General features: G+C 42.6%; 10 protein-coding genes across 23 annotated transcripts; 1 reads left to right on the top strand and 9 right to left on the bottom strand.

Moving 5' to 3' along the window:
- Positions 1–10,104: 10,104 nt before the first annotated feature.
- Positions 10,105–12,343, bottom strand: LOC124415939 (basic helix-loop-helix neural transcription factor TAP). Its single transcript, XM_046896694.1, has 3 exons — positions 12,065–12,343; positions 11,514–11,715; positions 10,105–11,400 (listed from the first exon to the last, which is right to left on the bottom strand). The coding sequence occupies exons 2-3, from the start codon at positions 11,697–11,699 to the stop codon at positions 10,876–10,878; spliced, it is 711 nt and encodes a 236-aa protein (XP_046752650.1). The 5' UTR covers positions 11,700–11,715; positions 12,065–12,343; the 3' UTR covers positions 10,105–10,875.
- A 7,247-nt stretch (positions 12,344–19,590) lies between these two features.
- On the top strand, positions 19,591–50,877 carry LOC124415915 (cadherin-23). 2 transcript variants are annotated; one of them, XM_046896641.1, is made up of 14 exons: positions 19,591–19,922; positions 22,685–22,988; positions 23,298–23,569; positions 23,658–23,822; positions 23,947–24,385; positions 24,507–24,748; positions 24,866–25,390; positions 25,463–25,815; positions 25,923–26,137; positions 26,215–26,774; positions 26,855–27,163; positions 27,252–27,546; positions 27,639–29,283; positions 50,557–50,877. In XM_046896641.1, exons 2-14 carry the CDS (start codon positions 22,691–22,693, stop codon positions 50,765–50,767), a joined length of 5,529 nt encoding a protein of 1,842 aa, XP_046752597.1. In that variant the 5' UTR covers positions 19,591–19,922; positions 22,685–22,690; the 3' UTR covers positions 50,768–50,877. The 2 variants fall into 2 exon arrangements, with proteins under 2 accessions (XP_046752597.1, XP_046752598.1); XM_046896642.1 differs by lacking the exon at positions 50,557–50,877 and adding an exon at positions 29,802–29,918.
- A 775-nt stretch (positions 50,878–51,652) lies between these two features.
- LOC124415925 lies at positions 51,653–56,370 on the bottom strand. The gene is made up of 5 exons (XM_046896668.1): positions 56,107–56,370; positions 54,038–54,473; positions 53,519–53,921; positions 52,992–53,459; positions 51,653–52,382 (listed from the first exon to the last, which is right to left on the bottom strand). The coding sequence occupies exons 1-5, from the start codon at positions 56,251–56,253 to the stop codon at positions 51,869–51,871; spliced, it is 1,968 nt and encodes a 655-aa protein (XP_046752624.1). The 5' UTR covers positions 56,254–56,370; the 3' UTR covers positions 51,653–51,868.
- A 752-nt stretch (positions 56,371–57,122) lies between these two features.
- LOC124415921 (extensin-2) lies at positions 57,123–66,232 on the bottom strand. 11 transcript variants are annotated; one of them, XM_046896658.1, is made up of 10 exons: positions 66,148–66,232; positions 60,447–60,604; positions 60,202–60,337; positions 60,037–60,132; positions 59,800–59,880; positions 59,334–59,664; positions 58,188–59,228; positions 57,985–58,115; positions 57,757–57,936; positions 57,123–57,696 (listed from the first exon to the last, which is right to left on the bottom strand). In XM_046896658.1, exons 1-10 carry the CDS (start codon positions 66,148–66,150, stop codon positions 57,343–57,345), a joined length of 2,511 nt encoding a protein of 836 aa, XP_046752614.1. In that variant the 5' UTR covers positions 66,151–66,232; the 3' UTR covers positions 57,123–57,342. The 11 variants fall into 11 exon arrangements, with proteins under 11 accessions (XP_046752614.1, XP_046752610.1, XP_046752607.1 ...); XM_046896654.1 differs by having other exon boundaries at positions 57,757–57,889; positions 57,974–59,228; XM_046896651.1 differs by having other exon boundaries at positions 57,985–59,228.
- A 5,820-nt stretch (positions 66,233–72,052) lies between these two features.
- On the bottom strand, positions 72,053–72,955 carry LOC124415941. Its single transcript, XM_046896696.1, has 3 exons — positions 72,711–72,955; positions 72,472–72,619; positions 72,053–72,317 (listed from the first exon to the last, which is right to left on the bottom strand). The coding sequence occupies exons 1-3, from the start codon at positions 72,936–72,938 to the stop codon at positions 72,217–72,219; spliced, it is 477 nt and encodes a 158-aa protein (XP_046752652.1). The 5' UTR covers positions 72,939–72,955; the 3' UTR covers positions 72,053–72,216.
- Positions 72,956–73,566: 611 nt separating this feature from the next.
- Positions 73,567–76,204, bottom strand: LOC124415933 (proline-rich protein 2-like). Its single transcript, XM_046896686.1, has 4 exons — positions 76,191–76,204; positions 75,378–75,754; positions 74,957–75,023; positions 73,567–74,864 (listed from the first exon to the last, which is right to left on the bottom strand). The coding sequence occupies exons 2-4, from the start codon at positions 75,393–75,395 to the stop codon at positions 73,633–73,635; spliced, it is 1,317 nt and encodes a 438-aa protein (XP_046752642.1). The 5' UTR covers positions 75,396–75,754; positions 76,191–76,204; the 3' UTR covers positions 73,567–73,632.
- Positions 76,205–76,645: 441 nt separating this feature from the next.
- LOC124415944 lies at positions 76,646–78,228 on the bottom strand. Its single transcript, XM_046896699.1, has 3 exons — positions 78,089–78,228; positions 77,783–77,879; positions 76,646–76,941 (listed from the first exon to the last, which is right to left on the bottom strand). The coding sequence occupies exons 1-3, from the start codon at positions 78,101–78,103 to the stop codon at positions 76,697–76,699; spliced, it is 357 nt and encodes a 118-aa protein (XP_046752655.1). The 5' UTR covers positions 78,104–78,228; the 3' UTR covers positions 76,646–76,696.
- Positions 78,229–79,837: 1,609 nt separating this feature from the next.
- On the bottom strand, positions 79,838–86,129 carry LOC124415916. 2 transcript variants are annotated; one of them, XM_046896643.1, is made up of 2 exons: positions 80,986–86,129; positions 79,838–80,720 (listed from the first exon to the last, which is right to left on the bottom strand). In XM_046896643.1, the coding sequence occupies exons 1-2, from the start codon at positions 86,113–86,115 to the stop codon at positions 80,457–80,459; spliced, it is 5,394 nt and encodes a 1,797-aa protein (XP_046752599.1). In that variant the 5' UTR covers positions 86,116–86,129; the 3' UTR covers positions 79,838–80,456. The 2 variants fall into 2 exon arrangements, with proteins under 2 accessions (XP_046752599.1, XP_046752600.1); XM_046896644.1 differs by having other exon boundaries at positions 80,580–80,720; positions 80,880–86,129.
- Positions 86,130–89,829: 3,700 nt separating this feature from the next.
- On the bottom strand, positions 89,830–96,186 carry LOC124415926 (neurotrophin 1). 2 transcript variants are annotated; one of them, XM_046896669.1, is made up of 9 exons: positions 95,814–96,186; positions 94,841–95,014; positions 94,468–94,728; positions 93,814–93,919; positions 93,612–93,735; positions 93,366–93,530; positions 92,349–92,513; positions 90,777–91,433; positions 89,830–90,189 (listed from the first exon to the last, which is right to left on the bottom strand). In XM_046896669.1, the coding sequence occupies exons 1-9, from the start codon at positions 95,847–95,849 to the stop codon at positions 89,961–89,963; spliced, it is 1,917 nt and encodes a 638-aa protein (XP_046752625.1). In that variant the 5' UTR covers positions 95,850–96,186; the 3' UTR covers positions 89,830–89,960. The 2 variants fall into 2 exon arrangements, with proteins under 2 accessions (XP_046752625.1, XP_046752626.1); XM_046896670.1 differs by having other exon boundaries at positions 94,841–95,010.
- Positions 96,187–104,055: 7,869 nt separating this feature from the next.
- Positions 104,056–210,985, bottom strand: LOC124415917. The gene is made up of 8 exons (XM_046896645.1): positions 210,730–210,985; positions 114,758–118,569; positions 113,206–113,331; positions 112,977–113,087; positions 112,275–112,461; positions 107,545–107,726; positions 104,790–105,030; positions 104,056–104,375 (listed from the first exon to the last, which is right to left on the bottom strand). The coding sequence occupies exons 1-8, from the start codon at positions 210,854–210,856 to the stop codon at positions 104,128–104,130; spliced, it is 5,034 nt and encodes a 1,677-aa protein (XP_046752601.1). The 5' UTR covers positions 210,857–210,985; the 3' UTR covers positions 104,056–104,127.
- Positions 210,986–223,442: the final 12,457 nt, after the last annotated feature.

The raw sequence follows: 223,442 nt of genomic DNA, 5'->3' as shown, positions 1-223,442 counted from the left end.
CGACAAAGATATCATTTTCTCATCAAACTATCTATAACTATAAGAATTTTATCTTGTGTACGGTTCTTAATTTCTATGTAACTTGCCACTTACTGTAAATATCTTTTTTTTTTTAACGTCGCATATAGAAGATTCTGTTGAAATTTCTTTTTTTCCTGATACAAGAGGTTTGAAGGAAAGTTTCTTTGAAGTGTTTGACCACTGAATTGCATTTACTTGTGGTAAAATTGTCCACGATTTGTGCTGAAATTTCGATTTAGTAAACGATGCTAACATCACAACTCAGACATTTTTATATCGCAAACAGAGCAACACTTGAGAGAACGCGTGTCGTTCGAAAGTATGGTGAAATGGATCTGCGACATACGAGAGGAGTGTTCGGTGCCTAAAAAACTTTCTTATTAAAAGAGTAGTTAGCTATTTTAGCTATCCATCTCCTCGAGCCGGCACGTGACTCCGGTGGTTTAGTCACCCAGATGATAGGATCATTAATATTATCATTGGAACACCTCAATCGTCGCGTTATTATGCTTTGTCCCGATTCCCAGAGGGAGGTGCCAACGCGTGATACGATATCTGCTCAAAACCAACTCACACTTTACGAGGGAGGCGCGTGGCTATGCGGTTAAAAAATTAGGAGTGACGCGGTTATAAAGATGCGCAAAAGTAAGACCCGCCCGTCGCTGCCGCGTGTTGCAGTCACGTGCCGGCGAGGGCGTTTTGCGAATCTGACAGGAACTAGCCTCCTGTACTTAATGCGATCATATCCCGGGGATTCGTACAGAGATACTATTAAACCGATGGTCACGAAACGAGCAAGACACTTGGTGACGTGTAATCGGATTCTTGAACCACGGCAGTGCCCATCTGGTTCATCATCTGCGTATTAACCCTTCCAGCATTAGGCGTTGAGGGTCAGCTTACGACACGATTTAATTACATCAGATATTTTTAGAGCTGGGTTGAAAGCGATGAAATTTACCCTGACATCTCAAACCACATCCCCAAAGCGATAGTCAAGCATTAGGAAATTAATGCCTTGGATATTTGGATTAGTCAAGGTTTAATATTAGTTTTTGGGAATTAGCTGGATGGCAGTCCTGGATAATATTTGCACTGGCGATTTTGGAATATTCAAAATATATAGTGGAGGGTGGGGTAAAGTAGTCCCCTTAAGAAAATAATGCTAAAATCAGAATAAAATGTTTCGAGTAATTATGATTTCCGAATAATTCATATTCAATAATGAGTTCAGGTCGTTAATTTTATCCCGTGATATTTAAAAAATTTCAAGAGGCCCGCTTTTCCCCACAAATTTTTTTGAGATATAAAAAATTTTAAGGTGCCCACTTTGCCCCACCCTCACCTACTCGTATACAATTATCCGGTTCTCTGAAATTCCTTATTTATACATTCCGTTCGATATCCAGACTTTGTTATTACTGTCAGTAATCACGTGAAAACACTCGTTGTCTAGCTATAATATCGAAATTTTTTTCCTTGGCACTGAACTGAATTCGCCGAGCTTCCGGATCCGGCCGACCAATATCTACACTGAAGCAAATTCATTCTCAATTTCCCGTAACTGAGGCAAACGGTTCCCGCTAAATACCTTAAATAGCTTGAAATTGTCTGGCCGGTGGTGGCTCAGCCGAAGGCGGCGGACCCTCCGCGTGCAGGAATCAATTCGCTACGGCCCTTAAGCCGCAGCCGTGCTGCAGGCCGTCTGCGGTTTGGGAAATGTTCGCAGGCATATAATATCCAACCGCGGGAGCTTTCGAATTAGTGAGGGTATTACCGGTTAGTAAATTGTCAAATTAATACACGTATGATTTTTTTCGCGGAAGTGGTTTCGGCCCTTTCTTCTTTGCTTCCGGTTCATGGGCGCGGTATACAAGAAGTATGAAAAGTTTTAGGAGTAAATCGTGCGAACGATTGAGCTCATGCCGCGTCTATTCGTCTATTCAAGTTCTATCATTGTATCGAAAATTTAATAATTCGACACAGGAGTAAGCATATTGCTAACTATCGTTTGAGCATGGGAAGCAAGTACTTGAATCCGCGGATTTCCTCAGTCGGTAGACTTTGAACTGAGTTTCAAAACCGCAAATAATTTGCGGAGAAAAGGAGCCGAGGATTACAGGTACGGTATAGTTGCGGGAAACATTGATTGTGCAAGTTGGGAAAGGAGGAAGAAAAAAAAAATTATACACACACAATTTAAGGATTTCATGCGGAGGAAACACTCGAGGGGTTTACCCTAAAGTCGGAGAAAAGCCGAGAACGAAACGGAGCCAAAGAAGTTCAAAAGTGCGAAAATCCCATCGAGATATTTCGTCAGATCTCTCCGAAAGTGGCTTATTTCAAAAGGGCCGCGCCCCAGAAAGTAAGGGCTCTGAATGCCTCGTGAAGTGATGCCGTCCACGCTTCGCTAGGGTTTCGGTGTGGCCCTTCGCCTCCAAGGAGGTCCGACGCCCAGCGACGCCCAATAACGCCCACCTGTCAAAATCCGATATTACCAACATCAAAGCGTCGGCAATCCGTAAACATTTTCCAGAGTCGTGTGAAAATTCTCGATCACTCAGCTGCGACGAGTTCAGCGTTTGTCCAGAGATATTTCACTCACCGATTATCACATCTCTAAATTATCCTCCAAGGTTTCGAGAATAGTTTCGGGTTGCAGCCGCACGGATAATTGAAAACGAAAAATAAGGTGTGACTTGTCGGTTGCAATGCAAGTAACGAATTTGCTGTATAGTTACATGACTAACGGAGAATCGATTGGCTTCTGGTAAAAACTGTTCCAATTAAAAGTATATGAAAGTCAGTTTATGGGCATCTTGTTACTGTAAATTTAAAAATCAGAAAGTCTTTGCAGTGGTAAAAATGTAGTTTGCGAGTGATCTATACATTGTCCTGAAAAACTGTTTTTTCCTTTTATGTTTAAAGCAGTTCGACGTGGACTTTTGGATACCCTGAATCACTGTGAGATTCTTGCCGCAACGAAAGCAACATACTGCACGTGTAATTGAATACAGGCTACACTCGCGTACTTCGATGTATAAAATAAAGAAGGCGCGAGAGGGATTTAATTAACTTTTTACCGCGGTGTTGATAGTACAAACGAAACGTAAGCCCATGAGCAGATGATCCAACAAACGGACAACTCGCCAGACCATCGTCCACCTTCTCGTGTTACCATCCTGAAGAGAAAAACTCAATTAAAACTCATCGCGCAAACACTACTGGACTTTAGTGGCGTGTTGCGATGGACTCGTATCGCAGGGTAATTCATCCTCGAAAAGTTCCCTGTTGCGATTGTATGCCTTGGAATCTTTTTTTCATACAGTGAAAGATAAACCGTTGAACAGATGCCAATGAAGTGGCTCATAGCCACGAAAAAAATGTCAGGATATCATTACAGTTTGACCGTTGATTAGTCATTCTGAGTCGACGAATGATTGTGAAAGACTGTAAGGATTATCTTTCCAGACGTGAAAGCGACGACGAATATACGGCTTTGTAACTGATTTCATGCTAGTTGGTTTACCTACGCATTCGACGCGTATACGCATCCCTTAATCGACGTTATTTCGGTAAATTTTTAATCCACCTTTTAATTCGTGCCTTGTTCGTCGGACCGTGTCGCCGGCACACATAACAGTTATCACCCCGCGCTAGTGTCATTGTTATGAAATAATAATGTAGTGCAGTTCGAGGAGGGGGGCCAATGAGGGGGTGAATGGACGGGGGCTGCTTCGATCACAATCAAAGCCAAAGCCAAAGCTGGTGTACGACCGAACCAACGCACGAACACGTCACTACTATATCTTCAGTGGCTCTCAACCGCTGCACAGCAATAATACTCCAGCTGTCAATCATTCTATAAAAAATTTACCCTCGTTTTATGTACCTCGTTCAACCAATGCATAATTCGCCGATGGCGACTAGCTGGCAAAAATATTAAAAAAAAAACAAAATCGAGAAGAACAATTTCAAAATTTCTGCATTGTATTTAATCCACATTTCATCCACAGTGTTGGGGGGGTGCAATGACAAGAGATATTACGTTCCCGACAAATATCTTCGCCAAAGAAAGGTTTCACCTTGTCGCCAAAAATCGTGCAGGCAACCTGTTTGTGGAACCGAATTTCCGCGTGTGCGTAGATCGAGCGTACGAACCCCTGGCATTCGTACTTGCAGTTTGAAAATGCGGACAGATGGCTTGTCGTGGCGCGAGCCGGCCCCTTTCCTCGTGGAGAGGCCAGTGTAGGCGCTGACTAGGTTTTGCCACGGGCCAGCCAGGCTCACCCACACGCTTTCGAGGCAGGCACACGCACACTAAACAATAGTTAAATCAGGGTGCGGGACGCAGGGTGCTGTGGGTGTTTAATGAGCTGCCAGTACAGTGACTGACTACTGCCTACTAGCAGCTTCATACCCGCCACGCCGTTGCCGAGTTGGCAGGGGGTTCCCCGTTTTGCTCGGGGCCTCAAGTACGTATAACGCCGAGGGAACACGGGGGCGAGGAGGAAGCCGGGAGACACCACTTGACTGCTCCATGGACACACCGCCTGGTGCAAAGTGTAGGAATAACATTGAATATTTAAACGTTCTACGTGGGTCGAGGCTGACTAACATTTTTCCCTATTTAAACGCGTTACATCGTCCTTCCGCCAGCTGATCTCCTTATGATAATCGCCACGTAGGAGTATGCAAATCTACCATCAACCGGAAACTATGCGGATTATCGGTACACCGATGAGTAGATTTTCTTGGAGGATATTCACATTTGCTGTTAAAAGTTCTCCGATGTCCTCAAGTCTATGTAAGTTTCAAATCTGAACGACTTTGTGCGTACAGTTTCCCGGCGACGAAACTGACACAACACAAAAATAAAACAAACGTTCATTTTCTGTACGAATGAAAAGTACTAATGGAAATAATCGGAATTACCCTCTCAGTACTTGAGCATTCAAAAAAACTTAGGAGACACTGAACTTCAGTCCGATAACTCAAAATCGATAATTTTTCAATCGTGTCCTTTTCGTCACTATATAGGGAGCGATGTGTTACTAAAAATAAACCGAATTCTGTATAATTCCTTCGGACTAGATTTTGTTTTAAATCGAATGAGATTTCACGCAGAAATTTTAACAGTGACGTGTTGTTTTTTGCACGAGATTTGGAAATATGAGAATCGCATTTATCTTTGCGGATAACGGCAGAGGCAGTTTTATTGGCTACAAAAGAATCCTCTCTATGTATATTTCACGGCTAGTTGACCCCTCAAACTGCGGTCATCCCAGGGCCTTTCTCCCTTTCAATAATCGGCGTTTTCTCAATTGTGCATACCTACGTATTCACTGCCGCATTCACCGAAGCAACGCGCCCGTAAAACCAACCAACTTCTTTTCATTCCAGGAGACGTCCGAAGAGCCAATTGCAATACCCTGAGGAGCTAATAAGAGATAGGTATTGAGTTTCCGAATGGAACGCTGCCGAGAACTGTATCAACAGGGGAGGCCATCGGTAGCGGTCAGGAAATTGGACGAACCATTTTTTTCTCTCACAGTTTCATCCGTCTCACTCAAGCAACGTCCGCGTTTACGCAGGTGCGCCAACCGCGGTTTCGTAACTTCAATCTGTTCCTGTACTTGCCACATTTCTGCAGTACTCTAACGTTCAGCGTCTGAAAATTTGATTTTCCTTCCACGCCATGCGCCGATTTTGCCAAATATTGCAAAAGTTTGCAGATTTCCGTATTCGGAAGTGCGTAGCTGAAAGGAATTGAGAGGTGTTACGTTTCGGTACGAATTCGGCTGTAAGCAGGTTGCGGATTATCCTAAGCATTCATCGAACAGGGGCCGACGCTTCAGACTTGGCGCAATAAAACAGGCGTTTGGATTTATAAAAAAAAAAAAAAATCCTCGCCATAACGCGGTTTTTCATTTGCAACGACACAAGCCATAGCAATTCGACAAAGAGCGTTGAGTCCCCTAATTTAAACTTACATACGAACTGAGCCTTGGTTCAAAGGTAAATACTCCTAGCGCGCTTGTAATCCTGCCTAAGCCTCCCTTTCCTCCGGGTTTTCTGCCCCCTTCCTGCCCCCGTAAATAAAATATACATACATTCGGTGCACCGTGATTGCAACTTGACGTTTTTCATTGCTAAAAAAATATCTTTCAAACGGAGAAATTAGCACTTTTTTTGGAAAAGTCAAGAGAGCGTGCAGTTATAGTTGTGAATAAGAATTCAGCTTACGATTAGTCCGTTACAATCGTCGATTAAAACTGTAGAATATGGACCTGAAAAAAGGACGTTACATCCCTCAAGCAATTAGGTATTTGGATGAAAAAATTCATCAAGTTCGCTAGTTCGTCAGCACATATAATGTTGAAAAATAATTGACACGTATTTTTTCTCCTTTTTTCAATTCAATGATCATTAACAAAGATATCGCATAAATATAGATATACTGAACGTGAACATTATCACGCGGAATTCAACTTGCTATATCTTTGTTAATAAACATTGAATTGAAAAACGTTAAAATACGTGTCAATTATTTTCGACATTCCATCTGACGGATCTAATGGAATACTTGAAAATTTTCCATTCAAACCCGTAATTCTCCCGCTATCAATAATTCGCGGGGTCAGATATCGCCCGGCAATTCTTGGAGTAAATTATAGTCTCGAATGGAATCGCAGCGGGGGGTTGGGTGGCCGGCACGCGTCGGGGGTCCACCTGCCCCCGGTCCTGGTCCCCCCGACGGGGTGCAACACGGCCTCTCGATCGGCGTCACCCGAGCGCGACCGGGGCCCGTCGTACCTACCCTGCATCAGACATCTGTCCCCTCGCGAGTCAAAGGTTCAGACCGAGGTATCGCGTCGCGGGGACTCATTGTCGAGTTCCTGCCTACCGTGCGATGTCAATTCGTGTATACAGACACGCACATGCAGACGTAAAAACGAAGACTTGTGCCCTGTTGTTAGCCAGTCGACGGTGCGGATCGTTTTTGTGGAAGGAAAGGAGCGACGAGACTGGCTGGGCCTTCCGATGACTCGGAAACCATGGAAACCATGGCCCAAAAGTCGTTCAAGGCTTTCGATACGAGAGTTCTTTATGCCGCGATAAAACGGCGCTACATCGACCGTCCAGGAAAAAAACGACTTCACGCGGTGTCTTTCAACGATTTTCATTTATACACCCCTTCAGCACGCCGTGTACTCGAATTGGGTTCCTGGGTTTTTTCACGGGGTTCGCTGCTGCGATTCGGATAGTTGAACTCGGGTGTAATGACTGATGCCTGGATCATTGGAAAGCATCGCGTTGATCCGGCCCAGGCTTCCCACAGAGAATTTCCTTGGGATCGATGAAGGGTTTTCCGATTTTGTGGAAACGTCGCTCGATCATTCACGGTCAGACCCTCTTGAGCTTATGGCGACCTTTGACGAGATCCGGTACAGTGTGCAGCATCCGTGTCCCCGTGATGAATAATGCAGCTACCTTCAGAATTAATCGACAAACCAAATACGGTTTTCCATATTTTAGTGGACCTATCGGCCACGAATCGGGACCTGTGTACACGGGATGAGACTACGTGCACACAACCGAAGTATGTCCACCGAAAATAGGAATATACCGCAGGATTTTGAGCGTGGTGATCACGGTGGATATAGACCCCGGTGCCGTTTTCTGTATTGTTCGTGGTTTACCACAATGGCCTGCAAATGCCGGCTCACAATGAAAAGCCGTTCTCTCTATGCCCGTATATATACGAAAGCTTGGGTCTTAACAGATGCTGAAACACGATGCCGCAGGAGATGTTTGGCAATTTTTTTCCTTTTCTCTATGTTTCTCCACTTTTTGCCACATCACGTTGGCCTTTTCGTTATACAGGGAGACGACCGTCGACGCCACGTACCATAATCGAATTATCGTCTTCTCATCTCAGAGAATTACCTACATCGCTTGCGAATCTCGATGCAGCAGAGAGGATTTCCGTCTTGGAAATCGTTACCCATCCGGCAGGTGAACGTTTCCGTTATTTTACCCGTAATTTTACGCGTTCCGGGTGCCGAGGATGCAGTCGATTGAAGCGTCTACGTCGTTATTGAGGAATATTAGACTGATGCACGGTCATCAATCTCGCCGAGAGGTCGGGTCATTAATCATTGATTATCCGCTCATCGATCGGTCCGGATAATTTCACGAATTTCCCTGAATTAGGAAAATTCCCCTCGACGACATTCCGCGTCCCTCGGATTTCTAACGGGAGGAAATACTACTGGATTTGTGGAGGGGTGCAGACTCTGCATCAGAAGCGTACCTAACCTGCACCCACCAGTATGTCACCATACGCACCAGCACCCCCGTACAATGCACGCGACACACACGCTTGTATTCGTGCTTCGTCGGATCGATATGTTCACTCGACGATGACGGCTTAGTCGAAGGCGATCTAAACTAAATCATGACCTCGGCGATTCGCACTGATAGATAAAAAGGCGAAAGAGCCTGAAAAGGAAATTCAAGAATTTCGCCCTCCAAGGATCTAAACGTTCCGACATCGGATTTACCCAAGATTCTCGAGTCGCAAAGAAAGTCAAACTCTATGTGATGCGTGCAGTGAAAAAAATGGATGCCTCCCCCCCCCCCCCCCCCCCCCTGGAATTGACAAACTAAGGGCGGACACCTTTATGGCACTTTATATGGCCGGCTGTCGAACCGTTTCGACCCCGCGTGCTTTTCGCGCGCTTATAATATATATCGAGGACATAATAGTTCTATTGAACCATTACCATTATTGGTGAGATTTGGGGAAACGGCGAGCGTGTGCTAACGGATTCGTCGCAGCTTGCGCCTTGTTTGCAAATAGCCCCGCGTTCTAAGCTACTGATCAAATTCTAAACGCCGTGACCGATGCTACGTGATACAAGTAATAGATTTGTTCGAGCCTGCAGGTCTCGCGCTGTTGATTTAGCTGCTTTGAGGGGGTGGAATTACGCGTTTCGTGTGAAAACTGACTCACTCCGATTAATCGGGGTCCTTGAACAATTTCACATTCTTGTTTTCAAAGTCCGGTAAAAATAAGCGCGAATGAAAATAAGATGAAGCATGAGCTGCACGGAGATAAACAGAACTCTTGAAACGAGTGGCATAGAATTTGCGCAACTATATATAAGAGGGGGAAAATATTATCCTTTCATTTGCACCGACTCGCTCCAGTGCTGTTTTGATAGATCTTTCCAGCCTCCCCTTCGGTTATTGATCGAGTAGCTGACGTCTTCTGTACCATATTTATTTCCCTAACACCTATAAACCTTCTGTGTGAAAAGTGAACGCGCGCGATTCCGTTGTTATGTTAATATTGTTCCTATTTTCCGAAATTCATGTTCGTTTGCCGCAGAATCGATCGTGCTTCGTCATTTCATTCAAACCATTGGATTCCAGAATCGTACTTTGGCACGAAAACTTTCTAGCCCGTGAGACTTAAAAATCGGTTAACAATGCTCTCGCCAAGCCCTGATTTGGCAGCGTTAACATACCGAAGAATTGTAATCCTCCTCAGCGTTTAAAGAGCAACGGGAATCCATTTCAGAGTGGAAACGTAATCTCTCGGATTAACAGTGTAGATGGAATCTCGGGGAAAAATTTGTGATACATCTGCCTTATATAAGGCCGGTAATTCCCGGATAAAGGACACGTGGCTCGGCACGTGTCGGGTAATTCTAGAGTGCGAATTCATTCCTGCAAAGTGTAAACGTGGCGCTTAGTGTTCCTCGAGCAGTGCTTTCCAGCCACTAACAAACGGCTGTCGATATTGATACCTTTGTTTTCCATTGTGAACAGATCAAGCTTTGTGACGACTCGGTCGTGGCGTGATTTAAAAATTGTTCAACGCTCAACAGGCTTTGCAAGAAGTGCATTGTGAGGATGTGGTCATTGATACGGGATCGAATTAGGACATTTAAGGGTGTTGGAACGCCGTATGTTTATAGATAAAATATGATTTATTGGTAAAGTATAAATTCTGTACAATATATATTCCCTGAATTACACAAATTGACAATTCTATCGGGATAAGAGCACTAGTTGAGGCATATTATTTATCATAACTATGATTACTATTATTATTGTTATCATAAAATTCCTTGAAGTGTAAAACAAAAATGAGATCGAGCGTAAATCCGCGTTACGTGAGATCAACTAAAAATATAATGACTAGATCCGAGAGGAACTTAATTAGTACGTAGTAACAGCTAAAAAACATTGTGTGCTTGTCGTTTGGTGATATTTTCAAATTACGAATACAATTCGTTGGATGAATTCTACAGAAATACGAGGTGGAGAAATTTTCGGCTTCTCTTACAGACTGGAAATAGAACGGTAACTCAAAATAGATCTAGACACACATTGCATTCGCACTAATTAGGTTATTAAAATATAACATTCTCTTATAAAATAGATAACGATAATCTTTAGCAATATTACTTTCTTTCGTTTCGTTTCGTTTTTTTTTTTTTGTTTTTTTTTACAATCGTATTAGCCCAATAAAGGCGACAACCGCATATATTGTTCCCGGTTCCAAATGATATTGTATTGAAAATTGCGGAAAGCTCCGAACCCATAACTTACTCAAGATATCACGTTATTTTCTCTCTTTACACATAATTATATAATATTCTCTTTCCCGCAAGCTCGAGAATCTCACAAAAAAAGCTTAACTCAAATTTACTGCTCGCGAACTTTTAGCCACAAAATGGCGGACATCAACGCTCTTCTTAACGGTTCTCGGTTTCATGGACCGCCAACGAGATTCTGATCAACACATCACAAATCGCGCTACCGCATCTTGCAATCGTTTTACAAACACTGATACATGTTGGTATGGTGTCCCATGGCGTGGTGATGGGTCGCTGGCAAAACGTGGGGCGAATGATGTCCGTAGACCCGCTGTTCGTAGCAGGGCTGATACTGGACCGGTGGACTGATGCTTTGGTCGCTGTAGCAATCGTACTCCTGCCATTCGGGCATGAATCTCTCCTGCGGATATGGGAACGCCGAATGAGCGGGGCCCAGACGTTTTTGAGCCGCGACGGCGCAGCTTCCGGTTGAAGATGTGATCATGTTTCCGTTCTCGCCGATGCTAACTGTCACGTTTCCCACGTTCAGGGTTATCTCACCAGCCTCAGAGTTTCCCAGGGTCTGCGACAAGGCCCATATGTAGTTGTGGGCGAAACGGAGCGTCTCGATTTTCGTCAGCTTGGTATCCTCGGGGAAAGTGGGGAGCGCCAGACGAAGACGTTCCAGAGCGTCGTTCAGGGTGTGCATTCGGTGTCGTTCTCGATCGTTCGCTTTTATGCGACGGTTACGTTTCAGCCGAAGGACCTGCGGATTTTTTAAACGTTATGAGTGGTCCTTGAGTATTTTGGTCTTGTTCCAAGTTTTATGGTTCGACTTCTTAATTGAACGATACTAAGTACAAGTGAAAGATAACTCACCTGAGTCGGACTCTTGCATCGCGTGCCACGCGATTTTTTCCGTTTCTCTTCCTTGACGGTGGGGAAAAGAGCGTCGGTGGGTGACTCGTGTTTCGGGGATTCGAAGCTCACGTCAAAGCCGGAGTCAGATGAGCTTGAAAGCTCGTCAAAGCCTCCCTCGCTGCAGAATGAATATTCCGATGACATTGTAGTGGGGCTTATTCTGAAACAAAAGGGTGAGGAAATACTTGAATGAAGGAAGATGTCAGACGTCAAGCCTTGAGTTTCGAGTATCTCAAGGAGTGAATTTTGGCCGAGAAAATTTTTGTCGGTATGTCACAATATAACTGTGATCACTTTTTATTAACGAATAAATTCAATATGATTACCGCAAGCAAAAATATATTTCTATTTTCAGTGTCAGCATTTTATTTCTACATTTATCCTGAATATCGAAAACAGTTGTTTCGATTTTCAATTTTCCCAACCATTATTACTGCCGAAGATTGCTTTACCAGATCGGAAAATTCTAAACAAAAAACAAAACTATAATATCCTCTCCTCATGCTCACCTGGATCGAAAAATCGTGTAAAGTAAATATCCGACAGAGAGATATATCCCTTCGTTATAAATATTTCACCACACACCGTAAAACGATTCAAAAATTATCAGCCAAGTTTGAGAAAACAAATGGCGCACTGTCAGCAGAATGGCGAAATTTCGTTCAGACACATGGCGCTTGTATGCGAGCTGATGAAGGAATAGGCGAAGCTACACGATGATCTTCTCTCACTTGGTTCGCGTGCGCATCGATTAAGGTCCGAAAGAACGAACGAACGAACGAGAAAAGGACCACCGATCTATACGGGGTACGGCCTAGCACTGTGCATGTGCTTAAGGGCTGTAAGGGCATATATACACCCCCCGAGCCCTTTGCCCCCTCCACGCCGCACGACCACCATACACCACGGGGCACCACCATGCCGGCTCCGGCTCACCCCATAATCAGTGGTGGAGGGGTACCCGCTACCCGCTGCCCCCCCTCTTTCGTTCTTCGTTCCGTAGACGCGTGCCGTTTGGGGCGCGTGGATGCAGAGAAATAGCTTGTTAGCGGATTAGAGGTTTTGAGGTCGGTCTTTCGGACTTCGTGTTATTACTGGCGGATGCAATAGCCTCTTTAAATACGCGACTTTTGTCTAATGCGCGGTTTTTTGGATGGATTTAAAGCCGGATCACGTGACCGGAAGTCGAGACAATTGCACCGGCTATATACTCGTGAGTTTGGGGATTTTGTTATTACACTGTTCAAATGTTCTGAAAAAGCCACCTTATATTTTAGAGTTGATTTAATCACGGTTGTTCAACAGCTGCTCGATGGAACGAGTCTCTCTATACGGTTACATCCGGAAGTTCCAAATGAACTGGGAACTCCAATTAAGCGAGAAAGTTATAGTCACTCACCGGTCATAGACTATCGACGGATCTGCAAAAATTATTCTGATACAGTTGTCAGTGTTCGTTATGGATAAGCAATGAAAACGGTGAAAGCTAAGGAAGTGAGCACACCTACCTGGGTATAAGGTACATTTAATGTGCGTAGGTACCTAAGAGATTTTATCTTGCGATCTGACACGTGACCGCTCTATAATCCGAGTTTGTGGTCAGCTTTCGGAATGACACCAAGATCCGGGAAATCCAGATCTCCAGGATATCGAAATTTAACGTTCTTCTAAATACTGCGGGTAACATTATAGATTATATGATTTTATATCTATAAATACACCTTTTCTATCGAGGACGGAAAATCCCTCGAGGCTTCCTCTTATCCTGTAAATCCTTAAGTCCTCCGCTATCGAGATCCGGACTCGACCTTTTTTCCTGGGCTTCGAGGGGCTGGCAGGATATCAGGAAGTTGGAGGTATAATTAGTGCCTCGGCAATCCACCCCTGCAGAACTAATTCCCTGTTATTAGAACCAGGCGTTAGGGAAACGCCGTGCGGTAAACTTGGACAATTAATATTTTCTTATTGTTAGGCATGCTCTGGTGCTGGCCGAACTTGGGACAGTTTTTTTCAGGACTCATTCATTCCATCCTATGAATTCTCCGAAGGATTGATAAGCCCTTTTTTCGGGGATACATCCGCGCAACGCAAAGCTTCGAGGTAGAATACTTATTTGTGATATCGGATCTGGATCATTTTCAGGACCCGCAAGTAGGTACGAGCGGAGAAATTAATAAGGACTTATCGGGTGCGTGTAGGTACTCTGTGTGCTCATGGTGAATGTTCGAGATACGGTTCTGCGCCATATGTCAGTGTTTGGGGCCTCTACAAATATGTGTGTACAGTGTTCGAAATTTTAATGATGATATACCCAGACTTTACGATTCTCTGTTTTTGTCCCGGAAGTCGTTGTGCAGTGATAATCTCCTCACTGTACTGGCAGGACAGACAGATCGGCACAATACAGGTTTCTGATAAGTTAGTGGAAATAAATGTCCAACTTTTAAAAATAGAGATTCTGTGATTGCGCAGCAGTACTTGATGAGACAATGGGGAATAGTGATCAAATCTGATTCTGGAATCTCGGTCAACGCTGTGTTTGTTTTTTTAAATTAATTCTATGGCGATACAAGAAAGTTTCAATGGACGTTTCACTTCTTCCAGACACGAGGGCACTGATTAAATTTTTCATTCTTTATTAATTGAACAGTTCTTACCTTGAAAAAGGAGCTTACGGCAACGCGTAATAATCTCTTCGAATAATGGCACAGTTTTACTCCTCGGCGAACGATCCCGGCTGATATCAGAACGAAAATAAGTAAAAGTGGACGATAATCTAATAAAGCTAACGGGGGCCATATGTCGCATCCACTAATCAGCTGATAATGTCGGTGGATTGCTATAGAAACGTGCAGGTAGAGTTACTGGAAAATTTTCGTACGTCAAGATAAAACGCTTGCTTCAATAGTCGGACGGGAAAATTTTGCAAATATTTTATTCAACGCTTGATTGGAAGATTTAATCTCAACGTCATCTATCGCGTCGAAAACCCAATGAATATAACACTGAATCCTCCAATCAATGTTTTCGCGTAGCTCGTTATCGTTTCTTGGAAAATTTGGAGCCCCAAACTCGTTTGTGGCAGTTTGTCAATAACCCATGATGGGTTTCGATGTTCGTAATCAAATAAGTGAATGATGATCGCGACGACTTCACGTTTTGAAGGATAGACCCTCTTTTTTTGAGAAACGAGCTTTTGTAAAGTTCCAGTAGACTAAAGGAACTCTCGTTATTCCTGCATCAGTATTGCGAGCCATTTTCCTCGGCGCCACCTGTTCCTTGCCCTAGAACTGGAACATTTCGACTCCGGTCGAGGAGAAACAATGAGGGAGTGTATCGAAACCGATCGATCACAATATTCCCGGTTATATGACACCGATGGAACGGCATGGTCTGCAGTTTAAACAAATAACTTCAATCTACGAAGTTTAATAACAGACAGAGAGGCGTAGCTGCCAATGGGGAATGGGACCTGTTCCTCGTGTCCACAGATCTGTGGCAAATAAGACTCATTCGAACGGTGAATACACGGGAACAAAAAATGCTGGGACCACGTGTGGCATGTTTGCTCAACGATTCGTTATCAAGATATATTCATGCATTCTGAGTGTACTGTCAATAATTTGTTCAATGAGAACAAATATACGTCTCGGTAACACTGCACCACCTCCAATACTCTGGATGAATAACGAGTCACGTGCCTGGAGCCTCGCGATTCGTTCCTTCTCTTCCACAACAAACTCATTATTACCTACAATTCTTTACTATTTTCTCCAATGCTGAAGCCCATTGCATTTATAGTGACGAGTCAGCCGCAGCAATTTAAACCGCGTCATTACGTCACTGAAAAATTTGACATCCTTGAATCCTTCTATGATGTACAAGATTAGAAAACCTTGACCAGATTTATGACATTAAACTCCATTACTTGTTACTAAATTTCGATCCCTTGACTCCCTTCGAAGCTATAAGTATATAAGTTCAAAGAAGTTAAATTCCGTGGTTGAAAATGGGAACTCATTTTACCCATAATAAGCAGTATCAAGAAGCACGTAACCATTCAATCTGCTGATGGTAATGGTGAGGAATTGAGGTAAAATATTTCTGTTCACACCTGACGTGGACAGGTTCTGTTATCACACAATCTGTAAGTTCGGCAGAATTACTAGCGACTTATCTTGTCGGATCTTTTCCGTTATTCCAACCAACGCCACATATCTAGACGTCAACTACATCGAATCATAATTTCTTCTTTCTCTGACAGGATGACTAGACCCCTTTGGGTTCGGTGGATTGTCAAGAGGAAGCAGAAGACCGAGAGTCTTCAGGCAAAGCTGAGCTAAAGAAGGATGCGCCGTGAGTATCTTCATTTCCATAACAACGCGGCCAACGTTCAAACTGATCATGTTCGATCGAGTGTCCCATTGACACGTGTATCGCAAATGTATGTATAACCTTCACGCCTCCTAAAGCGGCGACATACTGTGTCTAATTGAGGGTGACATATCTCCCGTGCGAGAATGCCCTGTTTGAAAAAGGGTTGGGCGACATGTCACGCTCGATTTACACGCGATTTTTGAAAATTGGAACGCGTTTCGCTAGTTTGCGGTTCGGTTTTCGTTACTGCTAACTGCAAACGGTGGAAGGGCTGCGTTCTCATTGCGAAAAGAATTTTTTTCATTTAAAAATTCTTATTTTGCACCGTTTTTTACAGTCAACAATTTTGGCAAGTGATAAAACAGTGATTATATTGAGAAAAAAGTTCCCGACAACGATGGTAATTGACTGTATATGACGTTGCTTTTTTAATCGTGATTTTAACGCATGAGAAGCTTCTCATAACGCAACGTTCTCGTAACTGCAGCCAACGCAGATTTTCTGTTGTTATATTACAGCCGTGGTATTTACAATTAGTTGCTACTACACTTAACTATTTAGGCGAAACGACTTTCTCTCCTGTAGTCAGGAAGTAATTATTTCTTTACTGTCGCTTCGCTGGTGCGAATGTAAGAAAAATGTCTGATTCTTTATTTTATTCTTTGTTGGAATTCGTGCCTCTAATCGCAACATAAAACCTTGGAGCAATCAGATGCGGTTTTTCATACTGTTCTGTTGTAAAATTTCCCATCGACGCTTCAAGCGATTCATTTATTTACTTTTTCAAATATCTCTATGGACATTGAAAATGCAATTGCTGTGACTCTAATTGCCGAGAAGAAACAGACGGAGACGTCAAATAAATCAACCAATAATAATTTTAGTACAAATTTTGCAAATAAAAGAATTTTCGGGGCTCACCACCGACCCAATTTCACACTTTCAATCCTCTCTGGACGAATTGCAAATAAAACTTTCACACCGTGAAATCGTAACCGTTCACATACGTGTAAAAGCAGACGGTATAGAAGATCGTCAAAAATTACACGAAAGATTTGGTTTTTGAGCGTGAAAAATTGAAAATCAAATAAAAAAGGGGCGTGTGCGTATATCGGCTCTGGGTATTGGAAAGGTTGAGTTATTGAGCCCAAAAGGGTTTCCCTTTTTCCCGTCTGCTCCGTAACCCGAACGATTCGGTCTAATTGGATAATTTATCGGCCATTCGCCCGGCCCAGGCATCCGTGTCTATTGCAAAACTACGTCGCACGCATTACGCAATAGTTCACAAACATTTGCGCAATATCTCGCACTCCCGTATCGGGAGTACCTTTTGCACCTGAGCGAGAAATTGTATTGCGGCATTGTGCAGCTTGGCTCTATAGACATAGCGAAGGTTAACTCTGATCCCTTGCTTATGCAGTTGTGAGAAGGATGCAGTGCGATAAGTATAATAATAAAGTGATCTTTCACATTTTCCTCAGCCCAAGCATAGAGACGCGCTATAATTATAACTATTTGCGAAATTCTCCCGGTGAACTTCGATCTTTGGGAAATACATTCACTTTCGAGATTAAATAAATTGCATTCGAAATCGCGGATGTTTTCGCGTGGGAAGTTTGTCGCTCCTCAGTAAATGTCTCGGAGCATTTTTACTTCAGCATGAGCGTAACCATTTCCCTGCGAATATTACGGAGAAGAATTATGGAATTTTGCAAGAATCTTTTGCCTGGGAAGCGGGCTAATTAGTCTTCGCAATGAGAAGACAACCGGCGTGACCGAGCACTCGGCACTCTGGCGGTGCTCGTAGGTACAGACAATTGCTCGGCTTCAAGTGAGACCAGGGAATTTTAGCGAAAGGCGAACCTGGCCTAACCGGTCCCACGGTTTGCTGAACTCAGGGCGTACCTGCGTGCTCCTCGAATCTGATCAATGCCAGGCCTCAACAAATTCGATTGTTTCAAATGCCCACCACGAAAGGGTCCACATTGGTCTGGATATCGGGTCATTGAATAGCGTCGGTGAAGTACGTTCAGGTATGCCTACTACTCGAGTGGACCTTTATATCGACACCAATGTTCGTTAACTCTTGGTTAACAATATTTCGTGGCTAACCGAAAGCGCGAAATCGGCCAGCTCTGCTGTATGGGTGTTGGCAGATCATAATTCCGTTACTGCTGCATCCTTCAATGTATAAAATAATGTTTTGTAGTTGGGTTTGATTGTAGATTGATAAATAGGACTTGGAATATGGAATGGGCGTGATTACATTTGGTTAGATTAATGGAAGTAGGTATAATATATCGACACTTAATGAGCACGAGTTAATCGTTATCTGCAGCATATTTACTTGGAACTCTTTATTCTTTAGTATAATTTTAAGAAACATTATGATTACGAAAGATGTCTGATCAATTGACTTCAGCCCTATAAAAATATTCGATGACTTCAAGTTTTTCACTTTTAAAGTTTTTCAAAGTGTACGTCAACCACAGAGACAACCGTTGCTGTACAAAGTGTTAAACTTACACCTTCGGCACGTGAATGCACATTAGTTTGTACCTCTGCGGCATATTTTCCATTTAAACCATCCTAGAAATATGAAGATGCGATTTGAACCTGCGTTTCCCAGATTAATGCGATCAAGTACGTCACGTGACCGATTGACACAAATCGGTTACGCTGAGGTAGGTCAGCGATAATCCGTGCAATGTCTTCTTTGGGTCGACAAACCGTTGATGTCGGCACTCGTCGAGTGGCGTGAACGTCTCTGTACCCTGATTACACTATCATTCAATCTCGAGGATCAACAGTGGAAATTCTGCAAAAATTTGCAGAACAAATTCTTATCCCATTCTTTTGCAGAACCAAAAAAAAATTCCCAATTTCGCTGCCGAGGGTCGATAATTTATCGCTTTAGTTGATGCAGGTATGTTCTGTGAGCCTTGCAGCTATTTACAGCGACGGCTATGGGCTTCAGTAACTGTACCTATCCCCTTCCTCGCTTTCATTCAGTCGCCATCTTTCTCTCTGGGTCCTGGGGTGAGTATCTCTCGTCTTCGTTGCTCCCCAGGGATCCGAATCAGCGTTTCATCTTCGTCGGCTACTCCTGTATTATAAGCCGCTGCATACACGCGCAGTTTCGCCTCACGAAATTTCAGGCAGGCCAAAGAGGCGGGCCGGTCTATTCCTCTTTGAAAATCCCCACGTCTTTTTATCGTTCGATGTTGGCCTTTCAGCCTTTTTGCGTAGCCGCTCTTTAAGCCCGTCGGTACTCTATAAATAATTACCAAATGTACGCAAAGAGCAGGGACTGGAGTTCGCGCACTTTTTACTGACACAAGCGTTTCGCTACCCCTGTGCGAATTCAAACGACTCGAATCACCTCTTCACTGTATGAAAATCAGCGCTTGTTATTAGGATTGGAAAAAATGGCGTGCCCTTTATTCTGCACAACATACAAATTGATCTCGGATCATGTTACACCTCAACAGCGGTACACACGATCTGAGCAATATGAGACTTCGCGAACTGACGAAAACAGCAGGTGAAATAAAGAAAGGATACTTTTTTGCGGCAGGTAAGAAGTGAGAATTAACTCGAAGAGAGTATAGAATGAGGCAGCTAACCGGCAGGCACAACCATTCCTTCGACTCGTGGCGGTCGTGCCAGTCGCATACCTTTCGTCTTACGATGCGGTGTCTCTCCGCTAGCCGCCTTGCAGATAGTACGGATAAATTTTAACCCAGTATTGATACAGGCTCTGGTTAAATATCGACAAGGGATTGCTATATGATACAATGAGTTAGCAGTATATTTCAAGTGAAAAATGTCATCGACGTCGAACGATGCGCCGTTTCGATGAAGAACGGACGTTTTATTGAGTGTGCTGCATGTGTCGTGAAGGTGTCGTGCATGTGGTGACGTATCTGTTATTCCTGCGGATAGCCAGAAAATTTTAGTCATCGGGAAAGTTGGATTATAGCCTATGAGGTAAGCCGCAGGTATAGCCAATATTGGCAGTTCGCTTTGCAGCCGCTTCTCCTTCTCTTATACCTTCAGCGCAAAGTTTACGCAATTAACGATTCGCAAAAATTAGTCCAATTTTTAAAACCAAATGGGTGTAACATCATCTCATGAAAATGGAAATTCCAGTTTACTTACGGTGTTACGGTGATTAGTGGATCAAGAGGTAGGGCCGAGTTGTGTATAACCACACGCGCAAAGTAGGTAGGTAACCGGGTGATAACGGTGTTTTTTCCTATACGGTCGAGTAGCTTACTGCCGTTAAACTATAGCTGTATAAAATTAACGCCGTTTTTACGCACGGATATTTCATTCTTGGGATAATATCTTACACCAAAATTTCGTCAGATAAGTACAGTTACTGATTAGTAAACAAAATCTATGTCGTTTGACTTTAGCTGGTGAACGGCGATTTATTTTTCCTTTTATCAACGACGTTTGATCATCTTGGCTTAGATTACCCGGCAGTAGTTGAAGGAGTTGTTCAGTCGAGTCGAGAGATACATACTATGTAAAAAAAAAAATAATTTGGAAAACACAGGAACAAAGAATATCGACTATCAGACGGAAGACGAAAATGCAGGGTCATTTTTTAGCCGTAGGGGATTCAGGGATTTAGACGATTGTTTTTTAGAGGTCAGTAAACTGATACGTGCTTTTTTTACTCCAGTCCTGACTGGACTAAAATCGCGCGCGGAAACAAGTTTCAGACTCGGAGATTTTAACGCTGGAATACGAAATGCCTCGCAGTCCGCAACGGATCCGGTGTTGAACCGATTTGCTAAATTCTTCTAATTCGCGATGCTGAATATATTATCTAGCGTTAAGAATAGTGGATGCATTGCAGATTGTCGTGGCCTAAAATCGTGACCTTTGTTTCCCAACCTCAAGATCTCGTGTAACGGCATGAGAAGGAGTGACACTGAATCACCGGGATTGAATTTGAAAGGTAGCCACAAGAGTTCGTGAATAATACTGCCGAACGACGTCGACATTCAGAGTTTATCTGGAGAGAATATCACGCTGTATATATATACCTACTCGAACGTCGAGTTATATAAATTTTATAGTGTATACTCATAGACAAATCCAGAGGCTGATTGCGATGTAAAATTGGTTTTACGCAACTCTGCGATGGCGGGGATTTAAGGGACTTTTTAACTCTCATATTTTCAGTACGGCACGCACTTATACCAGAAGAATTTCCCCATGTTTTGAAGTTGTTAAAGGAGACATAACATGATTTATATTCACACGTACAACGGTCTTCGTCACGGTCTTTGCCTCAAACTTTCCGCGTTTCAGTGTTACATTACATAGATATATAAATATAGAGAAACTGCTCAATGTGCGATAACAATAAGCGACTAGTGTTATCTCACTTGTGGGATAAAACTTTCAGCGTTTCTTGCAGTATCTATAGAACGATTTTAAATCGAAATGCAACCGGCGACAAGGTGTCGAACAAGTTTTTACTTAGCAGCGACTATAGCCGCGTACAAGGTCCTTTGTTAATATGCTCGGAACAGGATATAGACGTCCTTCGGTGCAATCCGACTACTGTACCCAATACACACCTGACCAACTCGATGATTCTTTCATCGGTTATAAGATTTCTTGGGTATTCCGAGCAGCCAATAATTGTGCGAGGAGGTACTGATATAAGCGGAAATATATACGTAGTAGCTACATTATAAGCCATAGTTATATTAATCGTAAGCTTCCAGAGTCCCGCTACTTGTAAAAACAGTCTTTAAATTCCTTCTTACCGCAAAACAGAAAATCTCGGCGATTGTCAGTAGCAGCAAGCGTTTGGTGGTTGATCTCACTGCGGTCGAATCATGGAATGTTTAAATTATTCGAAGATTTTGAATTCAACGAATTTCTACTGATCTTACTACCGAAACTTACAAGCTGTCAACTTTTGAAATCAATCTAAGGATCGTGAACGTCTGAGAATCGCTGTTACTGATCTCAAACATCGGCTGGTAAACGAAAAGTGAGAGTTGCTCCAGCAGTGGCGTGTAGCGCAGTTCGATTTAAGAAGCATTAAATAGAAGAGCGAAAACTGCCGGACATTATCTCGCGCACAATGATTACGTTGCGAAAGATTTTCGTGGTGTCGTATAACCATATTGCGCACTACACCACGGTATGAATATCTCGCAACGACCATGCAACTCCCCCGATCCGTATTTCAGTTTCTCGTTTTCTTAGCAGATATACTCCTAAGACCCACCCGGTAGAAAGCTGCGGACAGAAAGTGCGTCGCAATAGCACCTAATGAGTTATACACACGTATTTTTCTTCTCGTTTACCGAGCGACATCCCAGCCTTACGGTACGACCAGTTAGAGCAAAACGTTTCAGACCTGAAACGGAAAACGATTTCTAACGGCTTCGCGATGCCTGCACGTAACGTATGAGGGTGCTCCTCACCACACTGTTCGATTCCTTATACAGGCGCTCTAGAACCAGCGAATAGTTGGACGCCAGGTATATGTTCCAGTTGCACCGCGAACGCGAAACGTGGGACGAAGCAGGCTGGGAATCACGTTTTGCCAGTTGCCACCCACGCTCGGGCATTGCCACGGTCGTGTTGGCGATGGCTTCGACGGAAAGACTCTCAGACGCACGTACTGATCGTGCTCTCAGTAGCAAACATCGCTATCCAATTTCCTACCAATGCGCAATGGGCCGCAAATTTAACGCTTAATTGTTGTCGACCAGGTCAGGATGCTGACAATTCTGCTCGTGCTCGTCGCCACGAGTTCCTCAATTCGAGGACAAGTGGTGAACAGAGCACCGCACTTCATACCTGGTGGAGACATGGCTCGTCTGGCCGTCTCCGAGAGTACTCCACCTGGAGCGCCGGTCTACACTCTCCAGGGTGAGGACCCCGAGGATTCCCGAGTGCACTATTCCATCAGTGGGGAGTACTTCACGGTGGATAGAGAAACTGGCGTCGTAATCCTCAGGAAAGCGTTGGACAGAGAGACCCAGGATTTGATAGAAGTCATCATTAGCATAACTGGTACCAAATTGAACCGTTATCGACTATGTCACAAATGCATTTTATCTGTGTAACTCACGAGCAGTGGCGTATAGTTTAACAGGCCACAGCTAAGCGATTCTGCAGGTGAATGTCAGGTGGCATGTGCTGAGTCTGGTTCTGCAGAGTATTTTTATTGGTCAATTCACGCGGTATACGGTATTGAATGGCAAAGGTGTTTCGACACTTGTTTGAACAACGTGCGAGCTACTTTGCACTCAATTCCAGAAACAAACACTCACTCAGTCACACTTATTTATTCTAAGGTCATAAACGTTTAATTTCTTTTAGATGAAGGTATTGCGGGTTCTGAACCTAACACAGTATCGCTTCGTCGAGAGATAGCCGTTCTTGACGAAAACGATAACCCACCGGTTTACCATGGCCGTCCGTATGCTGCCAGGGTTCCTGAGAGTGCAAAAGTAGGTAGTGTCCTGCTTCCTCCGGGCACCATAACTGTCACTGACGAAGACGGAGGTGTCAATGCTGACGTTGTTGTACGGTGTGCAGCATCGTCCCGAGATGACGACGTTTGCGAAGTCTTCCATGTGACTACGGATAAGGTTTGACGCATGAAAAAAAAATTCCTTTTAGTTAATTCTAGTAGGCTGCTGGAATCGTAGATTCAAATGAATTGTGTTTTACTTCCAGTTAGCGGAAGGTCGCTATGAAGTTCGCATAACGTTGGCGAGTCCATTGGATTACGAAAGAAGAAATTCTTATCTCATCAATCTTGTCGCCGTTGATGGAACCAGTGATCCAGCGAAAAGACTACATGCCAGAGCTACTGTTGCTGTTGATGTTCTAGACGTTCAGGTATGATTTATGACGCAATCATACTACCGATCGTCTTTGTCAGAGCAGTATCTACAAACTGCCACAGACTCAGAGCGACTATATTCCACAAATTTGAGACTTATCCTTTACTGTCGTCGTTCAGGATCAGCCACCAACATTCTTGAACGCTCCATACAGTGCAGCTCTTCCTGAAAATACCCCAGCAGGACACACTGTCCTGACAGTTAGAGCGCGGGATGGCGACACCGGAGAACCGAGGCCTCTGCTGCTTAGCCTCGAGGACGACGATGCAGGGCATTTCGAACTCGTGGTTACGCGAGAGGGAAACATCAGTGTCGGAAAGTTAATCACCACCAGTGTCTTTCTAGATCGTGAAGATCCGAACATTTTGCAAAATGGAGGAATTTATACGTTCACAGTGAAAGCTACTGAACTGATAAATAACGAGATTCCAGCCGATACAGCTACCTCAGTTATTACCATCGTTGTCACAGATGTCGACGATCTTGTGCCAGTCTTTAACAGGGATTCATTTTCGATAAAAATTTCAGAGGATATCGGAATGGATACACCGTTACCAGGTAATGCTTTGTCAGAGAATGCATTGTGTTAAATGGTCCGTTCTTTTGTTCATTTGAATGGACTTAGTTTAGTTCTGATATAAGTGCGTGAGAATCAGGATTGTTATTAATTATTTTACAGGTTTAAATATGGTAGTCAGCGATGGGGACGTTGGAGACAATGCAAAGTTTTCCTTGGCTTTGAGGGACGCACCTGGATATCCAAATATCAGTCAGGCGTTTTCAGTCAATCCTCAACAGGCTCAGGGAAGAGTACCTGTCGTCGTAAGAGCGAATAATAAATCGGTGTTAGACTACGATGTTGAGGATGAAACAAAAAGAACATTAGAGTTTGACGTCACGGCTTCCGTAGCTGGTAAAGTGGTGAGTTGTTTGAATTTGCCATGTGTCATGTTCGATTACGAAGAAAAATTTATCACTTATTGGCCACTATTGTCTGTGGGATCAACGTTGTTGAACTTTCCTTAAATGTTTTCAAAGGTTGCATCGTCTAGAGTACACATTGAGCTTGTAGATGCGAATGACCACAGTCCGGAGTTTTCGCAATCAGTCTACAATCTGGCAGTACCTGAGGATGCAGTCCCAGGTACTCATTTCGGTGAAGTATTTGCAGTAGACAAAGATAGTGGAGAGTTCGGAGAACTAACTTACAATCTTCGTGGTTTTGGTACTGACAAATTCAAAACCGACCCAAAGAGAGGTGGGCTTTCTGTTGCGAAGGCGCTCGACTACGAGGTTCAAAAGTCTTACTCGTTAACAATGGAGGCTAGGGATGGCGGAGGCAAAGTTTCAACCGTCAACATTCTAATCGAGGTCCAAGATGTCAACGACAACGAGCCCATCTTTGAACAAAAAGAATACTCGAGAACTGTCCGTGAAGAAGCAATGAGTTTTGAACCGCAGCTATTCGTCAGAGCTACGGATGTTGATGGTCCAACTCAGGGGGATGGAAAAGTGACGTACTCGATCGGTCATCATAACAGTATGACGGAAAATGTCTTTAAGGTATCAAAGATTCCTGACTGAAATTTTTTCCCACCAAAAGCAATATAATGATTATTAATCTTACATCGACAGGTTGATCCAGAAACAGGTGAAGTTGGAATGCAAAAGCCAGCGCGATCTGGCGATACAGAACGCGGTCTCTACGAGCTCAGCATCAGAGCAACTGACAAAGGAAAGCCACCTCTGTACTCTGAAACCAAGCTCTTTGTCCGCGTTGGTGTTCCTGGTAATCAGAAGCCCATATTTCGGGGTAACTATAAAGCCGGAGCACCAGGACCCAACACTTACCGGGCACGTCTACTGGAAAACGCTACACCTGGGACAGAAGTTGTCAAAGTGACAGCGAACGATCCTGATGGAAGAGACAGCTTATTGCAGTATTACATTGCTAGTGGAGCGAAGGATAACTTCGTAATCAACCAGAAGTATAAGAGCCCTAAAAACATTCTGAATTTTAAACTTCTGAAATAAAATCTGAAGGGCTGAATCTGGTGTTTCAAACTTGATGGGAAATTTTTAATACTTTTCACAGCTCCGGCATTATAACGGTTTCACCGGACGCTAGACTGGATATGGAATTTGGTGGAGACAAGTACAATGTGATCGTGTATGCAGTTGATTCCGGAACACCGGTTAGAGAGACGGCTACTACAACGGTAGCTGTGAACATTATCGATGTTAATAACAAGCCACCTGTTTTCAACAACTCGACGTATTTAATGTACGTATCGGAGAGAGCCGCTATTGGTGAGTACGAGTTTCAGTGATCAGACATCTGCGATTATCGGATCACTGTTACGTTCAATGCGCATTTTCCATCACAGGTGATTCCGTTCTGAGGGTAACCGCAACTGATCCAGATTCTGATGCGAACATTGAGTATGCCTTGATCGAGCCGATAAGAGCCGTTGACAAGACTGGAGTTGCTCTGAAAAGTACAACACCGTACGATTACAAAACAGCGTTTAAAATAAATTCTACTACCGGTTTAATAACAGTTAATCAGGTTCTGGATTACCAAGTTGCGGCGGTAATTATTCTCACGGTTCAGGCCAGAGACCTTAACGCTGTTGTCGACAAGGAGAAACAGGTCACTGAAGTTGAAGTCACGATTTACGTTCAAGCCTACAGTGACGATAATCCGATTTTCACGAATCCTGGATGGTCGCCGAATAATCCGGTCATTCGCGTGTCAGTTCCTGAAGAGCAACCGGTTGGAACGACTCTGCTGATGCTGTCTGCCAGGGAACCAGCGACTGGTCGACCAGTTGAAACGTTCGAATTGATTCGCGATGACGATGATGAAGGTTACGTTAACGTTGGGGTTCAAAGCGGGAACGTAGTTTTGAGCAAGAGACTGGATTATGAAAATCTAGGCGACAAGGTACAACCCAAAAATGGTTTTCGATGTGTTCGTCATTATTTGGATGAAAGAAGTGATCAATTTGTCATTTTTTTTATCAGATTCTTCGCTTCAAAGTTCGAGCCTTGGCCAGAGATTACGAAATAAGTCGAAGCATGTCGGAAGCTAAGGTGATAGTGTCAGTGCTCGACATAAATGACAACAGCCCGATTTTCAATCAAAAAGATTATAAAATTTCCGTACTCGAATCGTCCGCGGCATCTAAAATTATCCTAAATGTCAAGGCTACGGATATGGACAGCTCGAATACGGATCAGGAAGTGAAGAGAGGATTCGGTGAAGTCAGATACGCTTTGACCGGTGAAAATGCAAATTTGTTTGAAATCGATCCAATCAGTGGAAACATTCTCGTAAGTATAGTTTAGATTTCAATTTTCTTTACCGCAGTAGTCAAAATATCGGCTGTTTTCTTGTTGTGATAATCAATTCTTGTCATAGATCGCAGCAAATACAACACTTGACCGAGAAAGACAATCCGTTCTGCGATTCTACGTTATCGCTACAGATATGCCTCAGGGTGGTGCGGAGCAGAAAATGAGTCGAGCATTAGTTACCGTCGATATTCTAGATGTGAACGACAACGCCCCCGCCTTCCCTCAGGAGTCTTACACTGCTGTGGTTCCTGAAAATGCACCGGCAGGCATCAGTGTTGTAAACATTACTGCAATTGATCCCGACGAGGGCAAAGGAGGAACGATTCACTTTGAAATTATTGACGAGGGAGAAGCTAATGGTAGATATTATTTTATTCGAGGTGTTTATTGGAGCACTGATTAGTTGGATTTGCTACTAGTACTGTTAACGTCTTGTGATCATGCGGCACAGGTCTCTTCAAAATAAATCACTCTACTGGCGAAGTCTCTTCTGCTGGGCAACTGACTGGCAAAGGAAGGACGGAACCTTACAACATGCGTGTCAGGGCTCAGGATGGAGGAGATCCTGTCCTTTTTACGGACGTTGCATTGGTTCTTTACATTGGTGACGTTGTCAGCAATGACGGTGTTCCCCTTATCATCAGGCCAACTCTGGACGAGGTAGCTCACATCGCGGAGAACTCGACAACCGGAAGCCCGGTCTTTCAAGTCGTTGCTTCCGATCCAGATGATCCAAATTTACCGAACGGGAAGATAACCTTCAAGTTTCTTGAGGAGGGAAATTTCGGAAACGACGCAAGTTCGTTCAGCATTAACAGTGAGACTGGGTTAATAACGACGAAAAAACTGTTAGACCGTGAAACCAAAGACAGCTACACGCTGATCCTCGTAGCTCAGGATCTTGGAGATCCCCCCCAGCAAGCGACTCGTATTCTTCAAGTGATCGTAGACGATATTGATGACCATAAGCCACACTTCAAGCGAAGCCTAGACAGTCCGCCCGTGGAACTAAGCACTTATGAGGAACTTCCAATCGGAACAAATATCGGAGTCGTCGAAGCGATTGACGAAGACATCGAGGAGAACGGGATGATCGATTACGTAATTATATACGGAAACGAAGCGGGCCTGTTTTCTATAGAAAGATCCGAAAATAATTCTGGTATAATAAAATCGACAGGGCGATTGGATCGTGAACAATTCGACCGTCATCTTATCACCGTGAAGTGCTTCAAGTTTCCAGTAAAAAAATCGGAGCTCACACCCAAGCCGTACAATCGGCAAGATCCTTCGGAGCGGCAAGTCTTGATAAGGATATTGGATATTGATGATAACAAACCTAAGTTTAAAAAGGGGAATTTCACGCTGGGAGTTCGACTGAATGTACCAATTGATACCAGCCTTTTGACGTTGGAAGCTAAGGACGCAGATTCGGACGCCTTGCCGATGAACTACAATATGGGTGACGTGTCTTTTACTTCGGTGGTTGATCCATCGATATCTCGGGAGAAAATGACCTCTGTTTTTTCGTTAAACCCGGAAACTGGAGAGCTAAGGACAACCAGTTCAATGACAGGATTCGCCGATGGTTTCATGGAGGTTCCAATATCGGCAAATAATTCTGCGACGCCAGGACGAGAGACGAACATCACAGTGAAGATTTTCCTAGTACGAGATCGAGACATGCTTAAGTTCGTCTTCTCCAAGCCTCCAGCCGAGGTGAGAAAATCGTTGGAGAATTTTGAGCAGGCCGTACAACAAGCCTTGTCGCTTCCCGTCGAGGTTAACGTCTACGACACACAGTTTTATTCGAAGGAAGACAATTCCTTGGACTTTTCGTCGACCAGTTCATGCTTCCAAATGGTTGGAAGGGAGTCCTATGATCTCAACGAAATGAAAGCCTTGTTAACAGACCCTAAAAACGAGGAATTAAAGCGGGTATATCAGCAGTATAACGTTGGCACGGTTCAGCACTGTGCTGCTCTCGTTGCAAGGGCCGATGCCTCTATGACACAGATGTGGGTACTTGCCATCGCTGCTCTGGTCGGGATCGCTGCGATTATTTCCAGCTGTACGCTCTGCTGCATGCACGCAAAGTGAGTAAAATTACTTTTGAATTAACATTTTACATCGCGTTAGTACAAAGTGGAAATAAGAAAACATGAGTCAAGAACTTTCGTTTGAGACTTACAATCTTAGATAGGTACCTCAAGCTTCGAAGTAACAATGCAATCTTCTGCAAATGCACGAAACTTATTATTCGAATGAATTCAACGTCATTTTTACTTTCCATTAGCTTTGGTGATATGAGAATAGCATTGGTATCGGCAGAAAATTAATTTTTATAATTTTAACGAATCATTTCGGTTTCGGGTCTATAGAATATGAAGAACAGCTTTCTAGAGGAATGAGGGTTTGGATATAGATTTTTCGGTCTGTACTATGAACTCCCGTAATGATCTTGAATACGGCTGGATGAGAGAATCTGAAACTCACAGGAACTTGCAACCAAATGACGGGCATGAAAAACGCGATTTCCAGCGTTCCCTCCAATGTTTCCTTTTTAGATACCCACTTGTAACTTTCTTCTTGAGAAAAAAATAACTTCCCTCAACCGTGTAATCTAGCAAGTAGACGAGCCAGCATAGAAAAAGAAAGGAGTATGTGATCTCTCTTTGTACTCTAAGCCCCATATAAAAAAGAGATACACGTTTGTCTATAACTCGTCACTCAATCTTTAAACCGGAAAAATTTATAGACAAACATTGTACAGAATACTTCCAAGACGAAGTACTCCTACCCATGTTGAGGAGCCGTGGTTACCCAATTTAGACACCCGAATATTACTGACACGGATGAGTAGTCAAATCCGATCGATGGGAAGTCGGAGATACTGCAGCGCTTTTGACCAGAAAAACGCAGCGTCGTTGAAAGCGCTGGAATTAGATTATGCCAACGATGTACCAAGAACCGCAAGTTCGTGAGGAAGTAAAATTGCACATTGCTCTGATTTAGTATGGGCAACGACTCAAAAGTAATAACACAAACCGAGAAAATTTGCCACTATGTTTCTCGATTTTCTCAGCTATTAGACCTACGGGGATCGTGAGGTCCCTTTCGAAATCCTGGGGGTCTAAGCAGTCTAGGAAGGGTGAAACAATTTGATTCTGAAACGGAAAAATGTTTCCAGATGAGGAGAAAGGCTTCAGATTTCTCTAAAAATTTCGACGATTTGGAATGAAAATAAAATCAATTTTTTCATGCACAATATTGACGTAATTTTGCAACGTGGATCAATTGTCCGTAGTCGAATACACTTCGAGTAAGGAATCAAGAATAAGTGACAGATGAACAAGAGATTTTCTTCATATTTTCTCTGCTGTTAGTCTGACATACTTTTTGGGGTGTTTTCTGCGTTCCTGAGAGTCTAATTAGTCTATAGAGAGACGTACAACTCGATTTCGGAAAAGAAGGTTTTTCCGCCCAAAAAAAACTTGAGCTAATCCCTTTAAATTTTTGGTGGAAATGCCGGCTAATTTGGAAAATGCTACGAACGATTATTTTCTGCACGACTCCGACGTAATTTTGCGGAAGTGATCAATTGCACGCAGTCAAAATACGCTGCGAGCAACGGATTGGAAGTTGGAGCAAGAATACATAAAACTTTCACGGGGTTTGGAAGAAGGTGGAAATTAAAAATCACAAATTGAAAAAAAACCTAGTTTCGTTTATTCAACATGTCTTAATTCTAGAACAAGTGCTTGGGTGTCAGTGTATTGTAATTTGACAAGTTCCAAATAGTATAAAATGAAAGACAGAATGAAAATGCAAGAGTATGCTTGAACAGTATGTGATCATACAGGTTATGAGAACACAAAAAAGTGCAATAAACATTATCACCAGCAGAATGTGACAGAATTGAAATCAGATCGTCATTGTTGTAGTTGGTGGATATGGTGTAAATTCCGGCTTGCATACAAGCACAAGGCACCGCCGCAGGACACGATGTATTCTGTATGATATTTCGGTGTTACAATTCTTTGTTACATGAATGACAAGGTATAAATAATAATATTAAATTCCATTTATTTTCTGTAACCTGGATGACGACAAATAAATGAATGAGTATGTGCTCGTATTTCTTTAGCCGTTTTCCCCGCTAAGTGTTGAGTGATATGAATTTTCGGCTCCAAAAATGACCCAAAATGTAAGGCTAACCCCTTTGTATTTTTGGCGAAAATTTCGACGATTTTGGAAAGCGCTGCAATCAATTCCATAAGGCACTATTCCGACGTAATTTTGCAAGAGGAATCGATTTAGCGCAGTCCCAAGAAGCTGCGAGCAACGCATCAAAAGTGACAGCCAGAAAAATAGAGATTTTCGTCGTCATTTCTCCACTGTTGGTCTGACGCTCTTTTTTACGTGCTTTCTGAGTTCCTTGGGGTCGAATTACTCTAGAAATGGTCATGCAAATCGATTCCAAGACAAAAGATTTTCGGCTTCAAAAATGTCCAAAAAAGTAAGGCTAGTCCCATTGGATTTTTGGCGAAAATTTCGACGATTTTGGAAAGCGCTGCAATCAATTTCGTAAGGCACTATTCCGACGTAATTTTGCAAGAGAAATCGATTGAGCGCAGTCCCAATAAGCTGCGAGCATCGCATCAAAAGTTACAGCCAAAAAACTAGAGATTTTCGTCGTCATCTATCCACTGTTGGTCTGACGCTCTTTTTTACGTGCTTTCTGAGTTCCTTGGGGTCGAATTACTCTAGAAATGGTCATGCAAATCGATTCCAAGACAAAAGATTTTCGGCTTCGAAAATGACCAAAAAAGTAAGGCTAACCCCTTTGGATTTTTGGCGAAAATTTCGACGATTTTGAAAAGCGCCGCAATCAATTCCGTGAAGCCCTTTTCCGACGTAATTTTGCAAGAGGAATCGATCAAGCGCAGTCCCAATAAGCTGCGAGCAACGCATCAAAAGTTACAGCCGAAAAACTAGGGATTTTCGTCGTCATTTCTCCACTGTTGGTCTGACGCTCTTTTTCACGTGCTTTCTGAGTTCCTTGGGGTCGAATTACTCTAGAAATGGTCATGCATTTCGATTCCAAGACAAAAGATTTTCGGCTTCGAAAATGACCAAAAAAGGAAGGCTAACCCCTTTGGATTTTTGGCGAAAATTTCGACGATTTTGGTAAGCGCTGCAATCAATTTCGTAAGGCACTATTCCGACGTAATTTTGCAAGAGGAATCGATTGAGCGCAGTCCCAATAAGCTGCGAGCAACGCATCAAAAGTTACAGCCAAAAAACTAGAGATTTTCGTCGTCATTCCTCCACTGTTGGTCTGACGGTCTTTTTGACGTGCTTTCTGAGTTCCTTGGGGTCGAATTACTCTAGGAATGGTCATGCAAATCGATTCCAAGACGAAAGATTTTCGGCTTCAAAAATGACCTAAAAAGTAAGGCTAACCCCTTTGGATTTTTGGCGAAAATATCGACGATTTTGAAAAGCGCTGCAATCAATTCCGTAAGGCACTATTCCGACGTAATTTTGCAAGAGGAATCGATTGGGCGCAGTCCCAATAAGCTGCGAGCAACGCATCAAAAGTTACGGCCAAAAAACTAGAGATTTTCGTCGTCATTTCTCCACTGTTGGTCTGACGCTCTTTTTCACGTGCGTTCTGAGTTCCTTGGGGTCGAATTACTCTAGAAATGGTCATGCAAATCGATTCCAAGACAAAAGATTTTCGGCTTCAAAAATGACCAAAAAAGCAAGGCTAACCCCTTTGGATTTTTGGCGAAAATTTCGAAGATTTTGAAAAGCGCTGCAATCGATTCCGTGAAGCCCTATTCCGACGTAATTTTGCAAGAGGAATCGATTAAGCGCAGTCCCAATAAGCTGCGAGCAACGCATCAAAAGTTACAGCCAAAAAACTAGAGATTTTCGTCGTCATTTCTCCACTGTTGGTCTGACGCTCTTTTTTACGTGCTTTCTGAGTTCCTTGGGGTCGAATTACTCTAGAAATGGTCATGCAAATCGATTCCAAGACAAAAGATTTTCGGCTTCAAAAATGACCAAAAAAGCAAGGCTAACCCCTTTGGATTTTTGGCGAAAATTTCGACGATTTTGAAAAGCGCTGCAATCAATTCCGTGAAGCCCTATTCCGACGTAATTTTGCAAGAGGAATCGATTAAGCGCAGTCCCAATAAGCTGCGAGCAACGCAAAAAAAGTTACAGCCAAAAAACTAGAGATTTTCGTCGTCATTTCTCCACTGTTGGTCTGACGCTCTTTTTCACGTGCTTTCTGAGTTCCTTGGGGTCGAATTACTCTAGAAATGGTCATGCAAATCGATTCCAAGACAAAAGATTTTCGGCTTCAAAAATGACCAAAAAAGTAAGGCTAACCCCTTTGGATTTTTGGCGAAAATTTCGACGATTTTGAAAAGCGCCGCAATCAATTCCGTGAAGCCCTATTCCGACGTAATTTTGCAAGAGGAATCGATCAAGCGCAGTCCCAATAAGCTGCGAGCAACGCATCAAAAGTTACAGCCGAAAAACTAGAGATTTTCGTCGTCATTTCTCCACTGTTGGTCTGACGCTCTTTTTCACGTGCTTTCTGAGTTCCTTGGGGTCGAATTACTCTAGAAATGGTCATGCAAATCGATTCCAAGACAAAAGATTTTCGGCTTCAAAAATGACCAAAAAAGCAAGGCTAACCCCTTTGGATTTTTGGCGAAAATTTCGCCGATTTTGAGAAGCGCTGCAATCAATTCCGTGAAGCCCTATTCCGACGTAATTTTGCAAGAGGAATCGATTAAGCGCAGTCCCAATAAGCTGCGAGCAACGCATCAAAAGTTACAGCCAAAAAACTAGAGATTTTCGTCGTCATTTCTCCACTGTTGGTCTGACGCTCTTTTTCACGTGCTTTCTGAGTTCCTTGGGGTCGAATTACTCTAGAAATGGTCATGCAAATCGATTCCAAGACAAAAGATTTTCGGCTTCAAAAATGACCAAAAAAGCAAGGCTAACCCCTTTGGATTTTTGGCGAAAATTTTGACGATTTTGAAAAGCGCTGCAATCAATTCCGTGAAGCCCTATTCCGACGTAATTTTGCAAGAGGAATCGATTGAGCGAAGTCCCAATAAGCTGCGAGCAACGCATCAAAAGTTACAGCCAAAAAACTAGAGATTTTCGTCGTCATTTCTCCACTGTTGGTCTGACGCTCTTTTTCACGTGCTTTCTGAGTTCCTTGGGGTCGAATTACTCTAGAAATGGTCATGCAAATCGATTCCAAGACAAAAGATTTTCGGCTTCAAAAATGACCAAAAAAGTAAGGCTAACCCCTTTGGATTTTTGGCGAAAATTTCGACGATTTTGGAAAGCGCTGCAATCAATTTCGTGAGGCACTATTCCGACGTAATTTTGCAAGAGGAATCGATCAAGCGCAGTCCCAATAAGCTGCGAGCAACGCATCAAAAGTTACAGCCGAAAAACTAGAGATTTTCGTCGTCATTTCTCCACTGTTGGTCTGACGCTCTTTTTCACGTGCTTTCTGAGTTCCTTGGGGTCGAATTACTCTAGAAATGGTCATGCAAATCGATTCCAAGACAAAAGATTTTCGGCTTCAAAAATGACCAAAAAAGCAAGGCTAACCCCTTTGGATTTTTGGCGAAAATTTCGCCGATTTTGAGAAGCGCTGCAATCAATTCCGTGAAGCCCTATTCCGACGTAATTTTGCAAGAGGAATCGATTAAGCGCAGTCCCAATAAGCTGCGAGCAACGCATCAAAAGTTACAGCCAAAAAACTAGAGATTTTCGTCGTCATTTCTCCACTGTTGGTCTGACGCTCTTTTTCACGTGCTTTCTGAGTTCCTTGGGGTCGAATTACTCTAGAAATGGTCATGCAAATCGATTCCAAGACAAAAGATTTTCGGCTTCAAAAATGACCAAAAAAGCAAGGCTAACCCCTTTGGATTTTTGGCGAAAATTTTGACGATTTTGAAAAGCGCTGCAATCAATTCCGTGAAGCCCTATTCCGACGTAATTTTGCAAGAGGAATCGATTGAGCGGAGTCCCAATAAGCTGCGAGCAACGCATCAAAAGTTACAGCCAAAAAACTAGAGATTTTCGTCGTCATTTCTCCACTGTTGGTCTGACGCTCTTTTTCACGTGCTTTCTGAGTTCCTTGGGGTCGAATTACTCTAGAAATGGTCATGCAAATCGATTCCAAGACAAAAGATTTTCGGCTTCAAAAATGACCAAAAAAGTAAGGCTAACCCCTTTGGATTTTTGGCGAAAATTTCGACGATTTTGGAAAGCGCTGCAATCAATTTCGTGAGGCACTATTCCGACGTAATTTTGCAAGAGGAATTGATTGAGCGCAGTCCCAAGAAGCTGCGAGCAACGCATCCAAAGTTACGGCCAAAAAACTAGAGATTTTCGTCGTCATTTCTCCACTGTTGGTCTGACGCTCTTTTTTACGTGCTTTCTGAGTTCCTTGGGGTCGAATTACTCTAGAAATGGTCATGCAAATCGATTCCAAGACAAAAGATTTTCGGCTTCAAAAATGACCAAAAAAGCAAGGCTAACCCCTTGGATTTTTGGCGAAAATTTCGACGATTTTGAAAAGCGCTGCAATCGATTCCGTGAAGCCCTATTCCGACGTAATTTTGCAAGAGGAATCGATTAAGCGCAGTCCCAATAAGCTGCGAGCAACGCATCAAAAGTTACAGCCAAAAAACTAGAGATTTTCGTCGTCATTTCTCCACTGTTGGTCTGACGCTCTTTTTTACGTGCTCTCTGAGTTCCTTGGGGTCGAATTACTCTAGAAATGGTCATGCAAATCGATTCCAAGACAAAAGATTTTCGGCTTCAAAAATGACCAAAAAAGCAAGGCTAACCCCTTTGGATTTTTGGCGAAAATTTTGACGATTTTGAAAAGCGCTGCAATCAATTCCGTGAAGCCCTATTCCGACGTAATTTTGCAAGAGGAATCGATTGAGCGCAGTCCCAATAAGCTGCGAGCAACGCATCAAAAGTTACAGCCAAAAAACTAGAGATTTTCGTCGTCATTTCTCCACTGTTGGTCTGACGCTCTTTTTTACGTGCTCTCTGAGTTCCTTGGGGTCGAATTACTCTAGGAATGGTCATGCAAATCGATTCCAAGACAAAAGATTTTCGGCTTCAAAAATGACCAAAAAAGTAAGGCTAACCCCTTTGGATTTTTGGCGAAAATTTCGACGATTTTGAAAAGCGCCGCAATCAATTCCGTGAAGCCCTATTCCGACGTAATTTTGCAAGAGGAATCGATCAAGCGCAGTCCCAATAAGCTGCGAGCAACGCATCAAAAGTTACAGCCGAAAAACTAGAGATTTTCGTCGTCATTTCTCCACTGTTGGTCTGACGCTCTTTTTCACGTGCTTTCTGAGTTCCTTGGGGTCGAATTACTCTAGAAATGGTCATGCATTTCGATTCCAAGACAAAAGATTTTCGGCTTCAAAAATGACCAAAAAAGTAAGGCTAACCCCTTTGGATTTTTGGCGAAAATTTCGACGATTTTGGAAAGCGCTGCAATCAATTTCGTGAGGCACTATTCCGACGTAATTTTGCAAGAGGAATTGATTGAGCGCAGTCCCAAGAAGCTGCGAGCAACGCATCCAAAGTTACGGCCAAAAAACTAGAGATTTTCGTCGTCATTTCTTCACTGTTGGTCTGACGCTCTTTTTTACGTGCTTTCTGAGTTTCTTGGGGTCGAATTACTCTAGAAATGGTCATGCAAATCGATTCCAAGACAAAAGATTTTCGGCTTCAAAAATGACCAAAAAAGTAAGGCTAACCCCTTTGGATTTTTGGCGAAAATTTCGACGATTTTGGAAAGCGCTGCAATCAATTTCGTCAGGCACTATTCCGACGTAATTTTGCAAGAGGAATTGATTGAGCGCAGTCCCAAGAAGCTGCGAGCAACGCATCCAAAGTTACGGCCAAAAAACTAGAGATTTTCGTCGTCATTTCTTCACTGTTGGTCTGACGCTCTTTTTTACGTGCTTTCTGAGTTCCTTGGGGTCGAATTACTCTAGAAATGGTCATGCAAATCGATTCCAAGACAAAAGATTTTCGGCTTCAAAAATGACCAAAAAAGCAAGGCTAACCCCTTTGGATTTTTGGCGAAAATTTCGACGATTTTGAAAAGCGCTGCAATCGATTCCGTGAAGCCCTATTCCGACGTAATTTTGCAAGAGGAATCGATTAAGCGCAGTCCCAATAAGCTGCGAGCAACGCATCAAAAGTTACAGCCAAAAAACTAGAGATTTTCGTCGTCATTTCTCCACTGTTGGTCTGACGCTCTTTTTTACGTGCTCTCTGAGTTCCTTGGGGTCGAATTACTCTAGAAATGGTCATGCAAATCGATTCCAAGACAAAAGATTTTCGGCTTCAAAAATGACCAAAAAAGCAAGGCTAACCCCTTTGGATTTTTGGCGAAAATTTCGACGATTTTGAAAAGCGCTGCAATCAATTCCGTGAAGCCCTATTCCGACGTAATTTTGCAAGAGGAATCGATTAAGCGCAGTCCCAATAAGCTGCGAGCAACGCAAAAAAAGTTACAGCCAAAAAACTAGAGATTTTCGTCGTCATTTCTCCACTGTTGGTCTGACGCTCTTTTTCACGTGCTTTCTGAGTTCCTTGGGGTCGAATTACTCTAGGAATGGTCATGCAAATCGATTCCAAGACAAAAGATTTTCGGCTTCAAAAATGACCAAAAAAGTAAGGCTAACCCCTTTGGATTTTTGGCGAAAATTTCGACGATTTTGAAAAGCGCCGCAATCAATTCCGTGAAGCCCTATTCCGACGTAATTTTGCAAGAGGAATCGATCAAGCGCAGTCCCAATAAGCTGCGAGCAACGCATCAAAAGTTACAGCCGAAAAACTAGAGATTTTCGTCGTCATTTCTCCACTGTTGGTCTGACGCTCTTTTTCACGTGCTTTCTGAGTTCCTTGGGGTCGAATTACTCTAGAAATGGTCATGCATTTCGATTCCAAGACAAAAGATTTTCGGCTTAAAAAATGACCAAAAAAGTAAGGCTAACCCCTTTGGATTTTTGGCGAAAATTTCGACGATTTTGGAAAGCGCTGCAATCAATTTCGTGAGGCACTATTCCGACGTAATTTTGCAAGAGGAATTGATTGAGCGCAGTCCCAAGAAGCTGCGAGCAACGCATCCAAAGTTACGGCCAAAAAACTAGAGATTTTCGTCGTCATTTCTTCACTGTTGGTCTGACGCTCTTTTTTACGTGCTTTCTGAGTTCCTTGGGGTCGAATTACTCTAGAAATGGTCATGCAAATCGATTCCAAGACAAAAGATTTTCGGCTTCAAAAATGACCAAAAAAGCAAGGCTAACCCCTTTGGATTTTTGGCGAAAATTTCGACGATTTTGAAAAGCGCTGCAATCGATTCCGTGAAGCCCTATTCCGACGTAATTTTGCAAGAGGAATCGATTAAGCGCAGTCCCAATAAGCTGCGAGCAACGCATCAAAAGTTACAGCCAAAAAACTAGAGATTTTCGTCGTCATTTCTCCACTGTTGGTCTGACGCTCTTTTTTACGTGCTTTCTGAGTTCCTTGGGGTCGAATTACTCTAGAAATGGTCATGCAAATCGATTCCAAGACAAAAGATTTTCGGCTTCAACAATGACCAAAAAAGCAAGGCTAACCCCTTTGGATTTTTGGCGAAAATTTCGACGATTTTGAAAAGCGCTGCAATCAATTCCGTGAAGCCCTATTCCGACGTAATTTTGCAAGAGGAATCGATTAAGCGCAGTCCCAATAAGCTGCGAGCAACGCAAAAAAAGTTACAGCCAAAAAACTAGAGATTTTCGTCGTCATTTCTCCACTGTTGGTCTGACGCTCTTTTTCACGTGCTTTCTGAGTTCCTTGGGGTCGAATTACTCTAGGAATGGTCATGCAAATCGATTCCAAGACAAAAGATTTTCGGCTTCAAAAATGACCAAAAAAGTAAGGCTAACCCCTTTGGATTTTTGGCGAAAATTTCGACGATTTTGAAAAGCGCCGCAATCAATTCCGTGAAGCCCTATTCCGACGTAATTTTGCAAGAGGAATCGATCAAGCGCAGTCCCAATAAGCTGCGAGCAACGCATCAAAAGTTACAGCCGAAAAACTAGAGATTTTCGTCGTCATTTCTCCACTGTTGGTCTGACGCTCTTTTTCACGTGCTTTCTGAGTTCCTTGGGGTCGAATTACTCTAGAAATGGTCATGCAAATCGATTCCAAGACAAAAGATTTTCGGCTTCAAAAATGACCAAAAAAGCAAGGCTAACCCCTTTGGATTTTTGGCGAAAATTTCGACGATTTTGAAAAGCGCTGCAATCAATTCCGTGAAGCCCTATTCCGACGTAATTTTGCAAGAGGAATCGATTAAGCGCAGTCCCAATAAGCTGCGAGCAACGCAAAAAAAGTTACAGCCAAAAAACTAGAGATTTTCGTCGTCATTTCTCCACTGTTGGTCTGACGCTCTTTTTCACGTGCTTTCTGAGTTCCTTGGGGTCGAATTACTCTAGAAATGGTCATGCAAATCGATTCCAAGACAAAAGATTTTCGGCTTCAAAAATGACCAAAAAAGTAAGGCTAACCCCTTTGGATTTTTGGCGAAAATTTCGACGATTTTGGAAAGCGCTGCAATCAATTTCGTGAGGCACTATTCCGACGTAATTTTGCAAGAGGAATTGATTGAGCGCAGTCCCAAGAAGCTGCGAGCAACGCATCCAAAGTTACGGCCAAAAAACTAGAGATTTTCGTCGTCATTTCTTCACTGTTGGTCTGACGCTCTTTTTTACGTGCTTTCTGAGTTCCTTGGGGTCGAATTACTCTAGAAATGGTCATGCAAATCGATTCCAAGACAAAAGATTTTCGGCTTCAAAAATGACCAAAAAAGCAAGGCTAACCCCTTTGGATTTTTGGCGAAAATTTCGACGATTTTGAAAAGCGCTGCAATCAATTCCGTGAAGCCCTATTTCGACGTAATTTTGCAAGAGGAATCGATTAAGCGCAGTCCCAATAAGCTGCGAGCAACGCAAAAAAAGTTACAGCCAAAAAACTAGAGATTTTCGTCGTCATTTCTCCACTGTTGGTCTGACGCTCTTTTTCACGTGCTTTCTGAGTTCCTTGGGGTCGAATTACTCTAGAAATGGTCATGCAAATCGATTCCAAGACAAAAGATTTTCGGCTTCAAAAATGACCAAAAAAGTAAGGCTAACCCCTTTGGATTTTTGGCGAAAATTTCGACGATTTTGAAAAGCGCCGCAATCAATTCCGTGAAGCCCTATTCCGACGTAATTTTGCAAGAGGAATCGATTAAGCGCAGTCCCAATAAGCTGCGAGCAACGCATCAAAAGTTACAGCCAAAAAACTAGAGATTTTCGTCGTCATTTCTCCACTGTTGGTCTGACGCTCTTTTTTACGTGCTCTCTGAGTTCCTTGGGGTCGAATTACTCTAGAAATGGTCATGCAAATCGATTCCAAGACAAAAGATTTTCGGCTTCAAAAATGACCAAAAAAGCAAGGCTAACCCCTTTGGATTTTTGGCGAAAATTTTGACGATTTTGAAAAGCGCTGCAATCAATTCCGTGAAGCCCTATTCCGACGTAATTTTGCAAGAGGAATCGATTGAGCGCAGTCCCAATAAGCTGCGAGCAACGCATCAAAAGTTACAGCCAAAAAACTAGAGATTTTCGTCGTCATTTCTCCACTGTTGGTCTGACGCTCTTTTTTACGTGCTCTCTGAGTTCCTTGGGGTCGAATTACTCTAGAAATGGTCATGCAAATCGATTCCAAGACAAAAGATTTTCGGCTTCAAAAATGACCAAAAAAGCAAGGCTAACCCCTTTGGATTTTTGGCGAAAATTTCGACGATTTTGAAAAGCGCTGCAATCAATTCCGTGAAGCCCTATTCCGACGTAATTTTGCAAGAGGAATCGATTAAGCGCAGTCCCAATAAGCTGCGAGCAACGCAAAAAAAGTTACAGCCAAAAAACTAGAGATTTTCGTCGTCATTTCTCCACTGTTGGTCTGACGCTCTTTTTCACGTGCTTTCTGAGTTCCTTGGGGTCGAATTACTCTAGGAATGGTCATGCAAATCGATTCCAAGACAAAAGATTTTCGGCTTCAAAAATGACCAAAAAAGTAAGGCTAACCCCTTTGGATTTTTGGCGAAAATTTCGACGATTTTGAAAAGCGCCGCAATCAATTCCGTGAAGCCCTATTCCGACGTAATTTTGCAAGAGGAATCGATCAAGCGCAGTCCCAATAAGCTGCGAGCAACGCATCAAAAGTTACAGCCGAAAAACTAGAGATTTTCGTCGTCATTTCTCCACTGTTGGTCTGACGCTCTTTTTCACGTGCTTTCTGAGTTCCTTGGGGTCGAATTACTCTAGAAATGGTCATGCATTTCGATTCCAAGACAAAAGATTTTCGGCTTCAAAAATGACCAAAAAAGTAAGGCTAACCCCTTTGGATTTTTGGCGAAAATTTCGACGATTTTGGAAAGCGCTGCAATCAATTTCGTGAGGCACTATTCCGACGTAATTTTGCAAGAGGAATTGATTGAGCGCAGTCCCAAGAAGCTGCGAGCAACGCATCCAAAGTTACGGCCAAAAAACTAGAGATTTTCGTCGTCATTTCTTCACTGTTGGTCTGACGCTCTTTTTTACGTGCTTTCTGAGTTCCTTGGGGTCGAATTACTCTAGAAATGGTCATGCAAATCGATTCCAAGACAAAAGATTTTCGGCTTCAAAAATGACCAAAAAAGTAAGGCTAACCCCTTTGGATTTTTGGCGAAAATTTCGACGATTTTGGAAAGCGCTGCAATCAATTTCGTGAGGCACTATTCCGACGTAATTTTGCAAGAGGAATGGATTGAGCGCAGTCCCAAGAAGCTGCGAGCAACGCATCCAAAGTTACGGCCAAAAAACTAGAGATTTTCGTCGTCATTTCTTCACTGTTGGTCTGACGCTCTTTTTTACGTGCTTTCTGAGTTCCTTGGGGTCGAATTACTCTAGAAATGGTCATGCAAATCGATTCCAAGACAAAAGATTTTCGGCTTCAAAAATGACCAAAAAAGCAAGGCTAACCCCTTTGGATTTTTGGCGAAAATTTCGACGATTTTGAAAAGCGCTGCAATCGATTCCGTGAAGCCCTATTCCGACGTAATTTTGCAAGAGGAATCGATTAAGCGCAGTCCCAATAAGCTGCGAGCAACGCATCAAAAGTTACAGCCAAAAAACTAGAGATTTTCGTCGTCATTTCTCCACTGTTGGTCTGACGCTCTTTTTTACGTGCTCTCTGAGTTCCTTGGGGTCGAATTACTCTAGAAATGGTCATGCAAATCGATTCCAAGACAAAAGATTTTCGGCTTCAAAAATGACCAAAAAAGCAAGGCTAACCCCTTTGGATTTTTGGCGAAAATTTCGACGATTTTGAAAAGCGCTGCAATCAATTCCGTGAAGCCCTATTCCGACGTAATTTTGCAAGAGGAATCGATTAAGCGCAGTCCCAATAAGCTGCGAGCAACGCAAAAAAAGTTACAGCCAAAAAACTAGAGATTTTCGTCGTCATTTCTCCACTGTTGGTCTGACGCTCTTTTTCACGTGCTTTCTGAGTTCCTTGGGGTCGAATTACTCTAGGAATGGTCATGCAAATCGATTCCAAGACAAAAGATTTTCGGCTTCAAAAATGACCAAAAAAGTAAGGCTAACCCCTTTGGATTTTTGGCGAAAATTTCGACGATTTTGAAAAGCGCCGCAATCAATTCCGTGAAGCCCTATTCCGACGTAATTTTGCAAGAGGAATCGATCAAGCGCAGTCCCAATAAGCTGCGAGCAACGCATCAAAAGTTACAGCCGAAAAACTAGAGATTTTCGTCGTCATTTCTCCACTGTTGGTCTGACGCTCTTTTTCACGTGCTTTCTGAGTTCCTTGGGGTCGAATTACTCTAGAAATGGTCATGCGTTTCGATTCCAAGACAAAAGATTTTCGGCTTCAAAAATGACCAAAAAAGTAAGGCTAACCCCTTTGGATTTTTGGCGAAAATTTCGACGATTTTGGAAAGCGCTGCAATCAATTTCGTGAGGCACTATTCCGACGTAATTTTGCAAGAGGAATTGATTGAGCGCAGTCCCAAGAAGCTGCGAGCAACGCATCCAAAGTTACGGCCAAAAAACTAGAGATTTTCGTCGTCATTTCTTCACTGTTGGTCTGACGCTCTTTTTTACGTGCTTTCTGAGTTCCTTGGGGTCGAATTACTCTAGAAATGGTCATGCAAATCGATTCCAAGACAAAAGATTTTCGGCTTCAAAAATGACCAAAAAAGTAAGGCTAACCCCTTTGGATTTTTGGCGAAAATTTCGACGATTTTGGAAAGCGCTGCAATCAATTTCGTGAGGCACTATTCCGACGTAATTTTGCAAGAGGAATTGATTGAGCGCAGTCCCAAGAAGCTGCGAGCAACGCATCCAAAGTTACGGCCAAAAAACTAGAGATTTTCGTCGTCATTTCTTCACTGTTGGTCTGACGCTCTTTTTTACGTGCTTTCTGAGTTCCTTTGGGTCGAATTACTCTAGAAATGGTCATGCAAATCGATTCCAAGACAAAAGATTTTCGGCTTCAAAAATGACCAAAAAAGCAAGGCTAACCCCTTTGGATTTTTGGCGAAAATTTCGACGATTTTGAAAAGCGCTGCAATCAATTCCGTGAAGCCCTATTTCGACGTAATTTTGCAAGAGGAATCGATTAAGCGCAGTCCCAATAAGCTGCGAGCAACGCAAAAAAAGTTACAGCCAAAAAACTAGAGATTTTCGTCGTCATTTCTCCACTGTTGGTCTGACGCTCTTTTTCACGTGCTTTCTGAGTTCCTTGGGGTCGAATTACTCTAGAAATGGTCATGCAAATCGATTCCAAGACAAAAGATTTTCGGCTTCAAAAATGACCAAAAAAGTAAGGCTAACCCCTTTGGATTTTTGGCGAAAATTTCGACGATTTTGAAAAGCGCCGCAATCAATTCCGTGAAGCCCTATTCCGACGTAATTTTGCAAGAGGAATCGATCAAGCGCAGTCCCAATAAGCTGCGAGCAACGCATCAAAAGTTACAGCCAAAAAACTAGGAATTTTCGTCGTCATTCCTCCACTGTTGGTCTGACGGTCTTTTTGACGTGCTTTCTGAGTTCCTTGGGGTCGAATTACTCTAGGAATGGTCATGCAAATCGATTCCAAGACAAAAGATTTTCGGCTTCAATAATGACCAAAAAAGTAAGGCTAACCCCTTTGGATTTTTGGCGAAAATTTCGACGATTTTGGAAAGCGCTGCAACCAATTTCGTGAGGCACTATTCCGACGTAATTTTGCAAGAGGAATTGATTGAGCGCAGTCCCAAGAAGCTGCGAGCAACGCATCAAAAGTTACAGCCGAAAAACTAGAGATTTTCGTCGTCATTTCTCCACTGTTGGTCTGACGCTCTTTTTCACGTGCTTTCTGAGTTCCTTGGGGTCGAATTACTCTAGAAATGGTCATGCATTTCGATTCCAAGACAAAAGATTTTCGGCTTCAAAAATGACCAAAAAAGTAAGGCTAACCCCTTTGGATTTTTGGCGAAAATTTCGACGATTTTGGAAAGCGCTGCAATCAATTTCGTGAGGCACTATTCCGACGTAATTTTGCAAGAGGAATTGATTGAGCGCAGTCCCAAGAAGCTGCGAGCAACGCATCCAAAGTTACGGCCAAAAAACTAGAGATTTTCGTCGTCATTTCTTCACTGTTGGTCTGACGCTCTTTTTTACGTGCTTTCTGAGTTCCTTGGGGTCGAATTACTCTAGAAATGGTCATGCAAATCGATTCCAAGACAAAAGATTTTCGGCTTCAAAAATGACCAAAAAAGTAAGGCTAACCCCTTTGGATTTTTGGCGAAAATTTCGACGATTTTGGAAAGCGCTGCAATCAATTTCGTGAGGCACTATTCCGACGTAATTTTGCAAGAGGAATGGATTGAGCGCAGTCCCAAGAAGCTGCGAGCAACGCATCCAAAGTTACGGCCAAAAAACTAGAGATTTTCGTCGTCATTTCTTCACTGTTGGTCTGACGCTCTTTTTTACGTGCTTTCTGAGTTCCTTGGGGTCGAATTACTCTAGAAATGGTCATGCAAATCGATTCCAAGACAAAAGATTTTCGGCTTCAAAAATGACCAAAAAAGCAAGGCTAACCCCTTTGGATTTTTGGCGAAAATTTCGACGATTTTGAAAAGCGCTGCAATCGATTCCGTGAAGCCCTATTCCGACGTAATTTTGCAAGAGGAATCGATTAAGCGCAGTCCCAATAAGCTGCGAGCAACGCATCAAAAGTTACAGCCAAAAAACTAGAGATTTTCGTCGTCATTTCTCCACTGTTGGTCTGACGCTCTTTTTTACGTGCTCTCTGAGTTCCTTGGGGTCGAATTACTCTAGAAATGGTCATGCAAATCGATTCCAAGACAAAAGATTTTCGGCTTCAAAAATGACCAAAAAAGCAAGGCTAACCCCTTTGGATTTTTGGCGAAAATTTCGACGATTTTGAAAAGCGCTGCAATCAATTCCGTGAAGCCCTATTCCGACGTAATTTTGCAAGAGGAATCGATTAAGCGCAGTCCCAATAAGCTGCGAGCAACGCAAAAAAAGTTACAGCCAAAAAACTAGAGATTTTCGTCGTCATTTCTCCACTGTTGGTCTGACGCTCTTTTTCACGTGCTTTCTGAGTTCCTTGGGGTCGAATTACTCTAGGAATGGTCATGCAAATCGATTCCAAGACAAAAGATTTTCGGCTTCAAAAATGACCAAAAAAGTAAGGCTAACCCCTTTGGATTTTTGGCGAAAATTTCGACGATTTTGAAAAGCGCCGCAATCAATTCCGTGAAGCCCTATTCCGACGTAATTTTGCAAGAGGAATCGATCAAGCGCAGTCCCAATAAGCTGCGAGCAACGCATCAAAAGTTACAGCCGAAAAACTAGAGATTTTCGTCGTCATTTCTCCACTGTTGGTCTGACGCTCTTTTTCACGTGCTTTCTGAGTTCCTTGGGGTCGAATTACTCTAGAAATGGTCATGCGTTTCGATTCCAAGACAAAAGATTTTCGGCTTCAAAAATGACCAAAAAAGTAAGGCTAACCCCTTTGGATTTTTGGCGAAAATTTCGACGATTTTGGAAAGCGCTGCAATCAATTTCGTGAGGCACTATTCCGACGTAATTTTGCAAGAGGAATTGATTGAGCGCAGTCCCAAGAAGCTGCGAGCAACGCATCCAAAGTTACGGCCAAAAAACTAGAGATTTTCGTCGTCATTTCTTCACTGTTGGTCTGACGCTCTTTTTTACGTGCTTTCTGAGTTCCTTGGGGTCGAATTACTCTAGAAATGGTCATGCAAATCGATTCCAAGACAAAAGATTTTCGGCTTCAAAAATGACCAAAAAAGTAAGGCTAACCCCTTTGGATTTTTGGCGAAAATTTCGACGATTTTGGAAAGCGCTGCAATCAATTTCGTGAGGCACTATTCCGACGTAATTTTGCAAGAGGAATTGATTGAGCGCAGTCCCAAGAAGCTGCGAGCAACGCATCCAAAGTTACGGCCAAAAAACTAGAGATTTTCGTCGTCATTTCTTCACTGTTGGTCTGACGCTCTTTTTTACGTGCTTTCTGAGTTCCTTTGGGTCGAATTACTCTAGAAATGGTCATGCAAATCGATTCCAAGACAAAAGATTTTCGGCTTCAAAAATGACCAAAAAAGCAAGGCTAACCCCTTTGGATTTTTGGCGAAAATTTCGACGATTTTGAAAAGCGCTGCAATCAATTCCGTGAAGCCCTATTTCGACGTAATTTTGCAAGAGGAATCGATTAAGCGCAGTCCCAATAAGCTGCGAGCAACGCAAAAAAAGTTACAGCCAAAAAACTAGAGATTTTCGTCGTCATTTCTCCACTGTTGGTCTGACGCTCTTTTTCACGTGCTTTCTGAGTTCCTTGGGGTCGAATTACTCTAGAAATGGTCATGCAAATCGATTCCAAGACAAAAGATTTTCGGCTTCAAAAATGACCAAAAAAGTAAGGCTAACCCCTTTGGATTTTTGGCGAAAATTTCGACGATTTTGAAAAGCGCCGCAATCAATTCCGTGAAGCCCTATTCCGACGTAATTTTGCAAGAGGAATCGATCAAGCGCAGTCCCAATAAGCTGCGAGCAACGCATCAAAAGTTACAGCCAAAAAACTAGGGATTTTCGTCGTCATTCCTCCACTGTTGGTCTGACGGTCTTTTTGACGTGCTTTCTGAGTTCCTTGGGGTCGAATTACTCTAGGAATGGTCATGCAAATCGATTCCAAGACAAAAGATTTTCGGCTTCAATAATGACCAAAAAAGTAAGGCTAACCCCTTTGGATTTTTGGCGAAAATTTCGACGATTTTGGAAAGCGCTGCAACCAATTTCGTGAGGCACTATTCCGACGTAATTTTGCAAGAGGAATTGATTGAGCGCAGTCCCAAGAAGCTGCGAGCAACGCATCCAAAGTTACGGCCAAAAAACTAGAGATTTTCGTCGTCATTTCTTCACTGTTGGTCTGACGCTCTTTTTTACGTGCTTTCTGAGTTCCTTGGGGTCGAATTACTCTAGAAATGGTCATGCAAATCGATTCCAAGACAAAAGATTTTCGGCTTCAAAAATGACCAAAAAAGCAAGGCTAACCCCTTTGGATTTTTGGCGAAAATTTCGACGATTTTGAAAAGCGCTGCAATCAATTCCGTGAAGCCCTATTCCGACGTAATTTTGCAAGAGGAATCGATTAAGCGCAGTCCCAATAAGCTGCGAGCAACGCATCAAAAGTTACAGCCAAAAAACTAGAGATTTTCGTCGTCATTTCTCCACTGTTGGTCTGACGCTCTTTTTTACGTGCTTTCTGAGTTCCTTGGGGTCGAATTACTCTAGAAATGGTCATGCAAATCGATTCCAAGACAAAAGATTTTCGGCTTCAAAAATGACCAAAAAAGCAAGGCTAACCCCTTTGGATTTTTGGCGAAAATTTCGACGATTTTGAAAAGCGCTGCAATCAATTCCGTGAAGCCCTATTCCGACGTAATTTTGCAAGAGGAATCGATTAAGCGCAGTCCCAATAAGCTGCGAGCAACGCAAAAAAAGTTACAGCCAAAAAACTAGAGATTTTCGTCGTCATTTCTCCACTGTTGGTCTGACGCTCTTTTTCACGTGCTTTCTGAGTTCCTTGGGGTCGAATTACTCTAGGAATGGTCATGCAAATCGATTCCAAGACAAAAGATTTTCGGCTTCAAAAATGACCAAAAAAGTAAGGCTAACCCCTTTGGATTTTTGGCGAAAATTTCGACGATTTTGAAAAGCGCCGCAATCAATTCCGTGAAGCCCTATTCCGACGTAATTTTGCAAGAGGAATCGATCAAGCGCAGTCCCAATAAGCTGCGAGCAACGCATCAAAAGTTAGAGCCGAAAAACTAGAGATTTTCGTCGTCATTTCTCCACTGTTGGTCTGACGCTCTTTTTCACGTGCTTTCTGAGTTCCTTGGGGTCGAATTACTCTAGAAATGGTCATGCATTTCGATTTCAAGACAAAAGATTTTCGGCTTCAAAAATGACCAAAAAAGTAAGGCTAACCCCTTTGGATTTTTGGCGAAAATTTCGACGATTTTGGAAAGCGCTGCAATCAATTTCGTGAGGCACTATTCCGACGTAATTTTGCAAGAGGAATTGATTGAGCGCAGTCCCAAGAAGCTGCGAGCAACGCATCCAAAGTTACGGCCAAAAAACTAGAGATTTTCGTCGTCATTTCTTCACTGTTGGTCTGACGCTCTTTTTTACGTGCTTTCTGAGTTCCTTGGGGTCGAATTACTCTAGAAATGGTCATGCAAATCGATTCCAAGACAAAAGATTTTCGGCTTCAAAAATGACCAAAAAAGCAAGGCTAACCCCTTTGGATTTTTGGCGAAAATTTCGCCGATTTTGAGAAGCGCTGCAATCAATTCCGTGAAGCCCTATTCCGACGTAATTTTGCAAGAGGAATCGATGAAGCGCAGTCCCAATAAGCTGCGAGCAACGCATCAAAAGTTACAGCCAAAAAACTAGAGATTTTTGTCGTCATTTCTCCACTGTTGGTCTGACCCTTTTTTTCACGTGCTTTCTGAGTTCCTTGGGGTTGAATTACTCTAGAAATGGTCATGCATTTCGATTCCAAGACAAAAGATTTTCGGCTTCAAAAATGACCAAAAAAGCAAGGCTAACCCCTTTGGATTTTTGGCGAAAATTTCGACGATTTTGAAAAGCGCTGCAATCAATTCCGTGAAGCCCTATTCCGACGTAATTTTGCAAGAGGAATCGATTAAGCGCAGTCCCAATAAGCTGCGAGCAACGCATCAAAAGTTACAGCCAAAAAACTAGAGATTTTCGTCGTCATTTCTCCACTGTTGGTCTGACGCTCTTTTTCACGTGCTTTCTGAGTTCCTTGGGGTCGAATTACTCTAGGAATGGTCATGCAAATCGAATCCAAGACAAAAGATTTTCGGCTTCAAAAATGACCAAAAAAGTAAGGCTAACCCCTTTGGATTATTGGCGAAAATTTCGACGATTTCGAAAAGCGCTGCAATCAATCCCGTAAGGCACTATCTCGACGTAATTTTGCGAGAGGAATCGATTGAGCGCAGTCCCAATAAGCTGCGAGCAACGCATCAAAAGTTACATCCGAAAAACGAAACACCTTGTTTTCTAATTTTTCCGCAGCTTGTTGCTCATCTGTAATTTTCTGCCGTGCGTCTCACCTTATCTGAAACGAGAACTTTTCCGACCCAAAAATCACTCAAAAATCAAGTTAACCATACTCATAAATAAACGATACCCTCCGCATTCTCTAAGCTGAAAATAAACGATACCGAAAGTTGCTACAAATGATCTATTTCATAGTTCGTTCCAGCGCGCCGGCGCGGGGGGGGGGGGGGGGGTTACACACAGGCGGTAATAATCCTATTCAAGTTTTATAACCATTGATGCTGACAATATATGACAGTCATTCAATTTATTCTTTCCCTCATGCATTCAGGTATTGATTTTCACGTCTATTTCAAAACTTCAGCTCCTACCTCATGATTCAAAATATTGTATACGACATACTTCGCAATATTCATACGGTTGTGAAATGTAGAGCAGATAAACCTTATGAATTGCACAATGAGTGTATATCCTCCGTACTATATATTTAATCATTCCAATACATCAGTTTTACTACCGTATATTCTAAATCAATTGCAAAACCGAACAACAATGCTCACAATTCGTTTGTTTTAGATATAAGAAGCATGTGAAACACGCTCGCCTCCGTGAACAGCCGCGACCAGCATTGAGCTACGTTTCGGCTGGTCCACGCATGACCAATGCTGGGTCCCACACAACTTTGGGCCCAGGAACCATGGTCACACTGGGTCCCCACGAGGGGCCTTACGAGTGGGGAGCAGATGCCGCTCTCTATCATCCGAATACACTTAACTCTAGAGCGTAGAATGACCTTCTGGTATCAAGAATTGATTGTCCAATCGCCAAAAGCATCAGCCGCGTTGTAGGATTTGATGGATATCGAGATTCTGATTGTAGGAGAGTTATGGTCAGCGAAAGACAGAAAAATGTTCAATAAACGGTGCTATATTGTAGTCTCAAATGTATTGTGAATACAACTTAAAGGGGAATTATGTTATTTATTTCAGATAAAAACAAAGGTGAAAACTAGTTACTTAAAACCTATATGTATATTGCGAGACGTTTGTATGAAAAGAATGATTCACATTTTGTAAAGTACCTCATAAGGAGCGCTTAATGCGATAGAATATAACAAAATCACGGGTTTTAAGCCATTCGATTATTTAATTACTCCAAACTGATATTAAGCATCTGTGGAGATTACATACTCAGACGATAATCATAATGATAGTTATATGACTTAAATTAAGCCCATTTGTAATATAAATTATTTTTAATGAATAAAAGTTTATATTTTACAATACTTTCACATCATATTGGTTTTACAATTAATGTTTTTTCCCTTAATTTCTTCATTTCTAACAAACTAAAAATATTTCCATACACTCTATTTCCCTAACCTGATATCAAATCAGGGCATTTAACAACTGAGGGTACACAGATTTCGCAAGATGAATCCGCTTCAGAAATATGCCAATAAACAGATTCCCCAATGTATTCTTCAGCGTCTCTCAACCAATGTAAGATTTTGCCAATTCAATATTATATGAAGTTTAAGAGTTGTGTAATCTTAGCTGTGTTCAACAAATCTTTGATTTATACGAAAAAATCTCTTGAAAAGTTTTTATGCGATACATGAAAATGTCAAGGTGAAATATAAAAATTCAAGTATGACTCAGGTAAGCAGCTTCATTTAATGTCTCAATTCTTCAATAAAAAATGCAGAGTAACTAAGTGCGAAGCAAAAAATATCTCCTCATAATTAAGTTTGCTAAACACGATAAATAAGGTTGGAATAGAATAATATTATAATAGGGAAATAAAATAATATTTATACAATCAAGTGAAGTAATTTGGTATAATAGATTTATCTAAACAGGTTTATTTATTTTTACGGTATTGAGAATCAATCCGTGGCTAAGAGGCCATCTGCAAAATTTTGAAATCCTTCCGCAGTATCAATGTCCTTGGATATTACAGTTTCTTCAGTTTCACCATCTTTTGACTCTTCGTTAGTGGGCTCTAAGTTCTTGAAAGTTTCACATGTTTCCGTCGATGTGTTCTCGACGTTTTCATTCGACGTGTTTAAGAATTTTTCAGCAATACTCTCAATCGTAAAGTCTGGTCTATGATTGGCAGGAATCGATCTCGTATTTCCAACTTTTTTCGCACCTCCTCCTCGGTGAGATGAACTTTCTTCTTCTTTTTTCCCTCTGTCTAAAACCCTTTCTTCGTATCGATTAACTATCGAAGAAGCATCAGCGTTGTCAGAAGGCTGAGTCTCCTCAAATTTAGATGCTTGAATTGCCGAGTGATCGGTCAAATGTTTCGCAATGATGTCAAACGGCGGGGGTACGCTTTCCTCGACGGAATCCTCGCTCCTTTGATCCGTACGTTGAGATCTTGGGATTATGTCATTCCTGCAATACACCAAGGACAGTATTAAGATGAATTGAATAATACATATAATGGTGTAAATTTAATTCTCAAAGGACACGGCTCTGCCTCGCGTTAATCGTGTACAATCATAATTTAAGAAGACACGGAATGATTAAAATAACAAGAGGCCCCGGAGGGAATATTTACGCATGCATTAATTGGCAGCTACGCATAAATTTAATAGGCTTCTTCTGAATACCATTTTAAGTTCAGTTTCATATGATCTCAAGACTACGGGCATTTATGAACTTGGTCACTACCATTCCAATCAATTACTTTGCGTAATCGAAGATACCGATTCACTAAGAAATGTGTGTAGAAAAAAAAAAAAAACTGTAGTGTCGACATAATTGAAAGGAAATTATTCACGTGGAATGTTTTATCTTGATGACCTCGCGCGTGAGTTTGTTCTCGTGTCAAACCTCAGGAACGTCCGTCTAACTCTAAATCTTAATATGTGTCTACAGCTGTCAATCAAAGTGTAAGATTGATTAAGCAATCCGTCAACTTATATTTGTCGTTGACCTTACCGAATGACAGAGACTCAACCCGGCTTGAAAAGAATATTATACGTTGTTTTTAATCAGTACCTGTTTATTTTATTACGTCGTTTGGGGTACAGATTCAAATGGAATATCATCTGCTGGCGCTCCTCGTCATCCTGAGGGCCTTGCGAACCAGGAACCGCGACCAAGGAAATTGGCTGCGGGGGTGGAACGAAGTGAGAATACGTCAATCCCTTGTTATGCGGAAGAGGTCGCCTGGTGTCGTACTCTTCATGTGAAGCCTGATTCTGATGGTTGTAATTTGGCCCAGACCTTGGCCTCGCCGATTTACGGCTAGGATCAGTAGAATCCGGGATAGGATAAATGTCGAGCATTACGCTGAATGGCTGTGGCTTTCGTTTTTTGCCAAAGGCCACCGTTGACCGCGAGCCGTAGTTATCGTACTGCGACTCGGAAGAAGAGGACGATTGGGCATTTATGTTTATCGGTGGTCTCTGGTAGTATTGGTCATAGTAGCTCAAGCCGTGTCTGTGAAAAGCCGATGGTGGAAATCTGCGAAATTGTACACACGCTTGAGCAAGGGAAATGAGCTTGTGGACAAATGTACATACCTGACATTGGACGTGGCCAACAGGTTCACGTCAGATGGATTTTTTGGTTTGTACTGATAGAACGGATCTGCACTAAAGCCGTGGGCGAACGGAGAGAGATTTTCTTCCTCAGATTTATCACTGTTTGCCATCATTTCGCCAACCTCAGGATAGAATTCCAATTTTTTCGGGTTGACGTAGACCCCTGAAAATTTGATTCCTCGACTCGGTTTCTCACTGTCTTTGGTCAGGTACTTTATGATGTCCTGGATGTTGTTCGAGTTGTGAGGATATCGATACTGCGAGAGCTGTGGGTATTTAGACCGTTTAAAAGAGGTTGGAACCGGAGTTTTGTACTCGAAGTGAAACGGCGCCGGTCGTGATTCTTCGAAGCTGACGTCTTCGTCAGAAGCCGGATGTTTGTGTCTGCAAAAACGAGATGCGAAGTGATACACTCTGCTTACAATTCGTTATTCAAGGAAGAAAGGACGGACATGATAAATTCCCTTTATTGTGTCTGATAATATAAACACACATATCACCTTCGTCTCAGTCGATAAAGCATCGCGTGATTGTCGAACAATTGTTTCCCTTGGACTTTCTCCACACTTTCATCTTGATCCATCGATAATAGCTTCTGCCTTAGATTAAAATTATCCAAGTTTTGACTTCGAAATTCTGTATCCGGTTTGGTGAATGCTATGGAACGCGTTTCAGAGGCAATCTGATCTTTTAGTTCTTCGGAATCACCCGTAACATCTTCGCGCTCGTAATTAAGATCTGACCGATCTTCCATCTTCAATAAATCCGTCTTGCTACTATCGTGAACAGGTGTACTAACGGTGGTAGTGGTTTTCCTGTATGGAGTTACAGGCCTTTTTAGAGCATTTTGCAGTATGTAAATATGTTTCGTCTCCTTAGCTTCCTGGTTGGGCATCGTTGCTCCCGATGTGAAGTCGTAAAAGAGGAATGAGACCTGAAAGATATTGCAAAAACGCAAGGCCGAAAGATTAAGGCGTTGTCCTCTTTTTGAGTTACCTTTGAAACACAATTGTAATTGATAGCCAAGAACATTGGTGTGAAGCATGCATAGAGAATAGAAATTCTAGTCGAGGACGATCATTATACTATTATTACAGTAGCAGAGTGATTGATTTATGGTAAGAAGAGAATCCAGTTGACGGCGAATGATGATCGGTGAGTGATTGTCTTACTGTTTTGAAATACGCTAAAAATCACTACACAGTTGAGGTGAAAAAGCAATTATCAGAGCGCTATGAGATACAACTTGTTATTAGAGTCTTGTTTGTTCATTAATTGCGTTGCTAATAGCTATGTTCTTTCACTCGCTAGGGACAATCCATGTCAAAAGGTTTGTAATGCTCCATATATGCGAAGTACGTAGAAATCTGCGGCCTGACTCGTAATGCTTGAGCTCTCATGCATGCCGTATGCATAGCGCAGCGTGATTGTTTACGTGTGTTTCAAGTACAAGGAGAAAATTTAATTTTAATTCACACATTCGTTCGTATACCCCATGCCACTGTTTCTTCTGCATTAAGCGGCAGAGAAAACGTTTAAAATTTATGGCAATTCCAACCATTTGTTATACTGATGCAATAAATATGATGAAAAGTGAAATGAATCTTTACGTTGGCACGTTCTAAATAACTATTCACATTTTTGTATTTAATTTTCGACTTTACATTTAGAGATATTTGACGAAAAATCCATAATGTAATAAGCACATAATGCCGTACGCATAAATCTTGCTAATGAGACAAGTCAGAAGTTACCAAATTACAGACGATTTGAAATTAATTTCATAATACTTATCCTGTACTTGAAAATGATTAAATTTTGTATGCAGCGTGAGTATTTATTATTAATATAATTCAAACACATTTGGTACATGAACACGTAATCTGACCATGTAAAAGTAAAATTCAACTGCTGAAGAAAGTCGAGTCAATTAGCAAATCTCAAATAAGTGAAACTTGACCAGACGAAAAAGTGAATTTGCCGTAATCAGTTTATTACCAGAACCAATTCTTTCATCGACAAATACTCTCAGAAGCTAAAGTAAATAATTAATTGTTATTTCTGTAGATTCCAATGATGCTCCAATTTTATGATTGTGTCTCACCAAAGACTGACGAACTTCACATAAGTTTCATTCATACGAAACTCACTCGACTCATATAATCTAAGCACCTAGCAGGATGAAGTCCAGCCACAAGGAAAAACTGTTTAATTTATGGTGCATCGTAGTCTGTGCAACCAATCATATTAGTTATCACGATAGTCAATTCAATTGCTGTATCTATCGTTTGTTAGCCATTACTCGTAAGATATGTGCTATTAATGTCTATCATTAATTTTATGGTACTTGTTTTCACTATTCTTCTACGATCCAAGAAAGCGCAGGTGTGCTTTAGCTCTTTACTGGTATTGACGATAGTAACCAATCATTATGTGTTTATTGCTCAATCGATTGGGCAACATCAATCAATCCTATCAATATCACTGTTTTTTTTATAATTGAGATTTGTACAGGGAGTTTTGGCTATTACTGTGAATATTAAGATATAGATTGAATGAATGCTTACCAGAATGATGGCTAGGACCACCATTATACCGATGACGTATTTTCGGACACCGATACCGTAGCGATTTCTATGATAATGATCACTCCGATCAGAATAGAGCCCTAGTTCAGACGTACTTGTTGCAGATCGTCGACCAGTTTCGAACATTATTTTATACGTGGAATTTAGACCAGCATTCAAGAATATCCCGTCACAACGTTGTAGATGATAAGATAATTCATTAGTACGTTATTAATTTTGGATAACTTTGGAAAAGATCCGCGTTTAGCACGCAACGAGAAATATTTGCACTGACATATATATATACAATGTATTTTTTTTTAACCACAAACTTCTGTTTCTTCAAACGTACTCGACATCAACTACAAATTCACTCTAGGTAGTCTTCTTTCATTGTCCCTAGAACGACTAAAAAGTGCTCTGTCTCACGCTGAATGTTTTCTCCAGCGATTGTATCTTGGGTGAAGGAATTTTCTTATTCGACGCACAGTGGGGCAGCTCCTGGTTGGCAGAATATAACGCAGACTATTGTTGTAGCTGCATGACTTTAATTGAAGAAGGGGAAATGCAAGCCTTTATGGACTACTTATTTCGAATGAGCAAAAGTTCTGCAACCGCCAATCGGATCGGATACAAAGTATGTTCACTTATTGGGGTGGTTGAAAAATTGGAGAGGGATCTAATGTATTCTAAATTTGAAAATTAACATCTCCTGAGAAATCTTTACTTATACCAAAACTTGATGAAATTTATAATTTGAAGAGTTACTATGTGATGTATTTGAAATATTAAGATCAAACTCTATCATTTTAAGGTAGCCAAAATTCCACATTCAGTTCTAAGCGCTAATATTTTCTTTTAAATCTGGAATACTAGTCATTTGTATTACCTCTCCAATCACTTCGTCGTACATCTTGTATACTGGAGTTTGGAGCTCTGTTAAGACTGTAGGAATTTTCAGGAGGAATACAAACTGAAATAAGATCATTTTCTTAATATATATCTGAATATAAAAGTTACTAACGATATGTGTTTTATTCATTTCGTAATAACATACATTGCACATAAAGGTATAAAAAGAGTTTGTCTTGTTAGAGAATACATTTGACGACAGCAATTACTTTCCTATAGTTTTCTTAAAAAACAAGTATCGTCCGTTTATATAAACGAATTTTTATTATGGTATCGAACTACTGCAATACGAACAATAGTACTAACTTACTTGAATTCCGAATTTTAGTAATCGAATGGTATGTCAGGAATCGCGTAGTGATATCCATCATTTTTCGGCGATGTGGGTGTAGGGATTGTCGGTGGTGAATATGGACTGCCTGTCACAGGTCGTGGGCTAGTAGTGCTAGGTGTAATGCTGTAAAGTACAGTAGGATTTGGCGGGACATCGATTCTTGTGTAAGCAGGTCTTTCAGAGGACGGAGGTAAATATGGTGGAGGTCTTGTAACAGGTTGTTGGGGAGTTGGTGGTTTGTTCGGGGTCGGTGGCTGATAAGGAGGCACATATGGAGGCCTGGTCGGAGTTGGGGGTTGGTAAGGTGGTCGTGTTGGCGTTGGAGGTTGATAGGGAGGTCGTGTGGGAGTTGGAGGTTTGTAAGGCGGTTGTGTTGGCGTTGGAGGCTGGTAGGGAGGTTGTGACGGCGTCGGAGGTGGATTCGGAGGTAGATAAGGAGATGGCCTTGAGGTTGACGGCTGATATGGGGGTCTTGTCGGGGTTGGTGGTTGGTAAGGTGGTGGTGTTGGTGGTTGATAGGGTGGTCGTGTTGGTGTTTGTGTCGGTGGTTGGTAAGGTGGTCGTGTTGGTGTTGGTGGTTGGTAAGGTGGTGGTGTTGGTGGTTGATAGGGTGGTCGTGTTGGCGGTTGGTACGAAGGCCGGAATGGTGGTAGAGATGGGGTCGGAGGCTGGTATGGCTTCGGTTGCGGCTTTGTTGTGTCCAGTGGAGGCAGATAAGTGGATCCTTGGAATGGTGCTGGTGTACTTGACGGCTGATATGTAAATGGCTTACTGGTTGTACTCGGAGTTTGATAAGTGTATGGTCTAATAGTTGTGCTCGGAGTTTGATAAGTATATGGCCTACTAGTTGTGCTTGGAGTTTGATAAGTGTATGGCCTACTGGTTGTGCTCGGAGTTTGATAAGTGTATGGCCTACTAGTTGTGCTTGGAGTTTGATAAGTGTATGGCCTACTGGTTGTGCTCGGAGTTTGATAAGTGTATGGCCTACTAGTTGTGCTTGGAGTTTGATAAGTATATGGCCTACTAGTTGTGCTTGGAGTTTGATAAGTGTATGGCCTACTAGTTGTGCTTGGAGTTTGATAAGTGTATGGCCTACTGGTTGTGCTCGGAGTTTGATAAGTGTATGGCCTACTAGTTGTGCTTGGAGTTTGATAAGTATATGGCCTACTAGTTGTGCTTGGAGTTTGATAAGTGTATGGCCTACTAGTTGTGCTTGGAGTTTGATAAGTGTATGGCCTACTAGTTGTGCTTGGAGTTTGATAAGTGTATGGCCTACTGGTTGTGCTCGGAGTTTGATAAGTGTATGGCCTACTAGTTGTGCTTGGAGTTTGATAAGTGTATGGCCTACTGGTTGTGCTCGGAGTTTGATAAGTGTATGGCCTACTAGTTGTGCTTGGAGTTTGATAAGTGTATGGCCTACTAGTTGTGCTTGGAGTTTGATAAGTATATGGCCTACTAGTTGTGCTTGGAGTTTGATAAGTGTATGGCCTACTGGTTGTGCTCGGAGTTTGATAAGTGTATGGCCTACTAGTTGTGCTTGGAGTTTGATAAGTGTATGGCCTACTAGTTGTGCTTGGAGTTTGATAAGTGTATGGCCTACTAGTTGTGCTTGGAGTTTGATAAGTGTATGGCCTACTAGTTGTGCTTGGAGTTTGATAAGTGTATGGCCTACTAGTTGTGCTTGGAGTTTGATAAGTGTATGGCCTACTAGTTGTGCTTGGAGTTTGATAAGTGTATGGCCTACTAGTTGTGCTTAGAGTTTGATAAGTGTATGGCCTACTGGTTGTGCTCGGAAAAGAGAATGGCTCCTGTGGAGTTGGATAGCTGTACCCAGGTTTTTCTGTTGATGGCCTTGGAGGAGGTCTTGTTTGGATTACCGGTACTGGCGTTGGCCTCTCTGGTAGCGGAAATGGTTGTTCCGGTTTTGGATAGTTGTATCCAGTTACTCCAGATGTCGGTGGTGAAGTTGATTGTATTTTTATTGGTGGTGGTCTGGTCTGTATCGGAGGTGGTGGTGGCCGTGTTTGAATTACAGGTGGTGATGTTGGTCTTGCTGGTAACGGGAGTGGGTTATTTGGTCGAGGGTATTCGTATTCTGGTCTCTGAGGTGGTGGAGGCCTCGTTTGAATCACAGGTGGAGGTGGTGGCCTCGTCTGGATCACCGGTGGTGGTCTGGTCTGTACTGGAGGCGGTGGTGGCCGTGTTTGAATTACAGGTGGTGATGTTGGTCTTACTGGCAACGGGAATGGGTTATTTGGTTGAGGGTAATTATATTCTGGTCTCTGTGGTGGCGGTGGAGGCCTCGTTTGAATCACAGGTGGAGGTGTTGGCCTCGTCTGGATCACCGGTGGTGGCGTTGGTCTTTGTGGTGGTGGAAATGGTATTTCCGGTTTTGGATAGCTGTATCCAGTTACTTCAGATATCGGTTGTGGGGTTGATTGTATTTTTATTGGTGGTGGTCTAGTCTGTACTCGAGGTGGTGGTGGCCGTGTTTGAATTACAGGCGGAGGCGTTGGCCTTGTCTGGATTACCGGTGGTGGTCGTGTTTGAATTACAGGTGGTGATGTTGGTCTTACTGGCAACGGGAATGGGTTATTTGGTTGAGGGTAATTATATTCTGGTCTCTGTGGTGGCGGTGGGGGCCTCGTTTGAATCACAGGTGGAGGCGTTGGCCTCGTCTGGATCACCGGTGGTGGCGTGGGTCTTTGTGGTGGTGGAAACGGTTTTTCTGGTTTTGGATAGTCGTATCCAGTCACTTGAGATGTTGGTGGTGGTCTCGTCTGAACCGGTGGTCGTGGTGGCCTTGGCGATGGTGTTGGTGGAGGTGGTGGCGGGGGTGGTGGTCTTGTTTGAACCGGAGGTTGCGGTGGCCTCGGTGACGGTGTTGGCGGTGGTGGGGGTGGCCTCGTTGGTAGCGTGATTTGATTTATCGGTGTTGGATAGTTGTATTCAGGTATTCCAGGTTTTTCAGTGACTTGCTCGTTACTGAAAATTTAATGACCACATATGAAGACGAGACAAAAAACAGCAGAGTGTATGTAAACCGGAAATAGACTTGGCTGAGGTTAATATTTCATGTATAATTGCAACTAACCTGGTTGGAAGAACGAGTGGGTTCTTCGGCGGGGAATAATCATAGCCTTCGAACGTTTCTTGAGGCTGTGCATAACCGTATATTGCCCTTTTGCTTCTCTCGTGCCCATGGCACGTTGAGAGGGCCGCCACAAGCGTGGCGGTCCACAGAAGCTTCCACTATAACAAGCAAAGAAATGACTCGGTATTGATCAACGCTAAATAATTCGTTTCTGAACTGAATATTATACAATGTACACTGCTATTCAGTAGCATGTGAAATACTTTAAAATAAAATTGTATTATTGTCTGAGTTAAGAAAGCAGGGCATTTGATCGCAGGAATTATTCTCGAGAAATTCAACGTGTGTAACCCCACGTAACTCTCATCGCTATCCCGTGGGATAATCTCACGCCTCACCCATAATCATACCAGCTTACGTCACGGTGGAATATCATTTACCATCACGGATCCGCTTCTGACTATAAAGTGTTCTTCACTGAAAATATTCACCCAGAATCAGGATAAACAATTTATGCCTGTGGTTAATTTTTTTTTTTTAGTGAGCCATCGAATTCTGGAGCTTCAGAGAATAAAGCGATGATTCGGTTATGTGAGGGATCGCACAGAGATGTTAGTTCTGACTCGGAATAACGTTCACTGACATTTAGATTTAATTCATATGAAAGATACTGGCAATAATAAGAAGGTAACCGATGGTCATGTGAAAGGTTAGGGCCTATGGTGGTACCGCTTGCGTTATTATCATTATGTCACGTTCAACTACGTGAAAGTGTATGATTCGTCAATGCTGTAAATTGCCCATGGCAGAACGAGACATCGTTATGCATATAACATTTATAGTTTCGGGACGACCTTGAATTTAACGATTAACATTATTCGCTGATCAGTATTGCGACTTGAATAACAGTTTAAATGCTTCTGATGTGATTGCACAACTTCAAGATTTAGTTAACAATGTGAGTAAATAAACACTATATTGTACATATATATTCGTTAGCAATAGCGAATTAAATCGGCCTGTGATTCATAACTCTTGCGATCTGGTGAAAAATTGTGAGTAATTCTACTGCTTATTACCAATTGCGTTATGCTTCATCGGTTACGATGAAATCGGATGCCTGATACGAGGTATACATGGTACATATTTCGGGATGTAATTAGTCACGTATCCAGAGGTATATTGAAATAGTTTCAATTCTTTTTGTTTTTTCACTACACAAAGTATGAAAAATGAACGACAGACTCGGCAATTCTGGCTCGAAGTATGGGATAAATGACTGAAATTATTATTTTGGAATTTCGATGGAATAAACTTGGCTATTGATAGGTCGAGTTCTTACACAAGACCTTTGGATGCCGGATAATAAAAATGTTATTTACTACATGAGGCAATAATTTTTGTGCGTTACTACGGCCACTCGGCTTGGCATATAGCATAACTTCCTACATCGAAATTAATGAACCTATTAATTTGGCTAATCTCACCTCTCAATGATCCAGGGAGTACTGCTGTCACAGCTGTGTCGGAGGATAAGTATTATTGACAAAATGAGAATGTGTCTGGATCAGGTGGTGTAGCCATGGAAGTCGCGATTACGAACAGTGAACGGGTGCGCATACCCATTACGTCAACGTAATTCCAGCACCACAATTAATACAGTCATAACATAAAATACCGCGGAGCATTGCAATAATTTTCACGTTACATCGCGCAAGAATACGAAGAACTATGCATATATTTTGCGATAATACACGTGCGATCATGCAACGTTGCCCAATTATTTTCCGACCGGCTCCCGCACATGATGTCGCATTTGCATCTGTGCGAGAGAAAGCGACGACGCTCGGCTGATAGTATGAAGTCAATATCACTGTGTGGTTGTTAACTTGGAGCCTGTCTCAACTAACGCTAAATGCGGTTGTAAACCAAGGTGTCAATTCTACTCTTGCACAATGCAACTCTCGAGATTTACCGCCGTCGTGAGAATCAGGACCGTTTTAGGACGAGAATACATGTGTAGTCTGATTTGTTTTCACTCTGTAGGACCGTTTAAGGACTAAGATGGTGGCCTTCGGATTCTAGATATATCGTAAAGCAATTCGTGATATGATAATAACGTAAATAGCACAATTACGTTATTATTTTATACTTTGTCTTTCGAGCTTTTCTTAACGACGACGGCGCGGCGCCGTGACGATACAACGGCTGGAAACGTGCAGACATTATATATATATATGAGATAGGGAGAAAGGTGTTGCAGCTCGAATTCTTATGCCAGGCTGTAATCATTCATTCGATTACGACGCTGAGGAGCCTGTTTGGCAATCGTTTTGGGGAAATTGTATTCTCCTGAACGAGACGAGTTGGCCAGGAAACTTTTGATGAGATCCTTGTAATTCGGGTAAACGGGTCGTGAATTTCTTTCATTAACAAGCGGATCGCGTTCTCGGGTAAGAGGTATTAAATGACGCGTCCGACGCCTTTTCAACCTTCGTTTTGTGCGAATCTGTGGATTTGTTTTTTTGCTCCTTCAGTGCTAGAGTGATTAAGAGAAAAAAAATTTTTTCACTATTTGCTAACTATTTGCTTGATTATCGAAACAGTGATGCAAAATTATTCCAAATGCAGTTGGAAAAACTGGTTAACAATTGCCTCCAAGCGGTACAAGAAAGTTCTCCATGATGAAACAGCGTTTCTTTCTTCCAACGAGTGTAACGTACAAGTTTCAAGCGGTTATTCATACATGCCTGCATCCTTCTCGCGCAACAAGTGAGCCGGCATATTATCTCGTGTTATCGAACAAACCAAACTACCGTGAGTACTTCGTTGTAGAACACAATTCGCACTTTTTCGCTTCATGTAACGCGACTCTTACGCAGCATTGGCCGCAGGCGGCAACAACAATGTAAAAATTATGGTGATTGCGATGTTCCTTGCATATAATAACTCCTTAAGCAGCCTGATATTGTATTCAATTAACACTTCCTTGGCAGAGAATTTCCGTATGTAAATAATCAGCTGTAGATTGCAGTTACAACAGTTTTGCTGAAGGTAAAAGTTTTCGAACCACAAACGGGAAACCTTACGTAAGACAAATTGCGGACACTGCGAGTTTTGGTCGGTTAATCGTCGAGCAAGAGGAACCGAGATGCTGCGGCAGTATTTATCACGATTTCGAAAGGACGTATATCGATTGAGGATTACTCGACCAATTTGAGCTTCAGCTTTGTGTGTAGTTTACGTGTCAGGTCGTTTATTATGGGTCGCACTGCGTATTGAAATTGATGGAGAAAAAAGCTAATTGGCGAAATTTGCCAACCGCTGATTCTTATCGGTTTTAAACTGAAACTGCGTTACCAAACGCGGTCGAGAACGGAAGAGATGAAGGATAAATTTTTCTCGTGCTTGGCTTCTTGTCATTTAAATTTTTTCAGAAATGCCAATATTTATTGTTCTCCTTAATTGCACCGAGTGAAAGCGCCCCAAGGACGTGGACTTGGAATCTGGCTCGTCGTATATTGCAGAAACGTGACATCATCCTTCGATTCAACGATGCTCAATTTTTCCGATGATGAAGTATCGCATGACTTTGGAATACATCGTTCATGTATTTAGCGATATTTGCACGAACCCGTCTAGGACCATTGGCAAGAGAATAATCGACGAAGAACCTTAACTCGAAACAGCTCTGAATAATTTAGAGGAGCCGAAACTTGCTTCCAAAGAAATCGAAAGCTGTTTAACTATAATCTTTAGGCTCACATTATCCTGTGGTTTTACGATTCTATCACGACCTTGTGTGTGAGCACACTTGATTTGGCACATGAGAAACCGCTCTTCGACGAGCTCGTCGCCTACCCGTCCCACCGGATAAAAAAAAGATGGAATTTTTTTTATCTTGGTTCCAGTTTCGGAATGCCAAGTTATAATAATAAGTAAAACATAATAATAAAGTGATGATAATTGTGAACACCGCAGTTACGTAGCTTTGAGATTTTTTCCGTTGCTGAATCCGTCTGTACGACAACGAGGGTGGATCTCATCAAAGGCAAATCAATGTAAATATTCCGTAAGTCTCTCCTATCAAGCAGTATCAAATTTGCAATGAGTTCTGTTGAACTGCGCTACTACCGCCTGAAGCGCAAATGTAAATTCGTGATTTCTAATTTATGTGTTTTGTACAACAAATTCAAACACTAAGTAAAATTTCCAAGAATTTACTTTTATATAGACAAGGAAAAAATTCACGTATGGAAGATTCCGTTATGGGCGTAAAACGTTGCTTAACTCGCAAAAATTTGGTATTACGGCACCGTTGAGCATGTTGCCAGATATGATCGAGAAATCCTGATGGTGGGTGTAATCTGGAGACTCTCTGTATCTTCTCGTCGACAAGACGTCTCAACTCTTAAACAGGTTTCTTCGCGGTGTTAGAGGTACGTGTAGAACGTGTAGAATGTTACGATTGCGCAAAGGTTCAGGTGACGTCGTGCCTAGGATAAGAAGCTTCGGCTTGGAGCAGCCGATGTGCCGCTTCTTCAAACATATTCAAGTACCGAGAGATTTGCTGACCCGTTGCAAAAGGTGCCGAGCGAGCATCCGCGTTTTATGATTAGAAAAGGGGCCGCACCTCGAGAAGACAGAGTGTGAAAGACCCCCGCTGAATATGAAGGAAAAACTCTGTAATGCATGATGTCATTTACGCCTATAGTACTCTTGCACGTTATTTACTGAGGTTCACGACCCGTCAATCACTTTGTAATAATCATTTTACATTGCAGTTTTCAGGTCACCAGGATGTACAGTTTCACTTTTCAACCAACGCTCAACCGCTGGAGAGTGATCGAATCACTCGGTTACATTTCTCAATAACATGCTATTCTAGGAAATGGAAATAACCAAATGTCCGTGACACAATATCTTCACGATTTGCACCGTGATATTGAATTTTGAAACGCGTATTTTTCAAGTGATTCTTCACTTGAGCACATTGAGTTCTGAATGGATTTCGACACTTGATAGTAATTCGCGAAATGAAGATGAGGGTGAAGTCCATATACGAGATCTACGTAGTGGCCTCGGAGTGTGCAAACTCCAATCTAACGTTCACTTGAATCATAAAATGAATCTCTAATTGTGAAATGACATTCGTGTAAAGAAATTTCGTATTAATTGGACCTTCACGAGAAAAGTTACGCGTGAATAATGAGATGCTTTTAGCGCCTTCGGAGTATCGTGATGAGCTAACGATGATACATACTGAACTTATAATTTTCCCACGACGGTAAGGTGTTGACGTATGTCGATAGTTCGGAAAGATTAGTGTTAAGTGAAAGTGTATTGTCAATTAGAAACGAATGAATGAACAGTACCTCGGAAGACATCTTATATATCAAAGAGATTGCTTCGAGCAATCCTTACCACTGAAACCGTTGATACGTATTTAAATGACAACATAACGTGACATAAATTTTTGCGATCAAAGATCATCGCAGAGAGATGTCCTCGCCATATAAACGAATGTGTTGGTGCAAAAACACGCACGAATGCATCACCGAAATGCCCGAATTATGAATGAAGGACGAATCCTGCTGCACCTGTCGTCGCATATTCGGCATCGCAAGAGAACAACACCTCCAGAATCGATCGACACGCACGCACACACGCAGTAAAATACGCACTTGTGCACTCAACTTACCATCGTTTTTCGCCGCACTATTAACGGAGATCGGTTTAAACACAAGACGTATCGCGGGACCAGTTGCCCCGCGCTAAAACTTCTTCTCATGCGACATCGTCAGGCATTTATAGGATTCACCCAATCGGCGAGTAAATGGAAGGGACGAATTAGACAGGGAGAAGGGGGTCAGAGTGTGAGATGGACATGGACCAACAGCAGATTCATCCTACGGTAGAGGAGGCCAGACTCCCCGGCGTTCGTGGATGCTGCAACAAGAAGGCCCCTCGATCCATGCACCGAGAGAGTTGCAGGCGAAGAAGTTAAAATGCTGATAGGACCATCGGCTGCGGCACAGCTCCATACGTTGAACGGATCCTTGCACCCACGATGATCTTCTTGGGCCCGATGATGGATTGTACATGGGAATTATTACAATGAACGAATGGAAGTCGCGTTGTATATTGGCCTGAGGGTCCCAATGGTTAATGGCAAAATTGACGAAGGATCATTGCTATTGGTGTCGAATATGTATAATTGCACGACGCGCACTTCAGAGGTGCAAATGTCAGGACTTCACTTTGTCGTTAACCCCCGTGTCGAAATTATCGCAGAGATCATTTCAGGCGTTTGACTTGCGTGCGCTTCGAGCGTGCCGGTAATCGCTTTATTAGCACGGTATTAATCAGCTGCTGTAATATTCATTCCAATCCTCATGTAATATTCGCGTGCTGTTAAATTTCTCACGGTGATGACCGTAGGAAGATAAATGCCGTCTCATAAGCTTATCGCAAATTTTGCGCTACGGGTTCAGACACTTGTTTGTCGGTATACGCACTTTGCGAGAATCGGTAGCGTTTATTTATCGATTCTACTGCGGGAATATTATTTTTAGACTTATGTGTTATGCAGTCTTCATTTACCGTTCACGTATTCTTGACATATCCAATGAAGAATACAGCAATTTCTGTGAGCCACCGTCCAAGTGCGATGACAAAAGCAAACGCACTTTTTTCTCTTGGCAGTGAGCCGATCAAAAAGAAAAAAATTCGTGCCAAATGCATTGAGCACTGCCCGATCATCTCGATTGTAGGTGTGAGTAAAATCGTTCTTGTATTCTCAAGGATAGACGATTAAGGTTTACAGTTGGCACGAAGGAATAGTGTGCATTCCTTTCTCTGTTGGCCGTGTGGATCCAATTACAGGATCGATAGTCCTTGAATTCGAACCGTGTTTGCTATTCCGTTTTGATAAATCAACAGACCGAGAGCCTGAAACATTTTTTGGCTGGCTTTGGCTCTAACTATAATATCATAAGATACCTACAATTATATACTCAATACATATCATCACTGTAAAGGACATTTCGCTATTTACTTTCAGTAGTTGTCAGGGTTTGAGAATTGCGCGTGGAAACCTTGAAAGAGCAATTGACATTGTTAACTTTACGAGATGTAATTCTGGCAGTCGGTTTATCGCAACCATTTCTCATACCTATGCAACGAGCAATGTGACATAGACCCGTAAAATGCAAAATATTGTGTAAAAAAACTGTTTTATCATATCTTTTAGCGTGCATTCCGATTCATGATCGATTATTTCATCCGCTGTATCACTGGGAAATTTTTTTTATTTATCTTATATCGTTTCGCGAAGGTCGCGGACTAGTCACAACCTGTGATAATTAGCTCATGACATTTCCATGCAAAACTACGGTTCTGCGATTAAACACGATGTTCTGGAGATGCATCCGATCATCGATGAATGCATGAATTTATAAATAGTCGGTGTCCTCCGGAAGCCGATTTCTTTCTTTTCATTTCAACTCAAAACAAAAATTATCTGGTGACCTATAAAATTTATTGAAATGGTTGCATAATAAATACAGAGATTTGTAATTCGAGTTATTTTATTGGCTATTTCTCTTGTTTTCCAACGAACAAACACGGTACCCCATTTTCTACATTGCAACATCAATGGCTTGGCATTTCATAGTCCTGGATTTAAATATAATATCTTAGTACTGGAACCGGCATTAAAGATCCATGTAATTAATCAATACTATATAGTTTCAACATGTCTAGCAGTTGACCAGATTTGTTCGTACTGGCCTTCTCCCAGATGACTTACATCGTCAAAACCTTTATTTTCTCTATATGTCTTCGGTAGAAGGTGCTTGTTCGTCAAATACTTTTGCCAAGGTGAGCTATGCGGCATGTGTACCTTTCTATACTTCCTAATAGTTTTTTTTTTTAAATTTTTTTTTGCGGCTTCTCAAGATATTCCCTAAGGTGCACCCATACGAACGTTTGATTACACAGATATCGTCGAGACGGCTGATGTTATTTTCATGACATTCCTACCGAACGATTACCCAATGCAACGGAATATAAATACGCCGTTTGTGAAATTCACTTCACCGGGCAGCAAAGTCACACCCACGTTTTTGTGGTAGGACTTGTGGTTTCGTTTGATCAGTCATCGAAATGCTCACAAAACATTGATTGTTCTTACCGTGCTTGTGAGAGCTAATTATTCCATCGTTTCAAATCACTTTGCAGACTGAGTACACGGCTTGTGGGAGCATCGTAGATTGCGGCTGCAACATACCGCTATGAAGACTTGACCTGAAAAGGTGAGCTCTGATCGTAGGTCGTGGTAGGTATACCGGACTGGAGCTGATCAACTGCGCACTTCACACGCGAAATACACATGGCTCTGAGTTGTTCAGAGATTTATCACTGCAAGATAAATAACGAATTTATTACTTTGCTTATTATACGTGTTACTTCGTTGTTGGGTAAGCGTAACTCTAAGGTGTGCTAATGGCCGAAGAATTACTCGCTGTTTGGATCCACTGTCGGATTTGACGAATGTATTTTTCACTTTTGTAGTACTTCTAATTACTGTACTCTTCGATATTGTGTTTATTAATTATCTCAAGGCAGAAGAAATTCATAAATTGATTATAGCTGACGCAATAATGTAATCATCTGTTTGCCAATTTTCGTTAGGATTCGTTAGGATCGAACAATCATCAATGTGGGTATGGTTAATGTTGTGAATTTACAATGCATGAACACTGGGCAATCAAAAGTTGAACTTTCGTTTCTCTTCATTTCGAAACTATAATTAAAAAATAATAGTTGTGACATTTAACTTTTAACTCTCAACTGTGCTATTTAGCTGGCTAACAACGTAAAATACGGTATCAGCGGAAAATTCAAAATCAAAATCCAGGTAGTCTATATTTTCTATAGTAAAACTCGCGAGTAAGTGAATTCAATTCTCTGTAACGTTTGTGTCGCTATATGTATAGTCATTACGACACAAACGTGTAAAGAGAATTGCAAATTAATAGGATATGAGCTCGAGAATTATTCTTCCATAATGATCGGCGTTAGAACGTTGTTTGATGTCCTTTCCCCTGTCAATGTTTCGTTTCATTGAACTCGATACTGCTATTATTACTGACAGGTAAATACATTTATTATAATTGTATTATTTAAATTTTTGTCTTTACCAGGCGTCGGAAACCAATTTATCCGAGTACCCTTTGGCACCGTTTGAACAGTCAGTAAACTCGACTTTTCGCATTTCGTTACGGCATGTATGTAAACATCTATAGGTAGATCATACATACGGTGAAAGTGACGTGCTAAACGAGTGTATTTGTTTGCTTACAAACTTGCATTATGCAATTGGCAACAAGCCTGAAAACCATCTAATGAATTCAAACGTTTCGACTCAGAACTATTTCACACAATTCACATACATCGTAATTATTACACGCGCTAATTCATTACGTCTGCGCCACCGTCGTGTTAAACACTTGCTTGACCCACTGGAATGATACCGCAACTGGGATTCGTTACCAGTTTCAGTTTTGAAATTGCGCGGTAAACACAATGCCGTCTTGTCGATCTTTTGACCATGATGTTTGGCTGTAACTCAGTTCGCGGTATGTTTAGAATCTTGACTCGATCCGGTGATTATCTGCCAAGGTATGAATAGAGCTCGTTGATGCAAAACCTTATACAGTTTTCGAAACACCTTATAGACGCATTAGTAATAGATTTTACATTTCGCACCTTTTACCCAATATTCAGGTCGCTAATCTGTTTGAACATGGTGCAAATGAATATTTAAATTGAAGAAATGAACTGGCTCTAAAAAATTGAACACCGTTTTTTTTACGCGTATTTAATGAGAGTTCAATGCTACCCTAGAAGATCATCTGCACGAGTATAGCTCAAGGCCACAAATGGAAGTTTGATAATTTAAAAAGTAGGTAAGAAATTTCTTGCTAATTATCTAAACTTATCATGTATACCTCATAGGACTAATTTATTATTCAAACGTCCACATCAATTTCACAGTAAATAAATTCTGCTCGCCTTGGTACCTTGCCGCAAAACATAAATATGATGAAAATATACATTTGATGTTTGTTAGCTGCGAGGGCGTTTTGAAATCGACTAATTTATTTTGTCCACTGATTGAGCAATGTTTTAGCCCAGGGATTTCACGTACGTACGTTCACCCATGCGGTATTCCTACTGCAGAATCGATTCATACACACTCTCGAATTATACCATCGTTATGGGTATGTCTCAGGCCCAAACTATACACGCGGTATTTAAATTGTGATATAATAATAATACTTAAGAACAAGACATTGCGCAGAAGAGCAATTAAATGATAACTAGGAGAATCCCGGTTGCGTGTCTAAACTATAATGTAGAGGCGAGGCGTTTCTTCCACATGTATCAGTACCAATTTTCGGACAGCAAGTTCAGACGTGGTAATAATTAATACCCTTCGCAACAAGACAACATGTTAAATTTATCCTCATTTTGCTAGTTTGGGTCAGATTTAATTCACCCATAGATTTTATGACGCAATACGCTTATTCTCTCGCACCTACTAGCTTTTATAAATAATATACACCATAAATATTTGAATGACCATGAACGGATGAGTTTCTAGAAACAAGGACAGACACCGTCTCACATATGATATACCGATTGAAAACAAATATAATTCATTTAATCATCGGATACGTAAAGCATGGATTGTTACTCAAATAATATGCCAATTAAACGTTGCAGCGATTTCATAATGTTAAAACTCTGCATGCTTGGATGCAGATGTGGACAGTTTTATGGGCGTTAAAGTTTGTGTAATTTAAACATCCTGTCTTTAATCACGATTTTAAGTCCATAACGCTGTTTCAATTCAATCGTTCTTCAGTAATTGGCACTTTCTTTCCTCCGTTGTTTATCCACCTGTAAAATATCCTCTGACGGACTGTCAAGTAATATCAGCATTTTTTTTAGTATTTCGAAAAAGTACGCACAATGGTTTTGATTTTTGCCGCCTTCACTGCTTAAAACCGCAGCACATTACACTGCACAGAAATCACTGGGGCATAATCGTGCACCCGAACTACCTTGTATTTCGCTTGTTGGCGCCTTGAACCTGTCGCTGATGGCCCCCAAACTTAACACACCAGTCTCGCATGTGTGCCAGTCAACTTGCCTACTGTCAGGCGTCAAGTCTTTCAGAATTGATGGAAATACATGAAAGAAATTCAACTTGAATTTGATTACCTGTATTTTTCAGAAATCAGGATCGGTGAATGCAAATTCAGTCCAGAATTTGTTTTAAATGCTTAAACTATAAGTTCTTCGTCATACTTGAATGTGCAATCACCATAAACTTACTTTGTATATCATCAAAACGGCAATAAAATAGTCTAACCTGTTTATCCTTACTTCAAGATTTTACAGGCATGTGAAGGACTTTGCGTACTCCATGACAGTTATTTTTTATACTTAAAAAGTGCAACGGTGATAGTTCGCAGTGCCAGTTGTAGATTCGGAATCGAATGAGATGAGATGTGCATGTTCAATCACAGTACATCTAAGAAAAAAAAGTATTTATTTAAGTATACATGGTGAAAGATATAATTAATAATACAAAAAGATCGTCCGTAGCTTCCGCAGTTTATATGTTATACATCCTTGGGCCTAGCAGGGTAGTCGATTATTAGAGAGTAATGAAACCAGTAGACATCAAATTTCATCTTTACCACCAGTAGTCTCCAAGCAAACTTCCATGGCCATAACCACCGTAGCCATACCCATGACCGTATCCATATCCGTGGCCATAGCCATAGTATGGATAGCCTGAAAAAAGTTATGAATGGGTATTTGTATGCAGTGCATTATGGGCTGATGAAATATTGGAAGACTTGTATATTGGAATATTGAAAAGAGGAAGAGGACATTCAATCGACAATCGAATTCTGATAATGCATGGATCAGACAAATGATGACTTACTGTAGGACGAGTATAAGCCATGTCCGTATCCATGGCTCGGGTAACTGTAACTGCTGTAGACTATAGGATGTGAATATCCGATGTAACCGCTGTGACCAGGGCGAGCTAATACCGTGCCGATGATGGTTGCCAGCAGAAGAAATGCGAACTGGTAAAGGAAAATCGTTCACATTGATATTGTTAGAATTTCATTCGCGCGAAATTTTACGAAGTAGTATTTCAATTGTCATTGTACTTACGATTTTACTTGAAGCCATGTTCAACCCGTGCGATTCACCACAATGCTTGATGAGATGACTCTTCTCGGAACCAACAGTCGTGGTTTGGGTGTCCAGTGATAGAGAAGAAAAATGTGAGGTTCTTTTATAGTATTCATGAAATCCTTCAAGCCCCTCTCCGTTCTCTGTGGAAAAAAAAATTTTCCTTCCTTTGTACTTGTGCATATCCGCGATAATAACAGCATGCATTGTTAGTGGTTGCAAAAGTTACGTGAATATGCGTGCATTATGAAAGAATACAAGAGTACCATGAGGAGTTGGTCGGGGTCGCTGATGCCTTGCCCCGCCCAATGCCTTGACATCCAAATATCTTCCCAGCACTCAATGAGGAATCGCTTGTTAACCGATGCCTGCTTACATGTCATTTCTCTTCACAATAGAAATCATATGTCAGCTCACGTAACTAGCTATTAATGGATTTAGGGGCATTTGAAAATTACCATCATCTGTCACCAATAACGTGCCACGCTAGTGGCTAGTTGCGCAATCAATGCACAAGCTAATTGCCAACGCTATGCGTTATTAGTTCTAGTCACAGAGTTTGTCGCCAAGCTATCAGGTCTTGCATGAATTTCAATCCATTTCCTGCATTGCGCATGGAGTTGCTGTGAGAGAATATTTTTCAATGTAATAGAGACGTCGAATGACAGTCTTGGTATTTAAGTATCTGTATTTAGGTATAACTCATTTCCGGCACTGCAGCAGCTATGAGTTAAATTTATTCTAGGTACACGAAAGGATAAGGTTGATTAAATTATGTATTATAAATGTATTTACATGAAATTGAGTAATATTAAATAATAAATTTATTGTCAAACTTTGTTTGTTCATCTTTTTATTATAAATTAAATTTATTGGATTAATGATAAATCAGAAATTTCATTTAAAACCTCAAACTCTTACTGGTGTATGTAAATTCTTCCGATGTGCTCGGCTGAAATTCATGATCTACGTTATCGATCGCCGGCAAGAAAAGCTTCACTTCATAGATTGAATTTGAAGCAGCAGGTAGAGGTGCTGCGGGATTTTCTGGACTGATAGCAGGTGTCGGTTGACTTAAAGAGGCCGCAGGAGAAGGCGATTCCTGCATGCTCTCTGTTGGCGCTGACGAAGGTGTAGGGGGCTGTGGAGGTGAAGGAGCCGGGGGAGCTGATGGGGGTGGTGGAGGGTTGTAATTACGGTTAGGATAGAATCCACCGAAAGGCTGTCTGTGCGAAAAGTTCCTCGTAAAGGTATCGTTGAAGAGATTATGGAAGTGTTCAGAGGGACGATAGCCGCTGTAAAAAGGTCGTTGATAACCCGCGGGGAAAAAGGGGTCGAGAAACGGTGGTGACAGATGATGCGGTCTCAGAGGGCGGTTATCTCCATACCCCTGATAATCCAAGGGTGGTAAATTCTGGTACGGATCCATGGGTCTATCTTGAAGTGGCTGCGAGATTTTTTCCTTGAAATCATGCGGATGTGGTCCGATATCTCCACCTGGTCTGAAGTAGTTACTGGGTCCTAACGGTCTGTCAAAAACGGCATGTCGGTATCTGTCAAAATCCATGCTAGGAAACGGGTTAGAGGGTGGTGACTGCGTCAAGATCTCAGGGTGTGCGAAGCCGTTTGGTGGCAGAGGATTTGGACCATGAAAGACCTCCGGAGGTCCTTGTGCTCCGGGTGTTTGTTTACCGTCCCCATTAACTTCAATATTTTCCTTCGCACTCGAAGTTGCTTGTACACCGGCGTTCTGTCTCGAGGGGGATCGGAACGGGTTGTAGAGCTCGGATCTGTAATAACCTGGATCCTGAATGTCGCTCACCCGGATCCTTGGCCTGAATGAAGGTCCGTAAAAAGTGTCAGAGTAACCGACTGGTCCTGAGACTGCATCCTGTGGGCTCGGAGGATAGTGGTAGTGGTAAGACCTTTCGTAGTGGTACGGATAAACTTGATTATCGAAATTTATCTCCGGACTTTTACCACTGACGCTCTGTGGTTGATTTGGAGTCCTCGGAACCGTTTGTTCCAAGTTGACCGCCGAACGGTTCGACTGTGCGCCTTGGAGTTCTTCAATGAGGGTAGGTGACAGAACCGTCTCAACGTCTTTAGCGTATTTTTTCAGCAGCTCAGAATCTGCAGATATAAAGATTAATGGGTCTCAATTATGTCATCGATCAATTTCACGTCATGGTATGCCAGTGGTAAAACTGGTTTTGATAACTTACCGGGAGGTTCCTTTGCTACTGAATGTCTCGAGAAGACACTCAGCCATAATGTTATGCATAACAGGATCTGAAGTAAGAGAAACAAATTCGATCTTAATTATCAACTAATTTTTATTCATATTCAGAAAACTCTAATCTTATTGTTAATTGCAGAAATGATACTATTTTCAGTGCACATCTTTCAGAAATTTCTACGATTAGTACCACTTTATACAACGGGTGTAAACTAAAATACATTTAATATTGGGAAAATCGTCAGTATAAGTTACACAACGCGCACGCATCTTTATCTCATCAAAACACTAACTACAAATCAATGTACTAAATAAAAATAGCCACTTTCTTCCTACGTGCAATGATGTCCCCGGTGATTTATTCAAATCGGATATTGAAATTGAGTAAATTGATCACTGCTACTCACCTGTGATGGGTATTGCATGGTGCTCTCTCCACGAAAGACTAAAGGGTTTACTCCTCGCTAGATGTCATTTATACTTTCTCCCCTGATTGTTACCGACTCCTTATGCGTCTATCTGGATTAAGGAACGGGGAGACATGGCATGTCGTTCGTCGTTAGTTCCCTGCTTCTCTACCTCCCATTGCACGCGTTCATGCAATATACACGCGGCATGGTATAGAGGAGATACGGGGTGTTAGCGGGCCACCAGGAATCACGGATTAAATGTAACACCAGATACTCATTGTGACTGAAAAGACGCATTGAACTCTTTGGTTCCCTGTCGATAATTCATCAGCGTACGTCCTTGTGATATTTGGTCAATCGACACTACTGCATAACTATCAGAAATCAACCAATTAACGGAAAGCGAGTTACTTGACTAAATCAGTTATCAAGTGTACGTTTCTTTGATCGTAAGCAAGAAAACGTTGCAGATCAGACCATCGTCTTGGTTTTTCCAATTTATACTTTGAATCTTTATCACAAAAGTTACAAAAAACATTTTTGATTCATTATTCTTGACTAGAGTAATTGCGAAAGTATCGCTTTTTTGGGTACTAAGAGACCAGTTTTTACAACGTGGAAGTGAACAAGGAACTCGATGGGTTAAATAATTCCTCATGATCGTTCACTCGGTCAGTTCAACAAACTGTCGGTTGCTACTGTAGGACTGTTGAAGCCCCTGATATGTTACGAAACAAACCTGTTTTACCCTAGTCACAATCTGTATAAGCTATCCGGTCTACAGTTTCAACCGAAAAGGTTGTCATTTACTTAATCTAATTGTTATATCTGCATTCAACACAAAAAAGAAAAACCTAAGTCGGTCCAAAATCCGAGAGGTTTTATTGGGGCGAACAGGTGGATCAAGTCAACCTTCACGGTTTCTCAGAACGGGAACTTTGGTTCGAATTGCGAAAATCTAAATTAGCTCTGGTATTACGAAACTAACTATTCAAGAACCCAGTAAATTGCAATATAGAAATAAAAGATCATAATTGGTAATAAAATTTGCTCATCGAAAAGCGTATAAATTGCACCTTATGTTTTTTGCTTTCGTGTACAAGAAACATTATAAGGTGACCAGCGTTGACTGAAAACTACGTAACTTTATAATACATAATAATTGCGACAGCAATTGAATCACTGGCGTGGCAAAATGTCTGCCAGTAAACACGGTGATATTTCAATTAAAAATTCGCCAAGTCAAAGAAAAAATAAATCGGAAGTGGTGTTCGCAAATAATAAATAAGGATTTATTTCATCACTTAAATTAAACACTACTGATAACCGACTGAATGGATCATGCCGACGACGCCTGGCGCCACGACGCCCGGATGACTGAAAATCTGCACAGGTGCTCCAGATCCCGGAGCCGGAACGATCGATGGTCTTCTCGAATTTTGACTCATGACCAGCGACGGTGCTGAGCGAGGATTGGCTGGTGCGTAGCTGGAGATTTGGCCGGCATTCGAGTTTCCGTATTTCGCCACCATTCCGCTGACGCTACCGTACGGTATTCCGCCTGTAGCATAAAAATGTATATAAGTAAGTATAACCGGTCATCCGGTGGTCTGTGATTATAATATGTATGCAACAACTTTCGATAATAATTGTCGTCACCGTCCTTCACGCAATCGGCACTCGACATGCCTAGTTTCCGTCTCTGCCCTACAATTCCGTTAGAATTTCCTGCTGTTTCGCAAATAATAGAGTAAAAAAGAAATGCAACTCTCACGTCATCTCACGTGATTCGTTAATTAGGAAAACGCGGGAAAAAACTTCACCAGTTTTACGGTCACAGTAACGCGGAGACCCACTAAGCCGGTTTATTTCTGGAATTTGAGTGCAATTTTTTATTGCACTCAATGACCGAACTATCTTCTATCACGCATCAATAATTGCGGGTAATAGAAGGATGAACTTTTTTTCAGATGTATTATTGCAATCCGATTGTCTTGCCTTAAAACATCTGTAATAATAACCTGATTACGATTCTTTTTCTAACTTCAAGACACAATAAAAAATATTTTAAGCACAATTATTTCCTTCCTGCGGGGGACTTGATCATGGCAATTGATGGACAAATTCCCTCCGCGAGTTTAAATACGTGGATTTACTTGTACTTGTATCCACATCCGAACGCCGATATGCGTAAGCAATATACTTGTTCGAGAGAAAGGATTAAAGGAACGCAGCGATCTCTGTTGAAGAAGTGGAGAAGGCGGCTACTAAACACCGGCTTAACCGAGTTGGCAGATTTCTCTTGGATTACAGCTGCTGCAGCAGCATTGCTAAGGCCCAAGGTAAACTGATTTCACGATATAGTTGCACGAGCTAACTAGCAGATGCTCTGTATACTTTACCATAGGCAAGTCCATTCGTCATTTCCACTATTCCAGCACTGTCTGGTCGAGCATTTACAAAGTTCAGGATGGCGGATGCCGTGACCAGGATAAGAATCTAAAACAATGGTTTATGTGTCAGTTTCGCAGAGTCCAGGCTGCAAACTTGGTCTGCGAAAGCCTACTATGGACATTTCCCAAATCTTGCTTCAAAAAACAGCAATTGTATTTGACAACACTGTAGCAAGGGTTTGCATGTTGAATTGAGAGACTTAGTACAAATATTTGATAAAGTGGTTGAATGATCGAAGAGCTGGCTGCACTTACCTTGTTGAGAGACATGCTTCACACCGAAGTTCAGAACGACTGAGCAAGAGTAAAACCCCGAGCTGGTAATATGAACCGAATTATATACTAGTTGAACGTATGACATCAGCCAATCAAAGTGAAGCAATTTTTTTCAAGATCAGGTGTTATTCATAGGTTTAGAATTTTATCGCAGCACAGTGTGCCGGCCTCCTTGACCTTGAGCCAGGCCCAGTTCCTCTCACAAGTCTAACACTCGGTTTCTGCTGCCAATATAGCCATCTGTGTGTATCAAGGACTCGTTGGATCGTGTATGCTGTACCTGAGTATACGCGTTGGCTTCTACGTTCGACACTCAATATGGCTGCGGTGATAATTAACTGACTTAAGAAATCCAAAGAGCCAATCAGGCAGGTTCATATTAATCCTGTCAGCTCGAACTCGTTGCACTCCATGTACGCAAATGAAGTGGAAGTTTCAGCCTCTTCACTGTTCGTTGGATTCTTCTAGAAACGAAATGCTCTTGGATTTACCTTTGGGCGTACCATCTGGTCGTACATGGTAGGAACGACATATTTTTATCTGATGGCTGAATGAGATAATGGCAATATCGATCCTTTTGTTCACCTGCGGTGAGAATGTGCTAATGAGAATTTATATGTAAGTGTTTGTGACCTTTGTTTTTACACGAAATTATTTGCATGTGGTTGTTCCAGATTATACTTGACCTTCGTTTTGGTAACCTGCATCTTCTGGACCAGGAACTTCTGTCTTACCAGGATATCCGACGAAAGTTTACTTCGACCTCGCATCATAAATATTGGCACTAGATTAATGATTTTCTCGAGTGTCAAAAACCAGGTCAGGGATTTCAAGCAAAATTGAGATCGACTGTTTGAATCGTAATTAGGTATATGCACGTAGACGTTGTCTCGCTTAGTACCAGTCGGGAATTTGCATGCAATTAAAATAATAAAGAAATTTAATAAAAACTTGGGTTTTATAATATGCGCAAAATTTCTCGCCAACAATGTGACCTCTGACAAAACCGGCAACCGCGGTCATTGCATGGGGATCAATTTTTGCAACATACAAAAGCCTTACCACGTCCAGTGATTCAAGTCCTTCTGCTGGTCACGACTGTCGCCTAATTGCATCATTGCTGCAAGAATTAATACCTTCTCTAACTACCTAATAATTACATCTCATTGCAGTAATCACGCGCTGTTGGCTCACCTATGACTATATTCTCAGGTTCGCAGGATCTTCGAAGATCGGTAGATATAGCTATATTTGATGCTGAATATATTTTTAAGGGTACCAGTGGCACAATGTTTTTTTTTTTTTTTTTTTTATGATTCGAATACCTGAATTTGCGGTATTAAACAGGGAAGCGTATGAAAAAAATTGTCAATGATCCGGATGTACCCTCGATCTTGACTGTGTAAGGGAGCCAAACTCAACGAGTGTCTTGCATCTGCAAGAATTTCGGAGATTTTTTTATGTTATTAGGCAAATAAGCGAAGTACCTAGTTGAACAAATATTCATGCTTCCTGGGAAACATGACTTTTAATTTTGTTCGATTCATCGAACGCTATACAGATTCGGGAAATTGATTGACAGTATTTTACACTACATGCAGTGGTAACCTAATCGGTTCAATGAAATCGTAAAACTATTTCCGGTTTGTGACTCTGTTGACAGAAGATTAACGAACCGACGATCTACGTAACAGTTATGTTGAATTCGAAAATGCATGACTATGAGAATGATGTTTATGTAACGTATTTTATTAATTATAACAAAACAGAATTCTCTATGTACAAGATTATAAATAAACGTGTAACGGTAACGAGTAGAATGGTGTACAAAACAGGTGAAACTCGAACTCAGTATATGTTGCATGACGATTAGATCAGCGGTAGTCAGCGGTGGATAAGAACTATTAACCCATACCTGCGTGTATATGATCATTATCGAACTTTTTACCGTATTTTTTTTCTCGTCAACAGCAGGATTTAGAACCATATTGTTTGACGGCGGAATATTTGAGAGATATTGAATAATTGTTAGGGTATATCAATTGCTTAACCGTGCAAAATGGGTATCACGAAATGCATAACGGAGTCGCAATAACAGCTGTATTATAATTTGATTAGCATAACGATTGACAAAGTCTGAAATGACTCGATTTTAAATTATTCAAGGTGCAACGACATCGATATAGTACCTTATACTTGCTACCGCTGCTGTAGTAATTAATTATGTCTTTTTCTTTACATCCACGAATGGCGAAATTTTACGGCCACGTCACGCTGTGAAAATTGTGTTAGGCACGGACTTTAAAGATTTGTTTAAAACAACACGGGCTCTGATATATAACTACAATCATTTTTTATCCTCGATGTAATAATAATTTCGCTGGCTTGGGTCCCTTATATAGTTCACCGTCAAAGGTTTCACCTCCTCTTCCTCCTCGGGTTCGTCATCTTCTTCATTCTGTTTGCTCCTTTCCTTTTCAGTGGAACTATTTTCGTACTCTGTACTCGGAGTTTCCTCAGTGATTGTATATTCTTTCCTTCTGTTGTCTATTTCCTTCATTTGACCCAACTGCGGAGGCATTTTTAGAAGCAAATGGCCCATGACGATGCTCTGAAAAATAAAGCAGATATTGTCTTGACAATATTTTCATATGGCAAATGGACTTGGTCATTTATCAAGGCATTCAGGGTGACAGCGATTGCAGAGTAACCAGGATAAATTTTAGGTGTTTCTCATTTCTATCTAGAAACTATCAAAAATGATAATTACACTTTCAGTGAATGTTGGTGTCTGCAATCCATGAGGTAGAGGTAAATATTTTTCGGTAGACATTCTCGGTCAATCGGGTGACCTCACGACTGCTAAGATAACTTACATCGTCCCTTGGTGAGCTATCGATATCGGCGTCCGACTCGGCATTTTGCGTTTTCACCTCATCAAATTTTTCGTATCCCTGATTCTTTTTTCTCTTCAGTTCTTCCATTTTGGCTCTCTTCAGGTGGAGCTCGTCCTCCAATGCCGATGGCCCGATGGTCGCATCCTTGGGAACGATTGAGATGGACGTCCGTTTCTTTCCATCCTTGTCGAGCGTTACTTTCATCCGGTAAACGTGTTCCGGAGTCTCTTCCATGGTCTCTGAAAACGTTTCGACGCTTTCATTCTTTCCCAGAGAATCATCTTCCGAGTTGGTTACTTCTGATGAGTTTTTTTTACGGTCTGGCGCACTCGTGTGAGGCTTCTTTAACTTGAGATTGTTACTGTCGAAGTTACTTGCTTTGGGCGTATTTTTATTCGAATGGGTTCCGTAGGCGGCATCCTGATTCGGGAAGGACGTCTTCGTGATGATCTCTTCCTTGGACACTCGTGAGCGATGCTCAAAGGTTCTACTTGTTGGTTTGGGATCTTCAATATCACGATCTTCGACAACAGTCGTTGAAGGCCTTTTGGTTATAGCCAAGATTTTTTCGACCATATTACTTCTGGTCGGTGTACGAGTACCAACAGTCGGTCGTTTTCTTCGGCGTGACAAGACAGTCGCTGATGCCGTTGACTTCTGTGCAGCTTTCTGAGTCTCAGACACGTTTGGAGCATCTTTGGAGTTACCGCGTTTCCGTATGACAAACCTACCCGATGTTTTGGGTAATAATATTCCAGGTTTTTCAGTTGTGGTCGTGGTCGTGGATGTCCATCGGACCCTCGGAAGAACCGTACTCGTGGTAATTTGGCGTTCTTGTGCCCTGTAGAGAGGTGTCCGCCTAGTGGTATTGGCTCTACCTTTCGGTTTCAATGGTCTTCGTGTCGTCGTCGTCGTCGAGGTTGATGTTGTTTGTGTTTTTGATATTGCAGGTGCTTCAGTGAAAGATTTTAAACTTGGTCTGAGGGTAGGCCGGTCCCTGACAGGTGTGGCTTTGTAACGAATAACTAATCTTGGCGCCGTTGTGATATTTTCAGGAATAATTTTCGGATTAGATAACCGTTTGGTGTTCTTCAAATCAGCGAGAAGCGGTTCACTCGATACCATCTTTTCGGTTGTCGGAATTGGAGTAATAATTGCAGGTGCAGGTTCACCGGTGGTCGGAATATCGGTTTCAAAAGCAACCGTGGGCTCAATTGAAGATGCTTCATCGGCTTCCTTCAAAAACTTCAACACCGATTCTCTTATTTCCTTAGGCTGGGCGGTGGTTATAGGCGCACTATTAGAAAATGGCAATTTGAATTGATTGGAACTGTATTTACTGCTGAATTTAGCAACTGGCCGATTTTCTGAGCTCACTTCCTCGTTGTCGTGTCCTTTATTCCTTCGCGAATTCTTCTTGTAGCTTATACTCGGTACTTTGTAGCGCTCCCATGGGTACGTGAATCTTGCATTATTTTTTGAAGACGAAGTTTTTCTTTCTTTCTCGTCGAATTCATCGTCGTCGTAGATCGGACTGTAGCCTATCATTTTCCTCAACATATCGCGTTCCTTTCGCCTCTCTTCGGCCAGTCTTTCCCGTTTCTCCCAAGGATATTCGTATCTTTCTGAACTATGGCCTGAGTGATCTTCCTCTGCTGCATCCTCTTCGTCGTCCTCTTCGTCGTGATACCTTCCGAACGTGAATTTTCCGTTCTCGGAACTCTTATCAGCTTGATCTTTCTCATCTTCGTCAAAATCATCGAAAAAATATCGTTCGTCTTTTATGGCCTGGAAAGGGGGATGATAAAATGCTGGCTTGTTAATGCGAGGTCCCAACTCGGAAAATTTATCATCCTCAAAACTCTCAAACGGCGAACTTGGGCGATTGTTGTATCTGAAAAAAGTCATTTCAGGATCCTTTTGCGGTGAACTTTTCTCCTCACTTTCAGAATCATCCTCACTTTCGTCCGAGGAGTCTGAATTCGGTTGCGTATCACTGGAATATTTAGGATTCTCTTCGTCGGATGATTCTTCTTCTTCTTCGTAGGAATCATTTTTCGGCTCTACATCGTGGTCCTCATCCTTATCCTCCTCCACAACTTGTTCCTCGTTAGATTCCTCATCTCGAATATTCTTCGCCTCGCTCTCTGATCGGCCCGATTTTGGCTTAACGGTAAAGCCATCGTCGAATCGAGGAACATCTGTTTTGAAAAAACTATCCAAATTCCCATGCCCGAAGGTCTTGGTTGGTGTTGCGAAGTCCATCACACTCGGCGTCGTTTCCTCCTGAACATCTTCGTGAACATCATATTTTCTAACCATTTTCTCCGGCTCAACAGTAGCGTTTTCTTCCTCATAATTCTCCGTACTCTCGTCATCTTCCTCTATTCGTTCCGGTTCAAGGTCTGTCGTACCAGCTTCGTAGATCTCGTCAGAAGATTCTGCACTTCCAACTCGTGTTTTCCTCTTTCGAGGCATTGTATGAACGCTCTCGTGAATCTCACCTGGCTTCGCCACTTGTTCCGAGAGAGTTCCGATCCTATCAGGATTTTTCAGCGCCTCGATCTTCTCAGATTCTGGCAATTGTTCCGAGCTTGGTGTGGACGTGGTAGAAGCCACTGCTTGAGTCCGTCTTCTGACGATTTCAGTGTACCTTGGCTCTTTTCTCCTACCGTCGATCACTGCTGAGTTTCGTTGAGCAGTGATAAACTCTCCGTGCCTTTCGGTGCTTGTTTCATCCTTTGAATTTCTCGATCTAGTCCTGACAACGTAGGCAGGTCTATTCTTACGAGTAACAGGCTCTTCTGTGGTTGTCGTCGTTGTAGCTGCACTGGCAGCAAGATTGGTCTTCCGCTTTCGTTTAAGCCTTGGACTCGCTGTTGTCGCGAGAACATCACCGGGATTTCCGTTTCGCTTGCCCCGTACTTTCACGTTATATTTGCTGGCATTCATCTCCGAGTCATCTGAACTGCCACGGCGATTATCCAGGCTCCGTTTATGGACCGTAACGGTTCTGAAATAGCCGATAATCTTCTGGTCGCCATCCCTCATCGGCCTCTCGGTTCTGACTCGAGTGTTGTACGAAACTTTCGTAGTTCTATATGGCCGAAGTTTGGGTTTATTGACGAGCTGAGGCGGCGGAAGTAGACCGACGATACTCTCGTCGGATGGGCTTGCCGTTACACCCATCGAGTAAAAACTCTGCTCTCTTTTTCCATTCGGCATCGGAACGCGATTCGATGTTTTCACGTTCCTCGGACTCGTTGCATCCGGATTGTGGCCTGCGTTTGGTGATGGAATCGTCACTTCCGTAAAGGGGGGCACCGTTGACGCTCCAAGGAATTCGTACAAGCTCGCCATATTTTTTATCGTCCCCATAACATCCTCATAAACTTCTTTTTCATACGGTGTTACGGACTTGGTTTCGGTCGTCTGCATTGTGGCCGGGTCAAGTATCTGATCCGGTTTACGTTTCCTATTTCTTCTCGGATCTCTCTGCGGTTTCTCATTCAATGATTCTATCAATTTAGCGTTATTAGCGTTGTTGCGTTTTCTGGTCCTCGGTTGAACGGAAGCTTTCACGCCTGTGGCTTTCGCTTGGTTTTGGCTCTTCACTCGCCTTCGGCCACTGTCCATTCTCTTAATCGTCGTCGTTTCCGGTCTTCTCGATTGAGCAGGATGCCTTTCGTCTAGTTCCGGTAATTCTGCGATCTGGGCGGCAAATTTTATGGGATCCAATTCGGTTGGTCGAGTCGGTTGAATGATCTGCTTCTCGAAAAATAAGGGATTGTCGAAAGGGTTCTCTCCGAAATATTTCGCTTTGTAGCAGTCCAATTTATCGCCCAGACCTCTCAGGCGGGGTAAATTTTCCTTTGGGCCCCTATTCGGTACGGGTTCCTCCTCTTCGGGAAGAACTTCGTCGAGACTCGGATCGACTTCCTCGCACTCTACGTACCTATCTCTGGAGTCATAAAATTCCATTCCTCCAAATGTTTTTTTCGGAACCTCTTTAGGGTTTATGATATACTGCAACGGAGACAAATTCGACACTTTGGAATTTTTATAGAAGGGATATTTCTCATGATCAATACTGGCAACAGTGGTTGTGGGATAATTCACGACCTCGTTAACGTCCTGAATTTCGTCCAGGTAGTCTAGATCCGGATCTTCGATTTCAACCAGCTCTTCACGTCTGGCTTGCTCATCCTCATTTTCGTCTTCATCTTCGTACTCTGGTTCTTCCTCCGTCTTTTCATCCTCTTTCACCGAATCGTGATCTCTGTCTTCGAATCTAGTTTCGATTTCTTCGTCGATAACATCGCTGGCTATTTTATGAGACGCGTTGAGCAAATCTTCATGATTCTTTCCATTTTCCGAGTTATCGTTCCTCGGGAATCCGTCGTGCTCTTTACTTTCGCTCAGAAAAAGTTCTTCTCCAAGTGCAAGAGAATCTTCCGTCATAGATTGGCTATTTTCACGAAGTACCAGATTTCTTTTCCGTCTCATTATCGCCCTCCGCGTACCTTCGACATCGCGGTGCTCCGTTGATCCTTGATCGTCCTCGATAGTGAAATTAAATCGATTCCTTATCTCGTGCGCAATAACAAAATCGGCGATCTTCTCCTCGCTCAATGCTGATTCGTCAACGCTTCGCTGGCGTCTCGAAGATCTGCGATTATGCGGCACGTAGAGAGGATCGGCATGATCGGCAGGCTTGTAATATCCAATTTGCTCGGCGTAATTATCTCTGCCATTTGGCGGAGGTGGCAGAAGCTTAGAGGCGGGAAATAATCTCTTTCTATCAACAGCATGTTGAGCACCACCACGAAATGCCGATGATTCTAAGCCTACAACCTGGACTAAGCCGTTGTGTTTTATATTGTTCTTGTTAGCGTTAAATTTTTTTCCATTGCCTTCTTTCGCCGCTTCGCTTTCCTGCGTTATGGTTGAATAGCCGGCGACATTGGGATATAAATTCAGTGTGAAATCGGAATATACGGACTTGCCCACAGTCGGCGGTTTCATGATAGTGAAATCCTCCACGTTGGCACTCTCACTTTTTTTCCCATTGTAATTCCTATTCTGTTGGTTCTTTAAAAAATTCAACATTTTTGTATATCTCGAGTCAGACGCTGACGTCAAAGGATTTTCCTGAGTCAAATCCGCCCTACCGATCGCCTGATTATGACGATTCGTTGTCGAACTACTCCGGGATGAAGTATAACTTGCAGGATCATAATTCTGGTGCCTAACAGCTGCTTTTTTCGCTGAATCAAGATACATTTTTTCCCAACGAGACGAATCCGTCGGCAGACTGTATTTCCCGTAATCATATTGATTCGGTGAGTTCGTAATCAACGAGTGAGTCGGTGTGCTAGAAAAGGAAATGTCTTCGTAGCGTGATGGTGTCGGTTGTACCGCGGACTTTACAGGAATATTCACAGCACTGTATCCCCAACTTGCAGGATCACCGAAATTGACGAAACTCAGATAATCTTCACCGTTTCGAGGGTTCGCGGCTTGACCGCGAGCGTTCATGAGACTGTATTCCTGGTTCGGAATCGCGTTTGGATTCACCGGCTGGTGGCCATTTTGGATTGGAACAGTACCCTGGATCGGCAGACTGACACCTTCGTTTTCAGTATACAGAAGATACGGGCCGTGGCTGTTAAAAGCCGTCAATGTCGTCGACGGATATTGTTCCCCTGCGATGTAGGGCGACGCTGACGTAGTGTAGTACTTCCAAATTACGTCACCGTAATTGGCCGTTGTCGGTGCTTCGGTGATAACTGGCTGCGGACTGTTGAGACTCTCGTAGGGAACCGTGGTGAAGTCTTCCTGCAGGTTGTTGTAAGTACTCTCCTGCACTCGCGAATTCGACGAATCGGTATTTTCACCAGCGCCGTATTCACTTTTTTCTGTGTCAGAATTCAGGTTCTGATCATTCTCGATCTCTCCTCGAAGCAGATCCTTCTCCGAGCCCTTTTCGGCCTCTTCGTTTTCCCTCCTGAGATCGTCTTCCAGTCTTTCGATCTCATTCTCCGCGACGATTTTCGGGTTGACATCAGGCCTGCTCAGCTCATCCGCATGGAACTTCTTCTTCTTCTTCTTCTTCTTCTTCTTAAATGATCTTTCAGCTTGCAGATTTTCCTTCGGCAAGGGCTCGTCGCTGTAGTCGTCGTTAAATTCCTCAAACTCCTGAACTCTCGGCTGGGAAGTATCGTCTCTCAGATTTTCCTTCTTCGGTTTGCGTTTGCCATCGGATCCGGATCTCGCTTTGCTGTGTCGCTGGTCATGGAGCTTTTTGGCGTACCCTTCGTGGAAGTCAGCGTCTCTGACATGCCCAGCATGGTCGTAGGCCGAGTCTTCGTAGCCTTCCTCGGTGTATATAGTGTTGGTCTTCTTATTGCTGACCACCTGTCGCAGTCTGGGAGCGTTCTGCATTTCCTCAGCAGTTTCGGCTTCCTCGATGGCTGCGCTTTGCGGCAAGACCTTCACCGTATGTGTACCTCGCACTTGGGCCAGTGATTTAGTCGGCACAAAATCCAGGGGGATATTCTTCTTCGGATCAGGCTTGGCCCAGGCACCTGGAGCGACGTATTTCGGTCGCGTTGGCACTTCCCCAGGATCCTCGTGCTCCGAGTAAGGGATCACGTGGTCCGGTGGGCCAGGAGGATCGTCCTGCGAATCCTCCAGAGCGACATCCTCGCTGATCGATTCGGACGCACTGGGTTCGAGGTCAGGATCGACACTCGTTTCGGCAGGCTCGGGTTTTCCCTCGATCGTAAAACTGCGGGCATTACTGCTACTTGGCGAGCAATGATTTACACTTAGAACCGAAAGAAAAAACAAGCACCAAACTACTTTTTTAATCATTTTTACAGATGCGTTTACCACCGCATTATTGCTGCCGAGCTCATGGATATGCAACCACTGGATTTAGTCAGGCTTCACTTGTTTAAGGGACACGATTTTGAGATTAGGTGTTCACATGCTACCACTAAGTTTGATCCTCTTTCGCTGCTGGCAGATTTGTAAATGTGCAGAAATCCGATTTAATGTACAGTCCTTAGACACTGATATTTAACGTACTTTCTTTCCCACGCTGGACAGTTTATTAGCATCGATTTTCAAGACGATTAATTCACACCGCACGATCAGGAAGAGAACAAAAGAAATAAATTGCAATTAAAACTCGTCGATGATCTTCTACTACACAGTGCTTATAATCCGAATTATTAATACACACATTTCACTGTCAAACGGTTTTAGACTTTCCACCTTTACAAATGAATCACCAGAATGTACTGCTCGCTGCGCGATCAATGCAGTCTAATTTATATTTTCCTAGGATTCGAAAGGGAGAAGCGAGACAAAAAACGCTAACGCTATCTCTACTTGCCGGAACGACATTGCGTTCCGCTAGTTCTGGATCAATCTGAACCTTCCGAAATTAATTTGCAGTTAATTCTGACTGTGTTTCTTCATAACAACGCGAAAGTTTCTTTCCTGCGAAATTTTTTTTTTTTTTTTTTTTTTTGCAGATACCGTTTATTCCAGCGTTAATCAATTCACGTTTTTCCTTCACCAGACGTATAATTATGAACGGAATCATCCATATTTTTGCTCTCTGAAAGACATAAAATGTTAAGCAAAATCGTGTTAAATGACTTACAGCGCAAAAAAGTGAGCAAGTTAAAACGCAAACAGTGTTGATGCTTATTAGCGGTAATGAGATCAGAAGGTGTGCGTGCGGTTTGGAGTGAAAATAACGGAACACAAGACCCGGTTCTTGAATCTTATACAGAAGTAAACTGCGCGGTAGACAGAAGAAAGTCCCTCCGTCTGCGACAAGCGATTGTGAGCACGGTTGCGAGCGATACGCTTGGCAAATCGAGGCGGAAAGTAAGAAAATCATAAAATATGAATCGGTTGAATAGAACCGATATATGCATGTAAAAACGTCACTAGATTATACATATATTGTTGAACGATGAATTCGTTATTTTCCAGCCGTACGAATTGCGAATCTCTGTACGTTACATTATTATTACGATTGCGGGGATCAATAATAGGTTGCAAAATTGGTAACCGATTTGCCACGATTGTTTGACAACTTTTTTCTACCTCCGAGTCCTTCGGAGTGTTGCAGAAATTTATTGACTCGACTTTGGATGAAATATTGCACTATATTGCAATTTTGCTTGCCATTCAATTCTCTAGAAGCATGATCGAAGTTTGATTTCATTTATTTATCAGTGATATTGCCTGCAGAGAAAGTTCTCGGGTAAACTTTCAGTATTAATTTTACACATTGTAACAGGGTAAACCTTACCAGTGAAAATAAGCATGGATAATCTGGTCTAAGTTTTATGTGGAGCCTGTCGACGGTAGTCCTCGAGAGTTTTTATCGGTCGAAATGAAACTATCATATTGTTCCTTGGTCCATTTCACATACAAGGTTTTTTTGCTACGAACACTTTCGCATTTCTACGTGTCTTCGAGTTTAAAGGATTAAAATTATTCTTTTCTAATCGTAAGGTTGATTTAAAACTACAGAACAATGTTTTTTTATTCGTGTATATATATATACGATATATATTATTATAAAGTACAAATTTGAGATAACTTAAAATTAAATCATAAATAACAAAAAAGGTAAAAATGAAAGTAAAAAATGAAGTGCATAGAGGTGGAAGGATATAAATATATCGAGGAAAACGACGTAAGGAATGAACACGTGCTGATGTTCAAAAGTAGGAAGAAACGAGGATAGATTTGCGATTATTAATTAATTCTCTTTCTCGTCATTTCGTTTGCCAACCGACAGAACAGAGTATAATCATAGCATGGGAGGACTTTGAATTCGTATGGAAACACGTGTATGATCTGGTCGCGAATAAATATATATCTTATAAAAAATTTCAGGTACGTTTGAAAACAGTATCGGTTTCCTAAGCCGAAATCATCGGCTTCCAAGCGTTGGAACTTTGCACTGGCGATGGCTGCGTAGCCATTTGCGGTTGAACAGACTGAAGCATCGAGGCTTCCGGCTTGAAGAAATCTATTATCGGATGATAGTTGTAATTTACTCTGCGCGGGGGGTCATCGTATTCCTCGTTGTAGGATCCGCCCTGAACCCGGGTAGTGGCGTCAACGGCTTGGTCAAATTGTTGACTATACCTAGAAAAATGGAGCGATTGTTGAAGGAACGTAAAAAAAAATTACGCCAATTTTTTTCTCTTTGCCTACTCCACTTCTTTCTTTTTATAATTATCACTGCGGTTTTCGAATAGACCAGAAGCTACTCGTTGCGTAAGATCTAAGAAAATATTTCAAAGCTTAGATGGCAGTTTTGTATTATATTAGAATTAAAATAGAGATCTCAAGTAATAGGAATATAATACTAACGACGTTGAAATATACAGCAGAGTTTCTAAATGCCAACAGCCCTCGGTTCGATTTCATCAGATACGAAATATTTTAAATGACCTGAACGATCAGTTTACGCTTCGCGTCAATTTCTTTCCGTGAATCGTTGATCGTACCAAGATGTAAATTTCCTAATCAATTATCACCAATAACGCGGAACTAATAACTGACTTAAATCTGTAAAGGCAACAGGCTCAACAAAGTCAAGCTATTTCACAATTAATTTTTAAAATAACCGTCTATCCGTAAATCGCACCAACAATCGTAAAATACCTCGCAACGTTACAATGAAACGAAACAAAGAACCAACTAATTGTCACGGGAAATAAAGCAATCACCGTTTGCTGGTTGCATCCACTTCCTGATTGCCTGGATAGTCGAGCTGGGTATTAGACTCCCTTCTGAAGGGTCTGTTGGGCCTCGGTCTGTGCTTCGTCGCGGGGCCCGTGTACCCAGGGGCTCTGGTATTGGGTGCATGCTGCTGTGGCAGATTGTCAAAAGGCCTTGAAGCCCCGGAGGGCTTCTTCGCCCTGGTCCTCAGGGTGGGAGTGAAGATGGGTCGAGTAGTCGGTGTGGTATTTGGGCTTGGCTTCTTCTCGAAGAAGTTGTAGTTGGAGCTGGAAGCCGCGTCGTCGACGTACGAAGGGCTCGAACCACCGCTGATAAAGCTGGACTCGAAATTGGCGCTGGGACTCTTCTTCGAGATGAAATTGTTCCCGGAGTTGCTAAAATCGCGATATTTGTCGGCTTGGTCTTCGGCCACGAACTCGACCCCGGGAAACTTTTCGTTCAGTTTTGAGGGAGGGTTTTTACGGTGAGGTGGATACAGGTCCGAGTAACCGAGAACATGGCAGCTGCAGCATGTCGGGATCTTGAAGATGTCCATGTGCAGACCGAGGTTCGTGTCCCAGGTGAGCAGACGGTGGTAGTTGAACACTTGCGTGCACGATGACTTGTAGTTCTCAGACACGAAGGAGCAGCTGCTCTGAGGTTTTCTGCGCAAAACAAGGGCGTAATTAAAGTATCAAGCGTGAACTTGGACTCGCTACGATGCGACAAGATCATACAAAATGGTTATTCGAAGTCGTTTAGCAAAGTGGAGAAACAATTAAGCGCTGATGATATTTATCGGTAATAAAATAGAACCGTGCTGGCTTTTCTGTCCATACTGAGAACAGAAACGAACGCGTATCAAATGCGTGCTGCAAAACCCGGAACACCCGTTAATTATAAACGTACGCTAGGCAATCTCATCGACTCGCGTAAGGCTGTTTAGAAAATGATTTATGAGTAACAAAACCCGTGAATGCGATCAGTCGCTTTTACTTTTGCAGACCGTTCTAGTAAATCATAGGTATATTATATATTTATCTGTACAAAGTACTCACGTACCAACGTTATAATAAATATACGTGAAACAATTATCCACGCTTTGGAACGCGTGTGCTGCGGCTGACGCAGGTAGTTTAACTTTTTGCACAGCTTGTCGGGTGATAAAAAGACCGAGCGATAGGAATAAAACGTATCCAATCAAGAATCGTATTTACTCTCAGACTTTATTCCAAGCCGTCATCCCCGTCGGAGGGCAGGCAATTCTGTTTCTTATTCCCATTCCTCATTGCTCATTTTCTTTCTTGTGTAAGCACATAATGGGTTTTCCTTCGTTCAACGATCGTGTTGGGTTTTTTATGTTATTACAATATCACCTCGGGACGTTGGTATGGAGAATTGAGTAACGATAACGTCGCAAAGAAATAATTTCCGTCAACTTTTTACCATCGAATTTATCTCGGAGTGCTAAACACGCCGATTAGTCAGCAACGAATCGATGATTAGAAGCCATAAGTCATCGAACCACAGCAGTTTGTACAATACAACCATCACACAAATGTGCGTGCAGTTCAACTCACGTGCATTTCTCCAGCCTCAGCGTCTGCGTGTGTTCACCGGTATTGATGATGTACTTCCAGTCACCGGATGCTGCTCTCGCGAGTTGCGGGCGTGCGTACCTGATCTGTGACGGACAGGTGAATCCCTCCTCGACGCTCTCTGCGTAGGGGGAATTATTGTCCGATCTATTGATACGGATCGAACAGAGTTAGTGAGCGAACGATTTTTTTGTACAATCAAGTTTCGCTATTAATTTCGAGGTTTCAAAAGCGCGCCTTAAAAATCGTTCATCTGCGTGCTACAGGCAATGAATCACGCCTGAAGTTAGATGATTTGAGTGTTCTTGGAAAAATAAAGATTTTAGAAACTCGATGAAAGTGGTCAAATTTTTGGTCTACGCGCCACGATGGGAAAATTTTTTAGAGATATCTGTAAATCGACTTGGCGCGAAAATCCTTGTCGCTAATAGAGTTTAATCTAAGTCGTGTTCCCAATCATATTTCAAGCTTTCACCTGCTAAAGTACCAATTTCCAATTACGTACGTTCGTCGTAATCTATGCCTGCTAAAATTTAGTGTACAACGCGTCGCTGCGGAGATTGATTGTGAATAATTTTCATCGAATCTTTCGCAAGGAGAATTTCTCCGTTCGTGACAGGGTGATACTGCTTTATATCTCGTTAACCTGAAGTTGCATTATCGATTACCTTTTACGGTCCTGCAGTACTGTTTAATACAGCAGAAGTTTTCATTTAAAATTACGTAATTTAGATCAAATTCAGAAATTCATTCTGTGATGTTAAATGATTCGCCCGTTTTGACAATTTATTCACAGCTGTTGGACTCGCGGTTGAGAGACGGTTACCCAAGAGAAATAATTACGCTAGTTGCAGTATTTAAAACAGCGCGGCATTTTATTTTTTTTTTGCCGAAAATTCATCTACTTGCATGTAATCGTTGATAACGAAACCGTTGTTACTTAATGAAGGATAGATAATTAATTAGCCAATTTTAGATCAGTTTACTCGATGAACGCACCTCTTGATCTCGTTGCTTTCGAATCTGTTTTCGAATTTATTCTCCAACGGTAGAGCAATCGGAAGTCTGTCATCGTAAGATTCCACGGTGCTCTGAGACTTGTAGTCAGCGAGTAGCGCAGATATCATTTCCCTGTTACTTCTGATGCTTCTCAATATCGCTTCGCTGAAATAGAGAATATTTCTTTACCTTCAAATCCGTGAAAATTTTCAATCGCTAGCAATAATTAACTAACAAATTACTAACTGAGGGTAGTCCGCAGCTTCAAGGCAAACAGTCGACGTGAAAAAAGTGCATTCTTGCTCGGTGGGACTTCTTTTTACTTCCGTTGGTCGTCTTCCTGGTCTCGGAAGAGTCGGTCGAGGTCCGTCTGAAAATCAAAAGTTATCTCATCATCGGTTCAAACAATTCAAAATGGTTGATGTGTTTAACAGTCAAGGATTTTTACCTGGATGCACATTTCGTCGGTTCATCGTCGACGGGCGTCGAGGCTTGGAATAATACTGAGGACGCCGTCTTTTTCCAACAGGTACGTAGTACCTTAGTTCCTGTGCCTTTAAGCAGAAAAAAAGAAAATGGCGTTTTTGTTTTTCTTTCTTTCAACTGAAATCGAAGTTTATCGACAGCCTTGAAGTGGCCGAAGTGTATCATTAGGGGAAAGCATGTTGAGGATTATTTTCAATTTGCATGGATTATAGCATGAGAGGAGTGAGAAGAGGAGTGTATAAAGGAAAATTAATCCAAGCGCGATAAACGATCGTGTCATTGTCTATCGCACTGCCCGATGGATGTACTGCAAAGGCTGGAAAGTGGCACGACGACGTTGTTCTCACGAAGGAATCTTCTTGCCGTTTGAGAAACGCGATGGATAACGGAATATCGTTTTGTACTTATGGTAAACGGCGTTAATAAACGGCCGATGTTTAGATGAAAAAAAAGAAAAGAAAAAAAAAAACGTTTCAGAGAAAACGACAGACCAAAATGACGAGGCTAAATACAACTGAGAAACTTTCTACTAGCGCGTAAAAATTCATGCGTATATGTATTGTTACAGTTGAAGAAGTTGTAGCGACTTATTATTACAGCTGAAAATGGTAATCACCTCTGGCAAATCCTCGGGGATATCGTCAGCGATGATTTTTGCGATATCCATGCTGATCGGCAGCATTAAATCCCTCGACACATTCTTCCTATCGTCACCGCCAAACAGCGATTCGACCTTATCGAATGGCAGCGTTGTGTCATTGTGAGACATTCTTGTTGTGACCAAAACGGCCATTGCTCGTTTTTGGGGCGGTGACATGCTCCGAATTATGGGCAACACTTGGCTCAGCTGAGCCTGTTTCTCCGGCACTTTGACAGCCTGTTAAGAATTGTTTTCCTGGTTTTGAGAAATATAGACGGACAGAGATACGTGATTTCGCTTAAGGATTCGTTAAACATGCTCGCATAATTAACCAGGAAAATTGACTTACGCTGAGAACCGCATTCCTGATCTCCAGTTCCTTTTTCTCAAAAAATCCACCTTCGACGTTCAACGACGTGGATATCTTATCGTCGGCCAAATCTTCTTCGTCTTCAAATCCGACGTCGTCCAGGTCATCCTCTTCGTCGGCTCTCGTCGTGGCGACCAGAGCCAGGAGAGCTAACTAGGCGTCAGGAAAAAAATTGACGAGTTCTATGATTCAAAGTAGTCCATCGCGTTAAAATCGTTATCCCGAATCTACTGATCCATGGCTTTTGGAGTATTATAACGTAGCTTGGTGAAAAAGCTTTATTCTCTTTATTCGTGTGTGTGTGTGTCTTTGTAGTATCGATGCTTAGTAACAGCGTGTATTTGAGGAAAGCGACGGTAAGGACGTGTGAAATAGTCGTAAAACGGAAGCGACGGTAATTCAAGTAGGTACACTCAGTTCATGTGACAGCGAGCATGTATTATTCGCGATGAGTATCTAGGATGTAGTCAACGGTGACCTACTAACCGCAGAAAAAGCAGAATCTGTGGCCCGTTTGATCGGCTGGTAGCATGTGTAAAAATGTTTTGATACTGCCTTCAGCGCGAGTATAATCCCGAAAGATGAGAATAAAAAATATACACATAATTAATAACTCGGCAGACGTTAGACTCGGTGAAGCCGATTCTCGCTATAAAAAATTAGCATATCACTACCGTAAAACTTATAACGTACACTTTAAAATCGAAAATCAGTTTAAAGTCGTACGAAACAACCCACAACCAGTCGTCCTTCAAATTTAAAGAATGAAAAAAGGCCGTCGAACGTTTCATTGAAGACGGACCACGTGGAGTGTCTGAAGAGTATTGCGCGTGATGTGTTCAAGCACTGGTTTGACGAGTTACATGATTTTGTGACAATGCGCTTGAAGGATAAGAGACTATTCATCTCATTCTAGGCGTGCATAGGTTTATGAATAACCGACGTGTCTTACCACCAGGAAACACATGCTTCTTCTAGGTATCCTCATTATCGCACACTGTTATCTCAATCCAGAAGTAAGAATAACGAGTGCTTCATGAATCACACGGTACACTTTTTACCACACCACGATCTAGTCAATCACAAAATTAACAATTTGGATTCACTGCACAGATCAGATCGTCAAGACGCGACGCTGGTCTGCATCTTCTGATCTTCCGTCCGTCCTTCCAGACTCTCGTGACCGTGAGGAATGGGTAAAACGCGCCAGCGACCGAGTCCTCAGCTTGTTTTTGTGGGTCAAAAGAGACTCGCGTTCACGTCGTGAGCTCGAGAGCCTTCTCCCGAGACATTGATGGCGCGCGCATCAAAAAACCACTTTACGTCCATCGTAGAAGACTCGAAAATCGGAGAACGAATCCTCGCTTGCTCTCCCATCGCCATTTGCAGCTTCGATCTTTCCGGTGAGACGATATCAGGCCTGCGGCATCGTTGCAATGGCTAATCACTGGCGAATCTGAAATTCTGCACATGGGTTACAGAGTCAGCAACCGTGACCGAGAAAACGCTCAGCGTTCGCCGCCCTACCGGGAAGTCGGCCACACGTTGCCAGTTACTCGTTTGTACCTGGGTACCGTTTTCCGTACAGCTCAGACGGTATATCTTCGATCGAGATCCTCTGGAACAGGTCTTGATTGCGAATTGCACTTCTGGTACAGTTTCGTCCTCGACCAGAAACTCGTCCCCGCAGGATGCTGTCTTCTCGACGACGGAATTACCCGCGCCTTTGACGATGACTCCAGCATTTTTTCGGGGATCCAATTTCGGGTGAAAGTCAAAACTCTTTTCCGAGTCATCAATCATAAGTAAGAAGACCGTGACACGGCAATTGATACGGTGTCAGTTGCACGTCGAAGTCGTTAGTAGGTTTCTTAGAGAGGCTTCAGTAGACCAATACCCAGTGGATTTGAGAACTTCTGATCGACTTCACTGCGTACCCGGTATCGCACACCTGGAATTTATCTTTATCATAGAGAGTGGCGATCAGTTCAAAAGCTTAACGACCAGACTGATCGGATCGACTGGAGAACGTTGTCCTCGTCGAATTACAAGCATGACTCACGTCGTCCTCTGATCGCCCCAAGCAGCTTCGAGGTTCAGGGTCAGAAAAGGGTGAAAGCAATCGCCTGCCCTTCGACAGATTTAACGTCGTATCATTGCCAACTATTACAGAAGGTCGAAGGAAAGTTGCAGTGGGTCAAGGCCAAGGTAACGATGCATTGCAGATTGAACATGAATAGTTGATTGTCTCTGACGTTGATGCTGCGTCTCGGTTAACTCATTTGCAATGCATCGTCGAGTATAATTCCTCAAAAACATAACGAGGATGCAAATTAATGGTGTTATTAATAATGTAACGGATAATCATCTTCACTTACAATTCATCGGTCAGAATCACTTGGAGTTTTCAATGTTCGGTACTCAAGACTTGCATTCGTCACAGTCTCTGCGTGAGTTTATGGTGCTCATCGATTTGCCTTGCGAGTTGCGGTCGTCGCGGTTCGGAGAGAGCAGTACAAGTTCGAAACGTGATAAACAACGATTATTTCTATCATCCCGGATATTCTGTTCCAGTCCTGATCGAGAAAGCGGAAAAGTGCCGATTATTTTTTGCTTGTGCGTCTGGTATTGAAGGTGGTTCTTGATACCTGGAACGATTTTATAGCCGATCGCGATGCGACATACCAGGTTACATCGGTTTAATGTACGCAAATAAGTTAAACTGCTCTTCGGAAAGTGGCACACTGCAATAGAAACTCCTGGTATTCACGAGGTTCTAATTTTACACAGCACATTGCTCGACCCGTCTAGTATCCGGTGTATTATTTACAAAATAAGATGAATTTTTCCGACTAAGTCGATTGTAAGACGATTTTCAGATTCATATATCTTCTTTCTTTGGTTAAAAACCATCGCGCCAAAATATTACCCTGTTCTTATGATCGAGAACGATTTATATTCAATAATTAAAAACGCACTGTAGACTCGTAAAAGTTGTTCAACAGCTTAAACTCGAATCGTCACAGGTGAAAAAGTTGCGTTACGAGAAGATTCCTCCGCAATGTCCCACTTGAGCCAAAATACTTTCATTCCAGATGTAAACACGAACCAAGGCGACTACGGTTACATCGAAAGATACAAGAAATGTACGAGTGTTTCGCGAGGAGTGTTTGTCATTTTTTTTACCAATATTTCCACCAGGTTTTCACTTCGTTGGTTGATTTACCAACTAAAGTAAAAATAAAACAACAAAAAAAAAAAAAAAGAAACGAGGAAAATCAATAAAAATTATTTTACCCCAAAGAATCGATCGCCGTATAAATACGTGCGAGATTTTCAGGCGTGTAATATTCCACCGTAATGGGCAGGTATTGTCGCATCGTCGACTGACCCAGTTCCAATCAGGGCCTCCCAGCATCCAGCTGGACCAGACCGGTACACACGCGACCGTGCAGACGAGGCCGGTGAGAACCGGTGAATGTGCTATTCGAATGACTCTAGGCGAGGTAAGTTAGCCACGCGCTAGTGTCAGAATAATCTCTGAGGGGAAAGTCTTTCACTCTGACCTAGTGCGTCGTAGTGAGAAAAAATATATTTTCTAGGGAAACCCAAGATCTCATAGTCGGTGGTTATCACCTCCGGAATTACGAAGGGGATCTATTCTTACACCTCGAGGTTTCACTCACTATCCCGACATTTCTCAACAAGAGACACAAGTTAATGACAGTAAATTCCTTGGCGGGCTCTTTCCGTATTCTTTGAATTAAGTGCATGCCGTGTGAATTGCTATCCGTAACAAGTTACGGCAACGAGAAATTTCACCTCTCTTTTCATATGTCAATTAACTACAACCTCGTCACTTGTTTTGCAAATTTTGTTTTGTTACCCTTTCCATTCTCGTTTGGCACTCTGAAAATTATAATCACAGGTTTCCAGTATTAGAAATGAGTTAGTACATGATACGTGGCATTCGCGAGGTATCGCTGTACCGTTATCACCGTCTATACAAATTTATTCTGCTAATATTTCGTACCGAATGTTTCTTAACGGAATCTTGTTTCTAATTAAAAACCGAGTAGCAGACTTGAATCGCGAATAAATTAACCGCCTTTGACAATTTCTATTACGAAATTATTCGTTAAAGGTAATTATCTATTATCACTGGAGCCAACCCTTACCCAAGAAAAGTTGAGGATTGTTTTCCGTGAGGGAAATCTTGATGTTGTTTAATTAAATCACCGTCAGTTTCTTCAGTTTCTTCTCTATTGCGATTTATCTTTAGATTATAGCGGAGGAAAAAAGCTAGAAATACTTGGCACGTCAATATTTATCTAAACTCTCGTAATTTTGTACCCATATGCATAGAACGGGTTATATCAATATCCATGAATATGTATGCATAAATTTTCGCTGATTCTCTCTTGTGACAAATTCCACATTACACGCTCGCCAAATAATGCTCTGCAACTTCCAATCCAAAATGATCAAAATGAACGAATAATTTAAGTCTAGTCGTGGTCCTTCTTTTTGCTAACTCTATTCTTTCATCTACCATTTTTTACACAAGACACAAAGTAATTTGCGATGCATCAAAACCACGCGAAGTGTATCTACTGTGGAAAATAGCACGAAATACGAAGTTACTAGAGTCCCGTGACCTCTTCCTTCTTCATTTTTCCTTTTCATCGCTGACGTAAATAATGTCATGTTGATAATATGAGGTCTATTGTAAATGGTGAAGACGTCCGATACTTTCGCATCAACTATATATCGAATTCCGCACGCGGAATATCGGGGTGTATAACACGCGTTTTGACGTAAAAATATGCAAAGCTCACAACCCCCCCCCCCCCCCCCCCCCCCCCCATTGGAGTAGGAACCGTTGATATACGGCCTCCTCGAGTCCTTCGGTTTCTCCAGCATTATCGCCATTACCGCGTCAACTGTAACTATGATGATATGCCTTAAGCCGCGGATAAATCACGGCGAATTACTTTCGACTAGAGTAATAAATTAGCATAAAACGACAATTTGGTAATGAAAAAATCTGGCTCGCGCGAATCTAATACATCGCCCCAAGGCGCCATGGACGGAAATGGATTGCACGCTCGTTACTTCGCGCAAAGTAAAGAATTCAACCTGTTGAATGGAATTGCTACTGGTATTATAAACTTGTCCTTACAGACATAATTCATACGCGATGCCTTACGATTATTTACAGATATGTGGATCATTTTACCTCGAGAATCACTTTTATGATCGATGGTATTTATTTATAAATTTTCACGGTGAAAATCAGCGGGTGAGAATTTCTCCTTACGTCAAACGAAAATGTCTTCCATCGATTTACGATGCTGTGCCGTTATTTGACTGTTCGTTGGTTCAATTTTCTCCAATTGTACCCATTATTTATTCATAAATATTGAACGGCAAACCTCGGAGCTGGTTTAGCGCTGTGCCTGCAAAGTGTGCGTATTTTTACACATGTGTGTTGTACATCCGGGAACCTGATTGCGCGTCTCATACGTTGCTATGTTTGGACAAACGTACGTATCTACCTCTGTCTTTCGAGAATTATTATACACGACTGTATCTAAATCGTATTCATCTTCGGGTAAGAGTCCGGCGACAGCAGCGCTTCTTATTTGAATTATAACGGGACCAGTTTTCAGTTGATTCTGACTAGCGGAGAAGAAATAATAAACTCGTGATCATGCTTTGTTATATTGTCATACGGTAATACTGTACAAATTTTTCGATTACCGAAGATATTTCAGGATTCCTAAGAATCGTTGAAATTTCTCTGTTGACTATAAATAATTAGCGATTGATACAAGGAAACGATTGAATTGAATTTTTTTTAAATAATTACTGGTTGTTTCAATTAGTCTAATTTTACTCTCAGGCTCGTAGATATTTTGAAAATAAAGCTGCTATTGTGTAAACCGGATATAATATTTTAACAAATAATTTTTCTCAAGAGTTTATTAATCGGAAGAAACGACATATGTCATGTTTTGACTGAAAGTCTGCGATAAAAAATATTGTATGCAAATTTCCTTTTATCGTGTACGATGTGTAGAAATTGTTTTCGCTATGATCAACAAATTTTATATAATAATAGAAATGAGATCATTTAGAATTTACGAAGCTTACGATAACAGAGTTATTTTTCTGCTGCATGATAATTGCTTAATTTCCATGTAAGTAGATAATCAATTACCGATGTTCAGTAAATTGAAATGACCGTGAAAAACCTGTACAATTAGTCACGTCGGAGACTTTTCTTTCATTATTCTAAAGAAATTAAGTTATAATTCATAAGTTAATTACAACAAGATTGAATTTACATTTTTCCATTTGCCAAATGGCAAATGTCTCTTTAAGCCGATAAATCTAATTTATTACCCACAATTGCGCGTCCACTCGGCCCTTGAAAATAACCGTGAAAATTATGAACCAATTATCGTGAAATACGAATTGGATAATTACTCGAACGAGACACTACATTAATGGCTTTTCTCACAAGTAACTTGCGTAAAAATCCCCAAAAAAAAAGTTTGGGCTTCTCTGAGAAAGAAGGAATTGCAGACATGTGTAAACAGATTTCGTAGCCTCACATGCATCACGTTTCAAGAAATCTGGAAGACTCGAGTGGCTTATTGTAATTATTTATCCACCTTCCGTTTTAATTAAACTAGAGTAATTGCACGTACAGTATATACGACGATAATTAATTTAATTAAGTGCGCAAAGTGTATGCATACCTACATGCTCGCGTAGACTCTCGGGTAAATTACACATGTTGATCTTTGTTGCACGTCGAGTGCATGGTGATATATAGTACAAAATATTAAAATCTAGAACGTTCATACCGGACTCAGCATTGCGGAGGTAATAGCCGCCTAATTATCCGTCTGCAAACCGTTCCAAAAAGAGATACATACAATGCGCAGCTCATGCACCGTGTGTTAATTTCAGAGATTGAAATTCTGCTCGAGTTTGTCGAGCCCATCGATTACCAATCAAATAAACTCTGAATTGCATCTCAAGTTTCTTTCATTCCATGTATAAAGTGCGCGGTAGCAGGTTACCGTAATTAGATTTCAACATGATATGCACTTTGCGCCAAGGCCTGGCTCACAATTGCAGCAGTGCAACGCAAGCAGAGCCAGCTGAGCATTAGGTGAAGCCTAATTTGGTAAGGTTTGATCCGCAGTTGCTTCGATCGTTGCAGGAAAGAGACACGTGATGCAATTTTGTGCAAAACGAGTTGCATGAGGTCGGATATAAGTGAAAAAGGTCTGGGAGTTGGACAAGGATGAAAAACGATAAGACAGATGTGTTGAAAATACGATAGGTTTAAGTTGAAAAATGCTCAATACACAATAATTGGGACTAAGCAGATTTTCTTTTCTTGTATATGTATTGTATACGTATATAGGTGTGTGTATAACATGCGAGTGATGCGCTATTCCTGCAATTGCAGCGCGCGCAGAGGTATGAAAAAGAAAATTTAACAACAATTTTTCAAATCGACATTTCGCGTGATGTACGTAACGTCGATAATTTTCAAAATGAACGCGAAGAAAAAAAAAATAATATGAAAAGGAATGAAAATATGATAGTAAAAATAAATTAATGCAAAAATACACTGAGAAGTCACAGGTGTAAAAACTTATTAAATTACATATCAACTGACAGAGGTGGAGCTTTGACTGGCTTAACGTTTTTAATCAATACATATATATAATTTTTTTTCATTAGACACCTGGGCAAATAAGATATAGATATATTATCACATCTGAGTAATTTTGCGGATGCATTACAAATAATAACAGCCGAATCGCAATCATGAATTTTGAATTATTAATTTTTGTATCTCAAATTTTGTCTTCTACGTTATAATATATGTATATATATATATGTATACTAGTAATCAGGATACAGCCAATCGCCGCCACAAACTTGTCGAAAGACTAGAATGATTAAGAATAATTGTAAAATGTAAACTTATCTCATACAATTACGGATTACTACGAGCTGAATAATAAGTATAACATGAAAACTTTATATTTTTGTGTTTTTGATTGGTGATATTATATATTTACAGGTTTTTTTTTCTTTTGTAGTTCCTTGTTTTTTCTTGTTTTTGTTTTTGCTTTTATCAATCTTCGTAAGAATATTTTGGATACGATGCCAGATGAGCTCACAGCGAAGAATAAAAAACAAAATTAAACGTTAACCATAAAGCTTTTCGATCCACTTCGGTTTTGAATACGTGACATTTTTCAAAGTGGAATAACGTAGATTAGAATATTTCATACTATCACTTGCAATTGCACTCTGGCATAATAATATCTCATAACTTGATGAATATTTATCATAAAAAAAAAAAAAAAACTTATCGACGTAAACATGTGTATCGATAAAATGGCGACTACATCACCAGAAGGACTACTTAAACTCTTATCATATACTATAGTGTATAACATACTTATAATATAATACTAAAAACAGAATACTCATATTTTGTCAAGCTCTCTAGCATAAAAACGTCCTCAAATCCACAGGAAACTTTATAAGCAGGTAGCTTTTTTCTTCCTTTCCTAAATACATTTCACACAATATTTTTCAATCATTAACTATCACTATAACACACGAAAAATATTCCCTCCTTAAGTACACTGACTTTTGGTTCTTGGAGTGATATTTCAATATCAACCCTTCAAAGAATAAAAAATAATAAACAATAAGAAGAAGAACAAAAATCATGACTTTCTCACTACGTTCATCGTAACGAATTCTACATACTTCACGGTGCTTTTGGGTATTAAATTAAACATATATGAGCAAGTAACGGTTCGGAAAAAGACAGCAGTGTAATTGACGACATTCGTCCAATAGTAATGGCAAGGTGAAAATTTTCAGGAGAATACGTTGCGAAAAATAGCATCAAAGCATGATACATGAACGAGATGAAAATCAGAAGAAAAAAGAAAACGAGAGCAACCGACGTTGCTTCAACTCTCTTCCAAAAGCTTCTGTCACCCCGAATAGACCGATTGATCATCATAAAAAAGGTAAAAACGCTCGTCTCAAATCCGTTGAACCTCGAGACTCTCTTCCGAATGCTCGCAAAGCAACAGTAGGAAGATTCGAATAAGATTCACTTCCAACGACACCGGATGCTGTCGCGAAGAGACGCGGAGCTACAAGTCAGATGCAGAATCAAAGGTGCAACCCTTGAATCTCAGCGTTCCGTTTCAGTCGGTGCACTCGGAGGCGAAGCTTTCCAAGTCGACGTAGTGTCCGTTCATGTTGTCCTCCAGGAGCTGCGCCAGGTCCCTTCGGAGGACCTGGAACTCGGGTCTTCGATCAGGATCCGCCTGCCAGCACCTCGATATCACCCTGAAGAGCTCGCTTCGGCAGTGCGAAGGACGCTCGAGGCGATATCCGCTCTGCACATTGCGCATCACTTCTCTCGCCGTCATGTCAGGATACGGCGTAGAACCTGAAATATTTGAAATTCAGGATTTGATTCATCCCCAAAAATCCCCAAGCTTGAATTTTTAACAAACACTTGAATTTTTCACGCCACGAAGTAATCGTTGTATAGATTTTCTCAATTTTAGGAAGATCGTTTGATGTTGGGAAATCAAAATTTCATACTAACCGGAAAAAGTCATTCTCCGCAAAAATTCTTCGCAATTATATTTCAAAACTTTATATAACTTCGAATAAAATTTTTTTTTTAATTTGTTGAGATTTTTATAGGGTTTGAAATTGTTAACATAATTTTCTATTTTTAATTGTAATGGTTATACCTATTATATTTATACAACGTCCATTAATTTGATTGGAGTTTTGATTAGAATCGCCAGAACTAAACGAGGAAAAGCATTTCTTGGGGGAAAAACTAGCTCACCTAAAGTCACGATTTCCCACATCAGGATCCCGAAGCTCCAGACGTCCGTTTTCGTGGTGAAAAGCGAATAGATAAGAGATTCTGGGGCCATCCATCGGATGGGAAGAGCATTCCTACCGTGTCTTGTTTCTATAATTTCACCATCCTCATTGGCAAACCTCGACATACCGAAGTCGGCTATTTTGCAAAGTTTATTGTGATCCACCAGCACGTTTCTGGCAGCCAAATCCCTGTGGATAATCTGTGGAATAAGTTGAAAAAAAATTACGGTTAATTCCTCGTTATGTATATAATGTAATTAGGATGTCTGGGTGTAGAATAATCTGTTAATCCCGACTAATTCTGCGGGTAAATTTCCAGATTTGAATACATATTATGGCTTGTAGAAGTTCACTGCTTGTCGCAGACATTACTTTAACACTTTTTGCGTAACGGCTGGCATTTCAATACGCCTATTTAACCTCTCGTGTTTGCTATCCTCGCAAAGACTGAGAATGATATTTAATCTGCGATTCTAAGCCTTGAAGAAAATTTTTGCAAAACGTAACGCAGACGGCGCGTGACTCTGTACACCGCTCATTAGCGACCGAATATATTTACCCGCAATTATTGAATCAGAATACACAGACGTTCAGCGTCGAGCTGTTAAATCACAACTCTTAAATCAGCTGGATATTTTTTTCTGTTATTGGTAAACGTTGAATACTTTTCAGTATTACAAATTCTACGAAAGCCTTGTACAAAATTTATTGAATGTCGCATCTACAAAATATGGTAAAAAAAAGAGAGAAGATAAAAGTTGACAAGCGATTTTTAGAAAATAGTCGTCTAAATACAATTAGCAATCGTATTTTAATCGATTTGAAATGAAGTATCGATGTCTAATTGCAGTATGCGGCTTACTTTTATAATTCAAGTGTTTCCTATTTTCCATATTTTCAGACAAACTTTCGTAGTTAACGAATGAAATAATTTAATAAATAAAGAGCATGAGTATTTGTCAGGCTAAGAAGCTTGCTTAACTGGTAAATTTTTATAATTTTCCAAATTTCCAGGCATAAAATGGAAGCGATTAATCAATGATATCCACACCGTGGCGACGCGTTATATTCTGTATGCACGTACAATGCTTCGAAGTAAGAAACCAACAAAGGTGACGCGAATCGATGATCCTGCGTCAGCCGAGACACAAATATTGGTGATCAACGCCGTTCGCAAAGCCATTCGTTATCGTTAGCCGTTGGAGAACCGTGCATGTTGCGGGGGCGTCAAAAGCAGACGGTGAAACCTGTAGATACATTTCTTTCCACCGTCGCCGATTATTTTTATCATACCTCTAGGGAGTGGCGAAAGTGCAACAAGCGCAACGCGAACTTTGGCATTGACTTATTTTGTCGCTGGGTTGAATCCATCGGGTGCAATAGACGCGTCCCGAATGGGTGTTAACTATTAACCGTCTATCAAGCTTTTTCTTTTTCAACTTTTTCGAAAAATGGCCGCCATTTTGTTAATTTTTTCAATATCAAAAATCCTATTTCAGGTAAACCATCTCCGAAAAATCATCAACACCGCAGACCCATATACCTTTTTTTCAGACCGATTTTCAACTACGATTTACGTGTATAAAAAGTGATTAAGATCTGTTTAAATTTTTTTTAAATGCAATTCGAGAGTGTATTTATTAAACCTATATCAATATTGATAGTTGAGAATTATTAAAAAAATTCTTCAAAAAACTCTTTTTTTTGCTCGTCAGTTGGGTAGACCCCTTAACACATGTCCCTTTGCTCCTTCTGCAAAGAACCGAGAACTTGAAACGAGTGTAATTAATTATTTGAGGATGATCATACCTACGATCCGGCTTATTTGTTTGTCTACTTGGAACTCCCGAGGCGCGGGAATTACTATTACATGTATTCATGATTTCCATGGAAATGCTAATTGTGCACGTGGATAAAAACGATAAGTCGCCTGAAAGCAAACCTGTATGATTCTCCTGCTGCTAAACGGTGAATTGGCTATATTTTACGAAACGTGTTAAATGTTTACAACGGGTAAAATAGTTGTTAGTTCGGGTTTCACCTCGGTTCTTGCTCGACGTGAAAAATTCTCAGAAACTTGGCGAACCACATGTTTGTCGATAAAAATTTGGATATTCATTTCTCACGAGCTCATTTGACACGCTGGCAACCTCCAAACCCCAAAAAGCCGACTGACACATATTTCAAATCTTACAAAGTGTCAAATATTTGAAGTAAATATTTTCCCAACTCGAAAAAAGTCCTTGGACGGAATTTGTTCCGCAATACCAATCCTCTCGGGGCTTTTTTACTCTCTCTTTCTCTCTCTCTCTTTCTGTCTCTCGCTCTCTTTTTCTTTCTTTATACATTTCCACGGTCACCGTTTTACAACTCGAGTTTACAAGTATAATACACGAGCTAACAATCGAGTCAAAGTATTCAAGAGCCATTTTCAAGAGCTCATTCATGCAATGCGGAGGAAGAATAACGGTGACGAATTTTTTACGAGAAACATTTACACTCTTCATCTTTTCACCACACTGAAACGTTAACCCAGATAAACGTTTCGGATTATACAAGTTGTTCTCTTTGAGCTCGAGTCGCGCTGACCCAGTGACACTTTGTAAAGAGACACGCGGAGGCGATAAATGAAACCAACGCTCAGCGATTCCGCCTCTTATTTTTGTCGCCGCAAGTCAAAGGGTTCAAAATTTTGTGACTTCAAGTTCGCTCACCTTCTTCGAAGCCAGGTACTCCATACCCCTCGCAACGCAGTAGCCAAAGACGGTGAGATCCCGGGAAGTCAGAGCCGCCGAATCTTCGCTAAAATTGTAAAAGTCTTGTCTAGTACGATGATCACGCAGATAGGCGAGGAGTTTTCCGTACATCACGTACTCCAATATCAGGTAATGGGGTTCTGAAAATGAAAGAAAAGAAAAAATGAATTTTCCGTTTAAAGCAGGTCCAAAAAACCTGATCGAGCCATTCAAGCCCGGCTGTATTCCGAAACTCTGAAATTCTTTTTATTCTCCATCAGTCAATTACATCTGTTCTTTCAAACAGCTGACGTGAATGCCTCGGTGATTAATTATCCCGAGATTGGTAGGCGTCTTGTAACCAGTTCTTTTATCATCGTATCGAGACCCACGTGCAGCTGCAGCTTAAGCCGTGAACGTGACGAACTATGACTAAACCGTTGGTAATACATGAAAAATGCAAACCACACCATGCACGCGTCAATGTTCGGCGATGAGGTCATTTAAGCGCAGCGTTTAATTGCCGGCTGCTTCATTATCCGCGTGCATTTCGTGCTGCAAGGCTTAACTGCGGTTACTGAGAAAATTCACAACAGCATGAGGATAACAACAAGAACAATACAATAATTGATATAAATGCTTGCATGTCTTGAATGCAATTGGCGTTTAAACGTATTTTCCATACGTGTGTGTTTGTAAGACGCGCTGATTTGCAAGCTCAATTCTGGGTGGGCAATTTGCATAATTAGATTGTTAGCCGGGAATCGAGGAACGCTAGCGACGGTATCACTGCACACAGCGTTTATCGCTTCAAGTGCATGTTACCCAGATGATAATGAAAAGTGGCTCACGGCTTGGTCGTAAACTCCATGCCAGCCCGAGGTGTTTCTTTTCTCTTTTCTTGCTTTGGCACTGTTCACTCGTAAAAATTGTTTACAAGAAATAAATCTGAGAATACGAACACATGAACCTACATGTGGATGATTCATTCGACCACGGATTAAAATTCATTCATCATACAGCATATCGAAGAAAATTTCGTGCGTCGAGCAAACAAATTTATTTGACAGGTTAATGATATTCGAATTTTTCGCTTTTTCCTGGATCAAGATATCACGTATAGGTATACCGCGATGTTCCAGGAACGATTAGGGGGCGGGTTTCATATCGGCTAGCTTGTAAATTGGAATTGAGACTTTCGCACAAACGTGTTAATCGTAAATTTTTCTTTTTTACGTTTTTGCGTAACGTCGCAAGCGAAATTGGTTTCATCCCGATGGCTAGCAATGAACGTCGGCGTTCTGTTTAGCAAAATATCATCCCGTTGAGATGGGGTAATGAATTATGGAATATTATCGACGTCCGCGAAGCCGCGGCCTGATTTGCAACCTCATGGGAAAACATCGACTGCAGCGGCATACGTGCCACCGTAATATTTAACGATATGTAATAACTATAAACAATGGTGCATGCATCGGTACGATTAGAAAATCACTCGAGCATGGAACCCTCCCGGGCTCCTGGAAGTATTAAGGGCGTATTTATGGTGCATTTAAAACGCGTATTGTGGCCGAGCTTCCAGGATAGGTGGGCAGCCATCCACAGTACGCCCTGATTGTAACTTATGAGGGCACTTTTGTCGGGCCCTTAAGGCCCCCATAACTTTTGTATTGGGCGGCCAGGCCCGCCTAATAATTCGCGATTGTTAGCTGACCCCACCCGGTTCCTTTTTATCTCTCCATCGCTGTTTACTCTGCACGCCGGGAGAGCTGGAGATACAAACGATTTGAGACCGCGGTATGAGAACGCGATCCATCAGAATTAGCTTGAAAATTCAAGACGCATCGAAACTCAACGATCGAATAACGAATTTGCAATAGCAGGCGATGCAACTGCAAGCTGGATTATCGCGAAAGGCGTATAAACACGCGCTAGAAAAAGCTATCAAGTAGATTCCGAGATGTTTGTTAGAGTAAAATATATTTTTTCCGGTATTCAATCGTGACGTCAGCGCTTCGGAGGAGCAGGAAAAATAAGGAGAAGAGAGAGAACCGTCAGCAGATGCGACTAGAGGCGTCCAAGTTCTGTTGCATCTGAAGATCCGCTTCAGCTGCGTTCGCGTGATGATACGAATCGGAAAAAATTATCCAAACACCTTGAACGTCTTGTCCTTACGTCTTGGTACTCAAGTGGCGCGTCCGATGAAGCTGACTTATGCAAAGCTCTCAGCCTGCAGGAGTTTCCTCCGGACGCGCGAAGCTTGTAGGTGGAACATTATAAATTTATATATTCACTCTTGGTTCGATGTTAAATAATAGCATTCAACGCCCACCGCGCGGTGCTTGTCGGGTATTGAGTGTGCGAAATGTCAGCCATCTTGAAATAATCTCTGTTTCAAAGAAACCGCTTTTTCGACAAATTCTTTCGCGATCGTCTCGCGTTTGCCGTCTCGAAATTTCCAGCTTTTCCATTTCTTAACTGAGTTCTTATGTTTTTTTCGATTTTGCAATACGATGCGGTCCTAAATTTGAATGAACAAACCAGTACCCTGCAGAAACTGGAATTCATCGATGCACCGGAAGTGAAAAAACGACACTCGATTATCGGGAAATAATTACCGCGGGATAATAAGGCAATAAATTTACCACTTGTCTGAAATATGACACGCGAATAGTCGAAATTTGTCACCGCTATCTGGATCTTCAATTATTCGAAGGCGATTAAGGAAACCCCGTGGCGTGCAAACTGCAGCGGCAAGCCGATCCTGCAGACTCGATCTTCGAGGAAGAATAAAGGATCAAAAGATTACAATCGAACCGCCCGCACCGGTTATCCATTTCGGTTTCTATTTTATTACGGAAAAAAAACTGACCCTCGTAGATCATTCGAGTCAAAACCCGATTTCAGACGAAAAAACCGCCCACCGTTTAGCGATGGACAAGCTTGTTTAAATCTTGGCAATGCCACTCGTTTGCAGCCGCGGTCTCCTCTCATTCTCTTTTTATATCTCTCTTGTTTCAAGTATCATATTTGCACATGACAATGAATTAGACCTCGTGCCGATTTCGGGACACGATAAAATATATTCCGTAATTAATCCCGAGATATGTGGGTCGCATCCGTGAACCGTGACCAGGAAATGGGCACTCTACAATATTTTTCTTTTTTTCTTTTATCACAAATTATCCGATTTTTACATCATTCAGAAAATCCGAGTTTCACGATACGATGATAAATATAAATTTTGTTTAAAATTTCAGATATAATCTAGATTCTTAAAATCATAACGAACAAAATTTTTGCAAATTCTATATAATAATGCGGAATCTGAAGTGCAAAAATCGCTTTCGGAGCACCGAAAATTTCACACACATATTCAAAAGCGTGTCAATTAAACAATGCGCATATTTTGAAAACCAGCCATAAATTTTGCTCCACGTAATACAATAAGCTGAAATATATCCGGAGAACCTTTTGTTGTCTGTAAAGTTTCAAGCACAGCTTTTAGGCTGGAAATATTCGGAGGCGAGGGTCGAGAGAGTTTTGTGACAATGGAGTCCGCGTATCCCCTGCACAATTATGTCATGAATTTGAAAGTATGATACGGTGAGTAATGGTAATCGCGTTAATTCACGTCGTATTCGAGGTGTTGGCGTTTTTTCTTTCTTCTCTGTTTTTCTTTTTTTTTTTCATCACATAGGCGAAGTCAGGTCGTAGACATGATCCTCAAAGTAAATCGAGGCGAGAGTTTAAAATTGCATCGCGTAATACGCGTGTTCAAAGTGTTCAGATCGCGGTTTGATTCGATCGAGAATCGCATCCACACTCGAAATTCTTCTTATTGTTAACAGACAAACATGTTTTCGCTGGATAGAATTACGCTGATAGAGCGAGATTTCTGATACAGGATTTATTAGCCCCGTCAGTTTTCTCGAGAGGGTCAAAACGGCGCCGCATATATAATGTAAAAATAATCTGCAATATCGCAACGCCGCGTCGGTGTAATTAAACAAATTAGGAAATCATCGCTAAATTATCTATCTGTTTACCTCTCGCTATGATGATCTTCGCTCTTTGATATTCCAATCGGTGTTTGCAATTACCAATTACATAACAACGCGCCATTCTTTTCCTTTGTTTGTTAAAAATTGTTATGATTCGCTTCACAGCGGTAGCAAATTCCTCTCTCAACTTACCCATAATCACAACGCTTGTCGACGTTTCACGTAACTTGGCGACCCGTTTTTTTTATTCTCAAAATATGAGAATAAAAAAATCGATACATCAAAATTGCAAGACGAATTAGCTCGTCATTTTGAAATACGAAATCGCGCACTCTAGTCTCACGTGATTACATTTACATGCAAAATAAAGAAGCTACAACGTTATTCCTCTCCGAAACTCGTTTTGCCGATGGCAAATCGTTTCCACGACAACAATTACAATAATCCCGCGTATATCCCGGCAATGCCTCGCCTTTGACTCGTGAACAAAGGTCTGACGGACACGTCGCCATTGCATTCATTATGTACGGTAGATTATCTCAGGATGTGTTCTTACGCAGCGTGAAGAAGGTACATTATAAATTTATTAGCATAATCTGCGAATTAGCAAGGATAACTTCTGGTCCCAATTTCCAGGGAGGATCCATAGGCGAAAAAGATTTCCGATCAAGTATGGATGATTTATGCAAATCAATCGACACTAACCTTCCTCCGTGCAGCAGCCAAGGAGGGTGACGACGTTCGGATGATTGCCCAACTGTTGCATGATTTCTAGTTCCCGAACGAGATCCTCCTTCTCCCTGGAAGAGGCGCCTTCCTTGACGGTCTTAACAGCGACGAGTCGCGTCGTGCCCTGGTGACCTGTGAGGTCATCGGCCTCGGCTTTCCAGACCTGTAGGAAAAGCAACACGATGCGAGTGCATTACAGAGAGAATATGGTACGTCAGAAGCACACTTTGCGTAATCACTTAACGACTACAGTCGGTGGATCCCGCTACACGTAAGTCGAATAATGCAAAATAGAAATACGCGAATGTGATACTGCATGATAGTCTCGGTAACGCGATGCCCTGATATTTCAATCAATAAATACCACACACGTGGCTGGAGAAGTGTGTCGGCTTGCAAAGAGCTCGGGGCACAAAACGATTCAATGCAACGAATTTCTCTCTCTCTCTTTTTCTCTCTTTTTCTCTGACTCTCCCGGTTTTGCGCGAAGGTGATAAGCCTCAATTTGCAACGCACGAGGCGAGGCCTGCGGATTGAATAGCCTGCGCAGGAAATTGTGCTTTTCATCCTCGTTACAATAGTCCAAAGACTCCGAGGCGTGCGTTGAGCGACGTGTGTGTGTGTGTGTGTGTTACACTGGGTATAAAAGTGTTCGCGACATCGGCGCAGTAAATTTACCTGCCCAAAGTTTCCTTGACCTAGGACCGTCTGGAGCCGCAGTTTGTCTCGCGGGAATTCCCACCTGGATTCCTGGGTCGGAGGTGGAGGCGGTTTTTCTCCCTCGTGACACTGGAGGACCAATTAAATGATTAAAACAAGTTTTTCTTCCTCATCGCGGTCGGGAGCGACTGCACGGGGAGTAAAATTTATTCATGCATAATGGGACCGCTTTTGAATGAAAACTCACCAGGTGCTGTATTCGAGGCAGTTTTGTTATCGCCTTCTCGATCGACGTCTTGAAGTCTCCCTTCTCCAGATTCAGACCATCTTTCCTACAGCTTATCTCCGATGACGTATCCGATTCTTCCAACATCTACGCAAGTCGACACAAAATAATCCTCAAATATTTCGTTACGAGTCTCGTTCAACGACGTCTCAAAAATTATACACCATAAACGAGGAGCACAGATACCTCGAGTAATATACTTGTATTCTCCTAACGGTATACAAAAAATTTTGCCTCGAGCTTATGATGCCGCGGGTTTGAGATTATCAGATGTGCCAGCCACGCTCATCGTTCCAGTTTTTTTTATTCTCATTCTATATCAAGCGGCAATTTAAGCTGTCCCGGATGAGAAAAAAGCGGTAGGATGAAAAAAAGTAATTTTTGCTGAACCAATTTTCGAATCATCCGAAAACATTGAGCCGTGAATCGGTGTTTGACAGGAGATTGTTAAAAAAGTACAAGGCACATGCATGTTTCGCGGTGACTCGGTAACCTCGATGAATGGCACATGTGATGATGACGTCAGAAGCGTTCATCGCCCACTTGGCATAATCCAGCTTAGGCATACAGTCACCTGCGCCCGACACGTTTCTCGTAAGAAAAAAGAAAAAAAACTTAGCTTAACAACGAAGAGTTGATGAATATTTGCCGGAACGGCTCGCGGAGTTAAGTGAAGCCCTTTGGCACGTAACGAATCCGATCGTAAAGTACGTGTACCTTGGTTGGGCATAAATTAAATTCAACCGGAAAGGAAATTGAAGAAGGATAAACGGGGAAACAAAAGGTGTTCCAGAGACAAAAAAGGAGAAAAGAACAATAAGAATACGGTAGGTGTACACGTAGTTGAAACTAAACGCGCAGCTTCGTTCTCTTTTCTTTGGCAACGAACGCGTCAACGGTCTTGTTGTTTCACCGAGAAAGTGACGCGAAATATTTAATTATAGAAACCGCATTGACGTATTACACACCTGTTATTGCCAAACGGCATGCCGAGTTTTGTTAGATTACCCTGTTATGAACAATCGACGTTAGATATTTTTCAAACGCGTTTTACACACCTGTTGCACAACCTACGTCACGCTTTTATCATTTCTGTAACGTACGTGCAGATCTGATCATCGTGAACGAACGATCGTTGATCAAAACTAATGCGGATAAATAGAACAATGAGCTATTGGGAATAATCAAAACTCCGTAAGAAGAAGAAGAATTCCTGTCTTGTGAAGCGTTAAGTTATCCCTCCTCTTCCCCCCCCCCCCCCCCCCGCCGTCGGTCACAGGATATGAAAAATCTATACATTTCCGTGTATGAAGTGAAGAGGAACGCGTTATACTCTTCAACCCAATTTTATACGGATTTCAGGGATGAGTTGCATCGATTGGAAGTCAGTGACTCGATGTGTTCACTGTCGGAAAATTGGTTCGGCAATAAATTTCTTTACGACTTTGTAAGACTTAAGTGTATAAAGCCACGGAGTATGAGCAACAGTTCGTATAATCTGTGTTGTTTTTACCTTGCGATTTCTAATAATCAGTCTTCTTAAAATCAGTCCGACGCCAACGGCGATTGGAAAGACGACGAGGGTCGCCAGGATGTAGCTGACGACGGCTACCGTCTCCTGAGTGGCGACGGTGTCGCCTTCGGCGACGAGGTACGTCCTGTTAACGGCAGGATCAAACGTCGAGGAGTTGAACATGGGCACGGGGGTTTCATGGGGTTGCCACTGTTGTCGAGTTCGGTTTGCACCAGCACCAGCACCAGCACCAGCACCAGCAATGGTACTCGCCAGGCCACTTGCTCGGTTGGAGTACGAAGGTTCTGCGGGTTCGTGAGGTGCAGGCTGGTCTGCTCGATGCCTGGTTGAATTGTCTGGCTTGTTCGACAAGGAATCAGGAAGTCGTTGGGCGCCGGGATTGCGGCCGGCTGTGAGAGGAGGATGCTCGTGAGTCTTACTTTTTGCCGTTTTCGCAGGAGTAAGTGAACCTGCGGTTGCAGGCGAAGTCGCGGTAGCCAAGCTCGGCTCTTTTTCATCTTGTTGTTCCTCTTGCCCGGCGACCGGAAGTATTACGGGCAGAGTTTCAATTCCGTGGGAGGACGGCTTCGAGGCTGGAGAACTGGTTTCGTTGAAGATCGACGTTCCATTGTACAGGTGCATTATGGGCAGGACGTTGTCCTTGTCCCTCGACTTGTCCGATAAGTTCCTGCCTCTGACTTCCGGCGATCTCTCCACGCTCACGGTTCCTTGACCGTTCGAATTTCCCCCGGATCGAGAACCGTTCGGTTTCGTGACCGTCAACAGCGGCGGTCCACCTTCACCTTCACCTTCACCTTCACCTTCACCTTCACCTTGGCCTTCCTCCGTCGTTTGTACTTCTGGATTCAGGATCGTCGTCACTTCGGGTCTCACCGTATTTGGCGATCTGTACATCTGTTGGATCTCCGATGGACTTAGATCCTCGGCAATCCCGAAGGGCCGATTCGCCTCACTCAAATTAGTCGTTCTGATAACTGGAACCTGTGTGACCGACTCCTCGACAGTAACCGCGTTCCCATTTTTCTCCGCCAGCACATCAGCCGCCGACAGTATCCTCGGAGTGACCGGGAAAAGCGACGGTGGAATCGTACTTTGTACTGTTACAGTTTCTTCGCCCGACGTCACGGTCGATTCGGGTCTCTGATCAATCGTTCCGCCTCTCGCCTCCACTTGGAAAGCATCGTCACCAAGGGCCTGGGCCCTATCACTGGGTTGCGCACTAGCAACACCGTCACTTGAACTATTAGAATAACTACCACCGCTTATTTCACTTTTAGAAGAAGTCACCCTGACCTCGCTAAAACTGTTTGGCTTGTCATTATCGTCGCGTCCATGCGACCTGTCAAAGTTTTCCTCACCTCGCGTAAGGTTTCTAGCTTCCGAAGGCTTCGTGGTGACATCCAAAAGCTGCATATCGGTAGCAACGTCGCGATCCGTCATGGCCGATTCGTTCCTTAGTCGCTGTTCCACCAGCATGTCTGGTGTCATTTGTTCCAGACTTTCTTCGAAATTACGTTTCCCATTTACGCTTCTCTGGTCCTCGTCACTTTGTGTAACATTACCCGTGGGTCGATCGGAATGCAGTGACGCATCAGAGGTTTTCGACGTGTTAGACCGAACCACGGTCGACTTGTCGCTCGCTTCGCCAGTCACGAATCGTCTCGAGTCCGACTCACTTTCCTTGTTCTTCACTGGCGGTTGTCGCCCGTGATTTTTCAACCCCAATCGTTGATCCACCCTGAAGTGATGTCTGCGAGGTTGGTTCCGATGACGAGCGACTTTGCCGACCGGCTCCTCACTGGGTCTCTGGTTCAACACTGCACTCGCCGATTTGAGCAACATGCGCTGGTCCACGTCCCGCAAATCGTCCTGAACGTTTATCTCGTCATCAAGCTCGGCGGAAAGTGGCCCAATGGAACTCTGGTCCCTCTGACCGGCTTCCGAGTCCGATATTTGAGGCTTGTTTACCTCGAGCGGCGTTCGAATCGAGGTTTCACCGCGGGATGCTGCGTATGGGTCTGACCGGGGCCCGTGATCCCCACTGCGATGGCTGGTCTGCTCCCCCTCCAAAGTTGTAACTCCTTCAGCCGCTGAGCCGGCACTGAGATCGGACCGCGACCGCGTCGCCACTATACCGCTCGACGAGCCGTCGCTTATCTCGGCGGTCCCGAGTGGCGCGGGGCCCGGTTGCTGGTGCTGCTCGCCTTCCTCCTTGCTGCTTACCCCAGGTCCGGAGTAGTTGCGCAACAGCCGCGTCACATTGGTTATCGTGTACGCGTACACGTGTTGTTGCGCCGGCAGAACGACAGGTGGAGAGCCCGCACCTGGAAGCGCCTCTCCGGCCTTCGGTGACGAGGTTTCGCCGACGACTATCCTCAGGGTCGTGCTCCGTGTTGTTTCCGGGTGATGGGTCGTCGCGGCGAAAACCTTCCTCAGAGGGTCGTCGTCCTTGGAACTAATCACCGTCGCTTTTCCTGAAGGATATCCCACCGCGTGACCGTTCACCACAGATCCCGGATCCTCCTGGTACTCCGTCTTCCCCCCGCCACTGGACGTCGCGACCGAGGGACCGAGATTCCTCGTCTCGTTCGATATCTGGGTCGAGCCGTCTTCCCCGGCTGCATTCCCAGATGCTCCCGCCTCGTGGGATGCTGGGCCTCCTTTCCCTTGGACCGGCGTCTCGCCGAGCACCTGGTCAACCGACGATGCGTGAGCGGACGGGTCCGCGAGGCTCCCCTCGCCCTTGCCGACGGCGTCACCCTCCGACGCGTTCCTCGTCTCCGGAGCCCCGATCACGTTCGATACGATCGTCGGGTCGGCGGACTTCGTCGGTGGTTTTCGGTAGTAGAGACTGCTGGTGCTTGGACTTCTGAAGGCGGGCACCTTGAGATTGGGGATCTTGTTCCTCTCGATGGTCTGCTTCTCGACCGCGATGTTCATCTCCTCGTTAATGATCTCCTCCAGGGTGGGAACCGGGACCTGCGTCGTCGTCGTGCTGAGTCTCTTCCCGATGAAGCGTCTCCGCGAGTTCAAAACCGGGGAAACCGTCGGTGTAACTTCGACGGAGTTACTGCTCGTCGTATTCTGCGTTTCAGGACTCAGCTTCTGGCCAAAGTACAAAAACTGCGTCATCTCTTCGATCGGTACGTCGCTCTCCACCGGTCTAAAGTGCTTGTACAGACTCTCAGACATCACCACTGTATTATTGCTACTGCTTTTCCGAGGATCAGATTCGCTCCCCGACGCGATCTTAGCACTACCGATCCTCTGCAGTTGCTGAGAACCGTTTCTAGTCGTAGAGAAATGCCCGCTCCTCGAAAATCCGGTCGATGGTTTGTGTCTGATTTCTGTTCCAACCGTCATCCTGTCATCATGGCCCAGATCCATCGACTCCACGGTCTGTTTCCCGGATTCAGAATTCTTAGATGTCATATTTCCGCTTCTCTCTATCAGGCTCGAATCCTTCTCGGCTTTCCTGCCCGCAGTTCCGATTAACGGTTCCGGTGTTTCTTCCTCGGCCCCGATCACCGTCTTGGATTCACCGGGCGCCGTGACGTAGACGTTGTGTCTGGTCTCCTGGCCCTCCAGAACGTCAGTTGCGTCCTTTGGTACCTCAGCACGCATTCGAGACGCGCTCACGCCCCGCAGTTGATCTCCAGGACGCTGCGCCAAGGCTTGGCGACGTTTTGCTGCCAGGATGTTCCGGAGCGCTTGTTCCCTCTTCGCTTTTGACGCGGGCAGTTCGGCGTGCAGCGACATTCTCCCCTGGCGCTGGTAATCGGTTGACGCATCTGTAAAACGATAAGAGAAAAGAAAATTCAGAATTCGAATCAATCAACGTGGGAGGACGTGACGTGGGCGTTCCGCGAAACACTAATTTCTACGACGTCAAGTATTAACCGCAAAACTGGTTATGGAAAGTGTGGTTCTCCTCGTAATCAACCGTCATTTTTGACATTTCGCACCAAGGATTTCGGTTAATTCAATATCAGGACGTATCACAGTTACGGTAAATTTTGACGATGCAACGCGGCTAATAACGGCTTCCACGAAAAACGACCTGCAAGACTCGAGTCGTGGAGCACGATTATCCGGGGCAGTGAAGGTCCAATTAATTGGTACACGAAGAGTCCTTGATCGGCAGTTATCGGATGACGGATCTGAGAACGAGTGCAACAGTCTTAAGAGACGAAGACGATACCCGGGGTCAGAGATGAGTCCAGGGCTCGTCTGGGCTCAATGTTTAAGGTTCGGTTGGCGTCATCCGATAATGTACCATGAATGTACCGTTAATTTTCTCAACGCGTTACGACCGTCCGTTTGTTTCATTTGCTATCGCGTTACGCTCGAGGTATTTCTCTCCGCGTGGTTACATTTGCTCTCTTTTTGTTTAAAGTCATTCCTTTTTCTTTCTTTTCTCATTCATATCCCAACCGTCGTCGAATCGATACAATAAGCATAGAATTGGCTTGTTTCGTTAACTCATTTTCTTTTTGCTACAAAATTTCTCCATGTAAACCTGCGAAATGACCGTCATTTTCAAATTTGAATCAAACCCTGTAACGGAATTCATCAAGCGAATATTCTGCTCCGTCTACCCACGTGCATTTCGGAACACAGCTTTTGAATCATGTCTTCGATCAGCGATTATCATACACTCGCGTGGGTCTCGAGCCAGATGTGTGGCTAGTCCCACTTAGGTAGTCCGTTCTATCTCTAACCATGTCACCCATAAAGCTTATATATACATGGAACAGTAGCAGCGGTGAGATATACTGGTTCAAATTTCAAATCCGACAGTATAGATGAAGTCAGACTCGTTTCTAGAGGTTACTGCACGTTGATGGTATGCAGCTTGTCTTAAAACGTAAAAAAAAAAGAAATAAAAACTTTCGGTATAGAAGCGGAGCGATTCTTGTTCGCATTGAGATCGCGATCTCGATTCCGGGATCGGTTCACTTCGATTTATACATTTAAATATTGTACAATCTCTGAGTTTAGTCTGGCTACTCGATCAGTCCGTGTGGAACAAAACGTGCATCATGGATCACGAATCGTAGCGGGAATCAATCGTCACTAATCACAGAACAGATCTTGGAGACGATTTTTATCTTACGTCTGTGCAGCCGTCCGATCGATTACGAAAATGACTGGCCGAATATTTTTTTCCTAACGATAGAACGACCGCTGAAGAATCGCCTGATTTACATAACAGTACGTTTGATGGTGACCGTCGTTATAGATTTTTTACCATGGCCTCTCGGTGTTCTTTAACCTTGTTCATATAAACCTCTGGTATTATATTATGATTCGGATTATACACATACTCCTTCCAATCTTATCTATCATCGTCATTTCGGGCGATTCATCGACGCCAACAGACCTGAAGGTACCGCGCGAGATCAAGTTCAAGGCAAATTTCCTCTTTGATCTAATCTACCTTTCACATACACACTGCGGCGTGGAATGAATTGTCAATTCTAGACCAAATCGAGTCACCGATCAGGACAACATTGCGGTCGTTCACGTGCCAACAAACGTATAAACGAAGCCTCTGACATCATACACAGAAATTTTGGTCATCGTTAAGCCAGAATCGTACATGCATCTACACAGTACATATCGGTATACGACTATACACGGACGCAAAGGAATGTCCAAGTCAATTGCAAGAATCACTAACACGGAAAGCATCGAGCTTCACGAATAGACATCACCGCTAATTATAAAAGATCGGATAAGATCGGTGACTTTTTAGCGGCTCCGACTATAACCGAGGTGTAATAATTGATACACATTGTGACTTGCCACATATTTATGACTTGTCAGGGTCAAAACGGATCAAAAGTCAGCATAGGTTTCATGTAACTGCGCAAAGAGGTGCCGGAGACACGTTTATTCGCCTCCTGTAGCCGTAACTCACTTGAGCTTTTGCTATGTTACAAGATTCAACTCTTGCCGTAACTTAGAACTTTTTACACAGTGTTACCAGAACCCTGCAGTACGCTTTACTCCGACTCTCACGTTGAGCCCTGCGTACCAGTCGAGGCACCATCTCAGGGCCGTCGCATCTCTACGATGAAAGGCTATTTGCTCACGGATTTTACGAAGGTTAACGATCGTCAAGTTCGCATGAAATTTTATCACGACTCCATGAAGTTTCGAGGAAGTTTTGGCTCCCGCCTTTCAACTACCGATATCGAACCCTGACGTTGGCGAGTATCGGGAAAACTGAAAAATTTGTTGCAAGAAAAATTCAGCTAGAAATTGAGAGCTTTCAGGCTTAGGAGTAAATAGTTTCAAAAGAGATGGTCGAATATTTGTGAGAATAGGTAACGATAGTCCTTTTCGAAAGGTCCTCTTTGCCGTCCCTGGGAACCTTTGAGACGTAAGAGAGCCTTGTGACCGTATATCATAGTCGTGTGACGGGTAACCATGTCCTTAGCACCTGAGTTGCCATTTCGCAGAAAATAAAGGGGAATGAAAACGTTGTCCAGCAACGGCACCGGGCGTGCGGCATACTATAAACGATAAGGTCTTCCACTAGTCGTCGGCATTTCTCGAGGTATACGGTAAACGTTTGACTACATTATCTCGTGTAGGAGAAGTTATTCTTTGCCCCGAAGCACAGACGTTGAGGAATCCTCAAGAGTGAAGAATAGAAGAGTCGCGAACTCGGATGATTTGTGACGGCGATAAACTTGGCCATTTAAATCCAAGTGCCAGGTGTAAAATTGAGATACTTCCTCATCGGGGATTAAGTTCTGTTATTCATATAGCCCGAGTGCTTACGGGCGACTATTATTAACTGCCATTATCTCAAGAACCTCACCTTGGCCTCACCGAATCGGTCTGAAAAATGATGCGGGTTGTTGATGGACCAAGGCGCACCTACCTTTCCTAATTCCTCACGTAAAACCGTCACCGAAACCCACAACCTTCAATTACTATATCGGCTAGCAGAGTCGACCAGAAGCTTCGCCGAAGAAATCGAACGTCTCAAGTTCACCTGCAACGAATGCGGGTCGCTTTTGCTTTTCTCTTATGTATATACATATAAAACACGACCGTGCAACATCGTGCTCCACTTTTTCCCACCGATCACAACTCGCGCCGCAGTCCTCGAGGGCTGTGATGCCTTCTTTGACCCCGACACAAGTCCGCCCCAGCAACGTGACCGTGACCACAAGCCCGGCAACTGGTGATGGTCGTAATATTTCATGGCAACATGTGTATAAAGAAGGTCAAGCTCACTGCTCCTGTTCTTCCAGCAGCAAATGTCGTGAAACTGCAACATGCCACTGCAGCTGAGAAAACAACCATTGCAACCGAATGCCTCATCTTTCCGATCTCGATGCAGATAAAACTTGTGCTACGGATACAAGAATATCCCTCAGTTAGCTATACGTCAACGTGTGGATTGGTGTTGGTGTCCAAAATCTCTTCGCAGGGTTGTAAATAACCGAAAAATGTTTATATACATTGTAAAAAGTGTTTTTGAAACTGTGCAATATAAATGATATTTAGTTTTTCAACAATTATAAGGCTTGATTTTTTTTCTTCTCAATGCCGATTCCCTTTACCATGCATTTTTTAAGGAACATACCTCTTATTGGATATCGGAATCAGACATTTCGATACTCGATCCCTATTCTCGGCAATCGTCGGAGAAATTGGAAAAATGTTGCAATATTTCATTTGGAGTTAGACTCAGACATGCACCGCGGGGATAGATAATCTCCGAGCGTGAGGGTAAGAAACGTAGCACGTCAAGGTATAAGGTACACATATACACCAACAATATATATATATATATGTACATATATATGCCCTGAGCTACTGAATAAATGAATATTATCCTGCACCAGCGGCAGGAGGTTTATACTGCTACAGTTTCGCGTCCTGTATAATATTCAGTAAGAAGAGTAGAGCCGCAGAACCTCTTCGGATAGTCGATGGGCAAAAGAAGCGATAACCCGAGGGTTATTTTCTATCTGTGAATATGATCTGACGGTTTAAGCCAAGCCGGGCCTTAGTCAGCTCCTCAAGATCCAGATATCGCTGTAGAATCGGAAACGACAACGGCTCAATATCGTTTTGCGAAAAAAGAAAAAGGAAAAATCTAGAAAAATGTTAAAACCCATCTGTAGACTGTAAAGTAACGTATCGGTACTGGTAGTGGCATTGAACCTCCTCGACGACACTGATGGATGCCGTGCGAGGGGAAACTGGTCGAACACGTTTCAGTCATGAAAGTACACACGTGCATGTGCGTAGTTTATACCTTCAGCTTAGAGGTACAACTAGTCGTTGGGGATAATAGTAGCTCTACCTCAGTCAGAGAACTAATTAAAAGATTCCGGTTTAAATCATATTTATACCTACATGAGAATGGTCGCACGATCATACATGCCAGCACGAGAGATTCGATGACATGCAAAAAATGATATGCGATATGCATAAATAATTCAAGCATATTTCAGTCGCCGCGATCAAGAATGGAACTCGAGCGTTCCGCCGTATGAGTTGGGCACAACTAATTTGGACAACAGTAAAATTAGTTCAACGTTGGTCAAACGGTGTAGAATAAATCTGCGGCTATGGCTATGGCTATGGCACAGAGGCGATTGTTCGGTCAGCCGTAAATCGGACTTTGGACCCGCTCGCCATGGTCTGTAAACAAAACTTAAGCTTCTTTTGACCGGTGGCGTTACGTACGAAGATACCAGCGCCTTATGTAAGCAAGATGCGATCACCGTTCCGCCAATTTGACGCAATCAAGGTCTTCCTGTAACTAATCTGAATAATATCTTGAAAAAATGCAAATTGCACCGATTCCCAGGCGAAGATATTCCCGGCCGACGTCGGTTCATGCCAAAGTTACACGCTTCTTCCAACTTTCCTGCACGCGTCCCAGAGGCGATGCAGCGATCAAATATGCAGCAAGGATGGTAGGCAGGTTGAATAACAACGCATTCGCGAACGCGCAGACAAAAGGCGAACACATGCGAGGTGCAATTTGAGCCAAGAATTCGAAAATTTTGTATCCTCATTCGCATCGCGTGACCGTGAAAATTGAATCGTTATGTCGATTGCACGAAGAAAATACTTGCCTCGAGGAAAATAATAAAAAAAAAAAAAAAATACGCATCCGCCCCGGGTTATTACATTATACCGCACTCGCGTGAGTTTCGTTCCAAAACGTTTAATTCCAGTCGCTATAGATGTTATATAGTTATATGCATATAATACGTGTTACACGTGTATCACCGCGTAAAGTCAATGACTTAATTTCGGACATGTGACAAGTTAATTGCGGCATTGTTTAGCGCACGGTTCAATTTACGTTACACTCAGCCAACACCTGTGGAATGTTATATACATATACTATATATATTATAATAATAGCACATGCCGAGGAAAAGAGTTCGTGTGCATCTCCAGCAGAAGCATCAGCAGCAGTCATTCAATAGGATTCAAGCGGATTTTTCTCTCTTCTCTCGAAAGGAACAAGAGTTGAGTATTTCATTGATCAGTCGCTCGATTCCGATCATCGTTTCGGTGATCTGATCGCGATGGAAACTAGACGAAGCAGAGAATCGTCAAAAGAGTCCGACTCGAAGCGTTCAAAAATTGACTTTCGTCCAAGGCATGTTTGAAGTCGATTTATGAATTCGTAATGCAGCTCGCCAGTCACCCGCTCGGAACTGCATTTCCGAACTAAGCGGAGCGTGTGGTAGTTTTAAATAATGTGAAGCTCCGTCGCATCGCGAGCTGGAGAACAGTCAACGAACGAAAGAGCACGCGTTATGCGGGTCTCCCATAGAGCGTACATCCGTTTCCGGTGCAATGGTAGCGCCGCCGGGCAGAGGACACTCCGGTCATCGCGCACGCAGAACCTCGTGTTTATAGTTATGTAACGGACGAAACGTTTAGGGACCTGGTGCAGGTACATCGAGCCTCGCACTGTTCCCGATCACTTCCGACGAGATCGGTCCCCGAGAAAAAAAGAAAAAAGTAAAAAAACAAAACGCAATGCACTCTGTTCTCATTGGAGCACCTTTGTGACAGAGAAAATCAGGTGATCTGTCGTTCCGTTCGTTATTCGACGGCGTGACATCAGAACGGACGTCCTCGTTCTCAATGGGGTAGATAATACATGTTGTTCCCGTAAACGCTGCATAATAATTGACTACACGTGTGTGCATTTGTATGAGAGAAGTGGATAGTAAAACTAACAGCGTTGTTCGCCGAATTCACTCTTGTTATTTTGTTCAGGTGTCGCAATATCCACTCAGTCTTATCATTCGCGTTTGCTGATGGTAATGAAGTGAAACGGCTTGTACATACGTATATAGCTATAGTTCTAAGAATGAATTTTGTCACATGATACGAAAATCAGTTATTATGTAGTGAGGAAATCGTGCGGACGCAATTACGTTGATAAACGATACGTTATGTGTCATGGTCGGTTTAAACGCGTCACGAATTGCGACGTCGTCGTTGGGTGATTGGTTCGCATAATACACGTGCGGAAAAATAGAGCGCACCGATGCGTTTTCGAACACAGCGACAAGGTTCCGCATCTGGTCCCGAAACTCTGAATTGCCTCGACTGCAATCGACGCAGTTAGTTACGTTGCCAGGTGATTACATCGACCCCAAAGGCTGTTATGTAAGCTTTTCCTGAATCGTACAATAGCGGCTGAAAGATCCATTAAATCGTATGCAAATGCGAAATGGAACAATGGAGAACTAGGAATACCTAGCTGAATGGATCGCATTGCCGGGCGGTTCTTCTGTCGTTAGTGTGTTGTGGGCTTAGCGTTCGTTTCCTACATGTCGCAAGTAGCAGCAACAGCCTTTGTGATTCCCTGTCCAACAGCAGAAGCGGCAGATATTCCATCTTCTCTCTCTCTCTCTCTTTTTCTCTTGTGTCTCGACAGACGTTTACACGCTTACAACTTTAACACACAGCCAAAACGAACACCGAGTATTCATATTTACGATCCGGTCAAGCCGTGACCTTTCAGCCGCGTCGGCATAACATTGCGGCAAGAAATTTGCACCGATCATATATTTTACGCCGGGAGGAGCTGCGGCTAATTAGTTACATTGTAATTACCCATCCGAGTAGCCGAGAGCCGCTAACGCAATTTAAAAAATGAAACGGAAATCCCGGCCCGTCGCCAGCAGCGGGACCTAAAACTCACCTCGAGGCTAGTTCCCATGTTTCACGATCAAGATCAAGATCATTGACTCGAGGTGAACTCCACGACGGAATCTCCACGGAATCATCACGTGCAAATAATTCCGCGGCATTGCCGTACGTACCAACCAACGACGCTGACTGGCTCAAGCGGCCGCCTTTGTGCACCCCGGGTATCGGAGTCATCGGCGACCCTCATTGCTGGAAATGTCAACTCGCGGTGTGTGTTCAATTAGAATCACTTGACAGGTCGTGCGAGGGAATCGCAATACCGCGGATTCTCTTCCGCCTGCGATTCCACCTCTCTGCATTCGCAATTTTTAATCCTTATAATTCTAGGTACCCACAAACGATCGGCTTCGAATCGATCATGAGCACCTTGCGAACCTTAGAACTGCGAACGGCGTGAATATAGAACCTCAGCAAAAAATCTGCAACGCTGAAGCGATCTAAGCGTCATTATTTGCTGAAACGTGTCTTCAATTAGCGTCACTCAACAAGCATCGACGAAATCGGACCCGCCTTGTGCACATATAAGTCATATTCCTTCGCTCGATCAATCGGCTTTCGCATCAAACGATCATTCCATCAATAAAAATTGAACATCGACGGTGATTCGATGGCGATGGATTCCAGGCGGAATCATTACGCGCAAAATCCACCAAAAATCCTCGGCCCCAGTCTTAGAGTGTAGTTATTGTGTACCTACGAGGGAGATCAAGGTGAGCTTGCGGAATCCCGCTGCAAAGATCATCGCAAATGGTGTTCAATTAGGTTCACTGACAGGCAGGCAAGAGCCGCGGTCCCGCCTACCGCCTGTCATTAGACAATATGTACTGTGTCTTACTCCGGCACTATGTCCACCCCCCGTTCCCTCGATATCAATACCAAGCAATGCCCGAGCACTGAACGTTGAACTGCATTATGAACGCGGAGAACGCTGGTCTTCCACCTCTTGTTGCTCGTGCGAGCTAATGAGCTTTGGAGCTCGGCTCGTCGACGTCTGACTCGATTATCGGTTATTGATTTACGCGGCGCTCCTCCGAGAAGCGCTTTTCATCTCGAGCAAGAGCACTTCTGATTGTAAATTGTAATAAAGCTCATAATGGGCCTAATTATAGAACGGCTAATGAGAAACCGTGTTCTATGCCACGCCACGACGTATAGGCACTCAATTCGTGTACGTATACAACTCAAAATTATTCGCAGAGCTGAACGGAGACGCGCCGCGTTGATTTATCCGAACCAGTTTGCTGCCCTGCTCGTACCGACAACGATCAGCTTTATCACTGTAGTAGGTACAATTTTTTTTTTTTTTTTTTTTTTTCTTTTTACGCCACAGTATGGCCTCCTTGTTTCGTTTTGCGTTCCATTCCAGTCTCCGCTCTAGACTAACCGGCGCATTTCGTGCGTCTATCAATTAATTACTTGATCTCATATCGCTGTTCACGTATACCGCCTGCTCATGTACGATAAGTTTTTTTAGTTTTTTGTTGCTTTTATTTGTTCACTTTTTTTTATCTATCCGGGGTACTTTTTCTTCTTATATTCCGCACGTCATACAGCTGCGAAGCTGCTTCGCTATTTATTAAAATAATAACGAGTACTGGTGCAAATGTGTAGACCAAAGTGTATCTGTATATGCTTGCTTTAATTACCGGGATATGATTATCTCGGTAAATAGGCAGGTGCAAGATAGAGCCTTCTCTAGTTTCTTGATTGTTTTCGAGTAATTCGCGATGTCTGATCGCATCACGTAAGGCTTTTACGGAAAGTGCAGCCTACCATCCGTATTCATCCGTCATCGGCGACTTCAGGGACGATTCTAAGCGGTACGTAAATACGTATGGAAACAATGCCCGTATAATAATCGTCATGTCCGCGAGTTATCGGTGTCAATGATTTGGATTTTTAATCTGCCATCACACGATGCATCACTCGCAGGGATATTAGCTCGATCGACCTTTACCGATGGTCACCATCTCATCCGTTAGATGATACTCGTCATTCACATCCTGTATCACTTCAGATGCAAATATCTCGTCCTTAGTGTCCAGCATAATTTCTTCAATTTCACTTTGTTTAAAAGATACGAACTTATAATTACTACAGCACAGGTTTCGTCGAGGATTCTCGTCGTGCTTATCTATTGTGAAAAACTATTTTCATTCGTTTATTTTGTTGTAATAGCTTTTTTTTGCATTTTTTTACTACCTCAAGGGGCAAGCATCCGTTCGTTTGAACAATAGAACGACATGCTAATGATTCGCATGACGCTAATTACAATTCGCAAGGCGTCTCGTCTCTCTGGTCGTTCATCCGACATAGTACAAAGACTCGGGGAATACGAAAATCGATACAATGTGCGAGTTGACCGGGCGTTGTGATCGTGACAAGGCTGGAGTTCGTGTATCGAACGCCGTTGTATCAACGATCACAAAAGAGTCCATTGTATTGCTCGACGTCAGGTCATAACTCTGCGTTTAGGCCTTGAAATTCGTTGGCAAACTATTGATGCGATAAAATGATGCCATTGTCATAACTCCGCGGTGCATGGGCCTCATAGGGGGACGGTAAGGGAAGAATCAAAGATCGATCGAACCGTTAAGTCGAATCATCTTTTCGTAGATGGTAATGAAATGTACAACAAACAGCTTGTCATAGCCATAAATGGAGGTAATTTAAGGTGAATCGATACTCCATGATACAAATTAGGTGATCCTACTCGATGTCGAATACGTGGCTAAATTTTCTGGTGCAGTAAAAAGCCTCCCAAGGTTTAATTTACTTTCGACAATTTACTGCCAAAGTGCCAACTTGCACTTGTATAATCAAGGTGCTCGGGGCTTCCTTGTATTTCGCAGGACAGTCACGTGAACACAATTCCCATGCATGATGGGTGACCGTCTCGAATGTGTCTGCCGTTGCATTTCTGCGGCAAGTCACGATTCGCGATTATCGCGGATCCACCCGTAGAATACGATCAGGTTGGTATACATGTGTGTATACCAACGTCGTGAATTTTGTTAGCGCGGAAGTTCTAATTATATATTCTGCGATGAAAATTTATGATTTACGAGGCATCGTTCTTCGCTCAGTTCGCCTTCGGCCAAGTCAGCTGGATCACGTCGGTTATTCCTTGATCTCGTGACGCTTGCCTCGGGCTATTTAGCACGCGAGTATTCGCAACGCATTACGCAACCGATAGCTTCACCTGCTGGTAATGCTTCGACTACTTGCCTTGATTTCATCGGCCGCGAGTTACGTTTCGTTTAAAAATCCATGCAACGAACAAACGTCAATGCAGTCGCAGACGAGCCGCATTCTTTTCGAGTAATCTCCGCTCCTCAGAGGCCAGCATCAAGACAGCCTCCACGTTCACGTGCTTAACCTCCTTCAAGGCTTCGACTCGTAGCTATATACCAGAGCTCAAAACCATGCAAGAACACCAAGATTGGCCGACCGCAAACTTGGCAAAACAGACCTGCAGCCTCTCAGCACCAAAGTCGTAATCGTGTAACCGTTCAACGCTCGTTTTTAAGCCATTCCTGAACGATATGGCTGGGCGTCGTGGAAAGTTAATGTCGTCACGATCAGTTGCGCCGCAAAACATCTTTCACGGATTTCAATCTGTTTTGCTTATCTTTCAGGAAACAATTTTGGAGCAGTTATGACAAGAATGCTCGACTCTAACATCGCGCGAGTGTAATTTCTGGTTTAGAATGAACCTTGACCCTGTCCATGCGTCGTAGCAGCGGCACGTACGGTTGACTAAAACAAGAAATAGAGGTTTTACCGGTTGGTTTACACCAGAAGATACATTCTTCCAAGTATGATTTCAAGCATGCAGTTTGGTGGGCTTGAATCTCGTAGAGAATTCTTTGCGCTTTTTAACTAAATAAATTCCTAGTACAATAATCGTCCTAAGACTTGTTCGTGCAGGTGATATAATAATTATTTGACAAAACTAGACTTATATCTTCCCCGTTTGAGCTTCAATTCATCTATTCACAATTTTCCATTATATGTATACCGTATCGAACTAAAATCATTAGCGAGACGCGTTGCCTGAACGCAAATGATTGCCTGTAAAAGCGTGGGTCTGACGAACGGTGGAGTTACACAAGTGAAAATTTGAGCGCGGTTCCTGGGCGTCGTCTAGTCTGAAAAAAAGAGTCTCGTGGTAGTTGAATGCATCCGAATAAGCTAAGCAGCGAGAAGCTGATTAGCATGATTTCCTGAAAACGAAACCCCGTTAGTCGCGTGGTCCATGGTGAGTGGCGAGATCCACGTGGTACAGAATCAAGTGCGTCTTTGAAGTACAATTCGGTATTGTGTTACCACCCACTTGACGAGTGAGTATTTCGTAACTCGCATTATTGCCTACTCAAATATTTTAATTTCAACGACGATGGTGGTTGTCGCCTCTCGTCAAAAACACACGCACGGGGCGTAATCGTCGGGGGTCAAATAACATGGCAGCTGCAGTGCGACGTATGAGAAAGCTAATAAATTCCAAGAGCTCCCGAAATTTGTATTCCACTCAGCGATAGCTGTAAAGCGGGAATTCTTTCAAAGGTAACCGCGCCGTTCGCGGGTAGTTGAGAAGTTCTTATGCAACGAGAGGAAAAACAAAAAGTAAAACAAATAGAGTTGTGTCGTTGATGTCACAACAGCACCGCGTAACGTTCGTGAAGTCGCCGCAACGAGATCCTCGAAAGCAGCGTCGGAGCTGTTTCATATGGCCAGGAAGCAACTTCCTCTTCTAATCGTTTGTATTGTCACTATCCTGTAACAGACTAAATTCGCAGTTTCGCTTCGTCAAGTTTCAACTCCTCGGCGTTTATACGCGACGACGATATATCTCGATATCAATGCTGAATCGATTAATCGTCCGAAAAATTGGCGGACGTGAACTTGACGCGGATAACTGATTTTTGATTCAATCCACGCTCGGCTAAACCGTGATTGAAACTAACGAAAAACCACAATCTATGTAAATCGAGAAAATCCGCGAGACTGATTCGAAGGAGTTTTAATTCTAGTAACACGACATTTAATTTTCTCAAGTCATATAACACGCCTGCTGGAGAAATATACTTGCGCAACGATTTCACAGTTATTGTTAGCAATAATGCGCTTGGCGTTTAGGTGCCAGTTGATCTTGAAGCGAATGAGAATTTCAAAATGAAATTCTTGCATATAAAACCGAAACCGTTACCTACACTTACATTATCGTCATACATCGTCCTGGTTATACGCGTGTTTAGCCAAGCATTAAAATAGCAAGTAACGAGTACACCGAGTTCCAAATAAGTGGCTAAACAGGGCGTGAAACTCTGCTGAGTATTTTTGGCGCCAAAACGTATAACCATAACCTGGAAAATGACATGCAGGAAGCAGATCGAAGCGCATATCGAGCAGATCGGAACGGAGGCGAATTCCTCGAGAAGCTTGTCGTAAATCATTGATTACTATCGGAGCTTGAAGCCTCCTTAACTAAATGGATGCTACTGTCGATTTGAGTTACAGCTTCCATTTCCCGATCCTGACCGCTGATCGGCGAATAACAATTGCTAACATCTGAAAGACGCGCGCGGTCTGTTCATGCGGTGCGAATCTTCTCGCCACGCCACCCACGCGGCAATGCGGTTCTGCATGCATATATTCCGATGCGTGCATGGGCGGCAGTCCGATTCCAGACACAGCTCGAAGCGACGATAGAACGGAGAAAGAGAGAGAGAGAAAGAGGGAGAGAGAAAGGGAGAGAATAAAATAAAGGGACGACAAAGTCTTGCGTGTACTCGGCATCACACGACGAATGAGCCGCGAATGCATTATACCTACCACACACACATACGTACACACAAACACACACACGGGAGAAACGGAGAACGGCGATCAATTAATACATGCGAATGGAGCTGGCTTGTTCGCCTTCCCTTTCTAAGCTCACCCCCGATTGTTTATACCTCAAGCAGCGCGGTTAGGGTTGCAGCTGCAGTCGAGGTTCACCGCGTGTATAAACTCTCGAGGAATCTGCGAATTCCTCTGAAGCTTGGATATGCCCACAGCAGCGGTAAACTTGCTTCCATGAACAAGTCGATAACTCCCGAACCCTTCCCTCGATCCACCTTCTTGCACAAAGGTAGGTGGTACCAACCAACCGCAAAGGTTTGCATGGGTTTCAAGACGCGAACCAGCCGCAGGACTTTACTGCGACGGATCCTTCGATCCTGCGGCCCGCTCGGAGCTTTGGGCAGCTCGTCCTTTGGCTCCAATTTCAAGGCGCCGCTGTTGCGCCGAGGGCGTGAAAAATAAGAGGTCGAACGAGCATCTCTCGTAGATCTTGAACTCGGCCCACGTTACCTTCGGCGACAAGCGCACCTGACCAGGACCACGATTTGTACCTTATAACCTGCACCGGGACGGTACGAGGGAACTACCAGAGAAAATCAGTTCGCGTTGGCGTATTAAATGGCCTCCGGAGTGGAGCGTATGCCCAGAATTAAAAGCCACGGTACAAAGGGGGCATAATGCAACAATGCCATTCCTGCAGACTCTCGCTCGAATCCTGGGCGGGCACCGAGGGTCTAATTTACAAGTCGTAGATCAGAACTCTCTCTCTCCAATGGAATACAAGGTGCGGTTGCACCGGTCATCTTATACGTACTGCAAGCATGATGATGCACCAGTGATTAAGGAGAAAAAAACGAAAATTAAAAAAACAACTTTTTTTTTACTAGCAGAAGAATTCGATGCTGAAAATTTTTCAGCAAGTAAACCTTGTACACTTGGTTGTAAAAAAGTAATTGCTTGGCCGGGAGTGAGATTCTACGTGATCTTTGTCGAGTAATTGTGAAATAGACAAGCCACCCGTGTAACGATACTCTTTAACCAAATAGCTTTCAGTTAGACCGGAGTTTATAGCCGCGAAGCGAGGCTGTTTGAAGCGGTGTAGATATAACGGAGTAGTTCTTCGGAGTTGCGACGGAGGTTTGTGACCTCGGATCAATGCTTTGTGTGAACAGGTACCAGTATAAGCTGTCGGTCGGTGAAAAGAAGAAGAAGGAGACGAAGAAGTCTGTTAGTCGGTACGTCCATCCGGCAGCAGGGAGTGCGGCAAACAAACGTTCGTCTAGTAGAGAAAAATAGTCGTCCCGGTAGCGAGAGAGCAAACAAACATCCATCGTTGACTCGCGGCACTTAGCGGCATCGCGAGTCGAAAGGCTGCTGCAGACCGAAGTCGGTGCAGGATGTAAGGAAGGGCGCGACATCCTCGAGAAGTCGACCTGGCAAGAAACTCCGAACTAATGGTTACCCACGCCGGTACAACCTGCACTCCTCTGATCCCTTCTCCTCTCCTCTCCTCTCCTCTCCTCTCTTTACCAGGCTGCGAGACACGAGAGTGATCCTCCAGCATTGCGCAACCATCCGCAGACCTCGATAAACATCCCCGTATACCAAATCGATCGGGAATCGATAGTCCAGGTTAATATTCCAGGGGAATTCCTTCGCCTCGCAAGCTATAGGACCAAGACGCGTCCTCCTCTGGAACACCTTGGGAATATTTTATCCTTGCCTCGCCTTTTCTGTTAGAAATCTAAGTGCGAATTAATCTTGAGCTCGGGACGCTGCTGCACGTACACAAAGTACGGACGACTGGCTGTTGCACGTTACTTGCTGTAATCTTGCGCGATGTGAGAGCGAAACCAGCCAATCAATGACTCGCGGATAGGCGACTTTGTTCGTGGAGGTCTTCCAATGCGATACGCGTTTCGGAGCATCGATCTTGAATGAGAGAGAAGTCTGTTAAAGAGGAATACTTCTTGGAATATAAAGTAACGCGAGGCTAGCTTGTATTCTCGGAACGAATCCACACGCGTGATGGCACATATCGGGACCATTCTTCGGCCCTTGAGGGCATGGCATCGCCGTGAGACGCGATGAGTCCCTCGATGAGTCCCCGTTCTGATTCATTCTCAGAGTCGGAGGAGCCGGTGGGAGACGACGAGACTCTTCTGTTCTTGTCCCACGTATTGTGCTTACGGTGTTGCATTATATACATTATATCGCAAGCACAATGGACCATGGAGGACGCAACGTGGGCAGCAAAGCACAGGCACGCCGTCTAGCCGCGGTCGAATTGTGCGCGATATGAACGATGACGCGTTGCAGTTTTTCAAAAAGCGAGGCTTACGTGAGAAGAAGAAGAAGAAGAGGAAGTTTAGGAATCGAGGGGAACGGCTCAATCCGTTTTGAGATAACAGCTCGGAGATAGATACTTATAAGCCAAGCGGCCGCTTTGCGGAAGGAAACCATAAACGCGGCGGGCACGCATAATACATAATGTACGCAGCGAAACAACTTACTGCGCGAGGATCCTATCTCAACCTGTGGGACCGTCGTCTATTGAGGGGAGCGCGCGAACCGGCTGCTGCTGCACAGGTATAATAATCCGGATGAGGAGAAGAATATCCTTCGTACCGGAAAACGTCCTGGCTTGATTTACCGCCATTTTGCCCCCCGGGGAATCGCGGCGGTATTAAACCACAGGAGAGGAAGGAAGAAAGGGAATTGTGAATGTAGAAATAAAATGAGAGGAAATAGAAAAACGCACGTAAATATGGGTGCACGTGTGTGTGTGCGTGTGTCTGTTTATGTGTTATATACATTCTAGCCGCATGCCTTCCCTCGGTTTCAATGGCACACGGCACTTAGAACCCGGTAGAAGCCTCCGGGTACTGCCCAGCTATGGTTATATTCCTGCCTTCTTTCTATGCTAGATACGCGGCGGAATAAACCGCGGAAGACGCGAGTCCCGGACGCCAACGGAGATGCACGCGAATCTTGCTGCACGCGGGTGCTCATGATCGGCTTATATAGATCAATTTTCTATTCGATCCCTTCGAGCGAAGCTGGCTCGACGAAATCTTAACTTCTTAGTACCTACGTACTGACAAAAATAATATCCGTGCAAGTAGTTTTCTAAAAATATTAAATATGTGGAGCCAATGAACGAATCATGCAATATTCGAAGTATAAGAATTTTTTAATAATTCTAAAAATTCTGAGAAACTACATTTGAAAAAATAAACAAGAAATTCACTCGTTACACTGGAAAGTAGAGTAAATAAAAAAAAAAATAACAAAAAACGTAAAAAATAGGACGAACCGTCAACTACAAGAGAAATTAGTGATTTCGGTGACGATCCTCATATTTTGAGCTCCTACATCGCATTCGCAGACGATGACTACGATATCCCGATGGAGGAGGGCGAAGGCGGACGAGGTTTAACAATAAGCCGAGCTTGAGGTGATCCCGGAAACGCTAGAAGGGAGTAATAATTGGATTCTTTCGGCAAGATCTTTGTTCTGTAGGATGATAACCCGTTTCTATGCATCCGCGCGGTTGGCCGGCGTTCCCCTCCTGCATCTCGCAGGTTACGGTTGCCGTTCCTCTTCGTCTCGACTTCTATGGGTTATAGACCCAAGAGAGTACAGACTTAACCTAGCCTAACGCTGATCTCCCGGCGCATAGAGGAGCCCACAGTTGCCTTACGTGCGACCGCGGCAAAAGTGCAGCAGCAGCATCGGCACTCGCTGCATTGCACGAACGCACACTGGCGCATCGGTGCATCAGAGGGGGCAGCCATTTTGTTATTATATAACTTGCACGCGAGATTCTCCTAGACCTCAACCCGGGGGAAAAAGACTTGGACAATGCCGTCTTGCGGCTTCGGTCCCATAAGGATAGTCGGTCTCGAATGTCGAGTCGACTCGCGTTCATCCCCCTTCTCGTTAATAGATAATTACACCACTGTGGGCGATAAACGATCGTCCGTCGAGATACTTTTAATCTCTTCTTGTTTCTTCTTGAAAACTTTCCAACATTGAAGGCTTCCGTGATGATTCTATATGAAAATAAATAATGATCGGAGAATGAAATATGGAACGAAATAAATTTCTCTAAATACTCAATTGACCCAAGAGAAATTCTTGCAATTTATTGACTCACATGGGAACAGCCGCTGAGGCATAAAAACCCCTTATTATTACAGTAGTAAAGTTGTGTCAAGAGTGTATGAGGTGTTAGTGTACGATCAATAGTTGTGTCTCGCAATTGGAGAGCTGCCGTGAGATTTACAGGCCGAAGGAGTGAATCTACGGAGGATCGATCGGCTGGCGAGAATCTACTGTTTAAATTGGAGAGGAGAGGAAAAGAACAAGAGAGTTCCGAGCGCGACTGGAATGGCCGGAGACTCGAATCAGACTGACTAACCTAGCGTCGATTCCCGGTCAGTTATTTATTCTTCCAACGATCAGCGCCATCTTTGAGGTTAACGACGATCCACCCGATCTCGTACCCCCTCGATCGCGTCTAAACTTACCGTGGCTTGTTTGTAGCGGTACGAGCGGTAGAGATTTCGGGTATCAGATGGGATAGAAAGTACTCGCGGACATGGGAAAGGTAAGGATTGGTACGGTCTGAACACCTCTGGTTATTCGTCTCCGGGAACTTGGGGAATGCCCTGGATATTTTTTTACATCAGAGTCAGGTTCGTCGCATCAACGTTGATTGGAAGTACGGGGTTCAATGGGAAGGTCTGAAATGTTGAATTCTCAAGGAGGCTAGAATCCGATCCATTGATCTTTGAAATAAGGAAAGAAGATTTATTAGAAAATCAAAATATGGAAAGCTGAAATGAAGAATCATCAGAATTCTGACTTACACTATATTCTTGTTTATTCTGACGATTCTATTTTGTACGGTTTATCATTTTACGATCTTTCTCCATTTTGATTTTTCCATAGTTCGCTTCGACACTTTCGACATTTTCGACACTTCTATACTTTCTGTCCCAAATTCGGAAGTTAAACAGCAGTGTGACGATATTTTCCTACCAAAACTTCGAGCATCGTATCAAGTCCCAAAAAATTTGAACTCTGGTTACAAAGTTCGGTGTTTTTGCGATACCAATTCATCGTTATGCAATTCGGTAAATTTGCAGAGCACAAAATACCCTGCAGAGTGAGAAGCTCAGCAACCGTGAATCCCCCAAGGTCTGGCCTGGATCCTGCGATGCGTGACCAACGGTAATTAATGTTACCGATTTCAATAATTGTCTCAATTAATTTCCATACTCCGGATAGCGAAGCGAGGCAGCACGTGAATATGCCAAGAGTATATATAAACCGCGTTCCGAATTGCATGTATCTTATAGTTATAAGATAAATTATAAGGCATATGTAGAATGAGAGCGAAGAAGATACCGAAGTCTGGAGTGAGGATGAAGTCGAGAGCGGATCGAGGATGAGGGTATAAGGTACTAGTTACCGAAGGCACGGACAAAATCGTAAATTACCCAAAGCCTCCGCTGCCATCTGCTCTCTCCTCCTCCTCCTCCCCCTCCTCCCCCTCCTCGTCCTCCTCTTCCTCATCCTGCTCCTCGTGGTAACCATTGTCAGTGATTTTTTCTCCCTCCTCAAGAAACAGCACCGCAGACCTATAAGGCCTTACATCCAGCGACTATCCCGAGCAGCCGCTCAGCGACGTTGGACGCATTCTCCTAGAGCGGTTGAGAGCTTTTTTCCCCACCCCCGAACAATGCGACGTGGTGAACGGACGCGGAAAAATCCGAGGAAATCATTTAATTGTGGGGACGAGGAGCGCGCGATTTCGAAGGATCCCGCACTTGACGCCGCAGCCTGCCGGAGAGGAGGATGAGAAACTGGAGGACTAAGGACTCGCGGGAAGAAATAAAAAGAGAAGCAACGCGAGCCGCCGCCTCTGCGCAGTGCGTCGCACCATTGCAACTGCTGCGTCCCTTCTCCGAGGGGGGAAAAAAGGAAAATAATAAAAATAAGAGAGACAGAAATAATACTCAGCAACACGGTGAGAGTTGCAGCTCTTCGACAAACGCGACTCCTGGTGTACACGCGGAATTCCTATGGCAACGTTCTTCTTATTCCTTGTGTTTTCTTTTCTTTGTCATATACCTACATCTTTAACGAGTGAGTTATAAGTCCTAACCGACGTGAAAGGGGTGAAATTACTCGTCTCAGTCAGATTAAACTCGACTGAAACGTTTATTTTCATTTGCCAGCTGTATTTCAGGATCAGGAAAAGCCGGTTAATCTATCTTCGGTATCGCCTCGTCCTCTGTCTGTTGCAGGTTCACTTGTCGTTGTCAGGATTCTTCCGTCACGTTGAGAAAAATATATTTTTATTGAAAAACGATTTCACACTTCGGGTGGCCGCGTTTTATTTCAAATTCCTTAAATTTCATACGATCAAATCTCGTCATGCATCGAAACTAATCAACATTAATCTTTTCACCCTCTTTTCATTTCGCCAATTTTTTCGCCCAAAGGACGAGTAGAACGGTTGAGAGATGGTTGATTTCGAGGTTACATGTCTAAATCACACGCGACAAATTCAACACGTCAACAATTCAATATTTACATATTTAACATAATTTATATCTGAAAGTTTCTACAAGTAGAATTCCTACAAGTTCGTTTCTCATACATTTAATTGTCAGTTTTGTACACTTTCATTCAATTTAATTTGATCTAATTTAACTTGATTTAAATTATTTGACTGCCACTTGTTGAATAATGTGTGTTGAAATATAGGTATAAGGTTGAAATAACACGTGTCCAAATTTATAATGTTGATATTGCGCCCTGATCTCACGAATGTTATCATTTCCTTGTAACATTCAGACGCGATGCCGATTTCGATGTCTCGTAAGGGCCTAAATCGCGCAAGCTGCGCTACTGAAACGCATCTGTGTGTTGCGTCGTACGTTTGCCGCATACATATTATATCGGGTGTTTTTCCCCCGGGACTCGGTCGGCAATTCGTGTTCTTTTCGCGCGCGTAATTGCCCTTCGCCCTTTGCACGGTGAATCTCCATGCGATAATGACTTCCTGTCGTAAATTGGAAATAAAACGAAGCCGCCGCACATCTCGCGCGGCATGCCCGCGTCATGCGGCGAAGAGGAGAAGATCCTCCGCCTTCCCCGATACTCCGAGATACGGTGGTCCAGACTCTGCGAGAAGAGTCTGCGAGTACTTGCGGTATAAGGTACCTTGACTACACGAATCCCGGGACGAAGGGCTTTCGGCATAGGCCGCGGTAGCGACTTTGACATTGACGGATGATATAAGTGACGTCTTATCCTCAGCGAGGCGGAGAAACGGGCTTTGATTGCCTCCGCGGTTCGCTGCTGCATCAGGGCTTGAATTTTGCAACGTTTATCTGTTTAACTTGCAATTAGCAGCTGCGGACGGACTGCCCGAGTCATGCAGCCGAGCTACCCTAACAGCTCACCTCTTACGTTGAAACATGCTTCTTATTTCAGTTTCGTCTTACGATCCTCGAGACGGGGGATCAGCCTGATGCTGCAGAGCTGCGGCTCGTTTTTAAATCTCTACGCGTCCAAGACCCGATTCTTTACGACGTGAAATTCGAAACGCGACTTAGCGAAGGGCTTGAATTCTAATTCGTGACTCGTGATCGAAATACGACTCTTCTGCTGTGAGCACACACCTGGCTTTCAGTGGCCTGTGGAAAAATTCAAATCGCTTGGAAAGACTCGGAGGTGACGAAGGGTGCGTTAATTAATACTTTTGGCAAAATGGTTAGAAGCGTTTTTCCTGAGGTATTACGCTACTCAGCTTCGGCCTTGACCATGAGAACTTTCCCAGAATTGGTCCTCCTCGGTATTCAACCCATGCGTATTTCCCGACGAGGAGTAGCTCGACTTTGTCAAGCCCTTTGTGAAGTGTGTAACTCTTTCGGTCCCAACGATCGTGACGTTTTTACCTGATTCAATATTAACAATCCTTTTAACTCTGACCGACCATTTTTTCTTTTTTCTTTCATCTTCTAGCTGCGTTACCTCCTAATACGCGGTGTATTGAATTTCACGGAACGAAAACCGTGGACGCAGGATTCCATTCGGGTTCCCACATCCCGCACAAATCGGCCAGTTTTCTCAGCCTTTTCCTGACGGGGTTCGATAACCCGCGAAGCAACACACGCGAGGAAGTCTCGAAGCGCAGAGAAGGCCTCGCGGAATTCGCGTAATAATCAAAGGAGCCACAGGAATGTGTTGGTATAGCGCGACTTTCATTCCGATGTCAGAAGGAATCGGCGAGGCAAAGCGAGGGAGTGAAAAGCGAAGAAGATGAGGTGTTGAATTCGATATTTTTAGATCACCGATCAGCGCAGTTACGCGGTTTTTAAATCCGGTGTATAAAATCTTTCTCCCAAGGGCATGTGCATTCGGTATTTAACAACAAGTGAGAATAAAACGCAGGATTAACTGCTTAAGGTGCGATTGGATTACTAACGCCGTGCAGTTTTTTACCCGGATAGAAGAATCTCCCGCAGGAGTAGATTGCGGTACTGATTATCTCAAGGCGACCGCAATGCAAATTCTTTTTCGCATTTTTCCCCCTGTCTATTCATTTTTCCGTAGCACCTCCAGCCGCGCATTCCTGCCTCGCCATACAGCCGGCTTAATTGTATACGACGTCGATAAATTCACCATGGAACACCATATTCGTATTGAGCGATCCACGCCGTAATTAGCCTGCTGGAGATGTAAAAATCCCGGTCCCTTTAGGGATAAGATTGAAAGAGAAATATGCAGATGAAAACCAAAAACTGTCATCAATCCTACGAATTTATCATTAGAAATATCGTCGTGGCTGTAACAATGGTAAAAACTACAAGCTTCATTTGTTCTTGGAAAAATCAAACCATAATTTCAGGTTGATGCTCTACACACAATCCTGAATACCTGTTCTTGCATATCCGATTTTTAGATAAATTTGTGAGACAACCATGTCCCGGGTGATCCTGCGGTCGTCATTCATGGGCCAATAATAGATCCCTGTAAAGGACGCCGTTAACGAACATAGCGGTTATCGCGTTTGACTGGATTCGACGGGTCTTGGGACAGCTATTAACGTATGATTACAGCCGCACGCAGGCGGACGGCCATCCGATGCAATTATTAGCAGACTGAATTTACATTTATTCATTGCATCCGCGGAGAGCGGAGATGAGCGGTGGAGAGGCTTACTCATGTCTTATACATGACTCGGCTGGCTGTGCGGTAGCCGTAAGGATTTTTCCCATCACCCTGCATGCGGCGGAAGATTTACTCGTGTAAGTTAATTTATTTGAAGACGCCGCACCGCAACTGCAATGCTGCAGGTCCATACGCCTCGAGCTTCGCGTCACTTTTTCCGCTCCCGTAAGTAATTTCACCCTCTGTATACATATATGCCGAGTCGTAAATATTTGAATAAACGATAATAATATTCCGCATCGAGCAGCTTATAGTTTTAATATTACCGAGTAATTAATTTTTTTTTTTTTTGCGATTCCGAGTCGCGGCCGTTCAGCTCTATTCAGTTCGATAAGAATTGTCTTGCGATACTCTCGCGATTGCATCGTCCGTCCCTGCAAGTACGTAATTAACAATAAGATAAACGTGTACTTAGACTGTATCACAGTATTTTTTTTATTTCAAAATTCAAGTCGAAAAAATTGTTTGAGGTACCTTATCGCAATTTTCTATTTCCCATTTAAATAAAATGGGAAATGTTTTTTGTTTTTTCCCATTTAAATAATATTTAGAAAAAGAATATATAATTGGAAATAGAAAATTGCGATAAAGTACCTTTAACTATTTATATGAAAAGCTGAAACTTGGACAGCATCTTTCTTCCGTCGTTTGGAACAATATTTTTGTCTTGAATTTGGAAAAAAAATGGTCGATTTTTTTTATACAGTCAAATGTACATTACAAATGTTTGTTTCTTACTCATTTCTGCAGCAGTGTCGATGCGTGCATTATTAAGGGGTCTACCCAACGGACGAGCAAAAAAAGGTTTTTTTTTCAAGAATTTTTTAAATAAGTTTTATCCTGAATTTAAAACCGTTCGATTTTTTGGTTTCAGATTAACCATCTACGAGAGATCATCAACACCGCAGACCTACCTGACTGATTTTCAACTACGATTTTTGTGTATAAATAGTGATTAAAATGAATAAAAAAATTTTTTATATGTAATCCAAGACTGTATTTAATTATTAAGCCTAACAAAGCCTGAATCAATATTCACAGTTAAAACTTATTGAAAAAATTCTCGAAGAAACCCTTTTTTTTGCTCGTCAGTTGGGTGGACCTCTTATGCCTTGATGCGCAGCTAACTAAACGCACAACGTGAGTTATCATGCAAGATTGGCCCGGGGCGTGTATTATATGGGCCCTCCATTGCACTCGCCGTCCGCGATTATTCTGCACGCTTAATTATTCTCATGAGAGAGGCTCTGTGGCGAACCCCCCGCACTCCTCTTCGTTTATCAATTATTTTTCCAATTATGTAAGCTGGCTGCAGCAGGGCGTTAATGCGGTATCAACATCCGTGCAGATAATGCTGTATCATGCAAACGCTTGAAAAATTACGCGAGATAACACGCGGACACGGTTGTCTGCTTTTGCAACGTATGAAATATCGTGGAAGCTTAATTTTGCCCATTCAAAATGGCGTGTAGTAGGGAAGGGTGGGGCAAAGTGGGCCCCATTTAATTATTATGTTAAATTATTATCTAGCTTTGAAAGAAATCCCATCTTTGCGTGTCGCGTGGAAAAATGAATGCTACCGGAAATAATATGGCCAAGTTAATTGGATTCGCAAAGCGGAATTGAAGTTTATATTCGTCGAAGTTGTCAGCATCGAAAATTTGATGAAATTGAGTCACAACATTCGAACCTCGGTCTCTCGATTCCTTCTTTTTCTCATTCTTCTATTTCCTATACATCTACTTTTTTTCTTGGAAGAATGCACGCCTGATAGATCCTTAAACTTGAATATTCGAACAGAGTCACGGATCGAGCCGCCATTCAATTCCGACGTTGAATTGACACGTAGATCTTTGTTTAGCGGGAATTTGGCGGCGCGTAATAAAATTGAGATATCAATCAATCCGAACGAAAGGATCTAGGATCGTGACCGATTGTAGTTCGAGTAACGATTTCACGGCTGATCCTGCAGTAACTGGCAATTCTAGCGAAAGACTACTACCTTATTCCACTCACCGTTCTTCGGCCCATTATCTTTACAGTTGCATCGACTAATGACCGCAAGAATGATCCTTATGACCACTCTACGAGCGGAGTAACGACCTGAAGAAGAAACCGGATGCGTTGCTCGGATAAGAGACTGAGATTACCTGAGCGTTAGCTGCGAGCTGGCGGTGAAACTTTGACTCAATTTTGAAAATTCTGTGATATATCAAAACTTGGCCTCGATCATCGATCAAATTAAAGACCTCTAATGAAGCTAACCTAGATGCCCACACGCGTGGACCACCTTCCGGTTTATGATTCTTGCGGCGAGATTTGATGCGATGGTAATTAGCGGCCGAGCCGATAAATTAAGGAGCAATAATCAACGTGGGTGAGCTTTAAAGTGGATTTAACATGCACCGCTTTCTAGTTACAACGTTTCAGTAGTATTACGCTCGTAATTACTTCAGGACTCAATTCCGCCCGTCAGGATCGGCGCAGGATCCATGAAATTGAAAACAGGATCACGTGCCGGTGAAACAACAGGTTATACCGAATATTACTTGAGAAGAAAGCAATCGGAATAACAGACGACTCGATTTCGAGAATATAGCTATACACGTGGGGAATTCGGTTCCTGATTTGCCATAACCGATTGCAAATTGGGCACATAATCGAAACTGGCGATCGGCTTGGCCGTTCAATGGCATAATTGATCCTCTAATATCTTAATCGTTATTCAACGGCAGCAACAGCCCAGCGATTCTTCATATAATTAATGGATATTACGGGAAGAGCTAATGTCTAGTTCGGCAATTGAACGTTGTAGAAGAAGAAAGAAGAGAACATAAAATGGAACAACGAAACACAAACTCACCAGTGAAGCCCGGAGGGTTTTGCATTCTTAGACTACAACATAAGATGAGAAAAATAGAAGGACAGCACGGCACGAACCTGAAACAAAAATAAGTAATCTTAATTAAAGCTCAAGTTCTCGGTAATCGGAGCACGTTTAATTACAGAGTAAGATGCAAAATCTTTGAACGAAGAGCGATAAACGCAGCTACTTTATGCAGCTCGCATCGGTTTATTGTTATATATATGTATATATATACCCTGTGCTCCGGTTCTTTGGAATGGAATTTTATGCAGCTTAAGGGAATAAAATTAAGTTGGAAAATAGTTGAGCGGATGGCGGTTGAATTAACTGTGTTAGTATGTTACGGACAGGTTTTCCGCCCTCTCGCTGAATTCGCGGTGAAAATATTGTCCGTGCCGGATGAATGGTCTCGGCCATTTAAGCGAAATGTATATCATGAATTTATGATGCAAAAGTATCAGCCGCGGGATGCGCGTCTCCTGGCGTACGATGCAACGCATCCTCGATATCCCAGTAACGAGTATAAACAAGTATCGTCGAGTAAGGAGTAACGAGCAACGAGTAACAAGTATAGAAACTAACAACTAACAAGTATGGTAGGCGGGCATAATAACTCCGGGGACATAACATAACGGCTGGACCGCTCCGGCAGATCGGCTTAATTCATTCCGTCGCAGCTGATCGTCGTGGGAACTTGTTCTTTTTAAATCTATCGCATGTATCCACAGGACACGCCCTGCCGGACTCTCGGCGTGTCCTGCGTGCGGAACATATCCTTGCAAGTAACTTACGAACGCGGGATTAATATTAAACGAGACGATTTATCAGCTCCAAGGGAAAAGCAGAAATGAAAAATGAAGAGGAATGAAAATTTGCTTGACTGCATTTCCATGGCAAGTTTTTCTGCCAAAAAATTTTGTTAAATCAGTTTATCGCGTTATGGCATTAAAGGATCGTCGTCGCTTGTTAACATTCAAGCGGAAACGTAAGAGAGAGAGATGTGATCTTGTGAAATTGCCGCAGAAAGCAATAACGAGCAACTCCCTCGTTATGCGTTGAAACTGGAGTCTCGGAGTTTGAATTACGCGAGCTAACAAGCCTCGGACAATCGAGACGCGGTGTGATTCTTCCTTCAGGATGAATCGTAGCCGCCAGACTGACAATCGGAAATGAAATATACGCACGCCTGTCGATAATTGTCTCGCATTTTTATCAGTGCTAGTTTCTCTGCTGTAAAAGCAATTTCGTCGGGTGCTCAGTTCATTGACCTAGTCGGATGGAGTATGAATAAAAAAAAAAGCAATTAAGAAGTGTGATTTTCGAGAGGAGAAAAGACAAGAGCGTGGAGTATTCCGCAATACTTGCCAATTCAATTATTGCAGATTGACTTTCTCGCTAATCGCCTGACACGATTTACGCCGCGAGTCGAGAAATGGGTGTTGTTCGAGTGTCCGGATGATTTTGAGGTACAGATTGATCCGAAGAAAGTGTAAATAGATACTTCTTACGCGGATCTAAATAAAGGCGGAGGTTCCCCGGGTGAAAAACGAACGTCTCGGATCATTGGCTCCGCATCTTCGTTACAGCCACAATTACTGTAACATTGTTATGGAGCATCAAGCGGAGGCGCTAAGAGTGATCGACTTCTTTCAAGCGTCGTTTCACACGTATTTCAACTGCGGATTCTGTGGATCAAGTAAAATCTGCCCGCGAGATTGGCCTGGAGCATCTTAATGTCGAGAAAAACCATTAGTCGAACCTTGGAACAAAATCATCCGTAACATGCCGACGATATATATACCTACGTATAATCGCTCGCCTCTATCATGGGCGGAAAAAAATTGACGATAATAATGATCGAAAGGTCTAAGAGAGTCATGAAATTTACCGCAGAGTGAATAGGAAAAAATTGTAGGCATCGCATCACCATAAAAACCTTTAAACGTGACTTTGTAATCTGCCGTTTCCTGCGGAGTCTTGGGATCATTTGTAACGGTTTTCAAACTGAACTTCAAGGCGCTTATAGATCTCGTTTTACACAAATAGACAAAAGGCAGGGGAAACGCTTTGAAGAAATTGTCGGGATACTTATATTCTCGTTAGCGATACTCGCGACTTGATAATTGTGTGAAAATCGACTTGAGTAGGTCGGTTTTGCAACGCAAACTTTATTGTCTGCAAACAGATGTTCATATAGATTTCATTCATGTCTTATTTGAAACATTTAGATACGATCTTTTTTTACTACATTATTGAAAACACCGTAAATCAATGATCTAGACATTTTTTTTTTTGCATGTTTGTCATGATGGGAACGAATATTGACAGAAAATAAAAAATCTTACAAACGTGATTTTCGACAGGATGAATGATTTCACGATTTATGATCCAGTTGCTTCGTTTATACTTTTTCGCTTATTGTTGTTATTCGTTTTTTCAACATACTCAGTATTTACGCCCATCTCCGAAAGCAAATGGGCGGAGAATGATGACGAAAGGTGAGATTGCGGAATGAGCAAAGCTTCGAAAGGCAAGAGAAGTTCGTTCCACGGAAGACGTAAGCCTGCGCTTAAGCCTATAATTATATTTTGATTCGGGGGGGATTCCTGCAGGATAAGGGTTTGGCCGGTATCTCCTTCCCGTTTAGGCTGCACCGCAAAAAGAAAATTGAAGGTGATAAACAGCGTCCCGTACTTATTTAATTATTTTGCTCGCTCCGAAGCCTTCGAGGATCCGATTTACCACCGTTCAACTCTCGCTGGTATATTTAAATTCGAATCGCTTTTTAAAGACACAAAAAAGGCGGTCTGCACTCCTGCGAAGGGGGAAAAGGAAATTATTATTCATTAGAGACTCCGAACTGCAATTAGAAAACATTCAGTAAATTCTAGAAGAAATTCGTTTTGTTCGTTTAATTATTTTTGCTCATAACATGAACATAATTCATTAATTATCTTTGCCATTAAATAATATTGAAGTACAGTTCAGCGAATATTGTTTCATTACTAGATTCAAGTAGATTTACTTCGTCCAATAAATTATTTCTCTAAGTGTAATTATGAAATAAATGATTTTTTTTTCATCCACAATTTCGCTACAGAAATTGGTAGATTAATGTGTTTCAAGAAATCACAGTTAATTACTCTTCAGACAGTATAAATAACGGCAAAAAAACTCGATTTATTGCTAGCAGAATTTCATGAGAATTCTTTGAATAATGATTAGAGATTACAGATAATATGTGACTTGTTTCATAAATTTTTGAACACGGACTAAACGAACATTTCAGTATACTTAATTATACTTATTAATACACCTGCTGCTTTTATCTAATGGCGAAAAAGTATCGTGATGAGTTTTTGTTTTTTGTCTAATAATATGTAATAATTCATAGATGACCATTAAATATTTCTCGATGTTATACCAGAATTATAATAATTTGTACGTTTGCAAAAATTAAGTTATCCTCTGTATCTGATGAACGAAAAAATCGATCGTCGACATTTTAAACACACGTTAGAGTAGTTTTTTTTTTTTTTTCTTATACTGCTCCTCCACGAGTTATTCACGATAATGAAAAATAATAATATACGCTCACCCATTCAACGATTAGTAAAGAAAGAGCCGAGCAATTAAATTCACGCCAAATACGGAGTTCGGTTTTAATTATAAAAATTGCACATTTTCTGTGTAACAAAAAGGAAAATAGAAAGAAGGAAAAGAAAAGAGACAGAGTTCGGGAGAAATAAGAAAACTAAAAGGAGACGAAATATTCTTTTCTTCTTGGGCTAATTATCATGGTAATCAACGACTGCGAACGGCAAGAAAGTGGGACGAGGCTACTGACTTAAGTCGCCTCCACAGTCGTATAAGCTCGCGCACCTTTGCGCACAACGCGCAATACTTACACGCACACGTGCGCTGTGCGAAAACCATTCGAACGATTCCGACAAAGACGAGGAAATAATGAAGAGGATAAAATAAAAGTCTTCAGCATTCACTCGATTATTTTATTACCACTTGCGAGAATTACAAATGACAACTGCGAAACACTTACATCGATTATTGATTGGTGTAATTATCTGTTAACGATTAAAAGTGCCGGAAATTTCGAACAATTTTACGTGTATGTATTTGAATTTTTAGTGTGTGTAGTATAAGCTGTCGAACGCATGAATTTGGAATGAGGAATATCGGAAATATCAGCTTCTCCGAATCATCAACCGACTCTAAATCGATGCTGATTGATACACGTGCCGTGACTATTGATTCTGTCGACAAGAACCAAGCACATCGATGATATCAAAAATCATTTATAATACCTACATCGCTCGTGATGATCAATCAAACGCACGTCGAATGCAGATGCAGGATATTCTTTTTTGAAATTCTTCTAGCCTAAGAGTATAAAAACGTTTTTCAAGGATGTGTAAAACGTATAGTTAACTAGAAAAAATGTTGAAGTAAAAACGTGAATGAACCGAGGTTCAAAATCCCTAACTAAACTTCATCGAATCGAAGTTAATTGAAAAAAATTCCCTGAAATCATGTAAATAAAAAATGTCAAATCAACTGTCAATGATCAACTTATTAACAACGTCAAAGAAATTGCAATATCTTAAAGATCCATATAGTTGGTCCGATTTTGTGAACCAGCAGCTGATTTTACTCACAAGCGAACACGCTAAAAATTATCAGAGAAATAAAATTTCTTGAGCTTGTTGATTGATGAAAAGAAAGTAATTAAGTGATAAATTTGTGATTTAGCAATAAAGCTATTATCACCTATATCACAGAGATTTTTCATATCCATGCCATATAACTATTTACAAACTTTTATAGTTTTATCACTGTTTTATCTCAACGCTTTTTAGACCTGACTCTATAATTTAAATCCATCATTAACTTGGAGTTTCAATCTAATACGCAAATTTGTACTTCGGGCCAAAGATTGGCGAGCATTAATATTTAACAGTAAACTAAATCCTTATAACGGGAGGTGAATAAATAAAATACAACAAAAAAGCAAACTCGAACGAAGAATTTTACGCAAAGTGTAAAACGATGAAACCGATCGTAGTTTTGAAGCGTTAACAAGCTGGGGATACCGGCGATAAGTTAAACCTGCACCGTTGGGCCATAAGCAAGAGTCGTATAACTATATATATACACCTGTGTACACATTACATGTAACGTACGTATGTACAGTTACAGCCGTGAACATCGAGCGCTGCTTCCTGGTCTCTTCGCACCTGGACCCGAGTGCTGAAATTTTTACAGTTAATTTTTTCGCACACACTGACCGCGAACTTTTCTTCCGACTCAAGGCTGCAGCCCAGGGTGCAGTTTGCAGCTCGATACACGAAGGGACGATGTGTTATTCGAATGTGCGACGCACGTGGCATGAGACTCTCCGAGAGAGAGAGACGAAAAATGTGCAGAAATACTACAGGTTAACCGTTAACCTGGTTCAGGTTTTGCAGGCTCGTTCCAGAGCGCGGATTTACAGTTGCCGGTATTCTTTACTTCGAGGAAAGTGCACCGGGATTTTGGGTCTAACTGTACATATGTGGGTCAAAATTTCGAACGGTTTTAAGTTTTTCGAATAGCAGCTAGTTTTTTTTTCCTACGAGACTGAAATTAACAGCCAGAATTAGTAGCTGATCGTTTTAATTTTTATTCGAATATAAGGCGATGAAATCTGACAATAAAAGTTTTGTGAAATATCTTGAACCCCTAATTCTTTAGTAGAATTATGAGGATAAAATTGACCGCAGTTTTTTATTTTCAAAAGGCTAGACACGTTTGGCTGCTAGCTTACGATTTATTTATTTCGTAGTCGATTATATTAACTTGTAAATTTTATTCGGAGAGTACAGTCGAATCATGTTTTATCTCGTTATTACAAATAAAGAATCACGCGAGTGTTTCTTAACTCGGCATATCAACGTCTGAGCTCGTCGAAAATTCATAAACTTTCACATGACGTGTATACGCGTTACGTTGTTGGTTATTGTTTTACGGTGTGTCCGTAGATCGCAAGGCTAGAATAAATAGACTGTCGTCTCTGGTTATTAACTTTTTATGTTTTTCATTTATTTTTATTTTTTATTCAACAAATTGATGAAGAGAATTAAAAAAGGTTGTAATTGCCATTTTTTCAACAACAAAACAAAACATTTTTATTGTAGAAAGTGTGTATATGCAGTGCAAAGGCGAATGTTGTCTAAAGAAAAGATTTTTTTGTTGAATAAATGGCAATCACAGTCTTTTTTTAATTCTCGTTCTCAATTACTGTGAGAGTTCCTCGACTCGCAATGTGAAGTTGTGCAAAATTGATCCAAAACAGCAAAATCAAATATTTCTTGTTCACTGCATATTAATTCACCTTCACGAATGAATCGCTGTAGGATGAGGTCCTCGAGCTGCAGGTTCTCGCACTAATGGAACTACACACTTTGCTTTACATATATGCTTGACTCGAGACCATTCGTGATCTTGAATACGAGACAAAACGAATATTAATCGATTCGGGAGAAGCAGGCGTTCGTGAAAACACTCGATTACTATTAATTTTTTGCTTTTGAAAATGGAAAAAATCGATAACCAACCGACACCGAAAGCGAGAAAATATAACCGAAACAGCAGGCGTGAATCATCGAATCTTAAAACGTGTCATTCAACAAAATCAATCGTATATAAGTTCACGGCCTCGATTGAAACGTACGTCAGCACCTCGAAGTTTTTTCGTCGATCTTCCTTCGCCGAATGTTGCTTCCTCTTTTTTCCATCCTTTTTTTATATCTCACGCGTTTACCTCTCGTCGAAATCGTTGTCATTGTTGTTGCCGGTACGATACGTGAAAGAAATCGACGATCAAGATGCGACGTGGATATAAAGCTGGCGTGCAAAATAACCGCGAGCCGAATACCCGACGGAATACATCCTGCAGCCGATTACGTAGAGGGACCTACGCATCGGCAAAGCTGGGCCCGAGGCGTTATTTTTTATCCAAAATAAAGATACATGGAATCCAGCCAGCCGCTTACATGCTACTGTGCCAAACGTGGCGTCTGCACGCCTCGAGCCGTATCTCGGAGCCTGCATCAGGGCCTGGTGGGCCCTTGGTTCGCGGAGCCGTCGGGCCCAACCCGACAAACAGTGCTTTATCACCTCAGCTTGCCGGCCCGTTGTTGAAATTAATAAGCGCCAAACAGAAAGAGTATAACTAAGACAAATTGTACCCCATTGTGTCTGCGTTTTGGGCCACATGAGATTCCCTGCGGAAACCATTTGTCCCATAATGCCCCGGGCATGCATGCTTCGCCCACGTCATGCAGTGATTCTGATTGAACCCTGCGGGCATTTTTTACCCTCGGTTATACAATGTCCGACACTTTGACCCCGGAATATGATTTAATATAGCTGGAAAACGAGAAAATAAACGCCTTATATACGAACGTAATAGAGCAGAGTTTTACTGAAAAAACATACCATTGAGACAGAAAATAAACTCAAAGACCATTGAAGTTGACTCGAAAATATCGATCATTAAAAATTTCAAAGAAAGACATTGTCACAGGTTTTAGAATGAAATTGTGGAACAAAATGAATAGTTTTTTCTTATCTTTCTTCTTCTTCTTCTTCTTCTTCTTAATTGAATTCTCTACAAATCACCTTCAAAATATGTTTTTGACCAAATTTATGTACTTTCAATGCATTGTAGAATTCTTTTGCATACCATATTTTTCCCTCTCGTTTACAGATTGCAGCTGCAGAAAAAAATCAATCGTGAAGATGATTTCAAAAGAATTCACTTACGAGCAATAATCAATCTCGTAAGTGATGACTCACCAGACCTGGACAAACAATTCATACCTCTGCCATGGAAAATGAAAAATTCCTACAACGACGCGAACTCTGCAAAATGATTTACCTACTCAAGTATGTTTAGTTAAAATTAACGTCTTCAAACTTGTTTCTACGAGTTGTAAGTTCAAGTCAGTCGCGACTCTAAAACTGCATCGATTTCTCAAATTCGAAAAATCTTTTATGCCGCGCTTTCTATTGTTCTTTTTTCTCATTCCCGTTTTATAATCCACCCGGAGATACAAATCCAGGATAACAAATTGATTTCAATCTTTGATTCTGAAGCCCGTGGGAGGAGTTAGTTAGCTAGTCGGCTCTAATTGCTGGTAATTATTATTTCACGATCCCGATAAGCCCTGGCGTAGTACGTTATCGTCTAAGGTGCAGCGTACGTCCGAACCCCTGTTAATTTTAATCGATCAACAGTAACGGGGGACACGTGTTCGTTATTTCTCTTCTAGAAGGAGCGCAGCGTTGAAGCCTCGGGGACGACGATTGCGGTCCCAGATAATCGCGGACGGGTGGGGCCCAACCGACACTCGACTAGACGTCCCGGAACGTAACGCTGCAGCCCGTGGGCCCAAGACCCACTCAAAGGGCCTCGAGGACTCGCATCGGGATTAACATAATCGATGCAAACTACCTTCGGTTACGTATCGTCGACGTGATGAGGCGTCCCAGAGCGGTACTTCATTGCTGAAAACGACGGCAGGTACTACTCATCGTCGTTGCAGCAGGTGCACGTGCGTCGAGGACTACAGGATTAAATCGTCCTGCGTAACGTGTCCTGTACCGGGGCGGGGTTGAGATTCCGAATTTGAAAAGTTAGCGCCAAGTTTTGAATTTTTTGGTGAACAAATTTAAAGAAAGAGAAATCGAACTTTGATGAAACATCAACGATTCAAATGTTTCGAAACACGGCGCTTAAAGTTCCGGAAATGCAAAGTTCCGAACGTGCGAAAATGTGAAAAATTAAAAATCTAATGCATCGAAATTCTTAACAATTCAAGATTTTCCATTGCGTGAATTTCTGGCTTGATGAAATTTCGCCATTTTGATTGTGCTTTGGTTTGGATTTTCGATATTTTTACGTTCGGAATTCTGATCATTCTGATTTCAAGAAGTAAATTTCAATTTTAATAGTTTTACTTTATCGAAACATTATTTTTCGACATTTTGCTCCACGGTAATTTGAATTTTCGGAACTTCCAGCCGTCGGGTTTCCGACCATTCGATACTGTGTTCTTTCGAAAAAGTTTTATTTTTTTGCTTCAAGTTTTGCCACTTGAAATAATTCGGAATTAGGCACTTTCCGAACATTTCAAATTCGGAACATCAACCTCACCACCGTGTACCACAAAACACAAATTTTTCATTATCTCCACGCATTATGGATTTGATCCATTGTCAGTCGATCAGGATGAATATTTTCACAGTTATATCTTGTAGAAATTTCTCTCCTCTTTCTGCATTCGGAATTACTATGCATCAATGCTGGGAACTGCGTGTCGGGTATAAATTGTTAGTCAAACGTCGAACGGATTGAGTTATCCCGAAGGATTCACCGGAGGAGCCAGGAGTTACTACTTGTATGAGGGACACTCGACCCTCATCGAAGAAAACCGGAGAACACAAAGCGAATGAGTCTCGTCAAAGAATGGCTGAAGGAGACGTTTGCTTAGCTGCATGCCCATTCACTCACTCGTTTATGCTGCACGGCCCAAAGTATAAGACCGAGACTCTCGACTGTATTTTCTTATATATTTCCAAAAAAGGAAGAGTTCGTCGTCTCTCTCTATTCTCGGTAAGCCTCACGACGCACTTCGATGCGCATACACAGCAGGTTCAAGTAGCCATTCGCATACGGTGAAAAATAAAACCTCGCCGCTACTTCTTGCTCAGAATCATATCAGATCCATTCCGAGGGTCAGGTTATAGATCTCGGTAAGATCGCGGATTCGCTTGATCTCTATGACCCATGGAACCATGGACCAGTATCTACTGCTACTAGAGCAAGAGCCAGAGCAGAAAAAGTATATTCATAATGCAAAATTCTACAGAATTGGCTTTCGTGTTAGAAAATATTGGGGGGGGAGAAGCTTCAGCCGCCGTCTTGGAAATACAGTAGGAATCGTTTTTGTAGATAATAAAATTTTCTACAACTTTTATTTAAATTTTTTTTATGCATAGTGGATAGATTTTTACTTATAACGCGCTAAACTTTTTCATTTTTATAGACATTTTTTTCAAATTGATTGAAAATTTTCACTGTCTTAACTATTCATTAACCGTTTACTAGTCCAGGAAATATTGGATAAAACGTGCTTTCCAAGATGGAGACTGGAGCTCAACCCCCGCCTCCGTTCCTTCAACTTGAATTTAAATTCAGACGACAACCCCCATAATTCTCCAAGAAAAGAATTAGTTCTGTAGAAAATTGTATAAAAAAAAGTCCCTGACTCTCGGCCTATGTAGAAATAAAACAAGCCAAAGACAAGTTTTTCGGATTTTCGCACGCACCATTGAATCGAATTTCGAGCGACGTGCGCTAATTACTGACTTTCGAAATTGTCGGGTGAATTGATTGCGATCGAACCTCGTTTGGCCCAGTTTGCGCAACGGTTCGAATCGTGGTTCGACGACTTTGTCACTCGCTCGGATGAGCAGCGAGGCGGGAATTTTTGAGTTACGATCTTGCTGACAGGACGTGGAGAGCGAGACGCGGCTTCTGTGCGAGGTAATGGATTTTTCTACGGACGTTGATTGCGAAAGGTGCGCGCCTTTCTGCCAGCGTATCTTTGCATCGCGGGGACGGGATTAACCAACCTCTTAATCTAATGACGCGGTTTTGCGACATCTCGCATATGTGAGTTATAATACACCCAGATACACAGGTCGCGTCGCGTTTCTTAGTAATTATTATCTACGTGTCAAAAGAACGACGTTATTATTATTATTATATGTATACCTAGCTACAAAGACAAGTCTCTTTTTTGTTTCAGGGACAAATTCCTAATTGTCCACAAGTCACTTCGGTTCACCGTGTCACATAGCCGCGACAAGACAATGGCGCGAAAAAGAATTTGTCATTTTTTACTTTGGTTTGTTAAATTTTGTGAACAAGAAAAAAAAATACACGAATATTATTGTATTATTATATACAGAAAGGACGACGCAGCGAGGCTTACGATCGAACGAATTACCGTCGTGCGAGTGAAACTCATATCTACTGCAGTAGGTACCACCTCCTTGAAATAACGGAAGTCTCGTCGTCGAGTGAAATACAAATTAAATTATAATCGTGCCTATACGAGTTTCAAGACGCGGTCCCGAAATACGGGATCATTTGTCCTCGAAATGAAACTAAAAAAACGATCAACGTCGGTCCATCTCGTGACGGGAAATAATAAATCCAGTCAATTTTTGCCACGTCCGAAAGACTAGGTGCAATTGCGATGTTCACCACCTTTGCATACAAATTTGTTATCATAGCTTAGCATATCTAGTTTATAGTCTGAATCTCAACGCAATTTCACGATATAATTCCTGACCCTTTTTTTTTCTTTTTTTTTTCAACGAATAAATAGCAATTCGTTTAAACGATTAGAGATATACGAATCTTTTAAAAGCTGCAACTTTTTCGGGTTCATCAAAGAAGCAGAGCCTCATGAATATGACTGACCGTGAGTAGCGATTAGCGTGTTTTTGTGGCGTGGGTGAATCTCGAGCTAAATATCGACCATATAGATCCGTAATATCAGCTAAGATCGCGCGCGACTTGTCCAGGTTTTAATTACAATAACGGTCGTATAATTTCACTTTCGAGAACGCGTGTCCGGCATTGCTCTCATCATGTTTCACCCACGCGACAGCTGTAACAGCTCAGATTATATATAAATTATACGCTTGTGGACGGCCTACGGCTGTGACGAACTTTTACTTGCTGCTTACTGTGATTTCAGAAGTATCGTCGTAAATTGAGAGCGTTTCTGAGACTGTTTTTCACTTAATTTTTATTTTTTTATTCAAAATTTTCAATTACTTTTGTGTGTACGTTAAGACGAAACGTTGCCGGGCCAACCGATAATTACTGTCAATTTAATGATTTATTGATTGGGTGTAAATTTGTCGGTAGAATTATATAAACGCCGAATCATCTCGAGACCGCGACCGCAAGAAAAGAATAAAAAGAGTGTAATTCTATTGAACTCGCACGTATAGGCTTGAAATTGAACGGATCAACTTTTTTCTCTCTCGAATCAATTATTCCATCACACATGAATTGCATACGCAGAATTCTTATGTAAAGAAATAAAGAAGAAGAACAAAAACGAACTAATTACGCATCGATATTCACTTAAATTTATTCCAAATGTCAAGGTGTGATTTTTGCGATCGTAAAAAATACATATTCGCAATTGTATAACAAGAATTAGAAACGTGGATTTTTGACGTTGCATCAAAGGCACGGCGTCTTATTCTTCCAAACGTTCTGTTGTTACGACAGCGTATCAGCCACTCAATAAACTCGTATTGTGATCTAATCGAACGAGTAATAAATGAATATTATACAAAGATTTTGAGGCTGGATAAAAAGAAGTTATGACGTATTTGACAGACTCAAGGATATTATATTATACTTACACAAATATCTAATTACACCTCAACTAACTTCACGCAACTCCAACGGCCAATTGTCGAGAAAAAAGTGCGCCATAGACGAGAAATCAAATCAACGCCAAACATAATTAAGACCATGAAAGGCAAATTGCAAATAGAATATACCGATAGAAAAATAATAACGAATAATGAAAAAACGAAGAGCCTCAGGCTTAATTTATTACACATTTTATTTACCCAAAATACTACAATATTAACCTGCATTTTTATTCTCACGATGAAATATTTGCTAGTTGAGGAAAAAAAATTAACAATTGAATAAACGCAAGTGACAATCGTCGTCGAAACGTTAGATCGGGCGAGCTTCTAATAACTCACCCTTTGGAAACTCAGACTCGGGAAGAGAAAAATGGTCTCTAAACAACTGCGCAAAAGTCGAAACTGCGGGTATAACACGTGCCTATACGAGTCGACTGCACGTAGAATCCATTATTGGTCCGAAGAGGGAGCCGCAGGCACGAAGAAGCAACATGCCAATTACGCGTCACCTCACGTCTCCCGAAGGACAACCCTGGGCTGGTCCATGGATGTGGAGGAAGAGGAGAAGGAGGAGAAAAAAGAAGGAGGAAGAAGAAGGAACGGGGTTGACTGCACGGGCGTTCGCAAATTGCCGGTGAGGGTCTTGCCGACGATATTGCCGTAGTCCTTCGACTTTGAGAGTATAGGAGGAAGCCTCCTTTCCTCTGGGATCTCGAGTCAAAGGTTCCGCGCTGGGCAAAGCGGACTAGAAGAGAGAGTGAAGCTAGGTGCTGCAGAGTTGAGACTGATTGCAAGGGATGGGTGGGAATTTACAGCGGCACGGAATATATATTATACCATGGATATGTTTAGCCGCCTCAGTGAGGTCCCATTATTACCAGCACGAAACCAAGGTCCTGCGCCTCTTGCATGCAGGATCGGAGAATCGAGAGGCTAGAGAAACAAAGGGGAGAAAAAATTCAGCACAATTTCCGGTCGAACTTTGAACAATTGTGCGCATGTACCTGCATTCTTGTATTGCGTTGGGATCGTCCCACAAACTCTGCAGGCTTTACGACACACGTATGGGACTTGAAATGATAAAGATAAGGGGAACGTATGCCAGCATGTATGTCGCAGCTATTGTGTATAAGAAGTTTCAAACTGTATGTGGAAAAAGCGAGGTCAGAGATGCAGCTTGTTTCGTTTTGGAGTGAAAGCCGAGGCTTCGCGTTTAGAAGAGTCAATTTTTAATTATTGCATAAATGATTAGATCGTGCGTTTCTATTTTTCTTATTTATTGATTTTTTTTTCTACGAGCAATCGAATATCACCCATTTCGTAATACATATGACACGCATTTTTATTTAGATTATCTACATAAATTTACTTGAAGTTTGGTTCGTTCTAAAAACAAATTCATACACAAGTTAATTATTTTTTATTCATCGCTACTGAATTCATTCGCACGTATAAATTTTTTTCTTGCGAAGAACGAATTTTGCAGCTTAAACGTGTTTCGAATCAGCGATATATATACGAAAGCGCCAAGATTATTGACCCCAAAGTTCCGTTTCATGTTCGATATCGACTTGACAGGTGCTCCCGAACCAGCGGTGAAAAAAAGACAAAAAAAGACAAAAAAGAAGGCAGAATTCACGTTAATACTTATCAGTCATTATCGACATTCGTGGACCTCGGAGGCCCGCGAGCCAAAAAACTGACGTCTTAAATTGTAATTTCATGTTTTTCGCGATTTATTACGAAACGGCGATACCGCCAGGATTCGTACACGCCGCGAATCGTCGAACCTTAGTCGCCGTCTTTGTATACCCAACAGATTCGCGTGTTTCCGATGCAATTAAATTGCCGTTTACACAAACCTGCGCGAACACATCAGGGGGACTCAAAACTGGTCTTCTCCTCGATGCCGTTAACTCGAACTCGGCTCCTCAAGTTATTACTCGGTATTATATTCTTTCTCTCTTTCTCTCTCCTCCGAAGGATTGAATTGTAGGCCAGTTTTATGTCGCCTAATTCAAGTCTCGGTACATCGAGTATGACTAAAGCTATAAAATATTCATGGGTATCGAATGAATAAAAGAGACAAATATGCGGCTTGTCATTATAGACCAGCGATTTGTTGGAGAAAGTAAAAAATTTAAGTAGAAAGAGATAACCGTAATTTTGAATCGCCCCGTGATGTGAGCCTGAATTAAAAATCGAACGGATCAAAGCCTAGACCGAAAATAAACGGTGAATCTAATTCTACTACGAAAGGCTTAGCCATCAGTCATAATTTCTATATTTCAAAGACCATTACGCAAGCGTCGTCGTTGCCTCCCTCCTCGCGTGTCGTAATCTTAATATTAGTGAAAATATTCTAGAGTCTGCGGCTGCCTGGACAAAAATGTGAATTCCAAATGGTCAGAAACGTATTTCGTCCTGTTTCGAGTAGGTGGATACTGTGGATGTTAAATCGCAATAAGAAATTCATGCAGCTTCTTCAGCGCGTTTCGTCCGTTTATAAGTAGGTAGGTACGAACTGTTCGCGTGATTTTCAACGATTACTAAACCGTGTTCAACTGATTGGAATCTGGACGCTCTACCATCGCTGATTATTCGAACAATCAATTCTATCAGTTCGTTAATTCTCCCACACATACGTGCGGACTTTCCGCCTCTCTCGCCGCACTGCAAACGCAAAGTACAGTTACTTGGCCTAGCTGCTTCCTCCATATCCGTGTGCAAGCCTCTCACAAACCGATTGCCATACACGCATCCGCAAAGCCCCGAGACTCGAGACTCCTGCGATCGAGAAGAATCGAGAGAAAAAAAGTCCTTCGAGTCTTTACAGAAGAGCTGTAGGAAAAGTTTCTGTTCTCGTTTCAAGAATTGGCAGGAAATAAATGAATTCAAAAATTTACATTCGAATAAGATAAGGTCGTCTTACATACCGTAGTGGATATATATATATAAACGTATTCCTGACTCAAACAATTTTTCTCGCTGTCAAAGAACATCGAAAGTGTCTGCCTGCATACTCGACTCCTTTTTCAGCGGACAGAGATGATCGATTGAAAGAGTGAACGACGAATTTCGTTGATCATCGCGATCTGTCAGCTGCTCTGGACACCCACGCAGCAACAGCGGAGGCGCGAGGACTGAAATTTAATACGCTTCAAGGAGTGGGAGAATCGCGTTGACAATGAGTGAGGACGATGCAAAGTGTGAACCCTGGATGCAGCGGGGACGCGTGTAATTATTCATCTAATACACTGTACCCTCGAGTTCTCTCGGTGACCGTGCAGAACGACCCTGACCATCGTAATGACCATCCATGACCGATCGACCCAGCCAGCAAGGACCAGCGAGTATAAACCACTTGTAGATACGTGCTCGCAGGATCGAAAGAACCGGCAGATTATATGAATAGTAGTCGTATCGTCGCGTCTTCGAACTTTCATGCAAATTTTCCTGCATCTTCGTATCCCGCCGCTGCAACGAGCATAAATACTTGTCCGCAAAGCGGAAAGTCTATATATAACGCGTCGAGATTTTATTTTTTGGTCCGATATAAGTGCAGGTGCAGGCTACTGCGAAAAGTATTTTTCAAAAATGTATGATCGTGTTTTTGCTCGCGAAAGAAGAAGAGTAATATGTGGTATTGGCAGTGGATTTCACGCTACGTAAATTCGCGTATCTCGGCATGTGATGTAGCTGCATCAGAAAAATACGTTGAGTGCAGTGATTTTCGCAAAGGTATTATGATAGCCGTTGCGCGCACTATTATTCGAATACTTTATACCGATCCGAGGTTCACCGCAAGTCAATCATAAAAATTCAATCGAAGATTATCTCCGGGTGTTTCAATACTTGTACAGATAGCCTTGAATTTTAGTACTCGCGACGTCGTCGTGTAAGGTATTATACTATATAAGTATATATATGGCAATGCGGTAAGGCTTGAATACCATGAAAAGTGGACAACCATTTACGTGAGAATAATTTGAAATTAATTAACAAAGTAAAAGGGGAGATTTTTCTCCTTGTATCACATTACCTCGAGTGAGTTAAGTAAGGAAAATGTGTCGGAGATTGTACACGTTGATACTGCCGTATAATAACAATTACTGAACCGTGGAAAAATGTAAAAAAAATGAATTTTACGCTCGTGATTGCGACGAGTGAACTTCAGTTGCCGCCTGTGGTGTGTAAGGATTCGTTTATTGGAGTTGATTGCGGCACTGCAGTCGGAATGATCGTGTAGAGCGTAGAAAATACGTCCGACATGCACTAAACCAATTGCAGGGTAATATCAAAAGTCGAGAAAACAGCGCGGAAAGTTTACAACCGCGTGCGTCGACGATTGCGGAAATAAATAACGCAACGCAAGGAATATGTGTGGATACATGCGGAGAGAAATAGGCCGAGATCCGTTCTTGACGTGACGGATGCTTGTTCGACGTTAGAATAATCCAGGATTTCCCGCATTCCCTGGTAAGGATAAGGTAAGTAAAAATCATTGTAAGCGATACGGCACGTGTTTGGTACGGTAATGTAAAAGAGGAGGAGGAGGAGGAGGAGGAGGAGGATGAGGATGCGAAAGACGAGAAGAAAAAAAAACAACCCACACAAACTTGGAAAGAGAAAAATAAGTACGCGACGGAATACACCGGTAAGCACTTCCGCGTCTTGCTCGTTGCGGAATTACGCGCGTTTCTATACCTACGCAAAATGCATCCCGCGATGCAGCTCCGGACTTTCACTGCAGTTTAGTTCACGCGGGGATTCCCGTGATAAAAATCCTCTACTAGTCGTAACCTGCCCCGACCGATGCCTCTCTTTACAACCCGCAAGCCTCCGAGAGGTTCGCGGGTAATCAAGAACGATAAACTCCATCCGCGAGCACTTTATTCGCATCCAAGCTTGCAACGCGTTGCTGGATACTTCAGGTTCGACTCAGCATTTGCAGGTCAGCTTTCACCGTGGCTGCTTCATCCGGCGATGTGCACTTTTCTGCACTATTATCGAGGCTGGCTAGTTTTTTTGCTGCGTTCATCATACGGTATTAAATATTCACGGTTTATAAATCATTTTTTTTATCTTCTTCTTTTTTATGAATGCCTAGATTCAGTAAGCATGTTCCATTTATTCACTAATTAAAGAATATACTGCTTATTCGTTGCTGTCGAAATTAACTATCTCCCATTGCGTGATGCCAAGAATTTTTGTCGCGGAGTCAAATTAGAAATTTACATAAGAGTATTGAATACTGCTGACCTTATAATTACATTCACACTTTTCTATCGATGAAATTTTATTTAGAGACAGTTTTTTTTCTAAATTATTATTACGTCTGGACGACCCTCATTCAAAATAATCGCTTTTGATAAAACTAGTCTGCTGTAACATTGATTTAAAGTAAAACAGTCGTTATGCCGGTCATTTTAAAAGTAAGGAAACAAGAATCGACCATATATATAATACCGTGCAAATAGTTGCTACCATGATCTAAAAATATCCCACAGAAATTAGGTGCGAACTTTGTGTATATTTTTCAAACGATAATAAAAATGGTGAGAATATCAGATGAGGCACATTTCCATGCATTGGCAGGCATTTGAATTGCATTACATACCTACATAATAAATTTCTGAAGAAAGTGCGCATACGTATCGCCGTCGGTTATTTACCCGACAGTTTACTTTTACTCAAACCGTTATTACCTCAGGTACTATTATAAATAATCGTGAGTTTGTTAACGGCCTGCGAAGTCAATAAACGCGCCGTAAACAAAGTTATAACAACCGACTGCAGAAGTATAACTCGAATCCGCGAATCTCCCTATATAATTGCGAGGTGTTCTTGCTCTCTCTCATACAGAGTACGGTATACCGGTGTAACAAGGGTCGATGAATGATACCTTTGGCCTGAGCCGACGACTGGGCCCCAGGATGTTTGCGATGCACGTATCGCACGATTGTAAAAATCAGCACATGTCAGTACACGCGACGCCGTTAATTTGCTCCATATCAGTAGGTACAAAACAACAAGGCGATTAATTAATCCCCGAGGAAGTCTGGATATTCAATAACTCGAATTGGCAATAACCATCGACGCGCAGCGTTCGCCACTCTGCAAGGATCGGACCGGTCACGGGGAAGAGTGTCTGCGATGACGGAGGTGAGGGCTGCGGGGTTCCGAGGTCCACGTGAATTATGGACCGACATTCTTCGGGCAATCAGAACCGTGTAATGATCCTTTGTCGGCGAAGCCGTCTCTCGTTATAAGGCCGCGAAGCTGCAGCTGGATCGCGACTTTAACCGTTTTCCACTGTAACCCGCAAATCTCAGGACACAATAACCGCGCGTCATTTCTGCAATACCATTTGAAAAAGGCTACTATGTAGCACTAACCGATCTTATAACGAGACTCTGCACACAATGGAGTAAAATTTGAGGTATAAGTAAGATGAAATTCATCGCGATTCCGGCGCACCTGCGGCTGAAATCTGAACGGTTTGAAAGATTGAAGACGTAGTTACGGGCTGTTTGCTCTTGGATTAAGAAGAATTATTCTCGGGTGAGGCGGCGCGCGATCGCTCATGCGATGGTACGTTAACACCGACGTGGACTTACGCCCGGTTACGAAGCTGAACGCAGCCAGGCAGGCAGTGGCATACCTTACACCTGCTTTATTAAGACGGTAATATCTCAACGCCAGTGGCTACCATCGGCCACAGCCTAGCTAACCCGACTGCCCGGCTTTCCAAAGAACCCATTTCAACTCGGACGATCTTATTCCCGCGGCCGGATGTTCCGTATTTTAACGAACGCGCATCTAATTTACCGTCAGGCTTATGCCATCAATTAAATTTTACGAGGCTAGCTCTCGTGCTTGTACGTTTCTTAAAATGTATTCCTTCGTCTCGCGGAATGTATTTTAGCAAAATAGGATAAAATTAACAGAGATATGTGTAAGAATATCTACTGCCTATCTAGTTTCATAACAAATAAAAAAAATATGTCCACGTCTAGAAGGATGAAACTCGGTGACATGCTTATTGGTTTATATGTTGTTACAAGACAGATCGTTTACGGTCCAAAATCGAGAAGAATTCAAACGTCTGTCAAGAACAAAGCAGGTCTTTAACGAATCGTTGTTTATGGTACATCGAATTACGTCCGCGTGTCATGGTTTCTGCCAAGACACGACGGTCTATAATCGGGATAAATGCAAATATCGCATTAGACACCGGGTGCCAAATACGGTGCCGCGTGACTTGCGTCACTCGAGACTTGCATGCCTTCGAACTAGGACTAGGAATTTCTTTAAACAATAGCCAGCAAGTCGAGTCTAAGGCGATAACCGCGTGGCTTCAATTTCCAAAGAGGCACAAGCATAATGCAGAATTCCCAGAGTACCTAATTACGAAATGCTGGACTGGCCAACGCACGCTCTCCAAAGGTATCACACCGCGACGAACGAACCAGCAAGTTCCAAGCTCGCGGTCTTGTATGATCTCAGATAAGAGAACCGCGAGGCTAACCTCTTGCGAGCAATTTTCTGACCGAGAGAAACCCCGAGTTTGATCATTCGCGCACTTGTCACACGTCGGATGAATATCTACATCGTCAAGGTCACTCTGCGCCTATGCCTACAAGCTTTTAATGGATGTCATCGTGACCGAAGAACGGATGAGAGATACAGACGCTGAACCCGAGTCGCATACTCGGCACAAATCATTTATAACAGATCATATACAAGCTGGAAATGATCGTACCTGCAGGATTGCAACTGCGTTGTAATGGTACAAAAATCTTGATTACAGGGAACGTTGGGTACGTTCGTTGGGAAAGGCGTATAGGCACAAGGTGTAGACCGTTAATTTGATACGATCGATCGCATTGGATATCCGACGAAGAGATCTTTTCGCGTGAAAGGCGGACCTTCGCACTCCACTGTATTCGAATGTAACGAAAGTATCAGCGATGTATCGAGTCCATTCAACTCAGTTCAAGAATCCACTTAAATCAAGGATTCAATTTGTTCCGGCAACTCTAGGATCCTCTGCTTCGAGTATGTAATTACTTTGTACCCTGTGTAACGTGGTTTATGGGAAATACGCTACGCCATCAGGGCTTATGGTGGAGCCTGTCTAGCAGTGTGAATTTATGCATTACCCATCATACATCTCATACCTACATTCAGATACCTGCGTATGGAGGTACTTGGTCGTAATATTTCAGGTCGTGATCTAATAGCCGCAGCTTACGAAATTCCACATCCAATTTTACAATTGTATTCTAATAGGAAGTCCGGGAGTTAAACTACGAGAACTGAGCCATGTGATATCTCCGAGTGAACTGTTATAGCTGAAAGTACCTCTAATGACGGGAATTCTAAGAGCTGGAGAACAAATTGTGATCAAGATAATTGCTGTAAGAATGTTCCGTGAAATCTGAGCACTGAAAAACTGAACTGTATATAACTGTGGTATTAAAAGTCGAGAAAAATTAAACAGTTTCCTTGATCTATTCGAAAATTTAACATCAGATAATAGTGTTACATTTTTATTAAAGTGTACGTATTCAGAAGCATCCCTTTGATGACTGAATGACGCTCGAAGAATTGTGGTAATTGAAATTGATTCGATAATTGAATATTCAGCTTGCGCTGCTGCGAACGTATCTTGAAGATCTATCAAAGCACCGCAGAGTGTGCCTACCGTTCTCAGCTTTCATAATATCCCCCAGAGCGTGTGGAGAGTCGGAGATCGTGAAATCAAGATAAAGGCCTTTATCTTCCAGCGTGTGTGTAATATGCGACCCGCGACCTGGGCTATCCTCGACGAACTTGTTCTTCCTGCGCTGGTGGAGTCGGTCTCCCGAGGCGAAAGGGCTTAACGCGGGTTGTTCTAAATCGACTCGAGTAGAAGTTTAGAAAACTGGCGTTGAAGAGAAATCCAGCGTAGGAGATCCTGCCGCCTAGCCTCGGCCATGTAACGCGGGTGCTTCCATCTCGTTGGCCTTTGGCTATCTCTTAACTCTCACCGTGAGAACGTATCTATGCTTCGAAAAGACGGACGCGAGACACACGCCATGCACTGACTGACCACGCCTCGTCGTCTGCTGACTTAGCATCCTTGCGAAACTCGATTCTGCATTTACTCTAATCCCTTTTTACGAATTCTAAGACTTGAACGCCACACTGACAAAGATGATGCAGGGGTAAGAAAAAAATAATAATAAATTATTATAAGCTTTTTAAAGAGCTTTTATACTTTAGACCGAATCGGTACGACGATCGACGCTTGTGCCGTCTCAATTTGTCGGAATAAGCAACGAAAAGGAAAAAGGTTGAGAAAAATTGTGAAATATATTCATGGCGAAACAAGAGGACGTTGCACAGTTCTCATTCACAATCAGTGGTATACGTGAAGTGTAAAAGTTTATTTGGCTTATTAAAATACACGTAGAAAAAATATACATGTTGTACACTTGTATCCATAAACGCGTGCGCGAGACGATCTCTTTCGCGTCATTTTGAGTGACTGATGTTCATCCTCCTGTTTCACGGGGCCCATAGGTCCAGAGCCTCGAGTCACGAATCGAGCTGCGCGGCTGGTCGTTAAGGTGAATCCCAAATCAATTAGATATGGTAAATCTGACCGATTAAACACCGCCGAGCAGGCAAGCAGAGATGAAGATTTCATCAAAATCGTGCCGCGATCAGAGGGCTGTTTCATAACTTCTTTCCTCAAGTTCCGACACGACAGAAGTGAAAGACGAGTTCAAGAACGGAAGAGAACCATTCGCGGCTCTCTTATTTCTGTGGATTATCACGGTGACGACACGTACGTCGCGTGGGACACGAGATACTCGGCGTTAACGATTTTCACCGTCGGTATTCACCTCTCCTAAAATTCTCCCATCTTAATTACTTCACGTCTCGATCGAAACGCGAGGTAGCGTGTCAACTCGGAGTAGGTTAACTTCATCACCAGTGACTGCCAATGATCGGCAGATAACTCGGTTGAACTGTCTTCTGCCCACCTCTCGATACCTACAGGCATCGCACATTCGAGAGATAACAATCGGGCTAATTATTTCTAGGTAACGATCGCGTGGAGGAAAGAAGTCTCTTTTATATCACCTGCACGGCAGTCTCCATTCCTGTGACTCTAATTACGTCACGATGATGTGGAATTAACAGTCGAGGCCGAGACAGCTTCTGTGTGGAATCGGATATCCTCTCCCGCGTTTAAGATCAATGCGAAAGGTTCGAGCTTGATGGAGTAAGGATGATCGAAATCGGTGCTTATTTCGTGGTTGATCCTATCACCGATCAGTACCAAGGTATGGACGTTGCGGTGAGCGCAAAGCATTTTCCATTCGCAGCTCATTTCTGTTTGTGGCTACGAAAAGTAGTTATAACGTGGCAAATATGGGGCAGTTATGGGTTGGATATACTCGATACTACCGGCGAAGGCAACGATGCGTGACCGATGATCTCTCGTACTGGGCAAAAAGTGCAAACCACTTTTTACGATCGCCCTGCATGATCAAGGTGGTCGATCTTCTGCCACGAGGTTTTTCCAATATGATCGATAAGTTTGTTGGACGCATAATCAGGAGGACTATTTCGTGAAGAAGGGATCGTATTTCTTGCAATGCGTAGTTCAAGTGTGAAGCAACCTTTATTGGACCGACTTCTGGATTTGTTCAACAGTTCCAGACCTTCCTTAACTATCCCGTTAGGGTAATCAAGTTAGCGCATAATGTTGGTACGTAATATCAAACGACCATTGCAACTCAGAGGCTGAAGGAAGGCTGTTTCGAGTAGTAATCTTTGCCGGAGTCTACCGCGTGGGAGTGGAAACACATAAACAATAATATCACGTACATGATGCACGCCTGGTTACTGATAAACGATAATTAGAAACGCGTGGAGATCTCACGGACAGATAGAATCAAGTCTGGCCTAAGGCACCCCGTTAGGACGGATGGCGATACCGTTACTGCCGCATTTGCGACCATCTTTGCTCAAAGGTGTTTATTTTTTTCGATTCGACATTAGACGAGTCCGCTAATGTATAAAGAGGTCAACGACACTTGGAACTGCGTGGATTATTATCTCCTTATTTTCGGTGTTTCTCACTTGTCTGTTATGGAATTTTACGAAGACGGTATTTCGACCGAGGAAATTACCGCATCGGTGTGATTTTTAGCTTCTCATAAATCTGAAAAGCAGCGAACTGCAGGATGTATAATCTTAATAACGAGTCGAAAATTGAAATGAGATTTCATCGTAATTGTGCAACGTCGAGATTGCTGCGGTCCCGTGATCATTACGTGTATCATACCAACATATCGCAATTACGTTGAGTGTAACGCGATGAAAATTCGCGATATAAGTACGGAGAAAGAATATATAAATGTCTGGATCTGACCACCGACGGAAGACCCATTACGAAGGACTTTCCCTAGCGTGTTTCCACGTCTCGGTTAGGTACGATATGTCAGAAGGTGAGTCGCGGTATAATCCACGAAAGTAAAAGCAGCCAAGAAAGACTTGTAAGCCGTAGATCTTTTGTTCGCGAGTCATTCGAGGCGAAACGAGTCCATCACCGAGATCACGGCATGGGGTAAAAACGATCGTTCGAAAGTGCGAAGAAATTTGAAAAACCATAATCCACAGCCACATCCTCTGTTCGACGAACTTGGTTTCATTTCCGAAGCGTAACGCGCGCGTTAATTGAACAAACTTAATTACCTGTTCAAGGCTCAGCTCGCTGGACTTCTCCTCACTTGAACGCGGACGATGTGCGAGCGCCTGTATCGCTGAAAATTAGCATTGAATGCCTGAATTTTTAAGCTCGCTGTTATGGCGTTGCCAAACCAACGCAGGAACTGTCTACCTTATACCATACACTCGTAGGCCATAAATTTCGTCAGCTCTAGTTGCATCGCGCACCGACTGCGCCGATCTCGATGTTCAGTCTTTATTCTCTCGAGGCTACCCATCGACCACTCGCGTATTATATACCCTCTCCATGCATTGTTATGATCGAAGAAAGGGGTATATTTATGCATTTAGCATCGCGAATAACGACCGTTCAGCGAGGCATAAGTTGAATAGCAGTAAAAAAAATTGATAAAAAACGGGCGTGCCCCAGTTTATAATACATATAAGCGAACTCGTACCGTTATAGGCGAGACACATCTGTGATTTTTATGGCTTTGGCGAAACTCTAAAGGAAATTCTGCCGAATCCTTGGGATTTCCTTCGTGGGTCGAAGTTCGGTCGAGAAAAGGTGTTGGGCGAAGCAGAGGCGTGAAGTTTTACTTTTTTCATGGATGTACCAGGTCGTTAGATTTAACTATGAGTAGATTTCTTCTCTGCGTTCGTTCGCGAGTCCAAGCTTTTATACCTGGTTCGTTCTCGTTACAGGAACAGAAATAAACAAAGGTAATAATAGGTTGACTAAAAGTTTTTGCGCGGTAGTCGTCGAAGAGACGTTAAAAGCTGCAACGTTCTTGCTCGATGTATGATGGCAGGGTTGTGGTTGTGACGTGTAAACGGAGTTGAAGTGTACTCTAGCTATTTACGCCAAGAGTACCTACCATGTTTGCCTTTTATCTCTCAGTGAGAAAAGAATACCAAACACTCAGCCGCGGGATAAAAAGCCTCGGCAAAAATTACGCCTCACAAATAGTGCGATACCGTCTCTGAGCCGTGATGCTTGGTACTATAACACATCACAAGACAGCTCAAGACAGTCGAAATCGTAGAACAAAAGGAAGTTGTTCAGCTCCTAAAATACTGCGAGGCATTTACGGTATGAAGTTAAAGGCTTGATTTACGGGATACAACACTCGAAATAGGAATTTAAATACTTTAGTATTCAAAGACTCGCAAAACGTACGATGGAAGTGTACTTGAATGACGACTTAAACGAATTCCGGTCCAAGTTTGCGCGAATAAAGATCATGCACGCTTGAAAAAATCGTCCCACGACGCAGTTCCGCGTGCTGAAAGTCACCTGCAGAGGACGATCTGAGGTCGGGCCCTGCTGATCTTTTCGTCCTTTTTAAGACCGGTTCGGAGGAAGGACGTGTTATTATCCTTGGCGTAAGGGCGTTATTATCTTTTGCATAATCGTGCTTTCGACCGGCCCTCGGTTTAGATATCAAGCGAGTTTTTAGAGGGGGACGATCGAACGATCGAAAGGTGAGCGATCAGCTTGGTTGGCCGGCCTAAATTATTCATAGTCTTACGTCAATTTTCGTGCAACGTCAGAGCCGCCGCTTCGATACCTACGTGAGAAAAATGACGAAGCCTCGAATCGCGATCCCTGATGATCGTAACAGACGGCGATTTGATCCAGCTGATTGTCGGAGCGATAATTGATCCCTCCGGTTATCTATCCCGTTCGCATACGTCACGTCCATGCTAGGCGTGCCTACCTAGGCTGCAGATAATCAAGCCTCGAGGTGTGGGGGGAGGGCGAATTCACCGTTAGGTACAAGCTGCTGGTGAACTCGGCAGGACCGCAGATTAGCACCGTACACATCTGATAACGTCGAATATAACTTCGAGCCGAGGATGATAATCTACGGCTATCCTTGTAGGACTTGTAGGACTTGTAGCACGCTAAAGCGACTTAACGAGAATCGAAAGCTGGCACTCGACGTTCATCGTGACTCGTAAATTCCGATCGCTTCTCTATCCCTCCGACATACATTTTTCATCGCATCCCTTTGCTCGCACCGCGTCAAACGGAATTTTAAAATCTACGAGGGTACGTTTGAAATTCTCGAGGTATGAAGTATCTTTTTGCTGATTTTGATTTAGAGACTTTAGACTCCGAGATAACTGGACAAGAGAAGCTCCTCGCTTATCCCGCGATATGCTGTTCAAGTTTTCACTGCCAACTGCAGCTGTGTTCGGGTCTTGTAAATTACTGACAATGAGACACTAATGTTAACAAGGTATGACTCGAGTATGAGCAAACAAATTGCCTCGACCTTAGCAGCTGTGCGTTACAAGAGAGAAAGAGAAAAAAGATCGGTTGACCTTCGCGCTGCAGTCGATGGACCACGAAGCGTACGTAGTTGAGAGAGTTGATTTACCCTCTCTGATAAGATCAGTCAGCTGCGCAAAGCGTCACGCTCCGAGTATTTCGCCAAATACCATCGCGCATCGTCGGAATTTGGATTTTTTCTCTAATCTACCTGCAGAGCTTGAGGAGGGATCGTTTGATCCATCGGACACTCGCCTCGGCAGGATCTATCGCGAGATAGCAAGATCATTCCGGACGCAACCCACATCCAGACGGTCCTCTCTCCGCCTGAGGCGATAGAAATCCACGTTGACGCCCGTCCAATCGCGTCTCTTCTTCGTCGGTTCGCCGGGTTCGCATGGGTTCACCTCACTCGCGTGTCATAACAACATAAGCGCCGACTTCATCTCCGGGACTTTCTTTAATTAGTTATCAAGTCAAGCTTGCGCTAGTTTGCTTTGATAATAATAAATGAACCACTGAAGCAAACCACTAGGCATATAGAAATTTCGTTTCTTTTAACCGGGCGAAGTGAATCCCGTTGGAGAAAACGCGTTTGTTAAACAAAATTACGAGCAATTTCACCTCGCGAATTATTATTCAATTCAAATTCATCCTACACATTTTGCATTGTACGTTTTTCTTCCTTCCCAATCCTCTCGGCGCTCCGGATGCAAACAAATCTTTAGCCACACTCACGCGAGAAAAGAACGGCGACCAGAATCATATCGCTCTTTCTTTTTGGGAGGCACGAATACGCCTTCTGGAACCGCCGGACTCAGACGCTACAAATCACAGCGTGTCTTGATAAAATTCTCCTAAAGTTATACGGCGATATGTGTATGCGAGTTACTCGTAACCAGACCTTATATATAGACTAGCGTCTCAGATCTACGTGTGCGTATGATCTTAGCATTCGAGCGGACTTTCTTTATCCATAAAAATTCTTTCGACCTAGTCGTTTCGCTCCTCCCCCTTCATCCGGATCGATCTCACTGTGCTGCGATTATATTCTATAATATACAATCATTCAAACATCCGTAGATATAAGACATGAAGAGATACGAATTAGAGACAAATAATACTCATCGCTTTTAGATTTGTATCAAAGCTTTTTTCGATTGTCGAAGAATAATTACAGTTGCACTCTGAAGTAGACGAGCTGCTTTTTCCTTAGAATAATAATAATTGAGCGACATAAGCTTTAAGTGCACACATCATCCCGTCGCATGTCAAACGTTCTTGAATTGAACATAGAAGCTTGTGCAGGTATAATCGTCCGATACTTTCATTTAAATTTGCATACCGGCCGGAATTTATCACTCTTCGCACACGAGAGAGAGTCTATGAAAAATGATGATTAATTGGCTGCAAGTTCTTGTAGCTCGATGCAGCGATTCACCTGCCGCAATGATGCCTCAAACGATATTCAACGAGTCGCAGGTTGTCACGTATAATACAAGATGACGATCAGACCTCTGGGCATCCTTGCAGACGAAGCTCGTTATATATGAGCCGTTTTTTCTCCCTTGTTGTTTTCTTTCACCACAATTTTCACAGCGCGAAAGAGACGTCCTATAAAAATCCGGCTTTGCCGTAGTTTTGTAGCTCGCAGAAGACGGCCGAAGGGCCAATCGACGAAGGCGAAAGAACGGTCGTAAATTTATACGCATTCGTGGTCAAAGCATTGTACCGAAACGGTGGAAAAGAGAGACTCCTGGTTTTACGGCTGGATTTGCACTTCGGTTAAAGGCGCGCGCGGCGTTTTGTCCATGTATAGTCATTTATCCATGATCGGTTGAACGATTTTATAAGCGTTGAGGATGAGGTGGATGACGCTTTATTCGCGAAGCGTGACTTTCACGCTGAGACGGCCAAGTTCACGATTCATAACTCACGACGTCGATCATCGCAAGCTTCTCCAGTTTCACTGAAAACGCTTAATTTTTATCGGCTGGAGTGAATTTTTTCAAAATAATATCCAGCCGTTTTCCGCCGCCGTACACGTTACAGCTCGGAGAATGTTACAACCTCAAAGTACTCCGAAGAGTTTACCACGAGTCTTGCCTAGTAGCAACAAAAGTCGTTAAAATTTACGAACCCGATCTTCGGTATTATACGTATTTGGCGTAAGAACTATCGGCAAAATTGCCTCGAGGCGATGAGTTCTGGAGGAAATTGCGGCAACGTTCACCTCAGAATTAGTCTTCTCAACACACTGAATTACTCTAATTTTTATTGCTCGTTTAGAACACCCGGGCACCCGTACCAGCTTCATTCTTAGCGACTCAAGGTTCTCCCCAATAATCATTAATACCAAGCGACGTACGAGTGTACGTGTATGAAAATATGAGAATGCATTGCAACGCTTCCTTTATGGTCTCTCCACTTGAATGCACTATGGATGCAAATGCGTGCCTACCCAGGAACATTCGCGTAATCGTCTATTCATATCCCACTCAGATCGGCATGGCATGAGAATCGATTGGCTAGCTTACACTCGTAATTACGTGGACGCCACGTGCATACAAGGTGTCCAGCTTGACTCGAAGTATAATCAAGACACTCGAAATAATTACGGGAATCACAAAACAAGCGATATTCAAAGATATTTAATTGTTTTATAACGACATTATCATCACACTCGAAGAGCATTTCACTGCGTAGTTTGAAAACACATCTCGCTATTTTATATTAATGTATGGTTTGTTTCGGTACACCAAGTCAATCTTCCCATTGCTACAGATATATAAAGTCGTAATCATGATGCATTAATTAGCATCACAGTATGTCAAATTTTCCGACTGGACACAGTGTATAAGAAGCGGACCAGAGGCTCGATAATTCATTCGATGACCACATGGATATGCGTATGTAATTATTGCAGTGTTTATCTGGTACCCAATGGCACACGTGGCTTAGGGAAGCGTTTCTACACGCTGAAATACCTCTAATGTACCCTCTCGACAAGAACTTGCAGAGGTCTGCATAAGACAGTGTTCAGCTCCAGCATAAATATGAATCAAGTCGGTAATTGCGGGCAATAGGATAGTTTTTACGAGCTCTATCACCATGTCCGAGCGTATATACTACACCCTACTTACATAAAACAGCGCTCTGCGTGAGACTCGGGATGTGATATTCATGCGATCATTAAGTACCATGATCAGAGTTATATTGTGCCGATCAAATTACCGGCTCGGATGATTCAATCCCGGTATCAAGATGGCGGAAACACGAATGTGGTAAAAACGTAGCACTGAAAAGCAGACTATGAAAAATCGAATCCTTACTCGCGATTACACGTTTGGCCTCGCGCGTCGATACTCTCGTGAGTTTTTCAGATCACAAAAGTGATTCGCGGGACGTGCGTATCAGCTTTACGGTAGAAAATGTGACTGAAAATATGTGCATTTGTGCCAAGGTGCCTCGGGACATTTACACCCGCGTATAGACGGTCAGGCAGAGCTTGTCGTCTTGCTGCATGGAAGACAAGACAAGACTCGACGGACTCGACGCACGCACGTGGGTAATGGTTGCCGATAAATTCGAAAAGGTGTGCGCAAGACCAGGCTGCAGTCGAGTTAAATGCAAATGTACGAATAATGCTGCCAACTCACCGCGTTCATTCGTTGCCGTTGGGGTCTTCTGGGTGGAGATTATTTCGGGGTCAAGTATTGATAGCGCTCCTTACCTGAAACATGGCAAAAGAATAAATTAGGTAACGTCGCATCAACTGACTCGCCTTATTCTCATGCGGGGGCATCTGACAAAGCAGACGTAAGTCAGTAAGTACAAAATAGCTTACGTGTGTTTACACCGGGTCCCGGTTGTTGCGCAATACGGGTATAGGCGACTAATTTGAATGAGACAAGAACGTAAGTAGGCGACCTCGCATGTCGCCTAGGACGCGCTACGCTGACAAGCAAATCGTGGGAAATATCATCGCGCAATGATTCAAGGGTGACTATAGGTAGGTACATCATATCGTGACCACTTTCATGCTGTAGGTATATACCTTTGTACTCGATTATGCTCAACTGCGTACCACTCCCGTCATCCTGAGGCTGTCAATGCGTTTCGCAAATCAAGGATAACCTGACATCGCGACACGTCTGTCATCATCTCTGCTAGATACACGCGTGTTTTTCCATTGTGTGCATGGCAATCACGGCAGGTTCTGGGCATTCGACACTCCCTTTCGAGTACATTCGAGAAACTGGTCTCTATGTTGATCGTTTAACGTTGCAGAACACGCGGTAGTTTAGTATGATTTGATTATTCGTCATGAACATTGTAATACCATTCGATCAAGCTATAAGAATTACTTTATCCTTCCTTCAAACGTCATCAAGATTTTTCTCCGAATCTTGCGTAAAAATAATGAATGCCGAATAATTTCAGTAAAAAATAAGAAATCGATTTATCCAAAGAGTCTTTCACCGAGTAGAAGAAACCACGAACTAACGAAAGCACCTACACAACGCTGCCAAGTTGTAAAATATGAACGCGGACTTGAGAATGAAGAATTGGCCAATAAGTTGGGGAATCAGCACAACAATCGAAGCATACCTAGTGAATTTTTTTCTTTCAGCGAGGAGAATCGACTACGTCGCAGGCGGCTGGGTGGACCAAGCAGGACCAGGTTGGCCTAGGCCAAGAGTCGCGAGCGGCTGTATAAATTGTCTAGGGGAGATAAAGTAGCGTTTCACGAGCATGGCACACGGATTGTCTCGTCTGTCGTATAAACGCGGTGTGTCTGGCCGTTTAAATCGGCGCATTCAACGTAGACCGACTACCACATGGGCAGATCTCCACAGACACTGGAAGCCAAGTCGGAGCATCTACACGCGATTCTTTATGCCTCCCAGCCACCACCTGTCGCCGGGAGTGATTTGTGCGAGAAACCATATTGCAGAGGAGGTCACTGGGGTTGAGGACGAAAAGATGCGGTCAGTCCTGACTTTCCAGGAAGTTTAGCCCGCATCGAGCACGTTCGATTTTCTGCGAATCCTACGAATATGGTCAGAATGGTCGAGAACGTAAACGTGGGCCTCCTTCAGACATCCTTGTACATGGAAAATGGTGCGGAGAATAAGGAGATAAAAAGTTCTTCGGGGATCAAGATAGCGCCAGAACTCCGTACCACGTGCAATTTTACTGCCACTCACTACAGAGTGACTAAATCAGGATTCAGGTTACGACACTGTACATCTTCGTTCACGCTCGTGGGCGGTGAACGCCCAGTTTGTGGCAAGAACAAGGTGCAGCGACTGCGGCGGAGGAGTGAAATACGAGAAACGAAGTAACGAACTGGGTAACCCGGTCGGCTGCTGCAAACTCTCGGTTATGCACAGGGTGTGCCGTGCAAACCCTCGTTTCCAGAACCCGAGATCATGAGCGAAGAACAATGTGGCAGAAACGAGCCGCTGCTGGCAAGAATCGTAAAAGCGCCAAAGGACAAAGTAATTGTAAGTTGAATTGAATTAAAGTAGGGAACAAGGTCAAGTGAACAGACAGTAATAGTCCGAGGTTTGTCAGCCGAAATTAAGAGAAAACGTGTACAAAGTCTAGATGAATGGATTGATCAAAGCGGTTTTCTAAAGACTGATTGAATGGATACCTTCCGATCGATCGTTAAGTCGGTCAATCGGTTGACAAGAGTCATGCCTGAATCTAGAGTGTTTACCGCTAAGGCGTCCTAGATGATCGCGTCACTACGTTGTACACCTATACATCCACGTTATTATAGGTGCAGACGGTTTTTACGCACGCGAAGATATGACTAGATCACGTAGACGAGCTTGCACCGTACAACGTATACCAGCTTGACGAGTTTTTATTTCACAAATTGTATCAACGAGAATATCAGCATCTCGATCGAAACTGGTTTTGATCCAATTACTGAATGCCTTGGCGTGTTCCCATAGGGTCAACACAACTAGTGAGTCAGGGGCAAACCGCTGGCGTATCAAACAGCTCGAGGCTATGAGGTGCCATTTAAGTGGCTCGTAATTAACCAAGTGACAAGGCTGATTTCACTACCGAAAACAAAGTTCACCGTTATTAGTGCCAATTGTTAATTGAAATTGGCCTGACGTTCGTTGAGAGTAGATTTCAAACACCGAGAATCTTCCAAAGAAGAAGAAGAAGAAGAGAACGTGACCAACGAAAATCTAGCTTCGCGGAGTTCACGGTGTTCGAGGCTTCTAAACATCTTTCTTCAAGCAACTGCATCGGCACGACTGGAATTGCTCCTTTCTAGTTTGTATTCCAGCGTCGAGTAACGACTGCAGGATTCCGTCGTACGTCAAGTGGCATTTTGGCCTCTGAGAAGCGAACAAAGTCGTTGTTCAGGCGGTGGCATCTGAGAATCATGTTTCCCAACACAATTCGGGGTTAGTAACGAGAAAAAGACGCGACGGCGAGAAAAACGCGGGTCAGACAGAGATGACACGCGTGAAATCCCTAAGAGTGAAAGCTAAGGTTTACTTATTAAATATTACGCTCACGTCCGTGACCAAATACTGTCGTGTGGCATACCGCACGGACTTGCGTAACCGCATAACCATTGTCAATATTTCTGTACGAAACTGGCGCGTTTTCACGATCCAAAGTCGTTACTCATTTCGTCGGCAAGAGGATGTATGTCCGATGTCATCGATTAAGTCACTTAAGTACACGAAAACCTGACGTATGAAAAATCGCACTGCTCCTATAAATCGTAGAATTTAAATTACACGAATTGTTAAGCGGAAGGAATTCGACGGAATTCGACTCTGAAGAATTTCAACGACGGTAGCCTCAATTGATATTGACATTCCATTAGATAGGCGTCGGAATTCCCAACGCGAAACTTAATAACCGTCGAGATTATCGAAAATTTAGTGAAAACTGACGCGAGGTTTATTAAATTTTTTCATGCCTGATTCAGCCAGTTATGTACGTTCGAAAAAGAAAAAAAAAAATCTCAGATTGCCAATAACCGATGAGGTGACGAGCGGAATAAGTAAATGATCAAGAAACGTTTAGCCGAGACTAGAATCTGTAAGAAACCCTCAATGGGCGGAAATGAACAAGCCCATGTTCGTGTATGTATAATGTATAAACGACGGTACTGTAGCGGCTTTAAATCCCGTACAAGCCGAAGGTTTTCGAGTGAATGTAATTACGTGACGTATGTATGCATGCCCATCTCGTTAGGCTCAACTCAAGGAGGATCCAGCTCTCGCTGAATTCTACAACGATTGTGTTATTTTTTTAGAAGGAAGCTATATGAGTGAACGGTTTCGTCAGCAAGTGTTTATCCCGATGGGCTTGATTGACTGTACTCTCGGTAACGGGTGTCAGAATCGTTGGATAAATTATAAAATGAGGAAACATCGTGCGGTGGCAAGGCTGTTTCGTTTCCAATTAACGGGTGTAACGAATTACGATCGTAATCCCGGGACCCTTGTTGTCGAATCGCGGCAAAAGTTCACTTGAGAGTTTTTGTGTAGAATAGAATTGAAATTGAATGACGATAGGCGTACGTCTTCTGCACGTTGCGAGGCGAGATTCCCTCTCGGCTAGAGTCCCGGCTCGGAGGAAGAGCCGTTCTAGGAACCCTCGTGCCAACGCGTCTTCATTATCCTTCTTGGTCCTTGCGCATAAAGCACTCCTCCAAGGCCCCGCACGTAAGACGCGATCAATTAGTGTTGGTACCAGCCTCGTGATCCTCCTGCAGGCTCTACATGCCAAAGCACAAAAGGTCCAAGAGCAAGATGCACGTGCTGATATTCGCTGCTTATGAAAGCAGGTTGCATGTCGCCACTGCACCGTGTCAAGCTCTTGGTTATACGATTGCACTTCGGAACGATTTCTGCGTTGAAATGAAAACATGAAAGTTAAATCCGCGAGGACATTCGTCATAGTGATACCAAAAGGAGACTTGGAGTGTCGCGTTTCGGGGTCTAAGGATCCTTCTAGGTACGGGTGAAGGAATCGCATACTTTTTCTCTCTACATTCGCAGGACTTACGACTGGTCCTAAAAAAATTTATCGTCCTATGGGATCTTATTTATTAATTTATTCACACGACTGCTGCGTCCTAACGTTTCGAGAAAATATTATCTCGAATTAGTCACCGAGTCGAGTGTATTATAGGTGTGTAAGGTACCCTGCTGCAGGATGCGTGACTCCTGGGGTGTGAGGGTATATTATAATTCCTCCTCGACTAGTCAGCTGCTTTTGCAGTTTCCTCTGAAGCGAAGCGCAGGAAGTTGATTCACTGCCTATACCTTACGCCTCTACACGCGTGTTATGCCAGCCTTACGACCGCAGGAGCGTAACAATTGTTGCGCCCCGGAGCGATGGTTGAACAATGAATCAGCTTCGGCCTGAGGAAAAAGTCTTATTATTAATTCGAAAATTGTCCCACCCCGTCAAATCCTCACCACAGGAGTAAACCGATCGCTTGATATTCCCTGAGACATTGAGGGCTTTGCGCAGCGCAGCGCAGCTGTAAGTGTCAATAACCAGATACGTCGCTTCTTCCCACGATGGGGTGTAACAGGATGCCTTTCTCAACCTCGCAGGATTGTGGTATCAAATATATAAAATGAACAAGACCTGACCTTGACCGAAGGACTCTGTATAATTAAAGCCAGCAGACATCTGTGCCCAGAAAAAAGATGCGATCTGATACCTGCTGGAAAGTTCTTGGAAAATTGATGAAATTAATATTACATTTGGTTAAAATATACTTTGATATAATCAAATAAAACTTATATACTTTTGCTTATGGTTTACCTGGCAAATGTTATGGTAAGAGGTTCGTATTGAAATAGAATGAATTTGTTGACTTTCGAAAAATTAATCCTCAACTCTGGATCGCATCAAGGAAATTTCGCAACCATGAGTAGTCACGGATTTTCCTATTGAACTGTGATTAATTCAATTCGCATGAAATTGGAGATACGTGACATCCTCGCCAAGAATTCTCGCGGATGTAATAAAGTGTAAATAAAAACACAGGATACCAAAACATTTTTATCCTGAAGTATCGTTTCTCGGTATATAGTCGCCCACGCGTCAGAGAGCAGCCGTGACGTCACAGGCTTGAATTTTTACACCGCGATGAACGCACCGCTGCACTTGAGACGCGGAGAGAGAGAGATAGAGAGAGAGATTTACGCTGGCGCATTGATCCTGATTCACGAAAAGTCGTTGTACGTCTGGAATAAATACATTACGACGGTTCATTGTGCTCTGAGTTTTCGTCTGAGTCGCAAACTCGTGAATCGTCACGCACCGATGCGAGTCCGCGAAAACGACGTTTTGCACTCCGACTGGCAATGAGGTTCATTGAATCATCCAAGAAAGGATCGCACGTTTCTCTGACCTTCTCGATGATCAAATTTCCTGATCGAAACCTCGACGAAGATCGGTTGGTAGTCAGAGACAAAGTTGAATTCGATGTCGAGTCAGAGCTTTGTTCCGGCCACCGAAGATGCGCGGGATAAAGGAAGAGTAAAAAAAAAACGCGACACCAACCGATACGTCGAAACAATACTGCAGCTCCCCGGTATTTGAATATACCGTATATACCGTGAATAAATCGAAGCCACGTTGTCTCGGGAAACGCGTCCATCTCTTTGGTCCCTCGTATCTCTGCCGGACGTTGTCTGTCCGTAATTCAATTGAATTTGCCTATTTCTCTCTTTGCCCTATCCTCGATTCTCCGCGAATTCCAATCGAAAGATTGCGATAGCCTATTCGATCGACTCTGCACTCGATGGTAAAGGATGTTTTGAATTAAACAGAAGTTCGTCAAAGTTGGGCGATTTTTTATTGGCCATGAAATTTTTAGGGGATGTCACAAACGTGGATAAACGCGATTCTGTTTCCTTCGGATCGCAAATCTGGACTCTTAAAATAATTTGTTGAGCGTGAAACGCTCGCTTTACGCATATCCACTCGATTCCATTTAATTTTTCGTGACGAATCCAGTGTTTAGACCCTGAAAAAAAATTCTTCACTACGCAAGACTCGTCGGCGATGGAAATTCGCACAAATTTCTTAATGACCATCGGCCCGAAGAGCGTCGGACAATCGATGCTTGTATGCTTCGAATCCGATACCCCCGTTACTGAGTAGTTCGTTACGAGGCTCCAGGAAACTCTTTCACCTCGATTGTAACCTAGGAAGAGTTCTTCTCCGCGGGAGGGCTGAAGCGAAGCTATTTGTTCCTGATTGCGTTTTTCCCCGGTGCTCGTATCGACTGGGCTTTAATAAACGAGCTAGTCGGTACCGAAGACGGATTCAAGGCTCTCGCCGAAGGGATTACAAGGGCACGTGATGTGTACTTTGACTGGAGAAATAAGAGCGGAGGCAGGTCTCGATCGGGATTAATGATCCTCGACGTGGTGTCCGACGGTCTTGGATCGACAGGGCCGAATTTATCGTAAGTAAAAACACGAGCTTCCCTGTTAAGATTTACGACGTACCGTCACGAGCGGATTTTTGGTAAGGATATTGAAGAGTTGCAAGGCGTGTTATGCAGGGCGATGAATTATCGGGGAGAAAGGCTCGAGAGTAACGACATAATCAGAGAATCGTAAAACCGTTTACTATAATATCGAACTAGGTCAGTCGTTTGAGCGGGTCGTGGTCTCCCTAGAATACCCGGAGCAATTTTGAATATCATCGACAGTGGGAGTCGGGAGAGCGTAACTGCGGTTAAATTATCCCGAAGCATCTATTGCCTGCGAAAATTTACGGCGTCGAAAATCATCCAGGTAAATGCATGGCTGACGAACAAAGGTGAGGCTTTAACGTTCGCTGTGGTTCGTTCGTCCGTTCCTTCGTAGGGCTCAATCAAAAAACATGACTTATCGTAAAGCTTCGCCAAATATCTCTGGGAATGAGATACTTTACGCTAAGAGTCACTGACCTCCATCGGCTATGAACGCACTCCAAAGCCGTTCCTCAACGCCGTGACATCGCAGCTTGACTGTGTATTTTAATCGTAACATCTACCACATGTAAGAGCCTTATAGAAATCGAGGGAAGCGATAAACGTCTGCAGGATCCGTACAATGGGCGGTCTGCACTTGACCGCAGTCTCTTCTCGACCGACCGGACTTGTTGCTAGAGTCGGATGCTGGATGGTCAACACAATGCTGACAGCAGACCAAGACCAGCACGTTTGTAAGAGGTGTGACCCCGTGTACACTGACACGAACTGCGAGCATCTCCTGGGCGAAACTGGAGACAGGATCAGGACGCGATTGGGAGAATGTCACTCGGACTCAATGATCGACGAAGAGAAACATTTTCCGGGGATTCTAAGTCAGCGTGTTAATTATAAGGTGTATTCCAAACCGAGTAGCGCAGCTGACAGAGAGAACTGTTCGGTGGGTAAAAGATGAGAGGTTTTCACACGAGAAGGAAAAGTGACTAGAAAAGAGCCTCTGCAACAATACGAAGATATTTTGTAACAGTCCGGTCACCACGCGTGCGAATTGTAAGAAAAAAAATGTAACGTTTCAGGTTATACAATCCGTTCTATGGAATTATTATACACGTGTATGATGGACTGTTGAAAGTTTTTATTTATTCATTTTTTAAACAGAATGAAAAATCTTTATGCGAGGAGCGAAGATCGATCGGTATATTCGCGATGAAAACAAAAGTTGTAATAACTTCTGAAACACGTCGCAGTCCGTCTCGACTATATACTGAATTTCCTCAGTGCAAGCCTGTCCACGTATTGTGCTCGAGAAAAGTGTAGGTGGTGCGGTGATCTCATGTTTCATATTTATGCCCTCATCTGCATATTACGAGCAGGGTGTGCCTAGGTGGCTACTCAGTCTGAGTTGCCTTGACGGGTGGAATGTGTTAGATTAGATTGCCTGCCTGTCTCCCGTGTGACAGCAGCCCACAGGAAGAATATCCAGGCTTTTTGCTTTCTCTTCAGTATTTTTTTTTTTTTTTTTTCGTGAATTTTATCGCGCCTTGAAACGTCCAGAAATTAAAAATGAAATATTCATCGCTTCTAGTATCAGCGGACGACGATTCAAGCGAAGTTTTTCCTTCTTGATGCTTGCTTCGAGAGAAATTTGATACGAGCTTGATGGTTAATTTTTTTTATCAGAAAATGAAGATCCTGAGTTATTCGACGAAATGAAACTCGAGTATAACACGTGATGATAAAAACGTTTCACCGCGAAGAGGAAACTAGGTGAACACTTCAGACTCGATCGGATAGCAGCAGAAAACGCGTGACGACAGAGCCGGGAGAAGATTCTATAATAACTCACGATAAACCGCAACGATTTTTTCATTCACACTGTTGCGCTTTGATGAAATGCTATCCGTTGTGACTGGGTGGCTAGGCTAGCTGGCTAGTAGACGATAGAATAGAATAGAATAGGATAGGAGAGCCGTAAAACGCCTGCGAAGGGCGCTCGTAGTTGCCGTAACCCGATTTCCCCCGACGACCGCCATCTGCGGTGGACATCGATGCTGAGGATCAACAACCCTGGAGATGCCACCTCCGGAGAAGCTCACGCGTGGCAGCAACAGCAGCCGCCGAGTTCTTGTCATTATGAAGAAAAATTAGCCGCAGTACTAAAGCGGCACGTCGTTGAGTCGATCGGCTTTGGTCTCGATGTCAGAAAGCGGGATGGCAGGCCTCGCGATTCCTGTAAGTCCAGTTTGTCTCGCATCCGACGAATCGGGTTCCGCCTGCACTCTGTCTCGCGGATCGAGCATCTCCAGAGAGGAGAGGCATCGACGCGACACCCAAGGAACGTGAACAGGGCGTAACGCAGACTCGTTCAATCCCTAGTAATTTCTCTTTCATTATATTTTTCTTTCATCCTGCTGTTATTATCCCGCCTGGCTGAATATGTCTGCCTCCGGAGATTGGTTGTCCGGATGCCGCGATACCCTGATTGGATTTTAATACCTAGCTTCTCGAGACTTTCATCTATTTACTTTACCCTTTTGTCTGCCACAAATTAGCCACCATCAGCCTATGTCTCATTTTCTCCGAACTTTCTCGGAAGTTAGAGAGAAAGGAAAAAATTGTAGGCGAATTCAACAGAAAGAATCCCGTCTTACTCCCATATTTGGTAATCCCGAGTTCCTCGTTAATTCGAGGTAGAGGTGTGACTTCATCTATCCATGAATTTTTCATTCATCCACGATCATCCAATTCGGTCCCAGGTCACGTGGTAATGGCAAATTTCTCGCGAATCCACGTGGCGATGACAAAGCCACATATCATGTTCTGACAGCGGATGGTTACCTGTAATGACTATCCGACGTAGTAATCTCCCGCACCTGAAGCAAAGGTAGTGATTAAAACACAACTCGTTGACTAATAATCGGCGTTCTTCCTGGATAGTAAATCAAACCAAACTACTGTCTCCTCGAAGAAGTGATCATGCGTGGAAGCTTCTTGATACTCGCGTTGGTGGTTAATCTCGACGTTTACTTTCCGCCGTAAAGAATGACGCACAGGTCATTTGCCGCATGATCCGTCTCTTCGCTAGCTGGAAGACGGTGAGGTTCGTGCGCCATTAATCCTTCGTCAGTGAAGGGGATTGTCGCTGTAAAGTGGCGAACATTCATCTCCATGGAAGCATCGGCTTGACTTGTATATTTTGATGTTAAGGGAGAGATAATCCTCAGGGATATGGACGCGAGCGTCGCTCCGTGGCTTGCTAAATTAAAAACCGCGATGATCCAGATACGTGATCCACTCGATTTTTTCCCCGACCGACGATTTGCTCGACTGAATCAACAGAGAGGTGCTCGCCTGCACTTTGCCCGGGGCTTAAGGGCTCGGTTTCACATTCAAGACACTGCGCAGCTGGGCTTAGGCTAAAATTCAGCGGCGCACCTTTTCTCGAAGAAGCGGCTGCAGACTCGTTCGCTTGATTTCGTCTCGACGTCTCCCTTCGTCAGGTTTTCGTGCCCTTTGTTAACGAAGCTGAGTTTTATGGTCCATCCGTTACTCCGGAGAAGGTGGTGCCAACGCGAACGGCGAGGAAGAAGGTCGTGAAGGTTCGTAAAGCCAACGCTTTCTGGGTCCTTATTGGAGCCGACGCGTTCTTTTCGAGGCAATTTTCAAATCTGTCAGTTCCGAAGGCCGAGGATACGCGACTCGCTCACACTGGCGTAAAAAATTGCTTTTAAATCGCCGCACGCACACTACAACTTGACCCCGAGATTCGAATGACGTGGAAATTAAAAGCAGCACTCATCTTCGGGCTCTTGGCAACCGTGGAGACCAGATAACGAATCGAAATAATTAAAAAGCACGTAGTACATCGGTTGAAATTGACTAATTAGCAGGCCTTGAGGGCTCATCTTCGCCCGCCATTGTAACTTGTACAGGATCGTTGCCAACTTCCGCATTTGTAACATCAATGGATAAAGATTTGATGGATAACGCGCCGACCTTCATACCCGTCAGCTTGGTGGTCGGTCGGAATATTTTTCGGCCACGGTCAGATCCACAGGACGGGATAGTTGAAGCGCGAATAAAGCGAAAGGCATTCACAGGAAAATGAGCAGCCTGCAAAATGAGGAGTTTTGAAATTTATCGAGGGAACAACGCGCCGGATTTTCTCAGATAATTTATTCACGATTATAGTCGAATTCACAGATTCCTAATCTCGGCTGCCGGTTGACAATGGACAAAATTACACGCTTCGAATTACCCTTCGTGTTATCCAGTCGTATCGCGATTGTCTTTACGAATTATGGCGATCCGTTTTCTCGCCAAATTTACAATGACTGTACAATGAAGTTCGTTGTGACAATCGTGCGAAGCTTTAATTACACCAAGAATAATGTTTACACGCATAATTAAATTCACTACACGCATTAGTTTCGCCGCGAGGAATCAGCTGCATCAAGTTCAATTATACCTCAATTTTTATCTTGTTAGACAATTTTTTTTTTTTTTTTTAGTCTTTCTTCATTTTTATTCTTCTTCCTCTTCTACCTCTTATTCAATTATTTTCTGCAGGCACATGTAATTCGCTTATATACCCATAATCATCAGACAGGTCCAAAGACAGGGTCCAAGTTAAGGCAGAACCCAAAGCGTAGAACGAAATTGTTATTCAGACCCAACCTCTGGACCCTGGTAAAATTACCTTCCCAATTTGGCAATTCTCCCGCTCCTCGAGTAATAACGAGAAAATTCGAATCTGACCGAACAACCGAGCACCGAATCGCGTGTGCCTCTCACTTGTTAATCGCGGTTCAAATTAAATTCATATTTGAAAATAAACGACGCGTTTACAGTCAGTCGTAAACAATGACTATGGAATTCGACATGAGTTTATATACGACGTAGTAAATCTAGTGACTTTTGCGTTAATTTAATTAACACCAAGAACGAATATATCACGCAGGAATCGTTTCATTTATTATTCAGACACGTTTTTGTTGTTGGATTATTTTTTCTTTCTCCTGTTCTTCTTCAACGTTTTATACGAGATTTCCGTACGACACACCGGAGTTTTATTATGCATTCAAGATGCGAAGGATTCTTCGAATGTGCAGTCCGACCACGAAACCTTCGACGAAGTGCGATAAAAATCGATTAGTCTTTCCTCTCCCTGAATACAAAATAATATTTTGCAATATCGAGAATCTGGCGTATAAGAACGATGCTCGGATCGCTACGAGTGGATACACAAGACACGAAGAGCTCTTCAAGGAACAGGTGGTTGAGGTCTGAGGATGTACCTAAGTACTCGACTCTTTGACTGCGGGCGGCGGCGAATGAGAATGTCTGCGAATACAAATCACGGTTCCGGTGAATGCCCTGGGAGGATAGAAAAAATGTACGCTCATTACCGCGGCTCCATGGGCTGCGGATAGATACAAGTTCCCGGAGCATCGCCTTTCTCGCAATCCTAAGCAGAAATAGGCGAATGGAGATAAAGTGAAGGTGGATCAGCGATTTCCAGCGAACTTAATAGCACAATGGTATATTCTATAGCTGAACAAAATTGTTCCCCGTAATTCCTACCCCCGAGGCATTATCCGCTCGATTCGTTCTATTCTAGCTTTCAAATTACGGACTAAAGGCGTTATTGTAATTCCTAATTTAATGATTTTACGTGACTCAGTTATGGTCAGCCGAGATACGTCAGAGAACGCGTTGGATCCTAACTCTCGAGAAATCACCACCGTTTGAAGCCGAACCCCGTATTACCGATCAATTTGATGTAGGATGCGGGATGTGGGAACATGAACGGATGGTAGCTTCTCGTTGCTCGTATCCTTGAACCATCGAGCAGACTCCAGCCGTTGGAAGATTAACGGAGGTACAACACGCCAGTAATACATAGATAGATACGCACATACTCCTATCACACAATATAATTGTATCGCCGCCACACCTAGAGCAACGCGGGCAAAATCGCACCTGTTCTTCGCAGGGTGATTAATTTTATGGCAACGTGCAATTCATCAAGCACACCAACAATTATAAATATATATATATATATATATATATATATATAAACCAGACTCTTTTAATCCACATTTCAGAGGCAACTGTGATTAATGGTCTCTGTCTTTGTACATATAATGTAGAATATACCATAGATAATGTTCCTCGAGGAATTAAAAGCCTTATTGGCCTCGCTGAACGTCGTGAAACATGTGGAACTTGAACGACCAGTTAGCTCCAAAGCGTCTCATACTCGACTGGAGACGTCGTTGCCGATCTTCGGGTGCGGCGTGCAAATAGTGTGAGAGCCTGATCTCGAGCGTGGGAAAATACTTGTATATCGTAGATATCTTGCAACTGGTGGAAGATGGCAAATCCCGAGTTTGAGTGGGCGACCATTCATGGCTAGCAGGTTTACTCGCCACCTGACCAACCGACCACCTGACCAATCGTAGGTACATACCTACTCTCCGCTACTGCCGTGCATACGCCCCGACATCTTCTCGACGGTGTGTGTCGAGACCAAGAAACTGTTTTCAACCGGTCGCCGATACTGGATTCGCGATGTGCCGTAGTCTAATTTAGATCGCTGATGCGATAAGTTACAATGTGTCTATGTACCTGGTAGGAATTTAAACCGAAGGTGGAGTTCAGGAGAGAAAATCTATAGGTACTTATATTTCGAAGCGTTGTCGAAGTCTTGTGGACGAAGCTCATCACGTGATATTGAAACGACATGGTACGAAAGTAAATAACATTCAACCTGTCAATATCAGAACTCATTCCCTCCAATGGGAGAAATATTTGCATAGCCGTTTAGCTGCACAAGCACTTTCATTTCTGCCGCAGCTATCGCTGACGAAAGCGACATTCTCTTGCCGTTTTTGAACCAAGTTTCCTGTTCCATTCCTGGACGAATTCTTATAATGAAATTCGAGTCCAGGAAGAACCGCTGGAAGTCAACCGATTTTCAGTACTAGGCCGTAAAGCGTTGATCCTGATGCCGGGATAATTGAGGGACTCGGAGGAACGACGCCTGTTGTAACGCTATCTGGTCTAATCATCACTTAGGTTCGAAGGCTCGTCGGCGTAGGTAGGTTCGCGCAATTACCGATCGCTGCCGTAACCTTGTAATCAGCAATACGGAGCAAGTACCACCTATGCGAAGTGCGCGTTCTACAAGCAACCTTGGCCGCTTCTCGGGGTTTTCCAAGTCCATGGACATGCGCGCGTTACCATTAGGCCTACCTTGGCCAATAAATCTATGCTCACAATCAGTATCGGACGAGAGGATTCCGAGAGCGGCAGTTCCTTATTCCCTTATTCCCTTATTCCCTTATTCCCTTATCCCCTTATTCCAGGATGGGAGCGTGGAGCCGGATGCAGGCCGGCTCATCTCCCTCTCTTTGACTTCACCCTTTCCTGCGGTAACGAGGTCTCATGTAGCACGTCGCCTATTCTCAAACTCCGATCGTTCATTCGGGCCCCGACTAGGTGTGCTCACGTTTATCGGAGTTATGGCTGATGGCTCTGCCATTGCCGATATATCTGGAGTCGACGGAGTTGACACCGGCGGTCTCGAGGAGGCAGGGATAATAGCGACTGACTGTCCGCTCTGATGACCGTTGGGTAATCTCTTTGATCCAATCCGAGATTGAGTGCTTCGAATCGGACTTAACGACCGCGAAGGGTATACAAGAAGAGGTCTGTGTTGGATTTTTGAAAAGCCCCGGAATCGGATTGTCCCTCCGCCTCTCCTGCATCTGGGAACTGCTGCTAAATTGTATATATATGTCGGTATTACGGCCAAACCGGCCGGAAGATTCTGCGCCAATTAAAATAACCAGTCAGCGGCGGTTACAGGGATCCGCCAGGCATGGCGGAGGAGGAGGAGAAGGGCTGGCGAATCGAGGAGAGAAGAGGAACCGATGGCTGCAGCACCGAACGACTCGCGTCTGGGCAGAGGCAGAGGGTATTACCATATTCACGAGGCTTCCTTCCATCTCGAGAGTCAATGTCACGGTCGGCGATGCGCCTCTGGGCCCCGCAAGGATTGCAAAAGGAGCCTTGGAGGATGTCAGTGTCAGGGATTGGCCAGTCCTGGGGCTAAACTGAACCAGTTCAAATCACGCGAGTCGAGTTTCGAAACGATATTAACGGTCATCGAGGCCCCGACAATGGCCAATCTCCAGGATCTTCGTGACTCGACAAAGCGTAAGGTGCGAGGATCCGGTGAAAGCGATACCAACCAAGAGACGATGCATCCGTAAATAGAGCGCTCGGTCAAAGGTCAGTGTCACCACCTCTCCAGACTGGCTGGCAGGACTTCGAGAAGATTGAATTGCGATTGGGTCGTCAAGATAGCAGGCCGCGGGTCACAGATTAGACGATGCAGGATGACTCGTGATCGAGTGTATCGCTGCATCGGTAGGCGGTCTCCAACACCGACATACCACAACCGACATTCACCGACGCATCGCCAATGGCTACTGCACTTTAATTCAAGTCGAATGCAGACGCGTCGGCTGCAGCCGTTTATAAATCAGACGTCATTACATGCACCTTCTCGCGAATTGAGACGTTCGCTTTGCGAACGTCAACGCGACCCATCACCGTCCCGAGAACCGGCAACAAACCAAGAGGAAAGGAAGCGGGTATGGAAGAAGGGAGAGATGAAGAGAGACAAGCGCCAGAGTGTAAGGAGGCGTCTCCGCCTTTCCTGGCTCCTTCACTTCCGTTTTGGCGTCGAGGATCGAAACGTCTCACTTGTGATGCAACGGAAGCTGTTCCGACGTTCCAATTCTTGTACGATCGCGTGATGATATGTTCTGACCAACTGCCTCGGGAAATTTTTCAGGAAGCGAACAACTTTATAACGGTTATAACGATCGTCCGAAGGTGGGAAGAATCTCGAAGCCGAACGAAAAGCTGTGGGATGAACGGAGGAGGAAAGTATGAAAGTGAAGAGACGCCTCGCGTCGCTGATACACAAGGACGGAACTTCGTGACCAACGACTCCTAGGTGTGTTTGGTAGCGCGTGCCACTTTCACTTGCCCGCATCACCCTCGGGCTTTCGTTCGGTGTAGTTGCGTGGGACATGAAGGTGGAAAGTACGTTACTCCTAGTGTGCCTTTCTTCTACTTTCGTATCGCGAAGAGGAAGCTAATCGATGAGTGTCAAAAATCCTGATTTACGCTCGCTGAACTGAAATGATGAATGGTGGTTGATTCGAAGGTGAAAAACCGAAGAGAAGGTCGCATGCAAATTGAATACATCTGTGCTTCCGGAATCCCTTCACCAATATTTTCTCCGCTAATGATCAAGCAGGTGCTCATCGACACTTTAAGAAGCTCTTCAAAGTCCTTCCGGTATCTTCCTCTGTAGAATCGACAATGCGAATGATCATTAATCAGCGGTTAACGAGTAAACTTTGGTTTTTGCTTGGAACGTAAAATTCACGTTGTCCCGGAATTCGAAGTTATAATTGGACGTTATGGTAGAAGAACACGTACGGTGTATTCTTCGTCTAATCTCAAGAAAGGAGATCCGGGCCGATAGCACTTTGTCATTTAGTTTTTGTTCTTCTTGCTACAACTTTTGTTTTCTCTCTTTCGCCTCTCACCAAGCCCCTTCACCGTGTACCAACTCTCTTGAAACTCCTCGAGCTTGAGCACTCGAGAGCAACTCTTCCTCACCTCACATATATTATATCGGTCACCCTCCGCAGTTTCGCATTAAAGAGTCTAGATTGAATCGAGATAAAAAAAATTATCTCAATAGCGAAACGAGGCCACAGTTCCTTTTACTCTTCAAGCAGTACTTGAGAATTGGCTTGATACAGGGAGAAAAATGATTCCAACGCGGTAGGAAAAAAATCATCGAAAAATTTCACCGCCTCTGCGAATCGCCGATTCGTCACTCCCGGGTTCGACAGCCTCGTAATTCTCGAGTAATGAGTTAAAGGAACTTTCCTTATCCCGGTATTTGGTAGCTGGTTCGAGGCCTGAACAAGCGATTAGTAACGTGTCTTACGCAGTAGGTTACTCCGTCGAAAGAGATTTCGAAAAGTGTGATTCAACGTTTTTGGATCAGCTTTTGCAACAAAAAATTAACGAGGGTAGTAGCGCTTAGCGCGTCCAACGAACGCACGCGTTTCACGTCGTTTTCCTGATGGCTAAGTAGGTCTAAAAAGCCTCTAGCACAAATTCCTGCACAAACCTTAAGTCTATACGCGGCGCAAGAACTAGCTGACAAGTATACCTAGAGGTATAGCATCCGAGAGGCAGTAGGAACACAGAATACACGGAACGACCAGCCGGCGAGCCTCAGGGTAGAGATCCCGATCCCATGAACCAGCGGACCAGATAGGGAACAGGTCTTGCCGGGGATAGGGGAGGGGGGATTTTTCCACCGATGTTATAAGCTATCGAGGGGTGAGAGAGACTTTTTGCCGTTTCGCTCGGCCGTTCCTCGTCTTATGCCAGCTCGCCTTTTTACCTCACCTGCAGCCTTATTGACTCCCTCGGCCAATTTTATTCATTAAGACTAGATTCCTTCGCGTGGAGAGGAGAGGAGAGGAAGAGGAGAGGAGAGGAGAGGAGAGGAGAGTAGCCCTTGGTCTCTTCCAGCGGCTAGATCCTCCGATGGGATAGGCCGTCTTCTCTCATGCTTCGGCAGTAAACGCTCGTAACGAAGAATCGATATCGTCGAAGCTGACTTTCTTGTTAGCTTAAGCTGCCTCACCGGTAGAATCGAATAAAAAATAAAAATACCTAGGAGAGGAGAGGGGAGGGAGAGAAAAATGGACGGAGCTCGAACCACGTCTCGCCGTAAATGGTTTCAATTACACCGACATCTCGACTGTACAAATATCGATATAATAAGGCTAAACTGTGAGAGACGCTTATAGTCTTCTATATATGCATATAATGTATATTTACATTCTCTCTCTCTCTCTATTTCTCTCTCGAGACCTCGCATCTCTTGTGTCCATTTGCACACTCGACTTTCTCCTGCAGTATTATAGGTACATCAGTCACGTGCAGCCTCTTGAACCCGCAAGGATCCGGCGACCTTGAATCACGGTTTGAAAAAGTTGTCGATAAAAATTGACTGATTTTATTCAATTGAATAACTGAGAGCGATTCCGCGTCACGCTCCAGTTTTTGTCTGGATTATATAGCGATTCGTCGCCCCTGTCGTCCCCTCTATAAACAGCTAATACCTGCTTCACTCTTCAGCTCTGCGCGGATCGACTATTCGACGGTAATATCCGCTCGACACTTTCATCTTGGTGATATTTTTCTCGTGCGTCGCGTTATACGTACGTTTTAAATACGAAGTGAACACGCGAAGGAGATTCGAGATATCCATCCCCAAAGTCCGGAGCCTCCAAGTTGGGAGAATCTGATCGCCGTCAGCTAATTATCGCGCAATTACTTCTTCGTGGTCAGTGGTTGTAAGAAATCCGCGTTTCAAGCTACAGCACGATCAGCATTCGCGGAAACATCGCGATAAGCCTGATATACACGGGACGAGCTCAGGATCGTCCCTTCAATTTCGTTTTCTTTCCAGTTTTTTCAAGACCCCTATTTTTACGTTTTTCACAACCGTTTTTGCGTCGGCGACCCGCTTCTAGCGCCTCAAGGCTCGACCCGAAGATCCCCAGATACCGGATACCTAGAACTCCCGGCATGCATCCTGTGCGCAGTTGTTGTGCTAGGCGGTGGATATATCGGCAAAAAGTTGTAACTTTACCGGCAACGGAACGATGCGAACCTGTTCTCGTCGATTGGCATCCACCAGCACCCTGGATGCACTCCGGACTTTGCGAAAGATTTTACGCGGCGATGAGCGCGATGATGATTCCCCGGATGGGGGAGAAGTTCTGCCGCGAGATACCAAGGGTTGAGACTTTTTAACGAAATTAATTAACGTTCCGCACGCGAAAGCCCGGAGCTGTTACAGGTTACCTGACTAACCCGATTACCTATACGATGGTCGATTAGTTTCTTTCCTCTATTGATTAATCGACGATAATATTACGTTAGATACGTGATACCTTATACTATATACGTATATGTATATGCGGGGAAATATAATGGCGTCTGTAAATGTGCAGGTAACGACGTCGGCGTCGGCAAATATATAAAGCTCCAGGGCTATGCAGAGACGAGATTACGATCCGCGCTATCACCATCGGCCCTGTTAATTGCGTATGATGCATGGAAGAAGACGCTCGGACTTTATAGCAACTAATTGCACCGAGGTCTGGATGCCTTAGATGCAGGTATTTCGAAGCAAAGGCTACGGGTGCAAAAAGCAGAATTACTGGATTTATATTTTAATGAGGCTACCTCGGTGCGGGTAAGCAGGCTAGTGAACCAGGTTAATTATGGGAAAATATGCGACTGATCCTGCCTCGCGATCCTGTGATATAGGCTAGTAATAGACGAAGAAACACGCCCTAGTCCACGAAGCGATGATTCTCTACGTGTGCGTCGAAGACTATTGCGGACAGATTCGGGAGAATTGCATCCAATTTCGTTATACCGACATTGGGAAAAACCATTCAGGGGGACACAAGCCAGGGCCGCTGGAAAAAGGTTCGAAATTCATTGGAAAAGGTAGTTCAGGCGTGAAATCCTCGACATTTGTCTCTCGGCCGTATCACCGAATCCGCAATAAATAAATCGAATAGAAATAAAACTATTTCATCTCCGCAGACTAACAACAAACATACAAACGTCTCATCGTCATGTGGGAGCAAGAACAAAGTCCCATTCGATATGCAGGTGTACTAAAGCGGCACGATTAGACCCGCAGGTGTAAAACAATCGCTATTATACTGAGGTCAGAATTACTACGCAACAATATTGAAAAAAATCAACCGACGCAATTGAGGTAGAAATACGAACTGATAAAATGTGAGAGTGAAACTCCGTCTCAATGCCGTGAAATTTCTCGTGAGCTTTAACCCGGTGTTTTTTAGGGGAAGGTGAGGGTCAAGAATGCCGCATAGGGTTGTCGAAATCGACTGACGGACAGCAGCAGGCGATTATGTCACTCGCCGCATCTCTTACAAATAAGTGGGCCAAGTCGATGGCCCCGGGCGATTTCGGAGTCTGCATCGTCATCCTGTTATTAGTAGTTTAGTAGATAGAACCTCCCGCTAACCAGAATTCCTGGCCGTCTATGGAGTTCCGTAGCTTTCTATATCGGCTCCTTTCTCAATTCGAACACCGAGTCCTTCTTACGCGGCTACGCAGCCGCATGCATCATTCGATACCCTAAATCCGACGGACTTGAATCCGCCCCTTTATTTGGTCAGGCTCAAATAATATGTAGGTACAGTAGACGAAGAAGAGCAAAGAGCTCGTCTCGAAAGAGATCTCGGTGGTTGATTGAACCGCGGAGTTTACATTACAGGAATATAAGCCGAGCTTCGATCACTGGTATTATCAAAAATCAACGTGCGGGAAGACAATGGGATGAAGCATGGTGAGACGAGGGGGGTTAAAAAAAACTTCGCGACCTTATGAGCCGGGATGAAGTTAACCGACGAGATTCACTTCGAGACAAACCTTAAGTCGATACGCCGCAGGCTGTATACCTACTACGTATGTAGGTACATGATGCCTCGTGATCCTATGGGTTCCGTATAAATTGGTTCCGATGATGGGGCAGAATCGCCCACGCTTCGTAAACACGAACCCTTTATCGTGTTCGAGGAGCAGCTTTAAGAAGCCTCGAGTGATCGGCGATTTCCCGTTTCCACAGCAAAGTTCGAATCAAACTTTAACGCGCGATTCCTTCACGTGAAACTCGACACAGGGTGTCTCGGGTGTCGCGATGGGGTCTTGAAATCTGGACAAGAGTTTTACGGGATGCGACCTAGACCCAGCTAATTCAAGGTTAACCGTCTGGTCAAGTCCTTCAGTGCTGCACGTTTTTCGTCCCGACTAAGGACCCGTCTCCAGACGCAGGAGAGACTGAAGGGAAGAAAAAAACTAACGCCGTTGTTTACGCTCGGCTAATCATCGCCCCGATTATCACCGAGGCGAACAAGACGCGGTAACGAAATCGAATCCCGTCCGAAAGAATGCCTGCAGTTTTGCACCGTGCATTGGTAAGAAAAAAAAAACCTTCGAATCCTTCGAGGGTAGACAAGGAACACCGCAGATGGTGAACCCGTATGGTAACCATAAAAAAAAAAAATGGGAAAATAGTTCGTTTGCACTTTTTTCCATCCCAAAGCCACACTTGTATCTTGCTGATTCGTGCATTTGCAGCCTTCAAAGATGCATTTCGATCCTTATCCGCGTGTTTCTTGTACTAGGCTCACCTATTCGTAGGCTCTGTAAAAGCCTGCAGGGACAGAGTTAAGCTGAGAGGAAAAAAAGAGCGAGATAAGATCTGGTTAGACGAGTTTGCTCGACTTATGGGTCACGTTTGGTGGAGCAAAGTCTGGGTCAATGGCTGCTGCTGCTGGTCGGATTGATAATCGGTTTTCGTGTTTGTTTTCGCGCTGCATCCGCTTTCTCCCAAAAAATTACAACGTGGTATCGTAAATGTCAAACTTAAACGTCCTCCAATTACTATCAAGAATTCATTTCATTTTGATTGTTTTATTTTATTTTCGTTATTGTCGTCCGATTTCGTTGGCTCTTTTTTCTTTCTCCGATTAAATCTCCACGCTGCTGTAGCCGATGGCGAATCTCCGCAGGTCTTTTGATCTACTTCGAATAATAAGTGTGCATGTGGCGAGTGACGATCGCGGATAAAAGCAGGAATTTGATGACTGGTTCGTCGAGACTGGTTGTGTACTCTTGTTATTATCAAAAAGATTCAGGGAATTTTTGGTGCCTCGTAAAACATCTTTGTTATCGTTTGGAGAATCCACGGCACATTGTCAACGCGGAATCGCAGCGCTAATCTCTTAATACGCGAGATGCGAGACTATAAAGGGGGAGGACGCGAAAAGCGTGTAAATAGATCCGTGGGACGAGGTGAATCGTGAATCAAACATTTAATTACTAAATTAGTCGACGAGGTCTTATTCCTGGTGGCAGATACTCGCTTGTGACTCCAATTAACGAGAGAAAATTGTCAAAAATGTGGGAGCTCGTCGAAAAGCGGGTGGCAATTTATCGCTTCTTTATTCTTTATTCCAGTTTTTCCTTTTTGCCATTTCCTGATGCAGGCCAGATAATTCTACCGAATATACACGCATATACATATGCATATACATGTGTGCAGGCTATTTCACATCGCGGTTACAATTTGTACCAAACTTCTGACGCAGGTGACAAAGTACGTATTTCTGCGACCACGTGGCGAGATTAAGATGATAATTTTATTAACTGCAATTCACAGCTCAGCGTAAAAATAAGGACAAACTATGAATTAATTTTATGTTAAGTTTCAAAAAATTAATCTTCGGATATCCCCGAAGACCGGTTTGATGTTCAACTTCGATTTTCACGATAAAAAATCAATCGATTGCCTTCGGATGTTTAAGAGGAATAACTCAAATGTCGTAGAAATTGAGCCAAAAAACAGTGGTTAAAATTTATTTTGAAACTAGAATTGAAACTTAGATGGCAACTTAATTGCGAAGCCTAGAAATGATCTTTTCTACATCTGATCAGCTAGAACTAGTCTCAAAAGGCCTCGGATATCTCGCTTTCTAATCAAAGAAAGTGATAACATGGCGGGATTAGTTTCTTTCCATTTGTCAACGATACGACCGATGCTGAATCCCTTTGGATCTTTCGTCCCAGTAGGTACATTGAATTTCAATTCCGTTTACTGTCGCGTTCAATTATTCATTCAATAAGAACTGGTCGTAATACCATCCGTGGATTTACTACGGTTCAAGAAAGAAACATTATCCAAGTGAGAAAAGTGAATTTCACCTTGGCATACGTATATTGGTTCATCTGTCCAACCCTGCACGAGATGATCGAGCAGCAAGAATTCCAAGAAAATTGTTTCTATGGCGTCCTAATAAACCGGTAGATATATTTGATCAAAGGTGAGGAGTTTCTCGTGCGGAACGAACGATTGTCAGGCGGGAAAGACTCGGTGGAATAATATTCTCGCCGCCCACGTGATCGGACGTAATTCTAGCGTATCAGATGCTCCGATGATTGGCTACGCAGTTAAATTCAAAATTGATAAGAGAATAATCCAGGATCAGGATGCTGTATCGAATAGGAGGATGCGACTCCGTTATCTCGTCTTAGCACATGATGCCCGGATCGGTGTAAAAGGAATTTGACATGACGCGGCAATTTTTGCTTCAACGAGGACAACTAGGATCACGTATAACCCAGTTTATGCCTTCAATCTCCTTCTCATTTTTTATCTTCGGCCCGCCTTTAACCGTGACGAACAAAATAGATTCCAGGCCGGGCTGGGCGAAGAATCGAGCGCGTGTATGTCCGTCTTGGTTTCTGGGTTACCGGGGCATTGCCTCCGAACTCGTTGAGGAACGATCAAACTCCACATCTCGGCTTCACGTGTTGTGCCGGGGCAAAAATGTGGAAGGATTAGAAACTGGGAGGACCGCAATGCCGATTTTTGAACACGTGAAAATGCAAATTAGGAAATTTTATAATGTACAAAGTCTTAATATAGATGAATCAAAATATAGAAATAAAATATATGCAATCAGCAGGATTCCAATGATTTTCTATTTTGGATTGCTACGTTATTTATTTTTCATTTTAACGATTCTATACCTCAGCTTATTTGATACTTTACACCGAGAGGCTATTTGCTTATACGTATCAAGTGAGAAACGGATTAGAACCTTTTCAAATCCTTTAAAAATAATTTTAAATTGTTCCAAATTAACTGGAAGGAGTTTCGAACGATTCCAAAGTACTTTCGAGCCGTTCAGAAACGACTACAAAACGTTTCAAACTAATTTTAAGTAGTTTTAAACCGTTTGAAAGTGATTCCAGACGATATCAAACATTAAAAACAAATTAATTCAAAGCTATTTTCAAGCGATTTCAAGCAAATTGAAGCTCTTTCTTTTTATGTCTGAGCGATAGCAATCAAAAGTGGTTTTCAATTTCTACGAGTCAATGAACCCTCTGACCTTTGTATACATATATTCTCTTGTCTATATTTCGACTTCCTAAGTTTTGATATTGTACGAAATAGATTTTTGCGTCTCTGAAAATTCGATATTGTGACGGTGCAAAATTTTTATCACCATCTAACTTTATTCAGTGCAGAATTATTTACGTCGACGTGGGACTGTCAAGTGTGTCAAAGGAGCGACAGCGAGCATCCTCCGATCGGTTTGTATGATAGCAACGGTTCCACTACTCAGGAAATATTTGGGCAAAACACGAAGAGACGCCTGCAGTGAATCGTTTATGATTTTTGACAGGTTGATAAACCGCATCGTTCGGCTATGCAAATATTTTTGTGTATTTTGCAACCCGCTGCGTGAAGCAATATCTGACTAAGTCTTTTCGGATTAATCTAGTAGCCTGGCGAACTTGGTGTTAAACAAGTTTCCCCCACCTCCTTTTTTTTACCACCGTATAATTTCCATCCTCAAGATTATTTTTCCTTATTGCAGTCGTCTGTATCTTTAATTTTTGTTGCACTTCAGCTTACGTCATTTTGCTTTTGCCTCGTGGTAAAATATGTCCATAAAAAAGACCGCAAAATGAATATTTTACAACGTAGAACAAAATGTTTCATAACATGTTACGTACTTTGTACCCAAATTGCTTTTTCAGACGTTCAATGAACCCGTAATAAATACGAGAATATGCCAAAATATTTTGTCAGCTGACAAATCGTAGCTCGACAGCAAAAATTAATTTTAACGCATTCACCGTTTGCTAAATTTCCACTTTTTGTAATTAGAAAATGCGACAAGAGAAATGAAAAGTTATCACTTCAGGCAAGAATCATTATCATTCATCATCGTTATTCTATTTTATTATCTTCTTCTTCTTCTTCTTCTTCTTCTGTCGTACACGTCTACGATTTTTACATTTTCGAAACAAGCAACTACTTCAATCAAATAATGCAAATATTGACGGTTCAAAGTGGTCAATATTTTTCATCGGTGGAATCGATGAATAATCCGAACGTTTTATTCAAATTGAACTGACTTTTCTATGCTGAAGTACAATCCGTGACGCTTAATATAGTGGCATTATACGAGTAAACGCTTCATTACCATATTCGACGTTCTAAATATTGCAAAATCAATAAAATCTTAATATTTATGGAGGGAAGTCGTTCAATCGATGTCGATAAGAATGAAAAAATCCTTGTTCCCAAAAACACGTTGACATTTAAACAAAACTGAGCGGATATCACGGTGAAATAATAAATTTAAACGAGCTATTTAACGATCATACATCCGCACTTTTAGGTCAAAACCTAAACAATATATAAGTCGAGAATGAAAATACCCCAAAATGCATTAGTCATATCCTGCGAATTCTCATCGAGATAAAAAGTTCAAGGTTTTAGACCCGGAGATAATTTACAAAAAAGCAATTTTTTTTCGTCTCTGCAGTTTCCGGAGCAGCTAATTAACTGGATTATTTGCATTCGGTAGAAGCTGAGTAAATAATAACAAGTTTTTAACGATCGTGAGAAACTGCGTAATCAGGATATCTGCAGTTTTTAATACCCAAAAAATTCAGCGCCAATCCATTCGTATAGAAGATTAACGTAGCTACGTAATATCCGCCCAAATCAACCTCAGAGATATTCTAATATACCTCCCAAGGGAATCCCTTTGGAAAAATTATACGAGATTTGGGCGGTAGGTCGATCGGATTGAACAAGTATTAATTTTTTGCTCGTCTGGCAGCGAAGCCAAACTACGCAGACGCCGCTCCGACCAGCGTTAGACGTGCGTTTTATTGTCCTATCTTCTCTCCGATGAGACGAAAGGAAGAGACGGCATTGTTCTCTACCGTGGAGGAACAAGGCCCTTAAAAAAGAAAAAAAATATATCCACTCCCAAAGGCACGCGGCTTACCTCCTTCACTCAGAATTTTTATTTCATTTTTTCGTCGCATTGCGTTGTTCGCCGCAAGAATTATTATTCTTATTTTTTTCTTCTGCTTAATTGCTTTTCGAAACAACGATAAACAAAGGCCCTGTTAACATATGAGCCTTTAAAATTATTATTATATATTTGTTTCTGAACTTTGGAATTTTATTAATCGTAAACGAATCGCTGTACAATAATATGCAGGATATATTTTTGTATGTAATTAAACGCACCATAAAAAAGGTTGAAATGCAGATTTGCGTAAGGCAAGCCGTTCGGAAGTTATCAAGCCTCAACCATTAGGTATGCTGTTCAAAATAATTATGTAATATTAGGAGCTCATATTTTAACATGGTCCTTGTTTAGGGATGCTCTGATGATTTTTTAATGTTCTTTGAGAAAAGTAGTCGATTTTTTTAAACACTTTAATACGTAGGGGAGAGATAGGCAAACCGTTTTTGGGTTTTCCCAAAATTTGATAAAATAATGATCCTCGAAATGTTTTTTAAATAGTCAAAAATGACTTCTATAAACATTATTGAGGATTATTTTGATTATTCAAAAATTTTCAAAATTTTTTCCCTGACACCTGAAAACCATTTTTATTTTTCTTTGATTACAATTAAAAAAAAGATTTAGCGCATTTGAGTCTTGGAAAACTAAGTATTTCCTTAAGTACCCCGTTTCACCCCCCTCCCCCCTCCCCTCCCTTTATTTAAATATATCCTTCTACAATTCCTTATACTCGAATCCACCCAAGCGGTGTAAAAGAACTCAAGCGATGTTAAATAAAGTATTAATGTTCCGAGGTCGCAGCCGGGGACTGGCGATTTTAATTTAGAAATTCGCATCCAACTCGCGTATAAAATGTTGACCGTGTGTGTCCCGCCTTGCTCGAACACTCGAGCACAATAAAAGGCGCATGCCTAAGCAACCGTAACGCCGTTTGGCTTCTGAATTATTATTCAGCACCACAGAAGTCGCGATTAGAATTATTATTTATCGCTGTTTGCGGATTGTAGTCATCACCGCGGGTCTGTATACATACAATATTTTGCAGTTATAATAACTTTCCGCGATTCTCGTGTGCCAAGGGTAAGATATTAATGCTCTGATCCATCCCAGCTTCGCTGATTTATTTAGCTGACATTTTTTGCAAGCGTAATCAACGTCCTGCGAATTCTGGACGGAGAAAAAGAGCGAGATTCCTACTTGGGGGAGCGAAAGGCGGGCGGTAAAAACGACGATAAAACGTCAAGATCACGGGGTTTGAGTATTTCGACTGACGCGGCGCTGCTTTAGTGTCCGAGAAAATTACCTCAGGACACTAACAATGCTTTTATGCTCTCTCTCCGCTCGTTCTTTCCTCCGTTGAATCATTTTCAAAACGTTGAGTTTGGCGAGATGAAGGTAAAGAAACAAATTCATCAGACGATCGTTTGTACGTAAGGAATTTTTCTAAGATCAGCCAACTTTTTTATTTATTCATTTATTCTTTTTTGCAAACACGAACAACCCTAAAGTGGACGAGGCTTTTGATAATTTTTACTCTGAATCTCAACTTCGAGTAATCTGTAACACGTGTCAAAAACGATTATAAACGGTAGCTTATTTTTTTAACACACGTTTTTCAATTTTTTTTTAGACAAGTTCTTATAAACTTTCTCATCCCAGGGAATTCCATCAACAGTCTTAACAATATCGCTTCTTGTTTCCTTCTTGCAATCTTTTTAGGCTCTGATCTAATCTCACGGCGCCAAGGCAATCTCGAAATATATCATCTGCAAGGGTGCCCGAGGGTTTCGTCGGGGATGAAATCTCGAGTAGGTAATAGGATTCTCCCAGGTATACGCGAATGAAAAAGATAAGTGCAAATCCAGGGATCGCCGTAAGCGTCGATAAACAACGTCAAGTATAGAGAAAAACTGAGTACAATTTACTATCCGTTTATTAATAAGACCGTTCGAAAATTGATTTAATAATCTCCCCAAGGACCAATAACGTCGTAAAAATCTGGAAGAAAATATTTTCACTCAACTCCAACCCTAGCCTGGGGGAACTGAAGGTAAGAAAAATACTCTGAGAATGATCAGCTGATCCTGAGTCGTTGAATGATTCTCGAGGTAAAAACGTAACGCTTCTGCAGAGCTCGAGCCGCATCCGCAAAGGTTCAACAGAGAAGAACAAGGGTCATGGACCTCGGTGAAGAACTGCGCCATTTTTGCCGAAGTTCGGTAGAGAGTCAGAGAGACGAGCCCAACGCCCCGAAAGCGCCCAACACACCATATAATGGAAGTAATGACGGTTATAAAATTACACCTCTGGCGAAGCCAGTCGGTCGAATCCTTCATCCCGGGGTGGCTGAACATTGACGAGAAAAAGAAAGGTTACGAGAAAGGCGGGGATGAATAGCAGGAGATAAAGAAAACTAAAAAAAAATAAATAAAGAAAAAACGCAAGGCGGGGGGGGGGGGCAAAAATTCAGGCATAAAAACAATTTACGCGCAGTTCTGCGGCAGTAACCATGGAAAAAAAAAAAAAAAAAAAAAGTCGAAGGGCGGGATAATTTTTCGAGATATATTTGTATAAATTATGGACAGGTCAGGAATCTGGTAAGTAGAACTCGCGGTCCATTAAATCCCGGTTGAATTATGTCCACTTTCGCACATTTATCAATCCGCGGAACGTATCAGAGCAAAAGCCCGGTTTTTGTCTCGCAAAAATGAGTAGAATAACTTCTGAAGAAGTCCTGGTTTTGAGTTATTTGGAATAAAACAAGCGATCACACGGGAATGATGCATTGTCGCGATGTGAAGCAGAAAGAGCGGAGATCAGATGCTAATTATATGCAACTCGAACCTTCGAGCTACCGCACACAATCCGCATGTTTTCCGTCGTCGACCTGAACGGCTTTTTGTTTCGCGTTTTTGCGAATGGACCAAAGTGTGTCAAGCCACAGAACACGAGCGCATTTTGTCTAATGGAGAAAATTACTTCCTCCGTATTATTCTGGAAGGTCAGCCGGCCGCCGTTTTGGCACGTAAACACACGCCCACGCAAATATTTCAAACCGTCATAAGTCCGTCTGCGAAAAAGCGAAATTGCGTAATCAGATGCCGATCGGCTTGGCCAAGGTCCCCAACTTTGGACTTTCGGATGTTGTCGTTAAATAATTTCGATACTCGAACTCTGATCCAGGAGATGCTGCAGCCGTTTTATCCGCGTCAATCACAAATACAAATATTTGCTATTAATTAGGACGGGGGTATTCCTGGATAATCTGTGCAAATTATACGACGAAATGTTCACTGTGTTCGCTAGTGTTCTACATAATTTAAAATTGAAATGCAAAATGGAATTTTTCATTTTCTATTTCAAATAGATTTTGGCACGAATTTTCTATTTTAAATGGCAAAATATATACTCAATAGGCATTGGTTAAATGTCTCTCGTTCTCTCTCACTCTCTGTGCAAATTTGTTTTATAATTTTTCCAAAACTGCGTGGCAAATATTCCAAAATAATTTTTCTCCCGCTGAAATAAATTGTGTTATGCAATAGAATAAAGCAGAAGTGAATTGTAAAAATATCTTAACTATCTGCATGAAGATGAAATATGTTTGCATGTACGTAAACACATTACTCAACTACTATTATTTCAAATACCTAATTTACATTTTTCGTTCTAGATAGAAAATAAAATTCTGTTTGGACAACCATAAAGAAAAGTAAAACCCAAGTAGAAACAAAAACTGTTACTGTTTAAAAAATCAACTAGTCACCAAAAAAAATTGTCGCGTTAAATTAAAAAATGAACATTTATATGCAAAAAGGCGTATTTTAATCTTGCGAATGAATGAATAGATGAATGAATCATTTAAAATAATTAATATTCACAATTTTATTCATTCAAGTTTATACACCTCCGATTTACTCATTTATTAAACAAAAATAAAATGTGTAGAGTTTGCCTAAGAAGATTGAAATTCATTCAAAATTGCTAAAAAATCAAAATTAATTTAATTTTGCATCTATAAACACATGTCTAAACAATTTTCTTTATCCTTAATAATAACTTTTCTTTTTTTTTTGTGTTACCGAAATATTTCTCATCACAGACAGCAACCCTTACTATTTGAACGACATTTCCAGCAGCTTTTTCCATTTTCCCTTTCAAACGCACTTATGAAAGCATTTTATCCAACTTTGCCTTCAAGCACTCTGGTACATTGCTGACACAAAGCGGGGCCATTTGCACAAGTTCTACCCCTCGAGGGTCGAAGTAATTCATTCGCCCACAAACCGTTGCGGCGCTACAGTCAAACCGATGGAGCAGTCTAGTCATAAAACCCTTCCCGAGGATGGTTCGAATCAATGGGTTTTAATTGCCACGATGCCACATTAACGTCCCGCGTGTATTTACGTGGGATATTGTTTCAGTCCTCAACCCCTTTGACGAGAAGTCTTTTACCGTCCATGGCGTTACGCGAGCAACAATTGCTGCAGACTTTAATACGTGATTTTCGAAGAGTTGGCTTTTCTGAATCAACGTATATTTTGTGAATAATGCGTCAGTAGATTTTCGAAAATCGTAAAATTGCGAATTAGCAATTTTTGCAAAACATACATCGCTGCATCAACGTTTCTAACTTCAATCTCGTGAGAAGAGTTTAGAGACGAAACAAGCTCTTCGCTAATTCCTCGCGCATGCGATAATCACGTTGCAGCAAATCTTTTGTCAAATAAACGATCTCTCCTTTTAATCTAAATCGAATCTCAACCGTAATTATATTTTATCGCAAGCAAGCTCGTTTCTTCTGAACGCCGCTATCCGTCATTTCTCTATCGCCGTGTCTTTCCCCCTTCTGATCTTGTCTTTTGAATTATTCCACGTCTTTTCTCTCGCTATTTATTCACCGCGAGCAGGTCGTAATTTTTCCCAGAAAATGCATGTTCGCTGTTAATGTATTCAACGCAGAAAACAAGGGGCAGCTATAACTTGGCTTAATTAACTCTGGATGAACGCCAAATTGCCTTTAACGGGTTTCAACTCATCTGGTCATCGATCTGACGCTGCGATTGCGTCACAATGCAACGGATCCTGTTGCAGCATCTCGATACCAATCAATTTCCAAGGAATCCATGACCAGGGTCCAAAAACGCGTTGCCAAAAATTTTTCCCAATATTCTGTAAGTACTTTGTTCTAACGGTTCCTCGTTAAGGCAGACTAAAAATACTAATCGCGAATCATCAAGGCCGTTGGATTGATCTACGACAATAACAGCAAAGTCGTTAAGCAGCTGTGAAAGGAGTCACGAAGCTTCAACTCTTCCACGACGGAGGTACAAAACCAAATTTGGAAAAATGGCGTGAGTCATTAGGCGATTACGCTATATCAGGATGATAAATAACGTTTGAGAATCGTAAATTTAACGTCTCGTTATCCTCCTCCACATACCACCATCTCCAAATGAACTTGGCTTTGCTTCCTTGGGAATTCGCGGTCGAGCAGCCATCCATCCAATCAACGTCCAGCAACCTTGCTGCGAGGCAACGATCCGCTATTTTTCACCTTCTGGATGCTCGCGAGTTTGAGTTTCCCTGGCACCGGACGGTATCCGAACCGTGCAAAAATAAAACGAGACCTGTTTTTAAGACTTCAAAACAGATTATCATCCAGATCTGCAATTTTCCAATTAGCAAGGTATGTGTAAAACTTTGTTCGCGGAATTTATGAAGGGAAAAAATCCGCATTTCAAGCCGTCCGAAAGTGTAATCCTGAAATTCCTCATCCCCGACAAATTCGACTTCGTCACAGACTTTGAGCATAAATTTGGCAAATTGCAAATTGAAAATGCATTGATTTCATTCAGGAATTGTTAGAAATAAACGCTTATCGCAGGCATGCGGACTTGTCGGATCCCCGATAGCATACAAGAGGTGAGATCTCGAGGCACGAAGCGTCGCGTAGTCGGTTGCACGCACTTCCGCATTTCTAAACGCATGCAAATAATCATGACAAGTGCGTGAGCTGGCAGCTTCTACAGACCAGAAGAGATCTGAGGAAAGGATGATCGTGAAATTGATTGCCAAGCAAGTTCTAATTATTCTAAACACTCGGGACGTACGTGAAACGTGCTTCATCACTTTGATCAGACGTTGTTCAACGGAAAATCGAAGAGAATTGATCACCTGACCGTCAATCGAACGATTCTATTGGCACGAATTGATCGATCGAAACGATTAGCGATTTATGAGGAATTAATTTATCTATATAAATTCTTGGAAATGTATTTTGTGTATTATTGCGTTATAAATATGTACAAAGATCGAAAATAATTCACGGCAAGATAACTTTTACGCAACCATAATGAACAATGGTGATTGAAATTCCTGTTCAACAACGAGAAGATAATTATTACAGCCAGTTTTTCTGGTTATGAAAATTTTTTCACCCAAGTGTATACGTTACACCTAAGTGTACCTCGGCAAGACCTTGTCTCGTTCAAAGTGGTATCATAAAATCATATAATTGTTCGTCTAATGACGGTGTGAAGAAAAAACGCAGATTTGCCGGTGGCTACGAATATCTTTGCCACAAGTCACTGCATGCCGCAATTTTATCGCTTTTCTACACCTCGCATGGATGAATTGGATATTAAGTGCATCTGCGCATTGAAATGTGGCACCGCAGTGGCCGAATTTTATGAATTTTTCGAAGAGATCAGCGTCTTCAGATATGTGTTTCCTTATCTGCATCATCGGAAAGCGAGAGCTCTTGTCGACATGTTGAAACAAGCCTGTATTGGCGACTTAACAATGTTTATTAAATCACCTGCACGGTAAATTTTTCAAAAAAATAATGTACCAGCAGCGCGTTTTCCGTCATTAGCCAGATTAACGCTAATTGATCGTTGATAAAGAATTTTTATTCGCCAGCTGAAGCTTTCGCGTCATATGCTGTGTAGTATTATCGAAGACTACTGATAAACTCCTTTTACAAGATCGCATTTCATCCTTTGGAATGATATTTTTGCATAGGCACGCTATTAGCGATGCATCCGTGGTTTGATAGAGCAATAAACGCCCCTCGCGTGGGTTCTGATTTGCACCTTGAAGGCACCGAAAATTCTTAATTACTCACGTTGACTGCAGGCTGCAAGTTCCACGTCCATTAGCGTTTTAACGACGGTTGTAAAGCCATCTAGATCATAAAACTTTCGGCGAAAATATTTATCCGCTAACTCATCTGTGCAGTTTTAGCACACACGTTAAGTGCAAAATGTGATAATACGTAGCTACGATTCAAATCCTGCTTGGGTGATTATTTGGAGGGTAAAACACTGATATCGTTTTATACCTCGCGACTTAACAACGATCAAGTTTACTTTGGCACATTCTTCGAGGTCTCAACCTCCCTCACAATACTCGGTATCTTATCACGTGCAACCGATATGGGATTTTTCGAAGGGACGCACGCAGTTATGGTGGGAAATTCGAGTCCCTGAATGGGTTCTAATTTGAAGCCTAAAAGACCGAAACCTTTTTATGGGGTCCTTTGGGCCTTGTCTTTATTTCGGCCATTTCAAGTTCCAAAAAAATTCAGTCAAGTTCCTTGAGGTTTCTAGTTCAAGATCCAATACTTTTTTTCACTTAATTATTTATTTGTAAAATAATCCGTCGCCTTCTTGTCCACAAAATATACTCATAACAAGACATCACGTGAGCACGAAAGACCCCATGTTTTACTTTAAAGGTTAGATCCCCAATACTGTAACATCATCTCGCAAATTATTCCTCCCAGCCTTACATCAACGCTAAATGATCGTTGGTAAAAAATTTTATTTACCAACTCACTGCCTATAGCCATTCGGTTTTAAACTTTCTACAGCACTGGATGCAGTAAATAATCACCCGTGACTAGATTATATTGCCATCGTGTATTCTAAACATTATTCGCGACACACATTCGCTTCTAATCGGGTGTTCGATGCGTGGCAACACGTGAAACGAACAACGATCGATTGGTCATAATTTTTTATCAACAACTGCACCGGTGGCGCTTTTCAATGTTAATTTCTGTTTGATCTGCCAATCAGTAACAAATTTGCACAGAACAAAAATATCCGTAACTAGAATATTTTTCAAATTTTGATTAAATTGAATAAAAAAAATCACCACCCAGCTTCTAATCGTTTATACCCAAGTGCAATAATTAATTTTTCTATTCTAAAAATGAAACATAACGATGACAAGAATTGTGACTTGTTGAAGGCATGCGAACGATGACGAAGCCGGGATTTCGGAGCCCTCAGAGGTGAAAAAAAAATTGCAGTAGGAAAGATCGAACGTCGACGTAAAACTCAAGGGTGCAGAATCGAGGCGAACGTTAATGCAAGAGAACGTTTCGACCTGACAATACATACGGAATATATTTAACGACCGATTACATATTGGGGCCACATACCCTTCTCCGCGAAGTGTGCATAACGTTTTGTCTTTTTAACAGTTTACGCTCTGCACTCCGTAGGGAGGCGCGACTCTGGATTTCGGTCGACAGCCTCCTTCCTTTTAACTCTTTTACTCTTGTTCGTGTCCTTCTTATTTTTATTGCAGTACCGAGTGCCGGCCTCGCTCTTGGCGATTCTGGGTTTGTGTTACGACTTGCGGCTTTAAATAAACACAAAAATCGCACCCAGAACCCGAGCCGCGGTACCGTTGCAATGGTTTTAACATGGAAATTATCCTCGGGTAACCCGGTGAGGCCAGAGACTCGTGTGTGGGTCGTTTTTATGTGTAAAGAGAAAGCTGCACAGGCCACAGTGTGAGGTCGATCCGAAGAACGTTGTTATGAATTATTGACTTCGGAATAATCGCTCAGTTCTAGATCCTATTTCCGTTATTTTTTTCAAATTTTTCAACCACAAATCACCTACGCTATAAACCACTGACGTAGTTTTTCCGCATTTATATTCTCTACCACCGAGCGAATTCTTCGTTAATTATATAGTCGAGAGCCTGCAAGACGAGTCTACGCAATTGCGCATAAATTATACTCTAGTTATGATGATGAGTTCTGTTCGTGGTAAAACTTTTCATCATCTTCAGGCTAGCCTACGCCTAGACGAAAAAGCTACCCGCTTCCACGATTATCGTATACTTGTTAAGATGGCCTCTGTAACTAGGATATTACATTTCGTGCGGCGTGATTCGATTCATCAAAAATTTACACGACTCAACCATTTCGTGCAGAAAAACTTTGACCAGCAATCATATCGTCTATATTGTGAGATATTTCTCGATATATTTTTGTGCCTTTGACTTAATATCTCATTACGTTGAATTACGATTTGTAGAAAAGCTCGTCGTGTGTATTTATGTATGTAATAGACGGGAGAATAAATTGCACAAAAATGCGTTGCAACAGAGATAAAAACATGCCAACAACAGCTGCCAAACCCCCAGCACAGTGTCAACAAAATTATCAATTAATGGCGTCATTACTCGCGCGACTCTCTATATGGCGAGCTCAAAACAATCAACGTCCTTAAGCATCAAACCCCGCGAATGTAGCATTACATTAGTGTCACATGCCCGTCGCGCGAAATCACGGCCATCAGTCGCCTGTGCAAAACTTATTTGCACACGGGGGCAATTTTAATTAATCGACTATTTTTTATTTTTATTTCTTCTTCTTATCGTGACAGGCAGAGTGGAAGAGCGATTAAAACAAAGCTGATATTCATTATTTCCCCTGGAATGACGCAGGGAAATTATTTTCGAGTGACGCATTTGATCACTGAATTAAATATTCATTTGACAATTACTTACAACGAACATCAGTTTGGTGTCCACTCTGATTTGGTTGAGACTCGTGTATGTTGAAGAAAATTTAAAACTAAGAGACTCACATTTTTTTATCCATGGATAAACGGTTTAGAACGGTGAAAACGGCCCCCAAAAATGGATACCCAACGAGGTGATTTCTTGTCGCGCTTGATCGATTTAAATGAAACTAACGCTGAAATTTTCTTATTTGTTAAAAAAACATTTTAGTGTGGTTTCATTCAAAGACGTGAAGCGCGTCACGAAATCACCCCGTTGAGTGCCCATCTTTGGGAGTCGTTTTTATCTCTTTAATATTCCTCAAATAATTCCACAACATACATGAGTCTGAAAAATGTCAGAGGAGGACGCCAACCTGATGTTCTTTGTTATTGTTATCGAATAGCACATGCAAGATTACTTCCTTACACGGTAATATGCGAACAAAAATATATGCATACACGACGATATAAAGACTCTGTGAAAATTTCTAACATTCAAGATCGTCGCTGGATAAAAGCGGCTTAGAAATTCCGATTCCTAACGGCGGCGTAACCTGCAGGAGTTAGGAAAGCATGTGAGGACATTCGGAGAAAATGTATTTGTCCATAACCGTCGTGCGAACAAGCCAATAAAATCCCGGCGACAATCCTCACGCGCATATATATATATATATATATATATATATATATTGTATGTACATGGGAGAAAATCCAAGCAACTTGTGAAATTTTATGGTTAGTTGAATCGAGCGTCGTCGACTGGGAGTCAGTCGGAACGAAGTGTGCGAAATGACGATGTCCACCTGCAAAACAAGTCGCACAAGTCTGGGTAAAGTTGTAATAGGACACTGACCTGTATCGTCACGATGCGAAGCTACCGTCAGCAGAGCCGGAAGGTCGTTCGGAATGGAGGTGGTCGAATCCTCGGCGTAAACAAGAAGAGACGTCACGGAGATCAGGATCAATCGAAGCGCCAGCATCTTGATCGAGGATAAACACTGATAACACTCACGTACTTACGCTATTCATTTTATCGTTGACAAAGGCTCCGTTCAGCTTTACATTATCGAGCCGAGCTAACTTCTCTTCGTTTTTTTTTTTTCTTTTTTATTTTTGTTGTTAATTCTCAGCGCGATTAAAAATCGTCTTAGATTATAATTTTCGTTTCGTACATTCGGCGACTCGGTATTTTCCTCACGAATATCCCGAGAATTAATACTCAACACGTACTACTAAACATTCCTAGGAGGTCGAGTCGGCTGCGGCTGCGTCTTTTTACGCTGTATGAAACGATTCAAACAAACCCATGTGGATAACGATCCGACAGAGTTTTCACTTTTACACTTTTACGATGATATAAAAATGCGCGTTGAAATTATAGCAACTTTGCGTCGATACTTCGCCTGCGATTTAAACCCGAGCCACGCACTGTCCTTTTAAATTTTAATCTTCTCTCCGTGGGAGAGACGAAGATGCAGGGAAATGCGCGCGAAAAAATCAACTCAGTTTTTTAACAGCCGCGAGTAAACGAGGCGATTGTAATCGTAAGGCACTGCAGTTTCACTCCGAACCACCTTGGAATTTAATTTATGCTGTGTTTACTCCTCATGGGAGTCGGACTACGTAGCTACAACGCAACGTCAAGCCTTCACTCGAGTATTAGAACAATATTGTGTTAAATGGCGAAGCTTTTTGAGCCAGCATCGAGGCTTAGATAACCGCTTTTATTCAACGGAGCCTTTTCATCGTTCATTGATCGGTATCGAGAAGTTTCGGCGACGCTCGTTCGCGTCGTTTCTCAGTTATTAGTATATTATGTTTTGATCAGTGTCTCTAGTCTGTTGTGTAAAAGAAGTGTCTAGCGCACAAGCCCATGCGGCACTGGCCACATCAGGTGTTTCAACGAGCCGCCATGAGGCCGACACCTGGCGGCATATTACAGAACTTTAACGGAAATCCACCTTTCGTTTCCCGCGCGGAAAGACGGGATCCTCTTGCGTATAAGCCGATGGTGGTAGGGGACTTCATTCATGGGACACCACACCACATCCCCACGTGCACTGCAAGCCAGATTCGCCTTAGAAGCTGACTGATTCACGCACGAACCCAAAAACGCAATGTGTGTTGTGGATATTTTAACATTACTCGATGCTTTCTATGTTTGAATAGAAATTGAAAAAAATTTTATATTAATACTTGGCATTATTGAATAGCATGTGTGGGATTATTTGACAACGATAATTTATGTGTAATGCATATATGTATATATGACAATTTAGAGACTTTGTGAAAATTTGTAATTTTCAAGATCCTCGTTAGATAATAGTGGATCAAAAATTTCGATTCTTACCTGGACCTTCGGACAACATCTGATTTTTTTCATGGTTTAAATAAAAATGAAAGAATATTTTTCCACGCAATTCAATGATGTTAAATCATAACCTTTTTTTATTTTTTCTTTGTAGCAAAACATTGCTCAACAAATTCAAAGAACTTTTGAATTCACGTTATCAAATATTCGGGATTTAGTCAAAATTTAGCGAAAATCGGAAATGCAGGTATAATTTCTAATCCATAGTCAACGCGACGTCTGACAAAAAGAAACGATGAATTCGAAACTGTTTTTTGTGTTACCGGAAATGCGTAATTGAAATCGTACCAAAATCCATTTTACAAATGCATGGATATGATCTAAGTTCAGTTTTGTCATCGTAACAAAAATCAGGCAAATGGTCGAAAGTGCTAGTTTGTTATTTCCGAAAACAGTTTAAGTATAATTTGAATCTATTAGAATGGTAATAAACAGCATAGCGCTAAAAACAAGATACCAGCTGACCGTTCCATGCATCATGAAAAATTCCACGCGCATAATCGAAGCGCGGAAGATTCCAGAAAAGCAACTGACCTTTATTTCGCTGGTTCTAGCCACATATTGTTTTGATAAACATTGGAAAAATAAGATGAGAATTGATTTTTACTATTAAAAATTACACTCAAACAAAATGCTAAATTATTTTTCGGCAGACGAGTTTTTACGACATGTTTGAATCCAAACAGCAAAACGACTCGCGTATGTCCTCTGCTGTGTCTATAGTAACTCGAGAGCATCGACTCCTACACACCTGATTCGACTTTCGTTTTCAGCAAATGCATTCCCTGCGAGAGTGAGTCGGTACGTTTCACCGTCGCGATTGGACGAAACCCTTCTTATTTCGAGCACGGCTAAAATCGGGGCACTTGCCCATCAATCATTCCTTAATTGGGATATTTGAAGCTTCGAGTATTCACACAGTGCGTCGGTTTGTTCGTCGATTTGCGTGTTAGACGATTCATGTCGAATCGTGAAAACATAGTTTTACTATCACGGTATACACGTAAATGGTAAATTGATTGAGCCAGAGGAGCGAACGTCTTTAGAGGCATAAAGGCCGACAGACGGATGCGAAATTAAGTGGATAATTTTTTATGTCAACTTACGCAACTCCGCCAAATCATTCCTAATCTACGTTCACAAGGTTTGAGTTCTATCTCGGTGACGTTTTGAAACTTTTACGATCGCATCTTAATTGCGGTGCAGAATTAACTGCTCTTCGGTTTTTTTTATTTTTATTTTTTTTTTTTTTTTGCCGAACATCGAGATTAGAATATCGATATCTTATATGTCACGCATGTATATCGACGCATCGTATTGTAGAAAGTTTTTACTGCAGAGTACGGTGACACCGTTATAAAACCGTTAAGTCGGTTGGCGAATGGAATATCAAGGCACGTGTTATAGTGAGTAATAAATCATCGGTGTGATCACATCGTTACGGAACAATCATTGCATAGAAGAAAATGTCAAGAAATTGGTTCACCTCTCGACATTTAAATGCTTTACGTTAATCAAGGATTAATTTGATTGTATTAATTATCTTATCATTTTCTACGTTATACATGCTTGTTTGTCTGGTGAAAAAAATCGCACGTGCTAAGTTTATTTTCGCCGATTCATACTTGTCTTAAGATTTTGTTCAGCTCGGTTTGGTAAAGTGCGAAACGTGAGCAGCAAGCGTTTGTTATTATTGTAGGGTCGAGAAAATCGCGGACTCCTAATTCGTATTCCACCTCTCGTTAAAATGAACATCGCAGTTTAACATCTAATTTAAATATTCGAAGGCGGTTGATTTATCCTTAATTTTGCAGCTAAACACAACTGGTTATGTAAAAATACAAGCGCGTCAACAGCTGGTATCTTAATGAGCTCCGAATTGGGGAAGACGCGTATACATGATTGAATTTTAACCGCAGTCTCATCCCTCGATTAATTTTCAACCTGGGTGCAGAAAATCTTGCTGACTAACCAGTTGCGATATTTGAAAAACAGAAAAATGGAAAAAATTTATAGGCCCAGCTTTTGGATTAAGTAATACATACATACAATCTTTCGTAAGGTTAAATTTCTAAAATCCTGCAAAAAATGGAATGCTGATACTTTTTTTGTGTAAGATTAAGACGGTTAATAACTAAAAAAAAAATCCACGGTCGATCGGTATCTCGAAAAATAGAAAGCGCAGTGGTTTTTGGGATCCGAAGTTCTTCTTAGTATGCTGGTATATTTACAATTTGAAAGTGATGCATCGCCGCCTCCTGGAAGCGTAACTATTGCTTATTTTTTCCTCTTAAAATTCGGGAATGCAGCTGCAATCATTCCTGCAGAGGTGAAACACTGCCTCGAGTCATGGGTTGGCCAAAATCGAGCGCTTAATCATAGCCTTCGTACTGCAATACCCAACTGCAGAACCTCGATGCCAGCTCGATTCATTTATTCCTTGCGATTCGTTTATTTTCCGCGTCCCAACTCGGTGGAGAAAGATGACCAGCTCTGAATCCGCGGGGCCACCGTGATGCATCATGGGTCCATCCACCTTCGCGATGCAGACTCCGAGGTAAGAATGTCCAGAAATAATCGATTATTTTTCAAATTCGATTATTCGTTTTTCATTTTTACTCCCATAAAGGACCCTACAACGACAATATCAATTTACGTGATTCAAGTATCAATTATTATCATTGCCTTACTTACTAAGAACCTACTTGATACAATAAGTGAAAGAGGAATGAACATTTTCACCTTAAATTGAACAAAATTTTCAAAAAAACTATAAATAATCAAAAAACTTTTCCGCTATTAAGACTACATACTGAAATTAACGAAATTTTTGTTCCAATTGCACCGTTTCAATAAAATACAGAATAATCGATTAATTGATTGATTCTTACCGATTATTTTTAGCTTAGTGACTGAGAGAGGACCGAGATGGAGAAGCGTTGCAGGGAGACAAGGAGGTACATCTTATTATGCCCTACCCGTCCCGGTATTTAATTAGGCCTTGTCTTCGGCAAAAAGCTGGAGGTACAGGAAGCGATGGGTTTCGAGTTGGTACGCGAGCAGCGAAGCGTGCATCAAGACCCGTTACGCGCAGAAGCCACGTTACATCCAACACATCCAGACATTGGCGTCGCTTTTGTTGTTGCCGTTGCCGTTGCCGTTGCCGTTGCCTTTGCGCCGCCATTATAATAGATCATTGCATCATCCACTATTTACTCGCTCAATTATCCCAGTCATTGCACCCTGCCACTTCCAGATTTTACATTTCTTTTCACGCTTTTTTTTTTTTTTTATAAGTAGGAGCTAAGATTTTGCTTGTGAATTAAGAAAAGCAAAGCTGAAATTTGATAAAATTGAGGTGAAATAAAACATATTTGAAAAATATTATTGGAAATAAAAATTGAAACACGTCGGAATCGATGTCTCTAAAACTCTGTGATATACGTATGGAAATGTCATGACGATCATCTGACGGGATTCAGGTTTACTGATGATTATATTTTAGTCCATTCGTTACCCACAATTTAAAACCAACTCTTCAAAACGAAACTTTCTACGTTATGAATGAAGAAAATGTACGTGCTACATTATTTTTGTATACAAATATTTTCTAAAATATACGATGTTTTTGACGTTCTCGACTATTTCTACTAGGATTCTGACTCTCGAAATATATTTCATTCGATGATCTCATTTTGCCTGTTCCGATTGTTTAGCAAATCCATCAAGCAGCTCGATTACAGCATAGCTAGACTGCACGTGAACTGGTTTTAATCGTCTACGAAGACTTTCGTTTTTGAAAGCTTAGGTTAAAAATAAAAAATCGAGTTAATAACTTCGTAAATTTCTCCTTTCGGAGACAGGCTGCTTGTGGATTCTGTGAACCGATCTCGGACAACTGTAGGCCATTGGAGATATATTCCTTCCTCAATTTTGTTCTCTCGTTTATCCTTTTTTTTTTTTGCTCTCTTATTTTATATCCCACTCTTATTTTGGAGATCTGATCCTGTGGAGGCACAGCTGCTTCGCATGGGAACTTTACTTTCTAGAAGAGCACCGAGTCAGGTTTTAGTTCCAGGCAAAATTGCCAGGAGCTAAATGATCTCACAGACGTACGACTGGCCCAAACGGTTCCTTGACACCGGATTCGTTATTATGTTGTACGTGTCGCTTTCACGGTGCACCATACGAACGACGTTGAATTCTGAAGTTTTGCCCAGAGCCGCGTAATTACTCGCGCTTTCCTTTCAACTGCATCAGATCTTCTAAATAATCCGTAAATTGTACGTTCCGAGTTGCGGTAAAACGTTTTTTAACCCCTATAATAATTCACAGAAATAATTTTCGACGCGATTTAACTTCCGGAAGAGTAGATCGTTACGAACATAATTTTTACCGCTAATTATAAGCTTTTAAATCGCCAATACTAATAAGGAAATGCACTTGGTGTAATAAATCCACCTGAAGTCCCTGCAATTTGTTCTATTAAATTGTACCCTCATACACCCTCCAGGCGTTACATCAATTATTATAAGCACTTGGTTTTTTCAGACACCTACGAATCGATCAATCATGCTCGATCAGTGCTGGAATCAGTTCGACTGGAAACAAAATGAAAGAAATTCTATCGGAATTAATAACGCGGTTCAGATCTCTCTGATCGTTCAATTCTCTCTGGGTACGGATAACGCGACTCTGTGATACATGTAACCTACAATAACCTGCAACGAGGAAGACTTAAACTTATGGTACTACACGTACTCGTACAAACGCGTCTTAGTGTTGGAGGTGAAAGTTTCTGTGCAGAGTCTAACTGTTTTCTCAAACGTATATACAGGATAGCGCAAAGGTTTTGATGAATCACATGGAAAATAGCAGAGATTAACCGCTAACCGTCATTAATCACCGCGTGCTTGTGTATTAATTGATTTCTCCGCTAACCAGCCCGCCGATTTCATCTAAAACGTTGCTTTAATCAACTCGACTATAACAGCCACTGATGGGGTGTACCGAAAACATACGGTTAAGAGCCTTGTCTGATTTATGTAGACCGGACGGAAAAATAAGCGGCAAAAAATCACGTTGTTTCGAAAAATGTTCTCCACCCAATTAAGGATGTCGACTACCGGGAGGACGAAGCTTCCACTTGATGACAAATTAACCCCCCGTCGAATGCTGGCAGAATTTTGTAAGCTGATTTCGACGAAAGTTAAGGTTTTATGGTTAATTGGAGTTCGCAAAACGTCATTTTGCATGTGACAGATACTTTTGTATAGATTTTATAATTCAACAGTATTTTTCTTCGCACACTGATAGGTACCTAAATTTCATTTTTTAAGAAAACTTTCGTCGCCGCTGCAACTAATTAAAATCAGCCAGATATAATAACGGTACGAAATTTTTCACACGTTACGAGATGCCCTCGCAGCTTGAGATATGATATTTAAACATTCCTATTTCGCGAGGCCAGAAGTGAATTGCCTGCACTCGTCAATCCGGTTCTGATTTCCCAAAATACAGAAATACAGATATAATAACTACGTTGACAAGCTGAATTTTTACAACACTTTCTCGGCATATTTCTTCCCGCTACAAGAGGATAATTAATATCTATACAGCAAAAAACTGTAGCTTATTATGCGGTTTTTTTCGTATAACCGATAACTGCATTGAATTCAAATATAAATGACCGACTTTCTTTTCGTAGGAATTGTAAAGCTACGACGATTAATTTTAACCGTAGAATGATATCAGCTACGCGTCCTATGCAATGCAAACCGATGACCAACTTGGCGGTAAAAAGTCGCACGCAATCTTCCGAGGATCCGACCAAGGACCAACAATGAAACTCGGTGAAATTGCCCAACGTTTCAAAAATATTTTTTTTTTAATTCCCGCGGGTCTCGGTGCTTGATTCCGACTTTAAGATCATGACGTCGCAGGTTCTAACGGTACACAAGCGATTACCCAACTGGCCGAACTGGCACAGGAGGATGAAGCGGGTCTCACCGGGACCTTTTTGTCAGTGGACGAGTTAAATCGCCCAGCATTTTTCTCCAAGTATACTCGAGAGTAATCTGAACAAGTCCGCGATGCGTGATGGGAATCGTTTGATGCCGTCGAAGGATTCCTCAAGGAGACAGGATCGGAACTCGGGGATCCATGGATCCTTCCTTCCCCCGGTAACCCGATACCCGGGCCACCCGGGTCTTTGTCGGCGGACAAATCGGGCCGCAGATGCCGAAGAATCTGCGGAATCAAGACCCGCGAGCACGGCTTAAACCCATGCGCGAAAATAAGGGGTTTGAAAAATCACAGAAAGCTTACGGATCGACGAACCTTGACCAGAGGATCAGGTTTCTCTTGAGCGGTATTTTAATACCGATCGACAAGAGTGCGGTTCTTTGATTTATCGGTATTAAAATCGAGCGATTTTTCACGGCCTTTTTCAGCACCCGATGCAAGTCGTTTTTATTTTTCCCGAAGCTGCGACCAATTCCTTCTCGTTGTCGGCAGCGTCAGTCCAACCTCTTCGAAATCAGAACGACTAATATCGGCCCACGGAAATCCGAAGAAAAACTACCTCGACGATGTATAAAGATTTCTCAACGAGTAATTTCGAGCTGTCCCGAAACTCGGCGAGACTGAAGGCCCCGAAAAAACGTCTCGCGATCCTGCGTGGCTCTGCGGGTGTGGAATTCTTCGCTCGAACAGATAAATTAGGCAACATTAGGGCCCACTCTGGTATTACGGGAGAAGGGGGGATGGGCCACGATGTCGGTGGGCCGAGATTTATCGCTTCAAATTGGTCAGAAAATACGTCGTAACTCTTTGCGAATTTATGGACGTCTCTGGTGTGTTGACGCCGCGATATCGTGCAGCATCCAACTCTGCAGCAGGCACCGCATCCGCGTGCAAAGCTATTTTACAACGACTATCCAACTGCTCGAATGGCTTGGTGTAGGTGTCGGTACACGTGTGCGACACCTCCCGTATCTAAATATTCATTATGCGATACGAACAACATCTTTTCAGATTCGTCATTTCACCGACGTCCGTAAATCACCCGAGACTGGACACACTTATTGAATATGCAGAAAATCAAGCAAAGGAAATGCGTTCGCGAAATATACACAAAAGCTTAGAATCTGACAAAATTTTTTCAGGATTATTATAAAACAAGTCATGAATATCAATAAACTTTCCAAACAAAATTCACAACCTTATATGATTCTATCACTATTGCCGAGCTGTTCTGAAGTAGAATGGAGAGAAGCCTCAGGGTCTACCTCTCTTCGTTCTGTAATATTTTTGATCGGTATTAAAAAAGCAGAGATCGTAGAGTATACTGGACGAGATTTACTGGTATCTACGGGGCGGTGTGCATCTAGATTCTCCAGCGTTGGTATCACAAGCGGGCGATCTGGTGCACATTGTTCGAAGGCTAGAATAAAGTCTGTGGTACAAGTACATCGCATTGTTCCGGAACCCCTGAAGCCAGAAGGCAAGAAATCGCGTCACGGCAATATTTCGACGAGTTTTTCATCGCCTGGTTTATAACGTAACGTGTCATAATTCGGGTCGTGAACCCTGGAAGTGTATCTACGTGATAAAAAGGAATTTAAGTTTGACCACGTGGAAGACGTCGAACAAGATCTCTTTGGATTGTGTCACTATACGTTTCACCACCGAGTAAACTCTTCTTGATTTAAAATTCATCGCGGCAAAACACTTATACATAGTCATGTGGTTCTTTGCGATGGTTTACAATTTCTTCAGCATTAAGCCCGGCGTATTACTGTAACGATGCAACGATTTCCCACGAACTCCGTGAGTTCGTGTGAAGTTAATTGTTTCTGCCAACCTCGGAGGCCACCATCTTGATATTGCTAGACGATGTATATGTATACCATTACTGTATAGTTACGAGACACAAGCTGCAAGTGACTATTACACGATAAGAAGCGAGAGGGTGTAATCTGATTGAATTCAGAGAAGTGGTTATAATTTTCAAAGTGGAAAATGACGCTGAGAATTGTCGAATCTTACAGAATGTCTCATCTACAGGGAGTGAACACCGCTGGTTTCTCACCAAACTTTCAAGGCTTTCACGTCACGTTATCCTACTTTTCCAAATCTCCATCCTCCAGTGTTTCGCCAATCGATTCCGCTGGTATAATTAGCAACAAACGTTCTAACAATGAGATAATACCAGGCTTAAAGACACGAGGGAAAGGATGTCACCGGATGTGGGCTGAAATGACAACCCGAGAAGGATGTGACAGCATGTCGTCAAAAGTGATGGTGTGTCGAAGCGAGTGACCGAGTATAAAATTTTCTGTCATTACGGTTTTGTTGCTTTTAAGCTCGTCCTCAAAGCGCTCATTACGCGAACGATGGATCCACGCAATTTGTAAGTAGATATTCGCACACAATCGCAGACTCGTGATGACCGTCGAGTGAGGCGGCTATCAGAAACTCACAGTCCATGAAGAAGACGTGTTTCTCGAGAAGAGAGTAAAAAAAAGCACTTGGAAAAAATAGCCAGACTTTTCCTCATCAGAGACAGATATGTAAAGTACAAGCTGCTAGTAATCGAACATAAAAACATAGCCGGTAGCGGATTTTGGACAGACGTTATATCCTGCGTTGAAGAATCTTCATTGCCGTCAGTATTCAGGATAAGTGCAAGGATACTCAAGGTCATTTAAACATGTACTCCTCTTCAGAGGCTGGCCTTATCCATCAATCTTTTCGGCCATTACAGAGTTCGCATATTTATAGACATACGAGTGATGCTAAAGTTGCTGAGAGTGCAGAATGTAGATGGGTACTTGCAGCACGCAAAGATCATTAACTAACCATAGATGCACCTGTCCAGCTACTGACTTTAACCACCGGCAAAGTGATGAGGATTTCTTGCGCGTCTTGAGTCGACCTTGAATCCACGTCTTCTTGAAATAACCGGAGAGATATTATCTCTCGATCGGTGAACTGTGACCGAATGCTTTTGGCCTGTAAGGAGAAATCGTTGATTGTACAGGACACAGCTGAAGCGCACGCCTCTTCCGACTTGTTGCAGATCTTGAGCAACGTCCTGGTTCGATCGGCGTGATGAATTGTCCTTATAGAGTGGGGCACAGTTCATTGAGAAACTTTACTTGAATAATAATATCATTGGAAGTCATTGTCCAAGTCACGAAGACGTGCAGCCCGCTTGTTTCCTCCGCCTGCAACGATGAGCCAATCTCAATTAATTTCTGGGTCAATAATAGGTTGCGGGATTAATTGTCGTGAAATTTGAATTGTTGATGACAGCGTCAACTCTGTATTTACCTTGTCCAGCGAATTGTAGTGATTATACATTATGCATTCATCGTGGGACTGACAGAAATTTGATGCAAACGAGACGACGCAACGTCACGCAGAAATATTCCCGACTGATTGTGAATATGTTACCAGCTTGACTTGATTCCTCGTCAGTGAGACTGGCGCAAAAAGATCGTCGGTAGAAGAATCCTCTTTTTTGCTTCTCTCCGGGATGGTAATCATCCGCAAGCAGAAACGCGTAACCACGAGTAAATCGTTGTTACCGTCTTCTATGGATTCGTTCGACTGGGCAGGTACACAGACCTCGAAATTATGCGCGATTTCAGCTACCAGCACCGAAATACAACGCATACCAGAGTCGCATGTACATCTCGAAGAACATTGGAGAACGCTAGAAACTCTTACACCTGCGAAAATAATGACAGCATTAAACTTGACACGGTACACTCGTTACATGGGTAGGTTATTCTACTCATTCCGACACACTTTCATACCTCGAGCACTCAGATTTGTTTCTTTTTTTTGACGCTTGTCAAGCTAACGCTGTACACGGTCGACCAAGGCTTGTTGTATCTCTGAAACTTCATGAAATCCTCTTTCTTCTCGCGATAAGGTACATCCATCAAACACCGGACAGCCATTGAATTGTACGTCGTTTTTAGACAAGCAGTTGCCTTGTAATGGGGAAAAAAAGATTTTCTTAAAGAGCTTCTTGAAACTTGTTTATAAAGATTCGCTGAAATGTTTGATTCCAACGTCATGGTGGTAGTGCAAACGAGCAGTCTTAGCGCGTTCGCAGCTACAAAGCAAGTGCGCAGCGCTTGAATGCCATTCGTTAAATCACCATACGCGCTTGCAAGGTCCTCCTATGATCTGGACCGGCTAATAAATCACCGTAAGACTTTACTCGGTGAGGGGAGAGCGTAATGGACGTAACGGATTATCTCCGCTCCCTCATCCTTCTTCATCTCCACCGCCTCCAAGCATTGTTTCCTATCGCAATAAACCACTCTGGCGATTCCTGATCGAGGAACGGAAACGCTTCGAACCTTTTTCACATTTTTAACTTGTCATTCCGGACAGTCGGACGAGCCTATAGAGACCGTGTTCCTGCGGGTTGATGCTGATTGAATCGTGAGGCCAGAAGACTTTACGACACGATTGAACTCGCTGCTTCATTCCCTCTGTCTGCTCGTCAAGAAATTTACAATCTCCACGAAATTTCTCTGTCTTCAGACGTCAGGTTTAACTGTTGTTTTTGTCCCATTCCCAGGTAAACCATCATTTTACGTTCAGAACTGCACAACGAAATTTCATGCTTATCATTAAATGCCATACGGTTGAATTAAACCGAAGAGAAAGAAAAGGCAGTTAATTTTTTATTGTTATTTATCACGGTGTGGTTGGAATGGCTTTTCACCTTTGAAATCATCGATGATAGTTGCTTAACTACCTGTTCTCCATAATTTCGGCAATTATAATTACTTTCAATGATGAGCCTGTGGTTTTTGTAAATCCCTGTAACTAATGGACTTTTCGAATATCATTCTCATTCGAAGCTAGCGCCACACTTGCGACGATGGAACGACTTGTGTCTGGCATTTAACCGGTGCCCATGCCTTCAGGATAACCTGTTCTTTGCTGGACTTTTACTTTTCTGTCTTACCAACCATAAGTGAGTTACCAGCGTGGCAGATTATCTGTCGAAGGTTAAGAAAATACGAAATCTGTGAAAATAAAGTGGTCTCTTAAGATAGATCGAAAAATGATCAAGTTTTGACGTGACAATTTCAGAACGCCTAAATTTTGCAGTTCAATGGATCAGTTTACGAGTGCTGTGATTTTGGATAAAAGTAAAGACCCTC

Source organism: Diprion similis, chromosome 2 (assembly GCF_021155765.1).
Source record: "Diprion similis isolate iyDipSimi1 chromosome 2, iyDipSimi1.1, whole genome shotgun sequence".
NCBI classification, from domain to species: Eukaryota; Metazoa; Arthropoda; class Insecta; order Hymenoptera; family Diprionidae; genus Diprion; species Diprion similis.
Note: the sequence above shows the minus strand (reverse complement) of the source record. Positions and strands in the feature narration are given on the sequence as shown.

Excerpts from the sequence above, each read along its gene's own strand:
- LOC124415917 (XM_046896645.1), bottom strand. The coding sequence starts at position 210,856 with ATGCTGGCGCTTCGATTGATCCTGATCTCCGTGACGTCTCTTCTTGTT. Across the intron at positions 118,570-210,729 it reads TTCGCATCGTGACGATACAG|ATGCGTCAACCGATTACCAG; the intron begins GTCAGTGTCCTA and ends ATCGTTTTACAG. Across the intron at positions 107,727-112,274 it reads TGGCTGCTGCACGGAGGAAG|AACCCCATTACCTGATATTG; the intron begins GTTAGTGTCGAT and ends TTTCATTTTCAG.
- LOC124415933 (XM_046896686.1), bottom strand. Across the intron at positions 74,865-74,956 it reads AGTAGCAAAGGAACCTCCCG|ATTCTGAGCTGCTGAAAAAA; the intron begins GTAAGTTATCAA and ends TTATATCTGCAG.
- LOC124415925 (XM_046896668.1), bottom strand. The coding sequence starts at position 56,253 with ATGTTCGAAACTGGTCGACGATCTGCAACAAGTACGTCTGAACTAGGG. Across the intron at positions 54,474-56,106 it reads TGGTCCTAGCCATCATTCTG|GTCTCATTCCTCTTTTACGA; the intron begins GTAAGCATTCAT and ends AATATCTTTCAG. Across the intron at positions 52,383-52,991 it reads CGACGTAATAAAATAAACAG|GAATGACATAATCCCAAGAT; the intron begins GTACTGATTAAA and ends GGTGTATTGCAG.
- LOC124415939 (XM_046896694.1), bottom strand. The coding sequence starts at position 11,699 with ATGTCATCGGAATATTCATTCTGCAGCGAGGGAGGCTTTGACGAGCTT. Across the intron at positions 11,401-11,513 it reads GATGCAAGAGTCCGACTCAG|GTCCTTCGGCTGAAACGTAA; the intron begins GTGAGTTATCTT and ends AAAAATCCGCAG.
- LOC124415915 (XM_046896641.1), top strand. The coding sequence starts at position 22,691 with ATGCTGACAATTCTGCTCGTGCTCGTCGCCACGAGTTCCTCAATTCGA. Across the intron at positions 25,391-25,462 it reads TGACGGAAAATGTCTTTAAG|GTTGATCCAGAAACAGGTGA; the intron begins GTATCAAAGATT and ends TTACATCGACAG. Across the intron at positions 27,547-27,638 it reads TGACGAGGGAGAAGCTAATG|GTCTCTTCAAAATAAATCAC; the intron begins GTAGATATTATT and ends CATGCGGCACAG.
- LOC124415941 (XM_046896696.1), bottom strand. The coding sequence starts at position 72,938 with ATGCATGCTGTTATTATCGCGGATATGCACAAGTACAAAGGAAGGAAA. Across the intron at positions 72,620-72,710 it reads ACATGGCTTCAAGTAAAATC|TTCGCATTTCTTCTGCTGGC; the intron begins GTAAGTACAATG and ends TTCCTTTACCAG. Across the intron at positions 72,318-72,471 it reads TGGCTTATACTCGTCCTACA|GCTATCCATACTATGGCTAT; the intron begins GTAAGTCATCAT and ends AACTTTTTTCAG.
- LOC124415921 (XM_046896651.1), bottom strand. Across the intron at positions 59,665-59,799 it reads AGACTAGACCACCACCAATA|ATTCAAACGAGGCCTCCACC; the intron begins AAAATACAATCA and ends CCTCCACCTGTG. Across the intron at positions 57,697-57,756 it reads CGAATCCACCTCCGACGCCG|ACACGACCTCCCTATCAACC; the intron begins TCACAACCTCCC and ends CCTCCAACTCCC.
- LOC124415916 (XM_046896643.1), bottom strand. The coding sequence starts at position 86,115 with ATGTTGAATTTTTTAAAGAACCAACAGAATAGGAATTACAATGGGAAA. Across the intron at positions 80,721-80,985 it reads ATAGCTCACCAAGGGACGAT|AGCATCGTCATGGGCCATTT; the intron begins GTAAGTTATCTT and ends TTTATTTTTCAG.
- LOC124415926 (XM_046896669.1), bottom strand. The coding sequence starts at position 95,849 with ATGAGGATACCTAGAAGAAGCATGTGTTTCCTGGTG. Across the intron at positions 91,434-92,348 it reads CTGAGGCTGGAGAAATGCAC|AAAACCTCAGAGCAGCTGCT; the intron begins GTGAGTTGAACT and ends TGTTTTGCGCAG. Across the intron at positions 90,190-90,776 it reads GTGGATGCAACCAGCAAACG|GTATAGTCAACAATTTGACC; the intron begins GTGATTGCTTTA and ends CCATTTTTCTAG.
- LOC124415944 (XM_046896699.1), bottom strand. Across the intron at positions 76,942-77,782 it reads GACGAATGGACTTGCCTATG|GCGGAATACCGTACGGTAGC; the intron begins GTAAAGTATACA and ends TTTATGCTACAG.